At 41.2% G+C, this 219,261-nt stretch overlaps 1 protein-coding gene across 1 annotated transcript; it reads left to right on the top strand.

Annotated features, from left to right (window-relative positions):
• The first annotated feature begins 5,353 nt into the window (after positions 1–5,353).
• Positions 5,354–180,736, top strand: OCA2 (OCA2 melanosomal transmembrane protein). Its single transcript, XM_063127501.1, has 24 exons — positions 5,354–5,373; positions 29,705–30,000; positions 49,009–49,107; positions 51,079–51,270; positions 59,163–59,220; positions 61,551–61,623; positions 70,579–70,727; positions 72,175–72,257; positions 73,306–73,459; positions 89,127–89,198; positions 90,098–90,163; positions 92,074–92,130; positions 93,797–93,921; positions 100,171–100,309; positions 106,450–106,582; positions 117,682–117,829; positions 120,244–120,301; positions 122,649–122,757; positions 133,199–133,326; positions 137,512–137,571; positions 139,222–139,326; positions 144,381–144,474; positions 155,328–155,421; positions 180,577–180,736. Exons 2-24 carry the CDS (start codon positions 29,738–29,740, stop codon positions 180,659–180,661), a joined length of 2,544 nt encoding a protein of 847 aa, XP_062983571.1. The 5' UTR covers positions 5,354–5,373; positions 29,705–29,737; the 3' UTR covers positions 180,662–180,736.
• The last annotated feature ends 38,525 nt before the right edge of the window (positions 180,737–219,261 follow it).

Below are 219,261 nucleotides of genomic sequence, written 5' to 3'. Positions count from 1 at the left end.
CTCTCCTCCTTCACAGTTCAGAGGCAGCACTCCAGCTCTGGTTCATTAACTTGAGCAGCCATAAAACAGCATCCTGTAGCAGCTACAGCCCATGGATGCCAAGAAAGCATTAATGTTTGTAACATCCCAAAAGGGTTCCCTGGGGCCTCTCTTGATTTCCCCACCATTTTCCCCTCAGAATTGTTACCAGGAGAGGTTGCTCCAGCCTGTCTTTCCCCCGCTCAGTGAGACAGAGCAGGTAATATGGGAAAGAGAGGCTTCTCTCAGTCTTTCCATACCTGAGTAGTAACACCTTTCCCTCCACTTATTAGTGTGGAAAGAGCCTAACAGCAGCACTGAGGGATAGTAAGTGTGGTAAAGCGATGTTTGGTGAGGTTAATATTTGGAGGAGGGCCCCTCTGCACCCTAGTGGAGAAGGGAGGAAGAAGCAGAAGCATCCCCTTGCGGAGTTATTGGTGACATGCTGTGGGCCTCCGTTGTGTTTACATCTAGAAAAAGCGGATGATTTTCTTCTCAAGAAGCTGGTGTGTCTCCTTTCATGGAAGGAAGCTACAGAACACATCTGAAACCCCATTGTAGCATTATTTGGAATGAGGCACTGGGTTGGAGTGTGGCAAGGGGCAACTAGCAGCAATGAGGGCTAGGACAAATTGGAGAGGAGTGGTGGCTCCCAGGTTTCTTCTCTCAGCTGCCCATCACCCTCTCATGCTCTGAGAGATCAGGACTAGTATTCCTGCTCTACAGTTTAAGCACATGTTGGAAATAAGACTATATGGGATATTTGTGTACAATTCAGCCTCCCAACAGTATCTTCTTTTCCTGAATATAGGCCTTTTTGTGCATTCATCTATTGGGAAATAGTAGACAATTCTGGAGCCTAGCGGATTCCTGAACTTTATTATTATTTATTTATTTATTTATTTATTTAGCACCATCAATGTACATGGTGCTGTACAGAGTAAAACAGTAAATAGCAAGACCCTGCCGCATAGGCTTACAATCTAATAAAATCATAGTAGAACAATAAGGAGGGGAAGAGAATGCAAACAGGCACAGGGTAGGGTAAACAGGCACTGGGTAGGGTAAAACTAACAGTATAAAGTCCGAACAACATTATTATTATTATTATTATTATTATACCAAACAAAACTGACAAAAGGAAAGTTGCAACACAGTCTCTGAGAAACTTTCTGCCCGTTTCTCGTCAGGCATGTTGTCAAACCCAGGAATTGTTCTTAAGGAAACAAATATGATAGGATTTGGAGTAAAATTAGTAAGACCTTGGAACTAGAATTCCAGGAGCCAATCACCATTCCCAACTTTCTAACAATACCTTCCATCACCAGCACTGCCACACACCAAACAACAAACTCATCTGATTTGAGAAACTGATTTTTGGCTGAGTAGCAGATCTCCACTATACTCCTCAGTGGCAAGTCTAGCTTGATGCTGCATTCTTGCAAAGAGCACGTATGACTTGGTGGATGGTGTGTTGCATTTTTACTGGAGAGATCTGGGTACAGATCCACACTTGAGCATGGGGCATTCTGAGTGGTTCTGAGAAAATAATTTTCTCCCAGCCTAATGAATCTAATAAAATTACAAAGGACACAAATATGTTAAATAACATAATCCTAAAAATAATCCTGTTTTTGTTCTTCAGGTGGATAGAGGATGTATATGCTAGGGGCATAGCTTCTTCATTAACAAGTGTTTCAGAAATACTGTAAAGCTGAATATTTCCGTTAGAGGCCTTAGAGGATTAGCCATATCACTGATATTTTCTTGGTTGGCTCTTATTTTAATTCTCTTTTTGCCACAGCTATGCTTAAACTCCTTCTGAATACTAGTCGAAGTGGTCCTCATCCCTTGTGAAGAAAAGAAATAAGAGGGATTTATGAAGTCACTCAAATATTCAAGTGTGATGATTCCTGACTTCAAAAAGGTGCTGGCATGAATTCTGGGGACATACACACAGCCCAATGCAATTTATCAGCTGTCTGTCAAAGTCATGACTGGTATTCTTTTTATCTAAGACTGCCTCAAAGAAGCACACACTCTGGTTAATTAGAATTTGGCATAGTTAGAAAATAAAAAAGGATTCCTTGATTATTTTAAAAGCAGCACAACGTATTAATCTTGGAAAGAGTTCCTCTTTTCTATTGATAGAATTTGCCTTATCTTAAAGCAAACCACTTTATCATATTCCAAAAGGTTAAGCCTTCATTTGGGTTCATTGACGAAGTTCTGCTTTAATAATTCCTGCCTTGTTCACTTTTGGCACATTACAATGGGTTTCCTAAGAACTCTTTTAAAGCTTGCTAATCAGTGCCTGTCCTTTGACTTGTCACTCTGTAGGATTATTTTGCAAAAATATTTGTCCTGTTCTTTCTGGCTAACTGAAGCCATACAGTAAGGTTTTCTTTAACAATCTTAGATGATCACATTCTTGTTTCTCTCTGCCCCACCCCCTCATATTTTGAAATTTGGCCAAGCAATGTGAGGCCCTTGCATTCACTATAAGGGCAAATGTCTACCCCAAAACCCCTCTTCCAGGGTTGAGCTGAGTAGTCAGGGAGTGAGCACGGGGTTTATAGCCACCCCCTGTCCCTCCCTGGCTTATCCCCACTTACACCCTTCAAAACGTTTTAAATCAGAGATGCAAAAGGCTCCTCTGCAAACTTCCCATGCTATAGGCAGCGAAGGGCGTTCTGGAGGCCATTCCGCTTTCTGGCCTGCCCTCTGCCTGGGTGGGTGGCAAGCTATCAGGGTCAGCATCTGCCCTGCATCGAGCAAAGTTAGACTGCTGAAGGGCTGTGTTCACTTCATTCCATCCTGAAAAATCAGGGTAAATCCCAACTTTTAAAATGCAGGGCTTCTCTGGAGAGCCTCGAAATGGCGTTGAGGTGGCTGCTGCGTCATATAAATGATGCAACACCACCGTGGAGCTACCTCAGGACTTCCAGAGCATATAGACAGAACACTGTTATCTTTATTCTGACTTTTATCCACGGAGTAGTTTTACATGCATGTTTACATGCGTATTCAGTTACACAAATGAATTGGTAATAATTACTGCTCTTGAGTTACTGACAGAGCCCTGAAGTAGGTTTCCCTTCTCTCCACCCCCTCTACTTTATCCCTTTTGGTTCATTGCACAGCATTCAAAGTCTATCAGGAATGCAGACAAACTATTTTCTTTTCTCCAGCCCCCTCTCCAGCCCCAATGCTTGTCAAGGTACAAACTATATCCTTCAAATTTGTTGACTTGGGATGAATTCACTGTGTCCTCTTTTTGTCTTAGTCTTCAGCATTCCTGGCAGCTCTCAACCATACAGATAGAGCTCTTAGCAATTCCCAAACTGGAAAACAATACTGCCTCAGTCAGGAACACATCTGCCAGCAGTACCCATGTATCTCTGGCTCCTATGTTCTCTTTCTCTATATCAGGGATGAGCAACTTGTGACCCTCCAGATGGTTTGGCCTACAGCTCCCATCACCCTCTACTACTGGCTGTGCTGGTTAGGACTGATGGGAGTTCTAGGCCAAAACATCTGGAGGACTCAGGTTGCCCGCCCCTGCTCTACAAGATTAGGGTCATGGATAATATAGGGCTGCTTGCACGTAGGAGGAAAAGAAGAGCCCATGTGCCCTACTGTGGAAGAAGGTCTCAAGTTACATCACACTGCCTCTGGAGGTCAAGACTGAGTTTCCACAAAACTGGCTAATTAACACAGGTAGCTGAACTCATTGTACTTGGAGATGTACCAACTGTAGAAAAAAGACCAGCAAACCTTTGGGGATCTAAGAAAGCCTCCAGCATAGTGAAGCTCAATCCTTCCTCCCCAAAAGGGGCTGTTGTCCTACTCACAGATATCGGGCTAAGAGTGGCTTCAGAAGTATACGAATATTTCCCCCTTTGCCTCTGCTTGCTAGTTCCCATGACCTACTGTAGCTCACCCAATCTGTTGCCTTCTAGATTTATTTATTTGGGGTGAAAAACAGCAGGGAAAAATACTTTCACCTCTTTCTCATCTGGGGGTGTTCAGGTTTTGTGTGTGTCTGCTGGCTAGAAAGAGAAAGGGGGGGGGAACAACTAACCAGGCTTGTTTTTGGGGTGGGGATGCAACCTTATTTGCTCTAAATAAATTGGCAACCTTATTTCCTCTAAACATGCCTGGTTGTACCTTCTTCTTACTACATGTTAGCCTTGAAATTCACTTCTCGGATACAGCAACAGTTCAGGCTCCTTGTGCAGAATCTTGTTTGACACTACCATTAATGCAAATTATGTTGCATTAGTGTAACTGACCCCCCCTACTGCAATGCCAATAGTGGCCTGGTTCAGACAACATACTAAACCATGTTGCTTAACCACAAAATGGTTAATGGAATGCATTAACATCAATGCAATCCGTTAATTGTTTTGTGATTGAGCAGCATGGTTCAGCGTGTTGTCTGAACCAGGCCAATGTTTGCTAGTATGATGGTTTTCCCTGGAAGCCCACTGTGCCAACAAATGCTGTTGGTGTTGTGCAAGTAGTCACTTACCCTAGTGCAGCATATTTTACTTTAGCGGTAGTGTCAACATTGAATACTGCCCTTTGGTTGGAGAAAATTCTGGGGTTAGCTTTGGGTACTTGCTACCACAAGGCCTGGTTTGGCCTTGAAAATGTTATCGACAACAGGCCAAATAATACACATTAATAATTTCTCCCCTGGATATACTTCTTCAAAGTCTGGCTTGTTTTAGGACCTGTTTTGAGCACAGATAGTCTGAACTGAAAACAAACAAGATTGAACACTCTCTTGCTGGTTTCCCTGCTTGTCTCAGCTTTTTCTTATATAAATAGCTACTGAGAACAGAATTGTAATTTAACAGAGATCAATACTTTAAAAAAATATTCTGTGCAGCCTTCAATGCATTATCCCAATTTAACAATCACATATATCATTAACATGTGTGTGTGTTTTCTGATAGCACTAGCAGTAATCCATTTACTTTTTCCTCCTTTTGCCCTTTGTAACAACTGAGGGAGGATTAAAAAGAGCTTTGTTAATGCAATGAATACTGCTAATAGCAGTCAAAACAAGCACTAGCTTCTAAGTTGGTATCACATGATAGCAGACCTAGGAATTCCTGTTTCATTTATGTGTGCAAAGAATGTAATAGGCACTTGTAGATTCATAGATGCTGAACCCAGTTGCTCTGAGGTCTATTAATTTACACACAGAAATGTTCCATTCAAGAAAAGGTTAACAGCTTATTGCTCTCGTAACTGGGGAAACTTGATTGTAATCTGATTGTGATCTCATGCACTCCGTTTTATTTTGGGGGATTAAAGAAGACCATAAGAAATCGACTGGAAAAGGTAAAACATCTTTTTTTTCCCTTTAGGAATATTCTTATATCCTTTAGTAAACTGATGACAGATGTTTTAAAACTGGTGGTTAGAATTTTTGAAAAAGCTACTCAAATGTATAGTTTGACCTAATGCAACATACACTGTTTGATTGTTGGATATGCTTGTTTCAAATGAAATTTTCTTTGATCAGTGCATGTATCCACTCATGTAAGAAATTACCTGCTTTTCTCTCATAGGTATTTATTTGATCTAAATTTGAGAAAATTTAGAAAGTAACGTTTCCCCCCTTGAGACACATGATTATGATGACTCCTAGAAACTACATATTTATATTTACACCAGTAACTTCTATGAATTTTGGCTATATGGGTACAGTGGCAAAGTTAATACATTGTTCTGAATTATTGCTGTTGCTATTAAAGCAATTCTTTTAATAATTTGCTTTAATTATGTATGCCACCCTGAGAGTGCTTAGGTTATAGGGTGACTCACAACTTGAATAAATAAATAAAAGTTAAGAATAGGATCAGAATGCTGGACTAGATAGGCCTTTAGTATGATTTAGCACGTATGTTCTAGAGTTCTTCTGAATGGTGGGAAAATGTAATATGTATTGCAGAGTTATGCAGGTGTACAAGTGGCTATTGTGCAATGGTTTAATAGGTTAGTATTCAATTTTGAGACTTTTTTAAAACTTTAACTTGCACACTCATGAGGTATAAATGCACAAGAGGCATACAGCATTACCATTATGGGATCGTAATTTTTTGATACAAGGTGTAGATCTGGCCTATTTGATCACAATGCCACACCATCTCCCTCCCTTCTGTTGTTCTTCATTTCAAAGCAGCTCCAAGAACAGTCTAGGGAAGTATTCTGCTACTGTAGGTACCACTATCTACTACATTCCCTAAAGTAGACAAGTCAGATCATCCAAGTATGATTTGTCAGATCATCCAAGTATGACTGAAATGAGTTTGGGTGTGAGGGGAAACTTAGCGAGAAGACAGAATAATTATGTTCTATCTTATGGGAAATTATTCCCCATGTCTGAAACTGCATGATGATGATGCTTTCGAAATATCCTTGTGCTTATGACACCCATGTGCCTATCATGAATAGTCCAACTAAGTGGTGAGGTTGCAGGTGGGAGGGGGAAATGGAACAGGTAGCCTTGGCCAGGAAGTTTCAGGGAACAGCCACTTCTTGAGAGCAAACTTGTAAGATTACAGTTAGAAAACAATAAAAATAATTTATCTCCTTCAGGCTAATGTATTCAAGTTCTTTAAACCAATGAAACATCATGAATCTGCTTTCATGTTTTAGAGCCAGTTATTCTGAGTTTCCTATCTTTGGTCAAACATTGTAAATTCTGAACTAAAATCTTGCAAATGGAATATGAAACTCAATATTTTCAGTGTGGAGTGCTAATGTTCAGGGTTCTAGCCACCCATGCTCCATTCCTTGTCCACCCTCCCCCCACTAAACACTCTCCGAGCATCATTAGAATGGGGAGGGGAATCACGTTTCCTTACCACGGGCTCTCTTTTTAGGGGGTCATCAGAGGAGCATTTTATAGCAAGCTTGTTACTGGGCAGTCACGGATTTTCATGGGTCCTATTTATGATGCCATCCTCCTCCCATATGTCTCCTGCTTTTTCTGGCCCTCTTCCCATGAAAAAAAAAAAACTTCAGTAAATCCAATTCATTTTTAGAAATAGAACTTGCTGCAATCTCCTGCTGTGTGCAGGAGAAGCAGCGTGATAAAAAAGCCAACTGAATGGGTCACGTGGTTATTGTTTACTTCCCCTTTCTTCTCAGTTGAGTAAGAGGAAGTATTGTGTGACGGAAGTGGGGGCGGAGAAATGACGGTAGGGAACTGTGATTTCCCCCCGTCTGATGATGTTCTAATATAATCCCTTCCACTCTTCCTTCCCCATTCCTTTTTCTGAGTGTGCCATGCAAGCCTGCAGGCAGGAACTATCTTGTTTAACTGATTACAGATAAGCTGGTTTGGGAGCCTGGCTGAGGAGCAGTATAAAATATTTCAAAGTAAATAAATAAAACAAAGTCTCACCAATGGCAAGATTGATCTGTAGTGTCCTCTTCTTCATAAATTAAGTTAGGACTTATATGAGCATGCAGGGGAGAGATGTTATCTGTGGGTTCACTGCAACTATGGGCACATCTTGACAATGGCGCATTGGTCCCGTGAGTCCCCAAACCCCTGTATTTGCGCTCCTTCGCATTATCCCCATGTGAAGGAGCAAGTGTGGGGGTTGCATGCAAGGAGGAGCACCTGCACCTCCTTGTCTCCCAGTTAAATTAAATACTTGTAGCCAGTTATATTAAATACTTTTGGCTGTTAAACCTTCTTCCAGGAAGCCGGCTTGTCAGGGTTTTCTCAAGTATAACACATTTGGAAGAGTTTGCCCACTATTACCAATCATTTACGTTGCACAGCTTCAGGAGAACATTGGTAGAGTCCTAGGATCTTTTCTGTATGAGGCATTTATTGTGCATTCATGGTTGTTTACGGGTTCTTCAGATGACGTTGTGACACTCCGGTTTTGCTTCTGTTTTTTAAGAGCCCTTTCCCAGTTTATTTTAGAGTGCAGAAAATGGGGTATTATTATTTCTGAAAGTGAACGAAAAGGTATTTTTTCTACTTTTTGTATGTGTGTTATTGTGCAAGCTGCAATGGCTTGTTATGTGCAAACCTGTCCAGAGTGGATTGTTAGGGTGGTTGACAAACCACCCACAACCTGAAAACAAGCTATGGATTACTGCAGCTGCAGTACAGTACACGTCCCATGAGGAAAATAACCCACGGTTTATGGGAACTAGCTCAATTTCAATGTATGTCAACTATCAAAAATGATCTCAAATGTTGAAATCAAATATAATTCGATGTCAAATACTGATATCAATAAATGCATAATATGCATAGAATATTCCACCCTTAAAGGTGCCCCCCAAATTATTTGAAATAAAAATAGAATACTCTATTTGAATACATTCAAATAGAATGAATTCAAAATTTGAATGAATTCAAATAGAATACATTCAAAGAATATCTCTAGCAGTCTTTCCCAACTTGGTATCCCCCAGATATTTTGGACTTCAGTGCCAGCCAGGTCAGGAATGCTGGGACTTGTTATCCAAAATATCTATAAGGCAGCAGGGTGGGGAAGGCTGATTTCTGTTTTCCCCTGACATCCTGAGACTCACCAACTGGAGCTTGGTGCAAGTTAGAATTAAAAAATTCTGAGTCTGGGAATTTGTTTTGAGTACCAGAATGAGGCTTAGAGGCCTTCCACACAAACATCCACTTTTGGACACCTCAAACTTTATTTCAACAGTATAATTTGTGAGAGGAGTGTGTCATTTTGTTGCTGCTATGGTTAGACAACTGGGTAGCGGGCAGCGAAGAGAAATCCATGGCAATCTACTGAAAAATCATCCAGAGGTTGACCACGCTTCTATAAATAAATGCTGCTTTTATTTTTATTTATTTTAAAATAAATTTCTGTTCTAGGCTTATTGTGTAATAAATTTCTTACCCCCTTGTTGACATCTCTGTAGGTATAAATCACTAGTATATTTTAAAGGATTTTGAATAGTGAGACAGGAAACACCCTGCTGTTTAAATGGGAAGTGGTCCTTGGAACTCACATCAGTGCCACATGATTCCTGAGTGTGAAACTGGAAGCTGCTGTTTGCATATTACACTGGGCTTTGTGTCAGCCAGCTTTCTGATTTGGTTTAAAAATATATCCCTATTGTGCTTCGAGTTAAGTAATTACTTTGCTAGGATACCTGGTTTCCATGACAGCAATGTATACCTTCCTGAACAGTAAATCAGGGGAATGACCTAATAAGATTATCCAGTCATTATTTATAATCTGTGATAAATAGATGTACTGGTTGCCATTAATGTTGTCAGTCAGTGCCAGCTCCAGGTTTTTGAGGGCCCTTGGGCAAGACACCATAAATGCCCCCCCCCCTCAGTGAGTCTACCTTTCATTGCTATTTTTCACCAGCTTTCTCATCATTGCTGCAACTTGCTTGCTTGACAGGCAGAGAGCCAGTGAGCAAGTGGGCACCCTGCCTCCTCCTCACCACCACTGATGTCTGAGCCAGAGTGAGAGGCAGGTGAACAAGCAGGTTGCAATGTTGAGTAAGAGGAGCAAGTCCAGAGGGTTCTTGTCAGTGGGAGCCTGTTTGGATGTGGGCCATTGACACCAGCCCAACTATGCCTACCCTTGATGCTAGGGTGACCACTTGCAAATCACAAAAAAGAGGAAATGCATCAGCCCCCCAAAAAGATGGGGGACAAAAGAGGACAATGATTTGTATAACATTTGCATATGATACTTTATATGTATAGATGCAAATTTAGAAAGAATTATAATTTAAACAGAAATACAGTACATCTTGCCATAGTGTGGAAGACTGTGTGCCTGTCTGTTCAATCTGTTGTTGAAGTGCTAACTCTTGATGGGCAACAGTCATAGGTGTGCAAGGGGGTGTGCCCAGGCACACCCTAATGTCTTGTGAGGCTGCTGTCAATGCTCCCTGGCTGGGCAGGCAGCACATAGAAGCTTCCTGCTCAGCCCGGGCTCCTTCCTCCTAGTACACAGGGACAGAGACAAGTAGTAGCACTGGGAGACATGCCACATTCGGGACACTTCCTGTGGGCTCCGTCATTGTGGTGGTGAGCACAGCCCACAGTGGCAAGGAGGGGACCAAGCCCTGGGCCCTATCAGGGAGTAGGATGGCACTGCGGCAAGAGGAGCTGGTAAAAGATTTCCCTTCTCTCTCTTTCTCTCTCCCCCTTTCTGCTCCAGTAACCCAAGACCAGCATCAGCAAGCTCGCTTGGAAACATGTCTTCCATAGCAATGCTGCCACCTGCACCTCGTGAGGGTCTCATTCTATAGGACAGGAAAATGAAGAAACCTTAATCTGTTTTGGTCAATTTGGGTTAGAAAGAGAGGCTGGCTCTGGTGCTATACAGGATGATAAGTGTAGGCTGGTATTTGTCAAAAGATAATGTTTTTATGTAAAAGTTCAAGAAGGCTCAATGTTTTGGATTGTCGGATCCTTCGTCAGGAGCTACAATTGAAATATAATACAAATACCATATCAATATACTAAAATATACAAAACACCCATATTTTAGATAATAAACATGACGTTTCTCAAAGATTTTATCTAATTGTGATTTCTATTAATGAATTCTTTTATGTTATCAGTATAGCATGATTCCTGTCTTGGGACCATACCTATTTACAATTACATGAAAATGCTCTGTATTAGCAGCTGACCAAACTAAACCATACTGAGCAGATAAGAGATACTAAGGTGTAGTGCTAAACTTGAGTTAAATTTGCACTAATGTGTAGTGCAGTTTAGGATAGCTCATTATCTGATTGAAGATAAAGATCATGAAAATTGACTGTATCTTTGTATACACCTGGGCAGGATCTACACTACTGCTTTAAAGCGCTTTATAACAGTTATAAAGCGCTTTAACTGCTTTAAAGCGCTATAAAACTGTTATAAAGCGCTTTAAAGCAGTAGTGTAGATCCGGCCCTGGTTATCACTACTGCAACAAATAAATGGTATTTTGTGTCTCATTTTTTAAGTTTGTATTTTTAAAGTAAAGTTTAGTTGTTAATTTTTTTAAAAAAAGTCTAGTTAAGTTTTAGTTTCTTTAGTTTGTTTGATGTATAAAAATAACGTTCTTTATTATTAAGTATTATTAAGTATGTTTACCTTTTTTAAAAAGAATACAAATCCCTGGGTGCACACCATAATGAAATGTGCCACACATGGCCTATGGCAATAGTTCTAATGATTCATTATCTTTAAACCTGACTTGGATGGGACAGCCATTCAAATAGAGGACAGTCCTCTGGCAACCTTACAAGCAGAGGGCTGTCCTCTGTAAGAGAGAACACCTAGTCACCCTAAGGTCTATAAGTGCCAGTCTGGGTTGAGATCTAGGCATCTGATGTGTGTGTGTGCAAGTTAATGACTCTGTGTGCATGTTTTCTGAACAGGCCAAATTTGTTGGATCAATTTTGGAGCTCAGGTCAAACACTCAAATTCCAAAATGGATCCAATAAAATGCTGAAATAGCTCAGGTTGTCCCCAACAGCTTGAGACCCATTTTGTGTACATGATTGTGAAATAAAGGAACTATCTCTAAACATGTCAAGGCAGATCCTGATTTATAAATGTTTTAGGGTTGCCCTTAACTGAGGATGAGTTCATATGCTGGGATGCAGGAGAGGACCTTAACATAAGAAGGCCCCTGCTGGATCAGACCAAAAGGCCATCTAGTCCAACGTTCTTTCCCTGTAGGAAGACCACAAGGGCAACAGCCCCTTTTCTCACTGTTCATCAGAAGTGACTGGTATTCCTAGGAAAGCTGCCTCTGATTCTGGAGGTGGTTAGTTCATTTTTAAAAACCTGCACAAAATTTCATATTTAGTATCATGCCTTTGTAAGATATTTGTGAGCTATTGTTTCAGAAAAACGTCTTCATGTTAATTCAGGACAGTACAGCAATATCCCAGCGTGCAGAAAAAAGAGCTGAAGGTGGGGGATGGGGGACCTCTTTCAAAATAGGAAGCTTTTGCAGTCTTTTTTTTTACTCAGGAAGGGAGATTAACTCTAAACAACCACCAATTAAAAGTTCTTGTTAAATCCTGTTAACAGCAAAAAGCAATTAGAGAGTTAATCCTGAAGATTTCAAAATATCTGTTTCACATAACAGAGATGGGTTTTTTTAATTGCCAGATCTTTTGTCCCAGAGATGCTGCACAATTCTTACACTTTAAATTGGATTGAGTGTAAAATATGAGGCAGAGACTTGCACCAGGCACTAGTTTACACTGAAAGAAGCCCAAGAGCACAGCTCTCTCCCTCTCCCCCTGCCCCCTCTCACACACACTGCGTAGCCATTTGCTAATTACTTCATTTCTTTCTCAGATCCTTTCAAATCCGTGTAATCCTGTCACGCTTTGAGAGACTTTTCAGGCAGCAACATTTATAAATTCAATGCTGAACTTACTATTGGCTGGGTTATATCCTTCTCCCTTGTAATGCCACTTCTTATAGCACATTTTGTCAAACAACCTTTCCCAGCCACTAGTTAATGAACTGAAAACAGATGGTGTCAGTTACTGTCACTGGTGTCAACCTCTCTTTGTTAGTTTCGGCTAATCAGTTGGAGTTCACGCTTGCATTATTTACTTTGGATTTAATGCTCGGGTTTAACACGACCACCTTTAAAATTCTATTTAGTTAATGTGCTCACGTGCTTCAGCAGTTTCTTCTTTCCCTCCTTCCGTGTTATTTATTTATTTATTTATTTCTTGCATTTATATATCGCCCAACAGCTGAAGCTCTCTGGGTGATTCACATATAGAGGGGCGATGGTGATACCTGTGCTCCCTCCACCCTGGCCCTGCCATGTTGTTGGGGAACATTACCAGAGTACATGATCTTGCCCCTGCGTCTCTTTTGCAGTCCAACCCAGAATTGGGGATACCACCACAGTGTGGGTTTCTCACCCTCAATCTTTTTGGCACAGCTGCTTGGATTGCCTCTTTCAAACTCCCAGGGTTTGTCCATGATGGGACTAAGCCATGGCGAGGCCACTAACCCTTTTGCAACAGATGGTTATGTTTAAACCATGGTTATGTAGTCACCATGGTTAGGACTGTTTCACATGACATGCTAAGCCATAATGTTTAGTTTAAAATGCTTAACCACCATGGCTTAATGTGTCTGAACAGGATCATGATGTGATATGATTATTTCTCCTTTTTATTTGTCATATTACACCGAGACAAACCCACTGAGGGTGTAGGCAGCTAGGCGTGTCAGTGGGAGGAGACCTATATTTAAATCTCCTGGGGGCTGTCTACATGCAGCCAAAGGCCCCTGCTGTTTTTAAAACATTTTTATAGCAGCTGTTGTGGTGGACAATCCAATCGGGAGTGTGATAGGTTTTTGTTTGTTGTTTTTTAAAACATTTTCTGCTCTAGAACGTTTTTTCCATGCTGTGGGGCAAAACAAACAGGTATTGATGTGCTCAAGAAGGAGCTGCAGCTAGTCTTGTCTTTTGATGAGTGTAATTTGGAGAGCCCCTAATTCAGGTAGACTGGAAGCTTTGCATGCAGAAGGTTTCAGGTGCAATCCCTGGCGCCTCCAGTTAAAAAGATCATTTGGCAGATGATGTGAGAGATTAATCTCAGATTACTGTTCTTGGTTAAACTAAGGCATAATCCTATGCATGTTTAGACAGAAAAACACCCTACAACTCCCAGCATGCCATGCTGGGAATTGTAGGACTTATTTCTGTCTAAATATGTATAGGATTGCATTTTTAATAAAATTTTAATAAATTAAACATTCAATAACTTTCCTTTGAGTATTTCATTGCAAAGATGGCTTCTAATTGGAAGGTGTGTAAACAATTCATTAGTATAATTTTAAAAAGGAACCCCCTTTCTTAGCTTTTATTTTATCCCAGCTAGTTTGCTTCACAATGTTACACTTGCTAACTAATGTACATTGAACATTGCAAATACAATTTTCCATTGCAAATTATTTTCCACGGCTAATTAAATGGGAGTTAGAGGGGGGATGGTGGAAACTGAAGTTTATGTTGGCAAGGTCGTTTCTTGGATGATACTTCATGTGACGAGTTTGTCTTTTAGAAGTACATAATGTTAGTGGAAGAAATATTTGGGGGGAAATGCGGATGTGAGGCCAACTACTTAACCTTCTCATGAAGCAGTTTTGAATGCCCCGGCCATTGCTTTAGAACACTCCCTTGTCTGTCTGAGAATTCTAATTAAAATCTCTGGCAATTTTATCGAAGCCCCGAGCCAGTCAGCTGAGAGACATGGGCAGCCAAAATATGTGCAATCTGCTCAACTGTCAAAGCTCTGAGTCCAGCTTTGTTTTCCAGCTTGCTTTGATTTCTGTCCTCTAGACTATTTGACACTGGATAGGGCTCCTCCAGATTCCTTTTACCCCCTCTATTCAGTACTAGTTATTTAATGAGATCCTGTCCCTACAAAGTAGATGGGGAGGGTGGCCCTTGAGGCATGCAACAGTCCTCTTCACACTATTCCAGATTCAGTAATGTAACTGTCATGTCTGAATTGGCTGTCTGCAGCATGGAGCTGTGATTCACTGTAAGCTACTTGGTGCTGGTGCCACACACTTATTTATTTAATCAATTTATTGACCACTTGACTATAGCTCAAAAGACCTCTTAAAAGATTTGACAACATAACATCTTAAAATATAAAACAACCCACAATGAAAACATTTTAAAATAGAAAATACGAATTGTCTCAGTTATGAACTTTTCAAACTGAAAGGTAAACACCCTCAATTAAAACACCAGAATTGGAGGGTGAACAATCAACTACGCGGTGCAGTTAGTCAGGGAAGGCCTGCATGATGCAGTATGTCTTTAACTGGTACCTAAAACATGCTACAGTTGGTGCCTCTCACATACCAATGAGGAGGGCATTCCACAAAGTGGGTGCCACCACGGAAAAGGCCCGCTTCCATGTTGCCATCAGACGGCAATCTTCATGTCACGGTACAACCAGCAAAGTCTCCTTTGATGTTCTTAGTGATCCAACAGGCTTATATCTTTACGTTCTTTGAAATGGATATGTGTAGTCAGTTCAAAGATGACCATTATTTATTTATTTATTTATTTAAAATATTTATATCCCGCCCTATATCACTAAGATCTCAGGGCAGCGTACAGATAAAAACATACAGTATAAAACAATAAATATACACAGTTAAAAACAAATTAAACCATGATCCAAGTTAAAACGATATATAATTTAAAAGCAATAGATGCAGTTAAAACAGTTAAAACAATGTGCCAGTGAGTTTACATATCATGTGTACATTCTGGCTCTGTTCCATATAGACCTGCATGCAACAATATGGAGAGGTAGAGAAGCATCAGGAGACAATGAAGTGAATTCCCATCTACATCTTTGCTGCTTTTACACAGGGCCTTGCTAGACCTACCTGATAATCTGGTGGGGAGTAGGGGCGACGCCGCGCTACAGCTAGCGCAGGCTGTCTCCCTTTTCTACACGTAACACGCGACGGGGTAAGGGAAAGCCCCGTTGCGTCCTCCATTTTTTGGGGGGACTTAAAGGGCCATGTGCGCAGGAGCGCACCAACGGCAAAGTAAGTCTGTTTTTTTAAAAAAATAAAGGGTTCCCCGCTCCACCTGCCCCTGATTTCCCCCCCACAATGTCTGATGCCCCCCGGGCCGCTCGCTCGCCCGTCCTCCCCCCGCTCACCATGTCCGCCCCCTGCTTGCTCGCCCATCCCCGCTCACCATGCCCGTCCCATCCCCGTCCGCCATGCCCGTCCCCGTCCGCCATGCCCGTCCCCCGTCCGCCATGCCCGTCCCCCGTCCGCCATGCCCGTCCCCCGTCCGCCATGCCCGTCCCCGTCCGCCATGCCCTGGCCCCGTCCTTCTTCCCCCTGTCTGCCATGCCCCGTCCCCTCTCGCCATGTCCGTCATGTCCCCGCTCGCCATGCCCGTCATGTCCCCGCTCGCCATGCCCCGTCCCCGCTCGCCATGCCCCGTCCCCGCTTGCCATGCCCGTCCCCCGTCCGCCATGCCCCGTCCCCCGTCCGCCATGCCCCGTCCCCGCTTGCCATGCCCGTCCCCCGTCCGCCATGCCCCGTCCCCCGTCCGCCATGCCCCGTCCCCGCTCGCCATGCCCCGTCCCCGCTCGCCATGCCCGTCCCCTGTCTGCCATGCCCGTCCCCCATCTTCCATGCCCGTCCCCCGTCCGCCATGCCCTGGCCCCGTTCTTCTTCCCCCCCATCCGCCATGTCTGATGCCCCCCCTGCCCACTCGCCATGCCCCCCCGATCACCCGCCTGCCATGTCCGATGCCCCCTCCGCCCCCCCATCCGTGATCTCCCCACCCTGGCTCCGCTCTTCCCCCCCCATCCCTCCTGCCGGGTCCGCTCTTTCTTGCTGCCTGATTTATACCATACTGTCCTATATACAGAGCTGACAAACCCTTATCAATCCTAAGGCTGAATTCTATTGTGGAGTAACTTGCAGGGAGCATTCCACTGGTGGGCGGGGGCCACGGGCAAAAGTGGGCAAGGCTTAAAATTCACCCCTCCCAATTCAATTGTTACCAATTTATAGCAGAAACCATGTCTACTAAGAAGTAACCATGAGTGGCATATTTACTCAGAAGAAAGCAGGACATGCCTCTGCAGGGCAAGGCTTTTTCAATGTTAAGCAGGGAAAACATTTATCTCCAATCAAGTTTTTCATCTTTGGCTGAGGAAAGGAGCTCCTGGGCTGGATAGAGCCTTATCAGGCCTGAGGACTGGAGGGTCCCCATCCCTGTACTAGTAGCTAACTTAGAGTGTCTCTACATTAAGGGAAATGCATGGTTTACCCAGGGCTTTTGTGCTTCCTGGTTCTTTGGTGTTATTGTTATGGGCTGCATTACACAGGAGGCAAGAGGCGGCAAGGGTTTTGAATTGAATACTTCCCCTCTGTTCAGTTCCATTGACTTTTATTAAGACAGTGCCATCTAGTGGCAGAAGAACTTGCTGTTTCCTTGCCATTACTATGTTGAAAGTGGTTCTTTTTGTCCCAGGATTTCTGGAGGATTCCGCAGGAGACGTACTGGTTGTTGACGACATCATGAAATTGAATCAAAAACTTCCATGAATGGCCAATCATAAGCATGCACTAAATTGCTTGTTTAGAGGAGCCCTCATTCTCTGAGTGCGGCAAACAACAAGAGGGTAATAGTGACTTTTATGTCTAGCTTCTTGAGGCATTTAATTGGCTACTCATGGAAATAGAATGTTAGACTAGATGGACCGTATCTTAGGGCTGCTCCTATCATTAGACAGGTATTTAAGGCCTCATAAATACAATCTTAGTATTCCCCATCCATGATGAAAATAACCGCCTAGACAGGAAGCCACAGCCTTTTCACATATACGTAAAACATAAACTAGACAAACACAGAAATGTTGTGGGTCAGGGAATCTGCTGATATGGATGGTGGTCTACAACTGGTCCTGGATAAGATTGCAACCCCCACCCCCAAAAGCCAAGCATGTACATATCCCCGGACTTCGCACTCTTTGGGGCCAGGTTATTTGAAGGAACGCCTCCTCCCATATATACCTACCCGGACCTTAAGATCATCTACAGGGGGCCTTCTCCGTGAGCCCCTGCCAAAGGAAGTGAGGCAGGTGGCTACTAGGAGGAGGGCTTTCTCCGCTGTGGCACCCCGGTTGTGGAATGAGCTCCCCAGAGAGGTCCGCCTGGCGCCTACATTGTACTCCTTTCGTCGCCAGCTGAAGACCTTTTTATTCACTCAATATTTTAACACTTAATTTTAACTTAAATTTAAATTTTACTGTTTTAACTCTGTATTTTAACTTTATATCAATTTTGCTGCGTGGTTTTATCCTGGTTGTGCTTTTTATACTGTATTTTGTATTTGTGTTTTTAACCTGTTGGTTGTTTTATGATGGTTTTAATTTTTGTGAACCGCCCAGAGAGCTTCGGCTATTGGGCGGTATAAAAATGTAATAAACAAATAAACAAATAAATAAATTTATGGAAGCCCAGGTATCATTGGTAGCCAGAAGAGTTATTAACCAACTGATAATGTTGTCATTAATAAATAAATATAAAAATAGGTACTGCAATTGAAAAGAAGTTTTAAAATAACTTCAAATGAAGAAGAAAGCAAAGCAAGTCTATAAATCCTTCTGCCCAACAAGTAGAATGATTTCAGTTGGTCCCATTCAGGCAGATCAATCTTGTGGTTCTGTGATGCTGGTAGGTACTGTGTTGCATAGTGCAACAGAGGTGTGACCTTATGCTCTCCTCACGATTAAGTTAAATGCACAAGAGTATGGGAGAGATTCACCAGGGATGGAGTGCCATCTCCAAAGAGGCTTGACTGGTGCCAACATTGCTCTCATTTTGGTGTCTTTTTATTTACCTAGGCCTTTAAAGTATTTTAGGGTGCAATCCTATGCATGTTTAGACAGAAAATAGTCCTTCAACTCCCTGCATTCTCCAGCCAGCATGCATTTAAAAATCTTGCTGTTTTTATGGTCTGTTTCCCCCCTCCCTTAAACTATGTGGTTTACTTTATTTTGTATTTTAAACTGTCCCCTTCACCAACAATATATGTGTGTAATGCATAGCATGTATGCATGTTTACACATATATGCATGTATGTTGTAGAGTGTTTGTGTCTACACATATGTGCATGTTGTTCAAGGTGGGTGGAGGGAGTATGTACAGACCCTTCATTCTTCCTCCTCTTTACTACTACCAATTGTTGACTGTCCCCTGATGTCATGCATCCAACCAGCGTCCTTTTTAGTGTGCAGCTGGACACAAATTGTGTAGTTGGAAATCTAATAATGTGCAGTTGAAAAAAGTGGTGAAAAAATAAGACACGTGTTATGTGTTAGGTGTATGTGTTTATTAAGATCTTAACAACAGACAAAGTTGGGGATGGTATGTAACACAAATTATATAAGGATGCAAGTGAAAGCGCCCTTGATGGTGTGGCTGATGTTGTTGGGTCCTGTGACAGTGTTGCCTGAATGGATGTGGGGGCATCTATTTGGATCTATTGTATGTGTATTGCCCCGGCCGTGGGCTTTCAGGTTTTTTAAAGGTAACCAAAGAGACAATGAGTCAGATTCAAGGTTTGTTTACAAGGAGAGTTCTTTATTGAGTAACTTACAGTGCATTCAGGCGTACCCAATAAAGGTGGACCAGACTCTGAAGGCCTCTGCACAAGACCGTCGACCAGTCTGGACCCCATCCCTGGGTACAAGAGCAACTTATATAGCATACTGAACTTGACACAGTGGCCAAGTTTAACAAGTGATTGATTATAGGGATTAATAACAAGGCACTTTTCTCAGCATAGGACACTATAGCACTAATTGGCACTACTGATAAGTCAGGTACTTCTTAGCATAAATAAGTGCATCTTCTTGGCACAGGTAAGCTTTTCTCATTGGTATAACTGATTGTTGGGGTCTTATGGCATAGCTCCTTGACCGAGCTAATTTGGAATGTAAGTTCGTTAGTCTTCTTAGATTCCATACCAGGCTTGTTAAGCCTTACAGATAAGGTACCAGGTGCCTCATGAGCTCACTGTTTACATTTGACTGTGCTTTGACCCATCTTTCTCACAGTCAGAAAGAATGCTTACAAAGCAATACAGAAAATGGCAGTTTGCTATGTTAGAAGTAGAAGCAACTATTTACCCATAAACCTTTGTAAGTAGCCATTTCTTGCAGCCTGCGGGCCCACAGCATGGTCTGGACCCCCTGTCTGTGTCTCTGTCCTGTGTCCTGTTGCTGGTTAGTATCCGCTTCAGGCTGGGAGGTTGTCTGTAGGCCAGGACTGGTCTGCCTCCCAAGGCTTGTGAGAGAGAAGTGTTTGTGCTGATGATGGGTTGGAGTTCCCTGATGATCCGTCACAGTGGTTTCAATTGGGGGCTGTAGGTGATAACCAGTGGTGTACTTCTCGTGGTGTGTTGTCCTTCCTGAATATCTTTATGGCCCTGTCAATCTGTCTTTAAGTTTAAGGTGATACTACTGTTGGTGATAATCTTTCCAGTCATGAAAGAGAAATAATGTGTTTAGCTTGGGCGGGGGTGGGGGCAGGGTGGTGGTGTTTGATAGGGCATTTGTGCAGTTGGAAAATTTGCTTAACCCCCACCCCCCTGTATCCAACCTGTAAAAAGGTCCAGCTTCAAAATCTTCTTTGAGACTAAAGTACCACTGCAGTGCTATTCACTTCCATCAAAATCCCCTTCCTCAAGGAAAAGCCATTTAATTGCAGACAGCTATGAGGGCAGAGCACTGATCAAAGAATGGGAAACAAAGTATTACCAGAAGAACAACCCACTGGTTCCTTCCAAAATAATAATAATAATAATAATAATAATAATAATAATAATAATAATAATAAATACATTTCTATCCCACCTAATATTCTAAGCTCTCTAGGAGGTTTACAAAAGTACAATACAAAACATATTATAAAAAACATCTGCGTATAAAAATAGATGGCGCAAATGAGAGCTGGCAAATCCCTCCCATGAATGAAGCCTTCTGGCTTGAGTTTACTTGCCAAACTCTTTTCTGCCAAGGAAATTTAGGGTTAGGAAGGATGGAGAGTTGCAACATGAGCCTCCATTATTCATTAGTATGCTGCTGCTGAGCTGAAAACCTTGAAGCACCTGCCATTTATCAAGTTAGGCATAAGGAAGATTGACACCATAGAATAACAATAATCTGGAGATGTCACTCTGGGTACAATAACACATTTTTCTGAGATGTATTTTTGAAAGCTTGGTTCTCAGCTTGAAAGGCTTCTGGGTAGTTTCTAGACAGATTTGAAAGCCATTGCTGCTTCGTATTATTTTCTTAGAAGCCTTGAGCATTTTAAAAAAAATATGGGTGGGGAGTGAGCCAGCACTGATTTTATATTTTTGCTGTGCTTAACTTCTGGAAGAAGAGATGCCCGGGCTCAAATCTGTCTGGTAACATTATCCTCTGATCTGAAAGCCTTTTCCCTAATCCCTGATGTTGGGGACTAGTTACCTTGTGGTGAGATAAATGCACTCTGTCCTTGCTCAGGGACTCTCCCATCTATTTGTACTTTACATATTCTAGTTTTTTTTTATCCTTGGCATTGCAAAGAGATGGCAGGACTGCACCTTTGCACAAGTTAAGCCCTGGATTTCTGACATGAAACCACAACTTTTAATTTTACTTTAGCAAGTAAGCTTCCAGTGGTTAAAAACTTCTTTGTTTTCTGACTGCCTTTATCATCAGATAAGACTCCCACATAGAATCATAGAATAGTAGAGTTTGAAGGGGTCTATAAGGCCATTGAGTCCAACCCCCTGCTCAATGCAGAAATCCACCTTAAAGCATCCATGACAGGTGGTTGTCCAGCTGCCTCTTGAATGCCTCAAGTGTGGGAGAGCCCACAACCTCCCTAAAGGAAAACACAAGGAAAACACATGGAAATGGTGCCCCATTATTCTAATACTGATTATTATTCCCCATGTCATTCCTCCAAGGTTCTCAGACCCTGGGGCTGTCTTGACAAGGGTGCAATGGTGCCTCAAGCCCCCAAAACCCCACTCTTGCGCTCCCTCACATTGTTCCCACTTAAGTAGAGAGACAACGACATATGCCTCCCGCACACCTCCCACTCCTTGCCTTTTTTCCGTCACAAAATGGACCCCTTGTAATCTAACTTTTTTTAAAACAACAACAACAACACGTCCCCTGAATAGGCCACATGGTCTTTATTTACTTCCTCTTTCTTCTCCGGAAAGAAAGAGGGAGTAATATGGGACAGGATTGGAGCCGGAGAAGCAACGATAGGGAATTGCAATCCCCCCCCCCCCGGTCTGATGACACTCAAAGCAGATAGAAAAAGTCATGGGGAAGCACAGAAGGGTTGCAAATTATTGGCTGGAACCCCTCTAAAATTCCATTAATAAGCCAGAGCAATTGCATAATAAAAACCTAATTAGAAACACCCTGATTCTGATGCTCTAGAGCTGGGGTCTTGAATGGGTGCCCATGGGCACCACTTTGCCTGCAGATACCTCTTTGGCACTCATCAGGATCCCTGCTTTCCTTAATTTTCATTAAAAAAAAGTCCCCAGTGCCATCTGTATCTCCGAGAATACCTCTGGGCCCCACATGGTCCCCAGAGGCATTCTTAACAAATAAAAGTGGCAGGCAGTTTGATGTGTAGGGTTTCAGGGGCAGGTGGCTGATGTGGTATGGGTGAGCTGTGTGTGTGTGTGTGTGTGTGTGTGTGTTTCTAAGCATCATCAGTTTTGCCTTTTGTGAAACGGGTATATGGTTGTGCTGTGTGAGTGTGTGTGCAAATACATCATTTGGCATTTGGGATTCCAACCACACACCGTGGCACTTGTGGCAGTAGTAGTAACAGTAAATGTAATGTGTGCTTTTGAAGAACTTCTTGCTTTTTGCAAGTCAAATGATATTCTCCAAGTGACGCCATAGAATATTACTCCCCCTCCCCTATATAATGTAAAATGCTTTCAAGGATTCAAAATAGGAACAAAATCTGGTTATACATTTGGGTCACAGTGGAAAGGAGATTATTTTTGCGCCCAGGCCTGCTGTGTCTTACTTGATCCCCCATAATCTTCTTCAATATCTTAATCAGAGCAGGGTGTATACTTTGAATAGCTGAAGCAATAAATATGTAAACTCCATCCTAGGGAACTGTTCTTCTTTCTATCATCTCATAGAAACAAAGCTTGAGCTCACACTGTGTGTACCACCAGGGACTCGTCTCTATATTTTCCCATCACCTTCGTTAATATTTTAGACACATGAAACAGATCTGACTGCTCACAAACCATGGTTTCAGAAGAGCAGTAAGAGGAGTGTCCTCCTTTAATAGTACTGTGGTGCTAACCTCAATCAAGCAGGGATATTTTGATAAGTTTACAAACAAAATGGGGAAAGAGGGAAACTTAGTATGGGGCTAAGAGCCTGTTAATGTCTACTGTAATCCCTAAGTGCTGCTAATTAAGAACAGAAGAAGAGCCATGCTAGAACAGACCAAGGAACTATCTAGTCCAGCATTCTATTCACACAGTGTCCAACCATCTGTTGATCATGAACCCACAAGCAGGACATCAGTACAGTAGCACCCTCCCACCCATGCTCCCCAACAACTGGTGTACATAGGTTTAATGCCTCTGCTAAAGTTGTCAGGACTAAAAGCTATTGATTGCCCTGCCTCTCCTCCTACTTCTCCTAGTTAAAACAATGGAGTAGTGAAACTGACTGGTCTATAAACTGCTTCCGATCTAGTCAGTTTCACTCCCAAGGGAGAAATGTTCTTGAAAGACCTGGATTGCACATCTTCCTTCCTTCCTTCCTTCCTTCCTTCCTTCCTTCCTTCCTTCCTTCTTATAAGATTCTCATATATGGATAAGGACTTATCTTTTCAGAAACTGGAAAAATGTATATTGTATGAAGATGTTTTAGGTTGAATCAGACCATTTGTCCATTTAAGATGGCACTTTCTACTGTGACTGACAGCATCTCAGGCAGAATCTCAGCCCGGATACTTGCAGTCCTTGTACTTGGGGATGCCAGGGACTGAAAGCTCCATCACACCTGAACGTTTGCCCCCTCCGTTTACTTACCGTTTGAAAGCCTTACATTTCATTCATCTTCATACCTCTTCTCGGAATCACTGTTTCCCTCCACCCCACAGATCTCATTTGTACCTCCCCTTACAATCTATTGGTTGTTCGCAGGGACACCTCGCCCTGGCGTGCTCCCTCCCTTTCATCAGCAATGCCGCCTGCCCTCAGAACATCGGATTGAGTACAATGGGATAAAAATACACATAGAGGGTTGAGTGCATTACTGGAAAAGCTGTTCCTTCCTCACACTTGGAAACCTCACAAAGAGGTGGGGGGGGGGAAGAGGCGAGATCAGGGCAGGACGTGGACAGCGTCATCTGAGTCCTTTGTATGCAGCACACCATGACAGCAGGCTATGATGCTGGTGTGATGGAGCTCTGAACCTAAGGGTTCTACATGTGGTGTGTGTTTTCTGCCACCAAGCTTTAGCCTCTTCATCTTGTGGAAGCATGAGGTTTATTGCCGGTATTATCAGCTCACTTCTGCCACTTGAGGAGGGGTTACTTTGTATGCACACATATATCAGTGCACACTTATATCAAAGCAAGTTTGTTAGCTCTAATCGTGTGAGAATTGACTTCATCCAAGCCACACTGACTCTTTTCTTTTTTCCTCAAGCCCCAGCTTCCAACTGTCCTAACAGCTCACTCCTTTCCACACTCTACAGAACCCTGCTGTCAAGTCCCATCTCAGAAAAAAAGTCCAGTCACAGTGGAGTTCTGTCAATCCTCACAGCCAGTAGAGGCTGGTGGCTCCAGTGTCAGTGGAGCGGTGAATCCATTTTGGGTTTCAGTCAGAACTACAAAGCAGCCATCCCAATGCTTCTGCACTTTGGATAGCTCCTTTAGAGTTCTGTCTGAAACCAAAAGCAGATTCACCACCCTGCTGACATTGGAGACACCAGCTTCCACTGATCACAGCCAATCAAAACAAAGAACATTAGCTATTGGGTGGATTAGAAATGTAATAAAATAAAAAAGACATAAAAAACAATATATTTGCTCCCTTGTTCCTCCATAATAACCTACATATCATTTTACATTTCTGTAAATACACACACAACAGCATTTTAACATTAATAAAACCCAGCAATCCTCTAGTTCTCTACAACCCCAAGTTTTGGTTTAGAAGTTCTGCCCATAGACTGTCCCTACCCCATAGTATGGCACAATGTGAAATGAGATATCTCAAATAATTCAAAACAAATTTAAAACAAATTCAACAACATCCCCCAAAACTATCAGGAGCAGGTACTACTTTCCATAAACACTAACCAATAGGCGTCCACAACACGAGTTGGGGAAAAATGCTCACCTTTCACCTGAAAGCCAAACCATCTTCTGCTAATACATGCCCACGTGCATCTCTAAGCTCCATCTGACGAGCGTTTTATTGCACGCTCATTACTGGGCACTCACAAAGTTTGCTCAGGGCCATCACAAGACGTTGTCTGCCTCCCACGTGTCTTCCGCCCCTTCTGGCCTTCCTCGTGCGACAAAAAAAAAAAAAAAACTGGTTAAGTCCAATGTATTTTCAAACACAGAATCGCTGCTCTCTCCTGCTGTGTGCAGGAGAAGCAGCGCCATTAGAACAGCGGACTCAATGGGTCTCCTGCTCGTTGTGTACTTCCTCTTTTGAAAGAGGAAGTAACTGAGGAACGAAAACATGGGCAGATAAGTGACAGTAGGGAGCATGTTTCCCCCAGTGTGATGGAGTTCTCTTTCCTGATCCCGCATCCAATTGAAATTTTAACTGAAGACTTGTCAGAGTAAGAACTTGTCTTTTGTTACTGATAATAGTTGCTGTGAACTCAAAGAGTTTTGGCTATTGGGTGATATAGAAATGTAACAAAGAAACATTCTGTAAAGCACAGTGATGGTGTTTTATAAGTAAATAATATTCTTAACATGGACAGATGCTGGTATAGTAAAATCTGCAATTCCATGCATACTTACCTGAGAATAAGCATCATTGAACCCAGTAGGACTTGGTGTGGCGTTACACCCCACAAGTCAGTTCCCTAACGTATGTCTGAATTGGTAAGTCTGTGGTGCTTAGAATGTTGACCTGAGTGGGTGGAGTTAGAATGTCTTGGGAGGGGGAGGAGTGATATAGAAGGGAATGACTGAGGGGATTGTGGGAGACTTTTAGGTACTCTTAGTGTATGTTAGCTCTTGGTGTGTATAGTACTTGGGCTCTGGAGAGTTTGAGGTTCAGTATAGAGAGTGGTGTCTTTTGAGAGTGGGGTGTGCAGATAGACAGTTTATGCAAACTAAACAATACTGATAATAAAATTCAAGAGTGAATGTGTGGGTGACAGGAAAGCGTGTATGTGAATGGGTGAAAGGATCGGATGAGAGGTTTCAAAAAGGTTTTTAAATGTTTTATTTTGAAACAAAGCTTGTGAACATTTAAAATAAATTTTAATTATTTTGTTTTAACTACCACAAAAATCCCACATGTCTGTTTGGCATTTATCATCTGAAGTTTATTCATTTAACACCCACTCTAACAATAATTTCCCTCACCACATATAATTCACAGCACATTATTTTATTATTGAAATCCTTCTCTATTTAACCGCTTTCTCCACATAGTTTGGAGAAAGGCGGTGTTTGTCCCTTGCCTCAGGCGTATCAAGCAGTGGTGCTTGGCTTGAGTAGGGAGTGTCCGCAGCCGGGCCTGTTGCTCAGAGCCTGTGTTGTGACACTTGGTTCTGAGTAATCGTCTATAGGATTGCATTGTTCTCCTTTTGCACAGACACAGTTTTCACAAGCCCTTCACCAAAAGCCTCCATTTCGAAATCTCTGTATGTTTGCCACAAGAGGTCAGTGTATACTTGTTTGTTTGTTTTTAAATTCACTGTATGATGACATTAACAAATGATACGCCATGAGGTGGGTGAAAGCGAGTACACATTCCAAATTTATAGCATTTCATGCCTTTTGGAATATCACTGAGTGTACAGGTCTTTGCTGTGAATCATTGCTTAAATGTGTATTTAATGCTGCCTGGTAAAATGGACAAGCTTAATAAAAATACTACTTAGCGTGGCAATCAGTTCACTCGCCCACTCATGCACATCTGGTAAGTACTGTATGTGCCTTTGGATATACAGCCAGGCACACACACATTCATCAAGCGATGCAATGTCTAAGCAATTCATTTCTGACAGAGGGAGAGAGACAGGGAGGAAAGGTAGCGGACACACGCATACACCCACGCCCATACCCACCCACACCACACTGGTGTAGTGGTATGTTTTGAGGTTCAGGCACTCCTCATGACAGTCCCTATCGTCACGCCATCAAGTGGAGTAAAAAAATGCAGGCAGCTGTGTTGATCCATATCAACAAACCAGTTCTAGCAGTTTTCATTTCCACCAGGAGCAGGACTTTGGGGGCTATGTTCTCAATTGCCCCCAAATCGAGATAAAGGCACCCTACACTCAGATGGAACCAGGAATTCTGAGGATGTGTGTGGGGTACTTGAGGTCCTCACCTTGGATAGCTCGTTTAGATTTCTGACTGGCTCTGACTCAACTCCAGAGTGGATTCACCACCCCATTGACATTGGAGCCACCAGATTCCATTGCAGTTGACCATCCTCCCTGCTAATCAAAAAGTCCCTGTGAGCCCTAGCTCCTCCACAACACTGTAACTATGGGCTGTTGTTATAGAGTTCTGGGTGGTTTGTTATCCATAGCAACAAGCCACCCTGGCTAAGTTCACATGATGAGTCATGCTGCCAAAGGTAATTATGCAAATCCCCCTGGCACATGACCGGCATTTATAGGTGCGCAGAGTGAGGGGAATAAACCTCTGGGATCATGTAAACCAGGCCATAGTGTGTGTGTATTACATTTTGAGTTAGTATTTGTCTAGAGGTCTCTAATTTCATGGAGGGGGGGCATAGAAATAATTTTAAACCAACAAGCAATTGAGCAAATGAATAAAAATCTGATCTGCAAGGTAGCGTCAGACCTATCAAGCACTAACACAGCGCCTGCATTGGCTGTGCAGTCCACATCTTCTTTCACTCTGCGCAGGGATGTCCTGAGGGAAAAGTTGTGTGCCCACCCTGGGGACATCTTGGCTATGGCTGGCTGGCTGGTGGGAGGCAACACCCTCTTGTCGTTAATGAAGGCCCTCCACTGGTTGTAGGTGGTGTGAAAAAGCCATCATTGCTTGGCATTTGCACATTCATTTGTTTTGTTCCATGGTCATCTCTTGCCAAACAGCTTTTGAAGGTTTTTGAAATGTGGTCAGCCCTGCAAAATCTGTTTGGATAGAGATAATAGTAGGACACACACACACACACCCCTCAAGATTTCTACAGCCTTTGCTAGCATTTATTTATGAGAGGGAAGTTGAGGTGTTTTTTGTCCTGAAGAAGAACTGGCCAAAATATCCAGTGCACATTATGCTTGTACTAAGATATTCAGACTTGACCAGAACACACAGTTAAAGCACTGACCTCCAGATCTGCAGCAGCATGTAGTAAATCTCTGTTGTATTCTGTGAAGCTGTATCAGTGCTGGCTCCAGGTTTTTCAGGGTCATTGGGAAAGTCACCATCAATGGTCCCCCTCTTTCTATCTTCTCACCACATTTGTCACCAGCTGCTATTGGTCCTCTTCCTCTCTCTCATCATTGCTATCTCTTGACAGGCAGAGAACCAGTGGGCAAGTCGGCAGTGGCATCTACTGCACCTCCTTCTCACTGCCGCCATTGTCTGAGCCAGAGTGAGAGGCAATGGTGAAGAGGGGGAGCAACTCCAGGGGGATCTTGTCAATGGGCCCCTGCTGGAGTGTGGGCCCTCAGCAGGTGCCTGATTATGCCCACCCTTGATGCTGGCACTGGTTGACATTGACTTCATAGAATTGTTGAATCATAGAATAGTAGAGTTTTATGATTTTGTCTGATTTTATCTGTACACCACCATGAGATCCTTGTGATATAGGGCGCTACTGAGTGGCTATCAACTTGCTTTGTCCATATGAACAGCTTAAGTTGGGATTTATCCTGCTTGAGTAAGGAGGTGATAATAAGACATGTATAAACTGACCAGCACGTAACATTTTAGTTCAAGGAGCATTAATGGCTCTCTCAGATTTGGCCAAGTCCCCACCTGATAATACCCCAAAGACTTTCTATGTTATATAAATTTTGTGTTCTGGTTGTGTACTACTTCTGATTTATCAGTGTATGTTGCAATGCAATATAGTCTGTAGCAATGGAAGACCCACTAATCCATATAGACATTAGTTTGTTAAATATACCGGTTTCACATTTTTATCTGTTTAACCCAGCAGATAACAAAAATAAAATTATTAGAATAAATGTAATTCAGAAGTATGCACATATGGCTTCTCTGCATGGGCAGTTGTGTGTTCTTGTTTTAGCTTTTGTTGTTGGACTCAGGATCATGAGAAAACCTTAGAATGATCAGAAGTCTAAGATGGAAACCATACATTTTACTGAAACCTATAGGGACTGGGGAAGTAACTCATTTCTCCCCATTAAAGACAATAAAAAATCCATTGGTTTTAGTGGAGATGGCAAATAATTGACACATGAATAGCAATGGAGGATACTGTGGATTCCTTCCTACCGGAAGATATGCACATACTCAAAATTACTGTGTACTTGGCTCTGGGAAGACAGTAGAGGTTAGTGAGCTTGAGGGTCATTTGAAGTAGCTTGCAGGGCCGGTGCCAGACTATTTTGCGTCCTAGGCAAGGCAAGCTACTTGCACCCCCCCCCCCTCAAAAAATTGCCAACTTCGATTCAGCTGTTCAAGAAGTGTTTCTGAACTACTTTATTTTCCTTTTATTATGTTTTTTTCTTAAAACAGCTGATTTGTATAAAACTGTGACCCTTAAAAGGCAGTAGCGCCGGCCCTGAGTAGCTGCACAACCTCATGCAGATGCAGCATTCTAGATTTCCATACATTTGATAGACCACTGTACTTAACTGATTCCTGTTTTTTTTTTTTTTTTAACCTGCATCCCTTTTCAGGCAAGAAAAGAGAAGTCATCAGGCAACAGAACTATGTACTTGGACAACAAAGATGGTGGTGCCATCTCTAGAAAAGTAGATATGGAGTTGACCCAGGCCCCTGGCCCCCACCATGTGGACTTACTTGGAGATGTAGCAGCAGAACCAATTTCCAGCAATTTCAGTGAGCTAAAGCTGCTGAAGGAGATGATGGCTGTCCAAGGAGAATCACAAAAACCCTATAGAAATGGTGGACCAGAACCAGACTGTTGTATTACATTGGGGAAAGATTTCAGCCCTCTCGCCATGCAAGGGAGGTAAGAAAAACAAGAGCAAACAGACTCTGCTTCTTTTGATTACATATCGTTTTATTCTCTGGATCAATAATCAATAAAATAGTTTATTTAACATCTTTGTGCAATATAACAGGAAGCTTAGCTAGGAAGCTACAATAGCCAGTTGCTGGGGTGGGGCTCTCTCTCAGCAGGTTCCAGAACTAATCTATCTTTTTATAGCAGCTCTGTGTACATATTTTTCTTTTTCTGTTACATACCTTATTGATTTTTGTTTAAACAAAGTGTCCATGGAGCACAAGAAAAATGTCTTGGTGCTGATAAAAGGATACATAAATTGCCAAACTACATCATCAGCCTATGTTCAGGGAACAAAGTCCGTAATTACGGTTGACTGCTCCAGACATAAAAGTGATGCATAACACTGCAGTTATGACAGGCAGAACTACATTTACTCGTTCAGGGTTCAATTACTCGGGGTGACGAGCATGTGTACGATCACCCGCTCTTATCTGTTTTATTAGTTCCAGGTTGCACTGAGGTGCTGTGGTGCTAATTGTTCTTGCTGCTTTAAGTTTCTATCCTTAGCGCACCAGGACTGTTTGCATTACTCCAAAGGATATTACTCAGAGCTCAAAGTCCCCGGTTTGCTTCACAAATGGAATAAATCCAAAATATAAGGTGTCAATGTTGCTCAGGGAGAAAACTCACAGAAGGGGTAACCTTGGACTTTTTCCAGGTGGGTCCAAGGTATCGCTTCTGCAAGATTTCTCCTTGAGCTGGTTCATCATGGCAATATTGGTAAAGACAGCTGCTCCTGGACATTTCAATCATACCTTTATCACCGTTCCATGGAAGGCGTGGTGCTAACCTTGTTGCAGGAGGAAACTCTGTCTGACTGATGAGGGTTTGCTGCTATGGGATAAGACGGGGGCCAGATCTACACCTTCTGTCAAATCATTACGCATGTGGAATAAAAAACAGGAAATAACATGATGAAAGCAGTATATGGAATGCGGATTGTGCCCCAACGGTTATCAGTGCATTTCAGTGCCGCTATAAAACAGTAGCGTAGATCTAGCTGTCAGGGAGCTTTTGTGGCCCTCTAGAATTTGTTGGACTGCAACATCCATCATCCCTCACCATTGGCTATGCTAGCTAAGGATGATAGGTGTTGCAGTCCAACACTCCTGGAAGCAGTTAGTAGGAGTATATGGAGGGAAGTAAGCAGTGAGATCTCCCAAAGACTTTTATACAGCCAGTACAGTTAATTTATTCATTTTTGTGGCTGCACCCTCAGCAATAGAATTCTCTCCCAAAGGAGGTGAGATTAACCCCATCCCTTTGGTGGGCAATGAAAACATCCTTGTTCTGCTTGGCTTGTAATGGTTTTTAATATATGATTGAAGAGTTTTTTTTTTAAACAAAACCTCTGATCCTTTTGCTTTTATAACTGTATTCAACCATGTCATTCTTCTAGCACAAATTACATGGTGCTAGCAGAAACCAAGTTCCAAATGATGTGCTCTGGCTTAGGGGAGAATCCATCTGCAGTTCTGCTTGCTTGACTGCTTACACAGCCATTTGCACGAACGGCTGGGCAGCCGCTTGCGGATCCTAGGTTTAGAAAGAGATCCGCTTGCACAATCAGATAAAGCAGTGGAGCTCTGATAGTGCAGCAGTTTCTTCCTCTAGATGGTCCATTGGCTTTAGGTCTTGGGTTTTAGTTTTTGTTATATGATAATGTCTGTTTTGGTTTTGTTCTTTTATGTAAGCCATTTTGGGGGACGTTGTTGGGGGCCATATGTGTTATAAAATGCTTTTACAAGAACTGAAACTGAAACAAATGATCTTGAGTCAGGCGTGTGCAGTGAGGTAGCCAAATTTGTGTGACGCCAAATTAATCGGGATGATAAAACCCCAAGTTGACTGTGCAGAGCTCAAAGAGAGCTTTCCAAACTGGGTGAATAGGCAACCACATGGCCAATGGTGCTCAGGGTTAGTAAGTGTAAAGTAATGCACAATGGCGACAAAAGGATCATAACTCACAAATGCATGGATGGGTTATGAACTGGTATTAATTAACTTTTGGCACATAAACTGGTAAGTTGCTGAAGCAGGTTTTATTGGGGTGAGTGCGGTTTTTATTTATTTTATTGTGTGCTTTTAATTGTGCTTTTAATCTATTTCTTTTTATGATTCAATTTTTATTTTAATCTTGGTCTTGTTGCTGTTAGCCACATTGAGCATTGCTTTTTAAAGTTTGGTGGAAGGTGGTGTATAAATCAAATAAATGAGAAATAAAAATAGAAAATAGATCTTGTGGTCATGTGAAAACCACAGCTCAGTGTGTGTCAGTAGTGAGGGGGAAAGAGCAAATTTCATATTGGAAAAGGGAGTGAAAATAAAATGACTAATATTATAATGTCTTCCTATACACCAGAGAAGCAGAGTCACAGCTAGAATATATGAGGACTTTGGGGAGCCTTGTAAATATCTTTGCTTCCCCAGTACATTTTGTGTTTGCTTCTAGGAGCTTGGAAAGATACCAATAGCAGCAACCCAGGTGAAGAAAATGCCCGTAAGGGACTAGCATCTGGCAACCATCCCTGCAGTGGAGTATTTATTTATTGATTTGATTTGTACACCATCTTTCTACCAACAAAAATGGCACTCAAGACTAGGTCTATATATGATTAGTTTCCTTTTCTGAGACCTACTGAAGCCCTGAGATTCAAAAGCAGGGTAAGAGTTGGTTTATCAGAAGAATGATGGCTTTGCCCCTTTGTAGCAACTTGTCAATTGCATTGTATTTTGGGTTGTATCCAGAGTTAGTCATACTTAGAGTAGACCCATAAGGGTCATGACTAATCTAAGTTCCACTGATCTTTATGGGTCTATTCTAACTGTGACGAGGTCTACCTATGACTAAGTCAAGATCCTTCAAGCTGCTTCAAGAACTTTGCTTAGGGGTTGGGTATAAATCTATGGTACGGCTGTATTTGGAATACTTCATACAGTTTTCATGACCACAGAAGGAAAACGTGTCATGGGGGCTGTCTATACATTCTGGAAGCCCCAAGATGGGCACCATGGTGGTGCTGCGTTGATGATACGATGCAGCAGCCACCCCGAAGCCATCGTGGGGCTTTCCCGAGAAGCTTAACATTTTAAAAGTCAGGGACTTACCCCAACTTTTCAGGATGGAGTGAGGTGAACATGGTCCTTCTGCCTTCTAACCTTGCTCCATCCTCAATGCATAGGCATGGCCGGGCAGATGGCGATCCCTGATTAGTTACCCTCCGCCCAGGCAGAGGGCAGGGTGTAGGCTCAGGCAGATGGAAACCCCATGCTGTCACTGTGCATTGGGGGTTTCCACCACCACCCAGACACAGCTGCTTATTATGGCAGCAACCTGCCACCTTAAAGGTAGCCCCGTGGTATTATCTGCAGTATTAGGAAATCAGCTTTGGTCCATCTGTGTCAGAAAGGGCACCCACAATGATCAAGGAATTGGCACACCTTTCTTACAAGGAAAGTTTAAAGACTAGTGGTGGTGGTGGGCTTTTTCATTTAAGGTCACACATTGTCACCACTATTAGCCCCTGGATCATTTCGGTTGCCCCTTTATGCATATTTTATATACACAGTGTCGAGAAAGTGGACAGAGATGTTTCTCGCCCCCCACCCCTGTTTGTAAAATGGTTTCATCCAATGAAATTGATTAGCAATTCATTCTGGACTGATGAAGAGGGACTATAGCTGAGTTGTGCAGATAGAACACACAAATTGTATGCAGAGTCCCAGGTGCAATTCCTGGCATCTCTAGTTAAAAAGACCTCTTTCTACCTTACGCTGCCAGTCAGAATAAGACCAAAGTTAAGCAGATAGTGCTGAAGGCACACAACTACTAATGTGAAAAATACAGTATCAAACTGGGCTACTCAATTTTTATTAATGTGTAACAATTTTTAAATTACAATTTACATATAAATCCACACGATATCATCACTATAACAGTGAGAAAAAGTAATACATTTTTATTACTAAGCTTCAACAGCTGAGTAAAAGATATATGAAACAATTAGTTAATCAAGCAATGATAAAGAGCAACAGCTGAGACTTCAGTCTTATTAAGAAATCTGACAAAGTTAAACAGATTTCAGAGTTAAACAAATTTCTTCAGTGTTATACATGACTTTTACAAAGTTAGCAAATTTCTCCAGTGCTATTAACTAACAGGCATCCAGTATACTTTCATTGTTTCACGAATAATGGATTCTTCAGCCAAATATAGTTTAACAACACTGTCTTGCCATGGATAATAAGAAGGAAACACTCCATATGGAGAATCACTTGAAGTCCTGGCCGAATAAGACAAGATCCACAAATAGTCCACAAAAATTGAGTACATCTTTACTCAATGCATAATTTGCTTATAGTATTTACTCCTTCTAGATGTGGTAATAATTACTGGCCTGTACAGCTTTAAGAGGGGATTAAAATTAAATCTTGAGCCCAATGGCTATGCAAGGGAGGCAAAACCAAGAGCAAATAGAATTGGTTTCTTCAGATATATATTTCCCCTTGTCTGATTCAATAATCAATAAATGTTTTATTTAATATCTTCTTGCAATGTAAGGAGTGGAAAAGAAGCCTAGAGTTAGGAAGCTGCAGCAGCCAGATGCCTAGGGAGACATATTCTCTCCGCAGCTTTCAGAACATTTTTTTTTTAATAGCTGATCTGTGTACGGCTCTTTTTGGCTATACTTTCTAGCATCTGTTTTCTCTTATTGACTTTTTATTTAAACAAAATACCCACAAAGCACAGGAAAAACACCTTTGTACTGATAAAGGGATACATGAATTACCAAAGTACATCATAAACTGACATTAAGGGAACAAACTCCATAATTTCTGTTGACTCTTCTGGACATAAAATTGACACATAGTATTACAGTTTTGACACTAAGAAAAATATTCACTTATTCAGGGTTCAGTCACTTAGGGCGGTGAGCATCTGTGGGGATCTATTTAGTGCCTTTCACTGTTATTGGAAACAACTGTCATCTTTCTGTAATACTGTTTTCTCATCAGTCACTCACAAATTTTGTTGTGAACGTCTATCTTTTTAGTACCAAAGTGCTGTGAGCTAAATGGCATTTGCTGAAGACTTTCCCCATTTGATCTCTTGTTTATTCTGCATTTTTCAACACTCCATTTTAAAATCTCTGTGCTCATGCAACTGTCTAAAAGAAAGCTGGAAAACAGCAATCTTGAGGCATTCTGCAAAAACAATTTATTTGCTTGGTGGTCATTTGGGAAGAATTCTGAGGAGATATGAGATAATAAAATATCTATTGCTTTCATTCATCGATTTGCTGAGTCTGTATGTATTTTCTCTCTCTCTCCTTTGGGTACATATAAATATTTATCATATACTCAGCACAATTGATTTACATGAAGGAAGTGTGAATACTTATGTTTTCTGGCCAAACATTCTCAATAATAATAACAATAATAATAATTTTATACAGCAATTCCAACCATTCAGTTGTTTTCTTTAATAAAAAGGAATATATTTGGAATTCCCTCAGAACTTGGATTTGTTTGATAAATGTGCTCAAAATTATATAAATATTGCTCTATGTAAGTTGCAACCCTGACATTACAAACCATAAGTGTTCAATCATTTCTTGCAGTATCAAGAGTTTCAGCGTAATTCTCCTTTCTATGGGTTATATTCGATGGTGTCTGTCTAGTACAGCGGTTCTCAACCTGTGGGTCGGGACTGTGGCGTTACACCCCACAAGTCAATTCCAAATGTATGTCTGCAGTTTGTAAGTCTGTGGTTTGTAGAATGTTGGCCTGAGTGGGCGGAGTTAGAATGTCTTGGGAGGGGGGAGGAGTGATATATAAGGGAATGACTGAGGAGATTGTGAGTTCTTGTTCTTGTTCTTGTTCTTTTCAGGAGTTCTTTTCAGGAAAGCTTTTCAGGGAGACTTGTTAGATACATGGCAATACATGGGGATGGAAGAGCAGTTTTATCCCACGTGGCGAAAAACTTACCACACTTTCCCCGCCCTAGAAAAACATGGAAAATGGAGGGGAAGAGGTAGGATGACTGGAGGACAGAGACAATGTCATGTGAGGGTCACGTGGCAAAACGGTAAACAAGGCAGGACGACAGTCCAATAATATGCTGGTGTGATGGAGCTCATAGACAAAGAACCCCCCCTCCCCCTGGAAAAGAACAGATGTAAAGGAGCTGATTTTAATCCCACAAAGAAACCAGAAACAGAAGCCTTGGTAAAGGTGTGAGTTAAAAGCTTCATGTAGAAAAGCCCAATTGGTGCTTCCAGACAGAGTTGCCAGTGCTGCCATCAAAAGACACTGTGCAGCTATTCCATCTTTTCCTCCTTAACAGATTTTCTGTGGTTGGAAAAAATATGGAAGAAGCATTAAGAAAACCCCATGAGAGGCATAAATGAGAGATGACATTGGCTGGACACCTCCCCCCCACCCCCATGCTTAAGGTAGAGCGATTGTGCACTAGAAGCCTGGTATGGAAGCACCCTAAGTATGTCTAATGGAGGGCTCAACCACACGCTACCCTACATGAAATGTGGACCATGTAACTGATCCTAACTTTAGTGTAAGCATGTGAGCCCCCAACCTGGACTGGGGCCAGCATGTGCAGGTAGGAGCATTAAACATTCCCACCAAATGGTGCCCCCTCCTATTCCATTCTGTGTACAACAGTTGATTGGACCAGACTGGCAGTTGAATCTTTCTTCATGGGACAGCCTCCTCCACCTCTCTCGAAGGCAGCAAGCTAGCTTAGGGGGTGCAGAGCAGGATGTGGGATGCACAGCTCTCTCCTCCCATATCTTGCTGCTACCTTCCAACATCTGCTGCCTGGGGCAACTGCCTCACTTTGCCTAATCATAGTATAGTAGAGTTGGAAGGGTCTGTGGCGTTACACCCCACAAGTCAATTCCAAATGTATGTCTGCAGTTTGTAAGTCTGTGGTTTGTAGAATGTTGGCCTGAGTGGGCGGAGTTAGAATGTCTTGGGAGGGGGGAGGAGTGATATATAAGGGAATGACTGAGGAGATTGTGAGTTTTTTTCAGAGGTTCTTTTCAGAAAAACTTTTCAGGGATACTTTTTAGGTACTCTTAGAGTCTTTAGTGCTCTCTGTGTTTAGAGTACTTAAGGTCTGGGAAATTTGAGGTTCAGGGTAGAGAGTGGTGTCTTTAGGGTGTGGTGTGCACGTAGTGGAACCTTTATCAATACTGAGAATAAAGAAAGTTCAAGAGTGATTGTGTGAGAAAAAGGAAAGCGCGAATGTGATTGAGTGACAGGATTGTATGGAAGGTTTCAAAAAGTTTTTTAAATGTTGTTATTTGAAACAAAGCTTGTGAACTTTTAAAAATAAATTTTGATTGTTTTGTTTTTAAACTACCACAAAAATCCCACGTGTCTCTTTGGCATTTATCATCTTAAGTTTAAACATTTAACATCCACTCTGACAATCATTCACCTAAGCAGATATAACTCACAGCGCATTATTATATATATTAAAATCCTTCTCCATTTTAAACCCCTTTCTCCACAGAGTTTGGAGGAAGGTGGTTCTTATCCCTTGCCTCAGGCGTATCAAGCGGTGGTGCTTAGCTTGAGCAGGGAGTAGCCTCGGCTGGGTCTGGTGTTCAGAGCCTGTGTCGCCCCATAAGAAGTGGTGGCAGACGTGAGGTGTGGTGTTCAGAGCCTGTGTCGTGGCAGGGTCCTCTAAGGCCATTGAGTCCAACCCCCTGCTCAATGTAGAAGTGGTAGGGCCAGCCTTGATTCTCACCCAGGGAATCCATTCTGCCCTATTTGAGAGCTTCCTAGGGATAGCTGATTTCCAGTGATAAAGTCTGAATGCTCAACGAGACAACCTAGCATGGCAATTCTTATGTAAACATTTCCCCAGCTGCCAATTTTTCTATGTGAGGTGAGCCATTACTCTTGTCCCTTGTGTAGGATATGTTCTGTTGTATATAAACCCACAGAAGAATATGTAAGCCCGAATTAATACATCTTTTCTATATTCTTAGGATGATTACTTCACCCACTATTGTGGATTTATGTAATGTGCTTTTTGCCATTTTTTAAAATATGTCCCCGCCCCCTGCGAACTCAGAGAGATCCAGAGTTTAATCTTTCTAGGAGCGATAGGAGCAACTTTACCCCCTTCAGTCATGCCACTGACATGTGAGCACCAATCCTCTTTAGGGTTTTATTGACAGCTGTTTCATCTTGTAAACCTCTTAGCGTGAAAACCATGAACCTGATTTTAATGAATATGTCTGATAAAAGGAATGGTAAAGCCAAGGTGGGGCAGGAGGCAGGGGAAGAGGAGACAGGAAACACACACAGAGAGAGGTTTCTCTACAGTTATTAGTTGTATCGGTGTTAATTATATAAAAAATGATTTAACTTAACAGAGAATGGACAGATCAGATCAGAAATGATGTGCTTTCTCTTTTTAAATAGCAGTTTTACACATTGGTTGGGCGTTTTGCCTCAGGATACAGAATGGCTGGATTCGTTTCAGTTTCCTAGAGAGAATGTAGGATAGATGCTACAAATGTTGATCAAAGAATGTGTGTTCTTTGAAAGCGTGTATTCGTACATCCAAAGGAGATGGCCTAATTAAAAGGAGGATCATTTCCCGACTTTTCATGTCTCTTGTGTGGTATCAACATAGCAACAACATTGTTGTGGAGGCCAGGGAGCTGTTTGGTTTCTGTTTTTAAAAGTTTGTTTTTGGCTTATGGTTGTTAAATGTATTGAGAACCTCAATACTAATGGTCCAGCCTGTCAGGTAAACATATAGGGAAAAATAATTTAAAATGGTAAATCCTGAAAACAAAGCTTTTAAGGAGCTTCTGCTTTTATTACAGGTTGAATAGCAAAATGTATCCAGAAGGGTGCTATTACAAATCTGTTCATAGTTGTATAACAGTATTAAAGGGGATTATAGAGCCAGAAATATTTCTTCTAGTCTATTTAGTTAGAAAAATTGAATATCACAGATTCCATATAGCAAGAAATAAGGCCAATTTGAGCATATTTTATACATTTAATTTATAGGCAACACTTCCTCCTCCCAATATGTTGCATTAACTTGAAACAGACAATCACGACTTTTTTGGTGTGTGTGTGTGTGTGTGTGAAGAGAGAGAGAGAGAGAGAGAGAGAGAGAGAGAGAGAGAGAGAGAGAGAGAGAGAGAGAGAGAGAGAGAGAGATTTCAAATGTTTGTGAACCCAACTTAATTCTTTGATGTCAAGGAAAAGATCTTGGTTCTACATCTTAGCTGAGCCCTGGAACGTGAGGTGATGATAGAGTGTCTGAGTTTGTGTGCAGAGTGAGTTTCTTCTCAGTTGGGTTACTGTTAAAAGCAATTTCCCACTCATCTGATATTAGTTGTAAGGGCTTCCAGAAGAGAGTGTGGCTTCCAAAACAGGGTGTGGCTTCCAGGATGGCTTGAATTTGTAAACCTCTCATTTTATAATGGAGAGGACCACACTCTTAAGTATAATTCTGGTCTTCTTACCAACATCTGAACATTTGAACGTTTTACTTTTTTCACTTACCCGCTTTTAAATTATGTAGCTGATTGAATGTTTTACTTTTTAATGCTCTTGTGTTTGTTTTTTTTAATTGTGGTAAGGTTTTATTGTTTTATATTGTTGTTTACTGTCTGGACATCCCCCATTCTTTCCTGTACCAGCTACAGCTGCTGTCATTAGGAGGCAGGGAGACACACACATGCACTTGGTGGGAGGCAAGATGGCGACGAGGGAGGTTGCTTCCATACCTGCACTTAGAAGTGGCTAGAGCAAGATAGTATCTTTCAGAAAGATGCTCTGGCTACTGCACTCTGCAGTTGGGCTTCCAAGCTCCTGTGTGTATCAGCCTGTTCTCGCTTTTGTTCTCCTCATGGTGTAGCTGGCTCCAGCTTTATAAAATGAGATTATTACAGTATCATGGAAGAACCTTCTCTCACTCATGGAGGAATTTTCAAAGAAAATAAGCACCACAACTTTCCTTTGAACAACATGCTTGGGGTATGACAGCATATCCTCTGAGCCTTAGGGATGACAATTGTCTAGTCAGTTAGATCCTTTGGATCTATTATTATTATTATTATTATTTATTTATATAGCACCATCAATGTACATGGTGCTGTACAGAGTAAAACAGTAAATAGTAAGACCCTGCCGCATAGGCTTACATTCTAATAAAATCATAATAAAACAATAAGGAGGGGAAGAGAATGCAAACAGGCACAGGGTAGGGTAAACAGGCACTGGGTAGGGTAAAAACAGGCACTGGGTAGGCATCAGAGGAGCGAAGAGCATGAGCGGGGCAATAGTGTGAGATGAGAGAGGAGAGATGGGAAGGAGCTAGACAGTGAAAAGCTTTGTAGGTCAACAGGAGAAGTTTATATTGGATTCTGAAGTGAATTGGAAGCCAATGAAGAGATTTCAGAAGTGGAGTAACATGGTCAGAGCTGCGAGCCAAGAATATGATCTTAGCAGCAGAGTGGTGAACAGAAACCAACGGACTGATGTGAGAAGAAGGAAGGCCAGTGAGAAGAAGGTTGCAGTAGTCCAACCGAGAAATAACCAATGCATGAACAAGAGTCTTGGCAGAAGAGACAGACAAAAATGATCGAATCCTGGCAATATTATACAGGAAAAAACGACAGGATTTAGCTACTGCCTCAATATGAGGAATAAAGGAGAGCGAGGAATCAAATATAAAGCCAAGACTACGAGCTTCCTTGACTGGAGTAAGTGTAACATCATTGACAGTAAGAGAGAATGAGAGATGAGGAGAAGGTCTAGGAGGAAAAACAAGCAATTCAGTCTTTGCCATGTTAAGTTTCAAACGACGATGAAGCAACCAAGCTGAGATATCTGAAAGACATGCCGAGATACGATCGTGAACATCAGGTATTTTTGAACCGTTGAATCTACTGGGTGTGTGTGAGAATCAAATATGGAGGAGATTCACACTAGAGCCTGTTCTGTGTGAAGCTTCATCTTGACAAGCACGGGAGGAAAGCACATTGCTCTTATTGTCAGTGTATTTCATCTAAAGCTGTGTTTTCTGTCCAGCTGAATCTTGTTTTCTCCACCTCCCTTAAACAATAGCTCCAGAGTATTTGAATTCAGCAAAAGGTCTCTGGATCCATCTCCTAGGGAACAAAGGTTGTGAATATGATTAATGTTCTGTCGAAATCCTTGAACTAGTTTGTTGAATTAGCATTTTGAAAAGGGAATATTATAAAACCGAGAAGTGTTGATCCTGCTGAATTCATATTCATTTTTCGTTCATGCTTGTTCGGTTTTTCAGTTTTGGTACCAAACATGTAAAAATGTTGGGTTAGTTTACAATATTTAGAATGATCTGCTCATGAGCAGGTAGATTTTTATCCTCAATATTTTAATGTATGCTCCATTAAATTCCATTCAAATGCATTGTTTGATTAAACAATTTGAACACACGCTTCAGTCCTATGCAGGCGTTCACCTGTTCTTGTGTGGAGCTAAAATGGAAAGGGGGACATGGGTGGACATGTAAGTACCACTTCCAATGTCCTGGTGTGTCCAGCTGTCTCTTAGCCTTTGCACATTGAACGCAAAGGTCTGCAAAGGCCTCTGAATGTGCTTACAGAGCTCTCATAATTGGAAATCCTGGTAAGACAGGTTTCACGATCACTGGAATTCTTGAAGTGAATTCAGATGAATATGATTTCAGAACTCTTTTCAGACCCTCAGGCACATGGGGATGTTGTGAGCAGGGCTTACATCTATGTCCACATCCCCCTCTCCACTTTAGTCCTACCTGCAAACAGGCAATTGCCTGCACAGGGCTTTTTGAAAATTTGGAAAAACAACCCATCCACCAGGGCAAGGTGGACTTCCACTCACACAACAGGAATTCCACTTGCTGTCCTCCCCTCTGCACCCCTCATCCCCAATATTTTCTCCCTCTGAAACAGATTTGTGAGTTGCTTAGTGGGGAGGGTAAATACATTGTTCTGCTGGCAGAGGGCCAGCATTAGATGCAGCAACTCAACGAAAGCTTCAGGGAAAACCAGGAGTGGATTTTAGCATAATAAGGCTGTGAGCTCAGTTCTGGTGCTGAAAACGAATTCCTGGGTTGCACACTGAAATGTTAGTTAATTCAGTGTATGCCCCTCTCCACTACCCTGACTGTCTCTCCTGAGCATTATTTTCGAACTTGGGTCTGATTGGTGGATGTCAGGTTCTAGTAAAAAATAAAGCAGATTCTGCAACCTGACCACCCCTGATCTAGGTTTCAAACGGCCAGATATTGCGTATGATGTTGTGTATATATCTAATAAGTTCATTCCAAAATCTCTGTGACCAGTAGCAAATTTATGAAAAAGAGGATTGGTAGATCAGTTCCATAAAGTATTGGATAGCAGGTGTCAGAGAGTTAACACCACAACTGTCTTTATGCTAAACTGATCATCATAATGATTAGCAACATTCCCAGATGCATTGCAAATGTGCTCAGAATATATGATGCAATAAAAACATAATGTCTTGTTATGGTTATGCTTAGACAGGCTATACTTTCTCCTTTTTGCATAGATGTTTCCCCCCCTATTCTAGAGGGGCTCTACAGTTAATGAATGGAACATTATCAAGTCATCTTTTAATTAATCTTGATTAGTTGTTCATGCTCCATTGCCTGCAAAGACACTTAGGAGTCACTTTGCTTCTTATCTGTTGTTTATGGAGCACCAGTTATGTATCCAGACTACCAATTGTGAATCCGGACCACCACTTGTTGCATTTCATGACTTTATTTCTTTATTTCCCTTTTGTTCTATACTCCATGCATATCAACTTTTACACATTTCCTCTCTACCTATGTGTTTCCTGTTAGCAGAAATGGCTGTATAAAGTATAATGAATCAAGAAAGTTGAAGGGCTTGGTGAACTTTACGGAGTCAAACAAAATGGTAAAAATAGGGTGACCATATGTCCGGTTTTCCCTGGACAAGTCCGGATTGTGGGGGGAGGGCAATCTAGCATCCAGGGGAAAATTTAATAATTTATGAAAATGTCCATGAAAGTTGTGATCTCCCCTGCACTGATCCAGGCCTTTTGTCTTGGCTGACGCCACTGTGTAGGCCAAGAAAATGCCCAGATTGGCATGGGGGAAGGGCTTGAAGGACATGTCCTCCACCCCCTCCCAGCGCTGATCCAGCTTTTTTCTTGGCTGGCGCGATAATACAGGCCAAGAAAATACCTGGATTGGCCTAGGGGGGAGCTGGAGGATACATTCCCAGACTTCTGGGAATGCATCCTTCCCCCACTGGTGCCAATCTGACCTTCTCCTTGGCCAGTGTGTGTGAGTGTATGGGTGAATGAGGTGCATTGGGTGCCTGGTTGTTTGAGTGAATGGATGTGTGTGTGTGCGTGCATGCATGTGTTTTTGAGTGGGTGATCCTGACTCTGTGAGCGTGTGCGTGCGTGCTGGCAGTGTGTGAGTGTATTGATGTGATGTCTGAATGGGATCCTTGGTTGTTTGACTGTGAATGGATGCATGTGCATATTTGCAGTGTGTGTGTAGGGGGGAGGGCTGTAGTTTTCTGTGTGTGAGTTGGGAGGGATGATTTGGAGGTGATATTCCTATTAAATAATGCATTTTGACCCATAGACCTTCCTCAACATTTTGTTTGATATAATTGGCATGATGTATATTTTGTAAAAATTGCTGATAATTGTTAATCCTTCTTAAAAATCTTTTAAAAATTAACAGGGTTGCCATCATCATCATCATCATCATCATCATCATCATCATCTGTCTCTCATTTCTTGCTCATGGTGTTTTTTCTAGATGAACATGATGGGCTTTGCCAAGTCACACTGTCTTTTACTGAGTCAGAAATTTCCTGCCTATTGAACATGTTTTAAGTATGACTGTTTTCTGGATGTTGGCATGCATGTATTTCGTAAGCCTAATTTCTGAAGGTTTTATGTAAAGAAAAATTAATGTGATGCTGGTGACTGATTTGACTAATGGAATAATTATAACTTTTTACTGTTGCCATAGTTCTTTAACTTCCATAGCTAGTGGTGTATATTTCTCTCTCTTGTCCTCTTCCTTTTCTGCAACATTTTTGTCATTAGATATTGCTATGTCAATGAGGAAGAAGTGTTTTTCTTTGTTGTTTTTGACTGTTATGTCTGGTTGAAGTTGAAACAAGCTAAGAAGTGCTAACTTTTAGTCCATTTTGTTCCATGGCTAATGTTTGCAGGGTAATAGTATTTTATACTCTTTCTGAATGCTTTGTTGTACTAGGTTTTTCTGTACTTGTTAATTGCTTCATTTGTTCAGTGGTAGCAGTATGCTGAATGTGTGAGTATGGATATGAGAAAGGTGATGGGGAAAGAGTGTTAAATGTTAGGAAAGGTTAGACTAGCATTTGCAGTCAGAAAAGACATTTGAGGGAAGGGGAGATTGTATCACACAGAGTTTAGCAAAAGCTTCAAAGTACAGCAAAAGCTACAAAAGTAGGAATGAGTGAAGTTAATTTCAGATACACTGAATGTTTCACTTGTTCTTTATTCCAGTGATTTTAACATTAAGGTGCTATGTAGAACAGGTTTGTCTTAATTGTGTGCTGTAAAATCAGACCTGTGACCAAGATCATGTTTGGGTGGGCACGCCCCCTTGGGGGCTGGGCATGTTGGTAGGCATGCCCCTTTAGGGGCTGGACATGTTGGTGAGCACACCCCCTTGGGGTGGCCATGTTGTCCTCCTTTTTGATTTCTGAAATATGGTCACCCTAGTAAAAATAAAACTGATGTAAATAATAGTTTACAGGCAATACCCTTGGCTAAGCAGCAGAGCAAATCAGGCTAGGCTTCTAATAGAATGAAACCACCACTATTACAGAAGATGGTGAACATGCTAATCTTTCTACATGCACACAGCCTTTAAATGAAACCTATTTGGCTCCACCTGGCAACATGTCCCCACCTCTTATATATTATTTGTTACATTTGTTCTCTGGATAGATTGCAATCAGTTAAAAAACTAAAATTCCATAGAACAGTTAAAAACATGCAATTCACTATAAATACAAGTCCTTCTGACTCTTGTTTGTATCCAAAGCTCTCAGATGCAACCAAAGCTGTTAACTGGCACTCCACCCTGAATGCATCTATTGTACCTAATAACTGCTTTTAAAACTCTAAGGACAAATTAAACCTTAACTTGCACTCTTTTCTGATGTGATTCCCTGCCATTGCGATTACACTTCCTTCTTCTAGAATGGTGTTCTACTTTTACTCTCCAAAATACTGTGATGCAATGTAACAATAGAAAGGAGGGGGCAACAATGAGACAAGACTGAAATGTCTGTGTTCTGGGACTATGAAGCAAGATGTTTGTGATGAATACATGCATGGACATAATAGTGCAAGATGATGATGATGATGATGATACCAGAAAGGAAAAAGTGCCAGTGATTAATGCATCAAGGAGAAGCCCAGGTTCAAATACCCACTCAGCCATGAGTGAATTTGGGCCAATCACTCGTTTTCAACTTAAGTTACCCCGCACGATGGCTGTGAACCCATTTCCTTGAGCTCCTTGAGGAAGTTGGAGGAAAGCTGAGATATAAATGGACTAAATAAGCAGAGATGGAAAAAATGGCTGAGAGGAGGGGCAGTGGGTCCCATTTCATTGGGGCTGTGAGGGTTTCAGCCAGAACCAGCCAGAACTCTAAAAGAACTACACAAGATGGCAAACCCATTTTGTAGATAGGGTTCTTTGGATAGCTCTTTTACAGTTCTGGCTGATTCTGACTGAAACCCAAAATGAATTCACAGCCCTACCGAAAGTGGTGTAAGCAGTCTTCACTTGTTTGTACATTTTTTTAAAAATAGGTGGATTAAAATACATAATAAACCAAACATAACACTAGCTTTTTTATAACAAAACTTTCAGCAATGAAATCCCATGAGATTTGGCATGTTCTTGGCTCCATCTATTACTTCACTATCAGCAACAGTTCATGTGAATAGTTACTATTATGGAGGCAGCCTGAGTATTTTTTTAGGGTTCAAAATGAATGTACGCATCATTATATAGATGTTACCTTGTGAAAACTTGTTGGATGAGGGATTGGACAGAGACAGTGTGGACACTTGTGCTTCTTTAAAAAAGAGAGGACAAAAGAGGACACTGATTTGCATAACATTTATACATATAAATTGAAATGTATAGTTTTTTACTTCTTGTGTAAATGGTATCAGGACTTTTTACTTCTTGCCTAAATGCCAATTCTTGGGAAAGAATTTCAGAACTGGGGTGCTGGCACAGAAAAGGCCCTGACTTTTGTTACCACCAACTGATCCTCTTTTGGTGGGGGGGGGGCATAGAACAGGCCTTCCAAAGATGATATTAATCTACGAGCAGTTTCATCTGGGAAGAGATGATTTCTCAGATATTCTGACCCTAAGCCATTTAGGTTTTTATAGGTAAGTACCAGAACCTTGAATTGGAACTGGAAATTAACCAAAAGCCATTGCAGGTGATAGATAACTGGTGTAATGTAGTCTGAAAAGTATACAGAGCAACTGGTCTCTGCATTTTGCACCAGCTGCAGTTTTTGAACACTTTTCAAGGGCAGCTTCTTTTAGGGATGTATGGATTTTGTTAAATCCATTCCATCTGTTACATGGATTGCCAGGCAACTTTTGTTCTGTTGTCCACTCATCGACAGAATTGGATATATATTTTTAGAGATGTACCAGAATTTTGTTCCACTTGCACCAATGTGCACTTGTACTAAAGTGCATTACCGCACATGTGCATTTGTGCAATTCCCTCCCAAAACTAAAGACAAAAAATATTGATCCACAAATCCATAAAAGACATGCAATATGGAAAAAGCCAGTCTACTGCAGAATCCATGAATCAGTTTCAGAGACATCTGAACTCATCTGAATCCGTTGAGGACTTCTCCAATGTCCATAGCCTCTGTTGACTACATTGCAGTAGTCTAATGAAGAGCTGACAAAGGCATATAGAGAGGTGACTGTAGAGATAACTGCCTTTTGTGAGTGGAGAAGGAAGCATAGAATAAAGACACAGACACCAGAGCTTGGGATAAACTAGGGCCTATTTATTTAATAATAAGGAAGATTCAACCCCTCTCTGTATCTGTCTGTGAGAGTGCGGGGATCTATATGTCCTTATTTCAGGCCACTTGCCTGGCTTTATGGGCAAGTCACTTTCCTAAGCCAGGAGTCAGGTAAACCCGGCCCTTCTCTTATGTGACACTTTGAAAGTGTGGGGAGACTGCCCCACATCACCCCCACTCAGAGCCGTAAAACTCTGAGTAGATGAGGCAGGAGAGATCTCCAAAGGCATACCATATCCCCACGTGGAAGCCAATATGAAGGCAGGTCTGGCCCTTATAGGTTCTGCCCCGCCCTTGTCTCACGTGTCACATGTGAATAGACATGTGCATCCTCCATTCCTCTTCTCCCCACTCGCAACAGCCATTTCCCCCACCCAATCCATACTGGCTGGGGTGGATAATGGATTTCCAGGAATGGGTAAAAGTGGAATACCAGCCAAAGTTGGCAAAGGGAAGTAATAGCTTTTACTGTATCTATTAGGGCTGTGCACAGACCCCTTGAACTGCTTCATGGCCCGATCCAGAACTTTTGGATCGGGCCAATCTGCTTCGGGTTGATCTGACCCTCCCCCACTCTGCTCTGCAGAGCGAGATCCGGAAGAGCAGATCGAGATTTTGGAGGCAGGTAAGTAGGGAAGGGGGGACAAAATGGGGGCCGAATAACCCCGCCTCCCCCCTTACCTGGCTCGGCTGCTATCACCGCACGGACTGCGGCGGTGGAGCCAGGTAAGCTCTCCTCCCCTCCACTTACCTGTGTCCGTTGCACTTCAGCGCTGGCTTCAACTGAGGCTCAGGCCTCAAAGTGGAAGCAGGTCTGCTTCTGCTTTTGCTTTGAGGCCTGGGCCTCGGTTGAAGCCTGCGTGGACCACAATGGACACAGGTAAGCCCCCTTCCCCCTGCCCCCTTACCTGGCTCCATTGTCGTCGCCGCATGGACCACGGAGGCGGCAGAGCCAGGTAAACCCCCTCCTCCCCACTGCTTCCGCTTTGAGGCCTGGGCCTCAGTTGAAGCCTGCGACAGACCACGACGGAGGCAGGTAAGGCCCCCTCCCTTCCCCTCTTACCTGGCGCCATTGCCGCATGGACTGCGCCACCACCGCCGCCAGAGCTCCAGATGGAGGCGAACCGCTTCGCCTCGATCCGCAACTTCCCTGACCCGATTCGGATCCGCCTTTGGCAGAGGCGGATCAGGTCGCTCCGCTCTGGATTCGCGATCTGAATTGGAGCGGAGCACAGCCGTAGTATCTGTAGGTGTGTTTTTTCTATTTTACACCATTAATCCATAGCATCTAAGTGTCTTCAAGAACAATTAGTTCAATGCCCCCAAACAATTCAGTTAAATCCAGCAATGAGTTACACTCTATACACTTAGCATATTTCTTGAGTTCTGATATTTTGAAGTTTGGTCTGTTGGTCAGTTCTCTTCTTATAACATAGACCTCTATTGCACTTAGGCCCTTATTTTGCTTCGGGCAATTATTGTCTGGGGATGTATTGATCAAGAGCACCTTAAATCATAAAACCGGGAGGCAGTCAAAAGTGAAGAATGGAGATAATTTTACTTTCCAGCTGCAACACATACCCTTAGGTAGATTCATTTGTGAAATCTAGTGTCTAAATCAGTCAATATATTTCCACTTAAAAACAACAGCATTATTATTATTATTTATTTATATAGCACCATCAATGCTATATAAATTATTTATTTATATAGCACCATCAATGTACAGCAATCCTATATAGAGCAGTGGAAATTAACTCTTCCTTCCTTTCTTTTTTTAAAGGTATCATTTCACTTTGCCCAAATTCTTCAGTGCAAGATCAAAAGATAGCTGCTTGACAGAGAGGACACCTCTGTTGAAAGTTTCCACTGAGGAAAATGGGTAGGAGATGTTTTATTTGATATTAAGATCCACATTTTATACTGATCGCTAATGCTGGCTGAAATCCTATTGCAGCCTTCACTAATCTAGTGTCTTCTAGATGTTTTGGACTTCAACATTCATCAGCTGCAGCCAACAGGAATTCTGGGAGTTGTATTCCAAAATATATGAAGGGAAAGAGTTTGGGTAAGGCTGGCTTAGCAAGTGGGCAGGTTCATATTGGAGGAGGCAGTCCTTTCATATAGAAGTGGTCTTCAGCATTGTTGATGTGGAGGCTGTACTCTGTGAAACAGCCCTATAAGAGCATCAGTTGAGACTGCCATCTTATGGTCCCTTCCTGGGAGGATATTCCAGGGACCATAGCATTTAGTGGACTTCTCTCTTTGCCCACAGAGAAGAAGATACACCCTCAGAAGCCTTCTCATTGGGACGTGGAAACTTCCATCACTGTTTCCACTCCATTGTTGATGCTCTGACAGTAATAAGAGCAAAAGGAGGCATTCCATTGGCATGTCAGGGGCAGATCAGGAAATGCCTAGAACCTGTTGTATCCAAAGCTCCTGTGTTCCTCCCACATGCCCCTGAAGCAAGGGAAAAGTAGACAGAGGTGGATACTTATTTCCCCTCTTATTGGAAAGAATGGGAGTCAATGTATGAGGAAAGAAAGCAAAAAGGGGGAATACTGACCTGGCAGAACTTCGGATTTTGGGGTTCCTTTGCCATGGTTTCACACTCCCTCTCTACCATAGGATTGCTCTGGAAAGGATGTTAAGTGTTTGTTTAGAAGTAACAACTGCCTGTTTTCACTTGACTAAAGATTCCTCATCTTGGAGTAGTTTTTGACTTGCCCCCAATTCTCTTATATAATGAAAGAGAAGTTGACAGATCAACTTCCTGGTGCCTTGAAGGAGTATACCGAAGTCATTAACTTTAACTCTGACCCTAAACAAATTTAGGTTTCTCTGCTAAGGAGAGAAGTGTATGGCATGGGTGAGCAACTTGTGGCTGTTCAGATGTTTTGGCTTACAACTGCCACGATCCCTCTACCTTGGCTATGCTGGCTAGGGCTGATGGGAATTGCAGGCTAACTGGAGAGTCACAAGTTACCCACCCCTGCTGAATAGAATGGAGAATGCAAGTTCTCATTAGCTGGATGATTTCCCCCCCCCCCCACTAATAAAATCTCATAATTAGGTTTAACTGCAATCCTATGGCTAGTTTGTTACCTGGGAACAATCTCCATTGGACTCAGTGGTGCTTACTTATGATAGCATATGTTCAACTTGAAGAACACATTGCATGTTAATTTTGTGAAGAGGTGTTACCATTTAAACTGCTACCCTGAAGTAGGAACTCCATCAAAGAAAAGGAAAGAAGTATCCAGTATGGATATCAGAGAAATCTGCAATGGAATCAAATGAGTTCCGATTTCTATGAATCTGACCCACACAATCCACAGTGTATCTGCTTTTCCTGAGTTGCAGAGATTCTGTGGACTTGTGGACTGGGTTTTTTACTTTCCAAAATTTTATGCAAATTTAGTCATAGAAAAATACATAAAATAAATTAAAAAAAAGCTGAAAATGCATATTTCCTGCATAGGCTAAGCATTTGGGAACAGGTGTGTTTTTTGGGCACATTTTCACAAGTGTGAATTTGCATAAATTCAAGAAATTGGAAAAATCCAATTCTGCTAATGACCAGATGATGGAATGAAAGGCACTTTGCAATCCATGAAATGCAGTTGGAATGGACTTCACAAAATCTGTATATCCCTAGTATCCACCCTGGAGCTGTGCTCTTCTGTATTCTCTGCATTCACCTTCCACTACATAATTTCTCAAAAGTCCTGGCTTTTTGTTGTTACTTGATGGCCCAAGCTGTACTTCCCACCAATGGGAACAACTCTTAGGTTAGCAGAGTATGATGTGTGTTGATATTTGTCAATTATGTTTTTTTTTTTTTTAACAGGTTAAGGTGCATGACTGTTCATAATGCAGATTTCACCACGGATGATGACTCTTGGGAAAACAGCTCTGCTGAATTTGAGCAAAGGTCTCAGCTGGGAAGTGAAATGACCAGCTTGTCTAGATCTGCTTCATCCTCAGAAAAATGTGAAATGTTGGAAAACTTTCATGTCAAATTCAATATATCCAAGATGAGGTACAAGTCCAGTTTGTGTTTTGCTATTAATATTTCTGCAAATATTGAGGGCTAAGGAAAGACTCAAGAAATTGGTTTTTTTCCCCTTTAGCAAATGAGTAAAATAGCACTCCATATATTTCGTCACACCATGCTATTGATTTCAACAGATGATACCATATGTTTAGATTTATAGCCCTACGTAGGGCTAAGCCAACAAACTCTCTTAGCCCTTAAACACCATAGATTATGTGAAAGGAAAACATGTGCAGTTGCAATCCTAAGGATTTACTTAGAACAACCTTTCCCTACGTGATGCCCTGCAGATGTGTTGGATTACACCTCCCATCAGCCCAGGCCTGAGAGCCATAAAGCATTCTGGCTGGGGAGATGATAGGAGTTGTAGTCCATCACATCTGGAGAGTATCAGGTTGGGGAAGGCTGACAGTGTTTAATGGGTTTTCAGAAGCAGTGAGCCTATCTACCCCAGTTGCTGGGAAACATGGGTGGGAGGGTGCTGTTGCACCTGCGTCCTGCTTGTAGATCCTTGATTAGCAGCTAGTTGGCTCCTGTGTGAACAGAATGCTGGACTAGATGGACTCTTGGTCTGATCCAGTTCTTCTTAAGTTCTTGTTCCTAATAGGTGTGCTTAGAACTGTAGCTATTATCTTTACTTGAAACCTTGGTTGAGTGAAGTGATTTTTTCTTGAAAAACAACAACTACAAAATCACTATGATTATGAGGGCTGAGTAGGTTTTTGAACATAATTTACGTAAAGCTACCATCACTTTCCCATGTTTGCTTTTAAAAATATAACATAGCGTATGGGTTCTTATGGTCTAGGGAGTATATTCCTGGCCTCTTAGGGTCCAGGGAGGGTGGTGGCTGAGAGAAACACTTAGAAGTTTCTAGACTACTGTGGGCACCATTTTTCTCTGGCTTCACCCTTTGTGCAGCTGTAATACGTTAAGGCCTATAACCAGATGGGTAGGTCCAAATGTGGGGCTCCTTCCCACTGAATTAACTCCAAAAGAAAAAAGGGAAAAGGAAAGAGGCATGAAACTTCAAAAGAGTACCTCCCACTGTATTGTATTCTCCTCATATTTTTCCTCACAAAGCTAATCACGTCCCTCAGCATTAGCCCACACACCCATTCCCTAAGAATATGGTTGGCTCAAGGATGCTGGGAGCTGTGTGACACATTTGGAGGGCACCAGGTTGGGGAAGGCTGCCTAAGAACGTCTTAACCCTTCAGCAACGCCTACTCTTAACTAGCCAGTGAGCTGGCATGGATTCCACCAGAACTGCAAACCTCAATTTTCAAGAAGATTTAGAGTGCAAACAGCCTTGTCGTTTTTGCATTATCTGCTACAGATATTCCTATGAGAAGTGTTGTAGCCTGTATTGGATCTTGTGATCTGTCACTGTTGTTTCTGTCTGAAACTTGACTTCTAGCTTATCTTACGCGACAGTTTATAACTCATGAAGTTTATAACTTACCTTTCGGCCCTCAAACACTCCTGTTGCTTTAATTTTATTTTAAAATGGCAGGCGTGACACCTCTCCTCCTGAGGTCGTTGTGCCTCACGTGTAAACGGAGGAGGGATCTTACGATAATCACATCACGGGATCTTCCCTCCTCCGTCGTGGAATAAAAGGTAGGTCTAGCTGAGGCCTCAGTCTCATACATTAACAGTACAATCCTGTTTAAGTTTACTCAGAAGTAAGTCCCACTGCACTCAATGTGTTTTACTCCCAGGAAAATGTGCATAGGATTGCAGCCTAAATCAGGCTCATCAAACTAGTGTCTTCCAAACATTTTGGACTGCAACACTCAGCATTCCTGGCCATTGGCCCTGCTGGCTGGGGCTGATCAGAGTTGAAGTCCAAAACATTAAAGTAAGTTTCCCATTTGATTATTCCACCTTAATTTTAGTAGCGAGTTAATGTGGCTCTCAAACTGTTTTCTTTCTTTTTTCTTTTTATCAAAGGGGCTCACACTTGTAAAGTTCATTGCTTTAGAAGATTTTTAGGGCCTTCCTAGACCTACCTTAAAATCCGGCCGTGTGGAGGGGCCAGCCTGTGCTAGAAGTAGTGCGGGCTGTCGCTCTTATCCACACGTCAATGCGACGGGGTAAAGGAAAGCCCCGTTGTGTCGGCCATTTTGTTTTGTATCTTAAAGGGGCCATGTGTGCAGGAGCGCACCAATGTAAAGGTAGGTTGTTTTTTTAAAAAAAGGTTTCCCGCTCCCCCTGCCCCCGATTTCCCCTCCTGGCTGCAATCCCCCCGGCCGGCCGCGATCTCTGAGCCCCCCCACCTGCCCGTGATCTCTGATCCCTCCCCTGGCCGCCCGCCTGATATCTCCGATTCCCCCCTGCCCACCTGCCTGCCTGCGATCTCCGATCACCCCCAGTCCCCAATCTCTGATTCCCCCCATCCGCCCCTGGCTCCGTTTCCCCCCCATCTCCCCACCCTGCCCTGATGGCCGCAGCGCTCCTCTGGAGTGCTGCATGCTGCTTTTCCCAGCTACTCATGAGTAAATGTGGTAGTCGGGAAAAGTGGCGGAATGGCCTATACGGCCGCGGTCTCGGGCCGCGGTCTGTGGCTCGCACCGGGCCACCCTGTCGTCTAGCAAGGCCCTCAGAGTCAATATGCTCCATAACATGATGCATCCATTTATTTCCCCCTTGCTAATTTCTTTTAGCAGAAGTTAAACTGGGCTACTTCACAACCCCAGAACCCAGTTAGTTCTCCATAGCACTTCAAGGTGCTACTGAATACTTGATGTATTGGGGTATGTTGTACCCCAGTTTAACTTCTGGGGTGTTGTCATTCAGTAACGACCCTGTTCAGACGACATTCTAAGCCATGGTGGTTAAGCATTTTGAACTAAAGATTATGGCTTAGCATGTTGTGTGAACCATTCCTAACCATGGTGGCGACATAACCATGAGCAACCATGTGCTGCAAAAGGGTTAGAGGCCTAACCGTGGCTTAGCATGTTGTTTGAACAGGCCTATTATTTTAGGAATTAAAATTAAAAAACAAAACAAACACACACACAAAGATTTAGTGAGAAGTTTTCTCTCTGAACTGGTAAGTTTTTGCATGCATCTTTCATACAGTGCAGAGATTGCAAAAGTGTGGCCCTCCAGATGTAGTTGAATTGCAACTCCTATCAGCCATAGCCAGCATAGGCAATGGTGAAGTATGATGGGAGTTGCAGTCCAACAGTGTCTGGAAGACCACACATTTCCCATCCATGATATAGTGGATGGTTTCAAGCAAGGAATCCCTTATTTATAATCAGAGGTGACAAAGTTGCATGAGACAGTTGTACCACAACTGATGAACTGACTAGCTGGAGTTCATAAAAACAGCATCTAATATTCCATATTGTTATTTACCGCTCTATCAACAATGAAGATTAATATACTGATATGCATTCCTGGAAGTTGCTAACAATATTATTGTGGCATATATATATATATATATATATTCATTCATTCATACCCTTCCTTCTTAACCTTCACTTTTCTGCTTTAATTATAGATATCTGAATGCATTAAAAGCAGCATGGTATTTCCTTGTTCCGTATCATTGCTGTGCAAGCACAGCCAGATGTAATTGCCCTAGTTACGTAGAGCAGTTGGCAGCTACTCCTGCATTGTTTCCTCTGTGCTGCAGTAGAAATATACTCCTGACAAATTGTTCCCTGAAATATTTTCTGTGCAGTGTTGTTGAATAAATATGCTGGAGTTACCAGATGCTGAGGATGGCCTAAATCTGCAAAGCTCCAGCGAGATCGCTGAGCCATGCATGCTGCCGATCTAAACACACACACATTATGCTAGAGTTCAGAGAAGTTGAAGAGGCAGAGAAAGCAGGGTGAATGCCTGAGGCCCAACTCTCCAGGTGGGCAGTCATGTGCCTTTCCTTGGAGAGCAGTTCTTCAGGAGGGACAAGGGAACAGTTTTTATCTATAATATCATGCCTAGGAGAAGTAAAACTATGCAAATGGGAAACCTTGGATTGCAAAGGAAGGGGGAATAGGAATCTGTATGGGAATGTATATTGGTATATGGGAAGAAGGATGTGGGTGGCTAATGACCAAGCCCCAAAAGTTGTCACACAGAGGAGGGCCAGGATGTCTTCTTGATTATCCCAGAGTGCAGGACACAGAATAATGGGCTCAAGTTACAGGAAGCCAGATTCTGGCTGGGCATTAGGAAAAACTTCCTGACTGTCAGAGCAGTACGACAATGGAACCAATGACCTAGGGAGGTTGTGGGCTCTCCCACACTAGAAGCATTCAAGAGGCAGCTGGACAGTCATCTGTCAGGGAAGCTTTAAGGTGGATTCCTTCATTGAGCAGGGGGTTGGACTCAATGGCCTTATAGGCCCCTTCCAACGCTACTATTCTATGATCCTATGGTTCTATGACATGAGTGGATCAAATGCTCCTGCTTGAATCTTTGCTGGTTCAGGTTTTAGGGTTGGAAATAGTATTTTCAGGAGAGGAAGGGAAAGCAGTATTTCCCCCATATTTCTTAAAAGTGGAAATCTTTTATTTATTTATTTACAAGCTGTCCATTGTTTTCCCTACCTGGAGCTGCTTCAGTGCCATTATTGAATGTGTTATGCATTATTTTTCCTTCCAAAAATGATTCCAACCTATCTAGGATCACAGTGAAGGCAATGTTGTCACAACACTAAAATCAGATTTGGCTGCACATTGATGTTTCCAAGAGCAAACAAAGTTGATTCAGAGGGCAATGCTCCCTGAATAGATTAACACCTTTATTCCAATTTTATTCCTTGAAAAATTGTTGAAAGTAGGGCACCTTTTCTCAGTTAAGAAAATTACTTCCATTTTTGGCTACATTACATCTTGAATGTAGCAGGAATCATTCACATATATTGTATGTGAAGCCTACAATTCCCACAGATTTGGGAGTAGCTTATTAGGTGATGAATCCCCTCAAATTTTCCACCTTGCCTTGTGTTGTTGCATAGGACAGATTTCATATTTCACATTTCTAGGAATCTTTTGTTTCCCCCCCCCTTCAAACTGCTTATATTTGATTGGAGTGGGAAGTGATTGGTGATGCTTTGGGGAAAAACTGAATATGTATTGCAACAGAAACACCTGCCATGTGGATGTAGGCCTTCCCTGTGATCTGGAACCCTGTATCTTTAGAGTTCCAGATCAGGGAGTTCCAGATCACAGAGTCCCAGGTTCCAGATCACAAGGTTCTGGGTTCCAGATCATGGGGAGAGCCTACATATATTCACCAGTTTCTACATTGCAGACTTTCCCCCAATAAATGGACAGCAGGAGGGCAGAGTGGTGGCGGCGGCAAGGGTGAGACCAGCCCACACAAGACCAACTCTCCTCATCACATGATTGTTAATCTCAGTGGAGAGGGCTAGAGAAACTGGACTAGTCTTTTAGCTAGTGAAAAAATTGAGCACTTTCCCACTATATCAGTGGGAACCCTGCAGGGCCAAAGTAGAACCCCAAGAGGGCTGGATTTTCCCACCAGGCCTGAGATTCCACACTACTGCACTATGTTCTTATACTTGCATCTAAAAATACTGGTCAGCAGAAGGCATTATTCAGAGATCTTGTTCAAAGACATGCTTCTAATTTGCTATTTGCAGATTATTGTTCTTTGAGGCACCTTCCAAACTAGAATATAAACTGATGCTTCATTTGAATGAAGCATATCAATCAAGCTTGAATAAAGCTCATCTCCTATGTCCTGTATGGTCCAAAGGATCCCTTTCCACCAGGGTATCTTGCTGTAGGGAGATGTCCAAGGATATCTAGGGAGGTCGGGGGCTCTCCCACACTAGAAGCATTCAAGAGGCAGCTGGACAACCATCTGTCAGGGATGCTTTAAGATGGATTCCTGCATTGAGCAGTGGGTTGGACTAGATGGCCTTATAGGATCCTTCCAACTCTACTATTCTATGATTCTATGATATTACCTGAAAGTGCAAGGCACTGGCATAGCCTTCTGGGTGTGAAGCAGCTTTCAGCAAAAGTGCAGATGCACTGTTGAGGGTTTTTTAAAAATTCCCATAGCATTGCAGTACAAGTTCATGGGGATGGTAAATGTGTGTACAGTAAGTCAAGGTCTGATTGTGTCTAGTTGCTAAGCTGTTAAAAGCACAGATTCCATAATTCTCAGCACCCAAAGGGTAGTGGTTGGTAGGGGAAATGCTACAAGTGCTACAGTTTATTAATAAAATTACATTCCCCTCTCACAATATAAGCTGTCCATTGTTTCATGTCAATTTACCACAATGAGTTCGTTATTTAAGGACAAGCACTTCTAAAGGATTAATTTAATGGTTTCTGATTTTGATTGTCCTTTTTGGGTGCCTGTTTTAGGAACTATAATTTTAATCCCATTTGGGAAGAATTAAATTAACCTTAATATGTTGGATGCAGTTGTAGCGTACATAATTAAATTTGCAAAATAAATGCTTTAGATATGTAGAAGCCATGCAATGCTAATAGTTGCACATCCTTAAATGGAACAAAGGAGTCTCTGGCACAGAGCAGCACCAAGCAGCTCTGTAACTAAAAGAGCTTAGCATGACATCTTAATATGCATTTCTTGGTAAGAGCTCCTTGGGCTTAGGAGTCCTGAGATCCTGTTGATTGTCCACTGATTTCTCATTGCAAAGTCTTGAAATTGAAGTCATGATCTATTCTCCAAGTGATAGGACAGTAGTTTTTATTAAGGCATATATCAATTACAATCTATCTTGGATGGGCCATATCGCAATGACAGGGCAGATGCCTTGAATATAGATGATCCTAGTTTCAGTCTTTGGTGTCACCATCTAAGGGCTGAATCAGGGCGCCTGGGAGGTGGGGGAGCAATTTGCCTCTGGCCCTTCAAAGCAAGCCTCAGCTCTTGCGTCCAGCAACATCCCAAACATGCATGGGTTCTTGTAGTAGGCAGCAGCAGAACCCCCAACATCACAACTTGCCTCAGACCTTGTAAGCACTCTGGGCAGCCTTGGCCAAACTAGATATAAGATTTAGGTTTACCCCCCTCCCCATGTGATCACAGCTTCTTGTGTTTCACTGTCCCTGTTCATGGTGGGAACGGGAGAGCTTGAAATGTTGTGATGCTGTAAATTGTAAATTCAACTAGATGTTACAGAATGCAAAGGGAAATTGATTCCATTGGTACCCATGTGTATAGCCTCAACTCAACTCTGGTTTCTCCCTCAGGGATGACAGGGATCAGGGCTGGGGATGACTTCTGTTGGGACTTTTGAGAACTGGTTGGCCACTGTGTGAACAGAGTGCTGGACTAGATGGATCATTGCCCTGATCCAGCATAGAACTTCTTATGTTCTTAAACTGCAGCCAGGCAGATGACTTGGCTAGATGGATTTGAGTCAGTAGGTAGCAGCTGTCATAAGCCTGGCCTGATCTACACCAAGCAGGATATAACACTTTAAAAACGTTTTGAAAACAGTATGTGTTATGTGTCCTGGGCCTGAACAGTTGTCATAACCATTATAAATTGTTATAAGCTGTAGTGTAGATCCTGCCCCTGTTGCCCTCCAGATTCCCAATAGGAGTTGCAGGCCAACACATCTGGAGGGCACCAGGTTGGGAGAGACTGCTGTATGGAGTCTCCTTATATCCTTGCAGCACAAAATAGTGTAAAAACTCAGTGTAATTGCTGGTAAATGGCGCTCCTTTTCTGCCTCGATTCCTTACCTGTATGACAGGAATACTAACTGTTTCCTTCAGACGTTTGTGATGTGATTGGGTGGAATATATTTATCCCTCTCTATTTTCCCCTCTGATTTCTCTGTTGTTGTTGTTGTTTGATTATGATTTTACAGATATTCTATTTTTTTCCTTTTTATATTACAGATGCTGTTTAAGATTCCTAAAGGTTTCTGGCCTTTTTATTTTTGTAGTTGTATGCTCTGTAAGTATTGCATTTCCAAAAACTCAATTTGTAGCGCTTCTTCAAAATTAAAACTGACAGTATAAATGGGGAACTGCAACAAAATTTTGCAGTGTGGAGTACTCCTGTTCACTGTTCCGAGGACTGACTCTGGTTTTGAGGTGGCCCTGGACAAGGTGCCCTCCATAGCCCTCCCCATGAGCTTGTTTCCTCCCTGGATGTGTCCTTCCAGCCATTGGTTTAAGAGGCACTGGGTGATGGAGGAAGAGCTGTTGCCTGTGCCACTACAGTCAGATGGCTACCGCCTCTGTTACTGTGTGTTCTGCAGCACATTTAATATATACGTTTTCTTTTAAAAGGACCAGGCAATCCGAAGTACTGCAGGTAGCAGTGCTTCTCCTGTGTTGCCAGGTGGTCACAGCCACTTCTGCTATTGCCCAGTATAGCGCAGGCTGTGTCTCCTTCAAAACAACTGCCTATGCTGTTCCGGGTGAGCAGGGACATCAAACGGGGCAATGGCCAGCAAGCATTGGTGAAGCATCAACACCTACCCAGCTCCCTTCCCTGGCTCCCCTCCCTCGCTGGAGTGATGCAAGAATAGACTCTTCCCTTCTTTGCTGGCTAGAGACACAGGGCTGTAGATGCCACCATGGTTCACCACCGGAAGTGGCCTGGAATGCCAGTTGAATTTTACTTCAACCCTGGCAACATGGCTTCGTCCTTCACAAATGGGGCCCTGTGTCCGCTTTTATGGAAGACAGCCCTCTATTTAAAGGGCTGCCAGAGGACTGTTCTCTCTTCGAAGGGCTGTCCTGTCCAAGTCCAGTTTAAAGACTGAGACTGGTCAGAACTCTTGTCCATCAACAATGAATACTTGAACAGTAGACTGAACAGGCAGGGACGTAGGTCACCTGGTCACAGCCTTCTGTACTAGGGTGAGATGTATTGTATTTCTATTTAATTTGCAGTGATACGGCTAAATCAGCACACGCAAATGTTCTGCAAATTTATGTCCTGTTTTGTCCTCTTTTCTGGGTCATTCATACATGGTCTCCCTGTCTTTCACTGCACTTGAGGGTAGCAGGCTAGTTCAGGGGTTGCAGGTCCGACTGTGTGGCTCACACTGCATTGTCCTCTAGCAGAGGGGAGTGGCCGAGAGTTTAGGAGGAACGGCTAGGGGGCTGCTGCTGCGCCCCCATCCAACATCTGCCACCTGAAGCAGTTGACTTACTTTGCCTTATGTACAGATTGGCTCTGGAGCTGCCCTGCCCAGCACTTTTACAGAACTGGGTGATTAAAAAACAGTTCAACATAATCAGAGGACTGGCATGGGTACTGGCGTTTGCCTGACCATGCTGTGATATTGGAGGCTCCAAAAAACTCAAAGCCCAAAAAAACTCAAAGCCCAACTAGGCTTGAGCTAGCAGGGTTGAAGGGAGGAGTGGCAGTGACCCCGTTCAGACGATACACTGAGCCACGCTGGTTTAAGCATTTTGAACCAAACAGTATGGCTTGGCATGTCATGTGAACCCTGACTTAGCATATTGTGTGAACCATTCCTAATCATGGTGGCTACATAACCACAGTTTAAATATGCTTACTAATCATTTACTGCAAAAGGGTTAGACCCTTTTCCTTTTCCCCTTTCTGTTCCATTTTGGGGTGTCCCCCCTTTGTTTCTTTAATCTGTTTCTGTTCCATTGATCTATAGCTCGTGCCATCATGGTGACTCTATATCCCTCTTGCACATTCATACCTCACAGCACATGCAATGCCATTTGTTGAATTATTTTGGATAATATGGAATAAAAAGCAGGAAATAATGCTAGAACAGGGTGACCACATGGAAAGGAAGACAGGGCTCCTGTATCTTTAACAGTTCTATAGAAAAGGGAATTTCAGCTGGTGTCATTTGTAGGCATGCAGCACCTGGTGAAACTCCCTCTTCATCACAACAGTTAAATCTGCAGAAACCCTGCCCTATTGACCAGGTACAAAAGAGGGCAGGGCTCCTGCAGCTTTAACTGTTGTGATGAAGAGGGAGTTTCACCAGGTGCTGCATGCCTACAAATGACACCAGCTGAAATTCCCTTTTCTATAGAACTGTTAAAGATACAGGAGCCCTGTCTGCCTTTTCATATGGTCACCCTATGCTAGAAAAGTGGTACACAGAATGCCTAATATGCCCCAACAGTTATCAGTGCACTTCAATACCAATAAGCTCTACTGTAGATCTAGCTATGATAAGAAACCGTCAATCTCCCCTGTACATTTTGGAGACCTTAATATTTTAGTGAAAGTGTATTTAATGGTTTGGTAATTTACCATATAACTATTTAATGTGTCTTCAGATCTTATTCAGCATTCACCCTGAAAATGGTACAGCTTGGCAAATGCTGGCTGTGTCGCCCATGAACAGCTACAGTATCCTTTACCAATTACTTGGTTTTGTTTTGTCTTCAAAGTGTAGCACAGAGTCACTGACAGCCGGCTGATTCAAAAATGGTTGATCTGAAATGGCTGACTCGTTGCTTGCTAAATTAAATACTGACAGTGATGTATTTCTTTTGAGACCCTGATGCTGCCTCGTGGGACTGTTTTTAAATAACTGAATTAATTCATTTGCAAATCTGTTTCCCAAGTTTGCTATCCAAGTGATAATGAAGACTGCAAAAGGTCAGGTTGTCTTTACTATCTCCTTTAGATGCCCCCTGCATATTCGTGAGGAAAAACATTGGGTGCAAACAAACTGGAATGTAATTTCCAGAAGTGGATGTGTCAGTTTGGTAACAAACGGCACATAAGTTTGGTAACAAAACAAATGGGGAAAACATTCAGTTTTAAATTGGAACATGGCTTATTCTTTATATAACAGCCACAATGCTGCCCCCGGTAGTGGTAGGGTGACCATATGAGAGGAGGACAGGGTTCCCGAATCTTTAACAGTTGTATAGAAAAGGGTGTTGTTTGTATGTGTGCAGCCCCTGGTGAAATTCCCTCTTCATCACAGGAGTCTTGCCCTCTTTCGTAGAGTGACCAGATACAAAAGTGGGCAGGGCTCCTGCAGTTTTAACTGTTGTGATGAAGAGGGCATTTCACCAGGTGTGGCATGCATACAAGTGACACCTGCTGAAATTCCCTTTTCTACACAACTATTGAAAATACAGGAGCCTTGTCCTCCTTTCCATGTGGTCCCCCTAGGTAGTGGCCCATGGAAGAACCAGACTTTCCCACACCAAAAAACGGTGCTAAGGGGTGGGGGGGAAGCGAGGTCAGGGCAGGACATGGACGATGAGTCCTTTGCACACAACCCACGTTGACAGTGGGTGATAACACTGGTGTGGTGGAGCCCCCAGTGGGGTTGGGAAGGAGAGGGGAGGAAGGCAGAAACGCTCATGGGCGATGTGTGCCTTTACTTCTTGTGGACCCCCCAAGTGGATAGAATAATTCAGTGAAGCGTGTTGGCTGTACATTCACTTTCAAAATGTTTGTTAATCACCTTCTTTGTTTTTAAAGAAGAGTGATCTTCTGGAACAGTTCATTTCAGCCAAGAGCTCTGGGAGGTGGTCCCTTATTTGTAGCATGGTTTATCTGGCTCAGTTTCAAATCACCTTGCTTCCCCTCCTCTCTTCCCCCCATTATTGATTTTCCTGCTTTGCTATCTCTCTAATGCACACTTGGGGCTCATGGCTGAGGTGGCTTGACAGCAGCTCTCCGATGCAAAGCCAGTGGACCCCACACCTCCCCCAACTCCAGCCCACATACTCTCCCTTGGAACGGATGAGAATTTTCCATGTCTGTTGAGGTTTGCCCTAAATCTATTTTGATCGCAAATGCGTTTGCTTTCCATGTTGGCAATGATTCAAATTAAATAGCTTGAGTGTAATTTTCCAAAATGGTGAGGTTGCTGTTCCTCTTGTCCCCTGGGACTTATTGGCTTAAAAGCTCAAAGACTTTACTGTGGGAGGCGTTTGGTGCCAGTGCACACAACCTTTTATTGGACATGAAGTGTGTGCAAGGCATTTGCAGACATTTCGGTCCAAGTCTATAGAAAGAACATAAAATATCAGTCATTGAGAAAGGGAACCACTCTGAGAATTAGCCTATAGTTCAGCCTTTCTCAACCTGGGGCGCTCCAGATGTGTTGGACTGCATCTCCCAGAATGCCCCAGCCAGCAGAGCTGGCTGGGGCATTCTGGGAGTTGTAGTCCAACACATCTGGAGCGCCTCAGGTTGAGAAAGGCTGCTATAGTTGCTCCCCTGACTGAGTTATACAGGATCTGATGATCTTCCATTTAGGGTTACCAGGATATTATTAAATGACTATCCTTAGTGATCTCAGGGTTGGTTCACTTAAAATAATCACCAGTAGGCCAATCTACACTAAAGGTTCCCCCCTTGTATTTTAACAACTGCCTTTTTCATGTAGGGTACATGTTCCAGCCTAGCAGTATTATAACTCTCACCAGTAGCAGTTCTTATAAAGCTTCGCCCCACCTTCTGCTCTTGAATGTCATTGTCGTCCTCCTCCTCCTCCTCCTCCTCCCTGCTCCCTGCTCTTTCCTCCTCAATGGGTTTTGCAGGCAGGAAACAAGCAAATAAACCAAACAAAGGAACACACAAAAGCAATTACAGTAAAAGAATGGCGATGGCAGCGGATGTTGGGGTCCCCTCAGGAAAGAGCAAGGTGAGGGGCTGTTTTGCTCAGTGGTGCCATGAGAGAGTGAAAAAAGAAGGGAAGAGAGCATTGGGGACTGGTGGGGATCCCTCATTAGATGGCTTGCCGAAGGCATGAGGAGAAGGCTGAAATAGCTCAAAGGGAGCCCAGTGAGAAGGAGAAGACAGTGAGGGAATAGTGCTCATCCACCCTGCTGGCATCTGCCCAGGGAGGGAGGGAGAAGATGGCAACAGCAGGGACAGGGGCACCATGACTTTAACACTTCATGTCCTCCTCCTCCTCCTCCTCTTCCTCTTCCATAATATTTTTGTGTGTATTTTTTTTTACTGCAAACACATAGAGGAGTGGAGTTGTGAATTACCATGCCCTTTATTTTTGAACCTCCACTGCTATGCATCATCAAAGGTGCGCATGCAGTCAATAGAGTAAAAAAACAACACAAGGAAAGGAAACACATTGCAGCAGTATACTGAGGCTTGTGCCATGCTACTAATTACTACTGATAGTGTTACTAACAAAAATGAGAGAACGCAGGTGACTTTTCCAACTCCTCCAATTTCTCCTGCAATTGCGTTTATGTGGGGCACTCACTCGCATTACAAACATGGTGGATATTGCACAATATTCATTAGTGTGTCCATCAGAGCAACAGATGCAGTTTGCAAAAATACTGGCACTGCACTGCCTCACGTACAAAGGGGCTCTAGTATAGATCCTCTGATGCTTTTGGTGAATGAATTAGTGTCAACAATGAAATATGACTGCTTTTTGAAAGTATAAAAGCATTTTTTAGTTTTATTGGCCTGTTCTAAATTACTTGCTCTGCTTTGCCATTCATTACTTCCTTCTTTTCATGCTGTGTCCTTAATAACTTCTGCTCTATGCAAAATTACAATATTTAATACAGGCAAATGGAGGACAGGGGGCTGGAACAAACCAAATTGTCATATTAGGAACGAACTCCTTAAAAATAGAAGGTAATAAGGATTCTTATTTGTTAATAAGGCATCAGTCAATCAAGCCAAATGCCACCTCAGTTCTTTTTTAAAAAAAGAAGGCTCCCAGAGAATAATGAATGTTGCCCTCCCACCTATATTAAGACCTGTTATGATTATTTTACCCATTATTCATTATATATACAGATTTTTTATTGTGGAAACAATTAGTCATTCACCTTACCCCATGGATTCAGGGTGAGTCATGTTCCCTGCTCATAAGTTCACAACCAGCAGGTTGTATCCAATGTTAGTCCAACTTAGAGCAGACATATTAAAATGAATGGGACTTAAATTAGACTACCATTCAATACAACCTATAGAGACAAAAGCCCTTTTCATAGAGGTGGGGAAATGGGTTTGTGTGTGCTGTTCCCTTATCTCGATCTCCTGAAGTATAGACGAAGGTCAGAATAGAATACCTCCTCTCTCTGCGTAATTAGGAAATCCTAGAGCTTTTTACATGTTCAGCATAGTTACAGTGAATGCAAGGTGGAACACCTTCTTTGACTGGTGTGTTCAGTTAAAATAGAAACCCAGGAAGCTGCCTTATACTGAGTCAGAATAGTGATCCATCTAGCCTAGTACTGTTGATACTGGCAGCAATGGCTTTCAGTTTCAAGCAGGATTCCCCCCCACCCCCAGGCCTACCTAGAAATGCCAGGGATTAAATCTGGGACCTTCCCCACCTGACCTTACACACTTCCTCAACCTTTTGCAACTAAATATTATGCACCTTAAAAACCTGACTGTATGCACCTACAAACTGTATGTACATAGGCTTGTCTGCATTTTGTAGTCTGTCAGCTCCATTTGACGAGTGTTTGACTGCACGCTCGTTACTGGGCACTCACAGATTGCTCACTTGATGTCGTCTGCCTCTCGCATGTCTTCCGCCCCTTCTGACTTTTGTTGCGCTGCAACCCCCTGGAAAAAGTCCGGTTGCTGCTCATCCCTGCTGGACTGAATGGGCCTCATTACTTCCTGTTTTCTGGAAGCGATGACAGAGAAGTGAAGGGAGCCGTGCGTTTCGACCTAGATGTGATGGGGCTTTGTACATTAGGGTCAGTTTCAGACTTGAAGTCATTGTGTATAGCAGGGGTGGGCAACTTCCAAAGATTTGGGGGGCATTTTTGACCCCGCATGATTTATGCAGTCCACATCCCACATGACACCGCGAGCCTCCTGTAATCCTCCAGTCTCTTCCCAGTGTTGCTTCCCTCCTTTTTCTTAACAATGAAAATCCATTAGGGCAGAAAAAGCAGAATAGCACAGTAATCTCTTAGCAGTTGTGGATAGAAGAAAAATGCGACTGAGACACAGAGGGAGTTGTTGTTGTTGTTGTTGTTGTTGTTGTTGTTGTTTATTATTATTATTATTATTATTATTATTATTATTATTATTATTATTATTATTATATTTATATCCTGCCTCTTGCCCAATGCTGGGCCTCAGGGCGGCATTACAAAATTTAAAACATATACCTTAAAACCTATAGAGATATACAAAAGTTAAAAGTATATTAAACATATTCCAATATTAAAATATATAAACATTTAAAATGACAATTGTCATTTTGTCCCTCGGGAAGGTGGGTGTCACATTAGAGATGCCCCTCTCTCTATTGCTTGCCTTGCATTTCCATTTGCAGAGCCATATCTATACACTGGAGACAAGGAAAGCTGTTATAAATATTTTCTGCAGACATTGTTAGAACCCCCTGAAGAAGGCCTAACAGAAAGCAAGAGGCTGAAATGCGTTGGGCTTTTTTTTCCCCCTTTACAATAAATGTGTCTACAGTATCCTGAGATGTTTCTCCCCCTTTTCTTGTTCATCCAGGGGGTTGTGTATATGTGGGGAAAGTCCCATGGTGTTGTGGATTAGCGCTGTGTCAGTTAGATGATGCAGGCGCAGCTTCTCAGCCACCGTGGGGCTTTCCTGCGATGCTACAATTTGAAAAAGTCTGTGGTTTACCCTGACCTTTTCAATCAGGGTGACGTCAATACTGCGCTTCTGCCATCTGATATTGCTACGGGACCAATCCGGGGCTAGTCTGGGGGTGGTGCCCAGTGGAAAGTGACTGACGATTGGTCACCTTCCACCAGGAAGAAGGCAGGGGTGGTTCTGGTACCCAGATGGCTGCCCAGAAACCCCACGTTCCCTCTTCGGTGTCAGGATTACCTGCCACCACCCCAGGAGAGGGAAAGTGTGGGGTTTGAGATGGAGACGGTGCCAACCTGGTGCCTTGAAGACAGATCTTGGATGCTTACCCGCCTTGCACCCATTTCCTGCATGGCAAGTCCTCGAAAGACTGTTTCCCTCTTTTTCTGCATTTGCTTCCTGTTGCTTTTTGGCCTTCTAAATCTTTTCTTTACAAAAAAGATGAAAATGAAAGCATTTTGTTTTACTTGAGCAGTCCAGCTTTTGCCTTTCTCTGTATGGTTCTCAATGCTGTATGGGGTCAATGCTGCCATTTGGCTGTGTCCTGCCCATCATGGAGATGGAACATAGCAAGACACACTCACCAAAAAAGCTCTAGATTTCCTAATGTCAGGGATGCTTAATTGCAATTCTGCTTGTAAGTTATAGTGGGAAAGTAATGATTTTGTAGTGCTAGGGGCTGTCTGGAAGCACCCCAAGTGTAGAGTAATCTTTCAACTGAATGTGTGAAAGATAATCCTGTTCCCTCCCCTCCCCTCCAATCAGTGAAGGTCTGAACAAAGTTAAAATACCTTGGGGTTATATGGAAGCAGAACAATGGGAAAACCAAAGGCCATGATCCAGAGAGTCATGTATGCAAAACACGCAGAGCACACTTACAGGTGGAAGCTCTGCACCAGCAATTATGCCCAATTGCAACATGCAAGGGGGCAATCATTTGATGTGTGGAAGAATTTCCATATGCAGTTACACATGTAGAGTCATGGTACTTGCACAAGCTGCTTGCCTCTGGGAAGTAGCTCTTGCACGAGTGCTAAACTTGTTTTTTGCATGTAGAACAGCCTCTTTGAACTGTGCCAAACATTTAAAGACAGAGACGGAGGCAGAGATAGAAGAAATAACTGTGTATACATATTCATATTATAAGAAGATTTCTGACTTGGGAGGCTGGACAGGTGTAGAAGGGACTATCTTGGTTTTGTGATGTAATTGTAAACTTGAAAAGATTTATATTATGTTTTATCATGTTGTATTTTATGGTTTTCATTGTTGTGAACCACCCAGAGAGCTTCAGCTATTGGGCGGTATAGAAATGTAGTAAATAAATAAATAAAATGGGAAAAATAAATGTTTTTCCTAATTGAAGGAGCAGAGAAATAAGAAGTGAGAAAAACGTGAGCAGAAGATGGCCAAAAGACTTTTTTTTGGGAAATAAAACAAACATGAAGAGAAGAGATGGTAAAAAATTAAAATAATATATTAGTTGGGATAAAAAGAATAGGGGCAGGCAGAAAAGGAGAAGAAATATCAGAAAGAAATTGGGGAGGGATAATCTGAGGCCATGATGGCTATTATGGCAGAGGAATAAGTTTGCTATCTCTTATATTTCCTCTTCAAATTATAATAATCTGGAGTATTTCTTTTTAAGCCTATTTCATTTCATTGAAGCCCACAGTTGAACATTAAGCTTCAGAATCCAAGCACAGTAGCCAAGACTGCTTCGAGGGTCATGTTGCTGTTGTTTTCTGAATTGACACATAACCAAAGGGCCTATTGGTTAAGTGTTTCAAATGAGGCCTGCAGGTAAGAGCTTCCAGCTAAAGCTATATTGGCCACTTTTCTTAGATGTCTATGATAGTGTGAAAATGAAGTTTGCTGTTCTTCCTGTAATTTAAAGTTTCCTTTGTAATGGCTTCTGAATGTGCCATTTGTGTAATTACAGGGTATATTTTAGTCATATTGCTAAAAAGGAAGCGGCTGTAATTATGTGCACCTGAAGCTTTTTGCAGATTCAAATTATTGGCTGTACTCATAAAATTGCCCACAGGCTGTCAAAGTACCCTGGGCCATTAGGTTAATTAATATAGGTCAGCAAACCTTTTGAAGCACAATTCAAAAGTGGAGATAGCAGTTGAAGCACATAGTATCCAACTCATCTTGTCCTGCGAAACATGGTAATCATTCCCACCCCTCCTAGAAATTGCAATATTTAAACTTCTCCTACTGGCAATTTATTTAAATGGACATAATTACTGCTGTCTAGCTGTATTCTTACATCTTTTTTTGTGTAGCAATCCCATTTGCCAGCATAAAAATATTGGTAAATTCAGTATTTGTGGAAAGGTCGGACAGATAGCTGGAGGTAATATTAGGACCTGCCCATTTGGCAAGCATGTGCAGGAAAGGCAGTGAGGCAGTATGCATGGTCCTGATATTCAAGGAGTACACAGGTAATTTGAAACTTAAGAAAAGAATCCTGACCAAGGGCTGCTTTACTATTAACTTTATCAAGCGTCTTGATAAAATGCCATTTTGCATGTGGTTCTGATACACAATGTGAAGAGTTTCTATATCAATGCCAGGAACATGATTCTGTAGAGTGGAAACTCTTCATGTGGTACACATGAGCATTACAGGAATGATGTGAAGGTTGACATCATGAAGACATTTCAAGTGGCTGTGGAATGATGAAAATAACATTGTTAGGAGCTTCTTGGGCTAGAACAGAGAAACTCTGGTTCTGGGTGGGGCTGCCCCCTGTGGGGAGTTAATAGAAGTGCAGCTTGGAACAACTTTCATATAGAGAAGACCTATAAAAAACTTTAAGCAGCCATGGACTCCACATATATATTTTGGTCTGTAAAGCAAAGTGAAAAATATGAATAGAGATTAAATGTACCACACTCTGTCAATAAGCTGATTTAAATTCAATGTATTTCTTTTTATTTATTTACTTCTTTTCTTTTTTATTCCTTTGGTTGATTTTATTTTGGAAAATCAATAAAATTATAAAAAAGGAAAAGTACATCTTCCTGGCAATGATGCTTTCTTGGGTACTCATTATCTAGGTTGGCCATTGGGACCTACTAGACAGAAGGGCTACAAAGGGCTTTTATATAAACTTTTAGAATGCTATTAATTTAAATTATCTGAAATAAGAGTTGCCTGTTTCTGAACTAGTTGCATTAACTGCACAATAGCCCCATTCAGAAGACACCTTAAACCACAGCTTTAACCATGGTGGTTAAGCCAGAAAGTTGGGCTGAGTTCAGAAGACACCTTAAACCATGGCTTTAACCATGGTGAATAAGGCAAAAAGCTTTATTCACCATGGTTAAGGCCATGGTTTAAGGTGTCATCTGAACACAGCCCGGCTTTCTGGCTTAACCACCATGGTTAAAGCCATGGTTTAAGGTGTCTTCTGAACAGGGCCATTACTAGGTACAGAAATAGTAACGAATTATGTTCTAAAGCATTTTGAAAAAGTTAGTATCATTGTAGAAAGGGGAGGGGCAAATACAATTTTTAAAAGACTGAGGATAAGGCTATCTAAGGCTATTAGCCATGGTGCTATGTATTACCACCGGTATCATAAGTTGTATGCATCTCAATACCAATTGCTAAATAAAACGAACAGGAGGGTGTCCTGGTTGGCTTCCCATTGGGGCATCCGTTTGGCCACTGAACAGAATGCTGGGCTAGATAGCCCTTTGGTCTGATCCAGCATGGTTCTTCTTATGTAATCCTTAACCATCTTGCTATCAGCTATGAACTTTAGCGATTTTCGTGATTCTGCCCTTCTAAAGGTAGAACTGGGTGGTCCTTTTGTAGCAGATAGGCCACCAGAAGATTATATTGTAGTTCAAATTGGACAAGTAGAAAATTCTGGGCCTACAAGAAGACGTCGTCAGCGGGTAAGGCTTTCAAGACCCTGGTCTGCTATCACCTATGTTCCTAAGCCGAAGGCAGGGGCGGAACCAAGGAGACAGCTGCAAAAACCTTGTTGAATAAGCCCTGAGGAAGGACGTTTTTGTCCGAAACGCGTAGGCATCCTTCATTGAACCCTTTTCTGTGTAAACATTTTGCAAGATTATCCTTGGTTCTGCCCCTGCCTTTGGCTCGTTTTTTCACTCCCTCACGGGGTTTCCCTTTCCTTCCTGCACCTATGCTCCTAAGACATGAACAGTGCTTCTGATCTCATAAACATAAGTCCCCTTAGAAGGCAACATGGAAAATGTTAAAATTCATGGGTTGTATCCAGATTTAGGTGCATGCAATTGGGCCAGACTAGCCTGCATGTTTATTAAACACAAGCATGCCCGCTTCCTTATAAAGCTGTGGGTGGATTCTACATATATCAAAAGGAGATTGTGGGGGAGAGAGACAAAATATACCCCTCACCATATTTGTCTCAAAAGCATTCCCCCGCCCCCACAGCCTAGTGCCCTTCCAGTCTCAGAACCAAACTGGAGAAAAATGGCTTAAAGCAGCTGAATATGATGAGGTAAAGAGAAGGAAGGTGGGTTTTACTCAATGCCCCCACTTTATATAGGCAAATGGGAAAGTGTGAGTTTATCAAACACACACACTGACATACTACCTTATATCTCCCCCCCCCCCAAACACTCTGATTAAGTGAAGTGGCATTACCTTCTCAAAACTCTGATGGGTATTGATCCCAATACACAGAGAATTCCCTTCCATCAGGAAACCTGCTCCTATAAACTCAAGCCTCAAGTAAAACATTAGCTGAGGATCTTGAAGAAATTCATTCTATTCACATTTCAATGCGAACTTACCTAGTTCCATATTTTTGATCCACCACGTGAAACAAAACTGAAAATTTGCACTTCTCTGAATTTTGCAATGAAATGTTGCAATCAAAATGCATAAAATGTGCATACTAGGGAAAATAACTTGAAATGCATTATATTAGGAAAATGTCTTAACATTAGGAAAATGCATTAGAAAAAAGTAGACAAAATGCATACCAAATGCATTTTATGAGAAACAGGCACAAAAATGCTAATTAATTTTCATGCAAACTTTTTTTTTTTAAAAAAGTCAAAGTTCAGGAAGAATCAAACAAAAGACTAGAAATATTCTCAAAGTTTAAGAGGAACCAAAATTAAGATTAGAAAAATTAGAAACTGAGAAAAATTGCTAAGTCCCTAACACCAGTTGAGTAACCTGAGCTATTAGCCTAACAAAGGAATAACTCTTTGTTTATTTATATATTCCCATTGTTTTAAGAAGAGCTCAGTATATATCATTATACAAGACGTCACTACCAAATTAGCAAAGTAAAGTGCAAAAGCTTTAATCTCCTTTTAAAATACTGATTTCATGTTGTTTTTGCAGATCTTTTACAACTGGACCCTACCTTTAAACTTAAGACAAAATGAGCAAGTTATTGTGTCTAGAACCTTTGAGATGTTGAACAGGTTTGTTTATAAAGTCAAAGAAACCAGTTGAAAAAGTCATGTTATATGAATTTAGTAGATGTTTACTGTGGGGTCATAACCCACTTGACAACCCTACACACACACACACACACACACACACACACACCAACAACTCTTCAGAGGGAGGCTCTGTTCAGAATTTATCTGCCTCATGGAGTCCATCATGCACCAATTGCATCCCCGGTGCCTTGTGCCTTTCCTCTTACCCAACATCTAATTCTGCATGTGGAACCAATAAAGAAGAAAATAAAGTGATCTTCATGACTGATGCTTAAACTGTTTTGGTGTATGTGTATGTGTGCATTCTGTTCAATATTTACATGCTTCAGGGCTCATCTACACCTAAGAGTGTAGTGGGAGGGAGAGGGAGGGTCACTGACTTACCTGCTTCCGTGATCCTCCACCAGCGTCTATATGGCTGTGCAACGTCCCAGAAGGGAAGAGGGACATCGCTGGTGCCTTTTTTTTTTTTTAAAAAAAAGAGCCGGACGCATGGCAAAAAAGTAAGGACTGTCCCTGCCATCCCAGGGGTGGCAAAATTGCTGCTCCCCACCCCCATGGGCACAGAGCCATCCCACACAGCTCTGTGCTGGTTTGAGGACCTGGGAGGCTGCACCACACCAGCTGCAGTCCTTGGGGTTGTCCTGCAACAGTGGAAAAACCAGGAAATACGCGGTCCCAGTTATCCTGGGGAAAGTCTCTTGTTGACCCCGGTTGACCCTGGGATCCCCTGTGTGTCATTTGGATGCACAGGGACGACCTAGAGACAACCCCGGGATATATGCATGGTGTAGAAGTTCTGTGATCTGGACTGCAGTGGAATACTTTCTAAACATAAATCCAAATCTTAACTTTTTATAATAATCTACATCATGTCATTGGCTGTCTTGAAAAACACCTTAATATAATTGCAAGAAAGTGATCTTATTCTTTTTTAAACAAATATGGTATTGTTTTCTAGACATAGAAAACATAGCTAATTCCACTTCAGTCTACTAAACAGCATTTTCAAACTCTCTCTTAACAGTGAAGAAACTTCCATAAGTATCCAAGCTTTCCTTCAGGAATCAGAAATTGTTCCCCTTTCTATGACACATCAATATCTTCATGCAAATGTAGAGACTCAAGTCACAATTGCATCTGTCATTTTAGCAGGAGTTTATGTGCTGATCATATTTGAGGTAAGCACTTTTTTACATATATTATTATTCAAGGGAAATAGTGATAGAATTGTTTCTGACAGTTAATATATTTCGAAAATACCAAGCCGAAAACTAGAATAACTACCAATTCATTGCTGTTAAGTACATCTATTGTGTTCCAGTGGTCCTGATAACTTTTCTTTCTATTTTTAAATCTACCGTTTCTATGGGACTGAAAACCGACTAATATCAACTCTCGACTCCACAGCAAATTGTATCCAATTTTAAAAAGAAACAAAACATTGCTAGGCTCCTTGCTTAATCCCAGTTATCCTTGATAGTAATTAAGGGTGCAATTAAGGGAAGCTTGGAGTATGGCAGCAAGGGACAGGGCCTTCTCAGTGGTGGCCCCCCAACTGTGGAATGATCTCCCTGATGAGGCTCGCCTGCCGCCAACATTGTTATTTTTCCGGCACCAGGTCAAGACTTTTCTCTTCTCCCAGGCATTTTAACATTTTAACAGCATTTTAACAGCATTTAACAATGTTAAATTTGTTTTTAATGGACCCCAGAATTGTTGTTTTTAAATGGATACTGTTGTTTTTTTTACTGTTGTTTGTATGTTTCTGATTTTTTTTTTAAAAAAATTGTATACTTTTTAATTTTTACCATTTTTAACTGTTGTAAACCGCCCAGAGAGCTTCGGCTATGGGGGGCGGTATATAAATGAAATAAATAAATAAATAAAATAAAATAAATCGTAGGCATGTTTAGATAGAAAAAAGTCTTACAACTCCCAGGATGTTTTTATGGGATTGAAAACTGACTGTAATATCAACTCCGCATGCTGGGAGTTGTAGGACTATTTTTCTGTCGAAGCATGCATAGGATTGCAACCTAAATGACTCTGTTTACTTGTAATCAAACTAGAACCTGTTTGGGCAACCTCTTTGGTTCCTGCCTTCCTTTTCTGCTTGTTAGCACACCATATCCGTTGACTTACGTAGGTTGTGGTGATTGTGCTCTTGTACATGCATGAGATGGGTATAGGTTGTCCTTTTGAATTTGTCAATGAGGGTGCTTTTCTCCCCCTTGATTCAAGAGCAGAAAAACAGAACAGAAGGAAGCTGCAGGAAGGCACGGTTAGGCTAGGGACAGGTGTTCGGGGGCAAGAGTAGCAGGTGAAGAGACAGCTAAACAATTCCCCCCCCCCCAGTTGTATGGCTGTATTCTCCCTACCTCAGATATGTTTCTCCCATATACAAATCCCCCAGCCTGATCGTTCCTCATTACAGTAAAATCTAGTTAATGTAGCTCTGTTACATACTCTGTTGTTTTACATTTTTACGTTTGTATAGGTTTTATATTTCTTTTATGATTGTGTTTGGTTGGCTGGGTATTTCATTATAAGTTTTCAATGGCTCATACTTGCCTGTAAGTAGATATACGATTTTCCTTTCTATTTAATATGATGGAAATGATGACTTAGCCTGGAAATGAAGAAAGCACTTAACCACTGGGTGGCACTGTTTGCTATTCTAAATCTTTGATGCTGCTCAGTCTCAACTTTCCACGTATACTTTTACCTTGCTTTCTCACAGCCAGAGTGTTGTTTTCTACCAACCATCAGCATGATGCCATGTTTTTTTCACCATGAAGCAGAAAACTGACTTTCAAGAGTATCATATTTTTATATTTTCTCCTGCCTCATAAAATTAATGTTGAGATGTGTCACGTTTTTATATGACTTGTGCATGTGCCCTATTTTGCATTGTATTTGTGTTTTTTGTTTTTCTAGCGGAGGTGTCAGTGGAATATTAAGATGGGTTAAGTGAATGCTACTGTACAGCTTCCAGTCTGCCTAAGGCAACCAAGAGGAGAGAGCGCCATAAAGTCTTAAAAATTTAACAAGGTGCAAGAACACCCTCCCCTGATGTGGATATGCCATGCACCCAGACTTTCAACATCTTTTTATTAGGCAGCACAGGATTTCTTTGTAAGAAGAGTAAATGGTAGTAAAATGAATAGCTGCAAAGGAAATGAGATGCTAAAAGAGGTAACAATAAAGCTAAAAAGTACAGGAAAAATGAAGAAGCTGAGACATGAAAAAACCTGGGAGCAGACATTTCAAGGAAAGCCGAATATTTTTATTTTTTAAAAGCGAGAGCAATGTTGCATATGTTATTGTTCACTATATAAGCACTATATAAGCGAAATGAGATAATTTGAGGGTAAACCAGAACAAAAGTGTACTTGGGATGAGGCTTTGACAAGACATTTGGGTGAAACTGACCAGCCTTGTATTACTTTGAATAGCGCTCTTATGGACCTACGGACGTTCTTTTGCAGTGGAAAACTATAAACTGTAAGGGTTTAAGGGAGGAAAATTAAAAAAAATCATATATAATCAACAGATGAAACAATCTGATTAAAATTTGACATACTGAAAGCGCTCCTTAAGATCTTCCACTGTGCCAATTTTGATCTCTTTATCTTTAAAAATGAGGGTGCTGCTGGCAAGGAGGGTGCATTTTCCACATGCTTTGAAGCAAAGGCTCCGTTAAAAACACACACAGATCTAAAGAGTCTCTCCCCCCCCACACTTCCTTTCCTCCCTCACAGTCCTGTATATACGAGGGTGAGGGTTGTTGTTGCTGCTTTTTGCTGTTAAACTGGGGATTAGCAGGGCCTGTTTCCCCTGCAAGGAGAGAATGGCGGATTTCGGAAGCAGGAGAAGGAAAGGTTTTCAACTGGCACACCCCTCTCTTTCATCAGCAGTACCCCCCCCTTTGAAACCATGCCCACAAAACAGCGCAATGAAACGATGTTTGAAAATACATGTTAAAGTTTGAGCGATGTGCTTTTGCATGACTGGAAGAACCAGATTTTCCGCGCACCAAAATATTTCGCTATAAGGGGCAGAAGAACCGCAATCACAACAGGACATAGTCGACGTCATCGGAGAAGTACAACAGTGGAACCAATTACCTCGGGAGGTTGTGGGCTCTCCCACACTAGGGGCCTTCAAGAAGCAGCTAGACAGCCATCTGTCAGGTATGCTTTAAAGTGGATTCCTGTATTCTGCAGGGAGTTGGACTCGATGGGTTTATAGGCCCCTTCCAACTCTACTATTCTATGATTCTATGATCTACAGCAATCCCTGTTGATTTGTTTATGAATTAAACAAGAGGTAGTTCTGGATTTGGAAGGGCTTCTGAATTCTTGAAAATTAGCTTGCTAGTTAGCTGGTGTCACTTCTCATGCCTGAGCCCACACACTCCCTTGGTACAGTCTATTGAACAATGTCTAGAGGTGCAATGATGTAGGAGATTAAAATATCCAAAGGAATCTTCACCATGTTGCCATTGCCATATTGGCTGGGAATAATGGGAGAAATAGTCCAAAACATCAGGAGGGCACCAGAATGGGAGAAGGCTGCTTCAGATTCAACAGTTCAGATAGAATTGTTGTAAATTGCCCAAAGAGCTTTGGCTATTTGGCAGTATAGAAAATAATAATAATAATAATAATAATAATAATAATAATAATAATAATAATAATAATAAGCATAACTAGAAGTCTGTGATCTTCATGTGACATCCTGTAAACTGGTCATTCATATTATCTGAAGATCATGTTGGAATTTTAACTGTGTTTGTAGGGTCCCTGATCTTTTGTTGTTGTTTATTCGTTCAGTCGTTTCCGACTCTTCGTGACTTCATGGACCAGCCCACGCCAGAGCTTTCTGTCGGCCGTTGCCACCCCTAGCTCCCCCAAGGTCAAGTCTGTCACCTCCAGAATATCATCCATCCATCTTGCCCTTGGTCGGCCCCTCTTCCTTTTGCCTTCCACTTTCCCTAGCATCAGCCTCTTCTCCAGGGTATCCTGTCTTCTCATTATGTGGCCAAGGTACTTCAGTTTTGCCTTTAATACCATTCCCTCAAGTGACCAGTCTGGCTTTATTTCCTGGAGTATGGACTGGTTTGATCTTCTTGCAGTCCAAGGCACTCCAGGAATAGAGGGGGGCTGAATTCATGAGTCAAATCATAAATAGTTAACTAATTCCATCCCCTACGTTTATGAATAAAAAACCATCAGATGAGAGCAAGCAACTGTGGACAAACTGAGGCTGTGGTTCTAAGAATGCTTGCGTAGAAGGAACTCATGTTCAATTCAGTGGTATTTACTTCCAAAGAAATGGACATAGGATCAGACTGCAAGTTGTTTAAAATACATAATTTGCTCTTCCTTTTTTTTAATGGATCCATTAAAACGTAATAATTCTGTTAAGGCTGATAAGTGCATGTTTGTGTTCAGTAAATGTGAGCTAAAAAGTGCTGGCTTTACTTCAGGCCACATACCAGCATTACTCATCTTTATCTTTTGTTTCATTAAACTTCTTTAGCACATATAGGAACAAATCAGTGCACTGGGAATGTGACAAAATTGATGCCTTCGCTGCATTTTTCCTTCAGGCAGAGGTTCTGTATCATAACTTGTCTGACTGACTTTAAATTTGAGGAACTTGACACACATTCTGAATAAAGATTGTTTGAATGGCATATATCTACGGTTCTTTGCCTTAGGATGTTTCCCAGAGTTATTTATTTTTGTCCATGACATAGTCCAATGCACAATTGTTTGCCTGCTTACTCAGAAGTAAGTCCCACTGTCTTCATTGGGGCTTACTCCCAGTTAAGTGTGTTTATGATTGCACCCTAGGGACCCAACTACATGTGATACTATATGCGTTGCTGCTGCTAATCATGTCAGGATTTTTTTTCCTTTTTATTTTTTAAGAGCTTAGGGGATGGTTGCTTTTTTAAAAATCAAGACTGCAGCACATGGAGAAAAGAGTTTTTACCATTTCCTCCACAGCAATGATCTCTGAGAAAGCAACCTCTGCGCAGCAATTAGCAATAGGAAAAAAAGATCCCATTGGTACCAAAGCACCTGACATGAATAGTAGTGATGTATTTAATATCCCAGGTAGTTAGGCACTGTGTTTTATTTAACCCCCCCCTAATTACAAAGATGACTTTGTTAGGGTGCAACCCTATATCCAATGCCATGCCAGCCCTTTTCTTTTTCTTCTTTTCCCCCTAAATGGGTCTCTAAGCCTATCTAAAGGAGGCACAGCTGGGGGCATGGTTGAGGATGGAGACCACAGGATTTTTCATATCCTGGCCTCCATGCACCCTCCCGTTCTCCAGCCCCTTGAATGCCCCAACCCTGACATCTACAAGGTCATCCAAGACCGCTTTGGCAACCCAGAAAGCACTGCAGTTCTTTCTGCAGCAGCTGCAAGGAGTCAGGGAGGGATCAGATTTTGGAGTCTCCCAGAGTCATAGCAGTGTCTATGGCTTTGGGAGGGGAAATCCCCAAACCCTATGGTGCCTGAGATGCCCCGCAGAGACCATAGGATTGTGCCATAAAGGAGTTAACAAAGCTCTATATTTTGTTGTTGTTGTTGTTGTTGTTAGGTTTCCTGCATGAATTCTTGTGATGAGTGATGATTTTGTTTCAGTTTGTTTTTGATAAGAATTTGCTGTCTGTCATAATTGGGACAGACAGAACTTGATATCAACAAGTTCAATGTGGAGGAAAGCAAATCTGATGGATTTGTCCATCTAGGCCCAAGACTTTGAGTGCTTAGCTCTTAAAAGTCTAGTTTGAATTCCTGGGTTTATTTATTATTTTGGCACCTCTTTTTTCTGACAAGCTCCATGTCTTTCACACATTTATGACAAGCAGGTACAACATGGTCATTTCTGTGCTAGGAATAGATGTACCTTAGGCTAATGCAGGTGGGTGAGAATTTAGTTTCAGCTCGGTTTTGATAAAAATTGGTCAAAGTTTGAAAAATGTCTTCATATTTGGGATGGAAAGCACTTGAGATTTTAAAAGTTGGAATGCAGGAGAAAGATGATGGATTCAGTGCTCCATCAGACAAGCTTTTTATTGCACGTTTATTACTGGGCACTCACGGATTTTTGCGGGTCCCTCTCACAATGTCGTCTGCCTCCTGCGCGCCTCATGTCCTTTCTAGCCTTCTTCGTGCCACAAAAAAAGCCACCGGTAAGTCCATACTAGTTTTAAAGACAGAAGTTGCTGCTATCTCCTGCTGTGTGCAGGAGAAGTGACCCAATAAAGATGGCTCCTGAATGGGCCATGTGCACTTTTTTTACTTCTTCTTCTTCTTCTTCTTCTTCTTCTTCTTCTTCTTCTTCTTCTTATTATTATTATTATTTATTTATATAGCACCATCAATGTACATGGTGCTGTACAGAGTAAAACAGTAAATAGCAAGACCCTGCCACATAGGCTTACAATCTAATAAAATCATAGTAAAACAATAAGGAGGGGAAGAGAATGCAAACAGGTACAGGGTAGGGTAAGCAGGCACAGGGTAGGGAAAAACTAACAGTAGAAAGTAACAGTAGAAGTCTGCACAACATCCGCCCCCACTTTTGTGGCTCAATACTTCCTCTTTCCTCTCGCAGAGAGAAAGAGGAAGTATTGAGCCACAAAAGTGGGGGCGGAGAAACGACAGTAGGCAAGCATGATTCCCCCCCATCTGATGGAGCTCTCATTCATCCCTAAATGTCAGCAGAATATTTTCCAATAAACCTTTTGGGATCGCCTGTGTTTTCCTATGCAATGACAGAACACTGAATAAACATTATAAAATGATTAAAACATAAGCTGGATACTCATCTTGACTTCAGTGTTCCCACTCAAGGCTTTTGTGATGCTGTCGCCCAATTTCATTCACGAAGGTTTACAGCATCTTCTACTTGTAACTATGTTGTGTTTGATCACCACTTCTGTCTTTCTCCTTATCACTAAAAGCTGTTAAGGAAGAAAAGATAGGGCAGCTGCACAATGCCTTCTGCTTGCTAATGTAAAGGGACTCTGTCTGGATCACCCTTGTCCTTATTTTGGATATTTCTGCCCTATTTGCATTGCATTTCAAGGCGTCTCAATAGATGGTCCGTGTTTTTCATGCCTGCCAAGGGCATTTTGCAGGCTCAGGGAATCATCTTATATGAGTGTGTGTGTGTGTGTGTGTGTTAATTTTATCAATTTTTAATTTGCCCTATAACAAAACAACAATTATAATCCATAGAGGGAACCAAGGTGCTACTCCCTGCATTATGCTATAGGCACCTCGCCTCTTCTATGGCTCCAAGGCTTGTGAACATCCACAGAAGAAGCAATCAGAACTTTTGGGGATGAATTCTCCCTTCAATTCTTGGTAATACTTCAGTTTAGCCCTACTTAAATTCATAAAAGAGATGCAGAATTTTCCCCCCAATGAAATTTAATACAGCAAAAATAAATAAATAGATAAAGAAATAAAATAAAATAAAACAAAAAGAGTGCATGGGTTGGCAACACGTGGCCCACAGGCAGCATGTGGACCCTATCACCTCCATTGCACCCCACTACTGTGGTCCCCTACTGCTCCCAAATTCACTAATAATAATAATAATAATAATAATAATAATTTTAAAAATAGTGTCCATAGCTGCTGCAATGAAATTTTTGACCCATTTATTTATTTATTTATTTATTTATTTATTGCATTTCTATACCGCCCAATAACTGAAGTTCTCTGGGTGGTTCACAAAAATTAAAACCATTCAACGTATAAAACAACAGTAAAACCATAATATAAAATACAATATAATAATACAATATAATATAATACAATTTTAGTGCTCTGAATGTTCTACCCAGCATGAAAACACTCAAAATTAGCTTGAAAACAAACTACTTTTGACCCTTTTGGCACTCCATAGCTGTTATGGATGCCATTTTAAAAAACTTTATATTATTATTATTATTATTATTATTATTATTATTATTATTTTGGCAACCATTGGGGGCATGCAACCCATAGTGGGGCAGAAATGGCCTCCAGGGGCTTATCTACGCCAAGCAGGATATTCCACTATGAAAGCGATTTATAAAAGGCAGGAGCCACACCAAGCAGCATATAGCAGTATATAGTATGGGTCAATGGGCCCCAACAGTTGTCAGTGCACTTCAATACGGCTATAAAGCAGTAGTGTGGCTCCTGCCTTTTATATACCGCTTTCACAGTGGAATATCCTGCTTGGTGTAGATGAGCCCTAGATTTCCTGTCTACAATCAAATATTTTGTGGGATCTCTTTTTTTCTTTTTCTTTTAAAAAAGAACGTTGTATTTATAGATGACATGAAGAATGGCTATGCCGAAGTCATTTGTCAAAGCAAAACAGCCAGAGCTCTTCAAGTGTTGTTCCTATGATGGCTTTCTCAAGAGGATCTCTTGCAGTGTTTGGGATTGCCCAGCTAGTTTCTACATCCAGGGTCATGTCTTAAGGTTATTTTTTGTACAAGGCTCTACTACCTATAAGAGAGAAACTGAACTGAACAAAACATTGCACATTATTTATTCATACTCTACCAGAAGAAATCTAATAAAAAAAATGTTACTAGAAATCTTACATATAACTACATCAACAATCAAAGCAAAATAAGCTGGAATGGCAAAATAAACAAGGATTAAGTGCAAATAAATAAATAAATATGCATTTGGGTTATTTTGTGGTAACTTGCATTTTGTTCTCACTAATGTAATAAAAACATATTTAATAGTTACTGAGTACAAATAACAAATTTATTTTACTTTGTGTAGCAAAAGCCATTACAAAGAAACAAGACACATAGAAACAAAGGTAAAATACACATCAATTTAAAATAATGTTGAAATCCAACTGTAATGGCTTACTTATCAATACAGGTATTAGCCTATGGTCCAGCTCAGCTGATAAGAGGATCAGGATCTACATGGCATTCTTGAAATTTGAATTTATAAGGTGGGGAAGCCAAATATGAGCAGGGAAATCCAAACCACTGTAGGAACCAGGCCGATATACTCTAAGGCTGTAGCTAAGGTTTATCCTGGGATCATCCAGGGTTCGCCCCTGGCTGAACACTGGATCCCCTGTGTGTCACCTAGATGAACAGGTTTGACCCCTGGATGATCCAGGGATAAACCTTAGGTCTAGCTATGGCCCAAGTGTTTAAATAATCTTGTGTGTGACTGAACTCATTCCTGGAAGAGGATGTTATAAGAAGCCGTGGTCAGATGTTGTGATTCTATATAGAGTAAATGTGTGAGGAGAGGAGGTGTACTTGCCCTGCCCCTTCCGTCACCACGTCTGTTGCCCTGAATATATGGAGGGTGACTTTCTGTCTCTGTGGAGGTTCTCCACACAAAGCTCCATCACACCTTGGAAGAAACGCTGGCTAACGCTGGTTACGCTTGCTTCTCCATGGACACTCAGTTACTTCCTGTTTTCAAATAGGAAGTAAACAAGGTGCACGAGGGCCATTCAGTCCCTCATTGTGAACACACTGCTTCTCCCACACACAGCAGGAGAGAGCAGCAACTTCAATTTAAAAAATAGTTTGGTGTTTTTCTGGTTTTTCTTGCGGTGGATGGAGCTTACAATTCAAAATGCTGATTTCCCAGCATTCTTAATCATGTGGAGAGCTTTCATAAATATAGGAGGCTCTCCTCTTCAGAAAGTTGCCCTCCACAAGGAAAGGGCACTGAACACAATAACAAAGGGGTGAGGCTAGCACACTCCCTCTCCTCATGTGTTGAGTCAGAATGCCTGAATATGGCTAGAGTGTTACCCAGATGTGCATACTGATGTACAAGTTTGCGCTTTGTATCACTCATCCAGTGGATAAACTTACTTTTGATGTGGACCTAAGGACCATATTACCTCTTCAGCCAGATTCTCAGATTGCTGCCCCTGGGGAATTCCCGTAGAAACAAATACAATTTGCGTCAGTTGAACAGTTTTAGGCCTAGTGTATTTATTTATTTATTTATTTATTTATTTATTTATTTATTTATTAAATTTATATACTGCCCCATAGCCGAAGCTCTCTGGGCGGTTTACAAAAGTTAAAAACAGTAAACATTAAAAAGTATACAAAATTTAAAACCATCAAAAATATTTAAAAAAACAACAGTATTAAGCCATGTTCTGGTTAAAACTTCTTCACTATATGCCACCAAAGTGTAAAGTTTTGCAGTGCTACTGCTATCAGTGACTAATTTGTTCCTTTCTGGTGACCTCTGCCAGATGGTGTAGGATAACATAAATTCTAAAAATAGGACAGACTCAAAGCAGAAATTGCAGTATATGAAATCAGCGTTCCAATGGCCATAGTTCTTTGGAATCAGAGCCTGAGTCGATTTCATCAAAAACATATATTTTCTGCATTGGTGTTCATATTTAGAGCTAATATCTATCTCTTAGGCTAGCAAATCAAATTTTCATATAATTATGACAAAGCTTTCAGGCTGTCATATAGTGTAACTGTTGTGCAGTAAAGTTCAGTTTAACCTTTCATTCATAATCTGAATGAATTAGCTACCGTGGCTTCTCTGCTCCTGGGTTTCATCGCTCAGTTACTTCCTGTTTGAAAACAGGAAGTAAACAATGAGCACGATGCACATTCAGTCGGGCGTTGTAATCACGCTGCTTCTCCCACACACAGCAGGAGAGAGCAGCAACTGGACCTTTTCTGGTTTATCTTGCGGCGCAAGGAAGGCCAGAAGCTGCGGAAGGCACACGAGAGGCAGACAACGTCATGTGAGAGTCCTCAGAGAAATCCGTGGGTACCCAGTAATGAGCGTGCAATAAAATGCTCATTGGATGGAGCTCTATGCTTCCAAATAGTCATTAAACACATATCTCTTCCAGCCTGCCTTTCCTTAATGTGTTTTAGTCTATGTGATTTCCCCACCTTTATCTCTGTATCAGAAACCTATGGCTTCATAGGACATGAATCCCATGGTTTCATATCCTATGCCAAAGTGTAGTGTCTTAGGTGCTTTCAGTTAAAGGTTTTATTGTACAACCACTCTGCCTCATTCATGGAATTTTATTGGGGTCCAAATGGCGCCATGTTTTCCCAATGCGACTTTCCTCTTTTTTTCTTACCCAAAAAATCTGCTAAGGAAGAAAGATGGAATAGTTGCACAATGCCCACTGGTTGTTAGAAATAGGAGCCCTCCATCTAGAAACACCCTTAGTAATTTATGGTAATTTTGATATAGCATTTTTTTTGTATGTATCTGATCTATTGCGTTTGGTGCTTTATGAGGATGTAGCCATGAAAGACAGGCTATAAATACATAACAATATTTCTGTTCAAACTACCATTGGATTGTCTGTCTGTCTAAAGGAAAAAAATCACGGCCGATTTATTTTAGTGGTTGATTTTGGCTGGGAAATATGCAAAGAGCTGACCTTACTGTTAAATTTGTAACTACTGGAATACTGCTGTTCTTATCAAATGAAAATGAATTCCTCCCTGAAAATATATTTCAGCGTACTAAGCACAAATACTTGAGTAGATAAAATTGATATGATATGTCTTCAGCTGCATTTGAAGTGTTACACTAAAGTCACTGACATTACTTTTTCAATGGCTATTTATCTTGGTTAAGGAGAAAAAAAGGCAGAGAGAAGTTGTTGGATGGATTCAATTTATCATTTATCTGCTGAAAGGACATTTAAGAAAAAATAATGTTCTAGATTTTGGCTGGGAAGGCATTCATTGTTTTAAATGTCAAAACTACTATCAAAGTGATGCTTAAATAATTTTTTATCGCCTGGGATTTTCCAATGGCATGGTCTTTGCCCTATGAATTTTAGAAAGAAGTGTTCCCAAGCACACATTGATATGTTCTCATCCCAAAGGAATGTGACTGTCAGGAAGCTGATTTCAGATATCAGAATTTCTTTCAGGCTGTTCTATTTTGAGGAACTACGTTATCCTACTCCGTATGACAGAGGCCACCAGCCAGGAAAGAAGCAAAAACACTACGAAGCTTTACACATTGGTGGACCAAACGCTGAAAGAATATTATTAGATTTTTCAAGTCTGACCCTAGGATGAACTCTGTAGCTAATCTGTAGGTAGCTTCTTACACTACCCATCAAAAGGCCTTGTGTAGCTTTTTTCTTTGTTGGCACCCCACTTCTCACCTCAGAAGGCCTAGTAAAAAGAAGACTCTTCAGCTGAGTAGATTGTTTGTGAGGAGTGGCAGTGGTGGGGAGTTCTAAAGTACCTCCCATATGTACCTACCCGGACCTTAAGATCATCTACAGGGGGCCTTCTCCATGAGCCCCTGCCAAAGGAAGTGAGGCAGGTGGCTACTAGGAGGAGGGCTTTCTCCGCTGTGGCACCCCGGTTGTGGAACGAGCTCCCCAGAGAGGTCCGCTTGGCGCCTACACTGTACTGCTTTCGTCGCCAGCTGAAGACCTTTTTATTCACTCAGTATTTTAACACTTAATTTTAACTTAAATTTAAATTTTACTGTTTTAACTCTGTATTTTAATTCTATATCAACTTTGCTGTGTGGTTTTATCCTGGTTGCGCTTTTTATACTGTATTTCGTAATTGTGTTTTAAACTGTTGGGTGTTTTACTGTGGTTTTAATTTTTGTGAACCGCCCAGAGAGCTTCGGCTATTGGGCGGTATAAAAATGTAATAAATAAATAAATAAATAAATAAAGTGCTCTCTTTATGCCAGATTAAAGAAAGAAGAACTAGGGCCATAGCTAGACCTAAGGTTTATCCCAGGATTGTCCTGGGGTCAAACCTGTTCATCTAAGTGCCACACAGGGCATCCAGCACTCAGGCAGGGACGAACCTGGGATGATCCTGGGATAAACCTTAGGTCTAGCTACGGCCTAGGTGTAATAGTTAGCGCAGACGGCCCAACCATGGGTGAATTTTGAGACAGCAGAAAAAGTTTTGTGGCTGAGCCAAAGCGTGAGCATGATTCTGCAATAGTGAATTTCACAGCTTTTTGTACCCCACACTGGATGTTGGGTAGATTCACTGCCCAAGACAATATAAGGGGCTGAACTTATTTGGGGGTATATTTTAGTTCCTTAGGTATCTCCTTTAGAGTTTTGCTTGGTTCTGAGTGAAACCCAGAATGGATCCACAACCACACCAAAATTGGAGCCACCAGCCTCCAGTATATTAAGGGAATGTTTGGTTTGGCCCGTAACGCATGAGTTGTGCTGCCATCATGCCTTGCTAAGAGAAGGTTGTGTGGTCCTCTTTGTAAGACCAGCTAGTGAAGTGGAAGGAAGCAAGGGGGCTCCAAGGAGCCCTGTGCCACAGTGCACTGGAGTTCACAGGGATCCTGTAGTTGTGGAAGGAATCCTACATAAGGCCGCCTTCATTCTGACCCTGAATACATGTTGACCAGCACATGCATTGACATCTAGGGGTGGAGCTACCTTACACATTCTTACAAGCTGCTTTATGCATTTGGTACCCATGGGAACCATAGGTCTGAATAGGACTTCTGCATCTGTGCAAAGACTCTGGGGAAATATCTATTAATTATTTAATTGTTATGTAATAATTCTGGAGTCTCAATTCAAATAACGTTAAAAAAACAGAAGCTAAACCTTTTCTCAAACTTTTCCCTGTTGTGATAGAAGTAAACAGAGGCAATCACAGAGGTTGCTTTATTACTTTCTGTTCAGCCAAAGCCTTTCTAACGAAATTAGCAGTGAATGAGTTTTTGTGAAATGATACGTTCCTCTGAGTAATATTTTAAGTATTGCTAATTCATTTGAAGGTGATTCAGTGATAACAGTAAATTCTTTCAATTATATTAAACCTTTGGCAATTGCATTTCGTTTAATGAAATTACCCACTTAATGGTAAGGGAAAAAAATGATTCAATTTGTAGAACGGATCTTGTGGACATACTGAATCAAGTCAGCACGGCGGCCTTTACAAACCTTTCCTGAGATATTTCATCTTGTAACTTTCTTCTTAAATATTTACCCAGGGTGGCACAGTAGCGAAAACTCAATGAAAACCTTTGTCTTTGTATTCATGGCAGGAACATCTGTGTAGGAACTATCCAGTTATTGTAACAATTAGGGATGGGAGAAGGAGCGATGTTCAAGGTGATTGTGCTTCTCCATTTTCCACTTTGACGCTTATCTCGCGTCAGTCTTGCTTGTGAATGTGAGCATCATCCCCCCCCTGAAAATGTGCAGTTTTCCCTAGAGGCTAAAATGTGAAAATGTGTTTTTGGGTTGGAAATGTGCAAACTTTGAACATAAATGCAAGCTTGGAAAATGGCAAACATTCCCTGGGAAATCCTTGTATTTAGTGTTGTGAATGGGACATGTTCGCCTGATTTGTGAACAGGAATGAAATTTTTATACAACCCTAGCAACAACATTGTTGAAGCCATCAGAACAAAGCTGTGAGAGGGGAAATGTAGCTTGAACATAGGAGTGGAGGAGTGCTTTGTTCAGTTTGCATTTCGGTACAAACCCGCTAAATTTGCACTTCCCAAATCAATAAGCAAACCAGAACACAGTTGTCCTTTGCTATTTGCAGTTTTCCAGGTCCATCAATGCAATTCTAGAAACAAGCAATCAAAAATGTGTATCGAAATGCATGTATAAAGGAGAAAGTATGCATGAAAATGAGTATGTTAGTGAAAGAACTGTACCAATAAAGCATTATATAAGGGGGAGCTGCTGAAAAAAAATGTGTACATTAGACAAAAATGCATACAGAAATATGTCTAGTAGGCAAATGTGTATACAAAAAATGTATCTCAGGAAGATGCATACAAAAATGCATGTGAATTTTCATATGGGTTTTAAATAAATCGCAAATTGATGTGGAAAACAGGCAAGATAAACTGAAGGCTGGAAAAACGAGAAACCCAAATGGACAGATTCATCTATTCCTACTGGTACATCCTCTTCCCGTTCTTCCAGGTTTCATCCAAAGGGAAGTGATGTCCACATTTCCTGTATGTGTGTGCAGCCATGCATCTCCCTGGATGGGGAGAGGTGCCACAATACCGTGGTTAGTGAAGAAATCATATTTGTAGGAGAAGCCATTTGGGAAGAAGAATGCCTGTTGTTTTTACTGTTTAAGATGGCTGACTGTAGGAAGAGGCTCTAGACCTCAACTGTGTTTTGTACTATACTGAATAGTTTAAGGTGTTTTTTAATCATCATCATCATCATCATCATCATCATCATCATCATCATCATCATCTCTGTGTTTTTAGTGGAAGCTGGAGAACACCACTGAAGCTGTCACAATATCTCCCCATACTTCCTTTCTCACACTTCCTTGGCTGTCTGAATCAGCTCATAGTTATTAAAGTTAAAATGTAAACAATACTGCTTGTACCTCATTTTCTGTTCTTTTTTTCTGACCACTAGGAAACCCCCCTTTATAGGTGCACTCCATAGGTTATTGGCTCAGGAGTGCTTGATTACCAGTACCCAAGCCCAACTCATACACTGCATTTAGACATCATGTTTTCAGTACCCCCAATTATGATCTGTGAGTGTTAATAGGAAGGAACGTCAAACTTATAATGGACATCTCATATACGTAGCGATGTGTTGCTGGTTCCCTTGAATGCCTCTAATTTCTGTAAGCAGCCTGCTCTAATGCTGTATTGATTTGACAGAGGTCTAAGAATCAAGGAGCAGATCTTTATATCATCCCGAAGAAGAGATGGAGGGAGATAGGAAAGGGGGAAAAGCAAGGGTGGTTCAACAATTGGACCTTAGACAAAGGAGATCTCTAATAGGACTGGTAACTCTTTTCATTGCAGATTGTTCACAGGACTTTAGCAGCGATGCTGGGCTCCCTGGCTGCCTTAGCTGCCTTAGCTGTGGTTGGTGCTGTAAGTAGCAAAATCTCATATTCATTTTAGACACTTTGGGTTTACAGATTCCTTAAATCACATGCAACCTTGCCATGTTCGCATGCAGCAGTCTTTGGCATTTAGGAAAAGTCTCTGTAAACATGGCTAAACACACTTACCAAGCACATTTCAGATGTTCCTGATGAAAAGCAGCCAGGGTCTTTGGGGCCAAGGCTTACATGCATACATCACTTTAGCCCTATGTATGTGCAGGCAAATGCTGGCATAGAGCTGACATAGTATGCTTCATGCTGGCACATGAGAGCACATGTGTCTTGGCCACAAACTCTTAAAGCCCTGATAGCTGATAACTATCAGACTGCATAACTATCTTCATTTTGTTGTGATTCTTTCCCTCATCCCGCATTATCTTCCTCATTATTTATTCCATTTTTAGAATTATTCTAAGCGCTCTATGTGACACATTCAACAAATCCTCATTGAAGCAGCTTAAATTCAAAACCCTTTCCACCTTTGACTCTTAATTTTGTAATACTTTAAATGGTTCCTCTCTGAACATCTTCTGTAACTTCCACACAAAGAAACTGTAGGGTATTGTTTGTCAGCAGAAAAGCAAATAAAGCATTTAGTACTCCAGTTTTAATTTATTTCTATAAAGTTGCAAATAACAATACTCATAAATTGCTTAATGTTGGGACCTTGCAAATGAGCCCTTCAAGTTGTCAGCATTTTACTGAGCTAATAGCGGAGTTTCCCCTTTGGGCTCCTTGCAAAAAAGTCTAATTAAGTTCCTTCAATGTATATTTTAATAGTGGTTTTTTTAAAAATAAATAAATAAATGGAGTTTGCATTTCCAAAGCTAATGACTAGGTAGCAGACCCATGGGATTAAATGATAATTGCACTCTTTAATTGCAGAAGCCGAGCCTGGTCAAAGTAGTGGCGTGGATAGATTACGAAACTCTGGCACTATTGTTTGGAATGGTAATTAAAATCTTCTATGTATATTTTGTGCCTTAAATGTTCTGCAGTTTTAAAAATATAAAATGTAATTCTTGTGAAAAGTTACAATTTGCTGTTTTAGGGAGGAGCTACAATAATATTAGTTCCCTTTGAAGCTATTTCAGTTTAGAAATTTAGAAACCGGGGCGTCTAAAACTTGACAGGGGATTGACTGAATTTGGGCAAATTCAGGGGTGTCCAATTGTGGAGTAATTTCACTAAAAATGTGCAACCTTCAGGCCCTGGGTTCATTGGTCCTGGGACTAGTTGCCAGAGATGAACATGTATGTAAGTTTGCTAGAGATGTCACTTTAGGATGCCATTTTGGTCTAAATTTTATGGCCCTGCCTTGTTGAAATTATGTGTGCTTCCTGAAGAGGCTTTTTATCATGCAATCATCTTGCCGCATCCACAGGATTTTATGGGGAATCCAGGTGTCATCATGGTCTTCCATTTGTAATTCCCCCTCCTCGCAACCTTCTTCCATCTCTTTTGTTACCAGAAAACAACAACATCAATTATGGAGGGAGAAGCAGAATAGTTGCACAATGCCTTCTGATTGGTAGTGCTAGGAGGCCTCCATAGGGAAGCATCTGTTATTTTGTTAGAACTATCTATTAGGTGTGTACACAGAGAAAGACATTTGCTTTGAAACCAATTTCAGGGTTTCGAATAGGGGACACTTCAGACATCTTGCTTCAGTGCAGATCTGAAGTAATGCCTCACTTTGGAAAATCCAAAACTTGGGGATATCTTCCTGTTGACTATAATGGGGAAATCAACCAATCAGATGTAGTTTGCAGTCACAGCAGCCTCTTCTGATGGCACAAAGTCTACCAAATGTCAGACATATACCTACTGGGGGGCAGGGGGAGTTGATCGCAACAACTCTGTTGCTTCTGCCTTTCTACGTTCCTCCCCAAAGTACTGTGATTGGAGAACTCTGGTACAAAACTGGAGATTCCCTGGTTTGAAGCTAGAGCTGTAGGGATGGAAGAACCTAGAATATTTGAATTTGCTGAATCCCTCCAACTTCAAAGCTTGGCTTGACTCATTCCCCTTTGTGATATATTCTTCGGTTCATTCAAACAGGCAGAGTGCACATTTTGAAAGGGAAAAGTGCACATTTCTCAAAAGGGCACACTTCCCCCTTTGATTGTGAAAATGCATTTTTTTAAAGTGTGCATGTCAAAGTACACTTTTTTTTGTAAAAACCATTTTTTTTTAATGCGATCGTAAGTTCAGGAACGTGTGAACATTTCTTATAATAATGTGCTCCCATTCACATTCACATTGGGGGTTGCAAATGGGTAAGTTCAGATAATTTGTGAACTGAAATGAAATCCTTGTTCAACCGCTAGCTGCAAGTCACAAAAGTTAACCCCTCCCTCATACGTGGAATTTCCTTTTGTGGAGGGCTTGCCTATGGGCGGCTCAGAACTGTATCAGTTATGGGCTTACCCAGCAGTGAAACTAAGAACCTTCTGAAGTGGGTCTGAAGCTTTGGAAACAGCCTGATTTACTTTGGATCACTTTGGACAAACACCACTTTGCTTTGGAGGCAGTCCAAATATTTCCAAAACTGGCTGCTTCAGTTTAGTATTCAGCCTTTCTCCAAAGTAGATGCACCCATCCCTGACTATCATGTCATTGTGAACGAATCTAAAATATAAATAGTTTCTTAAAAACTGCAAAAGAGTTTTTGATTTCTACTCAGGAGTACATCTAATGACAATTGCTCAGTAAGGAGAAAAACAAAATGAAATTTTGAATATTGATTTTAATGATTTTTCAAAAGCTGGGCAGGAAGAAGAGGGGATAGAGTATCATTTGCTTATTAAAAACAAATTCACTCATTGCAAAACAGGTCTTTTAAAAACTTTTTCCCATAGATGCTTTTAGTTGCCATCTTCTCCGAAACTGGATTTTTTGATTACTGTGCGGTGAAGGTAAGTCTGTTTTTGTTTTTTTTAAATGGCAGTATTTCTATCCTATTTAGCACTAGAGTTTAAAAAAATAGTTGTGCATCTGTATTATATTGAATAAATAAAAGCATCTTTGAGCCTCTTTTAGGTTAATTACTTGCTTCAAAGTAAGTTGTGCTTTGAACATTTCTGTCTGCCCTTGCAAAAATAAATAATAAATGATAGTGCTCATCATGTAATTATGTAAAGATGTTAACTAATAAATTAAATTGTCTTATAAGTGTTAGGTAAAGACTCTGGGTACATTCCTCAGGTTAGACTCTCCTAAGCCCAGTTGAAATTACTCATATTTAAATGCTGTTAATATTAATACAATTCAAGGCTAAACTACAAACTACATTAAATCATAGAATCATAGTATAGTAGAGTTGAAAGGGACCTATAAGGTTATCGAGTCCAACCCCCTGCTAAAGCATCCCTGAAAGATGGCTGTCCAGCTGCATCTTAAATGCCTAATGTGGGAGAGGCCACGACCTCCCTTGGTAATTGGTTCCATTGTCGTACCGCTCTAAGAGTCAAGAAGATTTTCCTGATGTCCAGCCAGAATCTGGCTTCCTGTAACTTGAGCCCATTATTCCATGTCCTGCACTCTGGGATGATCAAGAAGAGATCCTGGCCCTCCTCTGTGTGACAACTTTTCAAGTATTTGAAGAGTGCTATTATGTTGCCCCTCAATCTTCTCTTCTCTAGGCTAAACATGCCCAGTGTGTAGTGTGTAGCTGATGCTAACTTTTTTTTAAAAAAAAAAATTAGTGTAAGTGTGTGTGGTTCCAATCTGGATTGGGGCCCTGTACAATTTCACTAAAGAAAAAAGAAGTTAGGATTACCTAAACCAGACGGATCTACTCTACTGCTTTAAAGCGCTAACAGTTTTGACAACTGTATATTTAGTGTGTCCTGGGCCCCAACAGTTGTCAAAACTTCTATAAACTGCTTTAAAGCAATAGTGTAGATCCTGCACAGGGGTGCACAACCTTTTTGGTCCTGAGAGGCAAATCCGTTGTGGTTTTTTTTGCAGGATGCGCAGAGGACATACATTCATGTATATGCACAAACACACGCACGCACGCACACACACACAGAGGGGTGTGTGATCTGTGGATCACCAAGAATGGGTTGGTGGGCCACATTTTTGCACCCCTGACGTAAACACTATGCATTTAATGTAAGATGTAGTGTAGGTGGAACTTGATTCCAAGGCAGTGTTGCAGGCTCCCATCTCAGAAAAACTACAAATGGAGGAAGATGCCAAGGGTGTTTGTTGTTCTAGGTTTTCTACTTCTGAATGGAGTAAAACTTCCTTCTGAGCCTCCAGGCAGACCTGCAACTAAATTGTAAGCCCACTGGAGACAGATGGCATGATGACACTAGCTATTGTCTTCAGAAATGTATGTGCTTAGATTTCTAAGGTTACCCCGCCACACACACACACACACACCCCTTGAGAAACTGACAGATGTCTCTTGGCTAATTAATAAATCTCAATAGATCGGCAAAATACCAAATAGGTCTCTGGATTTGAAGTGGTGCCCCACATCAAATTGTTCGCCAAGTGCTGTTACGTTCTTAATCATCTTGTTCACCATCTCTACCAATTTAATTACCTTTTCTGTGTGTCTCTATTAATTAGGCTTACAGACTCTCTCGAGGCAGAGTGTGGGCCATGATTATCATTCTTTGTCTTATTGCTGCAATTCTCTCAGCCTTTTTGGACAATGTTACTACTATGCTCCTCTTTACTCCAGTAACCATAAGGTACATCTCAATTTGTTACAGAATGTTTTATGTTACATTATTTATTGTATTCTGCTCTCTCTCCTCTGGGCAGAAAGTTCAAAGTTGATCTCACAAACAAGAACAACAGCAACAAATAAACAGGAATATATAATAGAAGCAAAATAGCAAATAATAAAATACGAGTAAGACATGCAATAAAATACAAATGGAACCTGCATTTTTGAGAGATCTTGTTCAGTGGTCTGGTCAGCCAGCCGCCCTCCTCCACAATGTTCTCTCCCACCTACCCACTCCATGTTTCCATTCCCTCCCTAACAGTCCGTATGCCTTCTGTGGCTGCTGAGCACGTTCAGCCCTTCTTCAGCTGTTTTTGTGCCTCCATGTTTTCTACTTTTGTCCTTGAGGTCCCTCCCTCCCTCCCCTCCACAAGCCTACAGATGCCTCCATCTCATGTGTGGATGGTGCCATTATTGCTACTTAAAGATCTACCACGTTCACCAGTGGGCTCAAGAAATAGAGGGAATGATAATAGCCTCAGGGCCATATGAGACAAAATGATGGAAATGCCAGCTGTGTGGGCCCCCAGTTTAGATCAGGACTATAGTACTGGGGGAAGAGGCATTACGTCTTTTCCCCAGCACTGTTTTCTGGATGAAAATCATTTTTCTCCAGAGGTGTCATTTGCCCTGTTAACAGCCTAGAGGAGTGATTTTCATCAGGAAAACAGTGCTGGAGAAAATGGTTACGTGCCTCTGCCTTGATTCAGATCCACTGAGTTTGCTATATGCTAAAATTTAAAGAGAGGGGAGGACCAAACAAACAAGGATCTCCAATATTGCCTCTAGTTTGGCCCTCCATGGCAATTGAGAATTCAATCCAATTCATCAGCCATCAGTAAAATTCAGAAAAGCTTTAAAATATAAATATGAATGTTTAGTGTGTTTTCTTTGAGCAAAGAATTTTCAGTGCAAAGCAATGCTATAATGGAAATACAGAGTATAGAGGTGTTGTTTTAAGCACTTGTCTCTTTGTGCATTTTGCTTTGGGTTTAAAATATATTTACCCAGAAGTGGATCAATGGCTATCAGTTCTCCTGAATTATATTGTCAGCAGAGAGCTTCACTGTCATACAGTAATTTTCAGTTTATTTGGCTCGATCAGAACTGTATTTTGCACATTTGCTTCCTAAACTATATTTTGTGGTTCAGTACTTTTAAAAAGTAGATATTGGGATAGCAATTATAGTAGGAACTGATGACAGGTCCTGCTAAAGCAGTCTGCTTGAATAGCAATCACCATTTCCCAGAAGAATATGAGATTACACCCAACAACTTTTGGGTGTAATGGGGACACTTATCTGTCTGTGTCTGATTTGAGTTTGATGAAATAGTTACTGGTGCCTGTATTTTGATATGCATCTTCAAGTACACAAATTGTAGCAACTTTTAAAATGTGAATATTAACAGTGATGATGAGTGACCTGCAAATCAATTGATTGTACATTCAGTGGCTGCCCAGTCTGAAACACTATGCTTTTTCCTTATCCAAAACATCTCTTCATTGGCTTCCAATTCACTTCAGAATCCAATATAAACTTCTCCTGTTGACCTACAAAGCTTTTCACTGTCTAGCTCCTTCCTATCTCTCCTCTCTCATCTCACACTATTGCCCCGCCCGTGCTCTTCGCTCCTCTGATGCCATGTTTCTTGCCTGCCCAAGGGTCTCTACTTCCCTTGCTCGGCTTCATCCATTTTCTTCTGCTGCCCCTTATGCCTGGAACGCTCTTCCAGAACATTTGAGAACTACAAGCTCAACCGCAGCTTTTAAAGCTTAGCTAAAAACTTTTCTTTTTCCTAAAGCTTTTAAAACTTGATTTTGTTCTGACTTTATACTGTTAGTTTTACCCTACCCTGTGCCTGTTTACCCTACCCTGTGCCTGTTTGCTTTCTCTTCCCCTCCTTATTGTTTTATCATGGTTTTATTAGAATGTAAGCCTATGCGGCAGGGTCTCGCTATTTACTGTTTTACTCTGTACAGCACCATGTACATTGATGGTGCTATATAAATAAATAAATAAATAATAATAATAATGATACCATGCTGGCATGCCACCACTGATATGCTTGCTTGCAGCCATTTCAGCTCTCAGTCTGAAAAAGATTCCCAACCCTGGTTTATAACAAATCTTGTTTTAATCAAGAATACGGAGACCTTTTGCAATGGTTTTTTTAACACACACACACACACACTATAGCTGGATTGTTGAGCTGCTGCTCCTTTCCTCTCCCTGTTCTTTGCCTTTTCATTTGGAGCTGCGGATCTATTTCATGGTTCTACAAGCCAGGGCAGGCTTGGGGCTAGGGTCTTTGGGATGAAGCCTGGTCATTCTGATCTTTTTCTGAAAAGACCAGAGACATTCCAAAACAAGATGGTGGGTGCGAAGGATCCAGCTGGACAACCAGCAGTGCAAGCCATGGGATGCTGAACCGAGGCATAGGCACCAACACTGAACCTGTCAAGATCCATGGGCTGCTACTTATGAATTGCCCCAAAGAAGACATGCATCACCAATAAAGAGGACAAATTGGGGGCATATATTTGCATAAAATTTGCAAATGCTAATTTATATGTGTAGATACAAATTTACAAATATTTATTATAATTCAAATAGAAATACAGTACAGCTCATCATCGGCCAGGTCAAAGTTGTACCTTGTTCATCCTCCTGTCCAGATGCTGTTGACTGATGACTTAAAGGTTCAATTCTTCGTTCTGATGGTTCTTTACCTTTAAACTGGACTTGGACTGGACAGCCCTTTAAATAGAGCTCTGTAAAAGAGGACATATGACTACCCTACAGGAGCTCCTTAAGCTAATATGTTCATATGGAGTTCAGTCATGTATTTATACATGTATTTATACATATATTTATACATGTATTTTGTTGTTATCACCCTAGTACATTGTCCAATATATTTTATTGTCCTGCAAAGAATCCTGAAGATAATGTGAATGCTGTTAGCACCCAATGTACTTAAATTCCATGATCATGAATTAATAGGAGTTGCCTTTTTTGTGAGTATGCAAAGTATGGGAACTCCAGTTATATGCAGATACCTTCCTAATTGTCAAGTTAGTAGCCTAGTCAGGCTTTAAAAAAGCTCTATGCTAGAAGATGTACAGCACCCATAAAATGAGTGCCTTTTAAGCATGTAAAGAATGCCATGGGCTCTCCATTAGTGAAAATCACTAGGTCTCTACAAACCCATGACTTCTATGTGAGATGGCACATAGTGAGATGGCCCATGACTTCAGACAAAGTAAAGTCATAGAGCTTCTCATTTAGCAATGGAGCCATACTGCATGATGTAAGGCCTTGAATTCATGAATTTCTAAGTAGAAAAAATGCATGCCCATTGCCAAAAAGCAAGAAAGCAAGTACAACAAAGTTTTTAAGGTGTCAGGGATCACTTCCTTCTAGATGCATGATTTTTTTGTTTTAAAACCCATCCAACTTTTCAAAAATCAAGCAAACCTGACACTGAAAGAACTATTCCATCAATGTGAATAAAGATAAGGATTGTATCCAATGGTATGCATCCACCAGCAGGAGGAATACCATTTCTGGGTAGCTCCTGTGCACACTCAAGTCTGCTCTGGAGGGTTGTGGGATCATCCAGAGTATATTTGTGGGGAGGATACAGACGAAGAAGTTTACCTATGTGACTTTGGCTGCAGCCCAAGGGTTTAATATGAGCCAGGGTTCACCAGAAGTTAGCAACAGGACCTACTTTCAATGCTATAACTCAGTCTTGAAAATGTTGAATAATAACCTCTGACCATATGCAAAGTACCTCTCTCCTCTAGACTCATAACCAATTTCCATATGTCTGGGATAAAGAATAGACAGGTTTGGAGTGGACAGGGGATACTGGACTACAACCCCCATCACATATCACAGACCATTCTGGCTGGGGTAATGGGAATTGTAGTCCAACATATCTGGAAGGTACTGGGTTGGAGAAGGCTGCTGGTAGAGATTCCCCTCCTCCCTGCCTGTTTTCTGGTTTGCAGTTTGCCCTGGAGGTTGGTTTGGAGAGTTCAAACAACTTGATACACTTATGTTGAATTGTTAAAGCATCAGTTGTTTCAGATATGCTGCAAAATGTTGAAGTTGATTTACCTGATAACAATTTGGAGATGTAGATATTTTTCATAAGCAGATGTCACTGGACAAAACCTTTCAATTTTCCTGTCTGTTGTTTAAATAAGCAGTTTCTAAATTTTTTAAAAATCTGGTGTTTTAACAAGCTGCATTTCCCCTCCCTTATTACACTGTTGTGTTAGTCATTCACTTTATTTTGTCGCTGTCTTCCTGAGGCTTCCTTAGGCCAATTTTAAAATGGTGTTGTAAGCTGCTATTACCATGGTGATGAAGCTTACTAGAAAATTCTCCTGATTCCTTGGCAATAAGGCTTTAACCTTTTCCCAGCAATGCGTGAAATATGATCTTATTTTCTTGTCACATTTTGTTGTGAACTCAGGTTTTTATTTTTTTAAAAAAGGGAAGTCCATGACTTGTATTTTAAACTGTTCTTAAAACAGCTCACTTCTACTTGTGCCGCAATGCTATCCAAAATTGCTTTTGCATATTAAAAGTGGTAAATCTTGTCTAAGCATGTATCTGTAACAAGAGTCCTACAGCATCACTTAAAAGACACAATTTATTAATCTCCATATTAGAATTGATTTCATAGACTCTGGTAGGGAATATCCTTTTGAAAAATGTGTGTTTGAGCTCCGTCAAGAAAAGTCTATGAGTTTTTAAACAAAATGATAATCTAGTTGTATGAATTAGTGTTCTTATCTCTTTGTGGAGATGTTCTACAAGGCATTGGGTTTTTATATATTTATGAGCAATATTTATGTACCGCTTTGTGTTTGAGTAAATCTTGAAGCAGTTTTCAGTTTCATCTCAAACTATTCCTTAAATAATTCGACAAAGCAGGGGTAGGCAACCTGTGGCTCTCCAGATATGGTTGGACTCCAACTCTTCTCAGCATCAGCCTGAGTCCAAAACTACTGGACAGCTGCAAATTGCCCACCCCTGCAATAAAGAGTCATATAGATGATGATGATGATGACGGTGATGATAATATAGTAATAATAATATAGCACTAGCCAGCCTTTAAGTACATTTTCAGTGTTCAAAGTGCTTCACACAGATTGTAAGGCGAGATACTAGCAATGTCTACATAATTATTCATATATTGCATGTGGCTGTTGAGAGTAAATGAGAGAGAGAGAGAGAGAGAGAGAGAAGGAATGGCTTTTCTAAGGTCCTCTTGTAATGTCATTGCTAACGGTGACATTTGAAATAGGGAGTTATATGGAGGAAACATAGCTCTACAGTAGAGCACATCCTTGGCATGCAGAAGGTCAAGGTTAGGGATTTATGAGAACTATGTTTTGGGGATGAAAAGTTGCTGTATTTTTCTGGTTTGGCCCAGGCAGCTTTTATTCAGTTTGTTTTTTGTTTTGTTTTTATGGTGGCAATTTGTGCAAACTAGGTCTTCTCTTTCTTTTTCTTTTTAAGGGGGTGATATTGAAATTTGTATGAATGGGGTGGTAAATTATTTACCGGTGATCTTGTGCAAATGCGCATGATCACAAGACCCCCACAGAGGCATATTCCCTTCTTGTAAATATAATGGTCATTTTCATCCTCTCCACCCATTACTTCATTTAGCCCAACAGAGCCATACTCCCTACTTGTCAAAGAACTTGTGAGTTCCCCCCTCCCTCTGCTCAGGAAGCAACAAATTGGAGGATGAAATTGACAACTCTTTTAACAACTACAGAATATGGCTCTGCTGGGCTAAACGTGCATGGAAGAGCCCTAGTGGATACTGCCCTAAAGGTGCAATCTAATAGTGACTTAAATGGGATCTTCCCCTTCCCATAAACCAATATTTTTAGAAATCAGCTGTTAAAGTCAGTGAAGTGTGTAGGGGTTAGAGTGTTGAACTGGGACTTGGGAGATCCAGGTCTCCACTTGGCGATGAAACTCATTGGGTGACTTTGGGGCAGTGACTGACTCTCAGCCTAACTAACCTCACAGGGTTGTTGTAAGGGTAAAATTGACAGGAGGAGGGCCGATTTAGGTTCCTTGCAATAGGGGGAAAAGGCGAGCTATAAATGCAGTAAAAGAATGAATGAATCAATAAATAAAGCATCTAATTTTGTTTCTTCTCTGTGTAACTGCAGGTTATGTGAGGTGCTTAATCTTGATCCCAGGCATGTCCTGATTGCCGAAGTAATTTTCACAAACATTGGAGGGGCTTCTACAGCAATTGGTGATCCACCAAATGTGATTATTGTTTCAAAGCAGGAGCTCAAGAAGGTGGTATGTATTGTTCTCTATTGTGTTACTGAAAAGAAATACAGATGTTGCTCTGTTCACTAGTGCTGATCTAGTCTCCCAACTGTGCTGAAAACTGAAAGACAACACCTTTTCTGGCACTATTGCGTAGAATTAGTTGTTACTTTTTATCAGGCTTATTCTGTAAGGGATAATGGAGATCTGAAAAGAGTTGGAAAGGACAACTGAAATGATCAAGAGGCTGGAGTAACTCCCCTGCATAGAAAGGTTACAATGGTTACAAGGGATACAATGGCCAGGACTGTTTAGCTTAGAAAAAAGGCGAATAAAGGGGGACATGATTGAGGTGTACAAAATTATGCATGGTGAGGAGAAAGTGGACTGAGAGTTGTTTTTCTCCCTCTCTCATAAGACTAGAAGCTGGGGTCATCCAATGAAGTTGAACGGTGGGAGATTCAGGATAGGTAAAAAGAAGTACGTCTTCAAACACCGCTTGCTACCACAAGGTGTAGTGATGGCCAGCAATTTGGTTGGCTTTAAAAAGGGATTAAACAAATTTATGGGGGATAAGGCTATTAGGGGTTTCTAACCATGATGGCTAGATGCTACCTCCAGTACCAGAGGCAGTATGCCTATGTATACTAGTTGCTGGGGAACATGAGTGTGAGGTGCTATTGTACTCACTCCCTGTTTGTGGGCTTTCTATAGGCAGCCGGTTTGCCACTCTGTGAACAGAATGCTGGACCAGGATATATCTTGACAAGGGCTTTGCCCCAGGGTGGATCCAGAGTGGCGGCAGGTCATCTATATCCCAAAGCCATCCAGGGGTAACCCCCTGAAACTCTGCTTAAAAAAAGTTGGGCACGTACCCCGACTTTTTTTAGCTGTGGAGGTGTGTCACAGCTGATGGCGACCCCTGATTGGTTGCCATCGACTGGACAGGAAAGGGGGGGCTCTGGGAGCTCTGAGTCAGGAGAGCTGGGTCCAGGCACCGTGGAAGAGACTGTCTCTCTCTTCCTCTCCCTCCGGCTGTCCCGTTCTTTCCCCCCATTTTTTTAAAAAATTTTTTTATCTGTAAATAAAAAAAATAAAAAAATAAAAACAGGGGGAGGGGAGAGGAATGGGGCAGCCAGAGGGAGGTCAGAGGGAGGAGAGCAGGTTTGGGCAAAAGTTGTACATTGGATATTAGGCATCTATTTCCTGGGTTCATGGTATCCTGTTCCTGTTTTATAGGTTCCACCGCATGCTAGATTGGAAACTATATTGTTCAAAGACTGTCTGAATACATTTAGATTGGCCACAACTTATTTATTAAAATGTGGTGAGAAGGATGGACTTTGAAGAAATACACACATGAATTAAAGTGGAAAATATTTCTCAGTGCTGAGTTATAGCCCCTATTCTCCAGACCACAAAACACTGAAAATTGTAGGCACCCATTTACATAAGTGAAGAGGTATCTTTCTTCATAGCTTAGATTGTGAATAGTCATTAAAAATAAGACTTTCAGTCTGATCTTTTAAATCAGAAAAATGTTTTAACAGTCAGGATATAACGATTGGTATGCAACAATTGCACTGGCAATTTCAAGCCAATCTAGGATGGCATGCTGTGACAATATTTTATTTATTTATAGTGCAATCCTATACATGTCTACTCAAAAGTAAGTCCCATTTAAGTTTAATGGAGCTTATTTTCAGGCAAGTGGGTATAAGATTGAAGCCTTATTTCTTTATTTCTTTATGGCATTTACATACTACCCTTAATTATATTGATTTTAATGATATTAAAATGCAAATTAAAACAAAAAACAAGATACACAATAAAATAAAACCAAAAACAAAGACAACAGTTAAATATCAATTAAACAGATAGAGTGAAAACTTTATTGCCAGCGTTTAAAATATAGCTTAAAATACAAACTGTTAAAATGCTAGCCAGAGCTTGATATCTATTTTGACACCAACTTTGGAAAAGTGTGAATACCTAAGTATAATAACTTTTTGGTTTATATATTGGTTTTGGAAGTGCAAATTAGGTAAGTTTGCATTAAAATGTGAACCAAACAAATTTCTCCTCCATCCCTGTTTGGAATAGCATTTACTAGCTTGCAAGTGGATGATAAAGTAAATCCTTCTTGTATTATAATTTTTCACATTAATGATAAGAAAGCATTTTTGGGGTGTGATTGTCACTTGGGAAATGGTTTTTGATGCCCAAGTCAACAGATATTGGGCTGTGGACCTCCTTGACACCTCTTTCATTTTTTACCTGGTCCTATCTGCATCTTTGGAGAAACTGAATTCCAAAGCATAGTGAAATTTAAAATTGCAGTGTGGGTAGCATCCAACTATAGCCCAGCGCTACCACTAATGATGTTACACTGGTATAAACCAACACTTGTGCAAATTCAGTGTACTGTGCTCCTAGGTTCTCTTACTGATTTAACCCGATGCACATAAGAGGCGGAATCATTGGATGAAGTCCTGCTCTACCCTCTATGAACATCATTGTAAAAAGTGAAGAGTCCTTTTTCCTAACAGAGGACCTTTTCAGCATCTCTTGAATCAGCTTTCATCAAGGGTTTGTCAGGCCCTTCTTTGCAGGTTTTCAGTAAGATTCTGAAGACCCACCTGTTTTCATCAGTCTTTGTACAACCTGTGGGCTGCAGGTTTTACTGGTGTTATCTCTTTTTATATTGTTTTATTTATTTATTTTATTTATTTATTTATTACATTTTTATACCGCCCAATAGCCGAAGCTCTCTGGGCGGTTCACAATTTTGTTGTATATTTATGTATTGCCTATTTGTAATAGTATGTTTTTGTATTTTTATCTCTTGCACTTCCTTTAGAGAGTTCTACCCTTAAAAGCAGCCTAAAAATCCTATAACTAACTAAACATCAAATCAGTGTCAGTCTAAATGCTTATACTTGGTAGTATTCAATAAGGGTGACATGCAAGCGGCCGGCCATGGTGGCCACAGTCTGCATGCACCCAGCCCTGCTGGCCTAGGGCTATCCATGGCCATGATAAAGTGCTTTCGGGGGCAAGTTGTGATGTGTGTGAAATTCTTGTTTCTGGAAGGGCGGGTTGTGCCTCTTCCAGAAGCCAGCATTTTTGCATGCAGTGGGGCTTGCCCCTAGAAATGCTGTATTGTGGCTGCATGTCGACTACCCATTGGATTTATCACTACAATACTAGAAACCTACCCTGTTTATTTCTGTAACACTTTAAGGTATTTTTCTTCAAATTTTAGGCATTAAATTGTCAGATCTATCTATCTATCTATCTATCTATCTATCTATCTATCTATCTATCTATCTAGATTGTATTTATTTTTGTGGTGCAGGATTGGCTGGAATTGAGGATGATACATAGTTGCACTATGTGTGCCCATGAATTTTCAACATCTGTGACTTTGCGGCTTCAGAGATTGTAACAATTTCACATCTTAGCTTTACCAGTCCTGGGGGGTGGGGTCATAAAATATTAGACCATAAAGTAAAAGTGTCACCTAGAGCTTCAGAGTATTTTACTGGTTAACGCCATAAAGCTTTCAGAAACTTTTAAAAGTCTGTCATTTATTTTTAATGTGCTTCTCTCGAACTATCTGACTTTCTTTGACTGCTTGTCCATTGGATCTGGCTTTATGTTCTATTCATGACTTAAGAAGGAGCTACTGTGATTATTGGTTTATTTCAATAGATTTCATCATTTTTTAAAAAACAAACAAACATTTTTTTCTTCATATTTCCAGTTCTGTTTCACATTGTTTCTATTCCAAGTTTTCTTTTTATCATTATTTGTGGAAGAAAGAACTGCTTCTTGGTGCAGAAGCAACTACCTAAGGCCAGTCCAAGCTATGCAAATATTTCTTCAGTGTATATTGAGTGTGCATATAGCAAAGTGGTTATGTCTATTGGCCTTGTGTGACCACAGATTAGCATAATTCCTGTAGTGTTCGTAGTATACATTTTCTTAAAAAATCATCCAGGCACTCACATGTTGCAGAATTACAAGTATCAGCTTTTCCCAACAAAGTTTGCACCAAAATGTCAAAAAACCCAGAATCCTTTCTAATTGGAAACCTGTGGGCAATTTGGGTTGTGGGTTCAACTAGCAGGTAAAATTCTGGCATAATTAATTAATAAATTATAAGTTCTTTTGTTCACAGCATGGCATCTTTATCACTATAGGTAGTCTTTCAGTGAGACCAAAGGATTAAGTAAAGGCTATATGATGGTAGCAGTATTAAGGGAGCGGCCAAGCCTTGTTGGGAAACAGTCTTCCATGAATTGGGTGTGAGTGTGTATAAAAGGAAGGGCTGAAGTAAAGAGAGACCTCTCTTTTACACAGAACAAACATAACCATAGCCTCAGGGACCGGATCCCAAGGGGAGGGTTACGAGAACCATTCCCTGATACTTGCTTAACAGGTCACTATGTTGCAGTGCAATAGAAGCCATATTTCACCACTCCCAAAGTCCTCTTTCGAACTCTTAAAGGAACAACATCCCATCAGAGTCTAGACAGACTTTCCCCAACTTGGTGTCCTCCAGATATTTCAGACTACAGCTGCCAGCATTCCTGAACATTGGCTATGCTGGAACCCAAAACATCTGGCGGGCACAAGGTTGCCGAAGGCAGGTATAGAGTGTAGTGTATACCTAGCAACCCTATGAACCCCTGTTGAACCTCCATCCCTCCAATTTTCTTTTGCCTGTCCACTGATGTAAAATGATATACTTTGAGCAATCATGGAAAGAGTCATGCCTGGATTGCAGAATAATGGAGAACACTTCCTTCTTAGGTGACTTAATAAGGAGCACTGATTATAGAGAATATGGGATACCTGAAATCATGTAAGCACATCAATAGGAGGAAGTAGATTAAAAACAACAACCTTTGATGCGGAGTGTTGTCTATTAAGCCTCACTCTAAAAATGTGCTTGAACTTCCTGAAAGGCATAATCTTATGGATGTCTACACAGAATCCTGCAACTCCATCATCCCCTAGCTACCCATATTTTGGGGGAATGGACTTCTTTATAGGACTTCTTTCTATCTAAACATGCATAGGATTGCATCCAAAGTTAACTTAAGCATGGATTGAAGCTAAAGCTTTTCCAACAATGACAAAATTATTTCAGGAATATATATATATTATTTATTTATTTATTTATTTATCATATTTATACCCCGCTCCTCAGCCAAAAAAGGCTCTCGGAGCGGCTTATACATAGCAAAAAAGACAGTCCCTGCCCTCAGGCTTACAGTCTAATAAAGACATGACACACAAGGAACAGGAGTTCAGGAGGGAGGGGGGGAAGAGAGAGAGAGAGAGTCCAACAGGAGCAGGCCATGATGTTTCTTCTGCCTGCTCCTGTCCCCTTGTTCTTTCTTCTTCCCCACAAGGCCAAGATGACAGTTTACCCTGTGGGGGAAGAGTCCAACAGGAGCAGGCCACGATATGTGTGTGTGTGTGTGTGTGTGTGTGTTTTCTGTTCATCTGTTGTTACTCTTGAACCAATCATAACTTCAATGAGTCACCCAAGTAAGTGTGCATAAGATTTCAGGCTTAGTTATATGGATTTCACCTGGGTATTGGATTTTCCATTTCAGCACTGATATAGAGGGTTAAGATCTAGGGAGGAAGAGTGTATTAAAGCATTTTTCCATTAATTACAAACGTGTGCTGAAATGTAGTGAGATTCAATGATAATTATCATGCAACATAGGATTGGTTTGGATGTAACCCTAAAGCATTGTTTCGCTAAATGTGCATAAGTAGGGGAAGGGGGTGAGCACACCAGCCTGAGGCTTATTCACATAGCACTGAACTATGGTTTAGCACTACATCTGAAGGTGGCCCCAGGGTAGAAAAAAACTGGAGTGATTGTTCTAAAAATAAGCAATGATTGATTTAAATGGAAGGGCATTTAGCACATGCTTAACTCCCCATCAAAATCAAGGACACATAACAATTAAAAGTTCTGCATTTTTGGCTGGATCTTATCTCAAGTCCAAAACCAGAAATATATCATTGTTCTATTGTGCTGCTAAGAAGGCACTAGAGGAACAGTAGCTGGCTTCTTACACTTGACTCTGATTTTCATTGAGCTGTTGTAATTTATTCTACTTCAACTGTATTTTTATTCTCAGGGAGTGGATTTTGCTGCATTTACAGGACACATGTTTGTTGGAATTTGTCTTGTGCTTCTGGTCTCCGTTCCTTTCCTAAGGCTTCTCTATTGGAACAAAAAACTTTACAATAAAGAACCGAGTGAAATTGTTGGTAAGTTTAAACTTGAATTCATATATTTGTGGATATGAATAAATTTGCATAACCAAATGAAACAAGTTTTTGTTTCTATAAACATGGATTAGACTAGGTAACAAGCCCCCTTCAACTCCTGAATGTTTGTTATACTAATGGACTGTTTTATTTATTTAGGATGCAACCCTATCAGGATAGTCATACTGTAGGCTTTTATCTGTATGCCGCCCTGAGATCTTATTGATATAGGGTGGGATATAAATGTTTTAAATAAATAAATAAATACATGTCCAACCTCAGACGCTAACGACTATTCTATGCAGGGCGGTGGCAGCATGGCGGGAATCCTCCCGCCCCTCTGTCCACACTGCAGTTTTCGCTAGATGCTTGATTTTGGAGCAGGAGTGGTGGAGGCCACACGGTGCATAGGAAGCTGCATAGAGGAACTTCTGCGCTCTCCTTCCCTGCATGCCCCCTTTTCATCCACTCTGCTCTCTGTCCCTGAGCATGGAGAGGGAGCTGGGGCGGGAAGAACACGCCAGCTCCGAGGCGGCAGGGAAGGGGGCAGGGCGAGCGGTTTCTGGGCACCGAGGTGGGAGTGCCTAGTGGCCATGGGATTCTGCCCTTGTTTCCTGATTTATTTGTTTAATTTGTATCCCACCTTTTTGCCCAAGAATGGCACTCACGACTGCTAACAGTAAAATCCAGATTAAAAACAAAATCTGAATTAAAATATTACATAAAAACAAACTAAATATAAGAGAAAAACAAAGATAATCATAATGTGAAAAACAACTAAATTTAAAATGATTCCTTCTCTTTACTTCTCAAGCTATTATTTCCCCTCTTTATTTCAATGTTGAGATTTGCTACTAAGAATACGTTTTGGGGATGTGGTGTCACTGGGGTGACAATGATAATGATTCTGAAATGTGTAGGAGCTTCTGCTGTTTTCTTGTGCTTCCAAAGCATTTCTATTGTTTGTCTATTCTACTGCTGAGTTATGGTTATTTGATGGTGGGTTTTTTGGTGTGTGTGTGTATTATTTTATTCTCTGTACATTATAAGCTGCCTTTGTTATTTCATGGGAAGATGGGATAGATAGATAGATGCTTGTACCCATTACCCAGAGGACCTTCTCTTCTGCTGCTCTCAGACTGTGGAATGGCCTGCTGGGAGATATTCATCAACTTAACAGTCTTTCTGATTTTAAAAAAAGCTATAAAGACTGATCTCTTCCGGCAGGCCTACCCAGTTGAATTTTAAAATGTCTGACTGTTATTTAAATATTTTATAAGTTGTATAGGTTTTTAACCAGTTTTATGTATTTTATAGTATTTTTATATTTGATGTTGTTCCCCGCCTCGATCCAGAGGGAGAGGTGGGTAAGAAATAAATTATTATTATTATTATTATTATTATTATTATTATTATTATTATTATTTTGTTCTCAACTTCAACTCTCCTGTTAAGTCTTTAAAATCAGGATGGAGACAACATCGCTTCCTAATAATGCCTCCCAATAATTTCTAGTCATAACTTAAAAACTGGTCTTTGACCGTGGGGATTTTTTTAAAAATATGTAACATGGAGTATTTCATGTTGGTACATGCACATACATCTATATGAGCAAAGTCCCAGATTTACATGGTCCTTCTAACCCAGGGTAATGGAAGCTCAGGTGTGGGGGCCAAGTCTGGCCTTCTGGGATTTCCCACATGGCCACGCCCCTTTCCCACCAATTGTTTCATGATTCCTTGGCTTTTGTGCTGTTTTTTTCCTGATACTGAACGTTTGAAATGACTCTTCTAAAGCATATTGACAGGCATTAAGAGCGTTAAGCTGCAATGGGTTGGTAATTCTTTGAATTTTTGGCTCTGCTCCCTTTGCCTTTGGCCGTGTCTCCAGTTCTGTTGACTACTGGAATGTGTCTTCAAGGCTTTTTCTGAAATTTAACTGGGCTGAAGGAAATTGCCTTCTGACTCTTTTAGAAGGGCTGTGGGAATCAGATGTACATCCACATTGATGGGTATGTATTATGTGCGGGATTTTTGAGCCTTGAATGGATCGGAACTCCAGTCCTATTGCAAATTTTAAAGTGTCAGGCAGTTTTCTACACAAGTACAACCGTCGTATCTCACTTGTCACATGTATGTTTTGTACTCAGGATACCTCTACCTGGGTACAAAAAGTATTGCAAGAAGCAGCCCTCAGTTGATTGGTATTGAGGTGCAAGTCTGGAATCCTAAAGGCTTAAGAACCTCAGAACGTAAGAAGAGGCATGCCGGATCAGACCAAAGGTCCAGCACCTTGTTCCCTCGGTGACCAACCAGCTGTCCACCAGGAACCCGCAAGCAGTACATGAGTGCAACAGCACTTTCCCACCCATGTTCCCCAGCAACAGGTGATCATAGGCTTACTGCCATCTGGACTAGTAGCCATTGATAGTCTTCTGCTCCAGGAATTTATCCAACCCCCTTTGAAAGCCAAACTGGTGTCCATCACTACATCTTGTGGTAGTGAATTGCATAGTTTAATTATGCACGGTATGAAGAAGAAATACGTGGAACCAACTTTCCCTTGAAAGCTATGGGGAGTGGAACTGTTTCTCAAGCTTGAGGTATTTACTGTAAAAAGACACACTGTAGGATGCACTGTTGTTTAAAATAGCATGATCATCCACATCAGAGTTATATTTAACCAGCCCAAATGGTTAAATATATTCATAAAAACAAGCATCTCCAAGATCAAATTAGACTTGTCATCTGTGGCACACTCCCGCCTACTATCGTTGGATTCAGCAGTTTTGATAATTAGTGAAGTGTGTTCTCTCCCCCACATCTCCCTACAATCAGCAGCAGCTACAGCATGATGAAGCCAATCAGTAAAACAAATACTAAAGCACTTGTTCTATTACCATTTTCTGTAAAATGGGATCACAGAGGTGATCAAAGTACATTTCATTAAAAGAGAACTGGAGTAATTTGGCTTCAGAGAAGAAACCGAAAGTGTGCAAGATGTCTTAATGGGTCTTCTTGATCTCTAATTGCCATGGGGTGGTTTTTTTTTTTTTGGTAACCTTCAATAGGATTGTTTGAAGCAGCTGTTTCAATCAACTCAATGTCTGCTATGTTGCCCTCTGATTACCAATCAAACAAGCAGTGAAAGTATATATCTATATCTATATATATATATATCTCCGGTTTACAGTTCTTCACTGCTTTGATTTCCTTGCTTCTCAAATCTTTTCGAGTATTGTGTGTCACTATTCAGATGCTTAAATTAGAATGGATCCATAAGACTGATCCTTCACTATAATGAGGTGGCTTGCACTCTGTAGATATGTTACTATGTATTCCAGACTTTTTTAAAAATTAAAAATAAACTATTATTTGATTTTTTTTAAAAAAAACAGTTATTACAGAGTATCCTTCCACTGTTTCCCCAATTTTGCAACATGGAGGCTGCACTTTGGCAATTCTTTTGCTGCACTTTAGAGCATTTATGCCTGCAGTGTTCCTTAAATGGCTTCCTTATGGCCACCATTTGTGCAACATTACTTTTACGGAAATCTCAAGCCGCCATTTCTATGCAAATAGTGGGTTGCTAAGGGGGACGGGTGGCTGCTAGAACTGCTTGTCAGGAGCCCGGCTGCTCGACGAGCGGGTCCGTGAGCTCCCCATGGCTCGGTGGGTGGGGTCCGGGCATGGAAGACTCTGCCAGATTCCTGGACCTGGTGCTCATGACATCCCTATGCAACATGGGAGGGGGGCAGCCTGCCAACACAGGTGATGCTGTGGCAGCACAGAAACAAAATCAAAAGTCCTTACTTAAAAGAGAGCCCTACCTGTGAGGAACTCTTGAGAATTTCTCCTCCCTCTGGAGAAATGTGGTGAAATGGTCTCCCGAATTCGTCGAGAATTTTGAGAGGCCATTTGCACAATGCTCTAGTCTAAATACTGACTAAAAGAAACAAAATGAAACGATCAAATCCTTCCATTTTTCAAAACAGACAAGCTGCTGGGGAGGGGGAAGCGGAGGCATGTTACCGGTTTGGATCACCCCCCCGAGAAATGACGCTTGGGTATAGTTTGTGCTGCACAGCATATGGCAACTCTGTTGAAATTAATGAGCTTCAAATAAATGTTCTGATTTCCCAACTGAATGTTCTTGTTTGTTCAACTGAAGCCTGTAGCTTTGCAATCGTCTTGAAATCTGAGAAGCTGGTACTAACCTAGTTCACAGCGTCTTTTAACTTCCTACATTCTTCAGCTGCCTTAGTGAACAGATAATGATCGGGTCTCTTCTGTACATCTTTTTCCCTGTGATGTTTTCAAATTCCACCAGGAATACATAGTCGTCTTTTGAAAAATAACGACTTGTCTTTCGTAAAAGGACAACACAACGGCATTTGGGATCATTCAAATTCCATCCTAATTCTGTCATGGATAACAATGATATGGCAAGTTGGGACATGTGAACTTTCATGGGGAAAAGGGAGGGAATTGGGTCCAGAGGAAGCATGGTGCCCTTCACTCTCAGAAAAATCCTTCTCCCAGCCCTGAGTGGCTGTGGGCTGCAGCCTGCTTTGCTCTGCTCTCTGGACTAGGTCTGTCCCCTGGCAGCATAATGACACTGAGTATGTGCAGCCCTCCATCTCTGCTAGTTTCGTGGAGAAGTGGAGGTAGATGTCACCCTCACCCTTGCTGTTTTTCTATAACAGAAGGGAGTCTTCTGCCCCCTCGGAAGGCTTCATTATGGACAGCAGAAGCTTTAACCTAAGATATGCTGGTAGACGCTTCTGGCTTTGGCCCATCCCTAGAATGCAGCCCCCAAGAGCTCCTGTGCCAAAGCTGGGTCAGCAGATGCATAAGTGACATATAGGGAGGCTGGAGAAATCTGCTACAGAACCGAATGAGACTGGATTCCTGAGAATCTGACCTGTGGACCAGCTTTCCCTGTTGAGGTATCCTCCACATTTCACTCATTTTCTCTCTCTCTGTAAACAGGGCAAACTATGCCAATTGTGGCTGCAATTAGTGTATTTTGGAGGCTGTCTTCATGGCACTGAGTTGGCACTGTGTTCCCCCCAAACCCCGCAGTTTTGCTTACCCAGGGTGGTGTTGGGTAATCACGGTGCCAAGGAGGGAGCTTGGGGTTTCTGGCGGTCATCTGATTACTGGAACCACTGCCCTGCCCTCTTTCTGGCTTTCAGCGACCAATCACTGGTCACCTTCTGCCAGCACTGCCCCCTGTATTGGCCACGGAGCGAGGTCAGACAGTGGCCATAGCTAGATGGGCGAAATTCCGAGGTGACCCATGGGATCATCCCTGTGCGTCCACATGATGCACAGGGGATCCCGGAATCAGGGAGGGATGATCCCTCCCTTGCCCCAGGATTTCGCCCTGCCCTTTAGCCCCGTTTTTTCCGGAACATGTTGTCAGGCACCGCGGGTTGACCCGGCTCCTCACGATTCCTCGTGAGGAGCTGGGAGCTGCACATGGGGCACAGCGCTCCTCAGGAGCGCTGCGCTCATTGAGGGTAGGGTGGGGGGAGTGGGGAAAATAATTTAAATTAAAAATTACTTACCTTTTGCGCACGAGCGTTTGTGGTTTGTTGGCCCTTTAATAAAAAAAAAATGGGCGCAACACCTCTCCTTCTGAGGTCGTCGTGCGTCGCATGTAAACAGAGGAGGGATCTCACGATAAACACATCACAGATCTTCCCTCCTCCATCGTGTGCTAACAGGTAGGTCTAGCTAAGGCCAGTGAAAGAGTTGGGATGACCTCACTCCCATCAAAAAAGTCAGGGTGTCTCAGTCTTTTTTAGTGTGTAGCTTAAGAAAAGCGCTGCGGTGGCTGTGAATCTTCTGCTGCGTCATACAAGTGACGCAGCTCAGATTTGCAGCCACTGTGGGGCTTTGAGCACATATAGACAGCTGCTTGGACAAATTACACCATTTGCAGCCATAAAGTACCTAGTTACATATAACTAAACACTTCATGGCCACAAATATGCTAATTACAGCCATAATTTGCCCAAGATACACTAATTGCAGCCATAATTGGCATAACTTGCCTTGCTTACAGAAAAAAAGGATGTGTGAAATGTGGAGGATGCACCAGGGCTCTGGAGAAATCCTCTGAGTCCCAAGACTGCCAGATTTCCCTGTGATGGATCTCTCTGGACCAAATGTGTGTGTAGTGATACGTGTGTTCCACTTTTCCATTTCTGGTGAAAACTCCAAAGAGGGAACTTCCAGATCCCACTATAGAGTGATGTTTTAGTTCCAGATGCAGGGACAGGTCACACTACAGGAAGGTGTGTAAATTCTTTTTGTAAACATTATACTGGAAGTGTGAAAAATGGGCAGGGATGGATGAATCTGTCTGTGTCACTTTCTTCTACATTTGATTTGTTAAAATCTCAAGTTCTTTCCATTTGCAAATTTTGGTATGCCTCCCCCCCTCCCAAATTAAAGCAAATGAATTTCTCACCCATTCCCAAAATGGGTGTGTGGGACAATAATTCACCCACTTTGTAAGCTGAGTTTTATTTCATTCAGAAAATAAATTCCTGTACTTTCTGACTTTTGCCAACTTTTAGTAAAAAATGTATCAAAAGTGATTTGTGTGCACCATCATTGACTTCAGAAATGTACTTTATGTCTTGAAGAAACTTCATTATTAGTAACTGTATGTGAAATATTCATTTCTCAGGTTATTACTGAAATCATTTTTGAATGCTCCCCTTTAGAGCAATCTCTCACTTAATAGGCTATTGAGTATATCAGGTTTAGACGGTTGGTTGCATATATCATTCTTTTCTTGACCTGAGCAATTATTTAATTGTGCAGAAATTTTTATCAGACTGAAAAATATATATCCTCTTCTGAAAAGAGTATAATGAATTGTAGAGAGATTTCTTTTTCTCTAGACATTTGCCAAAGTGCAAGCTGTTACTTTAATGAAAAATAGTACTAACTTAATTTTGTAAATGTTGTGACCTAAAAGCCTGACACTCTGGGTTACAGTGTCTTGGGAGGGAGTAAATGGGAATTGTTTCGATAGTTTTCAAGGCTGATGCAATTTTCTAGGCAACAAATTACATTGTCAGGGTTTTAGTTGAGTGAAGAGCAGTAATTTGTGATTTTGAACTTGCTCTGCTGATGATGTAAAAGGGTTCTGAATTGCTATTGTGCAAATAACAGACTGGTAGGTAAACCGGTGGTGAAACAGGACCCTTTGGTGGTTTTTATAGTATATTTCTTAGCCGAGGTCCTCAGCAGAAAGCAAATCATCACATTTAAATAGATAAGGGACATTGTATTACTGCCACCTTTTTGGACACTGATAAATTAAAGAATGGGGAAAATGCAACCTCCTCAATGAGGCACCCTCAACAGGTCCATCAGTCCCAACCAGTATAGCCAAGTTGTAGTCCAAAACATCTAGAAAGCACCAAATTGGGAAAGGTTGCATTAAGGCATTGCCCACACCTAGATGGGAGATGACGTGAAGCGGCTGACAGCTGTACTAGTTAAAATTCTTTGTCAAGACACCCCTTTTCCTCACTGAAAACATGTCTTCAACAAAAACCTAGAAATGTGGCATAATGTCAGTTTTGGCCACGAAAAGCCCAGATTAAAATCAGCAGTCAGCTATGAGGCTCACTGGATAGCCTTTGCCCCTCTGACATTGGTGCTCCAACCTCGGAGAGTGAGGTTAGAGGCACGATGGGGTTGGATCTGGAGAAGTCTTGGATATGTAGCATCCAAAGCCCTCCTGGTCTCCTGACATGCTCCCAATTCAACTATGCCAAACCTGGTGCTGGTGACATTAGATTCCCTCTCATTTGGAACCAATGTGATGGGGGGAAAGAGCAAATGTGACAAGGACATCAAAGGAAAACAGGCAAAGCAATGCTCCCCCTACTTTTCTCCTTGCCAGTGTGACTCTACAGTGGGCAGTATCCAACGATAACATTCCGTAAACTCAAATAGTGCTAGTAGAGTTCTGTTGAATCTTTCCATCACACGTTTCTGCAACTGGTTGTACAAGCACTTGCTCAACTAGTTGCACAATGTGTTGCAACCATTTGCATAACTGGTTGTACAAGCAGAATGCACAATGGGTTAAACAACATGTTGCACAAGAGTTATGCAAAATCGCTTCCACAACTACAAGCTTGTGCAAATGTAACCTTAGGTAGACTCTTCTCTTGCACATACTTCAGAACATAGTTTCCATTAGTGCAACATCATTTGTGCTAATGGAATGACACTTTGTCCACCTTGGCTTCTCCCTCCTTCAGTTCATGGGATATCTCTGTAAAACGGATTAGAACTAGTGCCTTAAGATTTGCCTGAACAAACAAACCCTCAGTTGATATCTGAGAGCTTGCAAAGATGGAATTCTGGTAGGCTTCATTTTGAAAGGAGTTCTGTAATACTAGATTTATCTGTGAGAAAGCCCTATTCATGGATGTGGATGTGGATTGCCCATGGAACATCCATGTGCAATGGATGTTCCGGGTGTGCCCAGGCACACCCCAATATCTTGCGAGGGTACTGTGCATGCTCTCTGGCTGGGCAAGCAGCTGATAGACAGTCTTTGCCTGGCCTGGGGTCTTTACTCCTGCAGTACAAAGGGAGAGAGACAATCAGCAGTGCTGGGAGACATTAGGGGGGTGCAGAGTGTGTCTTCTCCATTTTGAAATTTGAGCCAGAGCTCCATTGAGGCAATTCTTTGCCCCGATTTTGGAGTGGCTTCCCTTACTCTGCCCCATTGGATTATCCGTTGGAGAACTGCCCCTTTTCAGATAACCGCTCTAATCAATGGAAATTAATCAAATGCTTACAGCTCCCTCATTTTTAAAGATAAAGAGATAAAGCTTAGCAAAGTGATAGCTCTTAAGGAGGGCTTTAGCCCTGCCAAGTTTGAATCAGATCGGTTCATGCTTTGATTTTTAGGAATTTTTAAAATGGAAATTAAATAATTAAATGTGATGTGATTGAGGAATTTAAGTCCATAACACCAGGTGAGCAACGTCTCATTATCTAGGACAGGAAGGTGACGAAACCTTAATCTGTTTTGGTCAATTTGGGTTAGCTCATTATCTGGTTAAAGATAAAGATCATGAAAACTATCACTACAGCAATAAATAAATAAATAAATGGTATTTTGTGTCTCATTTTTTAAGTTTGTATTTTTAAAGTAAAGTTCAGTTGTTAATTTTTTAAACAAACTTTAGTTAAGTTTTAGTTTCTTTGGTTTGTTTGATGAATAAAAATAATGTGCATTATGACTGAGTATTTAATAAATGCTCACCATTTTAAAAAAAATCCCTGGGTGCACGTTCTGTTGAAATGTGCCACACATGCCTATGTCCCTATTCCTTCCCCTAGCAAGTCTAAGGCCAAAACCAAACATTATGCTAATTGCTTAGCATGTAGGTGAGGATTATCTTTTTCTTTACTGTAGTATATGTTCATCCAGCCCTGATTTGCATTGGGCTCACCATATACTGGAAGAGGAGGATTAAACTCCCCCACCATTTACTTTCTGAAATCTCCCCCATGAAGGGGCGGGATTTAACAAAAGGGAAGAAATGTCTCCATTGGTGTCAATAAAATGCAATAAAATAATCACTAATAGGCAATTAATCTATAATTGCTGTGAACTGCCCAGAGAGCTTCAGCTATTGGGCAGTATAGAAACGTAATAAATAAATAATTTAAAAATTATATTGCCTGGATCAATCCTCAGGGAAAGATTGCATGAAGACCCTGTCTAAAGATGAAAGCTGAAGGTGCCTGTCTCATATGAATAGTCTGCATGATAGACTATATTCTACCTGAACCTGTAATAGAAATAAACGTGATCAGCTGGGAAAAGAAATCAAATAGAAATTTGAGTGTTGGATTGGCTTTCAGATTCTGAATGACATAGCTGAAGTATTTTTAAAAAAACGTACACCACACACCATGATTCAAGTTGAACACTTAAATACCACCATATTATGTTGACAATGGGATTATATTTGATGCTTAACTATGAAGAGAACTATGTTAGTCTAAACTCTACATTAATCTTTTATACATCAGAATGATCAGATGCCAAGAGAAAGAAGGGGATTTAAATGTTGAATAAGATTCCAGACTCTCAGTGCTCTCTAGATAAAGTAATTACACACATTGACAGAGCTAAGAATAATGGTTCCATGAATATTTAACCTAGCTGAAATTAAGAATTAACTAAATGTGTGAGCAAAATGCCTGTCGCAGCACATTAGTGCTAAAAATGCTCTAATATGGAGTGCGAGACTGCATCCACACCATACTGCTGCCACTTTTAAACGTTTTCTGTATGGTACACTATAATTTCTGCCTGCGTGTTCCTTGAAACGGACTCCTGTGTCGCGTAACATGTCGCGTAACAGGCTTAGAAAATGATTGATGGAAGTGTCAGGGAAAGCACAACCTCTACTCCACCTTTACTGGCATTTTCTCTGTCTCTCTAGCAATCAATCAAACAAGTATGGGATGAACTGAGGCGTGCTAGTTTCTCACTTGGTGCTCATCTACAAGGTCTTGGTTGTGTAAAGAGAAAGTGTGAGCCAATCAACTTTTTCCTGGACTTCAGAATATTTAACATTAGTGTTTGATGGTCCACAGCACTTCTCCTGCCTTTCCCAGCAGTTCTTACAATAAGAGCTCTGCTCAGATGATAACATCGGCATTCACTGGCCACATTGGGTGGGTGGGAGCAGGATTGTGTCTGCAGGTCTTGTCCAATCTCCGTGCATTCAGCCAACCCCCTGAGCACATCACACATTTGTATGACTTGTGCACAGACCCGGGCTGTATTACTTATACATGGTTTAGTGTTACGAGGACCTTCCCTTCAAAATTCAAAAAGGATTTCTGGAGAAAAGCAAGATTTATACTATATCTCTCAATGAATAATATTAGCCACTGTACAATTCCGCTTTAAGCGGTTTAACTTTTTACTGAAGACATTGTATGCATGTTAGCATTTTCTTCTGTTGTGGCTAGGGAAGCTGATTTAATGTCGCCCATCTTCACTTTCAGCTTAATAATTCTATTTCTTCTTAGAACTGAAACATGAAATCCGTGTTTGGAGACTGACAGCACAGCGAATTAACCCAGCCAGCAGAGAAGAAACAGCTGTGAAGTGTCTCTTAATGCAAAAAGTTCTTACTCTGGAGTTCTTGCTGAGGAAAAAGCTCAAGACATTCCATAGGTAGGGCTCATGCCAGTTAGCTTTTTACAAAAGGCCAGTCAGCTCATGGGAGATGATGACGACGATGATTATGATGATGATGATGAGTGTGTGTGTGTGTGTGTGTGTTATCCAATGGTATCTGTCCACCATCAGAATGGACACCAATAGTAGAATGGATTCCTGCTCTCCTGCAGCACCAAATATACCTCCCCAAATCTACTCCATGTAGTGAGCTGAATGGCCAGGAGTGAAAAACCATTCTGAATGGGCCCTTTAATCTGCTTCCCTGGATCCATTTTTATTTTGGGCTACAAACATTTGCTCATACAGAGATTTTGTTTCCTTTCTGGAAAAAAAAAAAAAACACCTCAGGAAATGTAGTAATTCTTAAGAAGACATCTGCCAAAGGCCTATGCAGTCCAGCATTCTGCTCATACAGTAGCCAACGAGTGGCCTGTGGGAAACGCACAAATAGGACATGAGTGCAACAGAACTCTCCCACTCATGCTCTCTAGCAACTGGTATTGAGAGGCATACTGTCCCCAGAACTGACCAGAAGCCATCGACAGCCTTATCCTCCATGAATTTGTCTTTTAAAGCTTCCCAAATTAGTGGCCACCCCTACATTGTGTAGCAAATTCTGTAGTTTAACTATGTGCCTTGTGAACAAGTACTTCCTTTGATCTATCATTAATCTCCCACCAGTCAACTTCATTGAATGATTCTGAGTTCTAGCATCTCCTCATCCACTTTCTCTATACCACGCACAATGTTGTACACCTCTAGCATGTTTCCTAGGGTGACCATATGAAAAGGAGGACAGGGCTCCTGTATCTTTAACAGTAATGTAGAAAAGGGAATTTCAGCAGGTGTCAATTGAAGAGGGTGAAATTCCCTCTTCATCACAACAGTTAAAGCTGCAGAAGCCCTGCCCTCTTTTGTATCTGGCCATTCTACTATAGCTAGTGTAGCTTTAACTGTTGTGATGAAGAGGGAAGTTCACCCACTTCAATTGACACCTGCTGAAATTCCCTTTTCTACATTACTGTTAAAGATACAGGAGCCCTGTCCTCCTTTTCATATGGTCACCCTAATGTTTCCCCTAACCCTTCTTTTTTCTAAGCTAAACAGTCCAGCCCCTCCTCTTGATCATTTCCATTGCTCTTTTTCTCATTGGGGTGGCTTTCTTGCTTCAGCCAATGGAAAGTATTGACGTAAAAAAAAAAAAATCCATTCCCCCCCAGCCCCCGGAGACAACTGTTCTAGGGAAACAGACTTAAGTGCACTTCTTCTGACTCTACACACAGGAATTTGTTTTGGGACATTTTATCATCATCATCATCATCATCATCATCATGAATGTATTTGTTACCCACCTCTCCCTTTGGATCGAGGCGGGGTACAACACTAATAAAAACACCATGAAATACATACAACTAATTATTTTAAGATAAATTGGAATTTGGCTTGGGGTGGTAAAATGTTCCCAAAACTGTTAATGTAAATTTATTTGCATTGTTGCATGAAGACCCCAACTACATATGCCAGGTAGAGACTTGTGGTTGTCAGCACAAAACTTGAGGTTGTGGTACACTGCACAGAACTATACAAAATTTTGGCTCAGGTTCAGGGTTTGTAATTAACACTACTAGCAGATGCAGTTAACAGACGCTGGAATATTTCCATAACTTCGGGGACATGTGGTGAGTTAAATCCCCCTTTTTTGGTAACAAAATGATCTAAAACTGAGCCTTAGTAAAGCTTTATACAGTAACAGTGAAGTGACTCAGATTAATTTTGAAATGACTTCACTAAGGCCTTAGCTAGATGAGGGGTTGCCCCGGGTGGATACCCGGGATCGCCCCTGTGCATCCAGATGATGCACAAGGGATCCCGGGCTCAGGCAGGGATCAACCCTCCCTTGCCCCGGGATAATAGGCCCCACTTTTGGCCTGGTATTTCCTGCAGTCTCGGGCTCAGCCCGAGACCGCAATTGTGTGGCCCGTGTATGTGGTTTTTCCCGGCTCCGCGCACGATTACTCACAAGGAGCCAGGAGCCGCTGCACCCATCGGGGGCAGGGTGGGGGGAGCGGGAAAATGAATTTAAGTTTTTTAAAAAACCTTACCTGTGCGCATGAGCATTCGTGAGCATTGTCCCTTTAAGAAAAAAAAAATGCCGGATGCAACGGCTCTTTCCTTGAATCGCCTCACCTGACGTCTGTACTAGGACGACAGTCTGTGATACTTGCATCGTGGGTTCTCCCCTCTTCTGTCGTGGACTTTCCAGAAGGTCTAGCAAAGGCCTTAGTGTAAGTGGGTACAGAATTGAACTTACAGTTAATTAATGACAAAATAGGTAGTAGTACAATGATAGTTCTGAAAGAGCTCTACTTCTATTTATGCGAATCTCAATATGTGGACTATTATTTCAGGCAAATCTCACAAGAAGATAAGAACTGGGAAACAAATATCCTGGAGCTTCAAAAAAAGGTAAATGAATTGCTGCTTTCATATTTCTGAGAAAGCTTACCCACTATATTTATCATTATTTGCTTTTCTTTAACCTTGAATATATTTCAGTGCAAAACATCTTCTGTTTCAAAATCTTCCATGGACCTGCCCCTTTCAGTTTTTGAAAGTAGCACCAAACAGAAAAACCTGAATACATATGATGATTTTAAATGAGCTTTTCAAAAGAGTAAAGGCAACTTGGAACAGCAATAAACTATCCTAGTTTAATGCAGAGGGCTACGTGGCAAGCAAGCCCCTTGCTCCACTTCACACCATAAGCTATATTTTAATAAGTCCAGGGCTGTGGGTCAATTTATATTTCAAATTAAATCTGATTCATTTAAAAGTATTTTGAATATACATACTAGATTTTGATATATAGATATTAGTAACAACTCCTTAATGTGGTTTTCTGGAGGTGTTTGCTAGCTTTAATAAATAAAGACGAAGCCATAGAGATTTATCCAGGGGAATGGTCTGTACCTGACATGTGCCTAGGAGATTGGAAAAGATAAATACTATAGCAATGAAAGACTGTGGTGGTGAAGATAGGAGATGGAGACAGAATCCAGGCCTTGTGAAGAAAAAAGATCCCTTGGAGCTATTTCACACATTGGGCTCCATCACACCTACTTTTCCGCCCTGGTTTTCCTCCACCATTTTCTAGCTCTGTTTGATTAGCGTGTCAAGCTAATGGCCCCTTTCACGTGGGTTTGTGGTATTGTGCTATACCGATGAAACCTTCCTTTCGCTTGCTTGCTCTCCCACTCCATCCTGCCCCGCCCCACCCCACCCCTTCTCCTTCTGCCTCCAGGTCATTGGTTGCAACATTTTCTCCCCTCGCTCTGGCTTTGTTGTCTAGCGATTTACCAACACAGTGCTGGAGGAGAAGAACCACTCCGCCCTCCCCTTTGGTTAGTAAGCTCGCCCTTCAAAGCACATGCCCACAACAAAGGAAATAGTGAGAGGATGGCACTGCGCAGGGGCTGAAGGTTGCTTTAATTCCATTGGGGGAAATGAGACTTTCCCCACTCTAGGAAAACATGAAAAAGGGAGGGGAAGAGGGGTGTGTATCTGCAGGACAGGCATGACATCATCAGAGTGCTGTGCTGCAAAACTGCAAACCAGGCATGATGAGAGTGCAATAAAATGCTTGTGTGATGGAGCCCGTTATTAACATCCTTTGTGTGAAAGCACAAAGGAGTATGAAAATGTGTGAAAACTGCATCTTGAATGTCATGCGTGACTGAGTATCCTAGATGTAATTCAATGGGTAGTGTCCCATGTTAGTAGACTCACTGAAATGAAAGGGACTTAAGTTAGTCATGACTAACTTATGTCCAATTAATTTTAATAGGTCTACTCTAAGTAGCACTTCGATTGGCTACTAGCCATTGAATATGAATACATGCACAGGGAAACTGCAATTAGCTGTTGTTCCCCCATCTATATGTGGCCTACGTGCGGATCTCCCTGGCTCCATTCATGGAAGGTCCCTCTGTCCAATTTTGGGGATGCTTCCCCCACATACACCACAGCTCACCCCATTCAGAAGGGTCTGCTCTCTCTCATTTCAGGGAGTTATAGGAGCTGCTGAGGGAAGGAAGGGGTGGGGAATTTCACTTCTGCCGGTGCAGCTGATCCAGCATTAATCTGGATTCAACACTCCATGCACACATACATTGTGTGTGTGAAAGATAGTCATATATGATGATCTATTTATGGGTTTCATATATTTTCCTTCACCGACATGGAAAGTTGTTGTTGTTTTTGCCTAGCAAATTGTAATGAGTGAAGTGACCCTGAAGGTGAGATGGAAAAAAAACGTTAGGGCTATAAGGAAACAGGAAAGACTGAGACTGTTGGCCATGGGGCATGTGATTCCCAGCTAGGAAGGTGTGATTTCAGGTAACTAAATGTGAATTTATAGTTGAAATTGTATTCCAGCCTTACTGTTCTTGCTATAAGAAACAGCCTTACAGTTCTTGCTATGTTTATTTTCAGCCCCTGAAACTGATAGAAATGTTTTTATTTGTGTAACTAAGATGAAAACTTGTGTAGACACATCTGCCTGTTTGTCATTCCTTAGACTGTAAGAAGTATTGCGCTGAAAAAATGTGTTAAAAATTGTAGAAATAAAACACATTCCCTTTCTAAATTTAAAATATTGTTTTCACACCTCAGGTGTTCTCTCTGTCATTTTAATAGAATCCTCCAGTTAATGTAAACACTTTTTTTTTTACAACGTAGAAAAACATGGCTGAAAATATACCTCCGAAGAGTATTTCTTCCTTAACATACTTCATGTATTCTCTTGTTTCAACAGCACAGAATAACAGACAAGATACTTCTCATCAAATGTTTGACTGTTTTAGGATTTGTTATCCTCATGTTCTTTCTCAACTCCTTTGTTCCAGGAATTCACCTAGATCTTGGTAAGCTCCATCTGTCTTCTTTCATTGTTGGGAAGTGGAGAATAGAATTGCTATATTTGACTGTGAAATTATTTGTGCAGCTTTTTGCATGGGTTCTTCTTTCTGAGACATCTTTTTTTTTTTACCATGCACTGCAAAGGCCTACGTAGATATTGTGTGTGTGTTTGTGTGTGTTTGATGGCATACTTCTAACTCTGCAGTCATAAACGATACATGTCTTGCCTTCAGATCGTTTTGTTCTTTTTGCTGGGATCTCAGCGCTCAACCACACAATAATTGAAGACTTCAAGCGAAATGCACTCCCCGGCCACCTCTTGAGCCAACATTGCTACTTTAAAATAGGGGGAAAATAGAGAGGCGGGATATTTTTCATAATATTTCAATTGCAGTTCTATGAACACTTTCTTGGAAGTAAATACTATTTGGTGCAGCGTGACATTTTTAGTAAACATGCAATAGGGTCGAGCTGTAGGCATTTATGGAGTGCTCTAGAGTGTTTCAAGTGCTTTACATATTAGATGTGATGCAGAAGATCCAGGAATGCATCTACTGATATAATGTTTACTTTCTAAAAGTAACTAGGGAGGGAGGAGAGGGCTAACCTTTACCTGTGTGTTGGGGACTGAAACCAATTTTCCCTCCCCTGAGTTTCTACGGGAGGCTGTCCTCAAGCGTGGTCTGGGAGCTGAAGCTAGTCCAGAATGCAGTTGCCTGGCAGTTGTCAGGTGCCACTCTATATCAGCATGCAACTCCTCTGCTGAAGGCTCTGCACCGGCTGTCCATCTGCTACCAGGCGAGGTTTAAGATTCCACCCTACAACACAAGATGTTGGAGGTTGGAGTGCTCCTGTTCAGGGTTCCAGCAAGCATGCCTCTTTCCAGGATATTCCAATCCATGCTCCTTTCCTGGTTTCCCATTCCCTCCCACCTCTCAATAGTCAGTCAGAATTCTGTGGCCACTGAGCATTTGCAGTGTTCTCTGGGGTGGTTTGGAGTGCCTCTCTTAGGTTTCCTAATTTGTTACGAAACCTTGGGGTTTCCTCAAGCTTGCTGATGCCCCCCTCTTGTACATGGGTGGTACCATTTTGTTTATATAAAGATTCACAATTGGAAAATGAGTTTGCTAGTAGTATATTGGATCTATCTGTCTATCAGAAGAAGTATTCTCCTCCTGCCTTCTACCTATGTGTATCTATGCAAGAGAGGAAATATATGTGTGAGTGAATAATCATATATAATGGGAATTGTCTTTCTCTCACACACAGGGAGTTGTCCCACAGATATTATATTGGGAATAGATCCCAGACATCAACATGACCAGTCAAAGACTCTACCAATTAGTCACACACAGTCTTGAGAGCTCTACTGGCACACTCTGCAGTACTGGGCTATTCACAACACAGGCAGAGCACTGTTTTATTATTTCATGTGCACTCTAGCAACGACTCACAGATGTTAGGACACCATTCTTGCATTCAGCAGCTTAATGAAAATAATAACTTCAATTGCATTCAAAGGAAAAGAACAAATGGTTGCAATAATTACAATATGGTCTTTAAATCTGGAACCTTGTAATTGGAGTCCCCATTCTGCTGTCTCATAATCATAGGCCAGTTCACACGTCTGCGTTCATTGCACGATATATCAAGTGATTTCTTATATATGTGAACCAGCCGTTGTGTCAGTTATAGGTACAAGGCCGGCCTTATACCTAGTGGGTAGATATATTAGGAAATGGTTTGAGAATGTCAGATGTCTCTGCAAGCTTATCTCTGTCAGAAGTTCCCATGGGAGTAGCTTGTTCAATCCCTGTCTCGGCCTTGAAGCTGCTGGTTCTCTGGGAACTTCAGAGTGTTTTGGAAAAGGTGGGGGCCGCTCTTCAAAGTGAGTTGTATCATCCCGTCTGGAGAAGCTCAAAGCAGTTACTGGCATATTCTATTTACTCCTCTCTCAGTGTTGCCTTAAAGATTGTTTCAGAAAAAGAGCCTAAAGCTTTCTGACCATCATTCAGCTTTAAGTGTGTTTTGGAGACTGTGTAACCATTAAGCCTGTCTACCGTGTGATTTCCTCAATAAAATAAGCCTCACTGATGTGAGTGGTTCATGTCAACTTGCCAGCACACGTGAACTCCAGAGGGAACAGGCATGGACACAACACATTGTAGGTTAAGCAACCCATAGAGAACTCTCATATTACCCAATGTCAGCTTATCTTGAACATGAAGACAGTTTGGATATTGGGTTGAGATTCCTCACAGGAGAACTCGTTCACACAATTACATCCCCTCAAAGAAACGAGGGAGAGACATATGAATTATATGAATGTGTGATTCCCTCATGTGTGTGCGGCCCTCCCCATCACAGAAACAGAATAGATGCTGTGATATTTGTCAGAGTTATTTGAGTTAGACACAGGATCTGTGAAATTTCCTGGAGATGACAGGCAATTTCCTGGAGATGACAGGCCTCAACATATCAAGAACAGGCTCTGTTCTGAGCCTTGACTCTTAGTAGAGTAGGGAGAAGATTTAAAACAGCATGTGGAACCTATAGGCCTCCAGATGTTGTTGGACTACAACTTCCATCAACCCTGAGAATTGGGCATGGCGGCTGGCACTGATAGGAGTTGGAACCCAACAACATCCGGAGGGCAGCATGCTTCCCACCCCCTGGTTTAGAAGGGACATGCCATGACTTGCATTCTTGCAATGTAGTGTAGCTTCTGTGTGTGTGCATGTTGGAGGGGAGGTATTGGTGCCTCAAGCAAACATTTACAGGGAAATGCAAGCAAGCATTTGGGGCAACCAGTCAGTCAGAGTCTGATCTGTGATTATTTGATCTGCAAATTTCACACATGTAAATCGCCATTCAGTTTATATAGTGGTGCACTAAAGGTAGGCCGTTGGGGCAGAATCCCAGGTTCCCATTCAGCAGAATAAACAAGAGGGTTCTTCAGTGCAGCAGGGTTGGCTTGCCACTTTTTGAAGTAAGTGAAATAATGCACACTATTATCTAGGATGACCTTATGGAAAGAAGGACAGGGCTCCCGTATCTTTAACAGTTATATAGAAAAGGGAATTTCAGCAGATGTCATCTGTATGCATGCAGCACCTGGTGAAATTCCCTCTTCATCAAAACAGTTAAAGCTGCAGGAGACCTGCCTAGCATGATCAGATACAAAATAGGGCAGGGTTCCTGCAGCTTTAATTGTTGTGATGAACTGGAAATGTCACCAGGTGCTGCATGCATACAAATGCAGAAATTCCCTTTTCAATGCAACTGTTAAAGATACAGGAGCCCTGACCTCTTTTTCATATGGTCACCCTATATTATCAGCTAGTTCCATTCACCCTGCATAAGACCATTTGATGTAAGTAAATCATTTTACCATCAAAGGGATTGTAAAAACCATTATATTCAGAGTATAAAACTACATAACAGCACCACTGAATTCAAACAAACTGAGAGATGAACATGCATGTGTGAACTCACCCACTGTGGAAACTAAAGGGCATTTTAAAAAATGTCTTGATCTTGGTGATGAGGATAGTAGTAGCAATGTTATGACAGTGACACCCTATGGATATTTAGTCAGAAGTAAGTCCCGCTGTGTTCAGTGGAGTTTACCCTCAAGAAAGCATGTTAAGGATGCTTTCAGAAACATGGAGTTGATATCCCAGTGGTGGAGTGAATTTAAAGGATTGTGGCACAGGAAAAATAGCTGCTTTTTTTGAGAACATGAGGACTGGCCTGTGTGGTAGGCTTATTAGTCTGGGGGTAAGTAATGTGATTTTATACCAACTATATACATGGTTATGTATGTATAAATACTTATTGCAACCTATCATATTTGGTAGCATCAACATTTTGCTCTTGTAGTTTGCACTGTACAATGTCTTTATTTTATGTAATGTGACATCCAATTTCTTCAGCAAAACATATTATTGCCAGAGTGTTCAATTAGGATTTGGGTTGAACTGCTCTGATGAGAAGGTCCCTGTGTTACTGTTATTTCTTTGGAAACTAGTTGGTATATTTATTGGCTTATTTGCATAATTTGTAAGAATTTCGGAAGAAATCCACCAGACAAATTGAAGACTCTAATTGCAAAGGGCAGCAGCACGGCCCCTCTGGCAAACACTGCCCCCCCAATAAACAAATGGCATTGAATGCATTATGCAAATCACAGGGGATATTGTGTCTTAATCAAGAAATGAATGACACCTAAGAAAATGGCAGGATTTGCACATGTAATTCCTCTTCGTTTTTCTGTTCGCTGCTGCTGAGGTATCCATGCAAGGCTGCCAGTTTTAGTGGCAATTTCTATATCATTAAATGAATGAACATAACAGGCGGGTAGCTTAGTAGCCATGTGTGTCCCCTGCCTGGAGTACTGTCTAGCAATGATAAAATGTTTACATTGCTCCGGGGTGTCTCATATGTTCAAGTAGAAATTAGTTTGGAAGTTGGTGCTGCAAGACCTGAAACAGTGCCTGCCTTGCTTAAAATCCGTTCACTGCTGGAATCTATATGTTAGGATGTTTATTGTTAACTACTTTGAGTTCTTTGTAAGATGAGCAGGATATACAGAATAAATAGTATTGTCAGCTGTTCATGTGTGTGAACCGTCACCACAAACAGCACATTTATGTTCAGGGCCGGGGTGGACTTGCTCACCTCATTGTAGGAATCCTCCTCCTCTGAGCACCCAGAGACAGACAGCACAAAGGAGCCATCTATGGCAGGAGACCTGGGGTAGTCTGGGTCCTCAGGGGAGATGGCCAGGGTTCTGTTCTGACAGGAGAAGGGGAGTTCTGCTTCTGAGTTCTGCCCGTTCCTCTCCTCCTTCCTGTTTTTAAAAAAACCTTTCTAGAGGCGCGGGTCGCCTACAGTGACCAATCAGGGGGCGCCATGGGCTCCATTGCCAAAAAAGTCAGGGCAAGAGCCAGACTTTTTGGGAATGGAGTTTCCAGGGTTTGACCCCAGAAGGCTTCGCAGTGGTGGCTGCATCATCTAGATCAGTGGTGCTCAACCTTCCTAATGCCGTGACCCCCAACCATAAAATTATTTTCGTTCTTCTCTACACAATCCATTGTCATGGCATGGTTTGCTAATGAAAATAATACATAACAATAGCTTTAATAATACAAAAGATGATACATGACATAGTTCAGTCAATACAGTTTCCTAAGACCATCGGAAGTATGTGTTTTCCAATGGTCTTAGGCGACCCCTGTGAAAGGGTCATTCGACCCCCAAAGGGGTCCCGACCCACAGGTTGAGAACCGCTGATCTAGATGATGTGCCACTGGAGCGAAGCAACCCTGGGACAAACCCTTCGTGTAGATGTGCCCCAAGTTCCATGGGAACGTATGAGCAAGGAAGAGGGTGCCAATGGGAATATTAGCAGTTAATAATGTGCATACCATTGAGAATTTAGTGCCTTGTGAAAAAGTTATTTTACAGTCAAAACTCATAAATCCACTTCTGTTGGAGCTGATGACTATTATACCCCTGGATAGCATGGAAGAAAGCTTTATAGTCTGTAAAAGATTAAAGAGAGTATATCAATTTTTACATAACACTGTATATGGAAATAGGATATGAATACTGAATGAACCTGGGGGATTTTTCTCGTTGGCAAAAAGCCCTAACCTCTTTTAACCCATGTCAAAGAGGCAGAATCACTACAAGCTTTTACAGAATATATGATGAAAATCCGTCCTATACTAACTTTCACCACTTTAAATAATTTATTTCAAACTTTTTGCCAAATATTTTGGAGAGAGGAATACAAGCTGGCACAATCCTTCTTTCTATTATTGATCTATTACTGTAAGCATCTTCAAACCTCACCTTGGAAAAAAAACCCATTTATGTTTCAAGCTACAGTGCCATGGAAGCCACTCATATATTCAAACAGAACGTTTCTGGCACCATTAAAATGGGCAGTTTAAAGAAATGAGCTAGAAATATTTCCTAAGTAATCCACTCGTGTTTGCTATTGGATGTCTTGAATGAAGAGCCTTTTCGAGGAACAGAAAGGTTGTGTTATAAATTTGCTCTGGTATCTGCAAATAACAACCAGCGTGAGTCATTGCACTGCAAAATGCTTTCGTGAGGAGTAAAACGTCTGAGAAATGCATCCATGGGAGCTGCAGTGGTAGCTTCTATAACCAGGTGTACTGAAGATGCAGGATTACTGCACACAAAAACTGCTCCCACATCTGCCATAAGTGAGAATCTACCCTAATCGTGTAAAAAGCAAGAACAGTGCATTTTGTGTCTGATTGTAAGAGAAAAGGGGTATGCAGATGAGGGTACTGAACTTCCATCTTATCAGGGGTAGGCAGCCTCGAAATGCTTTGACCTGCAACTTCCATAAGCCCCAGCCAGGATGGCCAGTGGTCAGGGAAAATGGAACATGTAATCCAAATCAGCAGGAGGGCACTGGGTTGCCTATGCTTTGACGCAAATTAGGCATTCATGGGATTTGTGTGTGGCTGCCCTGCGTGGCAAGCCACTGAACTGCAGCACCTAGCTAGGGTCCTAGGCAAAGACGTACCCTCAGGCCTTGGACTGACTCCAAGCACCTTGGATGGCCATTTGATCCTCCGGGACAGGAAGGAAGGAGTATAAAAAGTCTTTCTGTCTTGGCTTGAGCAACTTGGTCTTTCCAAGTTTGGTGTGTTCCTACACTACTGCTTTATAACAGTTTATAATGGTTTTGACAACTGTTTGGGCCCAGGACACATTATATATACCTTTTTCAAAGTGTTATATCCTGCTTGGTGTAGATCTGGCCCCTGTATGCTTTGCCTATGCTTGCTCTTTAGTCCTACCTCTTTTGTCTTTTGATTTTGATTTGCTGAGGGCCTACGGAAAAAGCCAGCGAGAGGGGTGGGTATGGGTGGGGCCTCTTCATTTCTGAGCACCTTGGATTGGCTCAGAAAATCAACTGATTTGTGATTTTTAGGAAATGAAGTGGTTCACTTGACTCAATGGTTTGGTTGACTTTGTTTTGAAGAAGGGGCTTTACCATACTCTTTAAAAGCTGCCAGAACCAACCTTTCTCTCAAATGAAGTGTTGATTACCTCGGTGACCCTGTCTCCCTAACTTAATGAGCCAAGTTGGGGAATGGTTTGAGAGCTCATGTGGTAGGGTCTCACTCCTCCAAGAGCTGTGACCCTGTTGTCAGGTTGTACAGAGTGAAAAGTATCCAAAGAAAACAAGGTGGAGCTCTAGTGACAAGCGGGGCTAATTTTAATAGAACTATTGGCATTCATGTCAGAGCTCTCCTCCTTACTTGGAAATGTCACAGAGAATGCTTGGACAAAATGGGCTTGCTTGAAGAGTTTTGCCTGATTTTCTTCTATGGCATCTCAGTGGATTCTCTCGATTTCAGTGCCAAACCATTGTGACTTCTAAAGTATTGTTGTCCCATGGTGGCCAGTTGGGTTGCTTCTACATTCAGCTCATTCTTTCTAGAAATCTCATATTATCCATTTATGTGTGCTTATGGTTTTGAAGAGTATATCTGGAAAGTCTGTCTTTGCTGGAAATGCCATCAGGTCTTTTAAGAGATGGTACTGTGAGCATGCCTTTAATATTTTCATTTAAAAACACATTCATTTCAAGGTGTAATGGTTTCTAACTGTTTTAGACTTTTTTTTTAAAAAAAAATCTTTTCAGTTTGGATGTGATCCAAAGAAAAGTTTATATATTAAAGGAAGTAGCCCTTGCTTATTAGTCATCTTGAAAGACTGCAGGTGTTACCATAATCTAGTGTTCCCTTTTTCTCTGAATCTTGCTCTTTCATAGTCCTATGTTTGAATATTTTCCTTGAGAAATTCCATATTGAAATTCAGCGTTCACATGATATCTTAAGAAATATCGCCTTAATATTCCCTCCCCTCTTTCTGAACAAGGAATCTACAACATACTAAAAAATACAAACATCACGGAAGTGGAGTAACAACTTCAGCTATCTATATACTTCCTTTGAGACTGAACAATATATGCAAACTCTCTGCATTGGGAAGCTCAACATAATAAATGTTTATAGAATCCTCCTGTCTCTGTTGCTCATTAGAAAATGTATCTGAGCAAAACAGAAATGAGTAGTGGCGATACCCACACAACAGCATGCATATGCTGGACAATTTTTATTTATTTATTTATTTACAATATTTATATACCGCTCCCCATTGAAAATTTTGGAGTGATGTACAAGATAAAATAAAATAAAAACAGCATAAAACACTTTAAAATATATTTTAAAAGAAGCAAAATGTACAGTGAACCGTGGCTGGTCATTAAGGAAAGGCTTCCTGGAATAACAATGTTTTCAGGAGGCGCCGAAAAGAATACAAAATTGGCGCCTGCCTGACCTCCAGAGGCGGGGAATTCCATAGGAAGGGGGCCACCACGCTGAAGGCTCTTCCCCTGGTGGACTCCAATCGGAGGATGGGTCTATGTGGAACCACAAGGACAATGGTGCCCTATCACTTTTCAAGAGATCAGGGGGGAATCCACACGTCGTTTTCAGGGCGCTTCCATCCGCCCCTAGTGCACCCCGAAAACGATCGTGTAACTTGCCTGTAAAAGAGACGAGGAAGAAGCGTCCTTGCCGGTGGCGCCGCCACCCACAGACCTCCTCGCCGGCTGGGATGGAGAGCTCGGGGGAAGAAGGCGGAGTGGAGAGCTTCTTCCGCTCTCCACCCCGCCTTCTTCTGCCGAGCTCTTTGAGCCGGCCGGCGAGGAGGGAGTTGGGTGCCGGCAAGGACGCTTCTTCCTCGTCTCTTTTACAGGCAAGTTACACGATCGTTTTCGGGGTGCGCTGGGGGCGGATGGAAGCGCCCTGAGAACGACGTGCAGATTCCCCCCTAGAGACTTATGTTTGGCATTAAAACATAGATTTTATGGTTTCGCACACTCTGCAGTATAGTGCAACAGGAAGAAGGTGGTGAGGGATGCACAGCAGGAGGAAGAGAATTAGAAAGTGGGTGGAGGGAATCACAAGGTGGTGTAGCAGGGAATGAGGCGGTCAGGCGTAAGCGGGGCTGTTGGGCAGCAAAGCAATGGATGGGAGGAGGAGGAGAATTAGGAAATGAGTGAAGGGGTCACAAGGGTTCTGATGGGTGCATCATTGGGTCCTGTTGGATGCAGATGCACCTATGGGTGGTGCTTTGCTGGCCCCTGGCATATATGAACCACATAAAATGTGCAATACATATTACCCTTCTTTGAATGTAAGCTTGCAATTTTCATGTGCACTTAGCACTGTATGCCATCCCACCGCTTCCTTCAGGGGCTTTCAGCTGGAATTTTCCATGTGTGAACCACAGTTCTCTGAGTAAAGATAATGCTTCTGGCTAGATGTGAATACACCACGTCACTCTGTTGGCTCCCCCAAATAAGGAATGATTGTCATTGTCAAATCCGAGCCTCTTTGTGAAAGTGCAGCTGCTCAGTTTTTGATTTTGGTTCACAGCAGAGAAATTTGGTAATAATAATAATAATAATAATAATAATAATAATAATAATAATAATAATAATTTTATTTATTTATTTGTTACCCGCCTCTCCCTCTGGATTACCATATGAAAAGGAGGACAAGGCTCCTGTATCTTTAACAGTTGTTAAAGAATTGAAAAGAGAATTTCAGCAGGTGTCATTTGTATGCATGCAGCACCTGGTGAAATTCCCTCTTCACAACAGTTAAAGCTGCAGAAGCTAGACTAGAGTGACCAGATATAAAAGAGGACAGGGCTCCTGCAGCTTTAACTGTTTTGATGAAGAGGGAATTTCACCAGGTGCTGCATGCATACAAATGACACCTGCTGAAACTCCCTTTTCTATGCAGCTGTTAAAGATACAGGAGCCCTGTCCTCTGTTTCATATGATCATCCTATACTGGGTTAGATGCAAAGCCAGGACAAATTTAAGGTTGCAGCCTTCCCTACAGCTCTCATGCCCCTGACCGGGCATGCCAGGAAGACATTTAACAGGTCTTCTATGGAGATGCAGAGATGAGAGACTTCCCACTTGCTGAATTAGTGCTAGATATGTAAAGCACAGTAGCCAGAAAAAAAGGTGGCAACCCAAACATAGAGAGTTTGATCTAGATTCAGGTGCATGCAGCTGGGTGTGGCAGAAGAAGATTTCCCATACACCTCCCATACCTGCTGGGTAGAGTGAACTATGGTACAGGGGAGATCACTGAAAATTGGAGGAGGTGTCTTCTGTGAGAAAAGCCCTTCCATTTATGAGAGGAAGTCTTGGATCCAACCCGTACTATTTCAGAGAATATGCTATTGCACAACATAACCATGTTTTTAATCTACCCGCAAAGTAAATGATTAATTGCTGGTGCAATACATGTAGATGGTCAAAAATGGATAAGGCTGTATTCCTGATATTTTTCCCTTCCTTCTTTTCAGGGTGGATTGCTATGTTGGGAGCTATATGGCTTCTTGTGTTAGCTAACATTCATGATTTTGAGATGATTCTGAACAGAGTGGAATGGGCAACACTCCTTTTCTTTGCAGCATTGTTTGTTTTAATGGAGGTAAGTTGTTGTTTTTTAAATTAAAAAAGCACATCCATTTTTGCATGCTGCATTGTGGTTTTAACTAGGGTGCAAGAATGAGATTGTAAAAGGTCGGCCATTACTTTGAAATGATAGAGATGTTAAAACGACGATTTTGTTAATATGCAGTAGGAACGTGCATTTCAGAGTACATCTAGGATGTGTGCCTGATGCATGAGGGACGTGCATTGGATTAAGGTGAAGATTTGAATCCAATGTTTATCCCCAAATTCAGGAGGGAGCCCAATTCCCCCCCCCCAATCAAAATGGCATCTGGAGCTGCTATAGAGTGCCCCAAAGGGTGAAAATTAGCTTGTTTGGGACCCATTTGGGACTTTGTAGCAGCTACAGATGCCATTTTGTTTATTCCCCTATTTTTGGCATCTGTGGGTGTGCAGGCCGTGGGAATGGGCTCCACACTTCCCAATGTTGCCCAGCCCTGGTCTAGATAGACAAACGTCTGAATACAAACAGCAGAATGACCAGCAAATTACTCCCTGTTTCTATCCATCCAATCAAGCTGGGTGATAACAATAAGAGCAGAGCTGCTACAGCATCTTACTTTTGCAGGTGGGTGACAGCATGAGGAAGTAAATTTAGAATGGGTCTTTCCATCTTTCTTATATGTGAATATGGCCCCTAAGCCTAGTTTTCTGCTACAACCTTTAGCTATGCTACCTTTTGCCTCTGATGAGGCTGTATTACCAGCTGAGCCACACAAATGCCTTTCAGCTGAATTGTTTTTCTGCTGATGTTCTGCACAAGACTGGCTGGTTATGGCTCCCAGTTGTGGTGTCATTTCCAAAGCCGTGCCTCATTGCCTATTCAGCCCCTGACTTAACGGGGGAAAGAAAGAAAGAAACTTCAACAGGTTAAAGCTACTGGGAATTAAGGTTATTTTGAGATGGTTATTCTGTCAGAGGCATCTGCGTTGTATATTCCCTCTGTCTTTTATGCCACTGCTGACACGATGTTTGCTCTTTGTTTTCTATGCTCTTTGGTCACCCACTGGAGCACTTAACGTTTGAAACAAAGACAGGTGAATGTGGACCATGTACTAGTCTATGTTTTCTGGGAGATGTATTGTTGAGGCTACAGTTTGCTGATTCCCATTTAGATGGCAGTTTGGGTCTGTGAGTGTTTCACCTGTCTGTGTTGCAGTAAACATGTAGAGCATGAACAGGAGATGCACATCTCTATACATTTTTGGTAGGTGTGTCATGGAATCATGGCTCCCCTATACCTGTGGAACACTAGTGGACTCAGCCTGCACAAAAAGTGTCAAGTGAATCACGGTTACATGGAAAGAGAGTTCATAATCAATCTGACTGAATACCTTAAGAGAAGAGCAAACGCTCCTCATTTTAAAAGAAGGTAGGATCTACTCACATTTTGTAGCTCCAAATTGTAAGCTGTTTATTGAAGAACAACTAAACAGAAGTGAACAGGAAAATGAAAGTAAAGCACAAGAATACTCTGAGGGTGCAATCTTTTGCTCTAACCCAATGGAGTGAAGACTTAAAATGTAATTCTAACATGTCCCATTAGTACTAGAAATACTGGATACATGTGGCTACAACAGTTAAACATTAGCAGCAAATATAAAATGGACAAAACCCTGTTTTTTAATGTATAAAAGGGCAGTGTCTGTGCACTTGCAATATCAAAGAATGCTCAAGAACATTCTGCCTAAGGGGAGAGATAGGCTCAGTAATAGAATGTTGAAGATGAGTGCACTGTCTTGGGGGAAATGGATAATTGCGTTGGTTGGACAAAATCTTATACTAGGCCTATGCTGTTTTTAGTTGATGTGAGGGAGTGCATTTCAAATACTAATTCCAAATACATAGTCAGATTTTAAGCTACAGATCACTAATTACCTTATAAATATGGACAACTTTGAACTAAGGCTTTGACAAAACTCCTAAGGTACAATAATAGGTTTACCTGAGGCAACTATAAACTACAAAGAATCTTGTGGTAGTGGTACCTTAAAGACTAACACATTTATTCTGGCATAGGTTTCATGGACACTGTTCACCATATGCATGAAATGTTAACCTCAAATTGACAAATTTATATGCACATGATGTATGTATGTGGATTTGTAATCTGTGTAGTCAGAGATAATTGAAATGCAAAAGGTTTACAACTTTTACATCTCTCCAACCACAGTATGTGTATAAATTTCCTAATTTGGAGTTATCACTTCATGTATCTGATGAAATGGACTGTGCCCATGAAAACTTAAGCTAGAATAAATATATGTGTTGTATGTGTTGTATGATGTTGTTATGATGTCCCTACTAGGGATGTATGAATTCTGGAAAATCCGTTCTGTTTTTGTTTCACAGATTGTCAGGTGCCTTTTGTTCCATCATCCAATCATTGAAAGGATTGTTCTTTCCAATTTTCTGAATTTGCACAAATGTCCCTCCGTCCAAATGTACAGATCCCATAAAATGCACATTTTTGTGCTTTAGCCTATTGGGAAAATGGAACTTCTCGGCTGGTGTTTTTTATTTTACATATTTTTCTACAACTAAATCTGTGTAAAATTCTGGAAAATTAAAAAAAAATAGTCTGCAAGTCTGTGGAATCCAAGCCAGTCCACTGTGGAATCCATTGGTCGGATTCATAGAAATCCAAACTCATCTGATTCCATTGCAGATTTGTTCTACATCCCTAGTTCCTGCTCCTGTGATCTTTTTAGTTTTAGAAGGGAGTGGGGAAAACCCTAACAGCTAAAAAGAACAAAGGTTGCCCAGAGTCTGCGGGAAAGGGCAGCCTATAAATAAAGTAGTTTAATTCCCCATTGTTGTCTCGGGTATATGAGTATATGGACTTGGTCAGCTGGGATGGTCTGGGTTATTTTCAGAGCTGGAACTTTGTTTGATATCTTAGCAAAATATTAGATTTCAAACAGTGATTTAAAGCAACGTATCTGTTCCTTGAAGGCAGCTGATGTGTAAACTTTGAAGCATTGCTCTAGAAGGGGATAAAAAGTTTGTATCCTTACCTTTTGATTAAATGTGATCTCTAGTGCAGCAAACACACACACACACGCACACACACACACACACACATATGTTGGGGATGGCCCCAGCACTACAGCCCCTTTCCACGTTAATCATGTGGAATCCCCTTTATGTGCAGAATCAGTGAAAGCTCTCCCAGGTCCCGCAGAGCCCAAATCAGCCATATTTTGTATTTGTTGGCAAGTCCTGCAGCTTGCTGCTGAGTGATTCTGGTCAGTACCCACAATGTGCCTTATGGACTCATAGAACACAGGAAAGTGTCATATACTGAGTCAAACCATTTGTCCATCTAGCTCAGTATTGTCTACACTATACAGGAGCCACTGTCTAGAATTTCAAGAAGGGGTATTTTCCAGCCCTATCTGGAGATCCATGGGGTTTGAAGCTAGGACTTTCTGCTTGCAAAGTGTGGGTCCTGCCAGTGAGCTACAGGCATCCTCTTAACATGGCCAGAGTAGGACAGTTAATATTTTTATCCATTCTGAGATTAAAAAACCTAACTGGCTGCTTGTAGTTTCAGTTAAGTGATAATGGAGACCAGGGGCTCATCTACACCAAGCAGGATATTCCACTATGAAAGTGGAATATAAAAGGCAGGAGCCACACTACTGCTTTATAGCAGTATTGAAGTGCACTGACAACCGTTGGAGCCCATGATACATACCACTTTCATAGTGTTATATTCTGCTTGGTGTATTTGTGGCATGGGCCCCAACAGTTGTCAGTACACTTCAGTACCACTATAAAGCAGTAGTGTGGATCCTGTAGTGCACTTCAATACCGCTATAAAGCAGTCGTGTGGCTTCTGCCTTTTATATACTACTTTCATAGTGGAATATCTACTTGGTGTAGATGAGCCGCAGCTCTTTGTTTAGGAGAATTGTAGATAATATGTGTCACAGTTATTTTGGGTGAGATGAAGTAGTCAAAGTTATACCTTTTATTGAACCAGCTTATCTTGGTAAGAATTGTAATAAATGTTGTCAATTAAAATATTTTAAAGATATTTTTTGAAAATATTTTGTCCTTGAAAGACAATCAATTCTGTACTAAGGGGTTATTTACTAAAACATTTAAAGTGTGAATTTTACATATCTGTTTTAATTTAATATTTTTTTCAAACTAGGCTTTGGCTCATCTTCATTTAATAGAATACATAGGAGAACAGACAGCTTTGTTAATAAAGGTATGCTTTATAATAATTTGTTCACTCAGAAAAGGAGACATTTCTGTACTGCCATCATATTTGTGGTAGTGATTAAATTCTGTTGTCAGGGCTTATTTCTTACTTTTTCTCCTGTGATTCTGAATAAACTTGTCATGGCAACAATAAAATTATGGGAAACACCCCACCCCCCATACCCTTTTACTTATATGGCCCTAATGTGGTCAATAAAGCAATCTCATTGCAAGTAGATAGTGACTATCCTTTCTCACAGATGACATTATAGATATTTCCTACCTTTTGCACTGCGGTGAATGCATAGATAAGTCAGAGGTCACCATCGTTGAACATCTCCTGAGTCCTATTATAGAGAAGACCCTTGGAATTCTTGCCTTGGGTTTTTCGCCTTACATTGTGCCCTTCCAGCAAGGTGTGTGTGTGTTTGTGTATTTGGAGGGTGGTCTATTGACAAGCCTTAAAGCTCCTTGCTACTCTTTGTGATTGCTCCCTGTTTACCTACCTTCTCTAAGTGAGTGAGCAATGGAAGGTGCAAGGGGAAGGAGCACCAGTACTCACCTTCCCTCCCTCTCCAGATGGTAGTGGAGCGACAGGGCAGAAGCAACAGGGAAGAGATTAGGTTACTTGGGGTGGAGACTGAAGGCCTCTTTTGCAATGGTCTCTCAAGCCTTGCGGGTGGACACTAGTTATGAAAGCACCCAGGAAGAGTATCCACGGTCCAGAGGTTCTCCTTGCATCTAAGGCTTCCATTACATTTGCATACAATTTATGGGTAACCCCTTTAGAAACACTATATGATTAGAAGCTATAGCCAAAAGAATTTGCTGGCGAGTTTAATGGTATTTTATTTATTTAATTATTTATTACATTTCTATACCGCCCAATAGCCGGAGCTCTCTGGGTGGTTCACTGCATTTTAGAAATGTCCACAGTTGTTTTTAAATATTTCTTCAAATGTGCGTACGTTGTCAAATGCATTTGTCTTTGCTTGCAGAATGTATTGTAAGTTCAGAAATGTATAGAAATGTCTTTACAGCAAAATACTTTTGGATCTGAAAGATGCAAATTGGGTAACTCTGTTTTTTAAAAAAGTTTCCCCCCCCACATCCTTATCTACTATACAGAATCCAAAATAAGAAAACTGCAGGTACAGTACCCTGAGCAGGAAAAGATGTAATAAATAAGAAAGGAAAATAATAATGGACAATATTATGGGTTGGATCTGGACTTAGTCATACTTAGAGTAGACCCATTAAAATTAACAAGACTTAGGTTTGTTATAACCAACTTGAATCCCATTGATTTTAATAGGTCTACTAAAATATGATTTAGTTGGGATCCAACCAAATGAATATATTAAATTACAGCTTTTGATAACATTGATTTATTATTAAGAATAAATTCAACGTTAGAAATATTAACATATTTAAACCAACCCTCCTGCCACTTTCCTGATGAATCAGACAACTGTTATACTATTTTTACTTTACATTTGGATTTTCACATTGGGTTTCGAAACGTTGGGGTGTATTTATGTGGAAAGACCTGCAGAATGTTTGTTCCAGTTATAAAAGGAGCAATCAATTTAATAATTTCAGTTGCAAAATAATAGCTTTTAAGGCACATTCATTTTATTGTTATTTTTAATGCCAGGTGGTGCCTGAGGACAAGCGCTTGACAGTTGCTATCATTTTAGTTCTCTGGGTCTCTGCTCTGGCATCATCCCTAATTGACAATATTCCATTCACTGCTACAATGGTAAGTTTTCTTTGCTTCCTTCATTTAGGGATAAGAAGTACAATACTGGAACATTGCTGAATGCCTGGGTCACTGCAGGTTTCCTTTCAGTCCTCCCACATATTCGTTTACAAACACTGTTTCTGCAGACCCTGTTGCTTTGTTGCCAAGGAGTCCCTCTTGTTAGTACTCTGAGAAGAGAGATTTAAAATTCACTGCAGCACGATAAAAAATAAAAGTGCTTTAGATTAAACCTGGATGCCTTTCTTTTCTTGGCCACCTTGAAAAATTGCACCCTAATCCAAAGAGGAGGGCAACTTTTTTTTCTGTGGAAGGCTGTGTTCCCTTGCAGGTTAACTGGTGGGGTCCACATGTCAGTGGTTGGGTGGAGCTGAAGGCAGCGATGGGCAGGCTCTGAGCCAAATATGGGCGGGGCACCCCTTTCCTCTTTCTGCCACCCCTTTTCTCTCGCTCCCTTTATCTTTCTGCCCAGCAGGCTGACAAGGAAGGAATAGATGGCTCAGCCCAGAGTCTGAACTGATTGTATGTGAGGCATATTTGAATTAAACTGAGGGCTGCATGAAATTATGCTGGGGGCTGAAGGTTGCCAACCCCTGATATACTGCACAGTGCATGTGTGTCTGTGTGTGTCCGTGTTTTGCAGACAAGGAACATTCAGTCATGCTACCAGAAATGCTAGTGTTAATGCCAGTGCAGGGTACATAATGTAATCCAAGAATAACAAGAACGAGATCTTTACTGAATGTGAAGATCATGTGTAATGAATAAAAGTAAAAAGAAAAAAGATAAGTGGTATTGGATAAGATCTCTCTAAAACGCTGTGGAAAGGAAGACCACCATTTTAACCTTTGCTAGTGCAGAATTGGCTCCCCACTCGTATTTGCCAGAGTCAGGGAATGTCAGATTACCAAAGTGCAATATAAATATAAATTAAAAGTAGTATATGATCAAAAGAAGGAAAATTGGTGGTTACACTTATTCAAGATTGATTCAAGATTGATTCAAGATTGATTGATTCAAGATTGATTTAAGAATTTCTTTACCACCGAAAGAATAATCCAATGTCGGTGACAGTAACCATGCCAGTTTTGATACAAAAGTCGATCTTAGAGGGCCATCCTGTGGATCTGAGGGGGCCGTAGGATGTTGCAGATCTCCTCTGGGGTCAGAGACAGAGCTCTGACCTCAGAGGAGGAGATTTGATCATTAATCCCTTCCCTGCCCCAAAACTGCCACAGAAAGCTCTGCAGTAGCAGCTCGTTCTCCTAAGCTCAGCGCAGCAACCTTTGGAAGGGAGGAAATGGGCATTTGGGGCTGTGGCGGTGTAATGGGCAGGGAGGAGAGTGGACATGGTTCTTCTGGATCCATGAGCCTCTCAGCTCCCTTCCCATCCCACAGCAAGGTAAGAGAGTTAGATAGGCTCAGAGGCCTATCTAAGTTAAAATGCGTTTAAGGTTGAACGGGAGTCAAGAAAACCCTCTGTTATCTCTCTCACCTTGCAAGGCTCTTGTTGGAGGGCATCTAATCCATAGGATTGTACCCCATACCAAGCACTGATGAGGGATCATTCCTACAGTATATTACAACCTAAAGAAATGACATTGCTCATCCAAGTACATGTTCCTGCCTCCCAGGAAGTGTGGATAAAGCTACATTTAATAAGGGTTCTCTGCCCAAGCATTTCTTTCTTCTGGATCCAGAAACTATCCATCTTGTTTCTGATTGATATGTTTTCACAAGATGGAGCTGGAGGATTGCTTACCATTTCTGCCCAAGTACAACTTCAGCTCAAATAAGAGAGCTGCTTTGGCACTAGCTATGGCTGCAGGAGAAATCACAAAGAAAACCTGTATGATTTATTTTGATAATATTGATTGTCTCTTTTTAACATTTCCATGGGTATGCTTGAAGCAACTGTTAGATCTCTTAAGAGCACCTGGGCCACATGATGGGGGGAATTATCGGAACTGCAGTCCAACGTATCTGGAAGGCAATAGGTAGGGAAAGGCTGGTTTAGAGGTAACCCAATTGGATTTAACATCAAATTACCAGTAATGAAGTAAGAGCCATGCAGTGGCAAGATCAGTTCCAGATGGGTTCCTTCAGCAGTAAACCAGAACTAATGTTCTAATGTGAACATAGCCACAATCTGCTTTTTTAATATATATAAAGTAGTTTTTCCTATTTACAGGTTCACAATTGGCATTTTAAGCTAGGATAAATATGGTAAATTCTATAAGATATGATTTAAATTTAATTAAATCTTTCCTGATATTTTTTTACAGTATTGTTTAAGCAGGAGAGGTTCTCAACCAGCTTTAAAACCTAATTTATTTGTTTAAAATGACAGCTTCTTAGCATTATTAACTTAAAAGTCCAGGAGTTCTGCCCTCAGAACATTATGCAGAAAAAAAAACTTATTTTCAACATGTTCTTTATTTTAATAAGCCACTATTGTACGCCGCATATGTTGAGCCATCTGTTTATATCTTTCTGTTTTATTACTAGGGCCCAGAAATGGTTATATTGAATCACTCTTTCACACTTTCTCCTTAATACAGTATAATAAACCATTGTGCCAATTAACACCGCACAACATGTATTCTCTGAATAAGTGGCAAAATGATGTATAGGAGGGGAGGTTGGTGGGGAAATGATACAGTGATCTTGAGAACTTATTATTTTTATTTTTTAACCTGGTCCTATTGCCAAATAGGCAGTATCATGTCAGTTGACAACCCAACAAAACATTGCAGTTAAAATCAAGCTAAAACAGCGATACACTAAAAACCACCACCACCTACTATTAATTCAGACAAAGAGCCAGGATTACTCCCTAAAGCTTCTTGCAAAGAGCAAGCTCCTTGCCAACTTTCTCTGGTGAAGGAGTCTCACAATACATGTACCACCACTGAAAAGTCCATGTTCCTTCTTGTGATCAGTCTTGAGTACAGGTATCCAGGTACCTGTACAGGTACAGGTATCCAGTATTGAGTACAGGTATCCTCCCACAACGATCTTAGAAATTCCACAATCCAGTCACCAGATTTCTCACAAACATACAAACTGAAAATGGCCAAGATGGAAACACGAAGGCAACCCTTGTACCACAATTCCACACTTATTCCTCCTATGGCCTGGTAGTGGCTGCTGTAGTCAGTACCAGCTCCAGGTTCCCAAGGGCCCTGGGCAAGATACCCTCAATGGCCCTCCTGCCTCAGTGAGTCTACCTTCTCACCACCTCTGTCACCAGCTGCTATTGCTTCTCCTCCTCCTCCTCCTCCTCCTCCTCCTCCTCTTCCTCCTCCTCCTCCTCCTCCTCCTCATGGCTCCCACTTGCTTGTTTGTCTGGCAGAGAGCCAATGAGCAAGTAGGCAGTGGCATCTCCTGCTCTTCCTTCTCACCATCACTATTATCTGAGGGAGAGGGAGAAGTGGAAGGAGCAGGTTGCAAGGAACAACTACTGGAACTTTAGCGTTGATGCTTCTCTCTTCTGCAAAATAAAGACTCTATTATTCTCTATATAGGCCAGGTATAAACTGAATAAATAAATAAATAATGTGAATATGTGGTAAGATGGTGCACGTGTAGGAAGGATGCTTGGGTAAGTGACATAGCGAGACCTTTGTCATGCGAGGCAGAGTAGAAGCACTGGATTTTTCCCAGGGTCATCCCTGGGTCATCCCTGTACATCCAAATGATGCACAGGGCATCCTGGGAGCAGGCAGGGATGACCCCTCTATTTTCCCAGGATAACTGCTTCCTGGGAGGCAGGAACATGAAAAACTGATTTTTCCCATGGTCCCAGGACCATCCTGAGGACCGCAGGTGCTGTGGGCACCCATCCCAGCTTCTTCCCTCCTCCCCATGAGTAGCGGGGGTCAGCAAAAAGGGAAGGAGCCAGTCCGGGGGGGGGGGGAGTCTAGGGATATTGGGGGTGGGGGGAGCAGGGGAGGTTTTTTTTTTTGAAAAAAACACACACTTATTTTTCCGGTGGAGTGCAATTGTGCTCCAGGCTTGTTTTTGTTTTGTTTTTTAAAAATGGTGCCCGTGATGTCTCTGTGTTTCTGGAATGTCACGCTGGTGTTTGTATGCTAGGAGATGATCCTGAAAGCAGGTAAGTTCGGGATCGTCCCCCCTTCCTCCCCAAAAGCCCTTAAATGTAGAAAGGACCTCTGTCACAGGAGTAGAGAATTATTATGTTTAAGTCAGAAGGCCCATGCAAAGCTCCTTTAGGCTTTGGAATCCTTTTTCTCTCTCTTGTGCTTGTGTGGTACTGTGTGCATGTGGTCCTTTCTTCTGCATTTCCAGTTTAGTGCTATCTCATGCTTATGTCACCGGCAGCACAGAAGCCTGCCTTCTGGATGCAGTTTTAGATTACAGATATATTTCACTTGTATGGCAGCAAGGTAGAAAGCGTGGAGCGGAGGCGGTGCAGCTATGATTTTTGTATTGCTTTTAAATGGAGAAAGCACAATAAAGGACAAATATAAACTCATAATGCAGAATTTAGACAGTGTTGTTCCTGTTGCTTCAGAAGGAAGAGGGGATTAAAAGCGAACAGAAACTAATACCACATTCATAAAGCCACCAGATAATTGCAGTGTGGCATAATTAGAGCAGCCAGTCTTATGAATGCAGAGCTTCGTGACTTGGAGAAAATTGATCTGTCAGATAAACGGAGATTGATAAACTGATACAGAAAGTCTTCCAAGAGCAAGCTAGAAACAACCAGGCACTTCCTCAACCCCATTTAAAAACAGAATGCCTATTTTTAATTGATTACCCACCTCCATGCTAGATTTTCATTTAGTGGGGCATTATGGGGGAGCGGAACAGCCCTAAGAGAACTGTACCATGTGCATCCGCTGAAGTTTTGAAACAATGCTAAGAAGAGCCCTGTCACAGTTTTGAAAGAAATAAAAAGTTAGGCAGTAATTTCATTGTTATATAACTTGCCTCTAGTCTGTTTTACTGTAATTGATCATCTGGGGTGATCAATGGGTATAGTTAATAATATTTTTTCTATTATTATTTTAATTTCTTCTTTGCAGATCCCTGTACTTCTCAACCTGAGTCAAGATCCTGAGGTTAACTTACCTGTGAAGCCCCTGATCTTTTCTTTGGCCATGGGTGCCTGTCTTGGAGGTAATCAATGATAACAATTTTATGCACTGCAACAGTTCCTTAAAAAGTTTATACCAATACGTAGAGCTGAACGTACCTATTAAATTTGGGGCTGCAACTTTGTAAGCCAATCAATCAGTTACATTAAGTTATTAAAATCCATTGCAACTTTTCACCAAACTAACAATGGACCGTTTTGCATGTCATACTAAACCACCAAGAGATTAAGCCACAGTGGGTTGTTTCTTTGTGGAACAACCTTTGGTACATTCAACAGACGATCAGGGTTGCCATGGTTTGTTTTCCCCCTCCTTGACCCTGAGTCCTCCAGCTGGCTCCAGCACATGTCCTAGTATCCTTTGCAGCAGAATCCATCTTATCTCCTCATCCTAACACCCTCCCAGCTCCAATCGTTACCCCTTTTTGTTCATCGCCGTTCCCCCCCCCACCCTGGAGTATGCAAATGAGGTCATATTTTTTACATTCTTTTTGAGTCCCTGAAAATTGCACAAATGTGTTTATGACTTTCCCCCCTCCTCAGTCTCTAGCAACAGTGCACTTGCAGCTCTCTGATATGTGTAGTCTTGCCTGGTCAAATTCCTCGATGTTTCAGCCCACAAAAAGAACATGGAAGTGGGTAGAGAATTTTCAAGGAAGTTGACACGGCAAGGCTGCATATAGGCTATACTGTGACCAAATTCTATCACTGAAATTGTCTTTAACAGCTGCACCAAAGGCAGCTTCGCCTGACACCGGAGATTTGGTGATGAGAAAAAGCTGCACCTGTTGAACTGCTGCAGGCCATGAGCTGCTAAAGGGACAGAACTACTCTCTAGGGACAAAGAGCCAAACTTCACATTGGCCTGGTTCAGACAACATGCTAAACCACAAAATGGTTCATGGAACGCATTAAGGTCAGCATGGTTTAGCGTGTTGTCTGAACCAGGCCACAATGGTAGTAGCATAATTTTCTTTAAAAAGAAAAGAAAAGAAAAGAAAAAAGAAAAAGAAAAAAGAGCGCCAGCAAAGTCCCATGAGCCAGACTGGGACCATGGCATCGGAAAGCGGCTACTGTTGGCACAAAGCTACTATTAATATGAAGCCAATTGAAACAGGACTTGAGTAATGAAGGGTGTAAATTTTGAAATTAAATTTAATCCTGCTGATAGTTTGATCTGTTGGAATACACTGTTTAGCTGGCTGGGTTTTTAGATTAAGTGGATTTATATTCTACCAAATGTTATTACTCAAGCAAGCAATCCCTCAAAGGAGTTTTGTGGACTTGGGTTTATTTGTAATTTATAAGAATAATACAGAACAGCCATCTGGGTTCTCTTTAATTGATAGTTGTGCTGATTATTCCCGTTTATATCCCACAAATATTGGCTATGCATAAGTTACAAAAACAGAATTTGTTAAGACAAAAACGAAGAAACCAAAACTTTTGTTTGTTTGGCCCAAATAAGAAGTAAATAAGAAAGAATAATAAATATGATGTTGAGTTTGTTTAGTGACTCATTCTGAAGTGTTTTTGAACTATTTAATTTGAAGGGTTTTCAGTTGAAAAAGAAATAGGGAGGCTGCTGTTGTGCTCATGTCCTGCTTGTGGGTTTTCCATCAACAGCTGGTCAGCCACTGCGTGAACAGAATGCTGGACTAGATGAATCCTTAGTCTGATCCAGCAGGGCTCTTCTTACGTTCCTAGTACATTAATCACCATTTCAGCAGAACTCATAACCACCATTTTTCCTTTGCATGTTCTCTATTTGAAGTTATCAAAAATCGTATTAATTGCAAGTAAAAAGAGATATCTGTTGATATTATTGCCATAATAAATATGTGTGTGTGCTTAGTTTATTACTTCATTGCTATTCTGCCACCAGGTTAGAAAGCAGATCTGAGCAAAGTGACAGCCATTTTAAAATTCTTCCTCTTGCTCTTCGCTCTGCTCATTCTGTCCCTCCTAATGGTCTTCCCCACAACTTCCTTCTGCTAACACCTCAGCCAGCGCCAGTGCATTATCACATCAAGAGCGTTGACACTTTCTTCCCATTCATTTTCCTCCCATGTCTAGTCTCACTTTGTAGACAAGTTGGTGGAAAAACAGATTATCATTGGAGTCACGTTTCTGCCACTCGTGACAAAGAGGAAAGTAGCTGCAATCTAGAGGAGAGTTAATTCTTGAGGGGGACATTTGTGAAATGTGTTGTGCTTTACGTGAAAGAGCTTCTTTAATAAAATAAATAAAATATTGCTCCATTAATACATTTGGGCAACAATGTTGCCTTATTCATGAAATAAATATCCTTCCTAGTTAATTAAATTGAAGGGGGAGTGGGGTGTCCCCATTTCATGAAACTGGAAATGCCGTTTTTTGATTTTTTGATAAGGAACCTTTTTTTTTTATAAGGAACCGTTTGCTTAATTTGTGCTGGATTTTGCTTATTTCATATAATAGACCAGGATGATGACGATGATGATAATAATAAATTTATTTCTTACACACCTCTCCATTTTGAACGAGGAGGGGAACAACAATAAATGGAAAAATACATAAAACTGAATTAAAACATAATATACATTGTTAATAATATACTGCTAATTTACAGTGTAATCCTCAGCATGTTTATTCAGAAGTAAACCCCATTCAGTTCCATGGGATTTACTTCTGAGTAAATATGTTTAGGATTGCAGCCTTAATTGTTTTGGCATAGGTTTTCCGTAATTTGTGTGATTTCAAAACTTAGGCAGAGGATTTGCTACCCTTTAGCATTGGGATCATGGGCAGTTGCTTGGAGATGCATGAGCTTCTCCAGTGGCTGATGCAAAGGCAACGCTAAAGAAACACTGTCTGTGGCTGGAAATGAGTCCTGGGGTTCCATACCAGCTTTTCTCTTCCATTGCTCCTACTTTTTCATGGAGGTCCCTCTTGTCTTTTTGAATGAACATTCAACATTATGTTGCTAACCAAGGTAAAGATGGTGCGAAGTATAATTAAAGCTGCCCTCAAACTCCCAGTTTTACAAATTTCATTTCCTAGTTTAAGAAGGATTTTGAAATAGTAATTTAAAAGCATCTTTAACAATAGACAGCCATAGTTAAATACCAAACCAAGGGGTTGCATGAGAGTAGAAGGCAGCTTACTATCATTTGTTAAACAGTGGCTTGGGGGGGATTCCACACGTCATACTGAGGGCGCTTCCATGCGCCCCCAGTGCGACCCCAAAGCGATCGTGTAACTTGCCTGGCGAAGAGACGAGGAAGAGGTGTCCTTGCTGCCGCCGCTGCCGCCCACCTCTCTCCTCGCCGCCTTCTTCTGCCGAGCTCTCTGACCCGGCCGGCGAGGAGGGAGGTGGGTGGCGGCGGCGGCAAGGACGCCTCTTCCTCGTCTCTTCGCCGGGCAAGTTACACGATCGCTTTGGGGTCGCACTGGGGGCGCATGGAAGCGCCCTCAGTACGACGTGTAGAATCCCCGTAGCATTTGTCTGCGCTGCCCTCCAGTAGTTGCCTTAGCTGAACAAGAAGTTATAGTCCTTGCTTGTTCCTATACCCAAAGCAAGAGAGAGTGCCATCCCATGAATGGTCTAGGAACCATTCTATGAATTCTTACCTTAATGACACATGTATGACAACGTTATAATTAGGGCTGAGCTGAGACAGGGAGACACTTATTGTGAAAGCTTTTACAAGCTGTGAAAAGTGCTTTCCTTGGTAATTGGGTGAGCTGCAAATGGAGGCAACATTGTTTACCCAGAGAGAGAGAGAGAGAGAGAGTACTTCCTGTCCTCACTATGAATTGGCTTTGTGACATGGTTACATAGCCAAATCTGATTGGCATTGTGGCACCATCACACAAATGTGTGTGTATTTCAAAGCAGCTTGTGTTTGTGTGATCCCTCATTGGCTAGGATCGTGTAGTCAGGAGAAGGGAATTTAAAACTGGCACTGAAGCAAGAACTCAGCAGTACTGATGAAGGTTTCAGGGAATATTTTAGATGCTATATAATGCTACTTTTGTAACAGAAATTTAGGTGGACAATCACTAGAGTAACAATGTTAAATAATGCATTTATATTGCATTAAAAACCTTTAAGGTTTTGGATTGCTTGTTGCATTTTAAAGCAGGCTATCCCTAGTAGGATAGAGCTTCGGCTGTGGGGCGGTATATAAATGTAATTAAATAAATAAATAAATAAAATAGGAAAGATTAAGTCAAATCCTTATCAATTGGGTTATGGTTGGTCAGAGGAGAACTGAAATCCATCATCTCCTGGTTCTATACGGGGCAGAATAAGAGCTTTAGAGGCATCGTCTTTCCACTCATATCACATCAAATCTGTTAAAAGCAAACAAATAAATGAATGAATTGCCCTTACAGTTCAGAGCTCACTCAAAAAGATGCTTTTTCTGAAAAGTCTGCCTGAACTCCTGAATTTTCCATCCGCCGGGGAAGTGGAAACAGAACAATCTGCCCACTATAATTGTGCCAGAGCTATCATTTGCTTCCACTAATTTTGCTATTACCACTGCTGCAAAATTTTAATACAAATTCTATGTACAGACTGTATGAATTTTGTTGTTGACAGTGTTGCACTTTTCGCTAGGCACACATCTACTATTTCATTAAATGACAATTTCTTCCAAAATTTTCTGAGCCTGTTTAAGTCCTGTCAATAAAAAATCCTTTGACAGATCCTATGTCTTCCTCTTCTTAGGCTAACATTGCAATTCTCCTTCCGTAACCCATCTAGCTCTTCCTTTGTTCTCAATTCCTGTCTCAAAGTATAACTTAATGCCCATTTACCAATCAGTTAAACTCTCCAAAACTCTCTTACACGCGTCTTCTTCTTCTGCCTTTCAAAGGGCCTTGCTAGACCTGCCGGGATAAGCTGGCAGGGAGGCAGGGTGACGGCGCGCTAACTTTAACGCGCGCCGCCCAGCCTCCTAGACGCATGACGCGCAGGGACGACGGAAGCCCTGCAGCGTCGGCCATTTTTTTTTAAGTTTAAAGGGGCCATGTGCGGCCCGAAGACTGCGGAGAAGGTAAGGGGTTTTTCTTAGTTAACCCCCTCATCCGCAACTGATCCCTTCCTGATCTTTCTCTCCCTCCGTGTCCCGTGTGTCGTCTCTCCTCCTTCTCCCTCCGTGTGTGTGTGTGTCCTGTGTCGTCTTCCCTCCGTGTGTGTGTGTCCTGTGTCGTCTCTCCTCCTTCTCTCTCCGTGTGTGTGTGTGTGTCCTGTGTCGTCTCTCCTCCTTCTCCCTCCCGGGATCTCCCCCGGCCGATGGGCACAGCGCTCAGCGCTGTGGCCAGTCCGCGGCTTTTTGCGGCTACTCGTGAGTAAGCGATTAGCCGCAAAAAGCCATGGAAGTAGCTAGACGTTCCCCAGCCCTGGCCTCAGGCCGGGGCTGTGGAAAAGACGCGCCATAAGCGACTTCGCTTATGGCGCGTTAGAGGAGGCTTCAGTGCGGCCTGGGGCCGGATTCCCCTGTGTGTCATGTGGAAGCACAGCAGGGAAACTGGCTCTCAAGGCGCACTAAGGCCTCATCTAGCAACGCCCAAAGTCTCCCCCAACGCATTGAATGAAGGTATTCCTGCTTTGTTTGCATCTGCACTCTATCTCACCCCCCAATATATCCCAATTTACCCAGTCATTTTCTGCCCATGTTTTAATTTGCTCTTAATGTACGTGCTTTCTTTCCACCCACCCGTTATTCTCTGAGCTTCAGGTATAAAAACTATAATCCTTTTCTTGCCTGTCCTCAACAATCCATTCAACTGCCTCAGCTATAATCTGCTTCCAGTTTAGCCGTCCTATTATCTCCTTTGAAGCCCAGAGTGCATTTGGGTTTGGTCTACAAGCCTTAAACTTCTAATGCTTCAAGCATGTTTTTAACAGCTTTGGTCTTTTGATCTGCTACTGTTAGTCACAACAGCTAACAGTATTGGCACCTGGGGGTTGGCACCTGGCGGCCCTTTCTGAAAACAGAAATAAATATCCAGATAAATACCAAACATGGGCATTTCCAAAACAGCCAAACAATCCATGCAGTATACTATTCTGTTTTCATGGATTCCTGGGTTATTAAGAACCTCTTAGCCTAAAGCTTGGACCTGGCTTTGGCAAGATGTGTTTCTTATCAGTAGAGTCAGCCAGGAGTTATTTAAAGCAGACATTTTTGTTGTCGTTGAATGATTTGTAAGTGTTTGGTTGATCCTAATAAAAGTATTATCCTATTGATGTTTAATTTTTTTTGTTCTAATGGATCAATGCAGCTGCAAACATTTTAGGAAAAGACCAATTCTTTTAAAGTGTTATTTTTTTCTAGTCTTTTTCATTGCAAACTATCTCCCCAAATTAAATTTCTCTTGCAAGTTCACTGAGTAGATAAAATAGACTGGCTGTTGCAGAATTTGTGCAGTTTTGTTCAGTGATAGCTTGCTGAAATATCTTTCAGCTTCTGGCACAGTCACTGAAAATGTCCCCCCAAAACATGCATGCTTTATTGAAAATGAGTGGCAGCTTGCATGTATGTGTGTGTAAATCTCATTCAAGGTAGTTCATACTCTTTTCCAAAAGGTAGACTTGAATATACAGATGCAACATTTATAGGGAAAATTCTTAAAAAGAATACTTATGATGCAGATATTTACACGCAAGTATTTTGGGCTTGTATAACCTACCGCAGCACTGGCTCCCACTGACGCTTGGATCAATGTCCCTGATTATTATAGTGCATTGTCTCTCCGTCTTGCTTATGCACAAGGAACTCTGGTTCTCCTAGTTCTTGAGAGAGTATGTCGCCTATGGAAGCACAAATTGCCAGCAACTCACTGTTCAGAATGTTGCTTCAGCAAATCTCAGAAGATCCAAAAAATTTCCTGCTGCTATCTCATTTGAAATGTACCTCAGGATCTTGCGTCTGTTGTAGTCTCTGGCACATTCCTGTGGCTATCTTAGGCCTTAGCTAGGCCTAAGGTTTATCCCGGGATCATCCCGGGGTCATCCCTGTTCATGTAAATGACACACAGGATATCCCAGGAGCAGGCAGGGATGACCCCGGGACGATCCCAGGATAAACCTTAGGTCTAGCTAAGGCCGTAGAAAGGTACTTCCACATGCTTGGCTTGCGTGTAGAAACCAGGGGGTGAGTGAACATTTGAGGCTTACACCCATACTGTTGCCTTTTTAACTTCCTCTGGAAGACCCCTTCTAGAGGATAGCCAGCTTCACTTCTAGTTTGAGTCACAACCTCTGTGGCCTGGGTTTGTCTTTTTGAATAGGCCAGGCTTCTTTCAACCCCCTCCCCTAATGTTTCTCTAATAGGTCTTTCAGCTTCCTGAGGGAACAATGGACAGAATGTTCTCAGATATGGTTTTTTTCAACTTGCAAGGGAATCATGTTCAAATTCTGACCAGAGGCTACAGAGCAGGAGAACCAAACTGGATGTAATAGGTTTTCAATTACTACTGGGATTAGTGCCATTTTGAAACTGTCACAAGCTTTTCACAAATACAGCCTGTCATGGCTAACTTCTTGCTGGTCCCTGTGCTTCAGTCACATGTTCTCTGCAAGACGAGATGCCGGAGTTGCCCATCTTTTCCAGGTCTCTCATTTCATGTTACAAATTGCAAGTTTCTGGCCCAAGACCTTCCTGTTTTTGTCAAGATCATGGCATGCTGCTTTGTGCAGATCTCATTCTGGTGCTCTGCAGTCAGGGTTCTTCTTGCTTGAACCAAAAGCAGCCTGTTACAAAAGAAATGACAAATGACAACAAGGGGCAGCTCATCTAGAAGCTCAGACACAGGCGGCTGTATTAATTCATCAGCTTGGAAAGGAAGAAGGTACCTGCGGGCATAGTTATCATTTTTATGATGTAGCTTGTCTCCCCCAAATATCAAAGGAACAGCTTCTCCTCATCTGGATCATACCAAGGGTCCATCTAGTCCAACACTGTTCACACAGTGGTCAACCAGCTGTCGACCAGGAACCCTCAAGCATGACATGTTCCATATTTTAACCTACATAAATTTTTGCTGTGTGGTTTTATTGGTTGTTTTTATGCTCTTCATGATTTTAATTTTTGTGAACCGCCCAGAGAGGCTATTGGGTGGTATAAAAAATTGTAATAAAATACATACATACATACATACATACATGTGGGCAATAGCACCCTCCAGCCCATGTTCCCCAGCAACTGGTATATAAGCTTGCTGCTTCTGATACTGGTACTCTCAGTGAAGACTTTCAGCCCAACAGACTCTCAGCCCAACCTACCTCACAGGGTTGTTGTTGTCAGGATAAAATGGAGAGGAGGAGGATTATGTATGTCCCCTTGGAGGAAAAAAGGTGGGATATAAATGTAATAAATAAATATAAGCAACAGTAATCAAATCAAAGAAATCTAACTGCAAGCAGCAATAACAGAAATAATGCATTAGATATAAAGACGGTAGTGGTAACACAAAAACTAAGGTAGGCTTTATGCTACAGCTGCTTTGATGTGTGAGGCCCTTTGGTGCCAGTATTTTTCTAAAAATGCAACAGTTGCTCATGACTACAGCACAGCACCCATCTTCTACTGTTAGTTTTACCCTACCCTGTGCCTGCTTACCCTACCCTGTGCCTGTTTGCATTCTCTTCCCCTCCTTATTGTTTTACTATGATTTTATTAGATTGTAAGCCTATGCGGCAGGGTCTTGCTATTTACTGTTTTACTCTGTACAGCACCATGTACATTGATGGTGCTATATAAATAAATAAATAATAATAATAATAATATTTATAACATGATCTAGTGCTGTGCACAAGTGCACAGTGTTGTAATCCTGGAAGAGGTAGGTGGAAGTTGAAAGGTCATGTATGTTCTCTTATTTGTATTTCTATAAGCCTCAGTCTACAGGGGAAATGGAAGGGCATGCTGCCATTTCACTTTCCCCTTTCTCTCTTTTTTCAGTCCTCTGACAAAAAACAACAACTTCTCAATTTGCATGAATGGAGGTTTTTCTTTTTTAAATCCCTGCATGCAGGAGGGGGAAGATGTCAGGAAGCCAATGGTGGGGGTGGGGAAGATTTAATCTTCACCTGCTGGTGCAATGGGGTCCCAATCTGTAATGGTGCTGCACACACTTACACTAGAGTAAAAGACAAGGGGTGGGCATGGTCAGGTATGTGCTACGTAATTAATGTAATGTGTAGTTTGATGCTTAGAATTAAAGGAATTGGGGGATTTGTTTTGTATACCAGAACAGAATAGATCTTGTAGTCTTTTGACACAAAAACTCACCACTGGTTGCCCTGAAACTTCTTAATTCCAGTAGCATAATTTTTGGCATGGGGTGGGGAGACATTTAGTTGCTATTTGGGATCAGAAATCTTACTAAACTACTGCAAATCCCCTAGAGATCTACCAGGAATTTCTGATTTACCTTCTGCCCATCCCTAGTGTAAAGGATACATTAAAAATGCAATGGATGCATTTTACTGTTCTTGCATTTTGGGAGAAATAAAGAACCCATACATTTTCATTGTTCCCTCAATCAATAGCCAAACATGCTATTAGCAAAGATGTATTCCCCCTCCTATGCCTTCTCCTCTTGGTTTCATTTTATGTTACTGTTACCTTTTTTGTGTGCATGAAACATATAATCAGCAGGCTCCTCTGAAGACAGGTAGAAGATGTCATTTTGACAACACGGTGCTATATTTCTTCCTCTTTCCCCCCTCATTGAGAATAAGAGGACAAAGACAGGCCTGCCTTTGAAAACATTCAGCTATTTATAGGCAGTGAGGTTATTGTTCAGGTGCATGTGAAATGATTGATCTTCCCCTTCTTATTTTGCATCTACTCTGCAAGCTGATCTAATTGACTGGAAAAGTAAACAGATAAAGTAAAGGTGCAGAAAAAGGCAACCAAAATGACCGAGGGGCTGGAGCAACTCTTATACAGTGAAAGGTTACAGTGTCTGGGGTGGTTTAGCTAAGAAAAAATGGTCAGTAAAGGGAGACATAATAGAAGTGTGCAAAATTATGCACGGTGTGGGAAAAAATGGATAGGGCAATATTTTTCTCCCTCTTTCATAATTCTAGAACCAGTGGCCATCCCATGAATCTGATGGGAGATTCAGGACAGATACTTGGTGCATAGTTAAACTATGGGATTTGCCCCCACAAGATGTAGTGATGATCACCTACTTGGTTTGCTTTAAAAGGGGCTTAGACAAATTCATGGAGGATAAAGCCATTAATGGCTACTACTCATGATGGCTATATATTACCTCTGGTATTGCCTATGTAGTAGGGATGTATAAGAATATAGGCTTTGTTCAAAAAATGTGAGCATTTCCATTTTGAAGCCCCGAACGCAAGTGCGAACACGTCTGCCAAAAATATTCACATGTATTCACATTCACCTTGTTCCCGATTCCCAGTTCGATTTGTGCCAATTTCCTGATTTGTGCCAATTTCTCAGTAGACTGAATCAACCCCACTTTAGTCTATGGAAGAAATTTGCACAAATTTGGGGAGATTTGTGCCAATTTCAGAAGATTTGCGTAAATCTCCACTTCGATCACTGCTCGATTTGGGCAGGTCCTCTGTTTGCCCAAAGTGATCAGTGATTGCAAACCTGAAGAGGAATAATGTTCAAAGAATCCCAGTGATCTCAAGCATTGCTGTGGTACAAGACTGGGAGGGTGCTATTGCCCTGGTTTCCTCCTTGTGGGCTTCCCACAGGCAGTTGGTTGGCCACTATGTGAGCAGAATACTGGAATGGATAGCCCTTTGACCTGATCCAGTGTTGTGCTTCTTATGTTCTTGCTCAAGTAACAGCTGGAATTTGTTTTTTGTTTTATTGTGTGTGTTTTTTAATTGCAGGCAATGGGACATTGATCGGGGCATCTGCAAATGTTGTTTGTGCAGGTATTGCAGAGCAACATGGCTACGGCTTCACTTTCATGGAATTTTTCAGGTACATTTTAAAACGAATCTGTTTGATTGTGCTTCCGTCTAAGTGGATATTCATTTGCAATACATACCGAAATGAACCAAGGAGAAGGTTCATACAGTATTTAAAAATGAAAGAATACTGATGAGATTCAACTGCATGTCAGTGGCATAAATAAATTCTTTAGTGCTGGGATTGCGTTCAGCAACAGTTTTTAATTTATACTGTTAAAATTAAAGTGGAATGACTTGAGGCATGAGAAAAATTCAGATGTGTGTGGGCATATTGTTTGTGGTACAAATTTAAACCTCGTTCAAGGTGTCATCATAGGAATAACAGTTCTAGGATGACAAGTTCCAGAAAGGTGGCTGTGTTAGCCTGTTATAGCAAACACAAATGCTTATTAAAGAATTCTCAGCAATTTCATTAAAACAACATGTCCCAAAATTCTTTTAAGGAATGCCAAGATAGTTACCCCAATTCAACCTAGGCCAGATCTACACCAAGCAGGATATAGCACTATGAAAGTGGTATGAAAGTGGTACGAAAGCGGTATGAAAGCGGTACATGGTATGTGCCAATGTGCCTGAACAGTTGTCAGTGCACTTCAATACTGCTATAAAGCAGTAGTGTGGCTCCTGCCTTATATACCGCTTTCATACCGCTTTCATAGTGCTATCCTACTTGGTGTAAATCTGGCCCTAGTTTACATCAGCAGTGTAGATTTCCTCTAATAGACTTTATGTTAGAAACCAACACTGGGGTCCAAGAAGTTACTTAGGCTTACATGCTATGGCTCATTGGGATTTCTTATTCTTTTGAATGGCCGACTCTGCCATAGCACAAACTACAGTTAAAACTCTCCTCAGTATATCATGTGCCCTAGAAGAGCTGCTGTTGCTGTTAGAGAAAAACAAATCTAAAGCTCTCTTGGGCTCACTGAACTACTTCAGCTGTTCTGGGATCCTCACCAGAGATAAGAACTTTGTGGTCAGTGCCTGGTTAATAATACTTTCGGATTCCATTATCCTTTCCTTACAGGCTTTGATGAGCACAGAGAGGGTTGAATCCAATGTTAAGTCCCATTCATTTCAATGGATCCTGCCATTCAATATAAGTCCAATTCATTTGAATAGTTCTACCTTAGGTAGGCTTAACATTGGAAACAACCCAGAATTTCCTTACCTCTAATGCAGGGGTGCAGAACCTCTTTCAGCCCAAGGACTGAATGCTATTTGGAGAAGCTTTTGGGGGTTGCATTACAAGGGTGGGTGAGACTGAAGGCAAAATAAATAAATAAATATATACCAATATGTTTTAGCTTAGAGCTCTTACTACCAGTAACTACCTTAGGAGAGGTATTTCAACCTTTTAGGATGGGGGGGGGGGAAAGCTGCACAAAAGCCAGAAAACCACCAAATGACTGGTGGTCAAGAGGAAGGGATTGGATCCAGGGAAGGCTGTGGGGCCTTTTGGATTGGGATCCCCAGGGGCCTAGGCCTGAGGTTCTGCAACTACTTTAAAGGCTTTCCTGTTCTCTTCAGTGGACGGGTGGAACTATCCCTCTTAATTTGTGGGAATATAGAAACCCATCTGCTCAAAATCTCTATCTGCACATGGAACTCTGAACTGGATTAAGGGATTGTTTTAAGGAGTTTATGGGATTCATCAAAGAAATCCTTTGACAGACCCAAGCCAGATCTATACCAAGCAGGATGAAAGCGGTTTGAAAATGGTATATGGAATGTGTCATGGACTCCAAGAGTTGTCAGTACACTTCAATACACTTCATTATAGCTGTCAGTGCACTTCATTATAAAGCAGTAGTGTAGAAAATGCCCCAATAGTTTGAGTTAAAAGTCTTAATCTCTGGTAGGAACAATATAAATCACTTTATGGCAATAACTTTGTTTTATATGTAATACAAATCAAGAGGAACTTTGTTAACAATATCAACACCAACAGGAAATCTATACAATATCTACAGGATCCAGATTCCAGACTTAATCATAGTTGTAGCAGACCCATTGAAATCAACAGGATTTAGGTTAGTCATGACTAACTTGTCCATTGATTTCAGCTGGTCTGCTTTAAGTATGACTAATTCTGGATCGAATACTACATCTATAATATTTAGAACACATTGTACATCATGCAGACAGAAGGATGGGATGGTAAATTTGCCAGATCCTGACCGAAATTGTGTTTTTTACAAGGTAATCTGATCTCTCTTTTGGCATAACTATAAGTGTTTAGCACAGAATATCTGATTTAGTTTAATGAAACAATTCTTATGTTTATTCTTATTATCAGTTATCATACTGTGCCACATCCCAAGAAGCACAGTATCCAAAAATGTCAAGATAGTTTTAAAATTTATGGACGTCCAGGGATGTAGACAATTAGATGGAGTCCTGTGTTCATAGTTATATTTGCTTGGCAGTGTACAAAAGACAGCTTTTCTGAGGCTTGACAACAGTATGATAGATCCATCATTGCTCACAGTACATACTCCCTCCTCATCCCATTATGATCTCTAGTCAAGTAGATTTCACAGCATTTTGTAGTTTCAAAAGCCCATAAACCTGTTTAACTATGCAAGGCAGGAAAAAATGGGCATGTGTACACAACATTTATACAATTATGATGGCATTATCATACTACTTTGAGGTTTCTCAAATGGTCCTCTGCACTCAGCTGTAAATGTTCATTAGGTTGTACCCATCAACATCCATTCATTCAGACTCCTAAATCAGACCTGATACTCAAAACAAATTCCTGGATTCAGAATTCTTTACTTCTACATCTCAGGGTTCTAGTAATAGACAAAGTAGATCCTGCAAGCCTGACATTTGCCCAGCCCAGCACTAGAGCATATTCTCAGCCTTTTTGTTTAAATACTCTCCACCAGGGAAATTGCTATCTAATAACACTTTGACCCCATTTTGGATGAAGGCCATTGCCAGCAGTAGGCATTTTTCTCTCCTTTGTCAGAAATGTCACATTGGTTTTGCTTATTATGCTGGGGTTTGGGAATCAAGCCACTTATTCATCAGAATACAGCTTGCTATAATATAGGCCTCATCTATTCAGGGTCCAGTAAAAGTAGATGAAACTAGATCATTTGTGAAAGGAATGGCAGTTTATTGATAAAAAATGGGTGCAGAATAAAAGTACAAAGAAAGCTTACATAACCACTTCAGTCGATGAAGCTGGTATCTTCACAGCTGGTGTTTGCTGAGGGGCACAATCAACAGCAGATTAAACACATTGTTCTGAGGACCATACATCTCCCAGACTGGTGTGCACATTTCCCTCCTAGAGTGAGACCAAATTAGTTAGGCTTGAGCCCAGTCTTTTATCCCCTTTTCAGATATTTTAGATCATGCAGAAAGCATCACAGGAAGCTAATGAATGACCTTCCATATTCCTAATAGGTTCCAACACAGGGAGGGGAAGAAACCCTCTTCTCAGTGAGATAGAGAAGTAAAGCAAACAGAGGAAACAAGGCAGCTGCATAAGTGTTGACCTGAGGATCACACCCTTATCAGTGTCACACAGCTAGCAATTGTTAGCATGTGAATTGGTGCCTGACCAATCTCGCCGTGCAAGAAGTCTACGAAGTTGCCCAATATATGAGGGGACTATTCTAAAAAAACCAAGAAAACTGCCCTTTTATTCTATACTAAACAGGCCTGTATACATTTAAGGAATAGCATTTAGGACGCTCTGACAGTTAAACACTTAACTTGACTCCTCATCATTCTACTGTCATACTATACTGTATACTCCAATATGAAACTTTCTCTAAATTCTTTCTCTCGTTACTTATATATCACAAAAGAAACAAAACAATACCTGAGCAGCTGAAAAGTTTGGAATATATTGTACACCTTAAAGGACTGTTCTAAGTGAGGTGTTTGTTGTGTGCTCATCATTCCCTATCACAGTTGTTTTTGGGTTCTTTAGATCATGTTGTGACCCTCCAGTTTTGCTTCTGAGTCTAACCACCACTTTCAGCAAGCTCTTTTAGAACAAGGAAAATGAGCCATTTAATTGTGAAAGTGAAAGAAAGCGTGATTTTTCTCTTGTGTATTTGTGCTTTTATGCTCTATCATAGCACCATCTAGAGGTTGTGTCGCTGAAAAGCAGGGAAGGAAAAGTTCCTCATGCAGTGCTCAGATCTCAATTCTGTGACAAAACTGAAGTATATACAGCAGATTAACAGCTGATAAACAGACTCTTGTAGAAAATCTCAAAGACAAACTGTTTCTTGTGGCATGAACTATTCTTTCTTCATGAATTGTATAATGTGCCCACCCTTCTTTAACCTGGAAAATATCAGAGTTTAGACCAGTGTCATCATTGAGAATGGCTACAATGTTAATGTTTTCTTGCCTTGTCACAGCTTACAGCATTGCTAGTATTAGCCCTTTATTTTTAGGAGACAACTTAATTGATTAAGTTGCCTTGATTAATGTGTTCCTTTAAATACTGTAATGAATGCTTTTAGACTAGATTTGATGTAACATTTTCCTCCATGGGATTGATTTTAGATGGTTTCGACAGAGTTGTTTAAATGGAATCTATAGCACGAGGCTTGGTCATCTGGCTGCATTTCTCACAAAAGCCATGCTAGCTTCTGGTTGAAGATCCTTCCTGAAAAGGCTATGTGGACAATCAGTTCTGATTTAACCTTTCCCCATGTATGCCTCCATGGGGGTATTTCTATAAGCACACCCATGGACAAAATACATTATGTCAAAAGAGGCAGTTACCCTCCTATGATTCCTGGTTAGGAGTAAACATGTTTTTGTTAAATGCTGCATAGTCAAGCAGTAAAGGTCATGTGGATCATTATGGTGATGTGCTTTTTGTTTATAATCATAAACAAAAAAGACAAAACACAGTCTGTTGAAAGAGAAGCAGCATATTGGCTTTTAGCAGATCAGACTTCTCTTCAACAATCTTTTTGGTCCGAACTTCTGCTTGCATGTAACAGTCACATTTTTTAAAGAAGCAAATTGCATCAGCTTGAGAGCAGGTGACAATTAATAGGATTGCAGAGTAGGTGAGAAGAGAGAATGTAACACTTTCCTCCTGTGCTGCAGTCCAGAGAACAATCTCTCTTCTCAAACTGGTATTTGCTTTGGGGGAAACTGCCCATTGCTGCTAAAAGTGGATTTCCCACTGAAGTACATACATATTTATTGTCTCATGTATTTAAACCCTTCATTTTGCATTCAGTGAATTTCAAGAGGCAAAGATGTTAATGAGCGGGGTTTTAGTATGAATAAATACAGGATGTTGGCAATCTGGAATAACTCTTTTGCCGAACTTCTTACCACCTAATGAAAGGCTTTCAGTTGCTGCTTAAGCCATTAACGGGCACAGTTACTGTGACGCTAGGAAAAGAAAAAATGTAGAAATCTATGCTTAATGTTCACTGTTTTTAACTTTTGTAAACTGCCCAGAGAGCTTCGGCTCTGGGGCGGTATATAAATGTAAGAAATAAATAAATAAATAAATAAATGATATCATATCAAATCAAGTGTTCGAGACTTTGAACATAAAACAGTTGTGGGAATGCTTTGGTCTTAGAATGGAAGGTGCAAATATTTTCAGAAGATACTTTCATGTGAAATATAAATATAAATTAATGTTGTAAAAAAATGTAATGACCCAGCACAGGAAAGACAGACGGGGAAGCTCCCGGCATTGTTTTACTTTCAGGTACATTGCCCCCTTGCCCATTTCTTCCTGATTTTGTGGTTGGGGAGGGAGCCTCAAATGCTGTGGGAGAGTTACATGCAAGGATAGGATGCTTTTGGACCCCCTTTTTCACCTGGAAGGAACTAGAAACCACTTTGCCCCTCCTGAAGTAGCAGGAGAATCTATCACTTCAGGAGGGGAATCCAAAAAATCTTATGGTGTCTGGGATGCTCTCCCAAAAGCTATAGGATTGCTCTCCCCATTCGTTTATTTGGCTTTTATGTACATCTTTCATTTTAGTGCTTATCTAGATAAACTTCTTCTCTCTCCATCCTGTATTGTGTCATTACTGCACTTTCTGTGGTAGGAGAACACATTAATCAGGAGTACTACATCCATAAATGTAAACAACAACAACACATTTTCCTGAGAGCAAGCTACATTGAAATCAATGGAACTTACTTCTGAGTAGATATTTATAGATGGTGCTGTTAACCTTCTAGCTTGCTCTCTTGAAAAGACGTTACCCTACCCTAAGTCTTCCAAATTTAGTATTGAATCAATGTGTTGCAGTATCTTAAAATGCAGTTGTATCTGAACTTATTGTGGGGATGAAATATACTGTAATGACAGAGTTAGAGAGATAGATGGCATCAAAATGGCTTCTTTTTATATCTGGGGTTGAGGAAAAACCCTGTGCATTATTGCTTCTGAGAAGCAATAAAACACCTTACCCATCAAAGTATTTTTTTTCAAGTGTGACGCATATCTCTCACACAAACAAGAGAGAGAAGACTATATGAAATATATTTATTTATTTATTAGAGATTTTATATCCTACCTTTCTACTTCAAAGCTGCTAACATCATTTTTTAAACACAAAAACAAAAACACCCCTTAGTATGCAGGTGAAAATGCTACAATTTCTTCAATAAAGAAAACTAAAAGTTATAACAAAGCGAAAAAGAGCCAGCAAAAGGTATTCAGCCAAGACTGAGGCCAAAGGCAGAGCCTGGCAAAATAATAAACAAAGTTTTTTGGTGTTGGCAGAATGCTATCAGAGAGTGGTCAACCCAGATTTTCTGAGGTAGGGAGTTCCAGAGAGTGGATGCCATAATTGAGAAAGCCCTCTCAAGCATTCCTGCCAACTGCATCTTAGTTGGTGGTGGGGTGGGTGGCAAGGTATCCTGTATTACAGAGGCCAGTCCTCTGTTTTGGTGAGCTGGAAGAGGAAAGGCCTCTATCTGAGGGTGTCCTCTATTTGAAGCAGTGTCCAGTCAAAGAACCATCAGGAGGGAGATCAACAGGGGCCTTGACAGCAGACTGAGCAGGCACATAGATCACCAGGAGGGAATCTACACGTCGTTGTGAGGGCGCTTACATGCGCCCCCAGTGTGCCCCCACAACAACTGTGTAGACCGAGAAAGAAGAGATGGAGGAAGAGGCGGAGGAGGCGGTGGCTGGGGAACTGGCCGCGTCCTTGCCGCCGCCGCCTCCCCGCCGGCCTCCTGCTGCCGGGCTAAGAGCCACCCGGGTCTCCACTATGGTGAGATATATTGTATTTTTAATTAAATTCTAGTAATTATTTCTAAATGTGCATATGCAAATATTCTTCAAAGTAGTAGCCTCTTTTGTCTTATTTTGTGTGTTTGTGTGTGATGCATTTCCTTGTGTGTGTGTTTTTTTTTTGACAATGTGCAAGTCTTCACCATAGGGTTGGAGCATACAAGAGAGACTCTCTTAATGACCTTGTGTACAGCAAGAATCACTCAGGAGGAGGCGGTCCCTTAGGTATCCTGGTGCCAAGCTGTTAAGGGCTTTAAACACCCAGCGCCTTGAATCACACCTGCCACAAGGCAACTGATAAAGAAGAGGAGTCACATGGTTCAAGAAACTGCCCTGGTCTTTAGTCTAGCTGTAGCATTCTGAACATTTTTCAAATGTTCAACTCTATCTTCTGCAGGAATGAGTGCAGTTGGGCAAGGGCATTCCTGGCAACAGCTTTTGACACCTGAAAATCATGAAGCAAGAAGTACTTTCAAATGCTGATCTGCTTTTTCAAGGCAGTGCTACCCCGTTCAAAACAGGCTGAACCCCTAATATTTCACCAGTGGCCTTCCTAACCAAGAGCACTTCTGTCTTTTCTGGATCGAGGGGTTGTTGGAACTGACATGATATAATTCATTAAAAATAGTTTCAGTTAGTTCAAAAGCATGCCAATCCAGTCCATGGCTAGTGAAAATATTTCTTGGGTAGCAAGAGTTAGCTGAAATAACTTAGATATGAAGGTTGTGCTATAAAATATTTAAACATAATTAGCAAGTACATATTGGTTTTTTTTTAATCCAGTGGTAGCCTCTCCACTGACCAAATTCATTTGTCAGCAGAACATGGAGTGGGCGATTTTTGGCAATTCCCCCTCTCCCTTGCAGCCTGTTGTGTATCCCCCAAATCTGCTCTTGGGGTTCCCCCCAACCATCTGGAACAGGCTTGGGTGGTTGCAATGAAGTGAGGAATTGCTGACAACTGCTTCTTCTCAGTTCTGCTGCTGGATGTCTTCCATCAGTGGAGTGGCTGGCATTGGACACAAGCCATTGCTTGAAATACATAAGTTAAAATGGATGCTGCTTTAAATCTTATTTAATGGGTACCATCACAATAATATTATGTATCTCAGCCCATAGAATCATAGAGTTGGAAGGGGCTTCAAAAATCATCTAACTCATCCTCTTGCTGGCACAAGATATCTGCTACTAAAGCATCCCTGATAGTGGCTATGCAGCCTCTGCTTAAAAGCCTCACCACCTTCTGAGGCTGTCTGCTCCATTGAACAGCTTGTAACAGCAGGAAGTACATTCTCAGGTTTAATCTAAATTCTTTTCATTTTAATTTGGAATTATTGGTTTGGGTACCATTGTCTGGAGTAAAAGGAAACAATATTTGCCCCATGAAGCCCTTCGTAGATTTGAAGATGGCTCTCATATGACTCAAGTATCTTTTCTCCAGGCTAAACATACCATACTCCAGCCATCTTTCCTCATAGGCCCAGGCGCCTCAACATCTTTGTCAACTTCATCTGGAAATGTTTCAGTTTGTCAATGTCCTTAAACTCTGATGCCCAGAATGGGGCACTATATTTCACAAGAAATGTGACCAAAGCAGAATAGAACAGTACCATTCCTTTTTGTGATTGGGATACTAAACTTATGTTGTTGCAGCAACCTAGAATTGTACTCGCCTTTTAAGCTGCCGCAGCACACTGCTGATTCATGTTTAGCTTGTCATCTACTAAAAACCCTACATCCTTTTTTCACAAATGCTGCTGTCAAGCCACAGGTCACCCATCCTTTAATAGTATGCCATGTTTGTGGAATTTGATGGTTAAACATATATTCCCCAATTGGGGTCCTTATAAGTTTGAGAAATGAGTACTTTTGCATGTGTACTACTGTTCTGCATACATGCAAGACTTTGCAGAGCTGAGTTCTTGGGTGTCTAATTTTTTTTCTTAAACACTAACGATTCTACTGCAGAGCTGCACCTGGTTGAAAAATAGTTGAAGGCTTTTGTGTGTGACAGAAATCAATTTCTTCTGAATACAAATAAAAGCTTTTTATGGGAAATATTTTTGCTGTAAATATGCCAATATTTGTCTGAAGCAACGTTTCACACATAAGCCTGTACAAAGGCGAATAACGTTGTTTACACTCACCCAACAGTGTGTATGTATTGTACGTATTGCAAATCTGTCACAAATCTGATTAATCACATGGCCATGTAATACTGGAACGTGTCGGAAACCCTTTCAGTGCCTGGGAATAATGCTACAGACAGAGTTTTTGCTAAAAGGCCCTCCTGCTGTGAATTGTAAGCCTTTTCTTTTAGCCATGCCAATTCCAAAGTTTGGAATAGATGTTTCCAGAGAGAATACTAGGAGCATAAATTGAAATCAAAGGCAAAAGTATCTTTTATGAAATAGACCAAGAAAATGAAAGATCCATTTCTGTGACAAGCTGGCTGCCTGCTTTTGTAACACAGGATGAATTTACCTAAGATCACTATTGGGGGGCTCACAACAGAAGATAAATGGTCAAAGGTGAATTTCAGCATAATAATCACCTACTAACAGAGGAAAATCAGAAAGAACTTGTTACACAAAGAAGGCTAAAAGCAAAGAAAAACATTTTCATAATGATGTTGTCATGTACCAAACGTGTCACCAAAACATGAGGCCAGTCCTTCAGCAGTCAGTAAAATATGGTTAAAAAACCCTACTTTTGCAGCTCAAATGTATTTTGCAGGTTTCATCACTCAGGTTTTTTTAAGCTCTTTAAGTTGCAGGTGGAGAAGGAAGCATGGAACAAAGACACGGACAGTGTTCGGGGTCTGTAATATGAATGTTTCTTCTAAGGTATTTTAATACCAAAACACATCCCTGCATCAGAAGCCATCAGTGCCCCACCAAAATAACAAATGTGTTAAATAGTATATAAAGCCATTATTTTAAAATGTTCTTCTCTTGAACAAACTAGCCCTAATGTGTTCTAGAGCTCATTGAAGAGATTGTGAAAAAAATGCTCATGTACTTGAAAATGGGGGGAAAGTGTCAGTTCAGATAATATGGTTTTTCCTCAACCTGTCTCTTTAATGTCTGTGTGTAGGAAGTGCAAGTTCTGAAATTTTGTTTTGCTCAGTTGATACTGGAGTGTCAAATTATCTAATATATCTTTAGCAAGGTAGGTAAGAAAAGCAAGAGGTCTTATTTCTGAATTCGTTGACGGTGCTAATTTATCTTGTTTAGGAGGCTGGCTTTGAAAGAAAGTGCACTCTAGAGGATCTAATCGAGTGATTAATGTTTCTGCAAATCAAATGTGCTTTGCTTACTTTAACTTGCCATCTTGTATCTTAATATATATTGTTTTCTGCTGGTAGAGTTTGACATCCAGGGCACTCAGGGGCTTGGGGAAAACCAGAGTCGTAACGCTTTCCTGCTTCTGTCCAACAGTTTCTATCACAGTTTCCTTTTCACACTCTGGGGCTTTGGAGATGCAGGAAACCCCACAGACCTTAATATGAGATTATGACCCTCAGTCAGGATGCTAACCCAAGAGAGCTGCCACATGGGTGTGAAATACCTTTAAGTGTTGTTTCCTGAGGGAACAAAGTTTCCCCTCTCTTCCGCAAAATACCAGAGGTAAGAAAAAAGCCCCTCTAAGCATTTACAGAGTGCTTTTCATTTGTGAAGCAAACTGGCATCCCTTTCTCCAAAACTGGCCTTCAGAATGTTTGAAGAAATGAATGTAAGTGGGTTTGGAAGCAAACTGAAAAGCCCTCCTCTCTTCCCCAATCATTTCCAGAACCAAAAAGCTTATGTTTCCCTCTCCTCCAAATCACTCCTTGAGCTATAAAGCTGTAGTGAACTATAAAGAGGTTGGGGGGGGGCAGCGGCGGGGGGGGGGGAGTTGCTTTAGTTTTAATTGGGTTATTTGATTATTTGACCTAGATTGAGATTCTGGGAAGTTCTGTTGTGCAAGAACTTGTGTCTGTTCTGGATATTTTAAATGTTTCAAATATTCCAGGTCTGCAACTAGAACCACAGCAGAAACCAAAAAAACCAAACCCAGTGCTATTTTGTAGGACTGTGCATGGACCCCCCCCCCGATCCACTCCGCACCTGATCCGCAAATTCCAGATAGGGTTGCTCCACCCCACGTTGATCCGCCTATGGTCCGCTCCGCTCCGCTGCGGAGTTCCGGATCAGAATTGGAGCTCCACAGTGGCAGCGGCAGCAGTGGCGGCAGGTAAGGCCCCCTCCCTCCTCCCCCCCTTACCTGCATCCATCGTGGTCTGGTGGTGGCTTCAACTGAGCCTGAGGACTCAAACCGGAAGACCCGGTGTCAGCCATGGCCTGGTCTTCCGGTTTGAGTCCTCGGGCTCAGCTGAAGCTGCTGCCAGAACGCGACAGACTTAGATAAGACCCTTCCCCCCTGCCCCTTACCTGGCTCTACCAATGTTGCCGCATAGACTGTGGTGGCAGCACCGGTGCCAGGTAAGGCCCTCCCTTACCTCCTCCCCCTTACCTGCGTCCGTCGTGTTCTGGCAGCAGCTTCACCTGAGGCCGAGGCTCAAAGTGGAAGGGCAGGCTGCGGTTGCAGTCTGGTCTTCTGGTTTGAGTCCTCGGGCTCAGGTGAAGCTGCTGCCGGAATGTGACAGACTCATGTAAGACCTTTCCCCCTGCCCCCTTACCTGGCCAGGTAAGCCCCCACTTACCTTTTTTCCGGAGCTCCGGATCGAGGTGAAGGATCTGCTTGGTCTCGATCCTCTTCACCTCGATCCGCAGCCCCCCCAACCCGCTTCGTTTCCACCTTTGTCAGAGGCAAATCAGGCCGCCTCGCTATTGCTTCTATGCTCCAAAGCGAAGTGGAGCACAGCCCTACTATTTTGCTTTTCATTTCCCACTTTTTATTGCGGGTACTTCTTCATCATCATCCACTGGAAGTTTGCAAACCATGTCTCTGTGTTGGTTTAGTAGAATGACAAAATGCAGGAGGTGATGTGACAACTGGAAGAGGATAAATTCTTTCCTGCCAGAGGAAGCAGAGCTTGGTTAGGAGGAAATTGGCTGGGCTGCTTATAATTCAACACACGATTCTCCTGGGCAGTTCTCCAGGAATTGTCGTCTAGGTCAGCAATATTGTAGTGTCAGCATTAAAATTCCTTTGTTTGTTGCTGGTTCCTGCCAAGCCTTTTCTTTAGGAAGAGATTTGTACAAAGTGCGTAGGGGGTGGCCTACATGGTTGTATTCAGTTTTATAATCCGTTTGACTGTAGGCCTTTGCATCTGCCCTAATTTTATCAGACCAGTTGATCAAAAAGCCCACTATTCTCTACCAAAAAGTCTACCCTAGGCTTTCACAGTATGTGTTTAATTCTTGTGAATTTTTTTTGCTTGCATGCCATTAACATAAATACTTCTTTAATGTATTTTTCTGACATTTCAGGAATAACTTGGGAATTTTCAGTGAGTGAAGTGAAGATCACTATGATACACTTTCTAATATCCAAAAAAATTATGGATTTTGTTCTTCTGGCTTTCAGATCTATGCTAAATTGCTGGCATGGACTGTAGGGTTAAATTCTAAACTTGTTAGCTGCAATTTTTTATTCTTGGACAATACTTTTAATTTGTTATATTAAATTAATTTGTTATATAGGGCAGGAAGAAACTTACAGGAGTGGTTGGAACAGTCCTCTTGGAAACAAATTTTGTACTTATGTCAGTATCTTATGTTTTTTCCCTTGGGCTACAAGAAAGCAAAAATGGAAGAGAAAAAAGAGATGTATAAAATGTGTGTGTGTGTGTTTTTAAAAATAGCATATATATGAGTGCATTTTCCAGACACCTTTGTATTTTTGCACGAACATATGAGTACAATTCAAGAAAGTAAAATAAAAAGAAAAAAGTTCAACAGTCCATGGAATCTGCATGATGCAGAAGATGCTGGTCTGTTGCTGAACCCACAGCCGATCTGTTGCTGAATTAACAGAAATCCAGAGTTATTTGAATGTTTCAGATTTTTCTGATATACCTGGTTTTCATGCATCTACTTGTTTAGGTGTGATTTTGCTTAGTTTGTTGGTATGCAGTGTATCCATGTTTAGCTCAAAATCTCTGTCAGGATCTGGAAAGTGTGGATATCAGCAGGAGTCCATATAGCAAGTGGGATGGTAGTTGGAGATGCTTGAAGGATCAGAGCTTTGTGGTGAACTGACCTGATAATCACCTCCTGGACTAATGTGCAGATCAGAACATAATTATCCTTCAGATTTTGCCTTTCTCCAAATGTTGTGATGCCCTTTCCAGCTCTAAAAGTAGACCAGAAATAGTCTGATCCATCCATCCTTCGGGGGTAAAGGCTTTGGTGGTTACCTTTAGCATGACAACAGGGATGCCTGTTTTCTTCTATGAAAGGTTGGAAGCTATGAGAGAAGTTGCTCCTTCAACTTTTAGCATGGGTTAAGCTAAAAGTTTTTAGACTTTGATGTATGTTTCATCAAAGTTTAAGTTTCACAAAAACTAGCATGCTTGAAATTTACTGGGTCAGTCCTGTTTTTGAAACTTGTCATATAGGCCTTAGCTAGACCTGAGGTTTATCCCGGGATCGTCCCGGGGCCATCCCTGTTCATGTAAATGACACACAGGATATTCCGGGAGCAGGCAGGGACGACCCCGGAACGATCCCGGGATAAACCTTAGGTCTAGCTAAGGCCCTAGTCTCTACTAGGCCGTGAAGAGTCTCTTGCTCTAAACTGCATCACTTTCTAGAAAGTGATAAACACTAGTCAATTCAGAATGTCCCAACTATGCTCTGTAGAAGAAAGAGAATTGCTTCAGTGTGTGTTCCTCCCTCCCCAGCTTCCACACAAAAACTCTGATCTGGCAACTCCACCTTGGATCTAAATGCTGCAACTGCTCTGTGGGGTTAATTCAATTTAGAAATAAAAACCACAGAAGTTTAAAATAAATTAAATATAAAATCAATATCTCAGTACAGTCACTTCTATGCTGACTTCTTGATGTTAAATTTAATTCAGTTCTTCCCCGTTCTCTTCCCAAAGTTTTAGATTTTGTAATACCAAACGCTTCTGTTTGGGTGCACACAATATAAGGGGTCGATATGGGCTTCACAGGTGGGCTGAGAACAGAGGGACTGTGCATAACAGACCACTTTTGAAATGTCACATAAGTCACTTTGACTCATTTGAAATACTCTGATGTTACACGGTCAGTCGTGCTGGTTCTGTCTCTCTTTCTGGCTTCAGAGTTAACACATTACTGGCATGATTTAGGCCAATCATATAGTATACCTTGTGTAGGGCAAACAAAATACACTTTCAGTGTTTTTAGGGTTTTCTTCACAAACAGGGAGGCGTCCTTGGCAGTGTCAAGTGATAATTTTTGAGAGAGCTTCGGCTATTGGGCGGTATAAAATGTAATACATTAATAAATTTCTAGGATCTGTAGTTCCTTGGAAAACTAACAACAGAAGAGTGTCAGGGTGCATCTGCAGTGTCTTGAGAGTCTTCATTCTATTGGCAAATATTTGCTGCTGGGCTGAGAAAAAAACTTCCATCTCTCCAGGTAAGGTTTCATTTCTCTTGCAAGCCACCCTTGAATGTAGGGTGTCTAGATGTCATACTTTACAGAGGACAGCCCTCTATTTGAAGCTGTCTTCTCTTTGGAATCTTGAAGTTGCTCATTTACACTTAGCACCTGGACAGCAAACTGTGCAGGGACACTTCCCTACTCTGGTGAGATGTATTGTATTTCTATTTAAATTATAGTTATTATTTCTATATTTGCATCTGTACATATAAATTCGCATATGTGAATGTTATGCAGATTGGTGCCCTCTTTTGTTCTCTTGATCGGTGATGTTTTTCCTCTTTTTTGGTGATGCATAAGCAGCTACCCTACTTGAGCTACATCACCTCAAGTTGTGTTCGTCTCCTGAATCATTTAGAATAGGGGACAGCAACATGGTGCCTGCAGATACCAATGTGTCCCTTGAGTGCCTTTTTTCTTGGTAGAAAGGCAGGGCACCAATCAAATCAATCAATCAATAAACAAATGTTAGTAAATAGATGCAGAATTGCAGCCTGATGTTGGGGAAAATGGGTCTTATTTACTTAGCAGCTTGCATTAGCAAGCTGGTTGGATCAGGTTAGTCTTCACTTTCTTCTGCTGTGGTTCTATTCTCTGTCCTTTAACTCTCAATTTCCATGGACTAGCAAGCTGTTACAAAGTAAGAATAATAAATCCCAAAGCTGTTGCTGTTTTGGAAATGGGCCCTTTTTATGCTTAGGTGGAGCTGTGGAGTATGTACCAGCCCCTTCAGAGCCAACAATTTCAACCTGAAATTTTGTCCTTAGAAAATCATATTGTAGCTGCATCATTTACTGCTGATAAAAAAGGATTTTGTTTCATTCAAATGAAATCTTAACATTCTTTTCTTGCCATGTTCACCCAGATGCAGCATTTTGTTAATCTGCAAAGTATGAGAGAGAGAGAGAGAGAGAGAGAGAGAGAGAGAGAGCACTTGCATAATAACATCCTGTTCAATTCAATGATTCTTTTTGTAGTTCAAATTTAGAAACTTCTTCCACTGATGAAACTTCAAGCATACATATAATAGCTGCAATGTGTCAGAATTATAATTACCTAATCACACCAATCTAGGAATGAGTGTGTCTAAGAAGTAGTTATTAGGAAAGCATTTTTAAAACAACAACAACACCCATGCCTAATAAACAAGGGAAATGTTGGAAGCTCGTACATCTTCAGGAGATCAAGAGATGACACTTAATTTGCTGGGATGGTGGTGGTGGAGACATAAAAAGTTGAAAAAGGAGAAAATGGCTTGAGGAAAGCTTGAAAATGAATTGTAACATATCAGCTTGTAAAATGTAATGGTAAAATCACTGGCATCATACGAAATGTATTTTCTTTGAATCATACTTGTCAGAATGTTTCCGATTTTGGCATATCTTAAAGAAATACTTTTAATGATATTTGACAGATTTAGTCCTAAAATTTAGTAGAATCCATATGTTAAAAACCTTTCTGGTTATATTTTCTTTAGAAATATCTGAACAGATGATTTCAGCCAATAACCAAAATCTACATAATAAGCCAGCGCAAATAAATGCTGGCCTAAAGCTTCATTGTTATTTTTTTTAAATATGATTTGTAGTATAGTGAGTAATCAGACTTTGAAACAACAACAACAACAACTATACCATCTGTCTGAAAGGTGGAAATATTCCAAACACTATTGTCCTTAGTTGAATGAGCTAAAATCAAGAGCTAAACACATTAGAAGCCCCAAAACAAGCTCAGCTGGAATAAATGACTCATTAAGAAATACCACATGGCATTTAACTGATAATTTATGGGCATAATTCTATGTAGTAAAAGTATGAAAGCGGTATATTCCCTTATCAAATGGCAGACTTTACATTTTCATCAAACAGTCAAATAGAACCTTATAGAGAAACAGTTTAGTTATGGCAAAACCCTTTCTGGACTAAATTTCACCCCTTCTGTGCCACTTAAGTGACCGTTTATGGCTGTAGTAATTGATCACAACCCTAGGGAGATACAGAAGCACCCTCCCCATGCATTCAAGGAATGCATGAGGAGGGTTGTGGGACAGTGTAGGCTAGCCCTACCTCCCACTGCTCCTATAATCAGTCCCACTGCCTGAGTATTGCACTCATGTGTAAAGGGACTCTAGACGCATAGAGATCCTCCAGGGAAGAGGGAATCATTGGGCTAGGGTTCCCCCATAGCACTGATAATCTTCATCTGTGTATATTAGTATGAATGGGGTGCCCCTTCTCATAAGTGCAGTTGGTGTGTAGTTGGTACTGATGCTGGGCATGACAGGGCTGTGGTTAGCCCTCATGGTCCAACAACCCCTTCATGCAATGGAGGTGTCATCTGTTCCTCCTACTATCATTTTCAGTTTGGTGAGTTAATTTAGCATTTTTAGAGGGGCAGGAATTCCTTGTCCTTATTCATGTTGAAATGGAAAGAATCAAACCTCTTACGGGGGTTCATATGAACCTCTTCATATGTCGAAATAATGTATGTGGGGGTATGTGGGGTTGCACTGGCTAGTTCCATCCATCGCTGCTGATCTTTGTGTTAGTTACAGCCCCTGGTGCCTATGGCCTTTGCTAGACCTACCTGAAAATTCAGGGGAAAGGAGGGGAGACCTTGCATTGTGATTAACGTGAGATCTCACCCTCGTTTTCATGTAAGGCACGACGAGAGGCGTTGTGCCTGCCATTTTTTATTTTTTAAAGGGGATGGAGCACACAAATGGTCATGTGCAAAGGTACGTTTTTTTTAAAAAAAGTTAAACTACTTTCCCCACTTGCCCACCCTACCCCTGATGTTATCTGCCTCTGTGTCGCTATTATATAACCTATTGTTGCAGATGGGTAGCTGTTTTAGATTAGAGGACTGTCTAAAAGCTCTATATCAGTACTGTTACTATTATAATTTATTACAGTAACAACAGTAATTCTGTACCCAATATCAAATTTGTTGATTCTTCTGTATTCCATGAGAATTGTAACATTCACATAGGCCTTTGTTTACAAGGGAAAAGATCCAATGGTGTCTGGCTGATAGAGCAATATAAATAGCACTAGTGGCTAGACACTGTTGGATTTTTACCATAGATATATTTAGATACCACCAGAACATCCACAGATATAAGAGGCTCTGCTTTTCAGAAAGTCAAATACAGAATGATGGAAACAGACAAAGAGGAGGTGGAACTAGTGATCCCAACTGTTGTTTCAGTTGATCAATTCAATATGTTTATGAATATATATGAAGCATTGTTGTAAACTTCTTGAATAATGTATGGCTCCTAAAGAACGACAGCTGGGAAAGCCAGACCTCACTAAAACAGTCCTTGACCTGTTCTGATAGGTCAGCATATGGCATATAAAACTGCCACTAGGTACCGACAACACAACCAATTGCTTAAGTATTGAATATCTGTCTTGATATTTTTTGATACTATAAATTTCCAGGCTTCCGGCATCTCATTTTTGAGCCATAACTTGTTCTGGCAGTATTTTCCTCTTGTTTGCTTCTTCTTTTCTCTTTTTTCAGAAGAGGGAAAACATAGTCTTATAAATGTACTCAGCTGAATGAAGTGTTGGAGACAAGTAGATATAGAGCAATTTAAGTTTTAGAGGACTCTGTAGATTTGAGCAATATTGAAACTCAGGAAAAGCTGCTTATGGCAGATAGCTGCTGCCTCCTAGTAAAATTGCTCAAAGAATCCCTAAAGCTAGAGAATAAGTCCGTGGGTGTGATGGAAAATATAAACAATGAATGCCATGATGATATACTGTGAATGGGCTAGTCCTCTACCCACCAACCCATAGCTTCCAGGCAAGTTATGACATACATAAAATATAATCTGAAGAATTCTGCAATGTTTCAGACTGTTTCCAGGAGACTGGTTGGCCTTTAAAGAGTGATAGATGTAACATGAGTCCCTTACTCAAAATGCCTTCTATCTCCTTTTAAATAATTGTGTTTATGTTAATAAAAAAAATATTCAGAGCAAATGAACCTGATTAAAATTGGAGTGCCCTGGGTTCAAATCCTCACCTGGCCCTGAGGCTCACTAGGTGACCCTGGGCCATTTGCCACTTCCTAGCCTAACCTATCTCATAGTGTTGTTGCGATGATAAAAGGACCACATATGCCATCTTTTCTTGAAGGAAATGTGGAATATATATGTAAAAAAAAATCATAAATATTGATTAGTTTTTCTAGAATTACAGCGGTTCAGAAAAACATATTGAGACTAGAATGGTGATTATAAAAGCAACTTTTGCTTATTTTGAAAGCATTTGGTACAATAACCTCCTTCACATAAAATTACTAAGTGCTGTTTCATGTTTCTTTAGACTGTAAGTACTTTAAAACATAAACATACACCTCTGTTATGGCAGTTTTTTAAAAAAACAACAAGAACAACAACTAGGGTTGTGCATTTTCAGGAACCTATGTAAATTGTGCATCCCCCGACCCATGAGCTAACGGCAGCCTTAAAGGGTAAAGAAGCATTTGTGCCTTTACTGTTGCATCAGTGGGCTACTATTGACACTGGGAGGGGGGGGGATGAGCAATTCATGGAGGCTTTTCATGCTTTAGTCAATGGGGGAAGAGTGCATATTTCCCCCCATTTGAAATACAAACTTTTTCTGTTTGAACAAACTGAAAAAAATAGGTCACAAATGAAAACAGGAGTGAGCTGAGCTGAGCTTTCAAGTGAAGTTTGGAGAATTTTGGAGAGCTGAGCAACCCTGGTTCTTCCATCCCTAGTATCAGACCAGTTGGCTTTGGAAGATGGAATGGGTGAATGGAGGTGCCATCTTTGCCTCAGGCAGAAAAATGTATTGGGCTTGCCCTGCCTACTTGGAAGAAATCAGACTCCTAAAAACCAACGTCAGTTCCCCAGAGACTGGGAGCCCGTCTACACTTGTCTAGATGAAACGTAACAAGTTGGCAGAGATGACGTCAGCAGTCACGTGATGCTGTTGTTGTTACGTTTCTTCTGACTTTTAAAACCGTTCCACTTTCTGTTAAAATTGTTTTAAAACTAACAATGTGCCCCAACCTTTTGTTGTATTCAATGCCGTCTTTCAAAGTCATGTCTCGTGACCATGGTCTTTGCTTCCTGATTAGGACAAGTGAGGGCTTTTCTAGGGGAGGGAGAGCTGGCACAACGCGACGAGGGGGAGGGGGAGGGGGAGGGAGGGCGGTGAAAGAGGGGACAGAGGCTTAATTTTTTTAAAAAAACTGCTTATCTTTCGGGGCGCACGTGGCCCCTTTAAGACGCTGCCGGGCTTCCCTCGTCCCTACGCATCGCCCCGCCTCCCTGCCGGCTTATCCCGGCAGGTCTAGCTCAGAGTCACCGGAAGAAGGAGGTTTACTTCAGAGCCGGTATGAGCATAATGAAGAACGTTCTAAAGAAGAGTGTGCCGGGGTAAAACGATAGAAGAAAAGGTATTTCAGTTGACTGGGCTCAAGTTGCATTTTGTAACGTAGCAAGGGAGGACGCAACAATGCACTTAAACAACGGTGTAATGAATAGTGTAGATCCTGCCAGAGAGGGAGGGCCCATCTACACCAAGCAGGATATTCCACTGTGAAAGCGGTATATAAATGGCAGGAGCCACACGACTGCTTTATAGTGGTACTGAAGTGCACTGACAACTATTGGGGCCCACTGTCATATACCATATACCACTTTCATAGTGGAATATCCTGCTTGATGTGGATGAGCCCAGAGAAAGCAGCACTGCACTGCAACAGCACACAGCTCTCTGTTTTCTGACACTGAAGACATAACTACACAACGTTAAATATGTCGCCTGCAATGTCATGTATTTTAAAACATAATAATAATAATAATAATAATAATAATAATAATAATAATAATAATAGTAGAGATCTTGTATTCTGTATGTTCTGTTTTGTTGCCTCTTTTTTAAATTTTAAAACAAAATTTCCGTGGAAAAAATAATAAGTGCATGGGAGGGATCCATTCTGAATCAGGATAGGAATCCCACATTGCAGTTAACAGTATGAGGAGGAAAGTCATCGTTATCAGACTCGTGGTGGGAAAGGGAGGGTTAAATCTCTCTTCCCTGCTTCTCAGATAATGTATGATACAATTAATTTAGATGACCAAATTTAGATGCTGTGCTCTCAAATTCCTACTCTGCGCACATGTCTGAATCATTGTTTTCTATGCTTCATTTTTAACTTCATAGATATCAGCTGGATTTATTCATTTTGTAAGGAGACAGCAGATTTTAATTTCACAGCAAGGTCATTGCTTTCACCAGCTGCAGTTGCCATTTCATCATCAATTTTTGGGGGGATGTGTGTCATAGGGAACTATATCTTTTGCCCAACTTTTGAATAGCTTTTGAATAATCATTATGAATTCATTTGAAGTCTTGTCATGCTTGTGCTTAATTTTTTGAACTGCTAGTCCTAAGATTTGGTGAATGAATATTTTAAACTGAATCTACAATCAAACATAAAATAGCACTATAAAATATTACAAAACAGTTACCAAACCTTTTCCTAACATAACAATACATTATTCCAATTAATCCTCTAAAGACTTATAAAAAATAAACATCTGTCTTTTAAGGCAACACACACAACGTTCAATGCATTATTGCACTCAATGTGCATCTTTTTTAAAATATCTGCTATGGGATTTCCAAGTATGAATGGGACTATGGTGGGGAAAAGGTGGGATGCTATTACTACTACTAATATAATAGATCTGCCAATTTCAGTCTTGAGTTTGCAGTTTAAAAATACAAATAAATATGGAAATATGTACTATGTGGTACACATTTTTCCTAATATGTGCATTTCCCTCTGAGTACTTTAGATTGATGAAATACTGTAATGTATACATGTTTCAGAAATACATGGAGCTTGTATGCGATTTCCCAAAATACGCATGTTTTTCAGGGCTGGATGTTGGGGACAAGGTCCAGGCCCCATAGCCCAAAAGACCAACAAATGACGACCGACAAGTTGCAAGTGCAGAAGCAAACTCCATTTTATCTCTATAGTCATGATAGTGATATAATTTAAGTGAGTTAAAATGCAAAACTGCACATGCTCAGATAATGTGTTTTTTTAAAGCAGAATTGCAAACAGTTTTGTTCTAGTAGATATAACATCCCAGAAATATGGAAGCAGTGTTAAACCATGGGTGGGGACGATGATGACAAATATTGATTGTGTGCTTCACAACTGAAGTAATATACATCACCATCTCATGCTCCCTCTTAAGATAATTAAGTCTAGGGTTTAAAATCACCTAGTTGCACCTCTGATGTTTTGACTGCACATTTCCCCTGAGATGAGCTGCAGCGGAAAGCTTGAAAAATGTGGATTTCAGAACTCAGCTCTTCCTTGACTTGCTGAAAGACTCAGGATAAGAAGTGTGAATTGGCTAGATCTGTAAAAAATAAAAAACCTTGACGAAGCAAATTTCTCACCATCTCTGTTCGATAGGGACAATGGTTTAAGAGCCACGGTGCCTGGTAGCATGCCATGGAGAACTCTGTCATGGGAAAACACCATGATACATGTGGGGAATGACAGTGGATATGCACTCCCTTAGGCAGAAAATGTGCTTTTGAGGTTCTCAGGTCAATGAAGTGCACTGGTTCTCACGGGAGGCCTCCATTGCTTGTGCTTTCTTTAGAAGGTCAGTAAAACGTTTAGTACATATTTTGTTTGAAAAAACTGCAGGAAGTAAATCTAGCTGGATTTTCCAAATGTGAAGAACAAAACCTTGCTTTTAATTTGTCTCTCTTGAGATCTATCCCCACACCCTGCTGGCACCACCTCCTCTGATGCGAGGGTTTGTGCTGACAGCAGCTGCATGGAAAAATCTTGGAACGGGCTCAAGAGACAGAAAACCAGAAGCGATTCTTGTAATTTTAGCAATCAGAACAAAATGGGATTATAGGTTTTATCAAGTGATTTCAATTCCTTGGTAACTACCATGTATGGTAACTAGTAGGCAAGGACGTAGGCATTCTTATTCAAATGTAAGCTATTTGGAATCCATAGCAATTTTGATGTTACGTTAATGATCACAAGTAGCTTTAGCCACCTGCACTATGTGGCACAACAGGTGTTCAAAATTGGCGCATGGTATGGACACATCTAAAAATTCGGAACCAGTTTCTCTGAAGGAAGGAAGGGATGGGTGGATTGTTTTAGGTGTATATATTTGTGCAGGTTCATATTTTGTACTACAGTTTAATAGGTGTAATAGATAAGTAAATTAATAAAGTATAAACCAGGAGAGAGAGAGAGAGAGAGATGAAAGGTGTTTAAATGGGAAATAAAACCCACATTGATAGCATTTAAATCATGGAAAAAAAAGATTTGCAGTGATCTGACTTCTTGTTAGAATCTTTTAGGTTCAGGTAGATAATGAGGAGAGGAAGAGCCTGTAGTGCCAGGAAAAATACAGGCAGAAGAGATTGCAATGAACAAATGGATGGCTTTGAGAACAGGGATGAAAGAATGGAATAATTATCCCCTTGGTGGCTGACATTTAAAATGGTTAAGATTTAACCTTGGGATTGGCAATGCACTATCCATGGCTGCCACTGCAGCCCTATAGACCTCCTTTGGCACTTACCAAGGCTTCGTGGGAGCTTTTGTGTGGGTTTTTTAAAATTTTATTTTTACTGTGCATCGCTGGAAAGCAGCAGACCTTCCCACCTCCCACCTTTCCCTTGCCCAGTAAGCCTCTGCTGCTTTCTAGCAAGCCAACTTGTTAAATGTGAAAGGAAAGTGTATGTGTGTGTGTGTGTGTGTGTGTGTGTGTGTGTGTGTGTGTGTGTATGTGGTGGGGAGGGTGCTGTTGGTGGACAGAGGAGGCCTCCCCAGAGAGTTGGGGGGGGGAAGCAGGGGGTGCTAGGGAGGTTAGAGGAAAGTCAGCAATATTTTTTGGGGGGGAGGCAGCAGAGGGGGTGGGGAAAACCACTAGAGGGGCTGGGAAGAGCAGCAGAGGAGTAACATTGTAGGCAGGGCAGGAAGGGTATGAGTTTATGTGATGGGTGAATAGGTTGCATGGTTGTGTGTCCATGAATGGATATCCTCCATAATTTTTAGGTGAGATGACACACATTAAAAGTTATCTGAACAATTCTGCACTGTTTCAGACTGTCTCTCCAGGAGACTGATCGGACTTTTAAGGATGATAGATGTTACATGGAGTCCCATCCTTTCACACAATCTCAGTACTGGGCTTTGTGCCCATATTGTATGTTAAGGGGCCTGTAGCTCAATGTATGGGTCCAACTTACATACCTGTGCTGTTTCTAGTCGAACGATCTCCAGAAGAGTTCTCTTCTGACTCCTTGGAGAGTTGCTGTGAGTAAGAGGAAGCAATAGTGGGCCAGCTGTACGTAGAAGCAGCTGAGGACCCACAGATGTTTTATCTTTGCTCTGGGGAATCTAGTCCTACACTGGGCAGAATGAGGCAGCCACCCCAGGGAGCTGATTTTGAAAGGGCAAAAAGGGCAACCTATTTAATTTATTATTGTATTCTCATGGCTATGGGCACTTGTGGGAATTTCTGCATGAGGTGCCAAAATAACTTGACAGGCCTTGCGTAATATCTGTCTTGACTCGATGTAGGCATGGGGATGAGGGGCACCATTTGCTGCTATGCCTCAGGCAGCAAAATGTCTTGGATTGGCCCTGCTGGGAGCCTCAAATATCTGTGGGGTTTGATACAAGGATGTATATACAGGTCTGAGGTTCCAACCTGAACCAGCATAAATTCCAACAGCAGCCTAGAGCTCCCAGCCTGCATAATGTCCTACAATTCCCCAGCCAGCCATTCATAGGATTGTGCCTTAAAAAAACATGCATAGACAGTATGAAGTGTGATAAAATCCTGCAAACCTTGACAAAGTGAATATTTGTACATGTTCTGTAAGTCCTCATTTCTACAGAGCTTTCATCTGTAACTTGGTTTATTGCAGTGCTATAGACAATACAGATAAGTATTGTGTAAAGACATGAGAGGCACAAGAACCTATGGATGCATGAAATAGACACGGTCCTACATTCCAAACAGTGAGATACATAACCAGTATTTTTCCTTGTAGTTGTATTTGGGAAGAGGAAATATGTTCATAAAAGTTCTACTTTCCTGTGATCAAATCCTATTTTTTTTTACCCTCTCCCCAGATTCTTTAATGAAGTTATTTTTAGTGTGAAGGAGTTTGAGCCTTAACACTTCAATGAAAACCATAGAAATGGTGTGTCCTCACTTATATCTTCCTTCTTTTTTTATCGTTTCAGATTGGGTTTCCCTATGATGATCATGAGCTGTATTATTGGAATGTGCTACCTCCTCGTTACTCATGTCGTTTTGGGTTGGACCTAAGATGTGTGTATTAATTACAGATATAGATATATACTGAAGACCAAAAGATACTTTCCATTTTTTCCAGCCTCTGTTGCATTTTAAAAGGCTGTATGAAAACAAAATGTAATTTGGGGGAAACAATCCTTCACATCGTCACTCCAATGCAGCTTTCTGTTATGAATATGAGAACTCGTCTGATGCCTGTGTGCTATTCGTCCACATGGAGATGATGTCTTTATTCATTTCAGCCCAAGAAAGCCAATTTCTGCTTACATTACCTTGTGTGTGGATTGCCTACCCCAATTGAAATAAACAAGGACCACTGTAAATGCAAGAGACCACAACTGGCAGCTGGGATGCATGTTCCAAAGAATCATATAGTACAAATTTTGATGGGTTGTACCATTTCATACAACAGGGCCAGATCTACAACTTGTGTCAAATCAGTACAACCCCACCATGGTAACACTATGTCTCCCTTGCTCATTTATACCTCATAGGACACACAATGACACTTGTTGCAGTATTTGGGATAATGTGGAATAAAAAGCAGGAAATAATACTATGAAAGCAGTATATGGAATGCATAATGGGGCCCAACAGTTATCAGTGCATTTCAACACCACCATAAAGCAGTAGTGTAGATCTAGCCCAGCTAAGTGATTGTGACTTGAGTGCTCTACAATACAAAAAACTAGCACTTATATATTTTTAAAAACTAGATTATAATCCTGCTCATTGACACGTTAATTTTGTGTGTGCCACTTAAATGGTATAGTTGAGCAAAAGCTGCACCATGTGATTTTTTGGGGGATAATGTTTCTTCCCTCTGACACTGTTCTTACATTATTTGGTCACCTTACAGAGCTGAATATTGTTATTTAAGGTTTTCAAACAGTCTTGGAACTGAGCCAAATGTTTTCTGGTTCACTTTTCAGATTAAAAGTAGTGTTTTGCTGAGCCTCACCATAACCCTTAATTCTTACCATTAATTTTTTTTTTTGTTAGCAGCTCTTCACAGCCACTTCACCCGACCTGTGCTGCTGCTTCAGTGGACATTTTTAAGCCTGTTTCATACTTTCTCGTAATCCTAGCCAATCAGAGATCACACACTGGACATGAGAACATCACAGTACTAAGGAGCCAATCAGAATTGACTATTTGCTGGCATCAATAACAGTCACATAGGCAATAGGAATTGCTCTAACAAAACGATCACTTTTGCAATGATCCCCCCAAAACTGCTTCTTTCAGTTTTGGTTCAACCTCATTAATATTCAAAGAAATATGAGTTGAAACTTTAATATCACAAGGGACTATATTTTCTCCTGAAATCATGTATTGCTGTAGTCTGCATGTACTCACAGGTGAAAAACCTATTTGCTGTGGAAAATATTCACTAGTTTCTCATTAGGGCTTTCTTTGTCAATATATTTAGCTATTTGTATGAAAGCATCTGATATTCAACTCATGCTTGCTGTAGTAGATAAGTAAATAGTTAAGCTAATGAAAGATACATAGTTATCTGTGTTTTAAAATAAACCCATTCAATGGAGGATTTTAAAGGAAACAATTATCCCTTTTAATCTGGCTCATCATTTTCTACAAATAAGTATTTCCATGGGAAATATGAATGTTGATTCTACCCAGGTTTCTATAAACAAAATGGGGCATATTTCAGCTAATTAGATAAATATTAGGGCTATTTATCTAAGCATATGTGGGGGATAGAGCAACTTCACTATTTTGGTAGCCAAGGATACATACAAACTTGCCTTTGCTCTTGTTAATCTTGGGAGATAAAGAATGACAGAAGGATAGAATAGTTTCTATTTCAATGCATTCTTATTGATAAAATCATTGCAATTATAGAACCAGGGACAGCTATGCACAGAATAAGTGCATTTGTGAAAAGAAAAAGAAAAAGAATGTAATCTCAAGAATTCTTCCTGAGGTTCAGGAAATGTTGCCATCTCCTTTCCTGACAGCCATGGTTCAAAGAAGCAATTGTTGATTCAGAAGTTCCTATTGCCCATGAGATAACCCGTGGCTCCATTTAAAATGCAGCAGCGGTAACCTCTGCGACACCACAATGAAACACTATTCCACCTGCATGCACACTGTTGTTTTGTCCTGCATACCCACCATCCTTTGGACTGCTTCCATAGCCTCTTGACAGATGTATAATAGGGGAATTCCAAAGTGTGCTGCATTGCCTCTCCCCGAAGCACCATGACAAGAGAAACTCTGCCAACTGAAGACAAAGAGCTAGCAACCCTGGTTTCACTTAATGAGGATCTGATTGTTTTCCCATTTCATGGTTATCAAACCATTTAATATATGTGATACTACCTCAAGAATGAAATTACAGTATGCCTATGCTTTCATATCTTTTACTGTCATGTTATGCCATGTATTTAGTGACAACCTTACATTGGCTGCTAGAAGAGGTGAAGTGATTTACTATGTGATGGATCCAGATTTAGTCATACTTAGACTAAACCCATTGAAATCAACGGGACTTAGTCATGATTGACAAGTACCATTGATTTGAATGAATCTACTCTGGCTATGACTAAGAATGCTTCCAGATGAGGCTTTTATTGTGCAATCACACTGCCTTATTCCTGGAATTTTACAAGGGTAAAATGTTGTTGTCTCCAATTCATAGCCCTCCTGTGTTTTCCCATTTCTGCTTCGATCTTTCTTACTGGGGAAAAAAATCTATTAAAGAAGAAAAGATGGAACAGCTGCACAATGCCTTTTGACTTTACGACCAAGAGTCCTCCATTGGAAGTGCTCCAAGTCTGGATCTAACTCATTATTTACTAAACCCTTCTACAATGGTCTCCATCCAGTTTTTGATCTTGTTTCCCAAATTTCTTTCTTTGATTGGTGGAGATCAGGAATGATCACCTTATCCTGTCTGACAAAAACATTTTATTGGAACTGGCAACCTTCACAACATTCTTAATTGCAAAATAAATATACTGATCCTGGGCATAAAATCAGTATTACTTCACGTCATCTTGGGCCAGATCTACACCAAGTAGGATAGCACTATAAAAGCAGCATGAAAGCAGTATATAAAAGGCAGGAGCCACACTACAGCTTTATGGCGGTATTGAAGTGCACTGACAACCATTGGTGCCCATAACACATACCATATACTGCTTTCATACTGCTTTCATAGTGCTATATCCTGCTTGGTGTCGATCTAGCCTGGGTCTCGATGAAACTTGAAATCAGCGGAAAATGGGGAAATATGGTGTTGCTTATGTTATGTCTTTATCAGTAGATGTGTGAAAGAAATACTGAGGACAGCATCCAACTGGGTCATTCCGCAAACTCAAATAGCATGAGCAGAGCTCTACTGAATCTTTCCGTGTTGCAAGCAGTTGCAAGCAGTTACACAACCAGTAGTGCAAGCAGTTGTGCAAGGGGTTACTCAATGGATTGCACAAGTGTTATGTGCAACTGGTTGCACAATGAGCTGCACAAGAATAATGCACAACTGTGCTTGCTCAAACTTCACTTTAGTTGGATTCTCCTGTTGCCCATAGTTCAGAATCTAGTTTCTGTTAGCGCAAAGCCATTACACAGTTGGATGCTGCCCAAAGTATGCATCTTTCTTACCGAGGGCCAAACATGCTGAATACATGTATTAAGATTGTTTCTCACTGTAACTTATGTATTTTTTCTGTCAATATGCTTTTCAAGAAATTGCAAGATGTTTTTTCATGTTGACATTCCTTGTAGCTATCATAAAAATGTCACTATAGATGAAACAGTCTCATAATACTATACATGGTGCATATCCCCAAATGTGTCTGACTTTTTATTTCTGTCTTACCACCACACCATACACACTGGATCTTTCCCCCCTCAAAAGATAAGGAGAAAGAAACAAGTCAACCAGAAAATTAAGTTTTCTTTCCAAATGCATGTGACTGCATAAACATTTTTTTTTAAAGCAAGTATGATGATCATTCAAAATATGGTTAAACTCTACTGTGTATTATCTTATATTCCACAATGTTAAAACTCAATTTTTGTCATCTTGTTTCAGTTAAGAGAGAAAATACACTTTTCACATGACACTAACTGAGAGTTTCTCCTGGAATTCATCAGGACAAAAAACATCAGTCAAATAAAGAGAAAATTGCATTTTAATGCCTTATGTTTAGCTATGTAATGAATTCAAAACCTTATAATGCTGGAAAAGACACTCATACTAATAGGTCTGATTAATTGGTATGTAATAGATTCCAGCTTTTAACAGTTAAAATCTTTCATTACTTGCTACTGGAATGAAATTTAGCTGTTATGATCATGGATCCTCTTAAGCCATTATGGGCAATTTGTTTTGGTCTACTTCTATCCATGGATGTAATCTATTTAAAATTATTGTTTTAATAATATTAAAGCTGCCAAGATAATCATTCAGAAGCTAAGAATGGCCAAGTTTAAAGTAGTTGATAGATTTACAAAACTACCTTTATCTATTATATGTAGCTAATAGATATTTGCATGTGGGCATAAATCCATGCATGCATATCCAAGGTTGATGTAGTTCAATGTACACAAAGCAGTGCTTGAAGCTGCACATGCAGAGATCCATGCTGGAATTGTGTGCACAGCTCCACTAATGGCAGTGGGCTGTGCATGAAGATCTGCCCAAATACTGTATATGTAATAACATTTGGCATGGGGAGAACAGGACAGATCACTTTGGTTATGACAGAGGGAGTAGGATGGATGGGACCACATGCAGGCCTTGTCTTTTTCTTCCCTTTCTGTTAAGTAGATGATAATTCTTGATGATCTGTTTAATGGTTTTAACACAGATAAACCTGGTTTTCTTTTTATGGGCCTCCGTGTCATCATCACATCAGATGCAGCCTCGTGATGCTATTAACAAAAATACATGGTTCTGGAGTGAAACGCCAATGAGTGCAAATGGGCCCAAAGTCAGTGACAGCAAAGAAGAAAGAAAATGGTGCCCAGAAGAAACAACAGCCAGAAGGAGAACAAAAGGTTGCCGGGCAGCACTGAGAACAAAGAGGATATTTTCTCAAAGAGTGTCAAAAACTGCTCAGAAATGTTAGACACATTTGGAGCTTTTCTAGATGAAGCTTGCATTGTGTGCTCACCATTCCTTACTCATGGTTGTTTACAGAAGTTCCAGACAATGACGTCACCCTCCAGTTGCAGCTCTGTGTTTGAAAAGCACTTTCGCGGTGTGGGTGGGGACGGGGGTGGGGTTGAATCCTATAAAGCTCTCAGAGCTTGTACTTTAGTTTGAACAACTTGTTTCTGCTGTGAGGACATGGCCTCACCTCCTGTGCCTTTATGGAGCTTGATCCAGCCTCTGACCTATCTGTGTCTTGATTGCCACTTTGGAGCTGGCCTGGTTTTGGTTCACGAACGTGTGCTGTAAATTCTTTGAACTGTGTGGAGAGAATAGGCAGGCATTTTTGAGCTTCTCTCATAATCCTACAGTTTAGGATTAAATTACTTTCCCCAGTGAACTTGATTGGCAGTAAATTTCATGACAGAAGTACTTCTCTACACAGTACATTCATTTATGAAACTCGCTGTTGTTAAATGTGGTGTCGGGCACTAGGTTAGATGCCCTTAAAACAGGTTAGACAAATTCAGGGGCATCAGTCTAAATGCAATCTAAACAGCTAAATGCAATCTCTATGCACAGATACTGCTCTGTACCAGGTGGTGGGAGCAAACAGTGGGGCATGGCTGACCCCTTCATGTACTCCTTGGCTTGTGAGTTTCTAGAGGCATCTGGCAGAAAACGGAATGCTAGACTAGATAGACCCTTTGTCTGACCCAGCAAGACAATTCCTATATTCTTAACAAATCTTAACAAGCAGAAACCTGCCGCAGGCGATTAATTACGGCTACCGTTACTTCCATGGCGATTATGTGTGTCTCAATTGAGGATATTCTGTTAGCTGCTTGAATAGCTTCTTTGCCCTTTCAGTAAGACGTGTGGTGTGCAGGAGGGCTCAAATATCATGCAGGACCCCCCCCCCTCTTTGGAGGCATGCTCTTAGAAATAAATTCGGTCCATTTGTCAACTGTTTTCCCTCCTGTGATTTCCCTTGAAAATAAACGGATATGTTTCCTGAAGCATTCTTGCTGCTTCATATGTGCTGTGGAAACAGGCTTACTAGAAGGACTGATGTCAAAACAAATGGTAGCATAAGATAAAGTTGTTTGTTACACAGGATTCTCCCTCCTCTTCTCCAATTGTAATCTAATGTTCAGAAACTGGAGAAAGCACAGAGATGAATAAATCTGCTCCCCACAACTCTTCCCACCTGGGCTGGCTGTTTCTGGCAATACACTAAAATGAAGTTATTACGTACTGCAGACAGTTGAAGACAATGCAGTAAATTCAATTGCAATGCGAATGGAATTACCAATTCTGTTGTAATACTGATAATGATATGTCCATTAGGTGAAACATGTCCACAGTGTTCTTCGCTATAATGTGTGTTCAGTACCTTCATACTGATCTGTAATGAATCACTAATGAAAATTAAGGCACAATCTTATGCATTTTTAGACAGAGAAAAGTCCCACAGCTCCCAGCATAGCTGGCAGGGCATGCTGGCAGCTGTAGGACTTTTTCCCCCTGTCTAACAGTACATAAGATTACACTCTTATTTAGTTAGGCAATAGAAAGTGAACTTGCCAATGTTAAATATGTCAGCATATGAAAACATTGGTGGGGGTGAAAGGGAAGAATTAGAGTGGAAGAACTTCCCTCCCCCAGACTCACATTCAACTGGTTTAGTAATGAATTTAGTTATTTAAAAAAAACGCCAACATGCTACACTAGAGCACTGGAGAGGAGGAAGGAGGATAGACTTCTCTCTTTACCTCTCCCCACAAAGGAAAACAGGAAGTTGCCTTATGATGGGGGTGTTCACATAACATGCACATTCTGTGGTTGAGTGTGGGTTGTTTTGAACTACGGGCTGTTTGTTGAACCATGGCTTCTTGTGTGGCTTGTTAATCATGCAGTGTGGCTTGTTAACCACCCTGAATAACCCAAACAACAGACCATGGTTCCTCAAGGTGACTTGTATGAGAAAATAAGCCACGCTGCAGGGTTAACAGGCCACCCTGGCTGCATTCAGACAACACACTGATCCTCACAACCCATGGTTGAAAACAAACCACACTCAACCACTGAGTATGAGTTTGCATGTTGTGTGAACAGCCACATTGAATCAGACCACTGTGTTAATTTACCTTAGCATTTGGAACACTGACTTTCACCACTTCCCCAGGTTTTCAGGCAGAATCCTTTCCCAGCCCTACCAGGGGATGTCAAGGATTGAACCTGGGATCTTCTGCACGTAAAGCAGATGCTATACCACTGAACTATGGTCTCTACATGCCTCTGCTACTGGCCAGTAAGTCTTTATGAGGAACAGGAAGTTGTTTGGGGGCTGGGAAACTGGCAGGAAAGGTTTAGAGTCAAGGAGAGTGAGGTCTTAGCTAGACCTAAGGATTATTCCAGGCAAATGGAGGGGTCATCCCTGCCTGCTCCTGGGATCCCCTGTGTGTCATTTGGATGCACAGGGATGATCCTGGGAGAATCCTGGGATGTAGGCCTGGTCTAGCCATGGCCGGAGAGGCAAGCCAGGAATTCTTCTGATCTGAGCCCCCAAAAAATTTGGGAGCTCATGAAGTTGGTCTCTCGTTTGAGGTGGCCTTTACAATCCTCCAAAGCTCATACCCCAGCCTCAATTCAGCAAGCTTCAGTAGCACTTGTAGAGAAAATGAATTGTATTGTGTGCTTACTAAATCCAGCACTCTATGGCAACAAATGACCAGGGAGACCAATTCATGACAAAAAAACTTTTTTTTTATTGAGTCTTCCTAAGGGTACATTTCTGTCACAAGTTCCAGCAGACCTTGATGGCCTAAAGCAGGTGTGGCCAACTGGAAGTACATGATTCAGATCCAGTCCCTGAAGCAATTGTATCTGGTCTCTAGCAGCCCTAACCATTTTAATCAAGGTGTAGTAACACAAACAATAATTAATGATTCCCTACAATTTTACTTGTAAATATAGTTTATGTTTTTCTTACAAATTGTAATGAAAAAGGACATACCACCCTTTAAGGATGCTTCTCTTCTTGGGTTTATTATACAATTCTCCAGCTTTGCCCAAGCTCATGTGTTCTAAAATTGAGAATCCTTTGCTTCTATCTTTTTTAAAGAGTCTTTTTAAAAAGCCAAATGTGTACTGTTAGTAATTAGAATGAAACCCAAGGAGTTTAGAGAGAAACACAAGAAGTTTAGAGTGGAATCCAAGAATATAGAAGTAGACCTAAAGCAAAGGAATCTTTCACAGTCACAATTTGCAACCATTTTTGCATCTGTAAAAATATAAGCACAATGTACGTCACTTTACTGACTTCATTGCCTTTCCATTGACTGGATAGTACCATCCAAATCTGGTTAAGAGGATTGCCCAACCTTCTGGAGCAGAATTGGGTGGGGGCACATGGAGGGATGCATGGGGATGGGAGGAAACCATTCCACCAGCTGTTTCTGTTCCGCTGGTGAACAATCAGCGTTGGATACAACTCATTGCACTCAGGATGGGTTACCATTTAAAACAATGGCTAACAATTTAATAAGTGTAATACAAAAGAGATAAGGAACAGGGAGTGAAGAGGAAATCAAGCAGGAATCACGACTTGAAACAGTTCTGGGAGGAGAGAAGTCAAATGCCTGTTAGTCTCAGCCTATGAAGGTGGGATCCTTGCTGTCCTCTCCCTCTTGCACAGCCAGGAGGAATGGATGCTGATGGAAACAATTCTACAAGGGGAGGAGCCAAAAGGCATTTAGTCCCATCAATGTGATGAATTTGAAGTTTCAATTCTGGTGACATGTCTAAGGCAGACTTCTCCAACTGGTGCCCTCTAGATGTTTTGGAGTCATCTCCCTCTATTCCTAAACATGGGCCATGCTGGCTAACTCTGATGGGGGTTTAAGTTCAAAACATATGGAGGGACCAAACTGGGGAAGGCTGATCTAAGGAATTTTGAAGGATATAAGAAGGTTTTTGGTAAGATTAGCAAAATTCATTGTGATGTTTGTCACATCCCTTACCGAAATTCTAATCCCACCTTTGCAAGCAGCTCAGCTCAGGAACGACCACACATTTCTCAAAGCTTAGTTTTAATTTAACCAAAGGGCTACTTAAAAGTTCAGCTTAGTATTTTATGAAGAATTTCTTTATTCTTGTAAGTATTACACGATTTGTGTTGGTGCTTTAAATCAGACAGAAAAAGATTAGAGTCTGGAGGGTCTCACTTTACTTGATTTCTGAATTCTTAAACATCAAGGATCATCTTTCAATTTTTTTTTTTAAAAATTACTCCTATGGAGATCAGCCACTTGAACAGCTTTATGTAAAATTACATTTAATAGTGCATTAGGTTGTACTGTGGTTAGTTATTCGTGGCAGATAATTTTAAAAAGCAAAGAGTGAATTTCCATTTTCTGCCATCAGCATTATAACAAGTTCCAATAAATGTCTATTTTTTAAAAGGTTAAATCAAACTCTTATAGTCAAAAGCCTGATCTGGGGAATTCAACAGAAAGGTTAGTATATGAAATGTTCAATGGAGCTGGAAGAACAAATAAGTCAAAAGTATGGAGAAATAGATCTAGCTATAACTATTTACTGATCCAATCCTATGAGCTGTCAGTATAGTGGGGCTCATCTACACCATGAAGGATATTGCACTATGAAAGTGGTATATAAAAGGCAAGAGCCACACCAAACTGGATATAGTGGTATGAAAGCAGTATATACTATGTGTCAGTGGGCCCCAACTGTTGTCAGTGCACTTCAATACCGCTATAGAGCAGTAGTGTGGCTCCTGCCTTTTATATACCACTTTCATAGCGCAATATCCAGCATGGTGTAGATGAGGCCGTGGTTCACACACATCCAAGTGCATGGCTTCCCGTGCTCCCATGATGACACAACTGATAGCTCCGCACCAGTGTTAGAACCACTGGTTTGCCATGTTACTGGAACAATGTGGTTAGAACCTTCCTGTGGCTGAATCCCCTGCCATTCTGGTAAAAGAGAATAATCTGGGGGTCACATGAAACCCATGCCAGAGAGAGCAACGTGAATAGGAAAGGAGTAGCTCTCATGTGATCAGTTCCTGATTCTATCCTTTAAATATCACAGGAGCAGGGTGAGATCCTGCCGCGGCAACAATGCCACTATGGCAACATGGTGCACTAGACATGCTGTCCTGGTGTGTCCAGGAGTGCTGATCTTTTTCAAATATTTATTTTATAAGCAGATTGCTTTGTTTACCAGGGAAGATCTCTTGGTATTTCCACAATAAGAGCTAAAGGCCAGGGATGTCTATTTAATGGGCTATCTCCTTGTAGGGTGGCGTTTGAGGCCACTGTTTGTTTATTTACTACATTTAATATTGCCTTTCTGCCAAAGCACTCAATGCTGTTTACCATGTAAAATAATGGCTTACAGTCTTAGAGACATAGGGGATCATCAGATGGGGGAAAATCGCATTTCCTTGCTATCATTCTTGCTTCCTGCTGCTCTTCCACTATAGGGACAAGAAGAATCACACAGGAGAAAAAGGAGAAACAAGCTGCAACCACATGGCCCACATCGCACCCTCTAGTGGCCGTTTTATAGCAAAACTTCTTTGCACGTGGCAGGAAATGACGAATTTCGTTATAACGCAGAAGATTCACACTTTGTTTGGACTATTTTACTACGAAAAGAATGGCAGAAAAAGTGGCAAACCAGTGGGAGGTGTGCAGGAGGCGGACAGCGTTGTGAGAAGGACCCGTGAAAATCCATGAGAGTACAGTAACGAGCATGCTATAAAACACTCATCTGATGACACTCCTAATGCAGAAAAGTGGATAGTCGGGGGAAGAAAAGAAGCAAATTCAGATACCAGCTCTTTGAGACTGTTGTTAGGGATGGATGAAATCTCGCTGTTGCTTTCCCTTGCATTTGATTTTCCATCTTCATTCCATCCTGTATATGAAGTAATCTGTGATTTAGGACACATTCTTATCAAAAACAAATTGAAATGAAATTCTCATGCATCTTTACTGACAAAAATTCAATCGGTATAATTACTCCCAGCATGGAGAGGACCAGCTACCTGCTTGCCGCATAGCTGTTAATGATAAGGAGTCTGTCAGAAAAAGAGAAGTGGCCATCCTAATTCAACACCACAAACATGGCTGAATACAGAGGGATTGAAACCCAGACTGTGAAGAGCAATACATTCGAAGACCTGGGCCTGGCTGGACAAATCTGTCTGTTTTGTAAATCTCAAGTTCTTTACATCCTGTTAAGGAAATTGCTGATTTTGGTAAGTTCTTATTCAAAACTTAACTGAGTGAAATTTTCACCCATCCCTAACTGTTGTACAATGAAGTCACTTAATGGTCACTGTACTTTGTCCTGGCCAAACCTGTGTGGAGTAAACTTCACAGCCTTACCTCTCCCTCTGATGCAGTTGAGAGGAATGGCCAGTGATGGAGGCAGTTTGGGGAGAGGAGGAACTGAATGGCAGTTGACCGGGGGCGGCCTGAGGATCAGAATGAGATATATAGGAGTTGAATAGGTTTCCACTCATAGATTTCTTCTCACCATGGGGAACACAAAAGGCTGCTATAGGAGGGTGGGACCTGATCCAACATATGGGGGCCTCATGGGGGTCCTGCATAGCACGTATGCTGCTACATCATCAATGCCATCTCTGATGATGCTCTGAGAGAGTGAGCGGCAGTCTAAACCCAAGTGCTCCCTGGCATCTTCCTTACTGCCTAATACAGTGCTGTCAGGTGAGATCAGTTGCTTACCTGATGACTAAAGAAAGGAAATTGCGCTAATATATCTCTTGTATTTATAAGAAGAGCGCGAGAGAGAAAGCGATTGTAACAACCCAGCCTTATATTGATAACCAGTGCTTATATTAAAAACTTTATGAAACACGTATTGACATGGTTCACATGATCACCACAGTCATGTTGGGTTTGCAGTACCCATGGGTCCCAGGTTGGCGATCAAAGCACCTGCAGTTTTTTGTTATGTGCTAACCTGGCGAGGGTGGGTTGTTAGGGTGATTGACAAGCCACCCAAAACCCTTGGGCTGTTTTAGGGTTGCACATGATGTGTGGACCACTCCAACAACAAGAAGCTACAGAGTAGTCCTGAATATTCAGAATGGAATGTCACTGCAATAAGACACTCTGTGGGGAAATTCACCTACAATGGCTTCTGCTTATATGCGAACTGGGCCATTTTTTACCAGTGTGCACCCCCCTCCCCCAGTAATATGGTCTAGTGCAGAAGGCATAGGATTTAGCTCTTTGGTTTTCCTGTTTACCCACAGATAAATTACTTAATTGCCCTGACCCAGCTAGAAGGCATACCCACGCAGAAGCAGATTTCTCTGTGTATATCCTTGGCTGGATGATACACCATGCACACAAATGGGCACTGTGTAAGCACTTCATGGCCCACACATGCTGTCAAGGCTGTAGATGAACCTAAACCCAATCCATTTTATCATTCGCTTGCTTATACAAAAGTCCCAATCCAGCTACAGCTGTACCACAGTTCTATTAGCATCATTTCCTTAAATGCACAGATACCCACCCCAATCCATCTGCAAGCATGTATTAGCTCAAGTAAGATCATTTGTGATCTCTTGTCTGAAAGAGTGAATCGGAAGCTACATGAAGTTTCACCTCCCAAAACATTGAACAACACGATTGCCTATTATCTGACTAGAGCTATACTTGCAGCAATACAATATGTTTGTTTGTTTATTGATTTATTTATTACATTTTTATACCGCCCAACAGCAGAAGCTCTCTGGGCGGTTCACAAAAATTAAAACCTTAATAAAACAACCAACAGTTTAAAAACAAAATACAGTATAAAAAGCACAACCAGGATAAAACCACACAGCAAAAATTGATATAAGATTAAAATATTTATTTATTTATTACATTTTTATACCGCCCAGTAGCCGAAGCTCTCTGGGCGGTTCACAAAAATTAAAACCATCATAAAACAACCAACAAGTTAAAAACACAAATTCAAAATACAATATAAAAAGCACAACCAGGATAAAACCATGCAGCAAAATTGATATAAAGTTAAAATACAGAGTTAAAACAGTATAATTTAAATTTAAGTTAAAATTAAGTGTTAAAATACTGAGTGAATAAAAAGGTCTTCAGCTGGCGACGAAAGGAGTACATGTAGGAGCCAGGCGGACCTCTCTGGGGAGCTCATTCCACAGCCGGGATGCCACAGCGGAGAAGGCCCTCCTTCTATGTAACTGGAATTGACCAGCAGTGTACTTTCATTAATGATGCTAATGAAACTATTTTAGGGGGAGATTTTGAATCCTGTGACTGTTACAGTCCTGCCACGTTACCAACGCAATTGTAGCAGCATGTTTGCCTACATTATTTTAAAGAATCAAAATTCTGAACATGTATCCTAGAAAACCAATGGTTGTGTCCTTCTAGTCTGGCTATGTATGGCTGAACTGCCTTGTTCTTAGTTTAAAGAAAATTTGTGAAAAAGGAAGTACTTTTACAGATATCAAAATTCTCAAATAATGAATGACAATGGGTATTCAAATAATAAAGTGGAGAGATAAGGTTCAGAAGATAATGGAGGTACTGAAGCAGTAAATTAATATTTCTGAAATGAATTTACAATGAAAACATTTGGGGCAATGATGCTTAAGTTACAACTATACTCTTCACTAGCTTAACTGAAATCACACCATTTACCAAAGCTGTCTCAACACTGGTGCTCTTTGCTGGGCCAGTTATGCAGTGACTTTATGCTGAGTCACAGCTGTACCATACAGAAGTGCCATGCTGAAGGAGTCCAAACATTTATTATTTATTTATTTATTTGTTATTTAGTAGTTATATCCCACCTTTTTTCCTCCAAGGAACCCAAGGCGGCATACATAATCCTCCTCCTCTCCATTTTATCCTCACAACAACAACCCTGTGAGGTGGGTTGGGCTGAGAGTGTGTGACTGGTCCAAACTCACCCAGTGGGTTTCCGTGGCCGAGTGAGGGCTAGAACCCGGATCTCCCGACTCCCAGTCCAACACTTTACACACTACACCACATTGGCTAGTCCAGGGTTCTGACCACTCCGGGAATGCTATCTCTGAAGGATTTTTCACGTTGTACCGCACTGTTGCAGTTTTAATTGAGGCAGTATCTTCAATTGAGGCTGGTGGCTCTGATTTTGGTGATGCTATAATCCATTCTGGGTTTCAGTCAGAACCAGCAAGAACTCTAAAGAAGCTATCCAAGATGGTGAACCATATCCAAAAATAGGTTCAGCACCTTGGACAGTTCCTTTAGAGCTGTGGCTGGTTCAGACTGAAATCCAGAATGGATTCACAGCCTCACCAGATTTGGAGCCACCAGCTTCCACTGCATACCTTGTTCTTCTCGTGTGCTCTCTTTCCAGACTGGAATGGTATGAACTGAAGGCGTGGGGACGTCCTAAGGTGTGCTTATTGTTTGCATATTTGATGTTTATCCAAAAGTGGACAACTGTTTTCTACCACCACTTCCCAAGACACAGACAAGGACAAGATTGTTCCCTTTTACAGAGTGAGGAAAATAGTAAAGAATTGGCAATTACTCAGTATATAAAGAGGAAACGGCTTGTGTTCTCCAAGCCTGAAGTTGATTATAATGATTCCACAGTCTGCTATTATGGCTGTGACAGACAGCAGCAATTTAGTAGTAGAATTTCCAATCAGCAGTTTACCTGAGGAATGAATAATGGGAACAAATCATTTTTGGTGTATGTTCCTGGTCATTCAGCCCATTTTCACAGCTGGAGCGGTAGACCTACCACTCATTTCTCCAAAAATTGGCATTTTACCAGCACATAGGTCAGCCCTGTTCCCCAACCAAAGAAGAAGGAAAAAAGTAGGATTGCAGGGAACAAAAAGGTGTCAGGCTTGATACCTTCACCTCACCAAAGAAAATAGAGAATGCCCCTTTTGTTAAGGGCATGTTATCCACACATTAGGTAGACTAAATCACTGTCATTTTCAGGAAGAGAAATGTGCACCAGTTTTGTAAACACACACACACACACACACACACACACACACACACACACACACACACACACACACACCTAAAATAAAGACAAAACATTCATTACAATTCTAAACCTCCAAAGCCTGCCCTGTCATTATCCTACCCTTATTTGGCCAACCATAATTGTCCTTCTCTGCCTTCTCTGTCTCTCTTGCTTTTATTGGAAATCATAAGGGGATCATCTGTTGGTTCAGTGCTAGGTTGTGCAATCTAAAATTTCCTTTCTGTAAATGTTTGTTTCCAAAAGCTTAAGCTTTATCAGTGTTTTTGAGCTAATTTCTTCACCTTGTCTAGTTCAGTGTATAATGTACTGTTTGTGTACCACGCTTCTGCCCAAGATATCCCTCTATCTGTCAAGAATATATGTAACAAACCTACTCGGATCAATAAAGCCCTCCCAAGAGTAGACCCATGGAAATGAGCCTACTCTACGTAGGGGTTTAGTTGGATTCCACCCATGGCAACATCTAAAAACTTAAAAGGGGAAACAGAAACTTGAATTGAACTCTGTTGTTCTTCTGATTGGTTAAGAGGTCAGGTGCAGGAGTGGAAATAATGTATATGAGTAAAGCTGTAAGTATGATGTATGGGTCTACTCTAAGTATTATGACTATATCTGGATCCAACCAATAGGGGGCAATGGCTGGCTGGGGAATGCTGGGAGTTGTAGGACTTTTTTTCTGTCTAAACATGCATAGGATTGCACCCTTAATCTTGTTTATTCTAGCCAGCCATTGGCCATGTTGGCTGAGGATGATGGGAGTTGCAACCTAACACATTTGGTCGCCAGGTCAGGGAAGGCTACTTTATCCCTTCCCAAACACATTATTTGTCAACCTACAATTCCTTTTCCATTTATCTTGCTCCCTTCCACCCCCTGTTCATTTAACCATCAACATTTTCCAAACGGAGCATTACGCCTTTGATCATTTTGCTCATTTGCTTATTTTGGAACCAAAACTGTCTGTCCTCTAACTAGCTGGAGTAATTTCTAGCAGAAACCAAATACAAAACAAAACAAATATGCAGTAGAATTTTTCAGTAGAAAGAAATCAGCTAGACTAGGAATGGTTCTGTCAATTTTAGTCTCGCCATGGTTGACTTTTTTATTTTTATTTTGAGGTCAAGCTCGTTCTCTTCCATTTCCTCATGAGCTTGCACAATTTTGTTAAAAAACCCAACTGTATGGAAGTGTGCACAAATTTGTGTAATGTGTGAAATAATGTACACATTAGTTTGTGTGCATTTTCAAACAGTTACATTTTTGGATGCGTTCTTCCATTGAATAATGTGTTTTTGCTCAAATTTGGAAATGTATGTATTTTTCTACATGCAATTCTCAAATGTAAAAAACCACATTTTTGTTGTTGTTTTATTTTGGAAGCTCAGAAATGTATAGATCACCAACTGTAAATTGCATTCAGGTCCATGTTCAGGTCTTGGAGGTGTAAATCGGGTAAATTTGCAAAACCAACCTCAACCCCAATGGTGCATATTTCTTATACATCCCCAAGGGAGACTGAGAAGGAGAACAACCGTTGCTTGGAGCTTCCTAGAAAATTCAGCAATGTTTCCTATTTATCTCTGGGGCTATCTTCATGGCACCGAATTGGTGCCACTCCACCGCCAAACCCCCTGGTATTGCTGGTGCGGGGTGGCCTCGAGGAATCCAGATGAAGGGAGGCAGCACAGGCTTTTCAGCAGCCATTAGGCTCACCGGGGATGCTGCCTGCTCTCTGTCCATGTGGACGGTGACCAATCAGGGGTCACTATCTGCCCGGCCATGCCACCTCTGTGAATCTGGAGTGAGGACAGAGGGCGGATGAGTCGTATTCATCTTACTCGAGAGAAAAAAGTCGGGGTAACTCCTCCAATCCTCCCCCCCCCAGCTTCACCAGAAAACCCCAGGGTGGGTGTGCAGTGGCTGCTGTGTCGTATAATCATGCATTTAGGCAGCCCCTCTATAGTCCATTCCTACCATTCCTATTGATAGCTTCAAAGACACAGCACCACACACCAAGATTTAAAACCACGTTGCTTGTGTACATGAAGTGGAAAAGCTTCTTCTGGACTAGACTCAGGAGTGCTAATGCTTTGAGGGTTTTTCACCTCCCTGTTCCGTCTTGTGTTTACTATTGAGCAAAGAGCACTAAGAGCTGCAGCCACCAAATTGAATTTCCAATGTGGCGAGGAGCCTTCAAGTAGGTGAGCAGAACACTGCAATTTTTCTTTCTTTTGATTTTTTATAAAATGAAACACTTTTCGTGATTTGATTACTACCTGTGAGATGGCTGCATTTAAAGCTTTGTGCCAAATGTGGTCCGGAAAGTTGGTTTGAGGAAAACAAGGAAATGTATTTCATCATGTCTGTTCTGCCTTAAAACTGGCTTGCTGTTTTATGATGTCTGATCTGAACAACCCTATCTGAAGTGAGGCTGAATTGATTGAGTCATAGGGCAGATCTGCACCATAAATGTAAATTAGATTTATAGCAGTTTCACTGTCATGGCTTCCACAAAGAAGCCTGTGAGTTGGCAGTTGAAAAACTGCCGAGGAAGAACCCCTCTAAACCCTGTAGAAAAAGCCTGCTGGGGTCATGGTGTGTGTGTGTGCTTGGGGTGCCTGGGGAAGATGGCACTATCTGCCTCCCTCTCTCAGGGGTGTGAATGGACTGCTGAAAGGCAGCTGGGTCTTGTTGTGTCCAGGAGGCTTTCTGGATATTGTGAAACTTGAAAGTGGGAAGTCTGGCTGGGATTTCCCAGATGTCGTGAGATCTTGGCCAGGCCAGACTTGGGGAAGACCTATATAAGATCTCTTCCCATGATGCCTGCCCTCACTTGCAGACAGGTGGTGGTGTAACAGACATCAAAGTGCTGGCATTGTCCAGCTACAATTCTCAGGGTTTCATGGAGAGTGGGAATGACTTGATAAGTTTAGGTCTAGCTCTGTTCAGGCATGCACCTGCTTGCATGTAGGGCTAAACTGGTTACTGGGCTGTGAGCACACAAGCAAATCCTGCACCAGCACCCCCCACATGCCCATGCCTTACCAGGGTTTCATATCTCGTGAACTCTGCAAGCATATCCAGCTGAATACACATACCGTCTCCCCTTCTGATGTTCCCGTTCGATGTGTTAAGGAAGGGGATGCTTAGGTGCACACCTATATCCCCATATTCAGTTTAGCCCTATACACAAGTAGGGGCAGGCCTGAAGAGGGCTTCTGTGGCATCGATATAGAGAAGAAAAGCAGGAAGGCACCAAACACAAGGAAGAGATGGGGAGGGGGAGACTCCAGAGATACTGTATACCTAAATATGTTTATTGAGCCCAGTACGTTTAAATATGAAACCTTCTTCAGAGACATTCTTAAGTGTTTTGCAACAAAGTTGGAGACTCAAGACTCAAGTTGGTTGTCCTTAAGAGTATCCCTTAACAAGAATTCAAATCAGGAATGTATTGGTCTCACTAAACTTATTTATGTGCACTTATAGGCTTTCTCACTTCTTTAACTATAGTGTAGATCATGGCAAGGTAAATGTTTGGATTACAACTCCCATCAGTCTCAGCCTGTATGGCCAATGGTAACAGATGATTTCAAATCACCTGGAGGATACTAGATTGCCTGTCCCTTGCCTAAAACCCAAGACAAGAGATGCAATGCCTGTTCCAATGTACTTACTTGCTGCAAGTACCGCTCATGTATTTGCCAAATAGGGATTGCTAGTGGAAACAGATAAGCGTGTAAGAACATGAGAAGTGCCATGCTGGATCAGACTGAAGAACCATCTAGTACAGCACTCTGTTCACATAGAGGCCAACCAGCTGTTGACCAGGAACCCACAAGCAGGACGCAATGCAACAGCACCCTGGCGCTGTTCCCCAGCAACTGGTGCACACAGGCTTACTGCTTCAGATACTGGAGGTAGCACATAAACCTCAGGGCTAATTCTCCTCAAGGAATTTCATAGAATCATAGAATAGTATAGTTGGAAGGGGCCTATAAGGCCATCAAGACCAACCCCATGCTCAATGCAAGGATCCACCTTAAAGCATGCATGATGGATGGCTGTCCAGCTGCCTCTTGAATACCTCTAGTGTGGGAGAGCCCACAACCTCCCTAGGTATTTGGTTCCATTGTCGTACTGCTTTAACAGTCAGGAAGTTTTTCCTGATGTCCAGCCAGAATCTGGCTTCCTGTAACTTCAGCCCATTAGTCTGTGTCCTGCCCTCTGGGATGATCGAGAAGAGATCCTGGCCCTCCTCTGTATGACAACCAGTGTGAAGAAGTACTTCCTTGTATTTGTTCCGAATCTCCCACCAATCAGCTTCATGGGATGGCCTCGGGTGCTAGTATTTTGAGAGAGGGAGAAAAATGTCTCCCTATCCACATTCTCCACACCATGATAGCTCTTTGAATTTAATCCATGTCAAGTTTGTAATCTGTGGTAGATCTAAATTGTGGGCTAAAACTTGCAAATTATGTTCCTCCATGACCACTTGACTCAACTTCTGAGACTTCTGCTTTGGCTTCTCTTACTGGGTGATGTATGCAGGCACTCATAAAGAGCAGGGCATGTTCAGTTGTGGCAATAACCCTGTGGAATGCTGTCCCTAGGAAAGTCCAACTAGTTTCAACACTGAATGCTTTTAGATGCCAAGATAAGATCTGGATTTTTAGAAAGGTCTATGATTTTGGCTGAAGTCTTCTGCTGATGGAAGTACTCTTTTTGCTGGAGAAAGCTCCTTCCATTGGAGGAAGGGGACCTTTGGATGCAACCCATTGTTTTAATTTAGCTATGATTTTGTTGTTGTTGCATTACGATTGAATTTTGTTGTTGCATTGTACGCTGCTCTAATTTGGAAAGGGCTCTTCATATGTTCTTTGGATAACATTTGCTTTAAATCATAAAGGTGGAACCATCTAAGCATATGATAGGTGGTTCTGTACCATCTCTTCCTTTTTACAAATGGTGGCTCTAAGTCTTTATATCAGGTGGCTAAAACCATGGAGAAAGGTGAACTTGCCTTGCAAATCAAAGCCATCAGCATGGAGATTGATGTTTTGAAGTCTATGAAGCATAGTCAGATATCTCTTTAAAACCTTTCCTCCCGAAGATGTAATCCTTTACATGGACAGCTTTTAGAAGGTATTCACTAAAACTCTTGCACCTGCAAGACCACAGTGAAACTGAAATCTGGGAAAAGAGTTGTAAACCAACACAAACATGTTTCAACAACTTTTTATAATGAGTAAATTGAAAAACAGCTTCCCTTCAAGATATAATATCATTTTTAATATAATGTGCTGACATTTTGGTCCTATACAAAGTCACCCAGGAGAAAGCCCTATTGGACTCAATAGGACATACTTCTCAGTTGACATGCATCGGATCATGCTGTAAATGTCAATGGGAAAATAAAAGACAGGAAAGGTGTTTTGTGTGTGCGCTGATATTACCACTATTGACCTGATGCTTAACTGCTGCCCATTGTTTTATTCATAGATTTAAAAAGTAAATGGGAAATAACAGTGGTCCAGCAAAAAGGGTGAGGAGAACAAAGTGAGACAGGAAATAAAGGGTGTCAATGCCCCATAGTGCTATTATGGAAAGGAGCACCAGAAAAAGTACCTCCACCATTCTGGACTCCACAGGTTCTTAAGAATGGTGATTCTCATTTCAGTGGTGTATTACAGAAATAATCAAAAGTCCTTATGGCTCTGAATAAATGTCTGCAGGGAGATTTTTATAGTAGCATGACATGCTGTCTCCATATCTATGAAGATTCTAACATTCCTGCTCCACCTTGAATGTGGAGCAAGGCAGATGCCAAGTTTGAGGGGACCCTGGACAAGGCCCCTGGGGCCTTGATGTCTCCCCCAAAGCTTACCAACAACGATAGCATCAGCAGGGACAGTATTAAAATTCATCAGGGAAGGGAGCACAAACCCCAGCAAAAGGCAAAAACAACTACAGTTGCCAGCAGGCACTTGGGCAAAGACCAAGCCTTAAGTAATTCTTTCACAGCCTGGGAAGAGGGGGGTTATTTGCAATTGTATTGTGGCAGGTGGTCCTCCTGGCTTCCAGCTCCTGGTGGTGGTCATGGGCATCCCTTTTCCTTTCCTTCCACCCCCCCCTTCCAACATTTTTGTTAGGGTGGTGGGATCAGCAGCATTCAACCCAGCGCTGAACCACCCATGTCTAAATCAGTGCAAATCTCCCTGAATTTTGAGATCTTAGTGATTAAAAATGTAGAGCATGTTTCTGGAGACTAGCATTTGTATACAAATATTCAGTAATTGAGAGGAAATAAAAATTAACTCTAGGATTAGAATAATTTACATACTCCGTTTCCTTAAATGGTGCTCAAAATGGAATCTATAACACATTAGATAACTGAGATGAGTGAGCCATTTATGAATATTCCTGATTTGATGAGGTGTGTTTATCTTGTCAGCTCTATTCATCTTAGTGTACCTTCTTCACAATAATCGCTACCTCTTGTGAAGCTCACTTGTTGTACTTTGAGATATAAATTTCCATCACAGTCTCTTTTAGAGTAGTTGCCCCATTGCCTGACTGCATTCAAATGATCCCTAATACAAATTATACTTTCAGATTTTTACCGCCTTGAACATTTCCTGCAGGATTTCATAGCTGCTGCTCTTTGGTGAGGCAATAACAATGCTATTTACCATTTACTATCACTTTCTCATTATTATTCATAGAATACTTAAATGTGCCAAGGGCTTCCTCATCAGTGCCTCATTAAACCTTATAATCTATCTCGTGTGAGAGATAGGTAGCTTTTTTATGATTAATCTCTTCTTTTAAGTGATTTAAAAGCACTGGGATGGATGGATTGAGACTTGCTTAGAGCAGACCCATTGAAATCAATAGGGAAAATTAGTCACAATTAACTTAAGACTAATTGATTTTAACGGGACTACTCTAAATATGATAATGAAGTCTGGATCCAGCCTTATGCCATGTTTGAGATTTTAACTTGGTGCCCTCCAGATATTTTGGATTGCAACTCCCAATATTCTTGACTATTGACCATACTGCCTGGGCTGAAGGGAGTTGAAATCTGAAACATCTGGAGGGCACCAGGTTGGGGGAAGGATGGCTTAGCAGAGACGTAGCTGAATCCTAATATAATCTGAAATCAGGGATTTATGGATCTTGCCATAGTTAGTTTAAGAAGATTTTAACTTGGTCGAGAGCCAAGTAGTCCTTCTACATCCTGAAGCAAGTATTCAAAAGGGATTTGCTCTTCTGAAATCTCTGTTTTGGGGTGTTACAAGGTAGGGAAAGAGGAGGAAGATAGAGTTGCACTATTTAAAGGAAAGTGTGATTGGGTCAAATGGAGCTTGGCTTTCCAATGTAAGTTAGAGAATTTAAGACTTGCTAGTAAGTGATGTGTAGAAGCTAACTGTTCTATGACAATATCTCTCCCCAAGTTAAAATCCCACAAGTGTCCCATCTGGGACTATTGCTGATGGCTGCAGCAGAGGGAGATTAGTAAGGGGCTATGCCCACCTTCTCCTACCTATGAGAACCCATTTCAGTGTTGTACTCCTTCCAACTGTACCGGAAGGCAGCATGTGATGGCTAATTGAATTTTGGTTTTGGTTTTTTGTGCATAGAAAAAATGGCTTGGTCTGAAGTGTGGCTATTCTAAAGTGTGGATGCTGGCTTGAAGAACATGGCGTAAACTTGTGCTCCTTGTTGACTTATGTTTCCATCTATTCTCCCTTTTAACATCCTGTTCCCTAATGTGAATGTGGCTGGATGGTTCTCTTGGATTAGATCCTACTTTTTCCTGCCACATGGGCCATGAGGTGGCCTTTATCCATATTTTTTTTTGTCTGTGTAGTGATTATTTATTATGAGTGCAATCTGAAGTTGACCTTGCCCTTCAGAATGTTTTAAGAATTCAACAAAATGTGATTCTACCATATGGAGGAACATTCAACAATATGATTACTCTGTAAAAATATGGGTAAAAGCAAAGCCACAGTTTTTGCACGTGTTTTGCCATGTAAAAGTGAATGTGAGAATCTAGCCTAATTTAAGACTGAGGACACAAGGATTTGAAGACAAAAGATAGGACATGATCAATATAATGTTTATCTAGACTCACATTATGTTGGTGAAGGGCTCCAATCCTTCTTAAAGCTTTACTCTGGAAAAGCAAATGTCAAATATGAAGTACTTTATGTTGTTTCAGTTAAAACAAAACTCTCTCTCTCTCTGTGTGTGTGTGTGTGTGTGTGTGTACACAATGACTGGAATCCATAGTTCATTATCTGTGTAGCGTCCTCTTGCATTCTTCTCTGGGAAAGCCTGCGGCATGTTTCTTACCACTGCTCCCATTAGCACACAGAAACATCCTGTTTCTAAATGGAGTTGCAAAACAGACCTGACATAAAAGCAATTTTAAACATGGTTAATACTTACCTCTGTGAGATTTGGAATCCTTGAAGGCCTCCAGCCATTTACGTGGATGTGGGGATGCTCAAGCCAAACATTATCAGTTCAAGCTGTGCACAGTGTGATATAGTGAGGGTGGATTGCAGCTACAAGTGCATAGTGTCTGCGATAGCAACTGGCAAACAACAGGGTAATCTAGCCGCTTGTCAACTTATCTATCTATCTATCTATCTATCTATCTATCTATCTATCTATCTACCTATCTCTATCCCAGCCTACTGCAACCTGGTACCCTCCAGATGTGTTGGACTATAACTCCATCATTGCCAAGCTGAGGTAGTGGGAGTTGTAGTACATCACATCCAGAGAGCACCAGGTTAGGGAAGGCCAATATATAAAAGAAGAATAAAAAAGGGCCTTCTTCTAGGAAAAGAAATACCACAACATCTGTAAAATCTGTGCTTAGTTCGATGGATCTTTTCTGCTTGACTGACAGAACTAATTACAGAATGGTATTTGCTGCTACGTCCATGATGTTAAAATATATTTGACAGTATTGCTTGACATCTCCCCAGCTGATTTGGCCTGCACTACTGCTCACATCGAAATCTCTTTTATTGCAATTGGGTTTCCTTGTGCACAAGGGCAGATGATTGCAGCCCTAGAGTCAAAGCGCAGGAAGCTGAGCCATTAGTCCCCATTGTTTCTTTTCTACACTTCTCAGAATAAAGGATAAATGCTCTCTATTTATACAAAGCTCTTGATGCTGCTGGAAACTGCTGAGAGAAAAAACTAAAGCTTCCAAGAACAAAGTAACGGGGTGGGTGGGGGAAGATATGGGGACTGCACCTCCCCTGCCTTATTTACTTCAGTCAGATTATTCTCACCACCTTTTATAATTCTGGGTGTCTAAGGATTTCCTCTGCACTGGGTTAGTGATCATAATGACTGGATTGTATATAATTTCTTATGTGTGACTATAAATAGAAAGAGTTAGAAAGCATGAATTAGCTAGTCTAACAGAAACAATTCTAATCACTGCACCATGTTGGCTTCACTATACACAATCGTGTTTCCAAAGCTATTATGCCAATTTACACATTTTTTGAGGGGCAGCCATGTTTGTCTCTTGCAGCAACCCACCACCACCACTTGTGGCACCATAAAGAATTAAAAAAAATATTATGGCATAAGATTTTGTGGACTATAGTCCACTTCATCAGGTGTACTAAAGGTGTTTCAGGTTCTCTCTCCCTCTCCGTCCCTCCCTCTCCCTCTTTCTGTGTGTGTCCACTTTAGCTGTTCTTATTGGGTTTTTTTCTTCAAAGTACGTGTGCATGGCCCTGAGTCAGATCAGAACTGTGGCACCCTAGAAGTTTTTTCCCCTTTTTCTTTTAACACCCCCCATGTGAAATTTTGGGGTGGAAATTGGGATGGGGGAGGGAGTTTAAATCCCCTTTCTAGAGCACTATAGTCGAGATCCAAATTGGAGCCATGCATCCACTTAGTAAATGAGCCTATCATAAATAGTTTTGCTATGCTTGATTTGAAGAACATTTAGTTTGGCTCTGAGAATCACATTGGGCCTGTTCAGATGAGACTTCAGGTTCTGTGTTAAGTGAAACTGTGGTTCTCTGGGGTTATCACTAACCAGAAGCTGTGCTGCTGCACGCAACACTTTAAGCCATGGTTAGAGCCTCTAGCCCTGCTGCAGGCAGTCCTACTATGGTTAGTGAGTGAGCAGGGTTTAGCAAAACGCATCACACAAGACATCTTAAACCCCAATGCTTAATCAAAAACCTTAACCAGTAGGGTTTATGTTGTCTTCTGAACAGGCCCTTTATTAACAGTGGCCATTCACATAACAGTTGTTGCAGATAACAGAAACATCCTGGCAGTAGGTAAGCCAATTAAGAAATGTAGTGTGATAAAAATCCTTAATCTTGATTCAGGATAGAATTGAACCTCTTAATGAAAGATAGTAGTCTTTCACTCTAATCTCCCCTTGAAACTTCTTTGCTTCATATTGTTCACTTTACAGTAAGGTGAGAGAGAGAAGTTCATGGGAAGCTGTTGGGTCCTGGAATGGATCCTGTTTTGTATTTTTCACTGTTTTACTGTTACCCGGGGACCTGGCAAGAAGTGAGGAGTCAGCAGAACAGAATCACTTAAAGGTCAACGATGCAGCTGGACACTTATTGAATAATTGAATTATTGTTGGGAATGTATTTGCATTAATTGGTCAATTAGTGATTGCATCAGATGTACAGATTTCCTTATAAAAGTAACTGTGTTTTGTAAGGTCCTTCCCTTCTCTCATGTTACCCCAACTCGATGTATGCTGTGTAATTTGAACGTCTGTGAGTATATTTGTATATGTGTGCCATTGTTAAATTATTTATCTCTGTCAGTAAAGGATTTACTTTTAACTGTACCAAGGAATCCTTTGACTCATTTGTTTTGCTGTTCTGGCTGAGCTGCTGCTGCTACTACTATAAATTAGTTCAAGCCTGTGAGGCCCAGACAGGTTAATGAGTTTCAGAACTAACACTCTGAACATCCTGAACTAATAATTTTCCAACACCTCCCACTATTTTTTTAAAAGAAATATTGCTATTTTTGATGACTGATTTGTGTCTATTTTTCATCTTCCATTGAGACTGGCCTTGTGCAGTCTATATAGACTACGAGCATTATCACACAGGGGAAAATTGTGTTTCATTTTAGTCACTTCTCCACCCGTGCGTTTGTCCCTCATTACTTCCTCTTTTGAAATAGATAAGTGTCTTTAAAAATAAATCAGACTTACTGGGTGTATTTTTGTGGTGTGAAGAAGGCTAGAAGGGGCGGGAGGTACATGGAAGGCAGACATCATCGTGAGAGGGACCCACGAAAATCTGTGAGTGCCCAGCAATGAGCATGCAATGAAATGATCATCTGATGGACCTTTAAGGAGAATGCACAAGGGCACTGCTGACAGAAGATGGCATACATCACATTGGAAGATAAGCAAGTGAATAAAACCCTGATGTTGTGAGTGAGCTTATTGGTTCCTATGGCAGAATTTCCAGAGTAGGTATGGGAACAGAGGTAGCAGCTGAATTTGTTGCAGGGTCTGGCCCTTGTGTTTTTATCCTTGTTCCATGACCTATTATTTCTAGTGAATAGCTGCTGTAGGTTGGGGGGGCTGCCTGAAAGCAAGTATAGGCCTACATTGCAAACTGCCAACATCCTCCTTCCTCCAATGCCCTCCGTAATGTGTGATGCCCTGCAGAGTGTGGCCTGTGTGTGCTTGGAGGAGGAGCCAGGGGAGCAAAAATCGCCCCTCCGTTTTCTTCGATAGTTTCATCAGCTTCACATCAGAGAATATCCTGGATTTAGACATAACGTGAACTACATTTGGAGATGTTGCTGCCTGTTGTAATAGGGTTGTTGTTTTTTTAAAAAATATATTCCAGGTGTTCAGATACCCCTTTGGTTCCTCAGAAGAATCTATAAGCGGACAGAGCTTGCTGAAGTGCTATTTGAGTATTGTTTCCAAAGAATGCATTTTGTATGGTAAAAAATGATGTTATTGAGCATAGAAGGTTAATTTAATTAGGCAATAAATGAGCCTTTGTTTTTATCCACTTGTTTTTTCTTTTTCTTTTTGGCATCCAGCCCTGTGCCAATTATTGCCATGCAACATCTTAGTGCTTATTAAAATCCTCTCTGTATTAATAAACATTGTTTTAAAGGGCATTGTGGTGAAACTCCTTCATTATTGTGTTAATTTTCACCCAGAAACACAGGGAAAAAAAAGACAATTTAAACATGCAAAATGAAACAGTTGAAGCAAAAGGGAGAGAGAGAGAGGTCCAGTCAAATTGGTTTATTTTTACAATCCAGTTTGGATAATTAAGGATAAAACTGTGCATATTAGAAATATATCCTAGACACTCCGCACAATTAGAAATAATTTCTATAGCTTGATTTCATTATTCTGTCTTTCTTCTATTCCAAGGGCACTTACTCTTTTGGAAACCAAAGAGCTCTTCAAACTTTTGCAATTTTAAGAGAACAGTCACTATATTTCAGTTTACCTTGAGCAGAGCTGGCAAGATCAATCAAAATGCACACCGGTAATTCCTGCTTAACATCTGCAGCCACGAAGCTATCCAGACCATCTTGAGTGAATTTATTCGTTATTTCCCCAAGGAGCTAAGGGCATCATGTTAGCTCAATAACAACTCTGTCATATGGTAGGGAAACTTGAGGGATTTGCCTTTTGTGAATTCAAGTGCAAACTGACCTGATCTACCCCATCAGGACAAACGAGCAGATGGGAAATTAATTATTCCACTAGCTTTTATAGTTCCATAATACAGTTTTTGGTTCAAACCCCACAACGCAACCCATATCAAAACGTGTTTTAGGTGCATATTTTGAGAAAGTATGCGTTAGAAATACTTTGAGAAGAAATACTTCAAAAAACCTACATATTTTGAATTTCCATGCAGATTTTTTAAAATCACAGATTGATGTAGAAATGTGACAAAATGGACATGAGTGAGAATGAGTAGAATTTTGTTTTAGTTTAATTTTGATAACATTTTATTAAAATTTGCAAAGCTCTTTACATTTGAGAAAAACAAACTATACATACTTGAGTTGTGCGGGGGGTGGGTGGGAATCAAATGTGGAAGAAACTGAAACCTAGATTCATTCATCCAGGTCCATCTTTGCTCTTAAAAGTCTGGGTTTTTATCCCTGTGTGTTCAGCCATGTTAGTACTTAATTAGAGATGACTTTCTTTTTTTTTCTGAAAGGCTCCTTATCTTTACTGACTATATTGTAGCAGGTAAATCATTGTCCTCTCTATGCTAGGAATGGCTGTACCTATTGAATTTCCCTAGCATGGGTAATAATTTTGTTTCAGTTCATTTTGATAAGAATTTGGGAGAGAAAGAACTTGAAATTTAAAAAATCCAACTGTGGGAGAAAGTGAAACAAACAGATCTGCCCATCCCTAGCACATGTGAAAAGGACATGAACCAGAAATAGGCTGGTCCAGCCCTCTACCATGGTGACATTCCCAGGGCTACCCAATGAAATTCATAGCTAAATGAAGGATAAGAACCTAAGAAGTGCCATGCTGGATCAGACTAAGGGTCCATCTAGTCCAACCTTAAATAATTTGGTGTCGTTGGCAAACTTGGCCACTTCACTGCTCACTCCTAATTCCAGATCATTTATGAATAAGTTGAAAAGAATTGGTCCCAATACTGATCCCTGTGGGGACCCCGCTATATACTTCCCTCCATTGGGAGAATTGACCATTTATTCCTACTCTCTGTTCTCTGTTCTTTAACCAGTTATTGATCCATAAGGGGACCTTTCCTCTTATTCCATGACTACTAAATTTGTTCAGGAGTCTTTGGTGGGGGACTTTATCAAAAGACTTTTGGAAGTCCAAGTAATCTGATAACCCAGCCCAAAATTCTAGATGCTGCATCACACCAGTTGTCTAAACACAACTACTTCAGTGGTCTCTGTATTGAGGATAAACTCTGGGCTTGGGTTGTTCCTATTTATTTATTTATTTATTTATTACATTTTTATACCGCCCAATAGCTGAAGCTCTCTGGGCGGTTCACAAAAATTAAAACCACAAAAAACATCCAACAGGTTAAAAACACAATTACGAAATACAGTATAAAAAGCGCTGTAACTTCCTACCAGCTGTAACTTACGGGTGAGCCATCGTCAGCTGAAATAATTGCTATGCTCAAAACAAATTACATGTGCACCAAAGATGCCAATCTGACTGCACCTTCATTATACACATTCAGGTTCAGTTAACACAAATTAATATCCTTCCCCTGACTTGTCACGATTGCACAGAGTGGCAAAATGTGTTTTCTTTTCCTACACTGTCGGTGTGGGGATTCCTATCTCCATTAGTAACACTGAAAAGAAGTATAGATGGGAGACATTCTGGAGTAATATGCAGGATATGGCAATGATAAAGCGGGTGTATATTTGAGATGAAGTTTTGGTTTTCTCATTTTCCTTAGTGTAGATGGAGAATGACATGAAACCTAAAGATGCTTTGGCTTTGGTTGTACAGCAATTTTCTTGAGCTGGTCATACTATGTACGATGAGAGTATAATACGAGTGATAATGGAAAAATGCACACATTCAGAAGGTGCTACCTCCATTTTTATTAATGCCCCATTACCTTCACATTGGAGGGTCCAGCATTTGCTCCAATGCTTCTTGCTGTCTAGAGAAGGGAAAAGCCAGTGAGGTATGAGCTTGCTGAGGTTCTCTGAGTTCCACCTTGAAGCTTAGTTTACCTTGTTCCTATTCCTGACTGCAAGCGTGTTGTTTGTTTGTTTGTTTGAACAGGAAAAGCATGCGTTTTGGTGCACAGTTTTCAAAATGTTGCACCCAAATGCATACTTTCCCCCCGTTGACTAAAAGCTCCATCACACCAGGGGTTAACGTGTTCCCTACCTTCGCTTCTCCGCCTGTGTTTTCCTTCCTCAGTTACTTCCTCTTTTCATATCCATGGGCATTTGATTCATTATGGTCAGTTTTGCTTTAGTTTCAATACCTGTATTAACTTGACTTTTTCATGGTTACAACATAATAACTTGACATTTTCCATGAGCTTTCTATGATGACCCCAAGATTTCCTTGAGCAGTAACAGCCAAATCACAACCAATTACTGTGTAACTTATGGCCTGGTTCACTTATTATAATTGAGTCCAATGTGCCTTTTCTCTCTTTTCTTTTTCTTTTTTTTTTAATGCAGTAACACACTTTGGAGAGACCTGCTGAACTTTTCACAATCTGCTTTGGGCTCTACTGTCTGAAATACTTTGGTGTCATCAGCAAATGTGGACACATCACCATTCACTCATGTTGACTTTTTCTTCTCTTTTCAATAGGCCTGAAAAGCAAACATTTTCTAACTTTGCCAAAGCAGGTTTTGATGTTTGGCAATGCCTGTCCTGTCCCACCTTCACTTTTCTGCAGAACACAAAAAGACTGGGTCCCTTTTTGCCACTTTACTTCAGCTATCTAGTGAGTTGCTTTAGGGAGCCACCCTCAAAAAGATGCCATTTCTTAATGTCACATTTGTTGGCAGCAAGGGAAAGAAAAAAGACTATATTTTAGTATATTAAAAAAGGTAAGGGAAGGATTCTGATTCTCTCTCTCTCTCTCTCTCTCTCTCTCTCTTGATGTTGGCTCACATTATGAAAATAAACTATTCCATGTAAAAAGTTGTCCCAGGAAGTGATGATAACTGACAGGCAGTGTAGATCCATACAGTCTCACAAGCCAATATTAGGAAACAGAAAAGAATCTTGTGCCAAAGGCCGATCTGTGTACTGCAAGTATGGATGCAACTCGGCCGGGCATAAAGTCAAGAGAAGGGGCAGCAAGAGAAAAGTTTGCTACTAGTAGTATATCTCCTGTTTTAAAGACAGGACTCAAGTTTATATTATATATATATATATATATATATAGAGAGAGAGAGAGAGAGAGAGAGACAGACAGACAGACAGACAGACAGACAGACAGACAGACAGACAGACAGACAGAGATTACATAGGGAGAGCACGCCCACCCTCATTTCACCCCATTAGAGCAAACAGTCAGGGAACAGATCTCTATTTTTAAAAACTGAAGATGCACAACTAAAGAAACTAATTTAATTTGTTTTAAAGTCACCTCACAGACCTCGGACAGGCCTACCTTTCAGGGTTGTTGTGAGGGTAAGAGAAGGGAAAAATGAATTTAATTTGTTTAGAGGTTAACTCACAAGCCTAGCACCAGCCTGCTACTTTATTTATTTATTTATTTATTTATTTATTACATTTTTATACCGCCCAATATCCGAAGCTCTCTGGGCGGTTCACTTTAAGATGATTACCTCGCAGACATAGGAGGGGCTGAACAATGCCGGGTAGAAACTTGAAATTTGGCACACTGATACGTCTGGCTGTACAATGTACCAGAAAAATCTAAAAACATGAAATTTTGGATTTTAATTTTTTAAAAAGAATTTAATAAAAAAAACCCAAGGCTTATAACTCCCAGCATACCTTGGGTGGAACTCCCAAGAGTCTTCTCTTGCCACCAAACTATGACTCATGGTCATGACAAGTACAAATTGCTATTATTCCTTCAGGACATTCCATAAATACAATTTCTTTGGCTGGAGATATTGAAAATTGCTTTATCATCTATGTGGCTCCATAGCAGTGGCATAATGCCACCAGCACCATAAGGTGGTGGATGTGCTTCCCTACGATATGTTGTTCATATCATGAAAACCCAACGTTTACTTCATTGAATTCTTCCATCTATGTGTGAATTCAAATTCTGCACTCCCGGATTTATAGTTTTTCATTTCAACTTCTCCTCCTCCATCCTTACCTCATTTTCCACACAGCATTCTGTTTCTTCCCTGATAGATGGATTAAACTGTTTGATTTAAGCAAAGGAAAAACCAGGCTAATGAAACATCTAAAGGATTAGTGGGGAAAATGCACAAGTACAAATCTTTAGGAACAATTCTCAATGGACGCCTTCTTCATTGCCAATCTTGGATGCAAAAAAAATATGTTCCATATTAATAGGAGAGTGTTGCATCTACCGAATAGAAGCTTTTCTTGATGATTGTAAGGCATATTTTAGTAATGAGGCTATTAATTTAGAAACCTGTGTAAAGTGACACGATATTCAGCCCAATAATGGTACACTTGCATTAAAAAAATGGATTTCCAGGCATCAATAGTGTTTGGATTAGTTTTAAAGCACATGCGAGTTAATTAAGAAACTAGCCATAGTGTAGAGCTACACAAAAAAACTCTTTTTTAATACATCTTGCAGCTTTGTAGTACCAATTATGAAGTGTTAGTCGCAATCTGCCACTGCCAGATGTGTACAGGTTTGGATGTTGTTACTTAAGCTACAGACACGGCCAGTGTTTGGATAATTCCGATGTTATCCAAAGAGGATTATGAGACAAACGCAAGTGTAAAGCCTCTCTTCTCCAATGCACAGTTGAAGATGATGTACATTTGTAAGGGACCGGCTGTCACTGAACTAATTTGGCCTGTGTTTTCTATGAGCATATGTGGCTTCTCAAAGGAAGTGCCTTGTCTTTCAAGATGAAAGCCATTCAGCATCTCTGATCCCCTGGATGTCGTTTCCCAAAAATATTATCCACCTTTGCTTCCTGCTTTATTTTTCTGTAGCACCTCCAGCACCGATCGAGCGATACTCAAAGACACACGCATACCCAGAGATAACCATGTTCTATTTCTGTGACCTGATAAACATTAGGCAATCTATTCCTTTACTTTCAGGACAATTTCTTGGCTTGTTATTTTCGGGCTGGTGCAGCGGTTTGAATGTTGCATGAATAAGTGCTCTTTTAACAAGAGGAGTGACAGGGTTGACATTATTACAAAGAACAACATCCTGTTTTCTATTATTCTCCGATGAATAAGAAATCTCACCAGAAGCTTTGGTACTAGACACAGCATGGAGCTGCCCATCACGTTAGAATCGTAACAGATGAAAACATTAATTGTTTTCACCATTCAGTGGTTTCTTATGGATGCCGGAGCTCTGGTGCATATATGTATAGCTGCTCCTTCCACTGAAGTGAAAGAGAGAAGCCATTCATAGGATTTTGGGGTGTGCCCTGGAGCACACATGCTGGATTAGGCACACTTGCTATTAAATAGTGTTAAAATGGCACTTTTCAGAGGCCAAATCCAACTATTCAAACAGCATGTTGATTTGAAACATTTTCATTGCAAACTATCACACCAGGAACAGTGGTTGGAGTGGAGACCAAAAGTATAGCTTGTATGTATTTAGTATTTTATCGTGGTCATATTTGTATAGATTGTGGACTTCTGACCTCCTGAAGTCAGAAAATTGTTTTTCATATTTCCGACTCTCTGTTCCTCTGCCCTCTCTCCTTGACTATGTCCCCTCTCTCTTATCTGAGTGTTCCCTTTCTTCCTCTGTCCAAGTAGGAGTGAATATGAGCATACACACATGAAGACAATCTGACATACTTTCTCTCACACCTTCTTATTTCCTGCCGTACTCATCTGGAAGAACTTACCTCATATTTTCCATCAGGCAGGTCATCTCCCTCAGCAATTTCAAATGTGTCCTCCAGAGAAACCCGTTTCCAGCAAAGCCCTTCTTTCATAGCCATAGCATCACTTATGTGCCATCTGCTACCAGCTGTCCCCTACAACTCCTTACTGCTCTTTTGGCAAACTTCTTCCACTCACTTGACAATCTGACTTAGGCAGGGGCTATATTTATATTTTTCCTACAGTGCCTTGCTCATTATTGACAATAACTATGTTATTTAACAGTAGCAAGTAAGTAACTAATTATAGGAGGAGGGGGAAGGAGGAGAAATTCATTCAGCTTGCATTTAATGTTCCCTACTATATGATATTCAGTTACACCTGGGGGGTTGCATGGCTAAGTGTGCCCATCATTGTAATCTCAGTGTATATACAAAAGCTAGCATATTATCTAGCCAAGCTGACAGGATCAGGCCTGTTCTCCCTAGTGTGGGGAAACGGATTTCAGGGTCTGAATCAGACTCAGAATCTGAAGGAGAAGGACCAGGACCAGAAGTATACCACCCAAAACAGGAAACAGGGGAGGAGGTAAAATGCAGGTTGGACTGTGGGGAAACTCTCCATGTTAGGGTAGCTTTCTTAGGTTAATTAAGCTTAGAGAATAGCTCCTAGCATTCACACTCCCATCAGATGTGAAGAGATGTTTATTTGTTAAATAAGGCTTTGTGTATTACATGGCAGACCTCCTTATTGTCTCGCATCTTGGCAGGAGGGCTGGGAATCATGACACAAGCTACAAGTTTTCCCCTTGGTGATGCGCTAGCTTTGTACATGTAGAGAGGTTTTGCCATAGGCGTGTTTTCACCTCTGATGTTTCTAAGATAAACACATGCTCTGTTCAACATTTTGAAGTGCTCCAGCTGTGCAAGTGAAGGGCTCTTGCTCCTGGTCTCCTACTTGTGTGAGAAAGGTAAGAAGAAAAGAAACCTTTCACTTAGGGTGGGCTTTGTGCCAACAGCTTTATTTGGCAAATAGCTTTCTTCCATAGCTCAGGCTATTAAATAAATAGCAGGTATCTTTTGATAGCCAAGCCTTTCTGATTGGGAAACAATTGCTGTGGCAACAGAAAGTGCTTCAGTGCTCTGAAATGTTTTGTGATGTGGGTTTTGTGGAGCTTTTCTAAACAGGTCTCTTCTATTGACAGAAAGCCATATTTCAAAAGGTGGCCAGATTTTGCCTGCCAGAAAGGATTTCATCGAACAAAGCCTTAAGATTTCCAACTCATCCTCTTTGAGCCTCAATATGTGCTGGAACATCTTGGCCTAGTCAGTTTGAAAAATATTTTCTGGCTTAGACTAGATAAGGATAGTTGAGAAAAAAATGTTTCCACTTTGCTGGTTCTTGGATGGATGAGACACAGCATACAACCATTTACTCTGGGTTCACTTATCATGGACTGCATATAAGCACTTGGAAAGCTGGTTCTTTTTGTAATATCTAGCCACACAGTGGGCAATTGTTTCCACACCTCTGCATCTGCTAGGGATGTGCGAATCAGCACAACTTGAGCTCACCTATACTACATTCGCTGAACTCCATCTTGAAGCTCATTCCAACTTGAGTCCGTATCAGATTGTGAGCTATGAATACATTTCTTTTGGTCTACAAATCACACTGCAAGCTTGGAAACATGCAGACTTTGACAGCAGATTGTGTCCAAATCCATGTTTGGTCCAGAAGGTGTGAACTGGGTAAATCAAGGTCAAAAATGAAATGAAAGTAATTACTCACACGTCCCTAACATTTGGTCAGAAGTTCAGGCTTGTCAAGTTGTGGTAACATTTTCTTCACCATGGTTACATGTTGCCCAGTGGTTGTTGGTTCTTTAGCCACCCTAACCTGACTTTCACATCAACTCCACTGGAGCGCGTTCAGAGGAGGGCAACGAGGATTATCAGGGGTCTGGAAACAAAGCCCTATGAGGTGAAACTGAGAGAACTGGTCATGTTTAACCTGGAGAAGAGAAGATTGGAGGGAGATATGATAGCACTCTTCAAATACTTGAAAGGTTGTCACACAGAGGAGAGCCAGGATCTCTTCTCAGTCATCCCAGAGGGCAGGACACGGAATAATGGGCTCAAGTTACGGGAGGCCAGATTCTGGCTGGACATCAGGAAAAACTTCCTGACTGTTAGAGCAGTACAACAATGGAACCAGTTACCTAGGGAGGTCATGGGCTCTCCCACACTAGAGGCCTTCAAGAGGCAGCTGGACAACCATCTGTTAGGGATGTTTTAAGGTGGACAACCATCTGTTAGGGATTGTTTTAAGGGGGTTGGACTCAATGGCCTTATAGGCCCCTTCCAACTCTACTGTGCTATGATATTATGATTCTATGAAATTTGCCCAGTATTGCTAAATATCATGAATTGCATGGTGTGTCCTGTCCTCGTGGTGTGCACAGGGATGATAGGACCTTTCATTTCCATTTTCTCCCACATTCAAAAAGTTTTTAGAATTTCAAACTCTTTTTGTCCTGAATATGGAGAACTTTGTGGATTTTGGTAAGTTCTTATAAAGCCTAATCTGAACAGAGTTGTCATCCATCCCTGGTGGTACAAGGTTGGGTTGGCTCATGTGAGGGGCTTGTTACCCAAACACCTTAGCACACAGTGCTAAGCACACAAAGGAGTAAAATGTTCTAAAGGGAAAGGGAGGCTATTTTGCGTGCATTACATTCCTGCATTATAATGTATTCAGCAAATACTTTCATAGAAGATAGGAGTGTATCAACATTTATTACAAAGGCCCTCAGACTGATTTCTGGAGTTGAGTTTTTCTAATCATTTACGAAGCTAAGGTCAGTGGTAGGGAACAGAGTACTCCATTGCCATCATTAAGCACAGTTGTCATCTATAACTTTAACAAGTATTACTACTCAAAACTTTATGAAGCATCTACTGGATATAGACAATGTCAGGTTCCTTGTTGTTATTTAATTATTCACAGTATTCCTATACCACCCTATAACCAAAGTTCTCTGGAAGGTGAGTGTAATTTAAAAACACACACAGTGAAAACATAAACAATAAAAATATAACCAGAATCTAAAAGAGACGTAGCAAAGGTAAAAAAATAAAACCAAGTACAATAGGTTTTAAAACATGTTCAAAAAGGCCAAATAGTCCATAAAAATCCCAGCAGGACCCTAAAGAACCTGAGCATTTTTTTAAAAAAGAAGTATTTGCCTGATGCCAAAACGAATACCCACTCCACTCTGGGAAGGCCTCTCAGGAGAACATCCTACTGGTTGCCAACACTAAGAAAGCCCTCCCTTTTCTAGCCACATTTCACTTGTGTAGGGCCCCTGGAGAAGGGCTTCCAATGAGGACCTCAACATCCAGGTAGGTACATATGGGAGAAGGTGATCCTTCAATTAACCTGCCCCCAAGCTGTTTAGGGCTTTAATGGTTAAAACCAGTATTTCGAATTGTGCTTAGAAACAGTCAGTTATAGCTCATCTGTTTCATTGTGGGAGAAGATTTGGAAGATTTCACTCCTGAATTGCAACTGTTGTGTAGGAGGAGAGATGGGGAGTACAGCTTTTCTCACTCTTGCATAACAGAAAAAGCAGCCTAAGATCAAATCTGCAGAGAAGCAGAGAAGAAGGACACTATTTCTATATAGTCAGCTGTGTGTATACTCCTCATCATGCTACATGTACCATGCTTAAACAAATCTTCAGGTCAGTGGTTACTGTTAACTCTTCACATCCCTCCTCCCTGCCTTAAATATGAAAAGCTAAGGTGTCTCATTTCTATCAGAGCATTTGTCCTGATGATGGATTTTTTTTTCTATTTCAGTAATGAGAATTCTGCTATATGCCTCCTATTATTGTTAATGGGAGTCTCTCAGCTAAATCCCCTTTAGCACACTAAAAGTGTAATCCCCTTTTTTTTCCTGTCAGCAGGGGACATAGAAGTGTCTCTTACTGGGACATATCAAGGGATTATTTCTAATTCATATGATCCAAAATATATAATACCAGCTAAGGGTCTGCTATTTCCCACAGAGAACCTTTGTGCCTGCCTCTCCTCTCCTGTTGCTCTGTATTAACTGACAAGGATGGATGTCACAACCCCTCTGGCTACCATTGGCGTCACTGCTCTGATGTCATGATAGTGTTAGAAAATTAGAGGTCAGGCAACTAAATGCTTAAGAAGTAATTGGAGAAACGTTTGGCAAGTTAAACCATTTTATCTTTGACAGGGCACCATGAACTATCAAATTGATACCCTGTCGTTATAGACCAGTTCATTAGCTTCAGAGACTTTTGAAGAAAATGGAAACATGATATTTCTTGTTTATGTATGTGGTGACATGTCAATTAGCTTATATATACAATACTATTCAAAATAACCTTGTGTCATGTCCAGAGTAAACAACTGCCAGGCACCACAATATCATGCATGTTTACTTAAAAGTAACCTCCTCTATATTAAATGGGATTTACTCCCTAGGAAATGTGTGTATGTGAGGATTGCAGCCTTAACTTCATTTTCAGTTCTTTACAAATGACATGTACACTCATTTCCCATTGGAGATTTATGTAAGGACCTATAACTACTCATATAATGTCAATATGATCTTATCTAGTACCTAGTTCGGAAACTTCAACTAGTTCAAAATATGGCAGCCAGGTTGGTCACCAGTACATCTAGGGGTGAGCATATTACCCCAACATTAAAATCACTCCACTGGCTGCCAATTAGTTTCTGGGCAAAGTACAAAGTGTTGGTCATTACCTTTAAAGCCCTAAATGGTTTAGGTCCAGGTTACCTG

The sequence above is a fragment of the Elgaria multicarinata genome, chromosome 5, assembly GCF_023053635.1.
Source record: "Elgaria multicarinata webbii isolate HBS135686 ecotype San Diego chromosome 5, rElgMul1.1.pri, whole genome shotgun sequence".
NCBI classification, from domain to species: domain Eukaryota; kingdom Metazoa; phylum Chordata; class Lepidosauria; order Squamata; family Anguidae; genus Elgaria; species Elgaria multicarinata.
The sequence above is the reverse complement of the archived record's forward strand: the minus strand, read 5'-3'. Positions and strand labels throughout refer to the sequence as shown.

Excerpts from the sequence above, each read along its gene's own strand:
- OCA2 (XM_063127501.1), top strand. The coding sequence starts at position 29,738 with ATGTACTTGGACAACAAAGATGGTGGTGCCATCTCTAGAAAAGTAGAT. Across the intron at positions 70,728-72,174 it reads CAAGAAGACGTCGTCAGCGG|ATCTTTTACAACTGGACCCT; the intron begins GTAAGGCTTTCA and ends TTGTTTTTGCAG. Across the intron at positions 117,830-120,243 it reads AAGCTCAAGACATTCCATAG|GCAAATCTCACAAGAAGATA; the intron begins GTAGGGCTCATG and ends CTATTATTTCAG.